At 43.1% G+C, this 252,838-nt stretch overlaps 4 protein-coding genes and 1 long non-coding RNA gene across 10 annotated transcripts; 3 read left to right on the forward strand and 2 right to left on the reverse strand.

Annotated features, from left to right (window-relative positions):
* Positions 1-15,428: 15,428 nt before the first annotated feature.
* LOC106579989 (adhesion G protein-coupled receptor D2) lies at positions 15,429-62,978 on the forward strand. Of its 2 annotated transcripts, none has more exons than XM_014160484.3 (26): positions 15,429-16,121; positions 16,394-16,461; positions 16,723-16,783; positions 17,191-17,436; positions 17,853-18,482; positions 19,697-19,822; positions 20,070-20,164; positions 20,383-20,673; positions 21,742-21,853; positions 22,263-22,397; positions 25,207-25,315; positions 25,568-25,673; positions 25,840-25,895; positions 26,267-26,393; positions 32,847-32,950; positions 33,199-33,301; positions 33,605-33,758; positions 34,234-34,367; positions 34,732-34,847; positions 40,684-40,804; positions 41,615-41,656; positions 41,799-41,852; positions 42,002-42,149; positions 57,014-57,075; positions 57,210-57,240; positions 59,179-62,978. In XM_014160484.3, the coding sequence occupies exons 2-26, from the start codon at positions 16,417-16,419 to the stop codon at positions 59,184-59,186; spliced, it is 3,216 nt and encodes a 1,071-aa protein (XP_014015959.2). In that variant the 5' UTR covers positions 15,429-16,121; positions 16,394-16,416; the 3' UTR covers positions 59,187-62,978. The 2 variants fall into 2 exon arrangements, with proteins under 2 accessions (XP_014015959.2, XP_014015960.2); XM_014160485.3 differs by having other exon boundaries at positions 15,429-16,079.
* Positions 62,979-63,079: 101 nt separating this feature from the next.
* LOC106579988 (nuclear receptor subfamily 5 group A member 2) lies at positions 63,080-97,127 on the reverse strand. Its single transcript, XM_014160482.3, has 7 exons — positions 96,937-97,127; positions 94,757-94,875; positions 94,515-94,656; positions 87,953-88,611; positions 83,627-83,746; positions 82,472-82,619; positions 63,080-65,716 (listed from the first exon to the last, which is right to left on the reverse strand). The coding sequence occupies exons 1-7, from the start codon at positions 96,956-96,958 to the stop codon at positions 65,463-65,465; spliced, it is 1,464 nt and encodes a 487-aa protein (XP_014015957.2). The 5' UTR covers positions 96,959-97,127; the 3' UTR covers positions 63,080-65,462.
* An 8,879-nt stretch (positions 97,128-106,006) lies between these two features.
* On the reverse strand, positions 106,007-211,531 carry LOC106579986 (nuclear receptor subfamily 6 group A member 1-A). Of its 3 annotated transcripts, XM_014160476.3 has the most exons (11): positions 211,302-211,531; positions 195,452-195,499; positions 157,144-157,167; positions 117,341-117,571; positions 116,628-116,683; positions 114,299-114,468; positions 113,532-113,765; positions 113,037-113,291; positions 111,443-111,564; positions 111,115-111,267; positions 106,007-110,980 (listed from the first exon to the last, which is right to left on the reverse strand). In XM_014160476.3, the coding sequence occupies exons 1-11, from the start codon at positions 211,366-211,368 to the stop codon at positions 110,841-110,843; spliced, it is 1,500 nt and encodes a 499-aa protein (XP_014015951.1). In that variant the 5' UTR covers positions 211,369-211,531; the 3' UTR covers positions 106,007-110,840. The 3 variants fall into 3 exon arrangements, with proteins under 3 accessions (XP_014015951.1, XP_014015955.1, XP_014015956.1); XM_014160480.3 differs by lacking the exons at positions 157,144-157,167; positions 195,452-195,499; positions 211,302-211,531 and adding an exon at positions 135,085-135,289; XM_014160481.3 differs by lacking the exons at positions 157,144-157,167; positions 195,452-195,499; positions 211,302-211,531 and adding an exon at positions 117,764-119,701.
* LOC106579987 (uncharacterized) lies at positions 171,030-185,601 on the forward strand. 3 transcript variants are annotated; one of them, XR_001322780.3, is made up of 3 exons: positions 171,030-171,593; positions 180,028-180,112; positions 185,371-185,601. It is a non-coding gene; the product is annotated as an uncharacterized LOC106579987 (long non-coding RNA). The 3 variants fall into 3 exon arrangements; XR_006760875.2 differs by lacking the exon at positions 185,371-185,601 and adding an exon at positions 181,566-184,729; XR_001322779.3 differs by having other exon boundaries at positions 171,031-171,593; positions 180,028-180,107.
* A 3,164-nt stretch (positions 211,532-214,695) lies between the features above and the next one.
* LOC106579985 (olfactomedin-like protein 2A) lies at positions 214,696-243,495 on the forward strand. The gene is made up of 8 exons (XM_014160475.3): positions 214,696-215,005; positions 228,080-228,343; positions 229,089-229,196; positions 229,547-229,723; positions 229,964-230,219; positions 237,089-237,403; positions 237,655-237,840; positions 239,759-243,495. The coding sequence occupies exons 1-8, from the start codon at positions 214,937-214,939 to the stop codon at positions 240,361-240,363; spliced, it is 1,980 nt and encodes a 659-aa protein (XP_014015950.1). The 5' UTR covers positions 214,696-214,936; the 3' UTR covers positions 240,364-243,495.
* The last annotated feature ends 9,343 nt before the right edge of the window (positions 243,496-252,838 follow it).

A 252,838-nucleotide genomic window follows, 5' to 3' on the forward strand; every position in this document is an offset into this window, starting at 1 on the left:
ACGCAATCCATGTCTCAATTGTCTTAAGGTTAATTAATCAGTCTCCTTCCCTTCATCTACACTGATTGAAGACGACATCAATAAGGGATCATAGCTTTCACCTGGATTCACCTGGTCAGTCTATGTCATGGAAAGAGCAGTTTTGCACACTCAGTATATATTCTATTGCTTACCTGGGCTATTAAGATTATACAATTCCCTCTGTAATGTATCCAGTAATGAGGGGTAGATGTTTGGCATCATAAAACCTGTCACGGTTTGCAGAATTGAAATCTCTCATTCTGACATGTCTTATATTGAGATTAGCATGTTACTCTCCAGGTGTGATGAGGCCTTAATTAGCTGTTTGTGATGGCTGCTGTGCTGTGGGTTGCAGCGTGAGGTGAGCCACGTCGCTGGGGCAATGAGCAGGCTAAGTGCAAACCTCTGTTCTCCGTAATTGCACAGCTGTTTCATAGTGTTGGCTGAGGTAATTGTTGCCTTCCCATCTCATTCATATCCGTAATCTGTGACTGCAGGTGACAAAGTCAGAGCAGGTAAACTAGAACAGGGGAACCTGTCTCTCCTGTAATCAACAGAATGGCAGCACAGATGAACAATTGTCTGTGAATGAAACGTCTGAACAATAATAACTCATTATTGACTCACAAGCTGGTGCCACTGAGCATTGAGTCCTTACCCAACAGCAGCACCTAGTGGACATTTTTGAATTTCAGCTGGGAATTGATGGCTTTAAGAAAGCCCACATACAGGTAACTGCCGAAATAAAGGAAACACTTGTGTAGATGAGGGATGCAAAGTACACTGTATGTGTTCACCTGCTCGTTGAACATCTCAACCCAAAATCATGGGCATTAATATGAAGTTGGTCCCCCTTTTTCTGCTATAAGAGTCTGAACTCTTCTGGGAAGGTTTTCCATTAGATGTTTGAACATTGTTGCAGGGACTTCCATTCAGCCACAAGAGCATTAGTGCACTGATGTTGGGCGATTAGGCCTGACTTGCAGACGATGTTCCAATTCAACCCAAAGGTGTTTGATGTGGTTGAGGTTAAGGCTCTGTGCAGCCCAGTCAAGTTCTTCCATACCGATCTCGACAAACCATTTCTGTATGGACCTCGCTTTGTGCACGGGGGCATTGTCAGTGTAGACCATCATTGTAAATAAGAATTTGTTCTTAACTGACTTGCCTAGTTAAATAAATGTGGATCCTTGGTCAGGCTGAAACAGGAAAGGGCCTTCCCCAAACTGTTGCAACAAAGTTGGAAGCACAGAATCGTCTAGAATGTCACTGTATACTGTAGCGTTAAGATTTCCCTTCAATGGAACTAATGTGCCTATCCCGAACCATGAAAAACAGCCCCAGACCATTATTCCTCCTCCACCAAACCTTACAGTTGACGCTATGCAATGGGGCAGGTAGTGTTCTCCTGGCAACCGCCAAGCACAGATTCGTCCGTCAGACAGCCAGATGGTGAAGCGTGATTCATTACTCCAGAGAACGCGTTGCCACTGCTCCAGATTCCAATGGCGGTGAGCTTTACACCTCTCCAGCCGATGCTTGGCATTGCGCATGGCGGTTTTAGGCTTGTGTGCGGCTGCTCGGCCATGGAGACCCATTTCATGAAGCTCCCAACTAACAGTTCTTGTGCTGATGTTGCTTCCAGAGGCAGTTTGAAACTTCATAGTGAGTGTTGCAACCGAGGACTGTTCTGTGAGCTTGTATGGCCTACCACTGTTGTTGCTCCTAGACCTTTCCACTTCACAATAACAGCACTTACAGTTGACCGGGGCAACTCTAGCAGGGCAGAAATTTTATGAACTGACTTGTTGGAAAGGTGGCATCCTATGACGGTGCCACGTTTAAAGTCACTGAGCTCCTCAGTACACTCCATGTAGCGTCCTCAGTTCTTTTGGCCATGTAGTGTATATTGAAATCAAGTGTTTCCACACGGAGGTGTGGGTCCTGAATGAATTAAGCAATTAACATCCCATCATCCTTAAGGTCATGCACATTGTTTTGGCTAGCATGGCTATGCCCCCATAGGATGACAATGCCCCCATCCACAAGGCACGAGTGGTCACTGAATGGTTTTGGTATCAGTCTCCAGATCTCAACTCAATTAGACTCTACGGGATCGGGGTCCCCCCCACGGGATGGTTTAGCTAATGTAGGCTAATGTGATTAGCATGAGGTTGTAAGTAACAAAAAAAAATCCCAGAACATGGGCAAAAAACTTTAATTCTTGTTAATCTAACTGCACTGTCCTATTTACAGTAGCTATTACAGTGAAAGAATACCATGCTATTGTTTGAGGAGAGTGCACAGTTATGAACTTGAAAATGTTTTAATAAACCAATTAGGCACATTTTGGCAGTCTTGATACAACATTTTGAACAGAAATGCAATGGTTCATTGAATCAGTCTAAAACTTTACACATACACTGCTGCCATCTAGTGGCCAAAATCTAAAACATCTGTTCCGGCTCTTGGTGGCCCAACTCCATATTATGACACTTTATGTTGGCGTGTCCTTTATTTTGGAAGTTACCTGTAGTGTTCTATATTAATGAAAAGTAAGTTGTGCAGTTAATCATAACTTTCATAAGGTAATGGAATTTCTGTCCGATTGTAACCACATCAGTGTACTTGGATTTCTCAATTAGAATTGTGCATGTGTAGTGTAGGAGGCTGGTGCTAGTCTTGTGGTCACTTGCAGGGTATATAGAATCCTGCCACTTGGTGTCAGTCTGTCAGTGGGAATAGCTGGCATGCTCTGTGACTGTGCAGTGGACTGTAACCCAATTTAGCATTCACAAAATAAACAACTGAGCAGCGTTTCCTACTTTCTGGTCCTGACGAGAATGTATTTTTGTCGTGGGAGTTTCTCTTCTACACTGTTAAACCAATCCATGAAATGTGGAGGAGGAGTTCAGATGGAGTGTTGCCTTGTTGACGCAGAAACACTGGTTAATGTCGAAAAAGCAGACGTCCTGTCACAGGTTCTTTTCCGTTTCCCTTGAAAAAAGCCCGCTGAGGGTGAGTGGACTGTAGCTCAGAGTTTAGTAACATCCTTATCACCTTTTATATCTCACCATGCTTTTTACATTTTAACTGTGTTGAAACCCACCAAGCCTGCAGTGACAAGAAAAAAAATTGCTAAATTTGATTAATTTGAATATAGAGATTACTGAACTGGATAAATAGGAAGAATAGTTAAAAATGAGGGTGACACATTTGCTCATTTTTAGATGCATTATAATTTTTATTAAAATGCCCCAAAACCATTCTATTATCAGCTGTAGAGATCCCCACAATTTGATGGGTGTATCTGCGCTTGACTAACTCATTCAAAATCCACAGTATCATATGTTTCTCTCAAGTGGGGGTATTGGGTTGCCTTAAAAGTGGGGTCAGGGGACAGACTTTCACACATAACATCCACATACGTCTCCTTTCTAACTGCAACTCAACGTATTATCCTCCAGGAATCCACACAGTGACAGTCACCTCTTTATTGAAAGAATTATACTTTCTTCACGAACGCAATTTCCAATGGAAAGCCTTTCATTTGGAGCAACAGAGAGCTCTAAGGCTATGATAGATGTGGACTGAGCGGGACAATAGTTCACCTTCAGATAGAGATAAAGAGAGAGAGAGACCTTATAGAAGAACAGATTACAGGATTTGTATTCTTCTCTCCAGACCCTTCACCACACATCTCTATTGTGTATTTGCTTGTTACCTATTATGCCTTGAAATCCAATTAAACCAGATCCTAATTGGTTGGTATTGAAGTGTCATAGGGAGGAAGGGGCTGAACATAATGTTTCAGTACTAGATGGTGCTCTATAATTAGTTGCTGAGGACTAGAACAAGCTCGCCATTTTCTTTGGCCACACAAAATGTGAACGATTTCTTCGATTTCAGGAACTGCTGAAGGACCATAATTTGAGTTCAGTTTTAAACTTGAACAATGGACATTTAAGTTTAGAATATACAGTAGTCTCCATCAGCCGACATGGGAGGCTTCACGACTGACAAAGCGAGTTTACAGTAGATGTCCAGCACAGTTTTATGCATTGGGGCTTTTTAGTGAGAAAGAGGTCTGAAATGAGAGGTGGTTGTAGGATGTGTATGGGGTATCTAAGGTCAGACGCAGATCTGGCAGAGGTACAGTGCTCTGACATACAGCTAACAGCTAATGTTAGACTGCACTCTGCTGTGACTGCATCAGACCATCTCTGTCTATTTTTTGTTTCTTTCTTTTTCTCTCTCTCTCTCTCTCTCTCTCTCTCTCTCTCTCTCTCTCTCTCTCTCTCTCTCTCTCTCTCTCTCTCTCTCTCTCTCTCTCGCTCGCTCGCTCTCCTCTTCTGTCTTTTCTATTGTCCTAAAGGCCCTACAACATTTATGGCGCTGCTTTTAAAGGCGGTCTCCGTAGCGACGGCGTGACCCTTTCCCCAGCAGAGGTGCTGATTGATGGTTCAAGGGGCGGTCATAAACATTATCTGCTCTGGCCAGATTAGGCCAGACAAACATGCCCCCAATGGCCGGCAAGGCAGGAATGTTTGTTTACGATGCGACATTCCGCCATTTTCTGAACCCCATTTACAGATTTACCCCCTGCCCTTTTAATAATTCCATAAAATCAAATCTATGAGTGTATTCTAATATTATTTTTATCTCTTTGAATCATCTCTTTATCTGACTACAGGTTAGCCTTGTCTGTCAGAGGACTCACATAGTCTTTGTTGTCCCCACAATGAAATCGGGTAGGGGACTGTGGATCTGTCACGGTCCGTCCGCTCGTTTGTACTTTAGTCACATGGGATATCTCAGAAAGCACTGGCCCAATGTTGACAAAATTTGAGTAAATTATGAGTCTTGCCATATTATAATTAGAATATGAGTAGAATTTGCTTTGTAGAGAATTCACAGGACTCGGGATAGTTAAATGTGTTCAGACCAGAGTCAGACATTACTGAGAAAAGTACAGTGTAATAGTTCCGCTAGCGGAACGCCTCACCAATATCCAATGGTATAGAGTGGCGCGAATTACAAATACCTAAAAAATGCAAAGACTTTATTTTTTCAAACATATGACTATTTTACACCATTTTAAAGACAAGACTCTCCTTTATCTAACCACACTGTCCGATTTCAAAAAGGCTTTACAACGAAAGCAAAACATTAGATTATGTCAGGAGAGTACCCAGCCAGAAATAATCACACACCCATTTTTCAAGCTAGCATATATGTCACAAAAACCAAAACCACAGCTAAATGCAGCACTAACCTTTGATGATCTTCATCAGATGACACTCCTAAGACATTATGTTATACAATACATGCATGTTTTGTTCAATCAAGTTCATATTTATATCAAAAACCAGCTTTTTACATTAGCATGTTTTGTTCAGAACTAGCATACCCACCGAAAACTTCCGGTGAATTTACTAAATTACTCACGATAAACGTTGACAAAAAACATAACAATTATTTTAAGAATTATAGATACAGAACTCCTTTATGCAATCGCGGTGTCCGATTTTAAAATAGCTTTCGGTGAAAGCACATTTTGCAATATTCTGAGTAGATAGCCCGGCCATCACGGCTAGCTATTTTGACACCCACCAAGTTTGGCACTCACCAAACTCAGATTTACTATAAGAAAAATTGGATTACCTTTGCTGTTCTTCGTCAGAATGCACTCCCAGGACTTCTACTTCAACACCCAATGTTGTTTTGGTTCCAAATAATCCATAGTTATATCCAAATAGCTCCGTTTTGATAGTGCGTTCAAGTCACTATCCGAAGGGTGACGCGCCGGGGCGTTTCATGGCAAAAAAATTCAAAATATTCCATTACCGTACTTCGAAGCATGTCAAACGCTGTTTAAAATCAATTTTTATGCGATTTTTCTCGTAAAATAGCGATAATATTCCAACCGGGAGACGTATCCGTTCAAACACTGAAATAAGAAAATGGAGTCGTCACATGCACGCGCTCACCAGTGTCATTGTTCTCAGAAGTATCACTCTCCAAAACCCCTACTGTTTTTCGCCCAGAGACTGCAGAGTTATCATTCAACGTTCTGGCGCCTTCTGAGAGCCAATGAAAGCCTTAGAAAATGTCATGTTACAGCAGAGATCCTGTATTTTCGATAAAGAGGCTACAGAAGGCCAAGAAATGGTCAGACAGGGCACTTCCCAATAGAATCTTCTCAGGTTTTGGCCTGCCATATGAGTTCTGTTATACTCACAGACACCATTCAAACAGTTTTAGAAACTTTAGGGTGTTTTCTATCCAAATCTACTAATTATATGCATATTCTAGTTTCTGGGCAGGAGTAATAACCAGATTAAATCGGGTACATTTTTTATCCGGCCGTGAAAATACTGCCCCCTATCCCTAACAGGTTAACCCCTGTGCGGCATACGGGACGGACATCCAGCGAAAAATCATATCGCCATTAGTATAACAAAATGTAATAATTAAAAAATATATATATAATTATATCGTTTTATAGATACACCTCTCCTGAATCGTACCACGTTGTCCGATTTCAAAAAGGCTTTACAGCAAAAGCAAAACATTAGATTATGTTAGAGGAGTATATCGTAAAAGTAGCCACATAGCCATTTTCCGACCAACCACATGCATCACAAATAACCAAAAAACAGCTAAATGCAGCACTAACCTTTGACAATCTTCATCAGATGACACACCTAGGACATCATGTTACACAATACATGCATTCTTTTGTTCGATAAAGTTCATATTTATATATAAAAACAGCATTTTACATCGGTGCGTAACGTTGACTAACTATTTTCCCTCAAATGCATCCGATGAAACAGAGCTACAATTTACTAAATTACTATGTAAAATGTAATATTGTCATTCTAAGATTTATAGATGAATATCTCTTGAAAGCACCTGTAATGCCAGATTTAAAATTAACTTTACTGGGTAATCATACTTTGCGATGAAAGGGGATGCGATACTCTGAAAAATAGGCTAACGTTACAGGTCAGCGCCATCTTGGAACAATCGCATATCACATCTAGTCTTGTATACTATTGTCAATAATCCCTTACCTTTGGTTGTCTTCATCAGAAAGCACTTCCAGGAATCCCAGGTCCACAACAAATGTAATTTTGTTCGAAAAAAATACTCCTTTATGTTCCAAGAGCTTGTTCTTGTTAGTGCGTCTGAAGGCTGCTCCAAAACTTCCGTCGGCCACGGGACAGCCATTTCGAGAAAATTCATTTTTTTCCCATTTACGTTCGTTCAAACATGTCAAACGTTGTATAACATAAATCTTCAGGGCGTTTTTCAACAAGAGAGCCAATAAGATTCGAGGGGGACGATTGCATTGTGTTTCAAAACGTTTCGAAAGGGGAGGGTAACCAGGGGCGTCGGCGTCATAATGGTGATGGCCCTCTCCGTGTGACCACGTTCCACAGCGTCTCATTCATTCAGTTTTAACAGTAGAAGGCTCAAACCACTTTGTGAAGACTGGGGACATCTAGTGGAAGCAATAGGAAGTGCTCAATGAACCTTAGCTCACGGTGTGATTAATAGGCAACGTGATGAAGTTGAGTTCGCAATTCAGAATTCCACTTCCTGTTTCCATCTGTCTCGGGGTTTTGACTGCCATATGAGTTCTGTTATACTCACAGACACCATTCAAACAGTTTTAGACACTTTAGGGTGTTTTCTATCCACAAGTATTAATTATATGCATATCCTAGCTTCTGAGTTTGAGTAGGAGGCCGTTTAAAATGGGAACGATTTTTTTTCAAAAATTGCTTTAGCGTCCCCTATCCTAGGGGAACGCCAAGAGGTTAAGGTGGTAATATGGTGGTAATATAGCATACAGTATGTAATATAGCATTCAGCTTCATCATATACACTACATGACCAAAAGTATGTGGATACCTGCTCGTCAAACATCTCATTCAAAAATCATGGGCATTAATATGGAGTTGGTCCCTCCTTTCCTGCTATAACAGCCTCCACTCTTCTGGGAAGGCTTTCCACTAGATGTTGGAACATTGCTGTGGGGACTTGCTTCATTCAGCCACAAGAGCATTAGTGAGGTTGGGCACTGATGTTGAACGATTAGGCCTGGCTCGCAGTCAACATTCCAATTCATCCCAAAGGTTTTCGATGGGGTTGAGGTCAGGGCTCTGTGCAGGCCAGTCAAGTTGTTCCACACCGATCTCGACAAACTGCATGGACTTCGCATTGTGCACAGGGGCATTGTCATGCTTAAACAGAAAAAGGCCTTCCCTAAACTGTTGCCACAAAGTTGGAAGCACAGAATCGTCTGGCATGTCATTGTATGCTGTAGCGTTAAGATTTCCCATCACTGGAACTAAGGTGTCTAGCCTGAACCATTAAAAAAACAACCCCAGAGCATTATTCAACCTCCACCAAACTTTACAGTTGGCACTATGAATTCGGGCAGGTAGCATCTCCCTGGCATCTGCCGAACCCAGATTCGTCCATTGGACTGCCAGATGGTGAAGCGTGATTCATCACTCCAGAGAACGCGTTTCCACTGCTCCAGAGTCCAATGGCGGAAAACTTTACACCACTCCGCGTGTAAAGTTTGACAAGCCGACACTTGTCATGGAGCATGGTGATCTTAGGCTTGTGTGCAGCTGCTCGGCCATGGAAACCCATTTCATGAAACTCCTGACAAACAGTTATTGTGTTGACGTGTCTTCCAAAGGCAGTTTGGAACTCAGTAGTTAGTGTTGCAAATGAGGACAGACAATTTTTACGCGCTACACGTTTCAGCACTCGGCGGTCCCGTTATGTGAGCTTTGTGGCCTATTACTTCGCAGCTGAGCCGTTGTTGCTCCTAGACGTTTCCACTTCACAATAACAGCACTTACAGTTGACTGGGGCAGCTTTAGCAGGGCAGAAAGGTGGCATCCTGTGACAGTGCCACGTTGAAAGTGACTGAGCTCTTCAGTAAGGCAATTCTACTGCCAATGTCTGTCTATGGAGATTGCATAGCTGTGTCCTCAATTTCATACACCTGTCAGCAACGGGTGTGGCTGAAATAGCCGAATCGACTAATTTGAAGGGGTGTCCACCTACGTTTATATACTGTATATAGTGTAGAATCTTGTTGTTGAACAAGATAAATTCAATGGGGGTGTCAGTATCCCAGGGTGTATGAGCAGCCTACAGTGGGCTGGTGCTTCTGGGAAAAGTGTTCATCCACTCCCCACATGTAGCTCACTGGCCCTTTGTCTCCTCTGATGTGAGCCCGCCGAGGCAAGTGTTTGACGTTTCCATGCCGTTCTTACAACCCCCAGGTTGTCATGGAAATACACTGCTTGGCAAAGGCCACAAAGTTACAGTGGAGGAAAGGGGAGAGAAAATAGGGTGAAAGGGGGGCTCAATTACTCCTGGGCTCTTTTGTATTTGTATGACATCATGGCCAAATGTTGATTAAAATAAGCTGTTGACTACTTTACCATGGATATTTGTTGACACCAAGCTAAAGAAGGTGTGACCATAGTCAGGAAGTTCAGAAGCCTAAATCTTGTACTTTATTAGTTTTACAGTACATGGACGTCTTGTTAATGACTGTAACTGTTTAATGTGATTCAGTCCCATTGGTAAAAGATAGACTTCTTGGCTGTGTAAAACAAAGAAACATGAATACCCCCCTCTATCCCTCTCCTACTCTGTCCATCTGAGTAGAGCAGCCCTTACAAAAAAAACACATGACAAAATCACGTGAAAAGAACGTGTGAAAAAACGTGTGGTTTTTGGACACGTGCTAGCACGTGTCCAGACACGTGGTTTTCGGACACTTGTGATGTTTCACATACATTTTTCATATGCGAACAAATCACAGATGTGATATTATACGTTCCACGTGTGCTTTTGTAACTGCAGGGATTCTCCCACAGGAGAAGCTAACGTGTTGACCATTTGACCAAGAGGGCCAACACTAATTTTAAAGTCGCAGGCGGGGCTACCTTATCACGTGACCATGAGCAACCATGATAGACTCATGACAGACTCATGTCTGCTAAACTTTCACGTGCATTTTCACATTTTAATGTCAACTTGGCCTGTCAACAATTTATTTTTTAAATATCGGGTTTATTGCAGGATTTGCTGTGATTAAACACAATTAATCGTAAATTCATAATTTACTCAAATTGAGCTGTAATTTAAGATTTTTTATTCAAAAAGCATTATAAAAAGCAGTACAAGAATATTGCCATTTTGGTGTTGTGCAAAGTAACAGTTAGAAAAATCTGGTAAATTGATAAACACACCTTCTTCAAGCTGTTGTTTTTAGCTGTATAGATAATGTATTTTAGATGTTTTCAATGGATTTTGAACGCTTTCAGACAATGCAACAAACAAAAAAGTGCACAAAAATGACAAAAAGTTAACTTGAGTTAACTGATTAACTCTGACAGCGCTAATTTTAACGTGTTTAAAAAGATAAATAAGGAGACATTGAGCGCTAGCTTCTCTGTTCTTTTCATTGGTTTTCTTCAAACGGCCACTGACCAACAGAGGCGTGAGCCGGCAGCTGTAACACTCTGAATGGATGGCTCAGAAATAAGAAATAATACTTTTTAAAACACATGAATTATTATACTCAAGTAGGCTAAGTTACCTTTTTACATTATGGCATTACAGAATTTGCAATTCCACATGTGGAAATATTGCTACTGCAACAGGTTAGCACCACCTTTTCACATGTGATGAGAACAACACTATTTCATCACTACAGTACATGTAAACTTGCAATTCCATATTCATATTCTGTAAAACTGCTAATTAGATTTTCACATGTAAATTATTTTCACGTGTGAACTTGCAATTCCACATGTGAAAGTGACAACATGTTTTTCTTCTCACATGAGAAAAGGTGGTGTTAACATGTGAACTCTAAATATAATACACGTGAAAATATGGTTTCATATGTGAAATTTAAGCTTAACGTGAAAACTGCAAATTTGGTATGTGTTTTTTTTTGTAAGGGAGTGTTGACTTTGGGTGAAACAAGGCTGCTCTGAGGAAAAATCCATTGTGCCCAAACAAGGCGTCTGAACACGCAAGCATTTACAGTGAGCCCAAGCAATCAGTTTACAAACCTTCAAAAACACTCTGCACTGTATTTGCACACTCAGAGAGCTATTTCTCCACCATCTCCAGTGGTTTAAAACTGCAGTCATTATGTACTTGCCGTTTGCAGTATCCCAATAACAACAACACCATTTTCAGAACTTCTCATGTCAGCAAGCCAGTGACACTCTCTTCCTCATATCTACAATGACAGTTATGATCTGACATACTGTAGCTAATCGTCTTATGTTTTTTTATTGATGGGATCAGGACCAGGACTCACAAAGTTATGTAGTAGGTCAGAGCCTCCCCCAAAGTCCTAGGCTCTTTCTTTACCATAAACATGCAGCTGTTAAATAGGTACTTTTTCCGCCAGACTTTTACCTCGTTGCTGCTGCTGTTCTCTGGGAGCCCCTTGACAGTGTTGTGGTGCCTCCTCCACATGTGTTGACCAGCACTGCTTTCATCGCTCTGTGATTCATTGCGCCGTGGTTGAAATACCTGTTTGCCAAGGTAGTCATGCCTCCACTGCATCCCACATCTCGTCCCTCGGCCCTACACACCACATACTCCTCCCACTCCTCAACGTGGCTGTCACGCTGTCACCCTACGTCTCAATCTCAGTACCCTTTCAGAAAGCCCTGCAGTAGGCCCAAATTACATTAAGGATAAGATGGATTGAAGTGAATAGCTGAAGATTGATTAGTGTTGTGAAAGGAATTTTATAATAAATACTGATTTCAAGGTTGTTTATAATACTGAAAATGATGATGAAGTTTATAGGTCATAGCCATATTTGTGACTTGGACCAACGGGAAGAAGAAGAGGGCGTTGCCTTTGAATAAGGATAGGCTGTCTTCAGTCTATTTTCCTATGACTGTATGGGTAAAAAAAAATATTTTTACAGTTATTATGCGTTGTGATTCTAATTCGATTTTGTTATTTGAAATTGTTTTGTTTTATTTTTAACCAGTAGTGGTGTTTTGTTATTTTAACACATTACTCACATTGTGAGCCTTGTGTCAAAAATGGGGAATAGTGATATGTAGGAGTGTATCGAGTGATAGATGAAGGAGTGTACTGTCGTGTTGCTTGTTCTGTTCTGTTTCCATACAAATCTCACCAGATTGGGTCTGCTGGATTGCTGGGATTTATCCCAATGGGTTAGAGGTCAAACTTCCTGATCCGGTGACTCTGCAATGAAGTTGACAGTGTGATGGGGAGTATTAACCAATTTGGAGGAAAAAAAAATCAACAGATTGGGTTGTAATTCTCTTTGACATATGTTTAGAGATTTGTATTAAGAATAATTGCTAAAAGTACTAATTGTCATATTGTCAATGCTTGTCTGGATTTCCTGAATCAGAAATTAACTGAACTAAACTGTGTTTCTGATCTGTCCTCTCTTGAGGTTATCATGAGGGTGACTGTAGTCGTTGTCTTAATGCATGGAAGGAATAATTTGACCACGAGAACGGTGTGAACCTCAAAACCCCCTGTAACCGGCTGAAGAAGAGCGACAAAGGCGTTCAATCTGGCCCTGTCTGCACCACTTCTACCGAGAGACCTGAGTCTGAGCCAGCAACCGGTGTACAGCATCCAATCAAAGCTATCAACTGATTTTCTCACATGCCTTTTCTCTCAGGAGTGTGACAGGAGTACACGTGGAGTAAGCATGGAGATAGATCCGTTCCAAAACTTCTCTCACGTTGCTGGTATGCTGGTTGGCAAGGGTGAGACATTGAAATTGGAACATTATCATGGGCCATCCACTTGAACTATGAAGCTATCTGAAGAAGACTATGAAGAGACGCCAGAAGATTGAGTGCCTGAAGGGGGGGGGGGGTCAATTGTGCCCAGAATTAATTTAGACTTGTCTTTAATTTGGGGTATCAAGTTGATTGTAGAGGTCTAACACACTGCTAAATGTAGTCATTTAGATTAAGAAAGCATTGGGATACTGATCTGTGGTTATGATCACGATAAGAAAGTGAATACTATAATTATGGATAATTATGCTGTATGTTAATATAAATATACATTCTGCCAGTGTCGATGTGCTAACTTGAGGGTTTTTAACTTTGAGTACTAGGACCAATCACTGAAGCATTGTCATTCTAATTTTGTGTTGGATAATTAATTGGGTTTTGATTATGATTTGGGAACTGAAAGATTTTTGAAAACTGACCGATTGATTTGAGTATGTTCTTAGTATGTTAATGACTGTATGACATGGGTAAAGAAGTTGTGTACTTAAAGATGTTGACACTCTTCTCAGCCTGCCCTGGTGAATGGAGAGGGTGAACTCTGATCCTGAGAGTGAACTTGATCCTGATCAATTTGACCTGTATTAGAAATTCAATTTCGATGATATTGATCCAAACCCCGAGCACAGGGCCCAAATTGATCTGATGGCCCATTCGGTTTGTAAGCGTTGTCCATAGAGGGGCAACTGTAGATGTTGTTTAAAGGGAAGATGTGGTCCGAGAGTCGATGGTCATTTTCACCATCCTGACCCTTATTATTGTGGCCATACCCAGACATGACCATCATATGGAACCATTTAATTATGCTATGTACCAAAGAGATGATTGTCGTATTTGTGCTACATTCCCTTGTGAACCAAAATAATTGATTGAAATGTTTGTGTTGGAGGTAGTACCTCCAAAGCGGTGAGTGAAATTCATTTTATAATATCTGTACATTATAGGAACACCTGTACAATGATTCATGTTTTGCTTTATCTTGAGATGAAGAATCAGTGGTAGACACTTTGTAAGTGCATGAAGAGGTCAACTGTACAAAAGTCATGTGCCTGTTTGTTGAAACTATACTTTCAGTTCCTGTTGATGCTATGTTCCAGTCTTACTTCTGCTAGCACATGATAGCAATAGGAGGAAGAAGGATTGGGAAACTAACTGCAAATAACAATAAACTGAACTCCGCCTAGCAGAGACATCTTTGTATTAACAACTATTAATTATGAGCTTATATGGTATTGAAGTTAAGGGACATCACCCTGGGCAGGGTGAACCTCAGTAGGGGATTAAAAGGGAAAACACCATCTTTTGAACTGAGTGTATTACTTGCAAATCACTGTAAGTGTATACTCTGGGTTGCAATCCGGCTTGCAATCATTATTAAACAAACTAACCTGTGATCAAAGACGTTCCTGTGGTCTCTTGTATGAACTTAGGGCAGAAATCCCTGACAATAAATAGTTTGTTTAATATGGATTGCAAGCCGGAGTGTTGTCCGTTAGTTAATTAAACCATCAATCAATATGTTTTCGAATGGGGATTTAAAATGTCTTATGCATACAGAGACCTTTCCTGAATTCATGCCCCTATCACACCAACACACAAGACAAATCCCTTCTCTACCTCTCTCAAACATAACAATGGGGTTGATTCATAAACTTTAACCCCCATGTTAAACGTACAACTTCTTTTGAAAAGTCAAATGGCATGAGCCATCGGTACTCCAGTAAACATCACCATGAGCTTCAAGTATTTGCTTATGTGTCCTTTGCTGCCATCCTGAAGCAGAGGAAACATCGCAACTCTACCCATTGTGTTTGTCAGCTCCGTGTATAGAGCGAACAGGTGGTAGTTACGTTTTATGCATCAACCTCTGATGTGTTTTACTGCAGTGAGTCAGCAACACAGGGCTTATACTGTTTACACAGAAGGTGGACAGAGACACGTACTTAGAACCTAATTTATACTCTTCATAAAGCCTGTTGAGATGATTAATAGGCATTGCAGACAATGCATTTTCTGCAATGAACTGAGGAATTTAAACAATCTGAAGGTGCAAGACGTAGCCTGTTGCACATCTTCAACCCTTCAATACATCTGAGAGACATCTATTTAAATTGTTCCAAATGCAAACTTGCAAAAGATGGTTACGTGGTCAAACCAGTGTGGATGGTCTGGATGATGGGAGGCAGCCGGCTTCTGTTCAGACAGCAGATAAAGGGAGGGGAGAGTTGGCCATCTTGATGCAGCAGCAACAGGCTTTGTGGATCTGGGTCTGTGGTGTGGCTTTCAGACTGTGGGTTAGTTGGAGCGCGGGGGAATAAATAATGCAGCTCTTTGTCTTCCACGTGTGTGTGTGTGTGTGTGTGTGTGTGTGTGTGTGTGTGTGTGTGTGTGTGTGTGTGTGTGTGTGTGTGTGTGCTTAGGGGCACATGAGCGATCCTCCGGAACAGACAGTCCATACTATTTAGTTCATTTAATATACAGTGCAGGTATGCAGTATACTCGCTGTAAATGTGTACAAATCTATACTGTACACTATGTACATCTAAGAAGAAAGTATGTGTAAGTATGTTCTACATATGGAATAAACTACCTGAAATAGATGATGCCCAATCATTTACTTTGGTTGCATTTATTATCATCTGTAGTGAAATGGCATCCCCTTGACTAATGTACTGATACCGTATGTATACAGTCAACTTAAAGGAACTCAGCAGCAGTAGAAGACATTAATAGGAAGGGTGCTGAAATGTCTGCCACCCTGCTGGTCTTGATGAACTCTCTGTGCCAAACGCTTGACACTGCTTGCGTTAGTAGGGATCTTTTTTTTATTGGCCCTATTTGCATGACAAAAGTGTGCTTCTGATTCACGGGTGCTGAGGAAGGTGGAGGGAGAGGGGGGAGAAGGCTGGCTGGAGGCAGAGGTGGACTGTTGGACAGAAAGGCTGTGATTTGTACCTCCTGGCTGGCAGCAACAGACAGACGCTCTTCACCATGTATGGCAGTGGCTTCTCCACAGAGGCCAGTTAGCCAGCACATGCTGGAGACTGGAGCTGGACACTGGATGAACGGACTGGGCATATGTCAGAGGACACACAGTACATGGGAGTAGTGGTCATCAGGACGTAAGGAGAGTTGCAGCAGCCTTGGAGTAACACTGAGCAGTGAGAGCTGGAGCGGGAGCAGCCTGAGTCTACAGTAAGCCCAGTTACTCATCACATGTTGCAGTCTGGGTCTGAGGTACCTTTCATATGTGTTAGATAAGGAGACGTGTACAGCTATTTTATTTGACATAGTTCTCTTAGAAATATACCAAAAATATATTATAGTACCTATCATCTTTCAAATACTGTTTAACCACACAGTATGTGTTTGTGCTTTGTTAGACATTTTATTGTTGAACAGAGCTGAATTTGTCTTTGATATGAAAAGAGACTACAGTGTGATCCATTGAAGTAAACCTAAATGTTCCCTGAAAGGCAGAGGCCAGTAAGCATTGTGTTTTCTTCCAGCTGTGGAACATAGAGAAGTAGAGATGACTGGAGCCCTGCTGACTCTGGTTCTGCTCTGTTGCATAGTGGTAATGTCTATTCCTTTCTTATGTAAACTAGGAAATCAACTGGAGAGAGAAAAAAGTTCACCTTTTCAGTGTTTTATTTGAGAAATTCATGCTTTCGTTGGTAGACCTGACACGTTTGATAGGCTTAACACAACTATTCATTTGACTGATTATTCTGTTTGTTTCTATTTTGAGATTATTGGATAAATAAATATCAAGGATATTACATGTCTATGCCATAGCCAACAGAATAAAGCAGTGTAAATGTTTCATCTATGGTAGGTGCTGTGTGAATGTGAGCCAACTCAGCCAGGGCTAGACAGAGAAGAGAGGGGCTCAGATGGTGAGTTCTGGAACTGCCCATCACAATTTGATGCACGATGCTTGAAACTCTTTTGTATACCAAGGCTATTCCATGTTGTTTCCATAGAGATTTGCTCAAAGAGATTTTTATTTATTTTATTTTTTACCTTTATTTAACTAGGCAAGTCAGTTAAGAGCAAATTCTTATTTTCAATGACAGCCTAGGAACAGTAGGTTAACTTCCTGTTCAGGGGCAGAACGACAGATTTGTACCTTGTCAGCTCGGGGATTTGAACTTGCAACCTTTCAGTTACTAGTCCATCGCTCTAAACACTAGGCTACCCTGCCGCCCCAAGTTGATAGAAGTGTTCCTGTAAGGTATAATATCCACATGTGGACTGATCCATGCCTATTTGTGGTTGTGTGTTCCTGGTGTCATATTGACAGAGGGCAGCAGTCTGCGCCTGGTCCATCAAACATCAGACTGGGTGTTCCAGCTGGTCAACGTGTCCCTGGCCTTCTCCCAGGCAGGGAGCTTCTGCAGGGGCCAGTTCAGCTCCCTCACCACCCTGGGCCAGCCTGAAGACGAGGAGGGAACCCTGGAGCTCATCAGGCAGGCAGGCCTGCATGGACCCATGTGGGTCAGAGACCCCAACAGGCCAACCAGCAGGTCTCTGGTCCTTGCCAAACAGTGTGAGTTTAGCAACTTAAACACCTACAGATGTAGGATCATAATTTGATCACTCTTTTGTTGCTGAGAATTGTCCTTCACAGCAGGAAACGCAAACTTGTAGTGTATTTGATTTTTAAAAAGGCTTCTGAAGTTAGTAATTTCCACTTTGAAATTTCAGACTTGATTTGTCCTAATGAAAAAATGTATCAATCCCTACAAAAATGTCCATTAATTATAATCCACATAATAATTCACATGTCCTATTGCTGCAGGATTGTTTTCCTGCTGTAGAAAACTGGCTCAAATTAAGATCTTGTCCTGATGCCATATGCATGATGATCTGTACTTGGGTGTTGTGGGTTAGGCTTAGGGTTAGGCTTAGGTTAGAGTTAGGGTTAGCGTTGAAAGTGATCCCCTTCTGTCTCTACCTATTTAGATGTGTTGTTCCAAGCCCTGAACTTCCCCAGGGACTCCCAGGAGGGCTACGGCCGTGTCAACATGACGTTCCCAGCCCTGCCAGCGGTGAGCGTGTGTGTCCGCGTGCAGTGGGACCCCCAGTGGGACCAGGTGTCCACCATGTACTCCTACGCCGCGGCCGTCTTCACCAACGAGTTCCAGCTGCGCGGACAGTTTGACGGGACAGGACGTATCCTGCTGGCGCTCATTGTTCATGGGCAGCACCGCCCCTACAAGGCATCCTTCCCCAACGATGGGGCCTGGCACCACCTCTGTGTCACCTGGCGCAAGACTGACGGCCACTGGGCCATCTATGTGGACGGGGAGAGGGGGGACATGGGCTCCGGGTCTGACACCCCCAGGGACATACATGGAGATGGCATACTTATCCTGGGGCAGGATCAGGACTCGTTTGGAGGGAACTTCACCGAGCCCTTTGTAGGGAATATCACAGATCTGAATGTCTGGGACACAGCCTTGGAGCAGAGGCAGTTCCTTGCCCTGAATGGCTGCTCATCTTTGACCCAGGACGCTATCTTTACCTGGAGTATAGATAATATGACCCGTCACCCAGTGGTCGGAGAGGTGCCAGCCATGCTGTTCTGCCCAGGTGAGACTGCATCTACAGTCACACAGCATTGAGATACCCCTACATAAAATCGAGCTATAATCTGATCGGCTCTTTTCTATTGGTTGATCTTTTGATTCCAGGTTGATATATTTTCAGTTTTGGTTGAATTGTCATCTTAGCTGAATTTTTACCAAAACTTACTGTCAGCCATATTGTTTCACCTGCCCCCTTTGTGGTCTCTTGCTCCTATTGAGGTACTTCAAATTTATGAAGGATTTGTTCACACATAAAATTCAGCTCACGTTATTTGGGTTGCCTCCTGCAGGTTTTGATCAGAATGTTGGTCTTTTGATTCTTCCACATAGCCTTTTAATGATCTTATGGTGCATCCTCTATAGGACTTTCTATGGCAAACCTACGGCCCTTCTTCCAGACCAATCTGTTTCTATTACTAATCCAATACTGAGGCAGTGGTGGTTGTTCCCAGTCTCCCATCAGTTGGTTGGTTTGAGTCATTCTGGGTGATCTACCTCGAAAGAGGCCAGTTAACCCAGTGGCTGTCTGCCTTAACACATCCAGTATGTCTGTCTGAGAGAGATACATGGGGGAGTGGAAACTGGTTGGCGTGGTTCACTGGCTAAAGGCCATGTGGAGGGCAGAGGGAGGGGGATTCGCGCAAGTATGAGGTCTGCTTTACGAAGAGAATGGAGCTCTACTCAATAGTGAAAACCAATCAAATGTTTAACCGTCATGAAAGATAATGGATTTCATTGCTGTGTGTAACAAGTGAACTGACTCACAATGGAGGGGCTTTTTGCCGGCATACATTCTCAGTAAAAACACGGTCAAATCAATTGGAAGGAATTGTCTACGTTTTCAAAGGTTGTTGAATATGTTGAATATGAAAGTATAACGGTATTACACTTGTAAATTGCTATCAATTTTAACAAAACTATGTTAGGCTACAGCATGCTGAGTTGAACCAAATACTTAGAGGACTAATGATTAAACAGAGGTGTCACAAAATCAAGAGCTCACTTGATGCAAGCAATTAATTTAAATATGTATTTCCATGAACTTTATTAGAACATAAACAGATGATGTAGTCATTGGAGCTGTCTCATGCTGTGTGTGTGTGTGTGTGTGTGTGTGTGTGTGTGTGTGTGTGTGTGTGTGTGTGTGTGTGTGTGTGTGTGTGTGTGTGTGTGTGTGTGTGTGTGTGTGCGCGTGCGTGTGTGTGTGTGCGTGAGCAGCGGTCCACAGGCAGAGGGATATGCAGGGCTGCAGGACTCTGGAGGGCTGGTCTAGTCAACAGCTCCCCCTGTATGACTCTGCAGACTGCTCCACCAGACTGCCCTTCATCTGCAGGACCAGCAGGGGTGAGTCAACCACTACCTAGACTGCCACTACCTACGACTAGACCATTACTCACATACTGTAACGAACATGGCTCTTTACTGTACACCCATAAGTTGTCCATTTCTGAACAGACTAGTGAAATTAATTTTGCATCACATTAGGGAAACTGACTGAACATTAATATTTGTGACTTTGTACAATGCTAGTAACTACCATCACCAAACATCAGAGAGGAACCAGTGTCTCTGACACAACTGTTTCTTACAGAGCGCTATGTTAAGATGAAGGAGTTGAGTGAGTCTCAGCGCTCCCATCCCAGTCCCTTCATGCACCACCTCATGCAGCTCTCCAATGGAACGCAGGTAAAGACTGATTACTATAAATCATTGGTTGCCTGTCTGGATTAGGACATTTACGATTTATCTCTAACCTACTCAACTTGACACAGCAATAAACGTTGTTCTGTCAGTGAGTTCAATATTCTTGAACCCTGTTTTGGATTTCCTCTCCGTCCTCTGCTGTGTATGTGTGGATGCGTGTGTCCCCGCGTGCATCTGTGTATGTGTATTACGGCATGAAGGGTGTGATGGGGGGGCAGCCAGGGATCCAGATGAGCTGGGGTCAGGCGTCCAGTCTGCTCAACATGTCCAGGCAGGCCCTGGAGGACACCAGGGAGGGGCTGCAGCCTGGGGACATGCTGTCCCTGGTCCAGCTGCTAGCGTGGGCTGCAGACGTGCCCACAGACACAGCCGTGGAAGGCAACGGCAGCCTTGCCACCACCAGCGCTGGGGAGCTCAGCCACACCTTTATCACTGTGGCTGACAGCATCATTAGCCAGGACAACGCCCCCAAGTGGCAGGCCATCAAACAGGTACCAATCAATTATTCAAACGTATTTATAAAGCCCTTCTCACATCAGGTACCAGAGAGGCAGGCTAAAACATGGTCTGGGATCCGGTGGAGGTAGTGCCGCCAAGGTGTTGGGAACATAAACACGACTACTGGAGTATTTGGTATTTTGGTATTTTTATTAGGATCCCCATTAGCTGTTGCAAAAGCAGCAGCTACTCTTCCTGAGGTCCACACAAAACATGAAACATGACATCATACGGAGTATGGCAGTATTATTTGAGGATATCTCCACTAGAGGGCAGTAAGATCAAATGGATACTGTGAATGAGAAACGATCAAATGAACGCTTACGCTTGGCTAGATAAGTGTACTTGTACGAGCACATAGGGTTGAGTCTTGATCAAACTTCATCGCAGATACACTAAATTTAATCTGCTCTGGTTTGCATCAGAATCTGTCATGACAATGAACAGGTCTAATTTGTATATTGTAAGCAGCACTTGTTCACAGACTATTATGATCTCTGGTCATGTTTAAATGTGTGTGAACATTTTGAAGATAATATCCATTATTGTCTTTGTTGAATGTTCTTTAAAGGAGCACAGTGAAGTGTGGCGTGCTATTATGGTTAACATATCACATCCAAAACAATTACTCAGACGTGTCTCACATTATAGTTCATATAAACCGCAAGTATCGCATGTCTATGTATCCTAGTGCTAGCCATATGATAAGCGTTCATGTTGTTGCAGAGATTTTGCCTCCCCCATTTCACCCACCTCCCCCACCTCCCCTCCCCCAGGCCTTTCTACCCTCCAAGGTCACAGAAGTACAGCACAGCCAGGCTGAATGTATTAGAGCAGCTAGAGGACTGAAACATCCACATAGCAGTGCTTCACCCACAGTCTCTGCTCTATCCAATAACCACAGCCAGGAGTCTCCTGACCGCCTGACCAAACTCTGGGTCCTAGTTATGGGCTTAATATTCTGGTTAGGTCACGTGGTCAGGTGAAACTCCTGGCCCTACCAATGACTAGTATATCTCCATGATTAAACCCCATTCCCTTATCCCCACTCTGTGCCCCAGGTGGTGAGTGGACCGATGGCTGTGGTCAAGAGCATTGACCGCATGGTGACCAGTCTGAGCACTCAGCTGATGACGGAAATGGACCATCTACTTATCCACAGGTCCAACATCAGTGAGTCACTTAGTAGGGTACATTACATTCTCTAGAATGTTAGTGTGTTCTGTGAGCTGCTGAAAGGCTGAAAGAGCGGACCGACCATTGAATTAAGCAATAAGGCCCGAGAAGGTGTGGTACATGGCCAGTATACCACGGCTAAGGGCTGTTGTTATGGATACAGGCCTTAGCCGTGGTATATTGGCCGTACACCACACCTTTAATGACAACATTCCTATCCACAGGGGCTCTTCATCAGGTCCCAGGTGGTTGATAGCAAATAGGAACATTTAGTGTCCAGGCCTTTCTGTCCTTTCCATGTTTACTCATTAGCACTTTTTGTAGGATGTGCTGCTGTTACTACAACCATTCCTCTTACTACAGTATTCTGTTCATTCCACTGAGAATGTGTGTTGATGTGATTCAGAGCTGGAGGTTCAGCAGCAGAGTCTCGGAGAGGGATCTAGCGGGCCTAAGTTCTGTGGTCCAGACGTGGCGAGCGACACCAACATAGACTGTATCTCAGTCCCCACGCAGAACATGCAGAATCTCCATGACAAAGGTGAGAGACAACCCTGAGAGTGCTGTAATGTCCATATCTCCTCTGCACTCCTTCAGCCATAGCCTAGTGCTTTACAATCTCAACCATGCATTCCACATTCCAACAGTAAACACCTAGTGAAGAAGGATTTTATTTGAAATACCACACATTTATCAAGCACTGTTTTATAGGCACATCCCACTGGGCACGCCATGTCATTTCAATGTGGATAATTGGGTCATTTTTGGTTGAGATGTTGATCAATGAGACTACAACCTACATTCACCCACTCAAAACTAAAACGTAAAGTTTGTTAAATTTCCAGTGTGTTATCACCATGCTTTCAACCATCTAAAAGCACAACCAAATTCCAATGGAAAAACAATGTCAGATTTTTGGGTTACTTGTCACCCAAATGTGTGTCACTGCGCTTTCAACCGTGTAAAATCACAGCAAAGTTCAAATGGGAATACAATGTCAGATATTTTGTTTATTTATATACCAGATTAATGTGTTATCACTGTGATTCATCTAATAGCAAAACTAAATGACCTAGATTGCATTTGAGATTACATTAAAAGTACATGGTGCAAGTGACCAATGCCTTTCGAGATTCTGCACGGCTTATTGCAGCAATTCTGAAGATATCCACAGACCTGCGACAACCTATCCATGTTATCTTGAACATCCACACTTTATATGATGACATAAGAAGACATTTATAGTTACAGTAACTTCAAAATGTGGCCATGGATGTGTTACTCATTTTAATGTTGAATGTTACTTTAGTTTGTAAAATAGGCTATTTACTGTATTACAAAAGTAATATTGAATTGTGTTTGGTTGACAACCTAACCTAATATCAACAACCTCTTAAGGATCGGATCCTTCTTTTCAATGTAAAAACTGGTTGTCAACAAGTCCATAGGCAATTTATTTTATTTCAAAAGTGATTTTGAATTGGGTTTGGTTGTCAACGCAACCAAATATCAACATTTTGAAGGATATTTATATTCTGCTTGGATAGTTCCATCTGTGCCACTGGCTTTAATTTCAGTTTACTACAAATTAATAATGGGTATGTGGAATTTTCGACTCCATCTCAACCAAAAATCGAAGTTAAAGAACTAAATCATATCAAACATTAAATGCACTTTAAATAAGGTTTGATTTAGTCCTATTCTTTAACTTCGATTTTGGTTGGGATGGAGACGTGAATACAACCTATCAATTATTCATTTGTTTACGAAGTGGAATTAAAGTCAGACTAAGTCAGATGGAGCTATCCAAGCAGAAGATAAAGTACCAGTCAAAAGTTTGGACACACCTACTCATTCAAGGGTTTTTCTTTATTTTTACTATTTTCAACACTGTAGAATAATAGTGAAGACATCAAAACTATGAAACAACACATATGGAATCATGTAGTAACCTAGAAAGTGTTAAACATATCAAAATATATTTTATATTTGAGATTCTTCAAAGTAGTCACCCTTTGCCTTGATGACAGCTTTGCACACTCTTGGCATTCGCTCAACCAGCTTCATGAGGTAGTCACCTGAAATGCATTTCAATTAAAAGGTGTGCCTTGTTAAAAGTTAATTTGTGGAATTTCTTTCCTTCTTAATGTGTTTGAGCCAATCAGTTGTGTTGTGACAAGGTTGGGGTGGTATACAGAAGATAGCTCTATGTGGTAAAAGACCAAGTCCATATTATGGCAAGAACAGCTCTAATAAGTAAAGAGAAACGACAGTCCATCATTACTTTAAGACATGAAGGTCAGTCAATCCGGAAAACTTCAAGAACTTTGAAAGTTTCTTCAAGTGCAGTCGCAAAAACCATCAAGCGCTATGATGAAACTGGCTCTCATGAGGACCGCCACAGGAAAGGAAGACCCAGAGTTACTTCTGCTGCAGAGGATAAGTTCATTAGAGTTAACTGCACCTCAGATTGCAGCCCAAATAAATGCTTCACAGAGTTCAAGTAACAGACACATCTCAACATCAACTGTTCAGAGGAGACTGCATGAGTCAGGCCTTCATGGTCGAATTGCTGTAAAGAAACCACTACTAAAGGACACCAATAGTAAGAAGAGACTTGCATGGGCCAAGAAACATGAGCAATGGACATTTTTTAAATCAAACCGAACTTGAAACCCTCGGCCTAGTGTATAACAATGAATCTATTTAGTTTTTAAGTGGAGATCTCTCAACATTCATTCTCACAATAGCACATTGGTTATAGTCAATGACAAAATATCAAAGCAAAGCAGGGCTTGGCTTGGTTTAAACCCTGGATCGGTAGATAGATCAATTCTCCAGTAGGAGGTGCCGCCCAGACAATTATTTTATTTTTTGATAGCAAATATAATGTTGAAGATCTGACATTGATTAAAAGGTACAAATTCAACATATGCTATGCAAGGTTTGTCTATGTTGACATTTGGTTACCATGATGACATAATCATGTGGTTGAAATTTCACCCTCAAAACAACAGTTTACGTTGATTACTTTTTTTAAATGGAATGTATTTTCCACGAAGATTCCACGTCACAATAAGTTGACAAATGACGTTGAAACAACATCGATTCACCCACTTCATGCCCAGTGGGATATGTACTAATACAGACAGTATGTTTTCATCCATTTGCACTCCCAAGGCCTTGACTTTAGTCAACTACTCATTACAATCTATATTAACTGGCTATTGTGAGAGATAACGTTGATCTGTGTTCCCACTTACTGCTGCATTGTTAAGCTGTCTAGTGTTCTTAGAAGAGAGAGACACTTAGTTTGGTTAGTGGAGATGTTGATGTTGATGTTTGAGCAGGCTTCCAGAAGGTGACTGTGGTCAACACGTGGTACAGTTCCCTGCGGCCTCTTTTCAACGCGGAGGAGAACATCACCATGTTTCCCATCGTCACCGATGGCATCCAGAGGTATGGAAGATGAGAACTTTTTTCAGACCAAGGTCACATTCAGTAGGCACGAAATAAGGACAAATAATTTGAAACAGGGCGAGTCGTTTTTTCATGAACGATTGCCGATTTGAATCAGTTCATTAAGGATATTAATTTTCATTTTCCAATAAGACTTTTTTCCATTAGTGCCTACCGAGCATGATCCAGTGTTGATATCCAGTCTTATGCGTGACTGCCACCTTAAGGCCTGTGCTGTGCTATGTGTGTCAGGTACCTGGGCACCATCCTGGGCTCCTCTGTCATCTCTACTACAGTCCTGGGGGACGGACTGCCTGTCAGCATGGCTGTGCGCTTCCAGCTCCAACACAGAGCTCAAGTAAAGACCTCAGTGTCTCACACTCACATGGACTATATTCCTCTATGCACTATATACCTCTGCCTCTTCCACAGAGAATATGATACCGTATATCCCCCTTGTTCTCCTTCATAAGCCTGTCCTTTACCGTAAGTGTGAAATTGTCCTTTTCCATCGATTGCTTCAGAATTCTGCAGGGACCGTGTATGACCCAGTCTGTGCATTCTGGGACTTTGATCTGATGTGAGTATAACGACAGCAAATTTTCATTACGTCCAGCAGGTTGACGTTTATTGGGATGAGTCTTGTCCTGGAGGCAGAACTGAGCGATTTCCTCTAGAGGGCCAGCTGCAAAGTCAAAATTGGCTTTATTGTATAAATGTGCTTTTTGGATTTAATTTAAGATTAGGGTTCGCAGTGTGGTTAAGGTTAGGGTTAAAATCAGATTGTATGATTTTGTGGCTTTGGCTGGTAGTGACCACTCTGCAGAGCTGCCTCCAGAATAATATTCATGACAAAAAACAGTAACCGGCTTACATCTATAGAAATCAGATTTATTATTTATTAGTGTAATGGTTACCATACATTGTTATGAAACTGTTGTCCCCGTCTAGGCCAGAGTCAGGTGGGTGGTGGTCTACTAAAGGCTGTGAGGTCATCTCTAAACACTACGACTCCACTGTCTGCTTCTGCAACCACACCACCAACTTTGCCCTGCTGCTGCAAGTCTATGAAGTCCAGGTAAAGGTCCATTCTACCCTCCACAATTCCTCACACTCCACGTTGTGAAATAGTGCAATAGAGAATAGTCAACAGACACTTGTAGTCTGTATAGTTCGGTAATCATGCCTGAGAACCTGAGAATTATCATGTGACAACTCCCGACAAGGGCTGTTCTGAGTGGGTCGAAACATGAGAAAATAACGAACGACCAGCCCGCTTGGGTAGCAACTTTACAATGCAAAAAATTATATACTCTTTAAAATAATGTTTTAATGAAAATATTGAATTGATGTTTTGATAAACGATTTGGCAACCGTTCTACATGCCAATAAGTTGAATACAGGTCTTGGAGGGAGTTGTCACACGATAATTCCCGGGTTCGAGGGCATTATCGCTTTTATAAAACGGTTATTAATTAAATGTTTTAATTAAAGGCCTCTCGAGTGGCACCGTGGTCTAAGGCAACGCAGTGCTAGAGGCATCACTACAGACCCAGGTTCGATCCTGGGCTGTGTCGCAGCCGGCCGCGACCGGGAGACCCATGAGGCGGCGCACAATTGGCCCAGCGTTGTCCGGTTTAGGGGAGACTGTAGTTACCAATTGGATATGATGAAATTGGGGAGAAAAAGGGGTAAAAACATTCATACAAAAACATTATTTTAAAGAGTAAATTAGTTTTTGCATTGTGAAGCTGCTACCCAAGCAAGCTGGTCGTTAGTTATTTGATCATGTTTTGACCCAGTCGTTAATTCTAATCATTCTATTCATTCAATGTTGCTATGCTAAACAAATTATTGGCATGAAGCTAGCTAGCAGAGATTCAATGATGATGAGAGGGAAGAACTTCAATAAATAATGATTTAACCTCTCTAGGGTAGGTGGGATGAAATCGTCCCGCACTATTCAACAGCCAGTGACACATCAGAGCGCCAAATTTAAAACCACAAAATGTCATAATTCAAAGTTCTCAAACATAGGACTATTTTACACCATATGAAAGATAAGACTCTCGTTAATCTAACCACAATGTCCGATTTCCAAAAGGCTTTACAGCGAAAGCAAAACATTAGCGTTCCGGAAAACGTTCCGGAACTCCAATTTGAGCAGCAGCAGCTGAAAAATGAGCTCCTACAAATATTGAAATTTACATGGTTTTTAGAGTGAAGTACATCGGAAAAAAGCAAAAGAAAACTGCAAGACTGAAGAGGAGAAAAAACAAGCAACAAACAAAGAAGATAGGCTTTTGAAAAATAACTATTTTTCATAAAATTGTAGTTATCTTAGCTAGCTGAATTGTTTACCAGTTGCTAAGCAGTTGCTAGGGACTCTTTTGGAAGAAGCTAGCTAGCTAACGAAGAACAACAAAGAATATCTAGTTAACAGAAGAAAAGAAAGAAAAAATCAGGACAGAAGAAAAAGGATATCAAAGTGAAACAGTTCTCTAAAGACACAAGAGACAATAATACAAGAAACAACACTTCTGTAGCTTGTCAACTATGTGTCTGTCTATCCCTGTTCTCTCCCCTCTGCACAGGCCATACAAACGCTTCACACCGCGTGGCCGCTGCCACTCTAACCTGGTGGTCCCAGCGCTCACGACCCACGTGGAGTTCCAGGTCTCCGGCAGCCTCTGGAACTGCCGGTCTGCAGCCAACAAGGCTGAGTTCATCTCAGCCTATGCTACCCTCCAGTCCCTAGACTTCCTGGCGCTGACCGAAACATGGATTACCACAGATAACACTGCTACTCCTACTGCTCTCTCTTCGTCTGCCCACGTGTTCTCGCATACCCCTAGAGCATCGAGCCAGCGGGGTGGTGGCACTGGAATCCTCATCTCTCCCAAGTGGACATTCTCTCTTTCTCCCCTGACCCATCTGTCTATCTCCTCATTTGAATTCCATGCTGTCACAGTTACCAGCCCTTTCAAGCTTAACATCCTTATCATTTATCGCCCTCCAGGTTCCCTTGGAGAGTTCATCAATGAGCTTGACGCCTTGATAAGTTCCTTTCCTGAGGATGGCTCACCTCTCACAGTTCTGGGTGACTTTAACCTCCCCATGTCTACCTTTGACTCATTCCTCTCTGCCTCCTTCTTTCCACTCCTCTCCTCTTTTGACCTCACCCTCTCAACTTCCCCCCCTACTCACAAGGCAGGCAATACGCTTGACCTCATCTTTACTAGATGCTGTTCTTCCACTAATCTCATTGCAACTCCCCTCCAAATCTCCGACCACTACCTTGTATCCTTTTCCCTCTTGCTCTCATCCAACACTTCTCACTCTGCCCCTACTCGGATGGTATTGCGCCGTCCCAACCTTCGCTCTCTCTCTCCCGCTACTCTCTCCTCTTCCATCCTATCATCTCTTCCCTCTGCTCAAACCTTCTCCAACCTATCTCCTGATTCTGCCTCCTCAACCCTCCTCTCCTCCCTTTCTGCATCCGTTGATTTTCTCTGTCCCCTATCCTCCAGGCCGGCTCGGTCCTCCCCTCCTGCTCCGTGGCTCGACGACTCACTACGAGCTCACAGAACAGGGCTCCGGGCAGCCGAGCGGAAATGGAGGAAAACTCGCCTCCCTGCGGACCTAGCATCCTTTCACTCCCTCCTCTCTACATTCTCCTCTTCTGTCTCTGCTGCTAAAGCCACTTTCTACCACTCTAAATTCCAAGCATCTGCCTCTAACCCTAGGAAGCTCTTTGCTACCTTCTCCTCCCTCCTGAATCCTCCTCCCCCCCCCCCTCCTCCCTCTCTGCGGATGACTTCGTCAACCATTTTGAAAAGAAGGTTGACGATATCCGATCCTCGTTTGCTAAGTCAAACGACACCGCTGGTCCTGCTCACACTGCCCTACCCTGTGCTTTGACCTCTTTCTCCCCTCTCTCTCCAGATGAAATCTCGCGTCTTGTGACGGCCGGCCGCCCAACAACCTGCCCACTTGACCCTATCCCCTCCTCTCTTCTCCAGACCATTTCCGGAGACCTTCTTCCCTACCTCACCTCGCTCATCAACTCATCCTTGACCGCTGGCTACGTCCCTTCCGTCTTCAAGAGAGCGAGAGTTGCACCCCTTCTGAAAAAAACCTACACTCGATCCCTCCGATGTCAACAACTACAGACCAGTATCCCTTCTTTCTTTTCTCTCCAAAACTCTTGAACGTGCCGTCCTTGGCCAGCTCTCCTGCTATCTCTCTCAGAATGACCTTCTTGATCCTAATCAGTCAGGTTTCAAGACTGGGCATTCAACTGAGACTGCTCTTCTCTGTGTCACGGAGGCTCTCCGCACTGCTAAAGCTAACTCTCTCTCCTCTGCTCTCATCCTTCTAGACCTATCTGCTGCCTTTGATACTGTGAACCATCAGATCCTCCTCTCCACCCTCTCCGACCTGGGCATCTCCGGCGCGGCCCACGCTTGGATTGCGTCCTACCTGACAGGTCGCTCCTACCAGGTGGCGTGGCGAGAATCTGTCTCCGCACCATGCGCTCTCACCACTGGTGTCCCCCAGGGCTCTGTTCTAGGCCCTCTCCTATTCTCGCTATACACCAAGTCACTTGGCTCTGTCATATCCTCACATGGTCTGTCCTATCATTGCTATGCAGACGACACACAATTAATCTTCTCCTTTCCCCCTTCTGATAACCAGGCAGCGAATCGCATCTCTGCATGTCTGTCAGACATATCAGTGTGGATGACGGATCACCACCTCAAGCTGAACCTCGGCAAGACGGAGCTGCTCTTCCTCCCGGGGAAGGACTGCCCGTTCCATGATCTCGCCATCACGGTTGACAACTCCCTTGTGTCCTCCTCCCAGAGTGCTAAGAACCTTGGCGTGATCCTGGACATCACCCTGTCGTTCTCCACTAACATCAAGGCGGTGACCCGATCATGTAGGTTCATGCTCTACAACATTCGCAGAGTACGACCCTGCCTCACACAGGAAGCGGCGCAGGTCCTAATCCAGGCACTTGTCATCTTCCGTCTGGATTACTGCAACTCGCTGTTGGCTGGGCTCCCTGCCTGTGCCATTAAACCCCTACAACTCATCCAGAACGCCGCAGCCCGTCTGGTGTTCAACCTTCCCAAGTTCTCTCACATCACCCAGCTCCTCCGCTCTCTCCACTGGCTTCCAGTTGATGCTCGCATCCGCTACAAGACCATGGTGATTGCCTACGGAGCTGTGAAGGGAACGGCACCTCCATACCTTCAGGCTCTGATCAGGCCCTACACCCAAACAAGGGCACTGCGTTCATCCACCTCTGGCCTGCTGGCCCCCCTACCTCTGAGGAAGCACAGTTCCCGCTCAGCCCAGTCAAAACTGTTCGCTGCTCTGGCACCCCAATGGTGGAACAAGCTCCCTCACGACGCCAGGACAGCGGAGTCAATCACCACCTTCCGGAGACACCTGAAACCCCACCTCTTTAAGGAATACCTAGGATAGGATAAAGTAATCCTTCTAACCCCCCCCCCCCCCTTAAAAGATTTAGATGCACTATTGTAAAGTGGTTGTTCCACTGGATATCATAAGGTGAATGCACCAATTTGTAAGTCGCTCTGGATAAGAGCGTCTGCTAAATGACTTTAATGTAATGTAAATGTAAATGTAATTAGATTATGTTAGGAGAGTACATAGTCAGAAATAACCACACAGCCATTTTTTAAGCAAGCATATATGTCACAAAAACCAAAAACACAGCAAAATGCAGCACTAACCTTTGATGATCTTCATCAGATGACACTCCTAGGACATTGTGTTATACAATACATGCATGTTTTGTTCAATCAAGTTCATATTTATATCAAAAACCAGCTTTTTACATTAGCATGTGATGTTCAGAACTAGCAACTAGCATACACACCGCAAACTTTCTGGTGAATTTAATAAATTACTCACGATTAACGTTCACAAAATTCATAACAATTATTTTAAGAATTATAGATACAGAACTCCTTTATGCAATCGCGGTGTCAGATTTTAAAATAGCTTTTTTGCAATATTCTGAGTAGATAGCCCGGCCATCACGGCTAGCTAATTTGACACCCACCAAGTTTGGCACTCACCAAACTCAGATTTACTACAAGAAAAATTGGATTACCTTTGCTGTTCTTCGTCAGAATGCACTCCCAGGACTTCTACTTCAAAAACAAATGTTGTTTTGGGCCGAAATAATCCATAGTTATATTGAAATAGCTCCGTCTTGTTCGTGCGTTGAGGTCAGTATCCGAAGGGTGACGCGCGGGTGCATTTCGTGACAAAAAAATTCAAAATATTCCATTACCGTACTTCGAAGCATGTCAAACGCTGTTTAAAATCAATTTTTATGCGTTTCTTCTCGTAAAATAGCGATAATATTCCAACCGGGGGACGTTGTATTCGTTCAAACACTGAAAGAAAAAAATTGAGTAGTCTCGTGCATGCGCGCTCCAGCGTCATTGTTCTCAGCAGGACGACTCACAAAAACTCCTGCTGTTTTTCACCCAGAGACTGCAGAGCTCTCATTCCACTTTCTGGCGCCTTCTGAGAGCCAATGGAAGCCTTAGAAAATGTCACATTACAGCAGAGATGCTGTATTTTTGAAAGAGATGCCCTAGAAGGAAAACAAATTGTCAGACAGGGCACTTCCTGCATGGAATCTTCTCAGGTTTTGGCCTGCCATATGAGTTGTGTTATACTCACAGACACCATTCAAACAGTTTTAGAAACTTTAGAGTGTTTTCTATCCAAATCTACTAATTATATGCATATTCTCATTTCTGGGTAAGAGTAGTAACCATTTTAAATCGGGTACGTTTTTTATCCGGCCGTGAAAATACTGCGCCCTAGCCCCAACAGGTTAATAAATATCCAATAGGCCACTAGCTGAGCTAACCAAGCTAGTTGGTGATGTTCATAGTGACATTTCTGTTGATGGCACATGAGTGGAAGAACTGTCCATGGTCCTGGTGCTGGTTGGTGACAGCCAGTGCATTCCTCTTCTTTCCTGGCACGGGAGAGATCGCATTTGTAAAAGGATACATTGTTGAACAGGTCGTAGAGGCAGACATGTAGGTTTATACAACCCCCAACTGTTGCAAACCAAATAGTAGCATGGAAAAATAGTTTATGAATTTTCTGCCTGTGTTGTGGACAGTTGAGATATGACATTAACAAGTTATGGTATTTTTCGGGAGTTGTTGTCCCACAACTCCCGCATATCAACCAATCAGCATCCAGGATCCAAACAGCCTGTTTTATAGTTAAGCAATAATGCCCGAGGGGGTGTGGTATATGGCCAATTTACCACGGCTAAGGGCTGTTCTTACGCACGACGCAGTACTTTTCCCACCACTGCTGTTTACCAACGCAATCAGAGCAGTAAAAAAAAAGGTTTTGTCATACCCGTGGTATACCACGACTGTCAGCCAATCAGTATTCAGGGCTCGAACCACCCAGTTTCTAATCTCTGATAAATACCTACCCATGTGTGTCTGTGTGTCAGAGGAGTCCAGGGAATGAGAGAGCCCTCCAGGTCATGACGTTCATCGGCTGTGGAGTGTCCCTGTGTAGCTTACTATTCACCTTCATCCTCTTCTTTGCTGTGGGGTGAGTGGTGCCCTGATCCAGCAAAGAATCTACTAGCTTGTGGAGGGTACAATACATCTGTCTGTTTGAATGATTCACTCTGTCCGTACATCATTTCTCTTTACCATGCTGAGCAGACAAATTGCTGCTGTGTTTCCTAGTATGACTGTATAATGACTGACTCACAGTCGGTTTGTCTGTATGTTTCTGACCTTGATCATCTCTCTGTGTTCCTCTCCCTTGTCTGGCCTGGTGTGGCGTGGGTGCAGAGTTCCTAAGTCTGACCGCACCACTGTCCACAAGAACCTGATTGTGGCTCTGGGGATAGCTGAGCTGCTGCTGATGTGCAGCGACTGGGCCTCTGCTAACGAGGTGGGACTCTTTACATGGCTGTGTCTGTCTTTAAACATCTCACTCTCTGTACATGGCCATGGGTAATATGGACTAGAAAAGGGCACAGGGTCAGTTTTGTCAGTGATCCAGGAGTCTGTAGGCTTTTAGCTGCTTCTGTCGTTGAATGTATGATAGGACTCCATTCTCTTTTCTGGATTATAGTACTATATGTGCAGTACTTTCTATTGTTTTTGAGCCCGTGCCACCATGTAAGAGTAAGTGGTGGACAGGTATCTATGGCGACGCGAACCATGTCAATGCCATGTCCCTCCTGTCCACTAGGGGGCATGTCTGCTGGTGACGGCCCTGCTGCACCTCTTCTTCATGGCCTCCTTCTCCTGGATGCTGGTGGAGGGACTGCTGCTGTGGAGTAAGGTGGTGTCTGTCAACATCAGCGAAGACCGCAGGATGAAGATGTACTACGGCATCGGCTGGGGTAAAACTACATGCAGAATCACGCCTCACTCCGCTTAGATATTTATTATTAATGATACTGTACAATGTTCCCATACGTTCCACACAGGACTCATCCACTCACATAAGACCATGGCCTATATTCTATAGTACATTGAAGTATTGTTTGGTAAGAACACAGTGCTGTCTGGAACACCACTCATCTAGACCAAAGGTTGTGTTCCTACTGACCCCATTGGAAGAGTGTGTGCATTCAAAAAGCTTAACACACTCATGATGATGTTTTCTAAGATGCCCAGATATACCAGCTAGCTGTCTGAGGTGTTCACCTGTTCAGACTAAATAGAATGACCAGGGAATGGACAGTTGGTGTCTACTGTAGTCCCTGGCCCTGTACCACAGCAATGTAAACTCTCTTCACTAAAGACATGCATGTGTTGTATGAATATAAGAGACCTGTTGAATTAAAGGCTATAAATATTGTGTTATTTTTGCAGGTCTGCCTGTTGTGGTTGTTGGTGTAACCTTGACGATATCCCTGGACAAGTACAAAGCAGACAGTCACTGCTGGCTCAATGTGGAGACTGATATGATTTGGGCTTTTGTGGGACCTGTTCTTTTAATCTTGGCCGTATGTAGCTTCACTTCACTTATTTACTGTGTGCGTTTCTGTGTGTGTGTGTGTGCTTGTGTGTGCGTTTCTGTGTGTGTGCGCTTGTGTGTGCGTTCCTGTGTGTGTGTGTGCGTGCTTGTGTGTGCGTTTCTGTGTGTGTGTGTGTTCTTGTGTGTGCGTTTCTGTGTGTGTGTGTGTGTGTGTGTGTGTGTGTGTGTGTGTGTGTGTGTGTGTGTGTGTGTGTGTGTGTGTGTGTGTGTGTGTGTGTGTGTGTGTGTGTGTGTGTGCTTGCATGTGATGTTTACTAATGTGTCATACATGTGTCATACAGCAACAATATGGCATGTACCATCGGTTGTTCTGAGACTTTGTGTACTCCTAGGTCAATGCAGTGGTGCTGTGCCGTGTTGTCATGGTGACGGTGTCCAGCGCCCGTCGTCGCGTAAAGAAGCACACTCCCAGTTCAGCATCTAAACTCCACACCTTTGACCTGACCTGGTGAGTCACCACACTATATCCCATTCTCTCTCTCTCTCTCTCTCTCTCTCTCTATATATATATATATATATATATATAATATATATATATATATAAATATATACATATACAGTTGAAGTCGGAAGTTTACATACACCTTAGCCAAATACATTTAAACTCAGTTTTTCACAATTCCTGACATTTAATCCTAGTAAAAATTCCCAGCTTTTCTTTCGTTCATCACATTGGGTTCACATTCATCACAGTGCGTCAGAAGTTTACATACACTCAATTAGTATTTGGTAGCATTGCCTTTAAATTGTTTAACTTGGGTCAAACGTTTTGGGTAGCCTTCCACAAGCTTCCCACAATAAAATGGGTGAATTTTGTCCCATTCCTCCTGACAGAGCTGGTGGTACTGAGTCAGGTTTGTAGGCCTCCTTGCTCGCACCCGCTTTTTCAGTTCTGCCCACACATTTTCTGTAGAATTGAGGTCAGGACTTTGTGATGGCCACTCCAATACCTTGACTTTGTTGTCCTTAAGCCATTTTGCCACAACTTTGGAAGTATGCTTGGGGTCATTGTCCATTTGGAAGACCCATTTGCGACCAAGCTTTAACTTCCTGACTGATGTCTTGAGATGTTGCTTCAATATATCCACATAATTTTCCTCCCTCATGATGCCATCTAGTTTGGGAAGTGCAGCAGTCCCTCCTGCAGCAAAGCACCACCACAACATGATTCTGCCACCCCTGTGCTTCACAGTTGGGATGGTGTTCTTCGACTTGCAAGCCTCCCCCTTTTTCCTCCAAACATAATGATGGTCATTATGGACAAATAGTTATATTTTTGTTTCATCAGACCAGAGGACATTTCTCCAAAAAGTATGATCTTTGTCCTCATGGGCAGTTGCAAACCGTTGTCTGACTTTTTTATGGCGGTTTTGGAGCAGTGGCTTCTTCCTTGCTGAGCGGCCTTTAAGGTTATGTCGATATAGGACTCGTTTTACTGTGGATAAAGATACTTTTGTACCTGTTTCCTCCAGCATCTTCACAAGGTCCTTTGCTGTTGTTCAGGGAATGATTTGCACTTTTCACACCAAAGTACATTCATCTCTAGGAGACAGAACGCGTCTCCTTCCTGAGCGGTATGGCGGCTGGGTGGTCCCATGGTGTTTATACTTGCGTTCTATTGTTTGTACAGATAAACATGGCACCTTCAGGCGTTTGGAAATTGCTCCCAAGGATGAACCAGACTTGTGGAGGTCTACAATTTATTTCTGAGGTCTTGGCTGATTTCTTTAGATTTTTCCATGATCTCAAGCAAATAGGCACTGAGTTTGAAGGTAGGCCTTGAAAAACATCCACAGGTACACCTCCAATTGACTCAAATTATGTCAATTAGCCTATCAGAAGCTTCTAAAGCCATGACATCATTTTCTGGAATTTTCCAAGCTGTTTAAAGGCACTGTCAACTTAGTGTATGTAAAATTCTGACCCACTGGAATTGTGATACTGTGAATGATAAGTGAAATAATCTGTCTGTAAACAATTGTTGGAAAAGTTACTTGTGTCACGCACAAAGTAGATGTCCTAACCGACTTGCAAAACTATAGTTTGTTAACAAGAAATTTATGGAGTAGTTGAAAAGCAAGTTTTAATGACTCCAACCTAAGTGTATGTAAACTTCCGACTTCAATTTTATATATATATATATATATATATATATATATATATATATATATATATATATATATATATATATATATATATATATATATACTGTACACTACACAACATGGCCAAAAAGATGGTAATACCTAATCATGCGCTTTAATATGGAGTTGGTCCTGCCTTTGCTGCTGTAACAGCCTCCACTCTTCTGGGAAGGCTTTCCACTAGACATTGCTGTGGACACTTGCTTCCATTCAGCCACAAGAGCATTAGTGAGGTCAGGCACTGATGTAGGGCGATTAGGCCTCTCCCATACTCTATCTTATCCTCTCTGTCACTTGTCCTCTCTTTCCCTGACTCTCCTGCTCTCTCACTCACAAACACGTGTCATGAAAACGTAGGACACATACATTGTATTTCGATCCTGTGACTCAACCCCAACATCCAACCCTTGGTGGCTTTTCACGGTATGCATTATATGTGTGAGATACAATGAGACAACTCCAGTAAACACTAAATGTGTCTTGAGGGGTGAGTCAGAATAAGTTTCCTTTGAAGCTCAATGGAATAGGAGGTTTTCAAATCCACAAGTGACAGATCCACACAGACAAACTGAGCAGAGTGACGGTGACTGTGTGAGAATGAGGTAGTTTGAGTTTGAAGTAGTGGGAGTTGTATGGGTCTTATCAGCCTACCACCTGGTCCTAGAGAGAGAGAGAGAGAGATAGATAGTCTGTGTGGGTGTTTGTTGGTCTGTATGCTTTTCACTGAGCTCATTGTCTGCTTAATGTGGACTCTAAACAGGGACCAGGGCCTAGGGTTCAGTCCTGTCTACCTGCGGAGACAAGATAAACACATGTATATTGTACACCCTGCTGATCTATGAACGCCAAGAGCATATTTCATAAAAGATTTATGAAATGCTATTTTTTGTTTCATTCATCACCTGTTCATTTGCTTGTAAAGAGAGTGAAGGAGTAAGCAAGTCATCTTTGCCCCCTCTGCAGACTATCTGTTCCCTGTAAGAATGTGATGATGTCACAACATTAGAAGAAAGACTAAATTGAAAAGAAATGAAGAGGATCTGCTCACTTTGACCTTGTAGACATAGTTCAGTGTGAACTCAATCTCCTGGCCCCTGTGCAGCAAGACGACAGCAATAGCAGTTTGAACAAACAACCTCACAAGACAACATTTGTGCTCCAATGCCATCGAAGGTCCTCTGTGTATTATGCTTTTTGTTGCATTTCTTTTGATATTAAAGGACAGGTTCACTTTTTTTAACCATATCTGTATTTTGGATGTAAATGGTATGTTATAGACGGGTTGGTTGTTTAGTAACTTTTAGATTGTTGACAACATGTCAACTATATTTTGTCTCTGACAAAACATACAAATATTTGCACAATGAGCACTTGTTGTCTCTCAAATACATTGTTACAGTTGTTGGTTAGCTAGCTAATGAATTTGAGCCATATTAGCATAGACGTGACATCAGTCAAAACACCTCAAAACATTACATGCTTTCAAGAACAAGATAAATCTACCTGAAAAGAGCCACCTACGATTCTCCACATGGAAGATTCTTGTCATTGTTTCTAGCTATCTGGCCATGCAAAATCCCAACAACACACAGCCTTTTGTCCCATTGAAGTGCACGCATCAGCATTTCGTGACGTTTTCCAGACACCAGCGATAGACTTTCTCATGCTCGTTCTGCAGTTGCAGGGGCACAGAAAAAAACATGATCAAAGGCTCCAAAAACAGCCAAATACAGATTTTTTTTTTTAAATACCCAAAACATTTATCTGGACACTATAATATGCCCTTTACTTCCAAAATACATATTTGGTAAAAATAAAATATTACCTGTCCTTTAACCTGTTGAGGACAGACGTTCCGCTAGCGGAACCCCGTTCCGCCAGCGGAACCCCCAGCCAACAGCCAATGGCATCGCACGGCGTGAAATATAAAACCAACTAAAATACCACAATTCAATTTTCTCAAACAATCAACTATTTTACACCATTTTAAAGATAAGACTCTCGTTAATCTAACCACATTGTCCGATTTCAAAAAGGCTTTACAGCGAAAGCAAAACATTAGATTATGTTAGGAGAGTACCCAGCCAAAAATAATCACACAGCCATTTTCAAAGTAAGCATATATGTCACAAAAACCCAAACCACAGCTAAATGCAGCACTAACTTTTGATGATCTTCATCAGATGACACTCCTAGGACATTATATTATACAATACATGGATGTTTTGTTCAATCAAGTTCGTATTTATATCAAAAACCAGCTTTTTACATTAGCATGTGATGTTCAGAACTAGCATACCCACCAAAAACTTCCGGTGAATTTACTAAATTACACATGATAAACGTTCAAGAATTATAGATACAGAACTCCTTTATGCAATCGCGGTGTCAGATTTTAAAATAGCTTTTCGGCGAAAGCACATTTTGCAATATTCTGAGTACATAGCTTGGCCATCACGGCTAGCTATTTTGACACCCACCAAGTTTGGGACAACCTAAACTCAGAATTACTATTCGAAAAATTGGATTACCTTTGCTGTTCTTCGTCAGAATGCACTCCCAGGACTTCTACTTCAACAACAAATGTTATTTTGGTTCCAAATAATCCATAGTTATATTCAAATAGCTCTGTTTTGTTCGTGCGTTCAGGTCACTATCCGAAGGGTGAGGCGCGAGTGCATTTCGTGAAAAAAAAATTCAAAATATTCCATTACCGTACTTAGAAGCATGTCAAACGCTGTTTAAAATCAATTTTTATGCTATTTTTCTCGTAAAATAGCGATAATATTCCAACCGGGCAACGTTGTATTCATTCAAAGGCTGAAAGAAAAAAATGGAGTAGTTTCGTGACCGCGCATCTCCAGTGTCACTGTCCCCAGGCTGACCACTTACAAATTCTGTTGCTGTTCTTTGCCCAGAGACAGCAGACACCCCATTCCACTTTCTGGCGGCTTTAGAGAGCCAATGGGAGCCTTAGAAAGTGTCACGTTACAGCACAGATGCTGTATTTTCGATAGAGATGCAACAGAAGGACAGCAAATTGTCAGACAGGGCACTTCCTGTAATGAATCTTCTCAGGTTTTGGCCTGCCATATGAGTTCTGTTATACTCACAGACACCATTCAAACAGTTTTAGAAGCTTTAGAGTGTTTTCTATCCAAATCTACTAATTATATGCATATTCTAGTTTCTGGGCAGGAGTCGTAACCTGATTAAATCGCGTACATTTCTTATCCGGCCGTGAAAATACTGCCCCCTATCCCAAAGAAGTTAAGCAGGACAAAATGGCTCTTACACTCATTGAGAGGAATTTATAGAAGGGAAAAAAACATTTAAAGTCCTAACTTCCAAATCAGAGCATATACAGCGAGTGGACAAAACATTAGGAACACCCTCCTCATATTGTGATGCTACCCCTTTTGCCCTCAGAACAGCCTCAATTTGTCGGGGCATGGACTCTACAAGGTGCCGAAAGAGTTCTACAGGGTTGCTGGCCCATGTTGACTCCAATGCTTCCCACAGCTGTGCCAAGTTGGCAGGATGTCCTTTGGGTGGTGGACCATTCTTGATATACACGAAACTGTTGAGTGTTAAAAACCCAGCAGCATTGCAGTTCTTGACACACTCAAACCGGTGTTATTGGCACCTACTACCATACCCCGTTCAAAGGCACTTAAATCTTTTGCCTTGCCGATTCACCCTCTGAATGGCACACATACATAATCCATGACTCAATTGTCGCAAGGCTTCAAAATCCTTGTTGAACCTGTCTCCTCCCCTTCATCTACACTGATTGAAGTGAATTTAACAAGTGACATCAATAAGGGATCATAGTTTTCACCTGGATTCACCTGGTCAGTCTATGTCATGGAAAGAGCAGGTGTTCCTAATGTTTTATACACTCAGTGTACATAATATTAACATTATAATGTGACATTTTGAAAAACTTATACTGAATTTAAATTGAATCCAGTCAAATTAAGTATAGCTGTGGTTTTCCAAACCATTTAATTGTGTGCAGTTATGCAGGATTTTCACTTAATATAAGCGTGCAGGTTTGCGTATGTCAGTGTGTGTGTTCATATGGGTTGATGCGTGAGTGTGGGTGTCTTCACTATACTGACAGTCTGACTTCTGTAGGGCTGTGACACGACCAGTCCTTATTCTACTGCCAGTGCTGGGCCTGACCTGGCTGTGTGGAGTCCTGGTGCACCTCTCCATGGTGGTGGCGTATGTCTTCATTGCTCTCAATGCTTTTCAGGTGAGCAAAGCACCCATAGAAAGATCATTGTATGTAATGGTTTCAAGAGAAACTGGGAGTGAGAGAGACACAGAGAGGAGGGAGGTGGGCTTGCTATAGATAAGGGGAGTTGGGCTGCAGCAGGTCCAGTGGAGCGGTGGGTGTGGTGTGGCGTGCGTGTGTGAGTGAGTGCGCGTATGCGTTTGTGTGGGGGAGAGGGTGGCTCAGAGTGGGCCTTTGAAGGACAGGTCATGGCAGGGCTCCGGGGTTCTCCAGACTGACCTATCACCAGATTTACCTCCACCTCCCTTCCCATCATACCCCTGATAAGCCCAGTAAATCAGCTGGAGGTACTCTGGACTTCCCCTCTATTCCTCTCTCTCTCTGCCTCTCTCTCTCTCTCGCTCTCTCTCTCTCTCTCTCTCTCTGTATATCTCTCTCTCTCTGTGTTCCTGGCTTTCTCTCTTTCTCTTTCTCTTTCTCTCAGGAACTTCAAGCATGGTTGTTAATTAATGTGAATGAGCTGGCTGCTGGCCCCGGAGTACCCCTCAAAGAGCTGCTAGTTAATTTAGATTTACTGAGGTTTCATCCAGAAGAGAGGGGAGAGGAGATAAACCTCAGTCTTCCTCAGAGCAGAAAATATACTTATAGAAACAATCCACTGTTCTCACCAAGCAGGAAGAAGTTGGTCATCATCGTACAATCAGGAACTTCTATCTACACAGCCTCATCAACAAGTTGTCTAACTCACTAAAGCCAGGATAAAGCACATATTGTAGGTAGTCTACAGCCATGGGTAATATCTTATTGCCTGTCCTTCCCTTTCTGCAGGGCCTGTACATATTCTTGGTGTATGCGGTTTACAATAGTGAGGTAGGTTTTCAAAGAACTCTTTCAGCGAGGCTTCTTTCTCTCCGAATGTAGTTGTCCATCTGTGGCATGCCAACCACTTGACGCTGCCAAATACGTCAGTGGGTGTACAAGCTATTGAGGGTATTGTCTGCTTTTCTTAAAGGTAAGGAATGCCATAAAGAGGATCAAAGAGAAGAGGAAAGCCTTGTCTTTCACGGTGAGCCAAAAAGCATACAGCGACATCCTTACTAGCATTTTCATGTTCCAACTGGAGAAAAACCCTATGCTAATTCAGTATGCACATGCTTTGAATACACAATCAGACAGCTTCATCTAAACAGTTCCACGCATTTTAATTGGTTGTAGAACTGTTGCCAGCCAATCAGCTTCCTGCCGTCCCAGAGGGGTCCGGCCCAGTCGTGGACCCACAGTCTGCCCCGTCCCTCCAGCCCAGAGACCAGCGAGACCTCAGGCCCCGGCAGCACCACCAATACCTCACTGGTCATCAAGAACGGTAGGAGAGGCAGAATAGGGTGGGTGGGCCTTGGGCTGGAGTGAGGCATGGGCTGTGGTGGGTTGCGTCAGGTTAGATGGGTTTGGGTAGGTTGAGTTGGATTGGGTTAGGATTGGGTAGTGGTGGGTTGGGTTAGGATTGGGTAGTGGTGGGTTTGGTTGGGATTGGGTAGTGGTGGGTTGGGTTAGGATTGGGTAGTGGTGGGTTGGGTTGGGATTGGGTAGTGGCGGGTTAGGTTAGGATTGGGTAGTGGTGGGTTGGGTTAGGATTGGGTAGTGGTGGGTTGGGTAGGGATTGGGTAGTGGTGGGTTGGGTTAGGATTGGGTTGTGGTGAGTTGGGTTAGGATTGGGTAGTGGTGGGTTGGGTTAGGATTGGGTAGTGGTGGGTTGGGTTAGGATTGGGTAGTGGTGGGTTGTGGTGGGTTAGGATTGGGTTGTGGTGAGTTGGGTTAGGATTGGGTAGTGGTGGGTTGGGTTGGGATTGGGTAGTGTTGGGTTGGGTTGGGATTGGGCAGTGGTGGGTTGGGTTAGGACTGGGTAGTGGTGGGTTGGGTTGGGATTGGGTAGTGGTGGGTTGGGTTTGGGTTAGGATTGGGTAGTGGTGGGTTGGGTTGGGATTGGGCAGTGGTGGGTTGGCTTAGGACTGGGTAGTGGTGGGTTAGGATTGGGTAGTGGTGGGTTGTGGTGGGTTAGGATTGGGTAGTGGTGAGTTGGGTTAGGATTGGGTTGTGGTGTGGTGGGTTAGGGTTGGGTAGTGGTGGGTTGTGGTGTGTTAGGATTGGGTAGTGGTGGGTTGGGTTAGGATTGGGTAGTGGTGGGTTGTGGTGGGTTAGGGTTGGGTAGTGGTGGGTTGGGTTAGGATTGGGTAGTGGTGGGTTGGGTTAGGATTGGGTTGTGGTGGGTTGTGGTGTGTTAGGATTGGGTAGTGGTGGGTTGGGTTAGGATTGGGTAGTGGTGGGTTGTGGTGGGTTAGGGTTGGGTAGTGGTGGGTTGGGTTAGGATTGGGTAGTGGTGGGTTGGGTTAGGATTGGGTAGTGGTGGGTTGGGTTAGGATTGGGTAGTGGTGGGTTGGGTTAGGATTGGGTTGTGGTGGGTTGTGGTGGGTTAGGATTGGGTAGTGGTGGGTTGTGGTGGGTTAGGATTGGGTTGTGGTGAGTTGGGTTAGGATTGGGTAGTGGTGGGTTGGGTTAGGATTGGGTTGTGGTGGGTTGTGGTGGGTTAGGGTTGGGTAGTGGTGGGTTGGGTTAGGATTGGGTAGTGGTGGGTTGGGTTAGGATAGGGTTGTGGTGGGTTGTGGTGTGTTAGGATTGGGTAGTGGTGGGTTGGGTTAGGATTGGGTAGTGGTGGGTTGTGGTGGGTTAGGACTGGGTAGTGGTGGGTTGTGGTGTGTTAGGATTGGGTAGTGGTGGGTTGTGGTGGGTTAGGATTGGGTAGTGGTGGGTTGGGTTAGGATTGGGTAGTGGTGGGTTGTGGTGTGTTAGGATTGGGTAGTGGTGGGTAGTGGTGTGTTAGGATTGGGTAGTGGTGGGTTGGGTTAGGATTGGGTAGTGGTGGGTTGTGGTGGGTTAGGATTGGGTAGTGGTGGGTTGTGGTGGGTTAGGATTGGGTTGTGGTGAGTTGGGTTAGGATTGGGTAGTGGTGGGTTGGGTTAGGATTGGGTTGTGGTGGGTTGTGGTGGGTTAGGGTTGGGTAGTGGTGGGTTGGGTTAGGATTGGGTTGTGGTGGGTTGTGGTGTGTTAGGATTGGGTAGTGGTGGGTTGGGTTAGGATTGGGTAGTGGTGGGTTGTGGTGGGTTAGGACTGGGTAGTGGTGGGTTGTGGTGTGTTAGGATTGGGTAGTGGTGGGTTGTGGTGGGTTAGGATTGGGTAGTGGTGGGTTGGGTTAGGATTGGGTAGTGGTGGGTTGTGGTGTGTTAGGATTGGGTAGTGGTGGGTAGTGGTGTGTTAGGATTGGGTAGTGGTGGGTTGGGTTAGGATTGGGTAGTGGTGGGTTGTGGTGGGTAAGGATTGGGTAGTGGTGGGTTGTGGTGGGTTAGGATTGGGTAGTGGTGGGTTGTGGTGTGTTAGGATTGGGTAGTGGTGGGTTGTGGTGGGTTAGGGTTGGGTAGTGGTGGGTTGTGGTGGGTTAGGATTGGGTAGTGGTGAGTTGGGTTAGGATTGGGTTGTGGTGTGGTGTGGTGGGTTAGGGTTGGGTAGTGGTGGGTTGTGGTGTGTTAGGATTGGGTAGTGGTGGGTTGGGTTAGGATTGGGTAGTGGTGGGTTGTGGTGGGTTAGGGTTGGGTAGTGGTGGGTTGGGTTAGGATTGGGTAGTGGTGGGTTGGGTTAGGATTGGGTTGTGGTGGGTTGTGGTGTGTTAGGATTGGGTAGTGGTGGGTTGGGTTAGGCTTGGGTAGTGGTGGGTTGTGGTGGGTTAGGGTTGGGTAGTGGTGGGTTGGGTTAGGATTGGGTAGTGGTGGGTTGGGTTAGGATTGGGTAGTGGTGGGTTGGGTTAGGATTGGGTAGTGGTGGGTTGGGTTAGGATTGGGTTGTGGTGGGTTAGGATTGGGTAGTGGTGGGTTGTGGTGGTTTAGGATTGGGTTGTGGTGAGTTGGGTTAGGATTGGGTAGTGGTGGGTTGGGTTAGGATTGGGTTGTGGTGGGTTGTGGTGGGTTAGGGTTGGGTAGTGGTGGGTTGGGTTAGGATTGGGTAGTGGTGGGTTGGGTTAGGATAGGGTTGTGGTGGGTTGTGGTGTGTTAGGATTGGGTAGTGGTGGGTTGGGTTAGGATTGGGTAGTGGTGGGTTGTGGTGGGTTAGGACTGGGTAGTGGTGGGTTGTGGTGTGTTAGGATTGGGTAGTGGTGGGTTGTGGTGGGTTAGGATTGGGTAGTGGTGGGTTGGGTTAGGATTGGGTAGTGGTGGGTTGTGGTGTGTTAGGATTGGGTAGTGGTGGGTAGTGGTGTGTTAGGATTGGGTAGTGGTGGGTTGGGTTAGGATTGGGTAGTGGTGGGTTGTGGTGGGTAAGGATTGGGTAGTGGTGGGTTGTGGTGGGTTAGGATTGGTAGTGGTGGGTTGTGGTGTGTTAGGATTGGGTAGTGGTGGGTTGTGGTGGGTTAGGGTTGGGTAGTGGTGGGTTGTGGTGGGTTAGGATTGGGTAGTGGTGGGTTGTGGTGTGTTAGGATTGGGTAGTGGTGGGTTGTGGTGTGTTAGGATTGGGTGGTGGTGGGTAGTGGTGTGTTAGGATTGGGTAGTGGTGGGTTGGGTTAGGATTGGGTAGTGGTGGGTTGTGGTGTGTTAGGATTGGGTAGTGGTGGGTTCTGGTGTGTTAGGATTGGGTAGTGGTGGGTAGTGGTGTGTTAGGATTGGGTAGTGGTGGGTTGGGTTAGGATTGGGTAGTGGTGGGTTGTGGTGGGTAAGGATTGGGTAGTGGTGGGTTGTGGTGGGTTAGGATTGGGTAGTGGTGGGTTGTGGTGTGTTAGGATTGGGTTGTGGTGAGTTGTGGTGGGTAAGGATTGGGTAGTGGTGGGTTGTGGTGGGTTAGGATTGGGTAGTGGTGGGTTGTGGTGGGTTAGGATTGGGTAGTGGTGGGTTGTGGTGGGTTAGGATTGGGTAGTGGTGGGTTGTGGTGTGTTAGGATTGGGTAGTGGTGGGTTGTGGTGGGTAAGGATTGGGTAGTGGTGGGTTGTGGTGGGTTAGGATTGGGTAGTGGTGGGTTGTGGTGGGTTAGGATTGGGTAGTGGTGGGTTGTGGTGGGTTAGGATTGGGTAGTGGTGGGTTGTGGTGTGTTAGGATTGGGTAGTGGTGGGTAGTGGTGTGTTAGGATTGGGTAGTGGTGGGTAGTGGTGTGTTAGGATTGGGTAGTGGTGGGTTGTGGTGGGTAAGGATTGGGTAGTGGTGGGTTGTGGTGGGTTAGGATTGGGTAGTGGTAGGTTGTGGTGTGTTAGGATTGGGTAGTGGTGAGTTGTGGTGGGTAAGGATTGGGTAGTGGTGGGTTGTGGTGGGTTAGGATTGGGTAGTGGTGGGTTGTGGTGGGTTAGGATTGGGTAGTGGTGGGTTGTGGTGGGTTAGGATTGGGTAGTGGTGGGTTGTGGTGTGTTAGGATTGGGTAGTGGTGGGTTGTGGTGGGTTAGGATTGGGTAGTGGTGGGTTGTGGTGGGTTAGGATTGGGTTGTGGTGAGTTGGGTTAGGATTGGGTAGTGGTGGGTTGGGTTAGGATTGGGTTGTGGTGGGTTGTGGTGGGTTAGGGTTGGGTAGTGGTGGGTTGGGTTAGGATTGGGTTGTGGTGGGTTGTGGTGTGTTAGGATTGGGTAGTGGTGGGTTGGGTTAGGATTGGGTAGTGGTGGGTTGTGGTGGGTTAGGACTGGGTAGTGGTGGGTTGTGGTGTGTTAGGATTGGGTAGTGGTGGGTTGTGGTGGGTTAGGATTGGGTAGTGGTGGGTTGGGTTAGGATTGGGTAGTGGTGGGTTGTGGTGTGTTAGGATTGGTTAGTGGTGGGTAGTGGTGTGTTAGGATTGGGTAGTGGTGGGTTGGGTTAGGATTGGGTAGTGGTGGGTTGTGGTGGGTAAGGATTGGGTAGTGGTGGGTTGTGGTGGGTTAGGATTGGGTAGTGGTGGGTTGTGGTGTGTTAGGATTGGGTAGTGGTGGGTTGTGGTGGGTTAGGGTTGGGTAGTGGTGGGTTGTGGTGGGTTAGGATTGGGTAGTGGTGAGTTGGGTTAGGATTGGGTTGTGGTGTGGTGGGTTAGGGTTGGGTAGTGGTGGGTTGTGGTGTGTTAGGATTGGGTAGTGGTGGGTTGGGTTAGGATTGGGTAGTGGTGGGTTGTGGTGGGTTAGGGTTGGGTAGTGGTGGGTTGGGTTAGGATTGGGTAGTGGTGGGTTGGGTTAGGATTGGGTTGTGGTGGGTTGTGGTGTGTTAGGATTGGGTAGTGGTGGGTTGGGTTAGGATAGGGTAGTGGTGGGTTGTGGTGGGTTAGGGTTGGGTAGTGGTGGGTTGGGTTAGGATTGGGTAGTGGTGGGTTGGGTTAGGATTGGGTAGTGGTGGGTTGGGTTAGGATTGGGTAGTGGTGGGTGGGGTTAGGATTGGGTTGTGGTGGGTTGTGGTGGGTTAGGATTGGGTAGTGGTGGGTTGTGGTGGGTTAGGATTGGGTTGTGGTGAGTTGGGTTAGGATTGGGTAGTGGTGGGTTGGGTTAGGATTGGGTTGTGGTGGGTTGTGGTGGGTTAGGGTTGGGTAGTGGTGGGTTGGGTTAGGATTGGGTAGTGGTGGGTTGGGTTAGGATAGGGTTGTGGTGGGTTGTGGTGTGTTAGGATTGGGTAGTGGTGGGTTGGGTTAGGATTGGGTAGTGGTGGGTTGTGGTGGGTTAGGACTGGGTAGTGGTGGGTTGTGGTGTGTTAGGATTGGGTAGTGGTGGGTTGTGGTGGGTTAGGATTGGGTAGTGGTGGGTTGGGTTAGGATTGGGTAGTGGTGGGTTGTGGTGTGTTAGGATTGGGTAGTGGTGGGTAGTGGTGTGTTAGGATTGGGTAGTGGTGGGTTGGGTTAGGATTGGGTAGTGGTGGGTTGTGGTGGGTTAGGATTGGGTAGTGGTGGGTTGTGGTGGGTTAGGATTGGGTTGTGGTGAGTTGGGTTAGGATTGGGTAGTGGTGGGTTGGGTTAGGATTGGGTTGTGGTGGGTTGTGGTGTGTTAGGATTGGGTAGTGGTGGGTTGGGTTAGGATTGGGTAGTGGTGGGTTGTGGTGGGTTAGGACTGGGTAGTGGTGGGTTGTGGTGTGTTAGGATTGGGTAGTGGTGGGTTGTGGTGGGTTAGGATTTGGTAGTGGTGGGTTGGGTTAGGATTGGGTAGTGGTGGGTTGTGGTGTGTTAGGATTGGGTAGTGGTGGGTAGTGGTGTGTTAGGATTGGGTAGTGGTGGGTTGGGTTAGGATTGGGTAGTGGTGGGTTGTGGTGGGTAAGGATTGGGTAGTGGTGGGTTGTGGTGGGTTAGGATTGGGTAGTGGTGGGTTGTGGTGTGTTAGGATTGGGTAGTGGTGGGTTGTGGTGGGTTAGAGTTGGGTAGTGGTGGGTTGTGGTGGGTTAGGATTGGGTAGTGGTTGGTTGTGGTGTGTTAGGATTGGGTAGTGGTGGGTTGTGGTGTGTTAGGATTGGGTGGTGACGGGTTGTGGTGGGTTAGGGTTGGGTAGTGGTGGGTTGGGTTAGGATTGGGTTGTGGTGGGTTGTGGTGTGTTAGGATTGGGTAGTGGTGGGTTGGGTTAGGATTGGGTAGTGGTGGGTTGTGGTGGGTTAGGACTGGGTAGTGGTGGGTTGTGGTGTGTTAGGATTGGGTAGTGGTGGGTTGTGGTGGGTTAGGATTGGGTAGTGGTGGGTTGGGTTAGGATTGGGTAGTGGTGGGTTGTGGTGTGTTAGGATTGGGTAGTGGTGGGTAGTGGTGTGTTAGGATTGGGTAGTGGTGGGTTGGGTTAGGATTGGGTAGTGGTGGGTTGTGGTGGGTAAGGATTGGGTAGTGGTGGGTTGTGGTGGGTTAGGATTGGGTAGTGGTGGGTTGTGGTGTGTTAGGATTGGGTAGTGGTGGGTTGTGGTGGGTTAGGAGTTGGGTAGTGGTGGGTTGTGGTGGGTTAGGATTGGGTAGTGGTTGGTTGTGGTGTGTTAGGATTGGGTAGTGGTGGGTTGTGGTGTGTTAGGATTGGGTGGTGGTGGGTAGTGGTGTGTTAGGATTGGGTAGTGGTGGGTTGGGTTAGGATTGGGTAGTGGTGGGTTGTGGTGTGTTAGGATTGGGTAGTGGTGGGTTGTGGTGGGTTAGGATTGGGTAGTGGTGGGTAGTGGTGTGTTAGGATTGGGTAGTGGTGGGTTGTGGTGGGTTAGGGTTGGGTAGTGGTGGGTTGTGGTGGGTTAGGATTGGGTAGTGGTGGGTTGTGGTGTGTTAGGATTGGGTAGTGGTGGGTTGTGGTGTGTTAGGATTGGGTGGTGGTGGGTAGTGGTGTGTTAGGATTGGGTAGTGGTGGGTTGGGTTAGGATTGGGTAGTGGTGGGTTGTGGTGTGTTAGGATTGGGTAGTGGTGGGTTGTGGTGTGTTAGGATTGGGTAGTGGTGGGTAGTGGTGTGTTAGGATTGGGTAGTGGTGGGTTGGGTTAGGATTGGGTAGTGGTGGGTTGTGGTGGGTAAGGATTGGGTAGTGGTGGGTTGTGGTGGGTTAGGATTGGGTAGTGGTGGGTTGTGGTGTGTTAGGATTGGGTTGTGGTGAGTTGTGGTGGGTAAGGATTGGGTAGTGGTGGGTTGTGGTGGGTTAGGATTGGGTAGTGGTGGGTTGTGGTGGGTTAGGATTAGGTAGTGGTGGGTTGTGGTGGGTTAGGATTGGGTAGTGGTGGGTTGTGGTGTGTTAGGATTGGGTAGTGGTGGGTTGTGGTGGGTAAGGATTGGGTAGTGGTGGGTTGTGGTGGGTTAGGATTGGGTAGTGGTGGGTTGTGGTGGGTTAGGATTGGGTAGTGGTGGGTTGTGGTGGGTTAGGATTGGGTAGTGGTGGGTTGTGGTGTGTTAGGATTGGGTAGTGGTGGGTAGTGGTGTGTTAGGATTGGGTAGTGGTGGGTAGTGGTGTGTTAGGATTGGGTAGTGGTGGGTTGTGGTGGGTAAGGATTGGGTAGTGGTGGGTTGTGGTGGGTTAGGATTGGGTAGTGGTAGGTTGTGGTGTGTTAGGATTGGGTAGTGGTGAGTTGTGGTGGGTAAGGATTGGGTAGTGGTGGGTTGTGGTGGGTTAGGATTGGGTAGTGGTGGGTTGTGGTGGGTTAGGATTGGGTAGTGGTGGGTTGTGGTGGGTTAGGATTGGGTAGTGGTGGGTTGTGGTGTGTTAGGATTGGGTAGTGGTGGGTTGTGGTGGGTTAGGATTGGGTAGTGGTGGGTTGTGGTGGGTTAGGATTGGGATGTGGTGAGTTGGGTTAGGATTGGGTAGTGGTGGGTTGGGTTAGGATTGGGTTGTGGTGGGTTGTGGTGGGTTAGGGTTGGGTAGTGGTGGGTTGGGTTAGGATTGGGTTGTGGTGGGTTGTGGTGTGTTAGGATTGGGTAGTGGTGGGTTGGGTTAGGATTGGGTAGTGCTGGGTTGTGGTGGGTTAGGACTGGGTAGTGGTGGGTTGTGGTGTGTTAGGATTGGGTAGTGGTGGGTTGTGGTGGGTTAGGATTGGGTAGTGGTGGGTTGGGTTAGGATTGGGTAGTGGTGGGTTGTGGTGTGTTAGGATTGGTTAGTGGTGGGTAGTGGTGTGTTAGGATTGGGTAGTGGTGGGTTGGGTTAGGATTGGGTAGTGGTGGTTGTGGTGGGTAAGGATTGGGTAGTGGTGGGTTGTGGTGGGTTAGGATTGGGTAGTGGTGGGTTGTGGTGTGTTAGGATTGGGTAGTGGTGGGTTGTGGTGGGTTAGGGTTGGGTAGTGGTGGGTTGTGGTGGGTTAGGATTGGGTAGTGGTGAGTTGGGTTAGGATTGGGTTGTGGTGTGGTGGGTTAGGGTTGGGTAGTGGTGGGTTGAGGTGTGTTAGGATTGGGTAGTGGTGGGTTGGGTTAGGATTGGGTAGTGGTGGGTTGTGGTGGGTTAGGGTTGGGTAGTGGTGGGTTGGGTTAGGATTGGGTAGTGGTGGGTTGGGTTAGGATTGGGTTGTGGTGGGTTGTGGTGTGTTAGGATTGGGTAGTGGTGGGTTGGGTTAGGATTGGGTAGTGGTGGGTTGTGGTGGGTTAGGGTTGGGTAGTGGTGGGTTGGGTTAGGATTGGGTAGTGGTGGGTTGGGTTAGGATTGGGTAGTGGTGGGTTGGGTTAGGATTGGGTAGTGGTGGGTGGGGTTAGGATTGGGATGTGGTGAGTTGGGTTAGGATTGGGTAGTGGTGGGTTGTGGTGTGTTAGGATTGGGTAGTGGTGGGTTGTGGTGGGTTAGGATTGGGTAGTGGTGGGTTGTGGTGGGTTAGGATTGGGTAGTGGTGAGTTGGGTTAGGATTGGGTAGTGGTGGGTTGGGTTAGGATTGGGTTGTGGTGGGTTGTGGTGGGTTAGGGTTGGGTAGTGGTGGGTTGGGTTAGGATTGGGTTGTGGTGGGTTGTGGTGTGTTAGGATTGGGTAGTGGTGGGTTGGGTTAGGATTGGGTAGTGGTGGGTTGTGGTGGGTTAGGACTGGGTAGTGGTGGGTTGTGGTGTGTTAGGATTGGGTAGTGGTGGGTTGTGGTGGGTTAGGATTGGGTAGTGGTGGGTTGGGTTAGGATTGGGTAGTGGTGGGTTGTGGTGTGTTAGGATTGGTTAGTGGTGGGTAGTGGTGTGTTAGGATTGGGTAGTGGTGGGTTGGGTTAGGATTGGGTAGTGGTGGTTGTGGTGGGTAAGGATTGGGTAGTGGTGGGTTGTGGTGGGTTAGGATTGGGTAGTGGTGGGTTGTGGTGTGTTAGGATTGGGTAGTGGTGGGTTGTGGTGGGTTAGGGTTGGGTAGTGGTGGGTTGTGGTGGGTTAGGATTGGGTAGTGGTGAGTTGGGTTAGGATTGGGTTGTGGTGTGGTGGGTTAGGGTTGGGTAGTGGTGGGTTGTGGTGTGTTAGGATTGGGTAGTGGTGGGTTGGGTTAGGATTGGGTAGTGGTGGGTTGTGGTGGGTTAGGGTTGGGTAGTGGTGGGTTGGGTTAGGATTGGGTAGTGGTGGGTTGGGTTAGGATTGGGTTGTGGTGGGTTGTGGTGTGTTAGGATTGGGTAGTGGTGGGTTGGGTTAGGATTGGGTAGTGGTGGGTTGTGGTGGGTTAGGGTTGGGTAGTGGTGGGTTGGGTTAGGATTGGGTAGTGGTGGGTTGGGTTAGGATTGGGTAGTGGTGGGTTGGGTTAGGATTGGGTAGTGGTGGGTGGGGTTAGGATTGGGTGTGGTGGGTTGTGGTGGGTTAGGATTGGGTAGTGGTGGGTTGTGGTGGGTTAGGATTGGGTTGTGGTGAGTTGGGTTAGGATTGGGTAGTGGTGGGTTGGGTTAGGATTGGGTTGTGGTGGGTTGTGGTGGGTTAGGGTTGGGTAGTGGTGGGTTGGGTTAGGATTGGGTAGTGGTGGGTTGGGTTAGGATAGGGTTGTGGTGGGTTGTGGTGTGTTAGGATTGGGTAGTGGTGGGTTGGGTTAGGATTGGGTAGTGGTGGGTTGTGGTGGGTTAGGACTGGGTAGTGGTGGGTTGTGGTGTGTTAGGATTGGGTAGTGGTGGGTTGTGGTGGGTTAGGATTGGGTAGTGGTGGGTTGGGTTAGGATTGGGTAGTGGTGGGTTGTGGTGTGTTAGGATTGGGTAGTGGTGGGTAGTGGTGTGTTAGGATTGGGTAGTGGTGGGTTGGGTTAGGATTGGGTAGTGGTGTGTTGTGGTGGGTTAGGATTGGGTAGTGGTGGGTTGTGGTGGGTTAGGATTGGGTTGTGGTGAGTTGGGTTAGGATTGGGTAGTGGTGGGTTGGGTTAGGATTGGGTTGTGGTGGGTTGTGGTGTGTTAGGATTGGGTAGTGGTGGGTTGGGTTAGGATTGGGTAGTGGTGGGTTGTGGTGGGTTAGGACTGGGTAGTGGTGGGTTGTGGTGTGTTAGGATTGGGTAGTGGTGGGTTGTGGTGGGTTAGGATTTGGTAGTGGTGGGTTGGGTTAGGATTGGGTAGTGGTGGGTTGTGGTGTGTTAGGATTGGGTAGTGGTGGGTAGTGGTGTGTTAGGATTGGGTAGTGGTGGGTTGGGTTAGGATTGGGTAGTGGTGGGTTGTGGTGGGTAAGGATTGGGTAGTGGTGGGTTGTGGTGGGTTAGGATTGGGTAGTGGTGGGTTGTGGTGTGTTAGGATTGGGTAGTGGTGGGTTGTGGTGGGTTAGAGTTGGGTAGTGGTGGGTTGTGGTGGGTTAGGATTGGGTAGTGGTTGGTTGTGGTGTGTTAGGATTGGGTAGTGGTGGGTTGTGGTGTGTTAGGATTGGGTGGTGGTGGGTTGTGGTGGGTTAGGGTTGGGTAGTGGTGGGTTGGGTTAGGATTGGGTTGTGGTGGGTTGTGGTGTGTTAGGATTGGGTAGTGGTGGGTTGGGTTAGGATTGGGTAGTGGTGGGTTGTGGTGGGTTAGGACTGGGTAGTGGTGGGTTGTGGTGTGTTAGGATTGGGTAGTGGTGGGTTGTGGTGGGTTAGGATTTGGTAGTGGTGGGTTGGGTTAGGATTGGGTAGTGGTGGGTTGTGGTGTGTTAGGATTGGGTAGTGGTGGGTAGTGGTGTGTTAGGATTGGGTAGTGGTGGGTTGGGTTAGGATTGGGTAGTGGTGGGTTGTGGTGGGTAAGGATTGGGTAGTGGTGGGTTGTGGTGGGTTAGGATTGGGTAGTGGTGGGTTGTGGTGTGTTAGGATTGGGTAGTGGTGGGTTGTGGTGGGTTAGAGTTGGGTAGTGGTGGGTTGTGGTGGGTTAGGATTGGGTAGTGGTTGGTTGTGGTGTGTTAGGATTGGGTAGTGGTGGGTTGTGGTGTGTTAGGATTGGGTGGTGGTGGGTAGTGGTGTGTTAGGATTGGGTAGTGGTGGGTTGGGTTAGGATTGGGTAGTGGTGGGTTGTGGTGTGTTAGGATTGGGTAGTGGTGGGTTGTGGTGTGTTAGGATTGGGTAGTGGTGGGTAGTGGTGTGTTAGGATTGGGTAGTGGTGGGTTGGGTTAGGATTGGGTAGTGGTGGGTTGTGGTGGGTAAGGATTGGGTAGTGGTGGGTTGTGGTGGGTTAGGATTGGGTAGTGGTGGGTTGTGGTGTGTTAGGATTGGGTAGTGGTGAGTTGTGGTGGGTAAGGATTGGGTAGTGGTGGGTTGTGGTGGGTTAGGATTGGGTAGTGGTGGGTTGTGGTGGGTTAGGATTGGGTAGTGGTGGGTTGTGGTGGGTTAGGATTGGGTAGTGGTGGGTTGTGGTGTGTTAGGATTGGGTAGTGGTGGGTTGTGGTGGGTAAGGATTGGGTAGTGGTGGGTTGTGGTGGGTTAGGATTGGGTAGTGGTGTGTTGTGGTGGGTTAGGATTGGGTAGTGGTGGGTTGTGGTGGGTTAGGATTTGGTAGTGGTGGGTTGGGTTAGGATTGGGTAGTGGCGGGTTGTGGTGTGTTAGGATTGGGTAGTGGTGGGTAGTGGTGTGTTAGGATTGGGTAGTGGTGGGTTGGGTTAGGATTGGGTAGTGGTGGGTTGTGGTGGGTAAGGATTGGGTAGTGGTGGGTTGTGGTGGGTTAGGATTGGGTAGTGGTGGGTTGTGGTGTGTTAGGATTGGGTAGTGGTGGGTTGTGGTGGGTTAGAGTTGGGTAGTGGTGGGTTGTGGTGGGTTAGGATTGGGTAGTGGTTGGTTGTGGTGTGTTAGGATTGGGTAGTGGTGGGTTGTGGTGTTTTAGGATTGGGTGGTGGTGGGTAGTGGTGTGTTAGGATTGGGTAGTGGTGGGTTGGGTTAGGATTGGGTAGTGGTGGGTTGTGGTGTGTTAGGATTGGGTAGTGGTGGGTTGTGGTGTGTTAGGATTGGGTAGTGGTGGGTAGTGGTGTGTTAGGATTGGGTAGTGGTGGGTTGTGGTGGGTTAGGATTGGGTAGTGGTGGGTTGTGGTGGGTTAGGATTGGGTAGTGGTGGGTTGTGGTGGGTTAGGATTGGGTAGTGGTGGGTTGTGGTGGGTAAGGATTGGGTAGTGGTGGGTTGTGGTGGGTTAGGATTGGGTAGTGGTGTGTTGTGGTGGGTTAGGATTGGGTAGTGGTGGGTTGTGGTGGGTTAGGATTGGGTAGTGGTGGGTTGTGGTGTGTTAGGATTGGGTAGTGGTGGGTTGTGGTGTGTTAGGATTGGGTAGTGGTGGGTAGTGGTGTGTTAGGATTGGGTAGTGGTGGGTTGTGGTGGGTAAGGATTGGGTAGTGGTGGGTTGTGGTGGGTTAGGATTGGGTAGTGGTGGGTTGTGGTGGGTTAGGATTGGGTAGTGGTGGGTTGTGGTGGGTTAGGATTGGGTAGTGGTGGGTTGTGGTGTGTTAGGATTGGGTAGTGGTGGGTTGTGGTGTGTTAGGATTGGGTAGTGGTGGGTTGAGGTGTGTTAGGATTGGGTGGTGGTGGGTAGTGGTGTGTTAGGATTGGGTAGTGGTGGGTTGTGGTGTGTTAGGATTGGGTGGTGGTGGGTAGTGGTGTGTTAGGATTGGGTAGTGGTGGGTTGAGGTGTGTTAGGATTGGGTAGTGGTGGGTTGTGGTGGGTTAGGATTGGGTAGTGGTGGGTTGTGGTGTGTTAGGATTGGGTGGTGGTGGGTAGTGGTGTGTTAGGATTGGGCAGTGGTGGGTTGTGTTAGGATTGGGTAGTGGTGGGTTGTGGTGGGTAAGGATTGGGTAGTGGTGGGTTGTGGTGGGTTAGGATTGGGTAGTGGTGGGTTGTGGTGTGTTAGGATTGGGTAGTGGTGAGTTGTGGTGGGTAAGGATTGGGTAGTGGTGGGTTGTGGTGGGTTAGGATTGGGTATTGGTGGGTTGTGGTGGGTTAGGATTGGGTAGTGGTGGGTTGTGGTGGGTTAGGATTGGGTAGTGGTGGGTTGTGGTGGGTTAGGATTGGGTAGTGGTGGGTTGTGGTGTGTTAGGATTGGGTAGTGGTGAGTTGTGGTGGGTAAGGATTGGGTAGTGGTGGGTTGTGGTGGGTTAGGATTGGGTAGTGGTGGGTTGTGGTGGGTTAGGATTGGGTAGTGGTGGGTTGTGGTGGGTTAGGATTGGGTAGTGGTGGGTTGTGGTGGGTTAGGATTGGGTAGTGGTGGGTTGTGGTGTGTTAGGATTGGGTAGTGGTGGGTTGTGGTGGGTAAGGATTGGGTAGTGGTGGGTTGTGGTGGGTTAGGATTGGGTAGTGGTGGGTTGTGGTGGGTTAGGATTGGGTAGTGGTGGGTTGTGGTGGGTTAGGATTGGGTAGTGGTGGGTTGTGGTGTGTTAGGATTGGGTAGTGGTGGGTAGTGGTGTGTTAGGATTGGGTAGTGGTGGGTTGTGGTGTGTTAGGATTGGGTAGTGGTGGGTTGTGGTGGGTAAGGATTGGGTAGTGGTGGGTTGTGGTGGGTTAGGATTGGGTAGTGGTGGGTTGTGGTGGGTTAGGATTGGGTAGTGGTGGGTTGTGGTGGGTTAGGATTGGGTAGTGGTGGGTTGTGGTGTGTTAGGATTGGGTAGTGGTGGGTTGTGGTGTGTTAGGATTGGGTAGTGGTGGGTTGAGGTGTGTTAGGATTGGGTGGTGGTGGGTAGTGGTGTGTTAGGATTGGGTAGTGGTGGGTTGTGGTGTGTTAGGATTGGGTGGTGGTGGGTAGTGGTGTGTTAGGATTGGGTAGTGGTGGGTTGAGGTGTGTTAGGATTGGGTAGTGGTGGGTTGTGGTGGGTTAGGATTGGGTAGTGGTGGGTTGTGGTGTGTTAGGATTGGGTGGTGGTGGGTAGTGGTGTGTTAGGATTGGGTAGTGGTGGGTTGGGTTATTTTTTATTTTTTATTTATTTTACCGTTATTTTACCAGGTAAGTTGACTGAGAACACATTCTCATTTACAGCAACGACCTGGGGAATAGATACAGGGGAGAGGAGGGGGATGAATGAGCCAATTGTAAGCTGGGGATGGGTTAGGATTGGGTTAGGATTGGGTAGTGGTGGGTTGTGGTGGGTTAGGATTGGGTAGTGGTGGGTTGGGTTAGGATTGGGTAGTGGTGGGTTGTGGTGTGTTAGGATTGGGTTAGGATTGGGTAGTGGTGGGTTGTGGTGGGTTAGGATTGGGTAGTGGTGGGTTGTGGTGGGTAAGGATTGGGTAGTGGTGCGTTGTGGTGGGTAAGGATTGGGTAGTGGTGGGTTCTGGTGGGTAAGGATTGGGTAGTGGTGGGTTCTGGTGCAAGGCGGTTAGTAGAGTCATGCAGTCTGGATATTACACTCAGGTGTTCTACACCACCTGACATGAATTCCATTAATACCAGGAGAATAACTGGTGAGATTATGCCTTTTTGTCTTTCAGAGAGTTATGGAAAAGAAAGTAGTTTTGTGAGCTTCTCCTTGAAACCATCATCAGGAAACCAGGTATGTTTGGTATTATGCATCTAAAGAGACCATATCCACTTATTAGGCCTATAATCACTCCTAAACGGTTCATTGTGTATTTGAGAATTCTGCTCCATCTCCAACACATCAACATGTCTGTTTTACTTTACCAGGTGGTTCAACTGACTGCTTTCAAGCCCTCAGGTAATTTCCTTGACAGTGAATCTGACTTCAAAATTCTTAAAAATCGAACATGCTGACCACTCCGCTCGCGTCACGTGTGCGTTGCAAAATAAATGTACACATACAGTACATGTTATTCAGTCATTTCACCCACACTGCTCGCGTGCGTCAACGAGCGTCACGTAGCCAGGCGTTAAAATAGAACTTGGTTCTATTTGTGACGCTTGATCCGCTGCAAGTCCCGCCTCTCTCATCTCATCATTGGTTTTTAGAAGCATATACCCACGTGGGTGATTGAAAGATGAACTGATGAACACTCCAATCCAGTTGGTAGTGGTAATGCACCTTAACGTTGGTTGCCAACCACTATATAAAGTCCAAAGAAGAAGAAACCTGAAGGAGGAGAGATTACTAGAAACGAAATCAGTTTAACCTTTTATCTGTGGATTAACTGTTGAAGTAGTGAACCTTGTGCATTTCAGGTAAAATAACAACCCGATGTTTATATTGCAGGACAAATCAACAAGCAACAGCAAGCTAGCTAGCTAAATTGCCATAAATGTTTAATACATTTCAACCTGTCCCCAAATTAATATAGTTGGTTCAGAGTTAGTTTTGATATTTCAACCTGTGAGTCCTGATCGTGTCTGGTGTAGGTGGACAAAATCAACATGCGCAGTCTGGTCAGCATGTAAACTGTTGGGGGGAGGGGGGATGAGGGGGTTCTAAGCTGACATATGGAATTGTTTTAAGATGGTCATACTATGGATCATTTAGCTATTTGATTTAGAATTTTAAGACCCCTTTAGGTATCAAAAAAAAATATATAAAAAATGATTTGATAAAATATTGAATTTCGCCTTTAATACTATAGCCCGGAGAAACGCAATGAATAACACATTCATAAATGGAAAAAAGATGTATCATAACAAACAAGGTTTTGATGTGTTTGTCCTATATCTCCTATAGGTCAGGAAATATTAGTAGTTTTTTTTTACTCATATTTAACCCTTTTTTGGGGGGAGGCACAAAACAATTGTCATACTTCCATTCATTTTTTTAAACCAGTACCGGTAACCAGATGAGAAACACCGCTCTAGCTCTGCCACCCTTCACTGCAAATGCAGAAGTACGACATCGGCGGATGCGGTGGATTGAGACGCAGCCAATGCAACAAAAAAACAGATAGGGATGTTACTTAGATTGACTCACCGGTGCGTCAATTGACTCTAGGGTTATTTATCTTGCTTTATTAAAGATAATGTGGCTGACACACATAGAGTAAGGAACCAGGCTACATTGCTGACAATTCTGTCGTAATTGAATCCCCTTCAGTTAGTATCTTTTCTTCAGATTGAAAGTATTTTTGACTGGACTATTACTTTCACTACATGTAATAACATCAGGTGTGAGTTATGTAAACATATGGGCAGCTCTCTTTGGCTCGTTGAAGTGGGCCAGGTCACTTCACCATGTGTCTAATCATCAGAAAGGTTGAATGTTTTTTTCTCTGTTCCTTTTGTTTGTCAGAACATTAGGAAACCTCATTTTCCTCATTAGTTAGACAATCAGACTACTGCCAATCATCCACTCAAACACCTGCTCCCACAGAGGGACTGTTTCACACGCACACACACACGCACGCACGCACACACACACACACACGCACTCACACACACACACACACACACACACACACACACACACACACACACACACACACACACACACACACACGCACTCACGCACTCGCACACAGACAGACACATTCAATCTACCCAAGAGGTTCTGTGTTGGGACAATACTGAAGGTTTTGTGAGGTCTAGTCTGTAAGGATTCAACCATTTATAGACGTTCTGTGTAGTTTCCTTTTTACTAAGAAAGGAACATGTATTATATTAGACATAAATAATATGATGATAGAATAATACATGTTTTGTTACTTTTCTGTTACTACAGGCTGCTGATGGAATTGGACACCAAGGCACATGTATCATATAAACTGGTGGGAAGAAATAAGAATTGCACAGTGAATATCACAAACAGATACACACAATAGATGCATCTACTCTCATACACATATAGTAGTAGATAGTGTAAATAGACACACACACACACCCCCCTACATACAGAATTAAAGACTCAAATATGTACTCGCAAGCACACACACACACACACAGAGTGTGTGATGCAGGAAGCGTATTTTAGGAGGACAGCTCCTCCTCTACAGTGCCCCAGGGTCAGAAATCTTCTGCTGTTTATGAAAAGGCTTTTTTACAGAGGCAACACAACGTTTGTCGTGTGCATGTAGATTTCAGTTTAATTTTCTGTTGGAGAGTGGCTGATCACCTTCAGGCTTTTTTACAATAATATGTGTGTGTGTCTGTGTGCGTGTGCGTGTGCGTGTGCGTGTGCGTGTGTGTGTGCGTGCGTGCGTGCGTGTGTGTGTGTGTACTTTTTGTTTTTACAGACATAACTAGAAAGTAGTTATTACTGTAAACTGGATATAAACCTTTGAATCTAGGATTAAAGGGTTTTACTACTGTAAGAAATCATATGACCAGACAACAAGATTGTGTTGTCAGTGTGAGAACGTGGATAGTAGGATGACAGATCATCTCATAGATCAACAGTATTAGATAGTAGAGATAGAACTTACTGTGGACTGACTGGGCAGCTCATAAAGAAACATTATGAAGCCTATCACCTGTTGTATCACCTACTGTATCACCAGACAACCACTATGTGTATTTGAGGCTGTGCTAGCTGCAGCTTGGCTGTCTCCCCAAGTCTTTCCTCCCTCCCCTGGCCTCCCCTACCTTACAACAAGCAGCAGAAATCCTGGCCTCTCCCTATCTCCACTACAGGAAGGTGCGCTCTGAACTGAGACACATTATTCACTACAGCTCAAATGGTTGCATGAAACGATTTAAATCCCACAGGGAGAGTGGTTTTATCCCAATACAAGAATATGCTGGGGCAAATATACTGTACTTTCTCGTTTGATGTAATTTTATAATGTTATGATATGGAGGGGGGTTAGTGTTAGGACAGACAAGCACACTACCAATCACTTCCACACCTCATGCCCAGGGGGCAGCAGCTCCTTGGCTCATTTGCTCTGCCAGAAAGTCTTGTGGATCCTTGTTAAGTGTTGATTGGAAACAAGAGTAAGCCAGCTTGCAGAGCCGTGAGGCTGCTGGTTTTTCTTGGTAGCCATGTGCACCCTTGGCTATGTTTAAAATATTTTGTTTGGTCATATTTTTTCCTTTTTGTATATATTTATTTTCATCACCCCTTTGAACAATCAAAAAGGCAAGGAAGAGCTGGCCCTGGATCTAAGGTTGCTGTCTCCTGGGTACATGTACATACAGTGAGGGAAAAAAGTATTTGATCCCCTGCTGATTTTGTACGTTTGCCCACTGACAAAGAAATGACCAGTCTATAATTTTAATGGTAGGTTTATTTGAACAGTGAGAGACAGAATAACCAAAAAAAAATCCAGGAAAAACATGTCAAAAATGTTATCAATTGATTTGCATTTTAATGAGGGAAATAATGTCACGTCCTGACCAGCAGAGGGAGTAGTTGTTTAGTATTTGGTCAGGACGTAGCAGAAGTTGTGTGTTGAATGTAGTTTCTAGTTGTTCTGTTTCTGTGTTAGTCTTGTGACTCCTGATCAGGAACAGCTGGATATCGTTGTTCCTGATTGGGAGTCATATATTAGGACTTGTGTTTTTCTCTTGGGGTTGTGGGTTGTTTTATTTGGCACTGCTGTAAGTATTTGTATAGCCTGTGAAACTGTCACTCTGTCATTTCGTGTTTATTGTTTTCCGTGTACATCATAGTTAATAAAAATGATGTTGAGCACGCAATCCGCTGCGTATTCGTCCACATTTTCTGACAGTGATTTCGAGATATCTTCAGAAGAAGGAGAATATTGTGACAAATAAGTATTTTACCCCCTCTCAATCAGAAACATTTCTGGCTCCCAGGTGTCTTTTATACAGGTAACGAGCTGAGATTAGGAGCACACTTTTTAAGGGAGTGCTCCTAATCTCAGTTTGTTACCTGTATAATAGACACCTGTCCACAGAAGCAATCAATCAATCAGATTCCAAACTCTCCACCATGGCCAAGACCAAAGAGCTCTCCAAGGATGTCAGGGACAAGATTGTAGACCTACACAAGGCTGGAATTGGCTACAAGACCATCGCCAAGCAGCTTGGTGAGAAGGTGACAACAGTTGGTGCGATTATTCGCAAATGGAAGAAACACAAAAGAACTGTCAATCTCCCTCGGTTTGGGGCTCCATGCAAGATCTCACCTCGTGGAGTTGCAATGATCATGAGAATGGTGAGGAATTAGCCCAGAACTACACGGGAGGATCTTGTCAATGATCTCAATGCAGCTGGGACCATAGTCACCAAGGAAACAATTGGTAACACACTACGCAGTGAAGGACTGAAATCCTGCAGCGCCCACGAGGTCCCCCTGCTCAAGAAAGCACATATACATGCCCGTCTGAAGTTTGCCAATGAACATCTGAATGATTCAGAGGACACCTGGGTGAAGGTGTTGTGGTCAGATGAGACCAAAATGGAGCTCTTTGGCATCAACTCAACTCGCCGTGTTTGGAGGAGGAGGAATGATGCCTATGACCCCAAGAACACCATCCCCACCGTCAAACATGGAGGTGGAAACATTATGCTTTGGGGGTGTTTTTCTGCTAAGGGGACTAACTTGCTAACTTCACCGCATCAAAGGGACGATGGACGGGGCCATGTACCGTCAAATCTTGGGTGAGAACCTCCTTCCCTCAGCCAGGGCATTGAAAATGGGTCATGGATGGGTATTCCAGCATGACAATGACCCAAAACACATGGCCAAGGCAACAAAGAAGTGGCTCAAGAAGAAGCACATTAAGGTCATGGAGTGGCCTAGCCAGTCTCCAGACCTTAATCCCATAGAAAATCTGTGGAGGGAGCTGAAGGTTCGAGTTGCCAAACGTCAGCCTCGAAACCTTAATGACTTGGAGAAGATCTGCAAAGAGGAGTGGGACAAAATCCATCCTGAGATGTGTGCAAACCTGGTGGCCAACTACCAGAAACGTCTGACCTCTGTGATTGCCAACAAGGGTTTTGCCACCAAGTACAAAGTCATGTTTTGCAGAGGGGTCAAATACTTATTTCCCTCATTAAAATGCAAATCAATTGCTAACATTTTTGACATGCATTTTTCTGGATTTTTTTTGTTTGTTATTCTGTCTCTCACTGTTCAAATTAACCTACCATTAAAATTATAGACTGATCATTGCTTTGTCAGTGGGCAAACGTACAAAATCAGCAGGGGATCAAATACTTTTTTCCCTCCCTGTACAACACTGTCCTCATACACTGATTTCTCACATATATACACATCTTAAATTAGGTTAGAGACCAGTTGACTAGACCTAAGACCCCTATACTTAGCGAGTGCAACAGTATTAGCATGCTAGTTAATCTGTTTTGTGACAATACACTGTAAGATTTGTATGAAAACGCTAGGTTTTCCAAAGCCCTTATACTTTGTTCCTCAAATGTATTGTTTAATTACTGTTTTAATGGCCTCCAATCTTTGTGCCCTTTGTAGTCATTGGCTGAAATGTACATTTACACATGTATTTGTGAAGTAGCACTGGCTTATCTGCCAAAAACCACAGACTTTCACGTTACTAAGAATTACGTTGTCATGACTCATAAATTGCTACCACTATCCTGGATAGCCTCCCGAGTATTTTAAAAGAATGTATTAGGTATATATGACCCCAATGTCATTGAACAATAGCGGGATGGTTCAATGGAAATGGACAACACATAAGTAGAGCTTTACTTAATTGCATTTATTGGTTTGATGCTATTACATTAAAATATATTTCAAGAAAAAAAAAAACATTTTGATTGTTTCTGTTTGAAAAGCATTCAAATTGCTGAGAGAGGAAACAAAGTGGACCAGCACAGACAGTTTGAGAATGAGGACTATAAACAGATCTCATCACCAAAAACAACTAAGACTGGGACCTCACAGAATATGGTGAAACACAATAGAAGCAAAAGCAACATCAAGAGAACCAATTAAAAACAGAGACGTCTGTTTGTTGAAAGATCTGAGCTTGGTATAGCTCACTGTGTTAATCTTCTCATGTTTCCCAATTCAAATGTACTACAGCGGAGAGGTACAAATGACATTCATATCAGTTACTAAACCATGGTCCATATATTCACAGACAGGCCAGGGTTATCTTAAGGCAAGTGTTATGATTGTCTAGAAGAAGTTAAAAGAGCCAACCCTGCCATGTCTTTATGAGGGACCAATTCAAACATGTTGCTTCACTATGTGCTGAAATTACAGATATGTGCGTGTTACATGTTGTTGTTGATGTTGTTCCTCATTCCTTGCAATTCTGATACTTGTTGTTTTGCACTTCAACTGCCATTTCTCAAGTACGATTGGTCTATATTCTCTTTACACTTCAATACAATTGGATTTCCCTATATCTCCTTCACGTTTACCTTGGAAAGCAAACATTGCATACATCGCCAATTGCATGTTTTCATTCATTCTGTGACTACAAAAGGACTGGAGAACATCCACAGTGCACGACCCCCTATCCTTGACCTGGCTCTGTTGCCAGGGTAGACAGCTCTTTGGTAAGAAGAGGATTTACACCGTAAAGCTTCATGTTTAACATGTCTACTTAATAAGAGATTTCTTTCTTTGTTGTTCCTTTTTCTGTCCTCACATGTGGGCTTCTCTTTCTGGGGCCTCTCCTCCAGTCATTTGTTAATAAGAAATTGCTGCAGACAAAGATGGCTTCCTTTCATTCTGTCCCACACATCAGTGCCACATTTTCCATCTTCACTGTTTCTCTCTCTCTTTCTATCACTTTAAGCAAATATCTCATTGGAGTAACAGACTGTCTTTAACCCACCCGGGGTGTTCTACTAAGCTATATGGAATTGTTTTAAGAAGGTCATACCAAGGATAATTTAGCTATTTGATTTTGAAGTTTAAGACCCCTTGAATTATCCACAACAAAAATATTTAACAATTATTTGATGAACAAAATATTTTTGGCCTTACTGCTATTTTTGGCCTTAAAAGCATTGAGTAATAGATTTACTACATGGAACAACAGATAGTCCCCCACAAAAAAAAAGTGTTCTGAAGTGTCTGTCCTACATCTGAGAGATATAAGAAAGATCAGGAATTATTATAAAAAATTTTACATGTATTTAACCCCTTATTTTTGGCACTAAACAGTCTCCATATATTCCATACATTTTTTCAACTGGTACCGGGGGACCTTCAGACATGTCTTGTGAGGCCTGTGGGTGTCCTAGAGCAGACCAACCGACATGTTTGTGTTTGTGAGAGTCTCATCTTTCCATAATGGTGATTTTGTGAGAAGACTGATTTTCGGGATGTCTCATGGTCTGACAAACATCGCTCTAGCTCTGTCACCTTCCACCGCAGATGCAGCAGTGCGACATCGGGGGATGCGATGGATTGAGACGCATCCAATGAAACAACAAAAAATATATCTCTAGCTTAAACTGACAGGTATTTATGTCGATTGTTGTATTATGCTAATTTGATTTCCGCAGGGGCAAAGACATCGACTCTAGAGTTAAACTGAATATGAGTGTGCTTATGTGATTCTTGTAAACACGTGTAGTTAATATATTAGAATATCAATATCTAATAGAAAAAAAAAATATATTGAACATAACTTATTTTTCACAGAACTATTTTTTGTGGTAAAGTGACAATTTACAAAGGAACAAGTGCTCAAATAAATGTAGTGTTTACACTATATTTGAAAGGCTAGGACAATTCTGAATGACGGGTGTTCTAGTGCCTCTTTCATCTGAAGAATCTGAAATATCTCCACTAGCTCTGATATAACACCTCACTCTGCTGAATTCAACAAAAGGTGAAAGTTACATTTACGTACAGTATCATAACAAAGCTTCCTTTGTAAATGTTATCTATGTACATTTAAAGAACTCCCAAAAACACAAGTCCATATTCTGTTTACACACACCTGGGACAGAGGGGCTGCTCACGCACGCACGCATGCACACGCACACACAGAAACACACACATCATTCTCTCTGGGCTGTAATCGTAAACCCTGTCTGGCTTCCACACCGTCAGTCCCACAGACAGTCTGTTGGTGTATAGTGATGGTAGCGTGGTGCTCATACAGAGGCCCTCTTGGCAAGCAGCATCTCGATGAGCAGGTTGTTGCAGGGCACCTCCCCACTCAGGTGTTTGTAGCACAGGTAGTCCTCTGCCTGTGTGCTGAGGGCTCGCAGCTCTGGCAGACGCATCACCAGCTGGCTGAACTTGTCCAGGTATAGGGGGTAGGTGCACAGAGTGTATTCCAGCAGAGCCCCATTCACCTGCTCCTGAACACTCTCCACAAATGCTTGATTCTCCAACAGCTTTACATCTGGACAGGGACATAGGAAAGAGCATTAAGGGGGTTCAATTACTCTTTAGATCAGGTATTCCCAAACTGGGGTACGTGCAATACCATCGGGGGTACGCCAAAAAAATGTGATTCACATTTAAAATATATTTATATTTTTTTCACGTTTTCAAACAGTACATTTATATTTTCCAATGAGGCTATACATTTGGGTGAGGTTTTTTTCTCACCTGAGTAGCCTCGTTTCACTGCCAAAAATAAAATTAAACCATCTAGTGTTCAGCGAAATGTCAAATACAGGTAGCCTAGTCAAATAATTAACATGCAATCACATGAACCGTTACTCTCTCGCGGGAAACCTTCACTCTTACGCAGACATTTAGAAATTAAACATGACAATTTGAAAAATAAGCCACGTGAGTTTTTTGAGCGAGAATAAAGACAACTTTCGAGTAGTAAGACGTATAAAAGCAACAGATACCATTAATAAGAAGGGGCTATAAGCGTCTTATATGGTGAGCTACCGAGTGGCTAGGACAGGCAAGCCCCATACTATTGTGGAGGACTTCATTCTTCCTGCTGCCATGGATATGGCTGGGACACTGCTGGGGGAAAAGTCCAAAAAAACTATTCAGACAATGTCTTCATCAAACAACACTGTTTCACGATGTGACATGGCAGGAGATGGTTTGAAACAATGACTGCTTCGCATACATCCCAGTGAATTATACGCGCTGCAGCTGGATGAGTCAACAGATGTGGAAGGCCTGGCACAGCTCCTGGTATATGTCCGTTACGTTTATGGGGGGTCAATTAAGGAAGACATCCTCTTCTGCAAACCACTGGAAACCAAGACAACATAAGAGGATATTTTTAAAGTACTGGACAGCTTTGTGACATCAAATGGACTTTGGTGGTCAAGATGTGTTGGTATCTGTACTGATGGCGCAAAAGCCATGACAGGGAGACATAGTGGAGTGGTAATGCGCGTGCAAGCAATTGCTCCCGACACCACTTGGGTACACTGCAGCATCCACCGAGAGGCTCTTGCTGCCAAGGGAATGCCTGACAGCTTGAAAGATGTTTTGGACACTACAGTGAAAATGTTTAACTTTGTTAAAGCAAGGCTCCTGAACTCCTGTGTATTTTCTGCATTATGCAATGATATGGGCAGCGACCATGTAACGCTTTTACAACATACAGAAGTGCGCTGGTTATCAAGGGGCAAAGTATTGACACATTTTTTTTATTTGAGAGACGAGCTTAAAGTTTTCTTTACTGACCATCATTTTCACTTGTCTGACCGCTTGCATGATGATGAGTTTCTCACACAACTGGCCTTTCTGGGTGATGTTTTTTCTCACCTGAATGATCTGAATCTCGGATTACAGGGACTCTCCGCAACTATATTCAATGTGCGGGACAAAATTGAGGCTATAATTAAGAAATTGGAGCTCTTTTCTGTCTGCATTAACAAGGACAACACACAGGTCTTTCCATCATTGTATGATTTTTTTGTATGCAAATGAACTCAAGCTTACGGACAATGTCAAATGTGATATAGCAAAGCACCTGAGTGAGTTGGGTGCGCAATTACGCAGGTACTTTCCCAAAATGGACTACACAAACAACTGGATTCATTATACCTTTCATGCCCTGCCTCCAGTCCACTTACCGATATCTGAACAAGAGAGCCTCATCGAAATTGCAACAAGCGGTTTTGTGAAAATTGAATACCGTAATTTCCGGACTATTAAGCGCACCTGAATATAAGCCGCACCCACTGAATTTAAAAATATATATTATTTTGAACATAAATAAGCCGCACATGTCTATAAGCCGCAGGTGCCTACCGGTACATTGAAACAAATTCACTTTACTCAGGCTTTAACGAAAAACGGCTTGTAACAAATATAAATAGGCTTTAACGAAACAAGGCTTGTAACAAAAATAAATTGGCTTTAACGAAACACGGCTTGTAACAAAAAATACAAAATCAGCAGTAAGCTTTAGTTGTCTTTTTGCACTGAGTCAATTCCTCACGCTGCTGTTTCCAACGTCTTATCATCGACCCATTAAGACCAAGCTCCTGTGCAGCAGCTCTATTTCCTTTTCCAACAGCCAGATCAATCGCCTTCAACTTGAAAGCTGCATCAAATGCATTTCTCCGTGTCTTTGCCATGATGAGGGTGACAAAATGACTACCGTAATCAGAATGATGGGAAGTTTGAGAGCGCTCGATTTAATCTAAACAGTTTGACCGTAACCCGTTCGGCAATTTCAGTGGTCTAATGAAAGCTTCATGCCGCCAAAAAACTGAGCACATCACATAATGTTTTTTTGGAGAAAAAAAAATTGAAAGCGGGAAAAATCCATATATTAGCCGCGTCATTGTTTAAGCCGCGAGGTTCAAAGCCTGGGAAAAAAGTTGCGGCTTATACTCCGGAATTTACAGTATAATCAGAAGCCACTGCCAGATTTCTGATTAGGGCTGCGCTTAGAGTTTCTTGCCTTGGCAAATCACACTGTTAAGACACTGATTGCCTTTGCAACCACATACCTATGTGAGAGTGGATTCTCAGCCCTCACTAGCATGAAAACTAAATACAGGCACAGACTGTGTGTGAAAAATGATTTAAGACTGAGACTCTCTCCAATACAACCCAACATTGCAGCATTATGAGCATCCTTTCAAGCACACCCTTCTCATTAACCTGTGGTGAGTTTTTCACAATTTTCAATGAGGTTTTATATGTAAGAGCAAAATTATTGAGTATTATTATAATTTGTGCCCTGGTCCTATAAGAGCTCTTTGTCACTTCCCACTAGCCGGGTTGTGACAAAAACTCACACTCATTCTTATGTTTAAAAAATGCATCATATAGTGTGTGTGTGGCAGGCTTACAATGATGGAAGAAAACAACATTTGAGAGTGCGCTGACCCTGGTGCTAGAGGGGGTACGCAGCTGGAGGTTGAATGTTTTGAAGGGGTACCGGATTATAAAAAGTTTGTGAACCACTGCTCTAGATGATCACATAAATGGGAGAATATTGATACATTTATTTGAAACTGTTCCTCAATCCCAGTGTTAAGTCTAGCATCAGCATCTTGTTGAGATGTGGGTCAGCAGTGTTGGTTGTGTTTGTGTGAGGTGTGTGTGTGTGTGTGTGTGTGTGTGTGTGTGTGTGTGTGTGTGTGTGTGTGTGTGTGTGTGTGTGTGTGTGTGTGTGTGTGTGTGTGTGTGTGTGTGTGTGTGTGTGTGTGTGTGTGTGTGTGTGTGTGTGTGTGTGTGTGTGTGTTAGCTAGACCATCAAATGGACTTCTATTCAGCATCAGCTGAGTCTTGCCAGGAGAGGTATTCATATAGTAATTCAATATTTTGAATAATCTTTTCAAAACGCTTAAGGGCAACTAAATTGCCTGATAAACCTGACTCATTGATTGAAAGACGAGGGAGAGAGAGCGAGAGATTGAAACATTCAACGGAGATGGTAATATTTTCTGCCTGTGACGAGTGCTCTTATTATTCTAAAGCCTTTTGTTCCCAGCTCGCTGGCTCTAAATACCAGTCGCTTAAGGGAATCTGGGCAACTGCTGTCTATACACACAACATATGCAGAAGGCACTGCATGAATGTCAGTCAGACTATCCAATGATAGGCCCATCCATTATTGTTCCATTGAGTGCTATTAAGGAATAATGGGTAGAGTTGTCTTCTTTGTTAATGTTGCCTTTTGACAAGGCGCTGCATTTAATTAAGTGAATTTACCTGAGAATAAAGGCTTGGTTCAGACAACAGTCGGATCCTTCTGGAAAAATATATCAATGGCTGTGACATTTCCATTTAAAATGTCACTACTGCCTTTCAAAATAAATGGGACAGCGTGGGTTGAATAGATCCGAACCATCTTGTCAACTAAAACCTATTTCCAACAAAGCTTTTGAAAAAGTTATTTGCCCAAACCACAGCAACATTGCAAAAAAGTGTGTAGAAGTACTTCAAACCTAATCAAATTCAGGACTTGAAAGGCCATAATAATTGTCAAGGATGAGAAAAAAGTCCTGTTATGTGGTCTATCACAAATCTATTCCATTCTTGGACTGGCTGTAATGAGCTATACATGAGCTGTATGTCGTGCAGTCAGGGTAGGCAGTGTAGCCAGTGCTTACACTGTGATAATCTAATTTAAAAAGCTGTTATGAAAAGACAAATAGAAAATAAAATTATATAAAACTGTCATTATTTTTGTTATTTCATGTTTTTTCGAAATTATTCTGGTGTTTTTTTTATGTGCAAAAAAAAAAGCAAACGCTAAAACTGCCTCAAAACCTCAGGACAGGCATCAGGGTATGCCAGGGCAGGCATATTTCCATAGGGGGGCACGTTATTTTTTTTCTTTATGGGTGTTATAGTAAAGACCATCGGTGGCCTGTAGGTTTTTAAGTTTACAATTTATCCTACCATTTCTACCGATCTGCATGCCAGTTATGATTATTTTTCGTGGAACAGTTTCATTTCAATAATAATGTTATCATTTCTCAAAATCATTGTCACGTAATTAATCATAAAAATCTGAATTAAAATTACAAAAATGTAACTAATGCGAGACCACCAGCCTCTGCTATATTGGCACATTGAAACACTGTGATCTAATGGCAGGGGGAAAAAATGGCTGCATGTAACTCAGAGATAGCCTATAGGTCAATGCAGCAGTAGGCCTATAACTTCCATCATCAAATACATAGGCCTAAGCCGACAAATAAACAGTAGAAAATACCCTGATGAATGTTCACGTTCCTTCAATCGCATTAATCTATCTACTCCACCTGTCTGCCTCCCTTTCTATCTGTCTTGACTTTAGCTATGCTAGTGAAGTGCAACGTATCAAATCAATTAACTGGGTCTAGCCCAAAGCTGTCACTAGCAAACTTGCAACATTGTACCAACTAGCCTATTTTGGGCCCTCAGACTTTCCTGCACCTGTCAGGTCCTCACCAGTAAAGGGGCTGTTTGTTATTGTAGTTTGGTCAGGGCGTGGCAGGGGGTGTTTGTTTAGGGTGTTTCGGGGTTGTTTGGGTTATGTTCTATGTTAGTGTATTTCTATGTTATTTCTAGTTGGTCTATTTCTATGTTGTGTTTATTGGGTTGACCTTCAATTGGAGGCAGCTGCTTCTTGTTGCCTCTGATTGAAGGTCCTATTTATAGGGGTGTTTGTTCTATGGGGGTTTGTGGGTAGTTATTTCCTGGTTTAGTGTTTGTTGCACCTGACGGGACTGTTTGGAGTCGTTTGTTTTTGTATACGTGTTTATTTTGTTTTTCCTTCTTCAAATAAAAAAAGAGGATGAGTATACATTTTCCCGCTGCGTTTTGGTCCACTCCTTACGACAATCGTGACAGCACCAGTGAGCTCGGGACAGACAGCAGTTTTTTATGACGTTTCCACTGGATACGGGATCATCAGATCACAATATTTTGATCTTTCACATCGAGGGTTTGTAATTATCAAGGCCAAGAGAGTGTTGGAAAGATTTTTCAAATACTGTGAGGAACTAGTATCATTCTCAATGGATGTTAAAAAAACAGACTTAGTTGATTTACTGTGTGAGGTGAAGAAAAAATGAAGGAGAAGCTCAGTTTATTAGTGGTGGGAGTGATGAGTTAAAGGAAAGGTTCACCCATTTTGGATGTTATATTGTTTTTGTGCATCTATGAGTGATATTCTATCGATTCCTTGGGTAATTTCATGTTTTCATGTGTATCTGAGTTATTGACGTTCAAGCAGGCAGAAATCTGGCCCGTATGATGTAACACTCTAAAAATTAGGGGTTCAACAAGGGTTCTCCTAAGATCCTCAAAGTTCTTCAAAGAACCTTTGGGTTCTTGAAACTGAATTGTCCCCAAAAGCTTCTTCCAAGAACCCCATAGGAGGTGGGGTTCATCGAGGAGCCTCATTAGTTGCCCAACTGAAACATTTGGATTTGAATTTGAAAGGACAACAGGTGCAGGCACTTAACTGAAAAATGTAAAGATCTCCTCAATTTAGCTTTATCACGCGAATTCCAAATATCTCTAACCATCGCCCCTGCCTGATTTTGTTTTCATGCAGGTGATGTCAGTATGCTGTCACTGTTCCAAAATGTGATTGTTACATAACAGGACAGTTACCCGTGCTGCCCTCAAACCAAGGCACGCTGCCTGCTAATTATTTATAGGCTGTTTTAACCTGTTGTGGCTAGGGGGCAGTATTTTCACAGCCGGATAAAAAACGTACCCGATTTAAAATGGTTACTCCTCTTGCCCAGAAACGAGAATATGCATATAATTAGTAGATTTGGATAGAAAACACAAGTTTCTAAAACTGTTTGAATGATGTCTGTGAGTATAACAGAACTCATATGGCAGGCCAAAACCTGAGAAGATTCCATGCAGGAAGTGCCCTGTCTGACAATTTGTTGTCCTTCTGTTGCATCTCTATCGAAAATACAGCCTCTGTGCTGTTACGTGACACTTTCTAAGGCTTCCATTGGCTCTCTAAAGCGTTCAGAAAGCGGAATGACGTGTCTCCTGTCTCTGGGCAATGTACAGCAGCAGAGTTTGTAAGTGGCCTGCCTGGGGACAGTGAGACTGAGATGCGCGGTCACGAGACTTCTCAATTTTTTTCTTTCAGTCTTTGAATGAATACAACGTTGTCCAGTTGGAATATTATCGCTATTTTACGAGAAAAATTGCATAAAAATTGATTTTAAACAGCGTTTGACATGCTTCTAAGTACGGCAATGGAATATTTTGACATTTTTTGTCACGAAATGCGCTCGCGCGTTACCCTTCGGATAGTGACCTGAACGCACCAACAAAATGGAGGTATTTGGATATAACTATGGATTATTTGGAACCAAAACAACATTTGTTGTTGACGTAGAAGTCCTGGGAGTGCATTCTGACGAAGAACAGCAAAGGTAATCCAATTTTTCTAATAGTAATTCTGAGTTTAGGTTGCCCCAAACTTGGTGGGTGTCAAATTAGCTAGCCTGTGATGGCCGAGCTATGTACTCAGAATATTGCAAAATGTGCTTTCGCCGAAAAGCTATTTTAAAATCTGACATAGCGTTTGCATAAAGGAGTTCTGTATCTATAATTCTTAAAATAATTGTTATGTATTTTGTCAACGTTTATCATGAGTAATTTAGTAAATTCACCGGATGTTTTCGGTGGGTATGCTAGTTCTGAACATCACATGCTAATGTAAAAAGCTGGTTTTTGATATAAATATGAACTTGATTGAACAAAACATGCATGTATTGTATAACATAATGTCCTAGGAGTGTCATCTGATGAAGATCATCAAAGGTTAGTGCTGCATTTAGCTGTGGTTTTGGTTTTTGTGACATATATGCTTGCTTTGAAAATGGCTGTGTGATTATTTTTGGCAGGGTACTCTCCTGACATAATCTAATGTTTTGCTTTTGCTGTAAAGCCTTTTTGAAATCCAATCGGACAACGTGGTTAGATTAACGAGAGTCTTATCTTTAAAATTGTGGAAAATAGTCATATGTTTGAGAAATTGAAGTTATAGCATTTTTGAGGTATTTGTATTTCGCGCCACGCGATTCCACTGGCTGTTGACTAGGGTGGGACGCAAACGTCCCACTGACCCAGAGAGGTTAACTTGTCAATTTCAAATGATTTTCTAACAAGTTTATTTTTCTAACAACAGTTTGAATTGAGGTGTGTTCCACCTCCTCGTTAATTCGCATAAAAAGTAACTCATTTCACTGTTGCGGACCATTTATGTTTGAGGCTTTACTGAGCGGACAAACTTCTCTCTTCAACAAGAGCCCAATCACTTCCCTAGTGTTTCCCAAGATCAGGTATGAAGACATTGTGCATCTCTAGTCAGAACAGGCCTTGCAAAAACGTTTTATCCGAGTACATTTTCTGGCTGGCGCCCACATTGCCTTCACTTTGGACATTAATGCAATCCTATCAAAGTAAGTGGCTTATTTTCTGTATATCGTGTAGTCGTTTCTGCTGTAGCACACCATATGTATGTATGGATCATAATGTATTTACTGTTTTATTAACATGTATTCAAGTACTGGTGACAAATCATGCATTACGATTCTTGCATAGATTGTAATGGACACATATGATGTGTGTAAAATACTTTTTTGAATGTTGTACTGATTATGATGAGCTAATGCTAAGCTATTTGCCAGCTATGTGTGGCACCATGTTTGTTGACATCATACAATGCATTCTGGTTGTCATGTAAGCGTCTGTCAGACCAAAGATGTTATGACAAGGGATAGACCACTCAACTGACTTATGGTGCTTTCAAGACAACTGTGAATACTAGGTAAAATCATGACGTCAATGATCTTCAGGTCAGAAAGTCGGAGCTGTAGAAAGAGTTCCCAAGTTGTAATTCTGAATTGGATGACCGGTAAAAGCGTTTTATTTTTTTTCCCCGTTCGGAGCTCGTTTTTTTCTGAGTTCCTAGTTGTCTTGAATGCACTGAAGTCGGAAGTCTGAGATTTCCCAGTTCCCAGTTGTTTTGAACTCTGCATCAGATTGTAACTTTGGTACCTCAGGGTTGCTATCTCAGACCCCCCTTTCCAGGGGTTTTATTTTTATTTAGCGTATAAACTTCACTTGTGTTTATATAAATCCCCCATCAAAGTAATATTTCCTGCATCATATCCCCCCACGATACCTTCTCCCATTTCTACACCCCATGGACTTGAAAAACCCCGACAAATTAAATGAACCCCCCTAAAATGTTTTTATCTCTGTTTAGTGTTCTCGCTACGGTTAGGCTAGGCAGTAGGCTTGTATTTGGTGTGATGATCTGTGAGGTGAAAACATTTTATTTGCTTTGTGATTTGTCAAAAACAGTAAACGACTTGTCAAGTAATGTGCTCCGGTTCTTGTATACTGTACACTGTAACAAGTACATTGACGATTTGTAATATGCTGAACAGTGGCTCAACTAAATTCAGATTTTTCAGGCAATGAGTGCAGCCATCTTTGACTTTGTTTATTTGCGTCTTATAGTGAATGGCATTCTGGGATTAGGGAGTTTTCGCCAAGTCAAATATAAACAAACATGTCTGCCATCATAAAGACTTTAGTTGCTGTTAGCTTAGCTGACACGCATTTATTTTCATTACATTAGTCTCTTGTGCTCACCAGAGATGTGGTACATTGTAAACTAGTCTAGCTGTTAGGTCGCACACTTATATTGTGACTGGATTATGGAATGAGTTTGGCTGTGGATGTGTTCCATGTGATGCTTGGCTATATGAATGTTGGGCTAGCTGCATTGGGTGCAGATGACTGAACTGCTCACTTTTGTGTCTGTGTCTGCAGGTATACAGAGTAGGAGGCATACAAAGGTATGTCAATTGGTATTGGTATGTTATGCTGATCACATTTACCATCCTCCTCCTTTACCTCTTCAATGAATATCCCATAGGCCTTTACATTATGGACAAGGTATGTTTATGAAAACCATCACCAAAACAGTTTTTTTCATTCACATTAACCACAAAAACCAAGGTATGAATTCTGTCCTGTACATGTTTTGTTAATCAACTGTATAATTACTCTTTTTTGGATTCACAGACTTCACCCTGCCTACACCTCTGATGAATATAACAGGAAACATGTTCAATCACCATGCACTACAAAATCATTCTGGCTATAGATACAGAGAACATCAATACATTATCATCAACACGCCAGAGGAAATACCAACTGGACTTGGGGCTCTGCTTCTTTTTTACTCTGCTTTGCCACTTAAATCATAATAAACACTGAGAACTAAAATATTGTGTTATTGTTATGCGTATTATTATTATTATTATTATTAATAATAATAATAATAATAATAATAATAGGTGGGGGGGGGGGTAGTTCAAAGGGATCTTCGAGGATCCATTAAAAGGGGTTCTTTGAAGAATTTATGGGGGTTCCCCCACAGTTTCAATTTGAAGAACCCCTAAAGGATACTCAAGGTACCTTTTCTCTTTAGATTGTAGCACTGTGATAAATGGCACAGCACTGTGATAATGTTTCTCACAAGTGCAGCAGGTTGTGAACTCTGCGAGAATGAGAACAGTAAATTACTGTAACTGATACATTCATTAACATAAATTAATGTACCCAAATTCCAGTGATTAACGGTACATTTACTAGGCCTACCGGTGACATATGTAATATATGTAACAATTCACACAATGAAACAATTATGTGCAAGAATTGGCGGGAGACAGCTAAACGCATTACGAAGAGCTGAGTGCATGTATTTTGGAGAGAGACATGCCATATCTTCGCCACACACCCCTCCCCTTCTACTTGTTTCAACATTTTAAATTATACTCAAATATTTTACATGCCCCTCTGTCTTGCTATCTGTAGCACATGTATCTGACGCTTTCTGGCCAGAAATAGTATGGCATGCAATTGTCCCGTTCTGACCAGTGAAGGGGTTATTTGTTATTGTAGTTTGGTCAGGACGTGGCAGGGGGTGTTTGTTTTATGTGGTTCGGGGTTTGTTGGGTTATGTTATTATGTTAGAGGGGTGTTTGTTTAGAGTGTTCCGGGGTTTTTGGGCTATGTTCTTGTTAGTTTATTTGTTTGTTAGTTCTCGTCGTTCTATGTCTATGTTTAGTTAATGGGGTTGACCTTCAATTGGAAGCAGCTGCTCCTCGTTGCTTCTAATTGAAGGTCTTATTTAAGAGGGGTGTTTTTTTCTATGGTATTTGTGGGTAGGTGTCTCCTGTTTAGTGTCTGAGCACCTGATAGGACTGTTAGTGTCGTTCGTTTGTTTTGTATACGTGATTTGTTTGTTTTTCCTTCTTCACATTAAAAAGAAGATGAGTATACACGTTCCCGCTGCGTTTTGGTCTGATCATTACGACACTCGTTACAGCAATACTATTTTTATCCAGACAGCATCAAATGCATGGTCTATACACTTACCAAAACAGGGGGTGGCTGTTTTGCTCGCACGGATGCTTTATCTGAGATTGATGCTCCTTTTTGTCGGTGCGCGTCTCGGTGAAATAAATGATATACACTACCGTTCAAAAGTCACTTAGAAATGTCCTTGTTTTCCATGAAAACATACATGAAATTAAGTTTAGGAAGAGGAATAGGAAATATAGTCAAGACATTGACAAGGTTATAAATAAATATTTTTCATTGAAATAATAATTGTGTCCTTCAAACTTTGCATTCGTCAAAGAATCCTTAATTTACAGAAATTACAGCCTTGCAGACCTTTGGCATTCGAGGACTTGTGAGGTGTCTGTTTCTCATACTAGACACTCTAATGTACTTGTCCTCTTGCTCAATTGTGCACCGGGGCCTCCCACTCCTCTTTCTATTCTGGTTAGAGCCAGTTTGCGCTGTTCTGTGAAGGGAGTAGTACACAGCATTGTACGAGAGCTTCAGTTTCTTGGCAATTTCTCTCATGCCATAGCCTTCATTTCTCAGAACAAGAATAGACTGATGAGTTTCAGGAGAAACTTCTTTGTTCCTGGCCATTTTTGAGCCTGTAATTGAACCCACAAATGCTGATGCTCCAGACACTCAGCTAGTCTAAAGAAGGCCAGTTGTATTGCTTCTTTAACCAGGACAACATGTTTCAGCTGTGCTAACATAATTATAAAAGGGTTTTCTAATGATCAATTAGCCTTTTAAAATTATAAACTTGGATTAGCTAACACAACATGCCATTGGAACACAGGAGTGGTGGTTTCTGTTAATGGGCCTCTGTACACCTATGTAGATATTCCATAAACAATCTGCAGTTTCCAGCAACAATAGTCATTTACAACATTAACAATGTCTACACTGTATTTCTGATCAATTTGATGTTATTTTAATGGATCAAAAATGTGCTTTTCTTTCAAAAACAAGGACATTTCTAAGTGACCCCAAACTTTTGAACGGTAGTGTATATTTCAATATTGTATTTGGACGGGCAAGAAGGTGCAGTACGGCGGGCCAGGCCCCCTAAGGCTCACCCATAATCCCCTTCTCACGCACATTGCTCTCTCAGATGTAGCCAATGCCGTCACGTAATCGGGTCCTTTCTCACAGGCATTTTAGCGAAGTAGGCTACAAGTGAATGAAGACAGACACATTCGGGACGTAACTGTCCCTCTTATCGAATTCCGAGGCGCATATTGAAGATGTTAGAACTGTCCACATTTAGCCTACTGTTAGTCAGCCAACAAGAGTAGGCCTGACGAACAGCAAAAGCACTAGCCTATGTCAATCTACTATCCCCCATAGTACAAAAGTTGACCTATTCTGTTGGCCAACTTGTCCTTCTGTGCAATAAATAAATATTCAAACATACTCTGGGCCAGTTGTGGGATCCAATAGATCCTAAATTAATACAACCACATGCATATTTTTTTTTTAAAAGCAACGAGGCTGATCGTTTAACTTAAAATGTTCATAACCTATTAAGCAATTTTTTCACATAAGCGCAGCAATTAGCACATTGCAGAAGGCTATAAGCGCGAATGTTCAAAAATGCAATCAATTAGCGGGAAAACATTTTGAAGGACCTTATTAGAGCAACAAGCTACCGAGGGAAACAAGAGTTTGAATTTCACGGTAATGATTAGAGTACAAGCTCATGTAATCGTAGCAACTATGTAGCGTTATTGTATACCTTTGCTGAAAAAGATGAAAGGTTAGCTAGACACCTGGAGACTTCCACAGTGTTTTTGGGTACATCAAACAGAATACAGGATGATTTGATTGAAGCAGTCAGTGACGTGATTCGAAAGGACATCCTCCTAATGCAGGCCCATTTGATGCGGTAGAAGTAGATGAGACCAAAGATGTTACAAACAAAGCCCAGATCTCTGTGATGTTGCGTTACATGACTTTGGGGATTTGATGATGTAAGCGTGACAAACGAGCTACAGCCTTTGCTGATGATGTGTTGGGAGTGTTGGGGAAGTACAACTGCAGCATCCTTGGTCCTCATGTCAATTGAGACTGAGAGACTTTTCAAACTCCAAAGGATTAAATAAGACTTATACAACCCTGTTACCAAGAGGTTCACCCTGTTGTACTTCATTTACAAGTAAAGGTAGGCTTATGTGCAATATTTGTTTTTGCGAGTTAAGCTACTGTTGAATGAACATCAGAATAGTGCTGCTGTCCATTCAGCACCACGGAGTTAACCTGTAGGCTATCACATGATAGGAAAGCCCCGAGGCGCTGTTCTTGCAGAAACCTTTATAAAAGATTTTACTTTGTAGCTTACTTCCTCATTTTCACCATTGTCTATACTTTAGTGGCTTTAATATGTATTTCATTTCCTAAAGTAGTCTAGCTGTTTATGGTTTGGATTTACGGACAACATCCCTTTGATTTCATTTATCAAGCAACATTTTTGTTTTGATGAGACACTTTTTTGACGTTCTGAACGGCATTTTTCAGTCATTTCAATTGTTGACATGATAATTTAGTTAGAACCTTATTAATTACACTTAATTACACTTATTAATTACAGTTTATTAGGTACACCCATCAAGTACTGGGTCAGACACCCCCCTTCTGCCTACAGAACAGCCTGAATTCTTCGGGTCATTCGCCACACCATCACTCCACCGCCCCCAGCCTGTACCGTTGACACCAGTCTGGATTTCGCCATGGACTCATGCTGCTTACGCCAAATCCTGACTCTACCATCAGCATGACGCAACAGGAACCGGGATTTGTCGGACCAGGCAATGTTTTTCCACTCTTCAGTTGTCCAGTCTTGGTTATCGCGTACCCGCTGGAGCCGCTTCTTGTTTTTAGCTGATAGTAGTGGAAACCGGTGTGATTGTCTGCTGCAATAGCTCATCCTTGACAAGGACCGACGAGTTGGGTATTCCAAGATGCCGTTCTGCACATCACTGTTGTACTGCGCCGTTATTTGCCTGTTTGTGGTACACCTATTAGCTTGCACGATTCTTCTCCTTCGACTTCTCTCATCAACGAGCTGTTTTCGCCCACAGGACAGCCGCTGACTGGATGTTTTTTCTTTGCCGCACCATTCTCGAGAAACCCTGCACACTGTCATGTGTGAAAAGGCCAGGCCGTTTCTGAGATACTGGAACTGCCGTGCCTGGTACGGACGATTATACCACACTCAAAGTCAATTAGGTCACTTGTGTTGCCCAATTTAACGTTCAGTCGAACAGTAACTGAATGTCTCAATACCAGTCTGCCTGTTCTATATAGCAAGCCACTGCCACATGACTCACTGTCTGTAGGAGCTAACTATTTTTGTGAACGGGGGGTGTGCCTAATAAACTGGCCATGAGTGTATATATGTAAGTGTAATAATATTTGTAAATCCATTGTGAAAGGCTATGGAGTTTGCGGATGAAATGTGTCCATATATTGGTCTTTCAGTGCCACCTATTCGTTGTAACTGTGGATGCTACATCGGTCTATGGCAGAGCTCAGTGTCATTTCGTCACATCATATCAAATATGTCGCCATCGTAGGCTATCGCTTCTGTATTTTGTCTACATTGGTATTTACATTTGGTGAGAATTGTTTGTCAATCTCAGTTCATAGCCTATGTCACTCTGGTTGTCGGAGCTATCTGTTGTATGGTGAACTTGTGCTTCAAGGTTTATTTGTGAGTAAATCTCGCTTTGATAATAGCCAGTGCCTACCAAGCCACCAACCTCACTGCACGTTACCGGTATGCATGCATGACTGTAAGTCGCGTTAGATAAAAGCGTCTTATAAATGGCATATTAATAATATATATATATTATAAGACTATTAATCATAATCTAATATGGTAGAGTATACAGTGTATATAGAGTAGCAGTCAGAAGTTTGGATACACCTACTCATTCAAGGGGTTTCTTTATTTTTTACTATTTTCTACATTGTAGAAAAATAGTGAAGACATCAAAACAAATCCAAATCTATTTTATATTACAGATTCTTCAAAGTAGCCATCCTTTGCTTTGAGGACAGCTGTGGACAGATGGGATGGTGTATCGCTGCAGAATGCTGTGGTAGCAATGCTGGTTAAGTGTGCCTTGAATTCTAAATAAATCACCCGCAAAGCACCCCTACACGATACACCTCCTCCTCCATGCTTCACGGTGGGAAACACACATGCGGAGATCATCCATTCACCTACTCTGTGTCTCACAAAGACACGGCAGTTGGAACCAAAAATCGTACATTTGGACCAAAGACAGATTTCCACCGGTCTATTATCTATTGCTTGTGTTTCTTGGCCCAAGCAGCCTCCCACCTATGTAGATGCAATTCGACCATGAAGGCCTGACTCATGCAGTCTCCTCTGAACAGTTGATGTTGAGATGTGTCTGCTACTTGAATTCTGTGAAGCATTTATTTTGGCTGCAATTTCTGAGGCGGGTAACTCTAATGAACCTATCCTCTGCAGCAAAAGTAGCTCTGGGTCTTCCTTTCCTGTGATGGTCCTCATGAGAGCTAGTTTCATCAAAGCGCTTGATGGTTTTTGCGACTGCACTGGAAGAAACTTTCAAAGTTCCGGATTGACTGACCTTCATGTCTTTAAATTATGATGGACTGTCATTTCTCTTTGCTTATTAGAGCTGTTCTTGCCATAATATGGACTTGGTATTTTACCAAATAGGGCTATGTTCTGTATACCAGGAAAGAAATTCCACAAATGACCTTTTAACAAGGCACACCTGTTAATTGAAACGCATTCCAGATGACTACCTCATGAAGCTGGTTGAGAAAATGCCACCCTTTGCCAATGCCAAATTTGTCATCAAGGCAAAGGGTGGCTACTTTAAAGAATCTCAAATATAAAATATATTTTGATTTGTTTAACACTTTTTTGGTTACTACATGATTCCATATGTGTTATTTCATACTTTTGATGTCTTCACTATTATTCTACAATGTAGAAACTAGTAAAAATCAAGAAAAACCCTGTATACATATATATATGTATACATATATATATATATATATATATATGTATACATATATATATATACATATATACATATATATATACATATGTATACATATATATATGTATACATATATATATGTATACATATATATATGTATACATATTATGTATACATATATATATGTATACATATATATATGTATACATATATATATATATATATATATATATGTATACATATATATATGTATACATATATATATGTATACATATGTATATATGTGTATATATATATGTGTATATATATATATGTGTATATATATATATATATATATGTGTATATATATATATATATATATATATGTGTATATATATATATGTGTATATATATATATATATATATATGTGTATATATATATATATGTATACATATATATATGTATATATATATATATATGTATATATATGTATACATATATATACATATATATATGTATACATATATATATGTATACATATATATATGTATATATATATGTATACATATATATATGTATATATATATGTATACATATATATACATATATATATATATACATATATATATATATATATATATATATACACATATATATATATACACATATATATATATATATATATATATACACATATATATATATACACATATATACATATGTATACATATATATATGTATACATATATATATGTATACATATATATATGTATATATATGTATACATATATGTGTGTATATATATGTATATATATATATATATATGTGGTCTACTCACTGGGATTGAAGAGAAGGAGGAACTTAAGGCAGGCAACCTCTCTCCTGTCCACCTGCAGGGTCAGCAGCCTCCCAGCCAGCACCTGTCCTCTTTGGACCAGGCCTGAAAGAGTCACCCCCGCCTGGGACCCCATGGATGACAGATCCATCTGCAACACAGCACCGGAGGACAACATGATGTTTTGCTGTATACAGGCTTTAAATTGTGCCGGAAACACACCACATACAGTACAAATTTACTGAATTACTTCAATACAGATACATAGATGCCATACAATGAGTCAGCTGTATTTAAAAATAAAAAAAGCTATATTTAGCCTTTAATTAACTAGGCAAGTCAGTTAAGAACAAATTCTTATTTACAATGATGGCCTACCCCGGCCAAACCCTAACCCGGACGACGCTGGGCCAATTGTGCGCCGCCCTATGGGACTTCCAATCACGGCCATAGCTGTAGTTTCTCCCCACTTTCTAAATTAATGAGATTTAAGTGTTATGTAACATATTGGACGTTAAATCCTCCAATTCCCATAGTAGCTTCTAGAAATAATAAAACTTCTTCCTGTTCGCACAAACCTAGTCTGTAGATAAAAATGCCCTGTTTTCCATTGCTGTCTTATGAGAAATAAATAATGCCATTTTAACAAGACAAAAATAAAAACAAATGTTTCCCCTCTCTTCCCCAAAGCCAGGCGTCAGTTACAAGCTGCAGAGACAAGCTGAAGCCATCAGCTGATGGTTGTTTTTTCCTGTTCTGTTCTGCATCTCCAAACATGACCAAATGTGGAAAAACAAGAGCAGGCATCTGTGTGGGTCATCATTTGGTCAGGAAAAGGCTGTCCTTACCCTCACAGGGTCTCCACATACAGTAGTAGGCTATCTATCTATTTGTGGATATAGTCCCACTTTATATTGTGTCACTGAAATAATGTGTGGTAATTACATTGGAACAGTGTAATAGCAGTAATTACCGTATAGATACACATTATTGCTAAATAAATCTATCTACGCAAATATTTATTGCTATCCATAGAGGTTGTATATTTGTAATGACTACATGATGAAGGCATGCGTGTGTGACTGTGTATGTATTTCTGGTATTCATGAATGTATGAGCATTGTATTAGTTTTCTATTGGAACTGTGAGGCTGCTTACCTCCTGTCCAGTAACCAGCAACAGGCTGCTCTCCTTCCCGTGCTGCACTTGTCTGAAGACATGGTCCAGAACCAGCAGCTCAGACCAACAGTTGTGAAGAAGCTTCATCTGATCCCCCACCTCAAAGAGGAGACAGAAAACAGCAGGTCACCTCAAAGCTTAAACTCATTCCACACAGATGGCAAAACATAGTGGTAGTGGAGAACCAATCTAATGTCAAATCCAATGTCAAATAAAACAGCCTACACTGATATTACAATCTCAAGCGGGCATCAATCTAACATCAACCCCCTTAAAAGCTAGCATCCACATGGGATAGTGTGGTTCCACCTGAAACACACATAGCTAGGTGGACAGATAAATGGGGTGACTATAAAACCCAGGGAGGAAGATGAGGGTCCTTGTGCCATATTTCCAGCGTCTGGGTCTGGTGTCAGTGTCTCGCGTCTCATCACGCTGCATTTACGAGCCACAGAGATGACCTCTCCAACCTCCTCACCTCTCCGTGTCCTCCGTCACCCCCCTAGCCAGCGCATTAAAGCTGATGGGGGTGTGTGGTGTGTGAGGGGCTGGAGTGGGGGGGGGGTGATTGGACACTCCTCACTGCTAGTACATATTACTCTGGGAGCCGAAGGACGCCTCAGTCAGTAATTCTGCAGCTCTGCAGCTGGTGACACACAGAGTGTTGCTGTAGCCCCCTAATAGCGCTGTCCCGCACCCGGACACACATTCATCTGGCACAGGGATGACAGAATTACTACCCCTTGAATGAAACTATATATCTGTCCAGAGGAGAAGTCCAATCTTGCTCCCGGTTGGAGCTACAGGACCAACACAAAACGTCTTGATTCATCAGGAGGGGTCATGGGAAGGAAGCTGAAGGGCACAGCAACCTACTGTACTTTTTCTCAAGGAGGATTCGGCACACAGACGGACACAGACGCAACATTTCACACACACACACACTCACATACACACAGATACACACAGGCTCTCACATTTTCCATAAGCATAATCCCATAGCTAGATGAGATTACATAACATTTTATAAAATCAGATATGATGACCATTTAATCTGATATTATTTCAAAACAAAAGCCCCATTACTATCATTGATGTTATGTCTCAGACCATTGTGAGTCCGGGGGCAGAATTCTCCTCCCCAGTCAGGTCTTACACCATAGTACTGACGGTACTGCAGTAACTCCTGACCACTGATCACTACATCAGAACATGGGTCCTCAGAGGCATATAGGCCTACCATCCCTAAAATAACCCAGTTGAAAGACTAAAGTGAGGGGTCACGGGCCCCTGTGTGTATCTCTCTGACACAGCCTATACAAAGATACAGTGCCTTCAGAAAGTATTAATACCCCTTGACTCATTCCACATTTTATTGTGTTACAGCCTGAATTCAAAATGGATTACATAGATTTTGTTCTCACCCATCTACACTCAATACCCCATAATGACAAAGTGAAAATATGTTTTTAGACATTTTTGCTAATTTATTGTAAATTAAATACAGAAATACAGTATCTAATTTACATAAGTATTCACACCCCTGAGTCAATACTTTGTAGAAGCACCTTTGGCGGCGATTATAGCTTTGAGTTGTCTTGGGTATTTTTGAGTCTACTCGGGTATCATTTACATAAGTATTCAAACCCCTTTGCTATGACACTCTAAATTGACCTCAGGTGCATCCAATTTCCTTTGATCATCCTTGAGATGTCACTACAACTTGATTGGAGTCCACCTGTGGCCAATTCAATTGTTTGGACATTATTTAAAAATAAACATACCTGTATATATAAGGTCCCACAGTTGACAATGTATGTCAGAGCAGAAACTATACTATAGAATTGTGATGCGGCATATATCTGATGAAGGGTATAAAACAATTTCTAGAGTGTCGAAAGTTTCCAAGAGCACAGTCGTCTCCATCATTGGGAAATTGAAAAAAATATGGAACTACCCAGACTGCCTAGAGCTGGCCGTCCAACCAAACTGAGCAACCGGGCAAGATGGACCTTGGTCAGGGAGGTGACCAAGAACCCAATGACCATTCTGAAAGAACTACATAGTTCCTTGAAGCCACTCCTGAGAAAAAGTCACATGACAGCACACCTGGAGTTTAATGAAAAAGCACATGAAAGACTCTGAGAGTATGAGGCAATAGATTCTGTGGTTTGATGAGATAAAAATAGATCTTTGGCCTGAATGCAAAGCGCTATGTCTGGAGAAAACCAGGCACAGCTCATCACCCGTTTAACACCATCCCTTCCGTGAAACATGGAGATGCTTTTCAGCGGCAGGGGCTGGGAAACTGGTAAGGATAGAGGGAATAATGAATGGAGCCAAATACAAGCCAATCCTTGATGAGAACCTGCTTCAGAGTGAAAATGATCTTAGACTGGGGAGAAGATTTACGTTCCAACAGGACAATGACCCCAAGCATACAGCCAAAGTAACGCTGGACTGGCTTCTGAACAAGAATGTGAAAGCCCTTGAGTGGCCAAACGAAAGCCCAGGTTTGAATCCCAATGAAAATCTGTGGAAAGACTTGAAGATTGCAGTTCACTGACGCTCCCCATCTAACTTAACAGAGCTTGAGAATGGAAGAATGGGAGAAATGGGAGAAAATCCCCAAATCCAGATGTGCAAAGCTGATACAGACATACCCATGACTCAAAGCTATAATCGCCGGCAAAGGTGCTTCTAAAAAGTATTGGCTCAGGGGTGTGAATACTTATGTAATATAGACATTTCTGTGTTACATTTTCAATAAATTTGCAAAAACTTCTTAAAACATGTTTTCACTTTGTCATTATGGGGTTTTGTGTGTAGATGGGTGAGGATTTTTTTAAATATTGAATCAATTTTGACTTCAGGCTGTAACACAACAATGTGTGAAATAAGTTAAGGGATATGAATGCTTTCAGAAGGCACTGTACCATGTTCCTTTCTCACTCAGGGAGTGTGGCCCATCAGATAATCCACACAATGGACTCACTGTCACTAAGATAAGGCTGAGAGAGAAATAACAATAACATGACAAAAAGTTGCTTCTAAATATACGCTTCAATTCGGATCTGGTGCTACAAGAACAAACAATCCATTAGTAAGTTCCCGTCACAAACCATTCTCTGGCTGAGAACAGCATGAACAATTAGCACAGTGACCATTGAGCAATAGCACTGGTCAGCCTTCACCATGGATGGGAATTTTTTTTTAAATACAATTATAAAATACAATGAAGATCAATGTATCAAAATAGACTACAAAATACTTATATTTTCAAAAGCTTTTAATTAAAATACATGTATTTTGTATTTTAAAGTACAGAATTTCATTTCCAAGTACCTGGCCCAAACAACAACATTCTCAGTAACGGTTACCGAAACGTTTTACTTGCTATAACTGAGATTTGTTGTTTATCTGCCTTAGTTGAACGCACTGACTGCAAGTCACTCTGGATAAGAGTGTCTACCAAATGATCAAAATGTAAATGTATATATGAAAATACACATCCAAAAATTAACTGCAAAGCACACTGGGTATTATTATTGGCCTTGTGTCGGGCGGAGCTCCTTAGAATAATTCTCAGCATGCTTTGCAATTGTAATTTTTACATTTACAATTATATTTACTTCATTTAGCAGATACTGTTATCACAACGTAGTGCCATCAGACTTCTCATACCAATGCAGGGTGAACTGCTGAAATGTTTAAAAATAGAAAAGTATTTTGTAACATATCCAGGTCAGCCACCACAGTGTCCGACAACAGTATTGATGTCTTTCTCCTTTGGGGCCGGGAGTAACATTTGACTGGGGCAATAACTTGTGCTGTACCGTATAGCACAACTCAAATACACCATTCAGTTGACAAAGAGAATTAAAGTACAAGGCCTATCTGGCTTGGACAGTGATGCATCTCAAATCATTACACAGAGGGAAACAGAATGGGTTATGGTGTCACCTCTTTAACTGCTGCTCTGTTTGAGTGCCTCCACCAGGAACAAGGAGATACAGAAACAATGACAACAATCTGTCATAATAAATAGATCATTTTACACAGGCCTTCATTCTTTACTGCCAATATCTGTGTGTGGGTGCAACGTTTTAGAAAGGACATCAGGTAACCAAAAGATAAAAGATCTACCGCTATAATTTTTTCTTGAATATTCTTGATATTACTTATCTATTAAGTACGAACATTACAATGATAAGATATGATACTGCGATCATGATTATAAGGATAATTTCTCAATGTGCATCTCTCGCCTATCGTTTCCCTGTGGACTGGAGCCTGTGAGCTTACCTTGAGCTCCTTGAAGAAGATGCAGCTCCTGGCCCACTCCACTATGGAGAACAGAGTCTGGTCGGCCATGCGACACATGAGGCTGAAGGTGCTCAGCTTTTCCTGCCGGCCCCGGCCACTCTGCTCCTGCTGCAGGAAGGCCATGATCTTACTCTGCATCTGCATCTCATCTGGGTCGCAGCGCAGCAGCTCCAGCACGAGGGGGTGCTGGCTGGGAAGCTGCGGGGAGCCACCGGAGGGGTACCCGTCCGGTAAGGGGTACCCCACCAGAGACTCTGGGGAGCTTGTGTAAGGGTCAGGGTACTCAGACTTGATGGCCCTGCTGGGGAATGCTGTGTACTGGTACTGGGTGGGCAGGAGCCCATGGGGTTGCATGGCCACCCCCAAGGAGGGGGGTCCGTAGAGGCTGGCCTCGTAGTCTGTGGGGTTGATGGAGGCTGGGATGGAGGGCATAAGGCCTTTGGGGAGGGAGGGGAGGCTGTGCAGGGTTCCGGTGAAGCCATAGTTAGTCTGTACAGGCGAGAGCTGTAGAGGAGCAGAATCCAGCTTGAAGCCTGTGGAACGGATCAAAGCCTTCTTCTGCTGCTTCATGGCTCTGTCCCGCTTGTACATGGGGCCAAACTTATTCCTGCCCCCACGCATGCGGTCTGCACGCACCGCTGTCAAAGAAGAGACATCATGTTGAGAAACAGAACCTTTATCGACAACAGTGGATCTGTTATATGCAATTTGTTACTAGGCTACTATAGCCAGAAAGATATCATGGAAAAATGTCAATCATGTAAAATAATTCCTCATGTAAGCCCTTATAAAGAGAAACTCATTCAAACGTCTATCATTGAAAATACAGCCATAACAAGTGCACAGGAAAATACCCTAATTTAGTCAGGAATGTTTGGCAGTTTCCTGAACCAATTTTTGGAAAAAGCAATGTAAAACAACCGCCAGGGTATCATACTCCAGTAACACTTTATTTGGATAGACTACAGTATCAGTAGCATTTCAGCTAACTATCTACTAACCCTAGCTGTAACCCTAACCTTAACCCTTTTCCTAACCCTAAACTTAACCCTTACCCTTATTCGAAACCTTACCCTAACCCTAACTGTAGCAAGCAGTTGCTCATTAACAGATAGTTTGTTGAAAGTGTGACCCATTCTCCTTTATTCTACTACACATTTGAATTATCTTTTTGACAATTTACTATATACAACATAAGCTAATGCCTTTGACGTTACGTAACACTAAGCTTGTTGATATAAATAGAACGCTTAAAACCATCAGCGAGAAGCCCAGAGTTTTATCAGCAAGTCAAGAATGTGTCATTTCTCCACGGAAACAGGTGCTTTCTCGCATCACATGCCTGGGAATCACTGGTGAAATCGGCGCTCTGGCCCCCGGCATGTTTTGCGCGCTCTAGCCCCTCACAAAACCACATGGACTGTATGTTGTCTGTCCCTAATGCACTACAACTTTTGCACAAACATTTGACAATCCAGATGCAACTGATTGCTAAGACAGGCTATAAAATCCATTCTATACTCTAAAATGTAGGGGTTCAACAAGGGTTCTTCTAAGATCCTCAAAGTTCTTTGAAGAACCTTCGGATACTTGACATTGAAAATTGCCCCAAAAAGGTGCTTCCAAGAACCCCATAGGAGGTGGGGTTCATTGAGGAACTTCCTTAGTTGGTAGGGTTTCTTGCATGAACCTAACTGCCCAACTGAAACACGTGGATTTGAATGTGAAAGGACAGCAGGTGCAGGCACTTAACTGAAAAATGTAAAGATCTCCTCAATTTAAGGTAAGGTTTGTCCCTTATATGATATAAATGTATATTATTTCATGATGATACCATCTATCTTTCATATTTGTGCAAATCTTTGTAAAACAGAAAATGGACACAATTCAAAGGAAATCAATCAACAGAGGTACGAATACGTACAGTTGAAGTCGGAACTTCACATACACCTTAGCCAAATACATTTAAATTCAGTTTTTCACAATTCCTGACATTTAATCCTAGTAAAAATTCCCTGTCTTAGGTCAGTTAGAATCACCACTTTATTTTAAGAATGTGAAATGTCAGAATAATAGTAGAGAGAATGATTTATTTCAGATTTGATTTCTTTCATCACATTCCCAGTGGGTCAGAAGTTTACATACACTCAATTAGTATTTGGTAGCATTGCCTTTAAATTGTTTAACTTGGGTCAAACATTTCGGGTAGCCTTCCACAAGCTTCCCACAATAAGTTGGGTGAATTTTGTCCCATTCCTCCTGACAGAGCTGGTGTAACTGAGTCAGGTTTGTAGGCCTCCTTGCTCGCACCCGCTTTTTCAGTTCTGCCCACAAATTTTCTATAGGATTGAGGTCAGGGCTTTGTGATGGCCACTCCAATAGCTTGACTTTGTTGTCCTTAAGCCATTTTGCCACAACTTTGGAAGTATGCTTGAGGTCATTGTCCATTTGGAAGACCCATTTGCCACCAAGCTTTAACTTCCTGACTGATGTATTGAGATGTTGCTTCAATATATCCACATAATCTTCCTTCCTCATGATGCCATCTAATTTGTGAAGCGCACCAGTCACTCCTGCAGCAAAGCACCCCCACAACATGATGCTGCCACCCCCATACTTCACAGTTGGGATGGTGTTCTTTGGCTTGCAAACCTCCTCCTTTTTCCTCCAAACATAACGATGGTCATTATGGCCAAACAGTTCTATTTTTGTTTCATCAGACCAGAGATGATCAGAGATGAAATTTCTCCAAAAAGTACGATCTTTGTCCTCATGTGCAGTTGCAAACCGTAGTCTGGCTTTTTTTATGGCGGTTTTGGAGCAGTGGCTTCTTCCTTGCTGAGCGACCTTTCAGGTTATGTCGATATAGGACTCGTTTTACTGTGGATATAGATACTTTTGTACCTGTTTCCACATGCATCTTTACAAGGTCCTTTGCTGTTGTTCAGGGATTGATTTGCACTTTTCGCACCAAAGTATGTTCATCTCTAGGAGACAGAACGCATCTCCTTCCTAAGTGGTATGACTGCAGCATGGTCCTATGGTGTTTATACTTGCGTACTATTGTTTGTACAGATGAACGTGGTACCTTCAGGCGTTTGGAAATTGCTCCCAAGGATGTACCAGACTTGTGGAGGTCTGCAATTTTTTTCTGAGATCTTGGCTGATTTCTTTTGATTTTCCCATGATGTCAAGCAAAGAGGCACTGAGTTTGAAGGTAGGCCTTGAAATACATCCACAGGTACACCTCCAATTGACTCAAATTATGTCAATTAGCCAATCAGAAGCTTCTAAAGCCATGACATCATTTTGTGGAATTTTCCAAGCTGTTTAAAGGCACAGTCAATTTAGTGTATGTAAATTTATGACCCACTGGAGTTATGATACAGTGAATTATAAGTGAAATAATCTGTTTGTAAACAACTGTTGGAAAAATTACGTGTGTCATGTACAAAGTGGATGTCCTAACCGATTTGGCAAAACTATAGTTTGTTAACAAGAAATTTGTGGAGTGTTTGAAAAACGAGTTTTAATGACTTCAAACTAAGTGTATGTAAACTTCCAACTTCAACTGTTTGCTATAAGAATCATTTGAAGGCTAGCTGAACTGGGTGTGGATGACTGAACTGCTCACTTTTGTGTCTGTGTCTGCAGGTATACAGAGGAGGAGGCATACACTACCGGTCAGAAGTTTTAGAACACCTAAGCATTAAGGGTTTTTCTTATTTTTTATTTTATTTTCTACATTGTAGAATAATAGTGAAGACATCAAAACTATGAAATAACACATATGGAATCATGTAGTAACCAAAAAAGTGTTAAACAAATAAAAATATATTTGAGATTTGAGATTCCTCAAATAGCCACCCTTTTGCCTTGATTACAGCTTTTCACACTCTTGGCATTCTCTCAACCAGCTTCACCTGGAATACTTTTCCAACAGTCTTGAAGGAGTTCCCACATATGCTGAGCACTTGTTGGCTGCTTTTCCTTCACTCTGCGATCCCACTCATCCCAAACAATCTCAATTTGTTTGAGGTTGGGGGATTGTGGAGGCCAGGTCATCTGATGCAGCATTCCATCACTCTCCTTCTTGGTAAAACAGCCCTTACACAGCCTAGAGGTGTGTTGGGTCATTGTCCTGTTGAAAAACAAATGATCATCCAACTAAGCCCAAACCAGATGGGATGGCGTATCACTGCAGAATGCTGTGGTAGCCATGCTGGGTAAGTGTGCCTTGAGTTCTAAATAAATCATAGGTACCGGAGCGTCAAGTCTAGGACCAAAAAGCTCCTCAGCAGCTTCTACCCCCAAGCCATTGAACTGCTGAACAATTGATAAAAATCGCCACCGGACAATTTACATTGACCCCCCCCCCCCCCGTACACTGCTGCTACTCGCTGTTTGTTTGTTACGTATGCAAAGTCACTTCGCCCCCACCTACATGTACAGATTACCTCAACTAGCCTGCACCCCTGCACACTAACTCGGTACCGATGCCCTTTGTATATAGCCTCGTTATTGTTATTCTTATTCTGTTACTTTTTATTTTAGCCTACTTGATAAATATTTTCTTCTTCTTGAACTGCACTGTTGGTTAAGGGCTTGTAAGTAAGAATTTCATGGTAAAGTCTACACTTGTTGTATTCGGTGCATGTGGCAAATAAAGTTTGATTTGATTTGACAGTGTCACCAGCTATACACCCCCACACCATAACACCTCCTCCTCCATGCTTTACAGTGGGAAATACACATGCGGAGATCATCCGTTCACCTACACCGCGTCTCACAAAGACACGGCGGTTAGAACCAAAAACCTCCAATTTGGACTCCAGACCAAAGGACAAATTTCCACCGGTCTAATGTCCATTGCTCGTGTTTCTTGGCCCAAGCAAGTCTCTTCTTCTCATTGGTGCCCTTTAGTAGTGCTTTCTTTGCAGCAATTTGACCATGAAGGCCTGATTCACACAAGTCTCCTCTGAACAGCTGATGTTGAGATGTGTCTGTTACTTGAACTCTGTGAAGCATTTATTTTGGCTGCAATTTCTGAGGCTGTTAACTCTAATGAACTTATCCTCTGCAGCAGAGGTAACACTGGGTCTTCCAGTCCTGTGTCGGTCCTCATGAGAACCAGTTTCATCATAGCCCTTGATGGTTTTTGCGACTGCACTTCTAGAAATGTTCAAAGTTCTTGAAATGTTCCGCATTGACTGACCTTCAGGTCTTAAAGTAATGATGTACTGTCATTTCTCTTTGCTTATTTGAGCTGTTATTGCCATAATATGGACTTGGTCTTTTACCAAATAGGGCTATCTTCTGTACCCCCCCCCCCCCCCCCCCCCCCCCACACACACACACACACAAGTGATTGGCTCAAATGCATTAAGAAGGAAAGGAATTCCACAAATTAACTTTTAAGAAGGCACACCTGCTAATTGAAATGCATTCTATGTGACTACCTCATGAAGCTGGTTGAGAGAATGCCAAGAGTGTGCAAAGCTGTCATCAAGGCAAAGGGTGGTTATTTGAAGAATCTCAAATCTCAAATATATTTTGATTTGTTTAACACATTTTTGGTTACTAAATGATTCCATATGTGTTATTTCATAGTTTTGATGTACCACTATTATTCAACAATGTAGAAAATAGTAAAAATTAAGAAAAACCCTTGAATGAGTACGTGTTCTTAAACTTTTGACCGTAGTGTACAAAGGTATATCAATTGGTATTGGTATGTTATACAATGAAAATCCCATAGGCCTCTACATTATGGACAAGGTATGTGTGTGAAAACCATTAACAAAAAGTTTTTTCATTCACATTTACCACAAAAACCAAGGTGAATACTGTCGTGTGCATGTTGTGTTAATCATCTGTATAATTACTATTTTTTTGGATTCACAGACTTCACCCTCCCTACACCTCTGATGAATATAACAGCAAACCTGTTAAATCACCATGCACTGCAAAAGCATTCTGACTATGGATACGGATAATATCAACACATTAACATCAACACGCCAGAGGGTATGCCCAGTGGACTTGGGGCTCTGCTGGGAGTTTACATCATATTTTGATATTTTATTCTGCTTTGCCACTCAAATTAAAATAAACACTGACAACAAAAAAGTGTGTTATTGTTATGCATATTATTATTAATAATAATAATAGAGGAGGGGGGATAGTTCAGAAATGTACCCCAAAAGGTTCTTCAAAAGGTTATCTGAGGATCCATTAAAGGGGTTCTTGGAAGAACTTGTAGGGGTTCCCCACAGTTTCAATATGAAGAACCCCTAGGATGCTCCAGATACCTTTTATTTTTAGTGTAGTCCTACTGACCATAAAGAAGAAATGTAAATATTTTAGATGAATAGCAAATTATTTAAAAATGCAAATAGATCTACAGTCATAAAATTGTATTTTATTTGCATATGTAAAAATATGCCACAACATTAAGGGCATATTTCTTCTGGACAATAACGTTGAAATGCTCTCACTGATAACGTCAAATTAAGGGGTAAAATGATGAGGAGAACCATACCTTCTAATCTCATGCCAACATTGAGGCATTTCTGGAATCGGCAGAAGGGACATCTCTTCCGCTGTGTTTTGTCTATTTTACACTCCTGGTTTTCTGCACAAGTGTACCTCTTATTGTTCTGGACTGTCCTCTTGAAGAAGCCCTGGAGAAAATATCTACATTAGGTTGACGGGCCACAATACCCACAAACACAAGGGGGGAAAAGGACATTTTAAATAATGAGTAATTCCAAATAAAAATACCTTACAACTTTCACATGTAAGGAGTCCATAGTGGTATCCTGAGACCTTATCTCCACAAACAGGACACAATTCTTCCAAATCGGCATCATAGGTGTAGTCCATTACTTTCAAAGGGACGCCTAGTTAGCGAATAAAATCAAGGGTCAAGAAAAACGGTGACGCAGGGATGTAATTAATCAATTCATTCAAATAAAGTACCGTTTCTTAATCGAATGCATTTACTGCCCATGACACATTGTAAAATGCAGGACGAAATTGCAGGATTCATAGCAGTTGTGACAAAAATGTCTGTTTTTAAAACAAACTTAATTCAAATAGTCATAAAACCTAACAAAACCAAGTTTGGCTTATAATAATTATGATCTTAATATGGGTTGATAAATCATAATGCACATAGGGGAAGAATGCAGAAGTTTATTGATTTCCACATTGAACATGATAAATAGTTGATCTAGTGAAATTCGCATTTGTATGAGAGCTGATTGGCAATAGTTTTAGTCTATTTCACAAAAATAAGACCGATGATTACATACTGTATGCGAGCGTACATACCATTTTCATATTAATAGTTTATTCAAATCCAATTGAATTCAATTTCATTTTTATGTTACGTCTATTAGGGGCAACCAACATTATCCTAAAATTAAACAGGCACATGATTAGACAGATTCATTGAGCCCAAAAGACGCCAAATATAAGACGCATAGATGGATACCTTTATTGTCCCCTTCTTCCAAGTGCTTAACCCTATTAATCATGAAATGTCCCAAACCAGGATAGAATAACGCGTTTTATAATCCAAACACAACACGGCCACGCGCGCTTCAGCTTCAGTAGTCTTCTGTCTTTATACGCCTCGCACGCATAGCCTTCGACACGCGCACAGGTCCTGTACTCAAGGCTCTTCTACTGGGAGATTGGTCAATGAGCGGTGGATGCGACCACCTATATTTAGGAAACAACCTCCTAAGCGGTACGGTGTACTCTGTCTTGCAACATAATAAACGGTTAGAGATGTCAAATCTGAAGGAGAATGCCGTGAACCATCAAAAAGGAACAGAGGATGACCGAAGGTGATATTAGCCATTACAATTAATATTATTAGTAGGCCTATTATTAGTAGTATTGTCTTATTCATCTTATTAGTATGATTATTAATAATATTTATATTAATATTATGTAGCATTGTTAGGCTATATCGATCGTTATTACAAGTATTGTTATTATTATTCATGTTGTTTGTTGATATTGATATTACTACTATCATAATCATCAGTCGTTTTAGTTTTCATAATTCATTTTAATTGTGTGACTAAATTATGCCATTGATGTGAACAGCAATATTTTTTTTTACAAGAAATGAGTTGGCCTTTAGCCTACGCATCAAAGGATAGATGTATACTTTCACATCAGTAGGCCTTAGATATATGCTAGGTAGATCTATCAAAGGAAACGCAGCCTCTTTGCATATGACTTAATTATATTTCAAGGCTGTTTCAACAATACATTTCAACAAGGAGCGTTAGTCTATTAACTATCTTTTTATAATTATTAATTACAAAATAGGAGGATTAGGTTATATTCGATAAGTAGGCTTAATTATTTTGTTTGGGTATAAGCTATTTTGTAGAATTAAATTAGATTCACTGATTCACACTGACTCTATTTGCCGTTCTGGCAATTATGCAAATCTATTAGCCTACTCGATACCTCAAGTTCAGATGTGGAGAGGAAGCATTTCATTTTGTACCACTTTGATTTCAAATGCGCCAAACTAGGTAGCTAGCGTAATATTTTTCTTATTTTTCTTACTGAGCCAAACAAACAAAAAATAAAAGTGTTCAAGGATAAATAGTTTTGAATAACTTATTTCTCAGATAGCCTACTGAAGGCTTATGCGAGGTTTATATAATATTTGTCAGGATGCATTATGCTTTACGGGCAAGCCACAAATATGGGAAGCGCAGACAGAATTTCTTTATAAAAATTGTGTTCTATCTCATTCTTAATGACTTTAAATAGGCTATTCGAAATGGACTTGCTACAACAAAACATTAGAGGCATATTGCTATATGTATAAAATATTGCATAAGCCTATCTGTGGGTTTACAAAGTTAATGTTGGCATATCCAAAGTTTAAGACAATTGTACAGATTCAACTAGCGGATTATTAGACTTACCTTGTGCCTTTTCTCCCAACATTTGATTACCTATGAGGTAGGCCAGACGTCGACGATAATAAAACCTTAAATAAAATGCTGCAAAACTTTGGCCACTTTGGATAGCTTATAAAATCCGAATATACAAAACAAATACTTAGCCTAAAAACAGATGATTTAGGAAAATGGGGATCTCCACGGATAACTGCAGTCATTTCCAGCTTTGTCTTTGCTCTTCCTTCTTTATTAAATAGCGAAAAAGTTACTAAAGTTCTTATTGGTCATCGACATGTCATGTGACGACTACGGATACGATGATGCGCCCTTTTTTCACAATCCAAGCAATATAATAACTGAGATGCACACATACAGACACAGTGTATCGTACGGGGCTATCAGTGTCCTATACCTCATCAGTATCATATATGCCAGAAAATTGACATATTTCAAACAATCCATATTGTAGTGTCTGTCCTTGAGCACTGTGTATGGCAGTTCAATCATCTAATGTAATTATGAATGTTTTATTACTGTGAAACTGGCATTCTTTGGCTATGACAAAGACAATAGGGAATCGCCTTACAATTGTAGAAAATATGTAACTAATATACTTCAGCAATCTAATGACAGTAGGTCAATGCATTGTGTAATGCAAGCCCCTCAGTGACCATAAAGGCACACATAATCATCTGAACCTCTACCATCTATCTACAATTCCCGTGGATAAACTCCAAGGCAGAACATTTACAAAATCAGGAATGATAATTACCTGAGTCCAATTTCAATTATATTGTTGCCACCAGCGCAGCTTAGTCAAATTAATAAAACTCACGTTTTTTCTTGAGTTCATTGTAATAAATCTGCAGTGGTATTAGGTCTGAAATAACCACTTTAGGATACAGTATGTTCTGTGTTAATGACAGTGGTGTGTACAATCAAGTGATAATGCCTGAGAAGCCAGTGTTAGCAGGATATATTGGCATGGGTGTTGGTAGGCCCGAGAGGTAGTCGAGGGCCGGCAAACCATGACAATAACACCGGCTTCGAGTGCATTATCACTTTTGTACAACGGGTTACCAACATATTTAAATAATGATTGACATATTTTCATTAAAAACGTTATTTTGATGAATTTATTCATACTATTTAATCCTTCCACAATATATAGTGCCAACACAAATTGAGGGTTGCTACCCAAGCCGGCTAGACTCATTCTATCTGTTCGGGTCATTCTATCTGTCCGTCTCTCTCTGACACTGTGGTTCAGAGGAGCAAGCTAACAAGACAGCTAACACAATCACTTCAAACTGAAGCTGGAAAGAATGCAAACTAGCTGCACTTCGTTTCGTTTTACATTTTTTCAATTTACATTTCTTTATATATATATATATATATATATATCCATAAAAATGATGCCAGTTTATTCATGATTTCGATTGGCTGAGAAACGCTGTGTGCCTGTCTGTCTAGTCCTGACTCCCAACATGTTCATTGCTATGGGACAGCTGGATATATTTCACACAAGTCTCCTCTGAACAGTTGATGTTGAGATGTGTCTGTTACTTCAACTCTGTGAAGCATTTATTTGGGCTGCAATTTCTGAGGCTGGTAAATCGAATTAACGTATCCTCTGCAGCAGAGGTAACTCTGGGTCTTCCAGTCCCGTGTCGGTCCTCATGAGAGCCATGAACACTTTTGAATATTGAAACAATGTTGCAAATGTCGGAGAGACAGACAGCAACGTTTATACACATCTTCCGCTGCTGAAAACTAAATGTTAGTCTAAAAGAAATGTGAGATAATGTCTAGATGCTTTTCATAGTGGAGATCAAGTTTATACATTGCTTGGCTGCAGTGATGAGCCAGTGGATTGCGCAGTCAGATGGAACAGAGTAAATAGGCATTTCAATGTCATAGATTTAGCTGGTGTTAACTTGTGGAATAGACACGGGCTGGAATGCAGTTTTAAACAATCAGCATTCAGGATTAGACCCACCCTTTGTATAATTAAGCAATAAGGCATGCGGGGGTGTGGTATATGATCAATATATCATGGCTAAGGGCTGTTCTTACGCACGGCGCAACGCGGAGTGAATGGATACCCCGAGGTGCCTTATTGCTATTATAAAGCTGTTACAAACATATACCACGGCTTTCAGCCAATCAGCATTCAGGGCTCGAACCACCCAGTTTATAATGTGGATTTAGAACATCGGTTCGGTGAGAGGAGATATTGTATAGAGATGCTATATTCTTAAAGGCCCAGTGCAGTCCAAAATGTAATTTTCCATTGTTTTATATAGATTTCCACACTATGAGGTTACATATCCCTCCCATTAGGCTCGTCCAATTAGGCCCCTCACTCAGACCGCTCCCAGACAGTCCTAGCAAAATTCTTGCTTGAGAAATTTTGGGTTAATTTTTACCATTGTAATTGAAGAAAATTACATTAAGGTACTTAATTGTTACCCAGAAATTACTTGATATTGAGATAAAACGGTTGTATTGAACCTTTAAGATATTGTGCTCAAGTGCCTGTCTATTGTAATGACTTGAAGGCCAAGATCGATTCCACCTCTTATTTGAATGTGTAAAAGCTCATAACGTTTGTGGTGAAACATTGCAAGTCTACACCAGGCATTTGGTTATCTCATCATTCTAGTTGTATCAATTGGCCTGCATAGCTGGAGAAATACAAAACCCACAAGGTATGTCTTTTGGAATTCCTGTTCATGAATCATGATAAACATTTGCTTCATTCTCCATTCTACCCATTGTTTGCAGGTTGTGGACATGATTATTATCCTATGAGGTGGTGCAAAGCAGGAGTTTAAACTATTACATTTGAATTACACTATGGTTGTTATTGCACCAGCAGCATTAACTGTAACTGTACTAAAGGCATTAGCTCTATGAGACTAAGGCTAATGAGACATCTATCCTACACTTCCTGTTGTATGTATCCTATAGTGCCGTGAGCCCACTGCAGTGAAGGATCTTAGTATGGGGCAGTGACCCTCCAAGGTCTCAGTTTAGGCAAAAACAAGGTCCCTGATTAGGCTATCAACACATCCTATTATTATATCTAAGAGGCAGAAAACAAACATTGAGCCCACTGTCAGGACAGGGTGAGGAGTAGGAAGAGGGCCTGCAGAGGCAGACACCAGGCTAGGCCTCTTGTCAATGAATCCCAGAAATATGGCCTATCTAATGTTTGTCTCCAGCACTCTTTTGTTTTGCGAGTGTGCTGTGGCTACAGGTCAATGGTACCCCAGCATCAGAAGCGCTCTGTCTCTGTCTCTGAGATATATTAGGACAATAAATAAAGAGCAGGATTGGGGCTTCGATGTTGTTTTGACTTCATCATTTATATTTTGCTCATTGTGCCATCTGCAGCTATTTTCTGCTAAAACAGCAGAATCTTTGGGATAAAAAAGTATAGGAAAACAATTGCTATATAGGTGAAAGTGCATTTATGCTCATCTTTTTTACATGTAACACAGCAAAAAAAAAAGAAGAGTAAATATGTCACCAAAAAAAGTTATTAAAAAAGTAAGTATTATTTTCATTATATAATTCTGCTATAGAAAATACATGCTGATGGTTCAGACGAGGATGGAATTACAGTAGAACAGACTGACTGGATGTAACATGTAGCACGTCAGTTTAGGTGTAGCCATCTCACCCAGGTGTAACATCTCACCCAGGTGTAACATCTCACCCAGGTGTAGCCATCTCACCCAGGTGTAGCCATCTCACCCAGGTGTAGCCATCTCACCCAGGTGTAGCCATCTCACCCAGGTGTAACATCTCACCCAGGTGTAGCCATCTCACCCAGGTGTAGCCATCTCACCCAGGTGTAACATCTCACCCAGGTGTAGCCATCTCACCCAGGTGTAACATCTCACCCAGGTGTAGCCATCTCACCCAGGTGTAGCCATCTCACCCAGGTGTAGCCATCTCACCCAGGTGTAGCCATCTCACCCAGGTGTAACATCTCACCCAGGTGTAGCCATCTCACCCAGGTGTAGCCATCTCACCCAGGTGTAACATCTCACCCAGGTGTAGCCATCTCACCCAGGTGTAGCCATCTCACCCAGGTGTAACAACCGTTACCAGTTATTGATTGGATCAATTGTGCCTCAAAGAGGAGCTGTCTGAACGATACAGAAGAAAGTGGAGACTGCTTTCTCAGAAGAATATACATATATTGAGAGATTACATTTCTACTTGTCAATAACAAATCACAAAGCAAGCATGAACAATACGATAACCCCTGGCTCAATACATATGTCAGTGTCTTCCGCTTGTCCTTTGGGTAAGGGTACTGTACAAACGAAACCAAATAAAACACTTGGAGGAGGAACAAAGATGGTCAAACTACAATAGCATCTTAAGAAAGCAAACGTGCAAGGGGTTTCCGCCAGTGTCTTCCCACAAGGTCAATGCTTAAAACCACAAACACTTTACTAAGAGCTAGAATTACTTTGGAACTAAAAAAAAAATCCCTCAAAGAGTTTCATATATCCATATTAATTACATTTACAATAGACCATGGGGTTTGATGAAATGTGATGGACAAGATGAACATGGGTATCTGTAATGACTATTTTGGAGTTATGCCCTCTGGTGGTCTACTCTATGTATATAGACTACCATCTTGATACATATAAACTACCAAGGACTACAAAACCAAACACTCTTTCAGTAGTGGTTGAAGCATGGACAGCAGGCCTACTGTGAGCATTGGGGATTGTATTAGTTATTAATTATTATAGGAAGTAAGTACTAAGTAAGTAGTAGTACAGTGGTGGAAAAAGTGTCATACTTGAGTAAAAGTAAAGATAACTTAATAGAAAATGACTACAGTAAAAGTGAAAGTCACCCAATAAAATACTACTTGAGTAAAAGTCTAAAAGTAAACATACTTAAGTATCAAAAGTAAAAGTATAAATCATTTCAAATTTCTTTTATTAAGCAAACCAGACTGCACAATTGTCTTGATTTTTGAAATTCACAGATAGCCAGGTGCACACTCCAACACTCAGACATAATTAACAAACGAAGCATTTGTGCTTAGTGAGTCCGCCAGATAAGAGACAGTAGGGATAACTAGGGATGTTCTCTTGATTAGTGTGTGAATTGGACCATTTTCTGTCCTGCTAAGCATTCAAAATGTAACAAGAACTTTTGGGTGTCAGGGAAAATGTATGGAGTAAAAAGCACATTATTTTCACTAGGAATGTTGTGAAGTAAAAGTAAAAGTTGTCAAAAATACAAATAGTAAAGTAAAGTACAGATACCCCCAAAAGCTCCCTAAGTAGTACTTTAAAGTATTTTTACTTAAGTACTTTACACCACTGAGTAAGTAAGTAAGTAAGTAAGTAAGTAATTAGTAAGTAAGTAAGTAGTAATAATAAGGTAGTAGGAGACGGTATTGAATAGTAATTGGGAGAAACCAATAAAACAATGCAGGCCTTTCAGTATTTGTGCTTAGCCTCATTGATGCTCAGAGCTGGGAGATGCAAGCCAAGGCCTACAGCATAGATGGAGCACCTCAATACATTAATACCATTCCTTGGCCTTGACTTATTGCTGAAATTTAACAGCCGTTTCCTTTAGTGCTCTTTTGAGAAATCAGCTTTGTGTTCAACAACAATAGAAACATGCCCTCACAAGGTCATCCTCAAATGAAACCTTGCACACACTTAAACATATCCCTATATTTTGGTTTAATAATCCATTATAGCAGTCAAAGTAATTTCATGCAGTATCAACTTGGTATGCATCAAAAGAGCCTATACAGTCTATTGTTGTAGTACATCTCTCTTTAGAATATTTTTCTGCTTTCACTTCAGTCCAAAAATGCTCTGTCCTTCACATTTGAACATGTCAGAAATCTTCAGAAACCGCATTTATAAATGTTTGTTTGGCAAAACATTCAGTAATGAGAAAGACAGGAGCAACCCAGTTGTCTAGTACAGAGTAGTGTACTATAATAAAAGTTTGAGATGGATCTGTCAATATAGACTCTCTGGACAGTACAGCCACTTTAACATGTACAGTACAGATATTACTGTTACTGCCTGGCAAACCTCCTGGAGCTGTCCTTGACCAAAACTCTCCTCTCAAAATTTGGAGACAGATCTAAAAGTCCTCAATCTCTTTTGCCTCCAAATTGTTATAGACGCAAATACAAAACTTTAAACAAATTCTCATTTGTTTTCCCTCAATTTCATTTCCTGGCCCTGAGAATCAGGGTTATATCGCTCAATGTTTGATATGAGCATTTATTAAAATGCTGTTTTCATTTATGAGCATGCTCTCATGAAGGGAATCAGATTGAAGTGATTAACTGGACGAGCAGATGTTCAAATGTTGGCGTCTGCCAGAAGCCCATTTGCATTCAAGGTTACAACAGCCTGGTAGGTATTCATTAGGTAAGATTATAGCATTTATAGCTTTTTATCCATTATAAATCTCTGACACCAGACAGAGAATTTGAGGAGACAAGAACAAAATATATATTTAAAATATATGTATATTTATAAGGCCAAACATATCTTAAACAATATATACAAATTATTTGAATCCATTTTCGATTGTTATTTCCTTATAAACTCAACAGGCATGTCATTTGTTCCTGTTGTACATCTTTAAAGGGGCAATCTGCCATTTGAACATCGATTTAATGATTTATTTATTTACTTTTTAAACTTTGAAATTAATTATTTACCCATTGATTCTTGAAGAATAGCATATACAGTAAGAACTCAAAATATAAGCTTGCTTTACTCCATTGTTTGCAAGCAGCATAGCCCCAAAACATGGTTAAAATTATTATTTTAATATCATGGATGATCAGTCAATGCATTCATTGCTCTGTCTATGAATTTGACAGTGGTTACATTTCTCCAGGCCCAACTTTGTTATTGTTTAAACCGCAGATTTCTCCTTTAGCAACCAGAAGATCATTATGGAGATTCAAGGGTCTTTCAGCCTTGACAGTACAGGCCTATCAGTGTCCACTTGGATTTATTGGCCTGTGTCCTTTCTGCCACGCTCCTGAAGTGTGGTTTCTCCAGGTGTGGTCATCTCCCCCTCTCTCTCGTCTCCCCCCTCTCCACATCTCCCCACTTCCCTTGGGGGGGCCCTATCATGTTGTTCCCCTTGACCCTGGCGCACTCCAGCCCCGCTGCCTTACGATAACAGTCCCACCATTCCTCACCCTCTGCCAACTGACACACTTTCAGAGGGATCTAACCTTGTTCCCTCACATTTCTCTGATGCCGCCGCCATTTCCCTACAGTCCATGCTACATGCTCCCGAAATGCTCTCTCTCTCTATCTATCTTTCTCTATCTCTTTCACTCTCTCTCTCTATCTATGTCTTTATCCACCCTCTCTAAGGATTTTTCCTACCTCACTTTCTCCATCCCCCTCTCTCTCTCTTCACTTGTATCTCTCTCATTTTGGTGAGGGGTCAGGCCTTGACACGTCTCCAAGAGTAACGTAAATGGGCTCAACCTAAAGCACAGGCAGGTGTCATGGGGCTAGTTGAATTAAACACCAACACCATCACTGCTACCAACAAAGTCATATTACAGTAAAAGCATACACCGTCAAGGCACTGAGCGAACAAAATTAACAAATGATAGTGCAGTTGGAGGAGGAATATGTGTGTGACTCGCAAAGGCTTGTTATGATGAAACCCCTTGGCAAGACAAGTAAAGATGTGTCATTTATTCTAGATTGTCTTTACATCTTAATCAAAGCAGCAATACTCCCCTAAATCTGTGGTACTGTGCTCTTCTATCTCAGCTCCAACTCTGTGTTTATCAAACCTCTGGCTCTTATCAAAGAGATAGGATATTGGACTTTTAGTTCTGATAAGAGAACCTGGCTCAGAGGGTGGCATTTCTAAAGGGCAGCTCCCGCTATGGTGGGCCACTCGAAACCTAACGCTGCCAGGGCCTGCAATTAAGACCTCTCAACCCTGTCCTGACTGGGAGCTGCACAACACATACTATAACCATATTTGGTTCAGAATATTTTGGTCTTGACGATGTTAATGATTTTGTGACTTTTATAGGGTTATAATAATGCATTGAATTGTGTATACTGCATTTGTCATGGTATGGCCCATTTCTCTATTGTGTGTGGTAGATGTAAATAGTGGTATTGATAGGATTTGCTATTATGTCAGATATACACCATCATATTCAACACAATCCATGCACAGGATACATTTTCCCCTTTGTTATCCCTGCATGATACATCTCCATTGAAAGGGACTCCACACCTCCAGCCTTGAGTGAGCCTGAGAGTGGAGGTCAGTCAGTGAAGGAGGGGATCCTGTCAGAGGAGAGAAGAGGGGCTGCTGTTAGAACAGCCTGTCAAAATCCCCTCGCCTTGCTCAGCCTTGAGCAGATAAGTAGGCCCTTCTCTGCCAATGGACCACTCCTGGGCCGGATCACAGACATGATGCAAGCAGCAGCTCCACTGATCAATCTCCAGATAACCTAAACAGGACAATGTCACTGTCGATCGTGTGTTTGGCCTCGATCTCCTCCTCTCCTTTGACTATATGAAGTACGGCATTGAGATTCATTGCTTTACATTTCAATATGCATTGCAGTTCCATTCAGCTTTAGCATTCAGATTCTACCAAAGGTGCAGTACACTGTGATCCTGTCCCTGGTCCTGCGTTTTAGTTACACCCTAAATGTAGATGATCATAATTCATGTTGTCTAGATACAGATCTTTCTCTCTCTATTGCAGGAACGGTTTGTTTTTGTGTATGTGTGTGTGTGAATGATAGGCTTTCTCAGTCTGCAAAACAAATTAGGCTAGATGGGTCAGGGACACACAGATTAGGCCCATCCAAAATCTGCTGACGGGCTTCAAATGACAGAGAAAGAGTGTGTCCCTTAAACCCTAGATGTACAAGTACATGTCTTGGTAAGCTTAATACTATCAGATAGCAATGGTTATTTTTGTTTATAGCAAATAAGCATCAAACAAAAGGGAAGCATAGACTCTTCACACTGGTCACTAACCTGTTAAATAATAATTGACATGACAACAACTGCACAGTTGCATAACGTTCACATTTATTTGGTTTCAAGTCCTAACATATTCTAAACATGCGTTTAACACATATGGATCACATTTGTCACAGGTAGTTCAAGTAAGAAAAGCAGAGGAGAGAGGTTTTTCAAAAGATTTAAAGGGATACTTCGGGATTTTGGCAATGAAACCCTTTATCTACTTCCCCAGAGTCCGAGTCACTTCTACCTAGCATTAGGGAAAGGGGGATACCTAGTCAGTTGTACAACTGAATGCCTTCACCTGAAATGTGTCTTCCGCATTTAACCCAACCCCTCTGAATCGGCGCAATGACTGGAAATCTATGGCAACAGCTAGCATGCTAGTTGTTGCATTTGAGTTCCATTCATTGAGCTAACGGTACTTAGCATTGGCTCGCGAAACTACCTCTAACTTCCCTCATACTGGATGCAGAGACATAAACATGGTATCCATGAGTTCACCTGACTCTGGGGATCCCTTAAAGTATCCTTTTAAGGAGAAGAAAACATGGCAGATAAAAATGTAATGCATTTCATCTGCGTATCCAGTGGTGCAGATTCAACGGAAATACTTTAAGACGTTGTTCCCTGAGATATGTTCTGATTTGATCTGCTCTAGTTGCCCCATTGTGGGCTCCTTAATAAGGAGCTTCAACGAATGAATTGTAATAACACTGAATAAGCTTGTAATAACACTGTTATAACAGAAAACCATTCATTGTTGAGATGAGTGAAGAAAAGCATGTTAACAGGATATGACAGAAGGGCCAAAGTTACATTCTAATGAATAATCACTCACAAGCAGCATTCTAAATATCAAACATGATACTGATCATTTAACCCTTTTAAAGTCTTTACACTTCGCCTTTACATAGTTTGGTACACCCCATCTTAAACTATATAAATATAGTGAATGAACACAATACATTGATTGGAATACCATACTGGGTTACATGTTGCTATATAAACTGTACAAAGAAACACTGATTCACCAGTAAAATGGGAAGTATTGATAAAACGACCGCAGAAAAGTGAACAAATGGTAACCGCCTATGGCATGTGATTACATACAGTATGCCGAGATTCCCATAGAAATGATTTGGTATGGTAATCAGGTGTGTTTGATTTTATTTGGATCTCTTTTAGTCCCCATTTGGACTAATCTTTCAAGAGTCCTTAAAGTGTTTATGATTGGTAATGTACGGTCATGATGTTGTAGATAAGTCATCAGTCTGATCCGTTTTCATTGATCACTTGGTGTGACGTTGTAAAGTACATGATCGATCGCAGAGCAAAGTTGTCAGAGTAAATGTAAACTGGCAAGGTGGTCAAACTGACTCCCATCCACCAAGGGTGAGGCTGCAGTTTCTCCTGAGGTACCACGGAAAAACATATCAGGAAAAGTTTACATGCAAAATAGGTAACAGCGAGGTAACTGGATGAAATAAGAGACACAAAATAACAGAACATTGGTGCAATGAAACCAATAAATATGATTTTTTTTTAAACATTACCTGTGTGAAAGATAGCAACGTGATGACACACAAAAAGAGGTAGTTTCAGTATAGAAATTGCAAATTACATATCCATTATCTGTAAAAACACATTCCAGAAAATAGTAAGAATGGTAATGAGTTTGTATTACATGTGTTTCAAAACATGAGAGGTGTTGGCAGCAAGGTAGCAATGTAACGTTTGATTTGAAAAGAGACTGCGAGGAATAATCTGCCACTTAGAGTCCCTATATTCATGTATGATGGCCAGAGTGACACTGTATGGCAGCAGCAGCACTGGGCTAGGGTCTCAAACACAAGTATCCTAAAAATGTCTGATCCCTGAGTTTAGGAGTGCCATATGCACTGAGCCCCCCAGACCAGTGGCTGGCTGCTCCCCACCATGGCTTCTGGCACACCGCAATGTTCTCTGCTTTGTTCACAGATGGTCAACTGAAAGAAAACAGTGTGTGACTCCCATCTAATATCTGAGTTGAAAACTCCACACCTCAGGCCCAAATGACACTGGGGAATACAGTAAAGGCTTTGCATGTGAAGGATCATGCATAAATATGCATACTATTTACCAGTTTCACAGGTGCCTGTCTTCTGCTGAGTTAATTCACTGTCTGCAGATATCATTTTATTCATCAAATCTGTAACATGTTTTTGGTAATAGCAAAAGTGATCAATCCATAAACACTTTTGAATTGTAATATCAATACCATACGCACTATATTCTTTGGGAACTTAAATTACAGCAGAGACAAGGGAATGAGTTGATAGAATCACATCCAACATCCATGTCAATGTAAACAAACACTGTATAGCCTCAAAACATGGTTAAAACTAGAATTGATGTCATGGATGGTCAGTCCTTGCATCCATAGCTCTGTCTATGAATTTGAGAGTGGTTACATTTCTCCAGGCCCATCCCTCAGCTTTTTACCAAAACTAAGGCGGGGTGACCACTTTGTTATTGTTCTAATTAAGGATTCTAGCTTTAACAATAACATTGAAAATGTATAAAAACAAAACATGGAAAGGTGGCTACTTGAAAACTACTGAAAGAAAGAACACACCATTGGTGAAAGTATTCAAAGGTTCAGGGCATAAGATAGTACAGTGTTAAAGGAACATTCCACCCAGAGATGCATCATATGGGGATGATTTCTGTATTCTGAAAGTTACATATCTTTAAAATTGATTGCTGACAAGCAAAACATTTTTGGGACTATGTCAACAACGGACAAATTGTCCTTTAAGGCAGGTAGTAGTGTTAAGGCTGAGATAGACAAACTAGGATGGACTTACAGTAGTGATGAAGGGAGAGAGTAAGCCTACCTGATAGTTGAGGTTATTTTGAGCATGCTCAGTTTGGAAAGGGGCATCTCTGGCATTTCTGCCCTGTCTCAGACCACCTTCAGCCAAATCAGCTCAACACTGAACTGGGAGTACTGGTTCACCAGTTGTTTTAAATCTGTTCTGAAACAATCTGTTCTAAAACATGCCCTTAAAACCAACACATTCACTTTTGTAAAACAGGAAAGTATTTGAAAAAGAAAACACCTTCTAAAAAGGACCTACAATGTCCTGAATCCTACGACTACAAATCCTACAAGTACATCAGCATTGTGATCACTGAATAACTCCTGAATGCAATACATAACACTCACTTTACCCTGTTTAAATACAGGTCCACAAGGACCTGAGAGAGAGGAGCATGCAGGGTGGGAACTTTGCCAAGGTCATGGTCAAAGAATGTGTCTTGCCTCACCACAGCACGCATAAAAGAGAGTCGTTTTAAGGACTGCATTGCCCCAAATGTTCAAACAACGGTTACTATGAAACAGATAAAACTTGAATGATCAAAAAGACTCTTCAAGTGGGTGAAATTATCATCTCATACTTAGAAAATAAAGAACCTATTTCTCTGTATGTTTCTTTTTTAAAACAATGTGCATATCTGTCTCAGATGATGTGCAAGCCGGAAGTAACCTCTAGTCCTTCCAGATGAATAGACAAGCCCCTAATGTCTCCTCCATCTCTCCTCTTTTACAGCCAAAAAGTAGTCACCTGAGCATTCCTAACCCAACACTGTCTGTCTAAAGATGTAGTAGTAAAAATGAGCAGGCCAGCATTTCCTTCTAGCCTAACTGTGCGGACTGGACCACCAACCCAATGAGCATGTGCAGAGGCTAAGGATTGGGCAAGGGAGTACCAGTGGAGGGCTAAAAGTTGTATGTCTGGAGCAACAAATGGGTGCTACAGGGACTAGGAGGGAAGACAGTGGGGCCTTTGTCTGTGGTGTCTCAGCGTTAGGGGTTAGGACGGGAACCAGCTACACTGTGTGTCTGTCTGTCAGCAGAAGGTCTCCCCTCCAGCTCCAACGCACATTGATTCATTTCTTATTCGGGTCCTTCATTGATAAGAAATCATTACACTGAGCTATCGGCTCATCACCCATCTATGGGTTCTGCTTGAAAAAGCTTTGCATAACACTTTGGTCAACAACAACAAAAATCAATACAGCTAATAGCAAACTTCCCCTACCCCTGCAATTCAATTTGTTCCGCAGTCTATGATTGTAGAAAATACCCGTATGCTCGTTTTCTACGAAGATCCCACAATCCAGATAAATGTCACCTCACTGAAAGTCTAGGAATGTTCAAAACTGACCAGCCCATCCCTTACAGGAAGTCTGTCTGTGGGTTCTGTAAGAGAGGGTGTGTGTAACACAGTATAGAAAAATACTACAAGAAGGGGGACAATACACCAGTAGTGAATATTCATTTGTTGATTGCAGGGGTGAACGCTTTTTTATCTTTGGTTCAATATACAGCAATGCCTTTGGTCAATTTTGTGGTAAAGGCCTACTTATCAATCTACGATTCAGGAGTTTAAAGCATTTACAGGGATTGGATTTAGACTGGGCAACTCTTCATTTCAAAACAGCGAGAAAAAGGTACCTGAAAATAGAAACAAAATCTTCCTGAGGTAGTCTCAAAACACTTGTCAACTCATTTATATCCGGCCCCATCCGAATAAAATAAATGTTTAAAATCAAGTTCTAACAATGGCAACACCGACACATTGAGCAATCGGATACACACTTGTAAACTCCAAAGACCAATGCATCAATGTGCATTTAGTTTGTACAGAAGCATGTGCACAGCATAAATCAGCATACATTCAGCTCTGTCGTGTAATAAATATATAGAGAAAAAAAAGTTTTATAAAACTAGCTGCTTGTCACATTCACAGGAAGGAGGACCAGTCCCTTGCCCTGCCCCCTAGGCCAGCTCTGAGTAAAGGGATGGTCCTAGAGCCAGCAGGGCAGGGCTCAGTTCCCAGGGGAGGTACCCGTAGAAGTCAGACAGGGGGAACTTCCTGTCCTGTAGCTGATTAGGCTGGATTTGCAGGAGTGCAAGACTGCTTTGAACAAAAGGGGGAGCTGTTCCAGGGGAACATTCACCAGCTTGCCTGGAAAGAAACATGTTTCACAGGGTGTGAGTACAGAACAATTATCCTATCACCTACCTTGTTATGGACCTTTATATTAGCATTTCATAATACACCGCCCGCCATGCCAATCCCCGATAGATGCCCCAACTTACCTGCCATGAAGCGGATCTCTGGCAGACACATCATGATCTCAGGGAAGCGTTTGGGCTGGTGAGGGTACTTGTACTCAGTGTAGTCCTGACACACGTACCAGTAGCGCTTGTTCAGCTGCTCCAACTGGGAGACGTTAGTCAAACCGCGGATATCTGCACAGACAGACAGGGACACATTGAGGAGAGGACCTTAGCTACTGTTCATGTATGTGTGACGTTTGCATTCTTTTTATTCAATAAAGCATCTGAGCAGCGGAGGAGTTTAGGAAATTCCTTAAGGATCAGTACTGTGTTTGTGTGTGTGTGTGTGTGTGTGTGTGTGTGTTACCTTGGTTCAAGAAGTTGATGGCTTTCATGCAGGCGTACTCCTCGTTGCTGACCTTCAACTGGTGGAACTTGCGGAACAGATAGATCAGCCTCTCCATCACCTCCATGCCATTCTCACTGAACCTGGAGACGGCGCATACAGAAACATGGTGAGGTTGTGAAATGTGATACGCACGCCCGCTCACTCGCAAACAACCCACAAAATCAACAAGACTACCAGCTCTTGTACACACAGCTACAGAAGTGGAAAATCACAAAGAAATAACAAAGTTAAGGGAGAGTAGATTTATGATAGTTGATTCAATCATGACCGTAATAAGATGATGAGCAGTGGGGGGGGCCTGATCCACTACAAGTGATTAAGGACATTCATCTCACTGACTAAACATTTCCTTTAGCTTTAAGGAAGGAGCATGTACTTAAATATGGCAAACTGAACAACTGTGCTCATCAATCTCTATACCCGTCTCCGCAGCTCCCCTTAAATCTTAATCTCTTTAGTACATGTGCCTACACACCGCTTAGCACTGGCTTAGTAAATCAGACACCTTCTCCTTGAATGTGCAAACTGCAGGCAAATGGGCCATTGCAACACAACCCAGCCGTAAATCCAATAGAAAATTAGGAACAAGTGTGCCAAAAGGGCTGATAATTCTGGTCTGATTTACACACAACCAAGCCCCCACAGTATTATGGCCAATCTGGGACAGAGGGACAGACCTGTATTTCATAATGGCCCAGACAGTGCTAGCCACAGTCCTGAGGAGTCGTCCACCTCACAGGACAGTTCACTGGCACACTTCCAAAACCAATATACCCCGATGTAATGGTCGAAATATCACAGCCTTTAGAGATTGTGAACCCACAGAGTGGAACGGTGGTCTCTGTAGGAGACTGTTGTTGCAGAAGGAAACACAACTCACATTTTGACATCATCCCTTCTCTTTAGAGCCATATTCAGCCACCACACCTCCCAAAAATACTACAATAACATAAGTCTAGGTAAGCAAAGACTATTGCCTTCTAACATCTGGGGCAGCAGGGTAGCCTAGTGGTTAGAGCGTTGGCCTAGTAACCGAAAGGTTGCTAGATCGAATCCCCGAGCTGACAAGGTACAAATCTGTCGTTCTGCCCCTGAACAAGGCAGTTAACCCACTGTTCCTAGGCCGTCATTGTAAATAAGAATTTGTTCTTAACTGACTTGCCTAGTTAAATAAAGGTTAAATAAAAAATAAATGAACGCCAACACAAAAGGAGAATTTTATTTACATTTTTTAAATGACGGCCTATACCGGCCAAACCCGGAAGACGCTGGGCTAATTGTGCGCCGCCCTATGGGACTCCCAATCACGGCTGGTTGTGATACAGCCTGGAATCAAACCATGGTGTCTGTAGTGACGCCTAAAGCACTGAGATGCAGTGCCTTAGACCGCCTTAGACCGCTGCCTTAGACCGCTGCGCCACTCGGCAGAAGAGGATGGTGTCCCAGCTAAATGGTCTCCTTCCATACAATGATTCCAAAATAAACGTGAACACAACCTAGTATCATTGGTTAATTAACCCTGACAGTGATCCCACTGTCGGGCAATACTCACCCCTGCATCTCGCCCTCAGAGGGCGTGTACTTGGCGGTGACGTCGGCCAGGTCTCCAAAGATCTGCGCACTGTAGATGGTGAGGCAGGAGAGCAGGATGAGCTCCTGCCAGGTGGAGCTGAGCAGACAGGTGTAGTCCTCGATGGACAGCTCGCAGAAGAACGGCAGCTTCTTGATCCACGAGATCTGACGAAACAGCAGCTCGTCGGCCAGACGACACAGCAGCGCAAACAACTCCACCTGAGTCACCTTGTACCTGACACACATAACAGGGGAGACAGAGAGACGCGGATGTGAATATCGACAGGCTTCATAACAGCAAAGTGTTCATGTCATTGTGTTGGGCCAGGAGTTGTAGCTGACCTGGTCACACGGTTGAACAATTCATATTGTAAAACACATTTCCAAATAGATGTCTGCTGGAATTGGTATGTCAAAAAAACACGCCACGGTTTGAGGGCTCAGCAGATATTTCCGGTTAAGCAGGCTTACTCACCCATCCTCTATCAGCATGGGGGTGGCCAGTGGAGCCAGGTCCTCTGCAGCCACTAGCTGCAGCACCAGGGGGTGCGACTGGGGGTAGAGGCTGCGGGGCTGGGGGGGAAGCAGGCCTGACTGGGCATGGTAGCTGAAGAGGTGAGGTAGCAGCTGGTAGGGGGTGTTCATGGGGGTGTTCATGTACTGGTCTCTGAGAGCAGCCGTGTAGCCGCCATTCAACTCCACAGAGCGACTGGACAGAGAAAACACAATGGTCAAACACACTAACACCTCAGACATTATGGAAGACACAGTAGAACTGTCACTGCCGCGAGTTAATTCACTCACAATAGTTGTTCAATTACATACTGTACTTACACTAAATGCCAGAAATTGTTAAGGGTGCCCATGTTGTTGAGGTTTGATAAATAACTATTTCTCTGCATTTCTAACATAATCAGAGTACATGGCTGATATAGATAAGTTGATGTTGATACAGAGAGAGATTCAAATAGACACCACCACACTACATAGACTATATTTAGCCTTGCTGCTTGTAGATAGACACTATGCATGTCTCCACAGCAAGAACAGCAGATACGGGTACGAATTCATTCTACAGATATCACTGCTAAGTCTGAATAGACTGCATTCAGGCATTCTTCTAGTGGCAAACACCTTACTAACTTGGCAATGAGACGTCAGGGGCACTTCATTATTTCGTAAACGGACAAACTGCTGACAATGGCTACGACGCTCCCTAATGTTGAGGAGTTGCTAACTCACTTGGATGACAGAGTGGATGCGGGTGAGGGCTGGTTGCCCTCGGAGGCGCCGTTGCTAGGGGAACTGTGGTCACTACTGTCACCATTGTTGCTCCAGGTGTGCTCCGGGAGACTGGCTTCCTCCTTAAATTCCTGTCCCGACATGATCCGCTCAATCTCCTCATCTGTGATCTGTGACACAGAGACAGAGACAGAGACAGAGAGAGAGAGCGAGAGAGAGCAGAAAAAGAGCAGAGAGAGAGCAGAGAGAGAGAGGGAAGACAGAGAGAGAGAGAGCAGAGAGAGCAGAGAGAGACAGCAGAGAGAGAGAGAGGGAAGACAGAGAGAGAGAGACAGAGAGAGAGAGAGAGAGAGAGCAGACAGAGACAGCAGAGAGAGAGAGGGAAGACAGAGAGAGAGAGAGGGAGAGAGCAGAGAGAGCAGAGAGAGACAGCAGAGAGAGAGAGGGAAGACAGAGAGAGAGAGAGGGAGAGAGCAGAGAGACAGCAGAGATAGAGAGAGAGAGAGAATATGTAAAGAGTCATGGCATTGGCAAGCCCATTAACTACTATAATTCATTCCCTTGGGTACTTCAAGTCTTTAGCTGTTAATACTACAGCATTGTTTTCAGGCATCTGAATGGATTAACATAGCACTGTTGCTCAGGGTATAATTATCCTAGGACAACTTGTTCCACAGAGGCACAAGGCCACACCATGCACATGCACATGCGCACGCACCCACCCACCCACCCACACATACAGGGCTCGTTCCACTTCAAAAAACACAAGAAAGAGGATTTCAACACCCACCATCTCAAATTGTTCTGAAATAGTTTTATTGTTAGAAACCGATAAGTATTCCTGCAACATTATATTGTTGACATATAACTTGATCTCTAAGATATTAAGCTAATTGATTGCACCCAAATTGGCCATTTTAATATATAGGATTCATATATTTAATAATAACTATAGTACCTAACATCTGATTTGGACAAACCTTTTTTCTAACAATGAGTTAGACATGAGGAATCCAAAGAAATTGTCAAAAGCCCCCCATACCCCACACCAATCCCACCCCAACAATGAGTATATAGTGTCAGTTCCCTATGTTTGACATGTAGTACGGAGCTGCAGCTCGGAGTATTGTTTCTTCATCTTATGTAATGTATTCTCAGTGAATTTGTTGATGTTTTTTTCCCCTGTTCGGAAGAATGTGTCATTTTTTGAAGTGTTTATGTCCCATCCTGCTTACAGGGTATGAACCAATATTACAATTTTGTAATTTATGTGAACTATCCCTTTAATAATGGGGGTTGGGGGAATCTTTAAAAAAAGATCACCTAATAGCAGGAACAGCACCATCTAGTGGTCAGAACTTGTTAATTGGGATGTGGGATGGGACACAAACCCAATAACTTCAATGACTAATTTCTCTGAACAGGATAAAACATTTTTTGGGGCCAAAATCATTGAGAATACATTACATAGGATGAAGAAACAATACTCAGAGCCTCAGCTCCATTCTATTTGTCAAACATAGGGAACTGATACTACATACTTATTTTTAGAGTGGGATTGATGTGGGGGGTGGGGTGGGGGGGGGGTCTGTAGGTGGCTTTTGACCACTTCTTTGGATTCCTCATGTCTTACTCATTGGTAGAAAAAAGTTTGGTCCAAATTGGATGTTAGGTACTATAATTATTGAATATTATATGAATCCTATAAATTAAAATATCCAATTTGTGTGCAGTCAATTAGCTTAATTTCTAAGAGATCAAATTATATTTCAACAAAATAATGCTTCCGGAATGCTTATGTTATCTGTTTCTAACTGCAGAAATGATTTCAGAACAATCTGAGATGGAGGGTGTCATGGCTTGCTGAAATGACATGGAACGACCCACATCTTAGCTATCCCAAAATGATATTTGAAAAGCATGGCTAATCCTTCATCTAATGTTGGGTTTTTTTACCCCCTAATTTTCGATCTTCTCTCATCGCTTCAACTCGGGAGGAGTTAATGACATAGATTGAATTGAACACTGTAAATAATGACTGGTGCTGCAAGCAATTAGGGATGCTGATTTGCCCAATTACCTTGTTTAAAGACAGCTAATGAAATGATAAGTTAATGTGAGCATGAAATCACTTTCAAGGATGGGTTCAATTCCATTTATAATATCACAGTTCAGGGCAATGGGTTAGAAATTACCAGCATTTTTACATAACAATTCTTAGTAAGCTATTTAAATTGAAATAAAAAATTCAGAACAGTTCTGAAATATCAAAGTCACTGTGGGAAACTAGCTTTAATTAGCTGTAGTAGAGTGCACAGTGAATATTTACCTGAACAGGCCCAATGCTTTTGTTTCTCCCTCCTGGCATGCCATCTTCCCTGATTGCTGGAAAACACACCGAACAGCCATAAGCACCACAATATGAGAAACAAACTGTATGGTTTTTAAAAATACTATGTTTGGGTTTCAACATATAAAAAACACTCAAGTACAGTACAATTCCTAGAGGGGTTGTGATAGCAACATTGGTACTATGTCTCCACCTGGTGGCTGCTATGATTGTGCCACAGCAGATCATCAAGAAAGAGTTCAGCAAAATGTGAAACTTCATCTACACAGTCAATCCAGCAGAGAGCACTAGCTACATAACAACAGAGCTGGGCGGCCTAGCTGCGAGCTGATAAGAGGGTGGGGTCATCACTAGTTAACACTGCCACAAAGTCAACCCCCCCCATTTATACAATTTATCTTCTTAAAATCACATGTTAAACCTTAGCATTAACCCTAACCACACAGCTAATCTTATGCCTAACCTTAAATTACATTGTTTTTGTTTTTATATATTTTTTAAGATATATAGCCAATTTTGACTTTGTGGCTGTGCCATCTAGTGGAAAACCCCATGGAGATTTTCCAATGAAACCTGTGGTTCTAGAACCATCTACTATGGTTCTAGTACAGTACATTCAGCTCAGAATTCTAGGCCTCTGCATACGTGGCTCTCGTCTGTTCATCACTCTTGCCTCTTAGGTCTCCTCTTACCTTTGCGGTTCATTCCCATCTGTAGACACTTGAGCAGGCGGCAGTATTGGCAGCGGTTGCGCTGCTTGCGCGACATCTCGCAGTTCTTGTCGCGGCTGCAGCGGTACACGCGCTTGTTGCAGATGCTGCGCTTGAAGAAGCCCTTGCAGCCCTCGCAGGAGATGATGCCGTAGTGCAGGCCTGTGGCGCGGTCTCCACAGATAAGGCAAACACGTGGGTCAGCTGCAACATCTGACAGAAGAGACAGAATGACTGGTTAGAGCAGAAGACAGAAAACCTGACAGACGCCTGCCACATACCACAACATTCAAGTAACATCAATGACAAGTTGGACATAATAAAGAGAAATATCTACGGAGAAAATGCAGCATGATCAAAATTGCTCTCAGATCTGAAAGGAAAGCCGTTGCCATAAGTCCTCACCCAGCATATGTATCCTACAGCTCTAACCATCGTCGTGGAACTTAGGGTAGCCAACCAGTGTAACCAGCTGGATGTTAGGAGGAAGAATGGGCAGAGAGGGCAGACATCTTGAATGTTTTATTCAGTAGGTCTGAGCAGAGAAAGGGCCAGGCTAAACGACACGCTGGGCTGCCTGGTGATTTGTTTACAGGCTCTCCTTTCCCTTAGACACAGTGGCAGCGTCATTTCAACTCTTCCGTGTGGCTATAGTCTAACACCACTCGGTGACTAGATTCACTCCCCTTTTCATAGATACAGAGTACATTGAAACGCAAGCCCACGTAAGGTCTAAATCTCTCACTGTGAGCATAACACGCTGGTGTGACAAGGGAATTTATATTTGTTTAAATATACAATACCAAATAACAGTTAATGATTCTCTAACTCCACAGGCGGGCAGTGACACCTTAATTGGGGATGATGGGCTCATAGTAATGGCTGGAATGGAACAAATGGAATGTTATCGAACACATCAAACACATGGTTTCCATATGTTTGATACCATTCCATCCACCCAATTCCAGCCATTATTCCGTCTTCCCCTCGGCAGCCTCCAGTGTCCAACTGGTAGGTTCATATCACAGCTGTCTTCTTTAGGAGACAACACAGTGCAGACCAGAGCCTTTACATTTTAGCCTTAACCTTTGTTTCCTCAAAGGGTATATGGTGCAGCTTTTCTGCTGAGTGTTTCAAAATGTGAAATGTTGTTAAGACCAAGTGAGGGCAGTAACTTGGAACACATGTTGGGGGATATTTGGGGGCTTGGGTAAAGGCGAGGGAAGGGCTGCCTTTGAGGAAGTAGTGGAACAGGATGTTCCAAATGAAGCACATTCAAAAATAGTTGGTTAAATTACACAGCGCTCTGAGTTTAAGGTTAGCCAGCAGATTAACAACATGTGGTGACCACGAGAGACCCAGATGTGAAAACAGAATAAAGTTCAAAACACCTAGCTTACTACAGTAGCCCTTATCCCCAAATACCAATATCACTGATGCTAAATAGCTTTTGGCTTTACATTCATCTCTATAGAGTCACATTTCTGGCTTTCATGTGTCTGTGTGTGCATACGTTCCATTGGGTGTGCGTGTTGGAGTTTGGATCATAGAGAGAGATGTACTTAAAGCTAGAATCCTTAATGGAAACAATAACAAAGTGTTCTCGCCTGTTTTGCTAAAAAGCTAATGGATTGGGCTGGAGAAATGTAACTACTAGACCTACGGGCGCAAGGACTGACCATACATGATCCCAAATGTAGAGTTTTAACCATGTTTTGAGGCTATACAGTTTAGATTTACGTTGATTACAAACATTGTTTTACTCCAATCTTATATTTTGGGTTCTGATGGGGAACGACACTTGAACTAAGTGCATAAGGTGTGTTACTTTTTTAAAATTATTTTTTACTTTAAGTCTATTTGGTAAATATTTGTTTAACTCTTCTTGAACTGCACTGTTAGTTAAGGGCTTGTAAGTAAGCATTTCACGTTAAGGTTGTATTTGGCGTATGTGAAAAATAAAGTTGGATTTGATTTGATTGCGGCATTTATAGTTTAGACTCTTCAAATATCAATGGGTCATTCACTTATAAATCCAAAAAGAGACGAAGCAACTAAGGATTTAAATTGAAGACTTACAATCCTCTGTGAACTCATGACATTCTTAGTTACTTTACTAATCACCACAGAAACGGCACAATCTGCAGACCAGCACACTTTGAGGACACCAAACTTTAAAAAGCGGTTTAAAATCTTAGCTGGCATAATCCCCATCTACCTCTAGGTTAGATAATAAAACACTATGCAGGCAGAGAATGAATTAGACCGAAAAACCTATTTTCCCTACTCTCTGCTGTCCACCGTGTTAGTGCTACCCTATCGATCAACCCCCGTCCACCAACACACAAACACACACACACGCGCACACACACACACACACACACACACCCCCTCAACCCCCGCACCATCCCCCCTCATAAAAGCTCTGAACAGATGGGTTGACGCCATGGTTACAGTGAATAGCCCAGCAAAGCAGCGGCTGCCAGAAGAAGAGATAACACAGAACAACCCCAACCTTACTGGCTTAGCTTCCTAATTATGATATCAGTTAACAAGGCAGCCCATCCCAGTTTCTGTTGGTCAATCAGCAATTACATGGGGTTTGTTGTCCCCGCTTTATCATCATCCATTACTAAGTATAATAAAAACATTTTTTAAAGATATATATTAGTCAGTTAAGAACAAATTCTTATTTACAATGATGGCCTACCCCGGCCAAACCCGGACGGCGCTGGGCAAATTGTGCACTGCCCTACGGGACTCCCAATCACAGCCGGATGTGATACAGCCTGGTTTCAAACCAGGGACTGTAGTGACGCCTCTTGCAATGAGATTATTGGTCACATACCCATGTTTAGCAGATGTTATTGCGGGTGTAGTGAAATGCTTGTGTTTATAGCTCCAATAGTGCAGTAATATCTAACAATTTCACAACAATACACACAAATCTAAAGTAAAGGAATGGAATTAAGAATATATAAATACCTGACAGCAATGTCGGAGCGGCATAGACTAAAATACAGTAGAATACAGTATATACATATGAAATGAGTAGTGCAAAATATGTAAACATTAAAGTAGGGAGTTTGCTTCAAACAGAACTCCCAAAATAAAGTACCATGAACTGGTTCATCCTGAAAAACAGGTGACCACTAACTGGGAAAATATAAACAGTGAAGTTATCAAAGTGAAGGTTTACAGATCAACATGGGAGACTGTATTGGGAGATTTCGTAAAGATACAGAGAGAAACATCCAGAACCCTGGTTTTCACCTCCATTCTCACCTATTACACCAGGACTAGAACTGGAGTCCAAACTGAGTTCAAACCGATTCTACATGTAGATTTACACTAAAATGTCAGCAGTCGAGACGCCCACCGGCGGCAGGTGGTCCCGAAAACACACCCCACCGAACGAACGGCGGTGCGAATGTCAGATGAACGTTAGATGGAGATCCGGTGCAGTTTGTGCGCTCCACAGGCAGCTGGTGGCACCTTAATTGGTGAGGATGGGCTCATAGTAATGGCTGGAATGGAATAAATGGAATGTTATCGAACACATCAAACACATGGTTTCTATGTGTTTAATGCCATTCCATTCACTCCCTTCCAGCCATTACTATGAGCCGACCTCCCCCTCAACAGCCTCCTGTGATGAGCAAACTGAGAGCAGACTGAACTGCTTTCACTGGATTCTACCAACAGTAAATAATGACGACTGGGTTGTTGGTCCCATAACCCAGTCCTGAAACAGACTGGTGAGAACTCAGCTATAGTGGTCCTGGTTAATGCTACCTTCTCCTGAACCCATAAATTAACCCTAGCTGCTCTGAGGTAAGTCTCTTACTGACGGCCTTTGGTCAACCACTAATTCACATAGCCATGAACTTTCCCCTCATCCAGGCATGGACTAACCCATCAGATATAAGAGGCAGACATGGGTGCAGTGATCTAAAGCAACAAGGTCATTAAACCCATGCCAACCCATACTGTGTAAAGGCTTCCTTTACCTTACACATTTACTATCATCAGCGCTTGACTTGGGCTACTGCTTGAGCTCCTGTTCCTCTCATAGAATATTAGCTCAAATGTATTGTGGAGCTCCTGCACCTACAGTGGGGCAAAAAAGTATTTAGTCAGCCACCAATTGTGCAAGTTCACCCACTTAAAAAGATGAGAGAGGCCTGTAATTTTCATCATAGGTACCCTTCAACTATGACAGACAAAATGAGAAAAGAAATCCAGAAAATCACATTGTAGGATTCTTTATGAATTTATTTGCAAATTATGGTGGAAAATAAGTATTTGGTCAATAACAAAAGTTTCTCAATACTTTGTTATATACCCTTTGTTGGCAATGACACAGGTCAAACGTTTTCTGTAAGTCTTCACAAGGTTTTCACACACTGTTGCTGGTATTTTGGCCCATTCCTCCATGCAGATCTCCTCTAGAGCAGTGATGTTTTGGGGCTGTCGCTGGGCAACACGGACTTTCAACTCCCTCCAAAGATTTTCTATGGGGTTGAGATCTGGAGACTGGCTAGGCCACTCCAGGACCTTGAAATGCTTCTTACGAAACCACTCCTTCGTTGCCCGGGCGGTGTGTTTGGGATCATTGTCATGCTGAAAGACCCAGCCACGTTTCATCTTCAATGCCCTTGCTGATGGAAGGAGGTTTTCACTCAAAATCTCACGATACATGGCCCCATTCATTCTTTCCTTTACACGGATCAGTCATCCTGGTCCCTTTGCAGAAAAACAACCCCAAAGCATGATGTTTCCATCCCCATGCTTCACAGTAGGTATGGTGTTCTTCGGATGCAACTCAGCATTCTTTGTCCTCCAAACACGACGAGTTGAGTTTTTACCAAAAAGTTCTATTTTGGTTTAATCTGACCATATGACATTCTCCCAATCCTCTTCTGGATCATCCAAATGCTCTCTAGCAAACTTCAGACAGGCCTGGACATGTACTGGCTTAAGCAGGGGGACACGTCTGGCACTGCAGGAGTCCCTGGCGGCGTAGTGTGTTACTGATGGTAGGCTTTGTTACTTTGGTCCCAGCTCTCTGCAGGTCATTCACTAGGTCCCCCCGTGTGGTTCTGGGATTTTTGCTCACCGTTCTTGTGATCATTTTGACCCCACGGGGTGAGATCTTGCGTGGAGCCCCAGATCGAGGGAGATTATCAGTGGTGTTGTATGTCTTCCATCTCCTAATAATTGCTCCCACAGTTGATTTCTTTAAACCAAGCTGCTTACCTATTGCAGATTCAGTCTTCCCAGCCTGGTGCAGGTCTACAATTTTGTTTCTGGTGTCCTTTGACAGCTCTTTGGTCTTGGCCATAGTGGAGGTTGGAGTGTGACTGTTTGAGGTTGTGGACAGGTGTCGTTTATACTGATAACAAGTTCAAACAGGTGCCATTAATACAGGTAATGAGTGGAGGACAGAGGAGCATCTTAAAGAAGAAGTTACAGATATGTGAGAGCCAGAAATCTTGCTTGTTTGTAGGTGACCAAATACTTATTTTCCACCATAATTTGCAAATAAATTCATTAAAAATCCTACAATGTGATTTTCTGGATTTTTCTTTCTCATTTTGTCTGTCATAGTTGACGTGTACCTATGATGAAAATTACAGGCTTCTCTTATCTTTTTAAGTGGGAGAACTTGCACAATTGGTGGCTGACTAAATACTTTTTTGCCCCACTGTAAATATAAACAGTACCAGCACCCAAAATAAGTCCCGGAACATATTTCAGTCCAAACCAAGTACTGATTATCATGAACGTATAAGATTGGCCAAAAGCTAATAAAATGGCAGATAGCAACTTTTAGACCTCAGGTACTGTCCACAAGGGCACACTTGTGGACAGATTAAACACTTAACTACTACTACTGAGTGGTAACCTCATCTTCTTTATAACTTAAATTTAGCTGCAACCGAATCAGACATAATCCTGTCAAAGAGATGACAGAGGTCCTATATGTCCATCCCTGCTCTAAGTATACTAGAAGCAGCAGTGTGCTTTCAGAGCCCAGGGTAAGGTTCCTGTTACTAGAAGGAGCAGAGTGGACTTTCAGAGCCCAGGGTAAGGTTCCTGTTACTAGAAGGAGCAGAGTGGACTTTCAGAGCCCAGGGTAAGGTTCCTGTTACTAGAAGGAGCAGAGTGGACTTTCAGAGCCCAGGGTAAGGTTCCTGTTACTAGAAGGAGCAGAGTGGACTTTCAGAGCCCAGGGTAAGGTTCCTGTTACTAGAAGGAGCAGAGTGGACTTTCAGAGCCCAGGGTAAGGTTCCTGTTACTAGAAGGAGCAGAGTGGACTTTCAGAGCCCAGGGTAAGGTTCCTGTTACTAGAAGGAGCAGAGTGGACTTTCAGAGCCCAGGGTAAGGTTCCTGTTACTAGAAGGAGCAGAGTGGACTTTCAGAGCCCAGGGTAAGGTTCCTGTTACTAGAAGGAGCAGAGTGGACTTTCAGAGCCCAGGGTAAGGTTCCTGTTACTAGAAGGAGCAGAGTGGACTTTCAGAGCCCAGGGTAAGGTTCCTGTTACTAGAAGGAGCAGAGTGGACTTTCAGAGCCCAGGGTAAGGTTCCTGTTACTAGAAGGAGCAGAGTGGACTTTCAGAGCCCAGGGTAAGGTTCCTGTTACTAGAAGGAGCAGAGTGGACTTTCAGAGCCCAGGGTAAGGTTCTTGTTACTAGAAGGAGCAGAGTGGACTTTCAGAGCCCAGGGTAAGGTTCTTGTTACTAGAAGGAGCAGAGTGGACTTTCAGAGCCCAGGGTAAGGTTCCTGTTACTAGAAGGAGCAGAGTGGACTTTCAGAGCCCAGGGTAAGGTTCCTGTTACTAGAAGGAGCAGAGTGGACTTTCAGAGCCCAGGGTAAGGTTCCTGTTACTAGAAGGAGCAGAGTGGACTTTCAGAGCCCAGGGTAAGGTTCCTGTTACTAGAAGGAGCAGAGTGGACTTTCAGAGCCCAGGGTAAGGTTCCTGTTACTAGAAGGAGCAGAGTGGACTTTCAGAGCCCAGGGTAAGGTTCCTGTTACTAGAAGGAGCAGAGTGGACTTTCAGAGCCCAGGGTAAGGTTCTTGTTACTAGAGGCAATTAGCCAGAGCAGGAGAAATGTAAAGTAGCATAAAGCCTCTCCCAGATCTATCGAATGGGGAATGGAAGACCTCTAAAGCCCAATAGGATTACCTATGAGGCTTAAGTTCTGTCTCCTCGGGAGGCTCTTCTGGGGTTGTCATACTGTACACACACAAAAGGCTCACTCGGGTCCCACCGACACATTCAAATGTAATCCTTAGTCATTAATGTGAACATTCCACCAGCCTGAGAACAATGAGGAGCTCTTACTCAAAACAAACGTGTTGAGGTGTTTGACCCCAACACCTATTTTTGGTCTTCCATAAGGAACACTCATGTAACGAGGGTCTTTCGCACTGCCATACAGTTAACAACGTAATAGAGAAACGTCCTGCCAGAAGTAACTCCAGAGTGCAGTAACAAATATAGAAGTGTATGCTTTCACACACCACTTACTACATGTCGCAGCACGTAAGAAGTTGAAGTCCTGTAATACTCTATTATAATGATTCCGTATAAAGTGACTTTAGCCCGATTAAAGTGGGCTCTCGGAGCACAATGAGGCCAAAGATTGATGCTGAAGGAAGGGTGGAGGTATCAGTGAAGATTCACCTTAAGGTCTAAATCAAAAGCCTTTCAGTCATTAAAGCCCCTGTTCTGTGTGTAATAGAATAACACCTCTACTAAGTCTGCCAGAAAAGAGGACAGGACCCACATACTTTCCCCCTTTATTTTAACTCTGAGAGCTCTCTTCATTCTCTTTCTCAAAATGGCCACCTAAAAGGTGCTCCACCCTCTGCATTGTCTTGCATATGTTATAGATCGCCCAAAACCCTGCTCCGTTTTGATATTCTACTTCAAACACAAGCTGTGAGAGCACGCGAGAGATTTTACTGCCTTAAAGCATGTCCAAGATCACATAGGTTAACACCATGGCTCTCCAACCCTGGAGAACTACCCTCCTATAGGTTTTCAATTCAACCCCAGTTTTAACTGACCTGATTAACCAGCTAATTAGTGGCGCAGCAGTCTAAGGCACTGCATCTCAGTGCTTGAGGCATCACTACAAACACCCTGGTTCTATTCCAGGCTGTATCACAACCGGATGTGATTGGGAGTCCCATAGGGCGGCGCACAATTGGCCCAGCGTCTTGCGGGTTTGGCCGATATAGGCCGTCAGTATAAATAAGTATTTGATCTTAACTGACTTGTATAAAAAAATAAAGGTTCAATTAAAAAATATATATAATTTAAAAGCACTCCAGGAACAGGATGGGAGAGCCCTGCTTTACACTATGGATCCTCTCCTCCTCAATAAAGGTGGCTGCATGCTTCCCAACTGAAATGGTTCGGTACCGTTCGTGCATATATTATGACAACATTTTGTGATGTTTTTGTTCGTTTTGGAGATTGGTTAGGGTTTTGTCGAGTGTTCGGGAACACAAAATAAATTCTCAAGGGCCAGCCGAAGTTCTGAATGTGAAGTCTACGCCCCTTCGTCCATGATTGGTCAACTGTAGGGGTGATGCAATTCAGCTCGAAACTCAGTGTTCTCAGCATTCTCTGACTCTCCGACGAGTGGTGGTAGTTCCAGGTACGGCCACGTTTATTGAGATGGACACCTGTGAATGAGAGGTAACAAGAGAATGTCAGATATATAAATTTGGTCAACAAAAACACCATACCATTTTCCAGGAACCATGTTCCAAAAGCTTTGATAAAATTGCACTTCTCATATAGAGGTGCATACATATATACAGTAACAAGGGGAATTAGAAACAGAAAAAGTTGAATTAATTCATACCTGAATAAGGGCGCCTGAGGTTCTCATGTAGGGGGAAAGCTGCATCTCCCAGGAAAACATGAGGACTTGACATTGTGGTACCTGACAGGACAGCTGGCGGTGGTAAATCGAGGGTCTTCTGAAGCAGTTTGGACCCAAAATAACTCTCTTGAAACACTCCACCATAGCTCTCTCTGCCGTATTCCCCTATAGCAACCATTGTGAACCTGTAGCGGACATCTTCTCTGTCTTCGGATCTCTATTATGTGTTGCTAGGTAGATCAGATCTAGTACAGTGAGGGAAAAAAGTATTTGATCCCCTGCTGATTTGTACGTTTGCCCACTGACAAAGAAATGATCAGTCTATAATTTTAATGGTAGGTTTATTTGAACAGTGAGAGACAGAATAACAACTAAAAAATCCTGAAAAACGCATGTCAAAAATGTTATAAATTGATTTGCATTTTAATGAGGAAAATAAGTATTTGACCCCCTCTACATCAGAAAGATTTCTGGCTCCCAGGTGTCTTTTATACAGGTAACGAGCTGAGATTAGGAGCACACTCTTAAAGGGAGTGTTCCTAATCTCAGCTTGTTACCTATATAAAAGACACCTGTCCACAGAAGCAATCAATCAATCAGATTCCAAACTCTCCACCATGGCCAAGACCAAAGAGCTCTCCAAGGATGTCAGGGACAAGATTGTAGACCTACACAAGGCTGGAATTGGCTACAAGACCATCGCCAAGCAGCTTGGTGAGAAAGTGACAACAGTTGGTGTGATTATTTGCAAATGGAAGAAACACAAAAGACCTGTCAATCTCCCTCGGCCTGGGGCTCCATGCAAGATCTCACCTCGTGGAGTTGCAATGATCATGAGAACGGTGAGGAATCAGCCCAGAGCTACACGGGAGGATCTTGTCAATGATCTCAAGGCAGCTGGGACCATAGTCACCAAGAAAACAATTGGTAACACACTACGCCGTGAAGGACTGCAAGGTCCCCCTGCTCAAGAAAGCACATATACATGCCCATCTGAAGTTTGCCAATGAACATCTGAATGATTCAGAGGACAACTGGGTGAAAGTGTTGTGGTCAGATGAGACCAAAATGGAGCTCTTTGGCAGCAACTCAACTCGCCGTGTTTGGAGGAGGAGGAATGATGCCTATGACCCCAAGAACACCATCCCCACCGTCAAACATGGAGGTGGAAACATTATGCTTTGGGGGTGTTTTTCTGCTAAGGGGACAGGACAACTTCACCGATGGATGGGGCCATGTACCGTCAAATCTTGGGTGAGAACCTCCTTCCCTCAGCCAGGGCATTGAAAATGGGTCGTGGATGGGTATTCCATCATGACAATGACCCAAAACACACGGCCAAGGCAACAAAGGAGTGGCTCAAGAAGAAGCACATTAAGGTCCTGGAGTGGCCTAGCCAGTCTCCAGACCTTAATCCCATAGAAAATCTGTGGAGGGAGCTGAAGGTTCGAGTTGCCAAACGTCAGCCTCGAAACCTTAATGACTTGGAGAAGATCTGCAAAGAGGAGTGGGACAAAATCCCTCCTGAGATGTGTGCAAACCTGGTGGCCAACTACAAGAAACGTCTGACCTCTGTGATTACCAACAAGGGTTTTGCCACAAAGTACTAAGTCATGTTTTGCAGAGGGGTCAAATACTTATTTCCCTCATTAAAATGCAAATCATTTTATAACATTTTTGACATGCGTTTTTCTGGATTTTTTTAGTTGTTATTCTGTCTCTCACTTTTCAAATAAACCTACCATTAAAATTATAGACTGATCATTTCTTTGTCAGTGGGAAAACGTACAAAATCAGCAGGGGATCAAATACGTTTTTTCCCTCACTGTAGATCCCTGGCAAATCACACACATCCAATCAACTGTCTCTCTGTACACTATTTTATTCTCGGGTGTGTTTGGATGTGTCATCACTTCCTTGTTTGGCGTAGATGGCTATTACCAGCTCATCGCCCTCTACTGTCCCGGGGTAATATTGCTGCTTCCCCCCCCCCCCCCCTTTTCATTTTTGAAGGGAGCATGCGAGACCACTCGTTCGGTTCGACTAGCCGACTTTGGCTAGCCGACAGCCGAACTGAACAACGCTGTCGCCTTGAGCCATTTGTCTGTTTTATTTCAGCACATGTGGTAATTCAAAGAAGGCATCAAAACCATATATTTAATTGAGCATCCCATGTGAAATGCCTGACTTCCTTCAATGAGAAAAACACAATGATCGTTAGTTTCCTTCATTCACACCAGCAGAGGCTTATTTGCCAAATCTGTCACCCTCTCTTTCAAGTGCATGGCCACCATATAATCACAAACACTTGATCTCAATGTGTCACATCAAACTCTGGCTCCACCTCACCAACCCCTCCCTGTATGGCAGTCAGTGGTCCAGTCCATCAAACTGGTTCTGTCCTGGTTCTGGTCACCTCCCCTCCCCCAGCTTCTCATGGATCATGTGATGGGGGTGATAAATCCAAAGTGACGGGACATGTGGGAGAGTTGTAAAGTCAAGCCTTTGCTTCATCTTGAACTCTACCCTCTCTCTCTCTACAGTCTGGGTCCTGTGACTGCCTCCTCTCCCTCCGTCCCTCCCTCTTCCACAAGGCCTGCTGAAGGGTATTTCACTCAGCGGTTTTGTCTTGTGTTTCCATCACAATCATCCCCAGCTGAAAGGCAGCGGGGGTTGAAGGGATCTGCTGTACTTTTCCACTATTAATTCCCCTCCTACCTCCCTCCCTCCCTTCCCTCCTTCTTTACATCTCTCTCTACTCCATACTCACTCCTTTATGGGAGGAAAGGGTGCATGCTTTCTCCTAATTAAGTATAGTACCTGACGACTCTCTCGGCCGCTCTTTCTATCTGTCTCAAATCAAATCAGTCACATACACATATTTAGCAGATGTTATTGCAGATGTAGCTAAATGCTTGTGTTACCAGTTCCAACAGTGCAGTAGTATTTAAAAATTCACAACAATACACAAATCTAAAAGTAAAAGAATGGAATTAAGAAATGTATAAATATTAAGACAAGCAATGTCGGAGTGGCATTGACTAAAATACAGTAGGAAAGAATACAGTGAACAGGCCGTGGCTCAGGCTGTTGATGTCCTTGATCTTTTTGGCCTTCCTGTGACACCGGGTGCTGTAGGTGTCCTGAAGGGCAGGCAGTGTGCCCCCGGTGATGCGTTGGGCAGTGCACCATCCCCTGGAGAGCCCTGCGGTTGCGGGCAGTGCAGTTGCCGTACCAGGCGGTGATACAGCCCAACAGGATGCTCTCAATTGTGCATCTGTAAAAGTTTGTGAAGATCTTAGGGGCCAAGCTAAATTTCTTCAGCCTCCTGAGGTTGAAGAGGCACTGTTGCGAGTTCTTCACCACACTGTCTGTGTGGGTGGACCATTGCAGATTGTCAGAGATGTGTACACTGGGGAACTTGCGGTCCCATTGATGTGGATAGGGGCGTGCTCCCTCTGCTGTTTCCTGAAGTCCATGATCAGCTCCTTCGTTTTGTTGACGTTGAGGGAGTTTACTTTCATAGCACCACTCCGCCAGAGCCCTCACCTCCTCACTGTTGGCTGTTTTGTCATTGTTGATAATCAGGCCTACTACTGTTGTGTTGTCTGCAAACTTGATGATTGAGTTGGAGACATGCATGGCCACGCAGTCATGGGTGAACAGGGAGTACAGGAGGGGGCTGAGCACACATCCTTGTAGGGCCCCTGTGTTGAGGATCAGCGAAGTTTAGGTGTTGTTTCCTACCTTCACCACCTGGGGGCGAACCGTCAGGAAGTCCAGCACCCAGTTTCACAGGGCGGGGTTCAGATGCAGAGCCTCGAGCGTCATGATAAGCTAGACGGGTACTATGGTGTTGGAGGCTGAGCTACGGTATAGTCAATGAACAGCATTCTGACGTAGGTATTCCTCTTGCCCAGATGGGATAGAGAAGTTTGCAGTGGGTCTGAGCCGTTGAATTGCAAATCCACTTTGTCTCTGTATAGACGTTTTGCCTATTTGATTGCCTTACGGAGGGAATAACTACACTGTTTGTATTCAACCATATTCACAGTCACCTTGCCATGGTTAAATGCGGTGGTTCGTGCTTTCAGTTTTGCATGAATGCTTACCATGGTTTCTGGTTTGGGTAGATTTTAATAGTCACCATGGGAACAGCCTTCCCTATACACTTCCTGATTAACTTAGTCACCGTGTCCGTGTTTATGTCAAAGTTATTCTCAGAGGCTACCCGGAACATATCCCAGTCCGCGTGATCAAAACAATCTTGGAGCATGGATTCCGATTCGTCAGACTAGCCAATAGGAAGGGATGAGCAAAATGGAGTCGTGATCTGATTTCCCGAAGGGAGGGCAGGGAAGGGCCTTGTAGGCATCTTACTAGTGGTCTAGTGTTTATCCTAAGTGAGTACTACAGTCAATGTGTTGATAGAACTTTTATAGCATTTTCCTCAAATTTGCTTTGTTAAAATCCCCAGCTACAATAAATGCGGCCTCAGGATATGTGGTTTCCAGTTTGCATAAAGTCCAGTGTACTTCCTTGAGGGCCGTCGTGGTATCGGTTTTAGGGGGAATATACACGGCTGTGACTATAACCGAAGAGAATTCTCTTGGGAGGTAGTATGGTCTGCATTTGATTGTGAGGCATTCTAGGTCGGGTGAACAAAATGACTTGAGTTTCCGTATGTTATCACAATCACACCATGAGTAGTTAATCATGAAACATACACCACCGCTTTTCTTCTTCCCAGAGAGCTCTTTATCCCTGTCTGCGCGATGAACTGAGAACCCAGCTGGCTGTATGGATGGTAAAAGTATATCCCGAGAGAGCCATGATTTTGTGAAACAGTCCCTGATGTCTCTCTGGAAGGAGATCCTCACCATGAGCTTGTCTACATTAGCGAGTAATATACTAGGAAGCGTTGGATGGTGTGCACGCCTCCTGAGTCGGACTAGAAGCCCACTCCGAATACCTCTTCTCTGCCAGTGGTGAGATAGTAGGAAGATAGAACCAACATGGGCCAGAGATATACCTTCCCAACAGTCAGCCAACATGCTGTTTTGTCTCTCTCTGTCTCCTTAGTGTTATGTTAATATTTTTACTTCTATGCAGTTGTAGATTTGGCTCATAGTCATGTCAATGGTGGCCTGTTGACATCGCATACTGGATAAAATGTACCCCTCTCACACAGTACTGTCTCAGGGCGGAGGGCTGAGATCTTACCAGGGATTACAGCCTGGGTCATTAGCATTGGGTAATTAGACTCCAGCCAGATACCATGTTAATTATATGCTAATTAATACTGTATTAGTCACTAGTTTGTTAGATATTTCAGAGATTCCATTAAAGTAAATATTGTTTCTGATTTCCATAATCCAGCTCATTCCAAAACATTTATTAAATTCATAAAGAATCAGTAACAGCATGAAGGGTAATGCTGTCTTGAATTCTCTTTTGTCCCAAACAGAAACAAGTCTTGAGAAAACAGATAGAAATACGAACAAGAGAGCTCACTATGTTTTCTCCTGTCAACTTCCACATACTGCCCTAACACAAACACGTTTGAGAGGGCCATTGATTTCCTAAAGGTACATTTGAAGGTCTTTGATCTCATTATTGGAATGTAATCAATATTCATTGACGTGTTGGGCTGATTCTCTGCATCATAGCTCCTTGGGTTCTCAGCAGTGGCAACAGTTACAAATCATTCCCTAAAATACATCAAGAAAAGGCCACTCATCACAATCTTTAAATTCAACATGACCATTGACACAAATCTAATTGATTCTCGTCACAGAATGGGGCACACTATGTCGGAGCGATTATATAATTACTATAGTGTTCAATAAAAGTCCAAATACAATGTTTCAACCAACAGGTGACAAAAGTAGGGCATTTTGCATGTTTAAATACTATTTCTTTGTTGTCAAACATGAGTATGCTGCCAGAAATCCAGTGCAGCAGTTTGACAGTGTGCTTGTTAATGTGGAGCCTAAACAGTCAGCACAACCCGATATGAACCACATGGTGATATTTAACAACACAGGCGCTTGTAACACTGGGCCATATAAACCCCCTCTTTAATAAAAGCCTGTTTTCCCCAGCACTCCTCAGTATGACTTGAGGCTTGCTAGAGGCAGCATAAGCAGGCTAACAGGTTCAGCAGGCGAACTCCCACCCATCTCTCCTATGACCAGACTCTTCCTGTATTGGGAAATACACACTATAATGCAATCAAGCACTTTATATGTGTGCGTGTGTGTGTGTGTAGGGGGTTGAAATAAGATTTCAAAAATCAATAAAGTTATCAGGTCAAACTAGGTCCTTTGTTCATAACGAGTATCAGATGGTGTTTGTGTTAGATTTAAAGTGCGTAAGCATCGGGGGATGGGTACTGGCAGTTTAAATAACACTTCCCTTGGAGACAAAAGTCTGAGATATGGTGGACTTGATGGTTTGGTTTGTCTGGATCAGAACTCACATAAAGGTTTGAATGGAATGATCGAAAAGGCCCTTGACGGCCATAATAAGAGGCTTTGGCATTAGCTATATTTAGCCTGCATTACAGAAGCCACGATTCCTGACCTCCCCCACTCTTATTGATCTTCACACACACAGCCTCTATCCCCCTACCCCCTCATCCACACACACACACACGCACACACACTCCCCCTTAACCAGAATTTGTAAGAAAAGGGACTTCCTGGCAAGTCCAGAGTGACGTGGTGTGTTGAGACAGGAAAGGCATCAGCGGGCTACTTTACATTATAAAAGACTGATTGGATTTAACCCTCCTTCAGCTGCAGAAGAAACACAACCTCTAACGCTGACTGGATAGGATTAGCATGGGGGAGGGAGCAGATACAGTAACCCCTCCCTTCCCAGAAAATACAACACTTAAAGCTGCAATATGTAACTTTTTGGGCGACCCGACCAAATTCACATGGAAATATGAGTTATTAGTCTGTCATTCTCATTGAAAGCAAGTCTAAGAAGCGGTAGATCTGTTCTATGTGCGCTCTTTCTATGCTTCCCGTTCTTAAATTTAGTTTTTGCGTCTTTTAATTTCGGTTTGGTGCACCAGCTTCAAATACAAAATGTTTGGAAAATATATTTCACAGCGGTTTAGATGGTACAATTATTCTCTACACTATACTTGCTTGTTTGGTCACATTAAATGAAATTAGGGGAACTATTGAAATTGTTGCAACCAGGAAATGGCTGAGCGATTTCTGCATAGTGCATCTTTAAGAGACAATAGGAAACATGAGAGAAATGTTTCCTATGCTGATAGTTAAACCACTAGACTAATGATTACAATGACTATCACATACCCATGTGGCTCAGTTGGTAGAGCGTGGCGCTTGCAATGCCAGGGTTGTGGGTTCGATTCCCACGGGGGACCAGTACAGAAAGAAAGTATGAAAATGTATGTGCTCACTACTGTAAATTGCTCTGGATGAGAGTATCTGCTAGATTACTAAAATGTATAACAATTATCAAACAAATAATGCCCAGTCTTGATCTGGTTGTCCATTCAACATGGTGTCTCTAGAACAATGCCTGGTGGGAACTGTGGTAACACTGAGTTACAAGTCATATACTACTCATGTATGAAGAAATATGACTGATTCCACATTGAAAAAAATGTTCCATACCAAAAAAAAACTTCTCACTGTGTCCCAACAAACACTACATTGATTTGTAACTCTAACCTGGGAAAGAGAAATGTGACATAATCCCATTGACTGAGAACATTGCAGAGGTCTGAGTTATCTGCAAAGTCTAAGGACATGATAGTTAGTAGGACTGACTGAGTGGATTGGTTTGGGCTATAAATGAGCAACTACAAATTCCTTTACCATTAACTTACACTAAAGGTATTTGTATCAACATAAAATACTATAACAACTACAATAGTCAGTGAGAGACAGTACATTAGCTACTTATTATACCCTGAAATAAAGTGAAACTGTGTTAGGTTTGGGAAGGTAGTCACAGCTGGGCTAACCCAGGGGGTTAAAACTGCCCAGTGAAGCAATCCTAACCTCTCCTCTATCACATAAACAATGCTGACTGGGGACAAAACCTTTTCCAGATGGGCCACAGTCACATACCACAGATCAATACATATGTAACTTCACTCAGCAGGACACAACAACCCAATCAACTATACATACCAATACACACAAATACTCTACTACACCCAAATGAACACACATAATGAAATATATTGAAATACTCTGAAAAGACTTTGAACAATATTGTACAATATTGTATTGACTAATTCATAGAAATTCATTGATTATTCAACAAAATACAAAAACATATTTGAAATAACAAATATATCACATGTATACCTTGGCAAGTATAGCTGCAACAAAAGTAACAAACTAGTCAAAATATAATTACATAATGTGTTTGTAACCAGTCCTTTTTTCCAAGAAGAAATCAGGAAACAAAGAAAATAATTTGACAAAACCATTGTCTAAATTTCATTTAACAAAAAAACATTCTGTTCATTCAATTTTTCTCAATATCGTGTTGTTTGAAATCCTCAGTGGAACAACAACATAATTCATTGATTTATTATTTGTTCAACTCCAGAATCATCCTCATCTATTGCTAAACATATGAAATGAAAACAAAGTGCTTAGCCAAAATGCTAGTGAATATGGTGATGGTAAAAAAGGAAACCAAAATGATTCGCACCAACTAAATGCTAGCCTGTTCTCTCATTTATACATGCATATTTAGGGTTGCATAAAGTATGAGCCATAAAGGCAACAGACCCAACCCCTTTCACTCTCGTATCCTCCCTTACCTTCCCATGTATCCATTTCATGCTTCTCCCAGTTTGCCAGGACGCCATTCAAGCACAGATTCCGCTAAAAAAAAGCCACAGGGCATGGGAGCCTTGGCCTCATGACTCTTCTCTCTCTCTCTCTTGTTCTCCCTCTCTCTCGCTCTGACATACAACCTCCTCCCTCCACAGCCTGTCCTCTCTCTGAGCAGAGACTTCTAAGCCAGCACCACTGGCCACTTTACTGCCTGGTCACATGACCACAGAGTTCAAGCCATGGGGTCACGGCTTGGCTTGAGGTCCAATGACAACTAGGGGTTATCTGAGTGGAACTGATAGTACTATTTTCTCTGTTGTTGAACAATGCTTTCCCTGCCCAAATTAGCCTCCCCTCCCTCTGCCTCTGGCACTTTTCACAGAGAACCAAAGTGCACGTTCAAGCATAAACAGGTTCAAGCTGACAACATACACTGACATTAACTAATTGAGTCATTTTGTCAATAGAAAACAAATAGAGTTAACCAATGTGTCATTGCTAGGTATCAAACCAGGAACAGTGCAAAGGGAAAAAAAACAAAGCCTCTAGAAATGGCTTAAAAAGTACAAGATAAGAATGATATTTATCTGTTCCTGCAGGCATATGTTTCCGTCCACAATAATGATCCAACATTTCATGTCACAAATATACCCCACAAAATGAACACACAGAGCAACATCACAACATTCAGCCACTCATACAGTTCTCCAATGAATTGCTTGGTATAGTGTACTCCTATAACTAGTTCTTTGTGAATTGTTTGGTCATGCCTTACCATCCACTGGGGTTTCCTCCTTCATTCCCTCCAGTGTCCTCTCTAAGAAGCCATGTTATGAAGGGTCCAGTTCTGAACCAGTGGACCACGTACTCTACTGCTATCCTGCTACCTTGTACCCTGCTACCCTAATGATTCTCAACCCATTACCCACCTCTCCTAGGATCACCCTTGTCCTGTCCAGTCAGGTCTTAGCTCACCCTCCTGAGCTCCACCCTGCTAATGCTGCAGCCACTTGTTCACTCTCCCACAGCCCCACAGTCACACAGCCCACCCCCCATGCCAATGCTAATGACCTACCTAAGTAAGTCACACATAAGAGGCTTTTCACATTCAAATGCCATGGAGGAGACGGAGAGACCAAGAGAGAGCGCTGCAATAGTGAAGGTGTAAACTTAGCAGTAGGAAGCATGAACAGTATAACTGACCTATCAGCTAACATATCACATTTAAATTCAAGTGGAAAACCTAAGAAAACTAACAATAATGAGAAATGCTTTGATGAAGAATGCAAAAACCTTAAAAATAAATTGAGAAACATATCCAACCAAAAACACAGAGACCCAGAAAATATTGGCTTACGCCCTCACTATGTGGAAACACTAAAACAGTACAGAAATACACTAAGAAGAAATAAGTAATAGCATGACAGAAAACTGCTCAATGTGATTGAAGAATCCATAGAACCAAATCACTTCTGGGAAAATTGGAAAACACTAAACAAACATGAAGAGCTACCTATCCAAAATGGAGATGTATGGATAAACCACTCCTCAAACCTTTTCGGCCATATAACAAAGAACCAAGAATAAAAACATATACATGATAATTTACAAAACGTAGAGAGTCTGTTATTAAAGACTACCAGAACCCACTGGATTCTCCAATTACACTGGATGAGCTACAGGACAAAATACAAACCTTCCAACCCCAAAAAGGCCTGCGGTGTTGACGGTATACTAAACAAAATGATACAGACCACAAATTCAAATAGGCTATTCTTAAACTCTTCAACACTATCCTCAGTTCTGGTATCTTCCACGTATACACCCTGTACACCCTTACTGACAAACAAACAAGCTAAAACAAAAACAAAGTCATGCTTTGTTGATTTCAAAAAAGCTTTTGACTCAATTTGGCATGAGGGTCTGCTATACAAATTGATGGAAAGTGGTGTTGGAGGAAAAACATACGACATTATAAAATGTGTGCTTTTAAAATTGCCATCAAACATATACAGTTGAAGTCGGAAGTTTACATACACTTAGGTTGGAGTCATTAAAACTCGTTTTTCAAACACTCCACAAATTTCTTGTTAACAAACTATAGTTTTGGCAAGTCGGTTAGGATCTCTACTTTGTGCATGACACAAGTAATTTTTCCAACAATTGTTTAGACAGATTATTTCACTTATAAATCACTGTATCACAATACCAGTAGGTCAGAAGTTTACATACGAAGGGTACCAAAACATGTCTGCTGCATTGAAGGTCCCGAAGAACAGAGGCCTCCATTATTCTTAAATGGAAGACGTTTGGAACCACCAAAACTCTTCCTAAACTGAGCAATCACGGGAGAAGGACCTTGGTCAGGGAGGAGTTTGCCAAAAGGTACCTAAAGGACTCTCAGATCATGAGAAACAAGTTCTCTGGTCTGATGAAACCAAGATTGAACTCTTTGGCCTGAACGCCATGCATCATGTCTGGAGGAAACCAGGCACCGCTCATCATCTGGCCAATACCATCCCTACGATAAAGCATGGTGGTGGCAGCATCATGCTGTGGGGATGTTTTTCAGAGGCAGGGACTGGGAGATTAGTTAGGATCGAGGGAAAGATGAAAGGAGCAAAGTACAGAGAGATCCTTGATGAAAACCTGCTCCAGAGCACTCAGGACCTCAAAGTGGGGTGATGGTTCACCTTCCAACAGAACAACGACCCTAAGCACACAGGCAAGACGAAGCAGCAGTGGATTCGGGACAAGTCTCTAAATGTCCTTGAGTGGCACAGCCAGAGCCTGGACTTGAACCCGATTGAACATATCTGAAGAGACCTGAAAATAGCTGTGCAGCGACGCTCCCCATCCAACCTGACAGAGCTTGAGAGGATCTGCAGAGAAGAATGGGAGAAACCCCTCAAATACAGGTGTGCCAAGCTTGTAGCGTCATACCCAAGATGACTCGAGGCTGTAATCGCTGCTACAGGTGCTTCAACAAATTACTGAGTAAAGGGTATGAATACTTATGTAAATGTGATATCAGTTGTTGTTGTTTTTTATACATTTGCAAAAAATTCTAAAAACCTGATTTTGCTTTGTCATTATGGGGTATTGTGTGTAGATTATTACAACAACAAAAAAAAACAGAGCAAATTGGAATGCTATCTGGCCCTAAACAGAGAGTACACAGTAGCAGAATACTTGACCACTGTGACTGACCCAAAATTAAGAAAATCCTTGACTGCGTACAGACTCAGTGAGTATAGCCTTGCTATTGAGAGAGGTTGCCATTGGCAGACCTGGCTCTCAAGAGAAGACAGGATATGTGCTCACTGTCCACAAAATGAGGTGGAAACTGAGCTGCACTTCCTAACCTTCTGCCAAATGTATGACCACATTAGAGACCACATTTCCCACAGATCAAACAGACCCACAAACAATTTGAAAAAAACCCAACATTGATAAACTCCCATATCTATTAGGCAAAATACTACAATGTGCAATCACAGGAGCAAGATTTGTGGCCAATTCTCATGAGAAAAGAGCAACCAGTTGAGCACAAACAACATTGTAAATACCACCGATACTTATCTGTTTATTTATCTTCCCCCACTATTCGTACTACAATTATTTGCATATTGCTTAAACACTGTACATAGCTGATAATATAACACTTGAAATGTTTTTATATTTTAGAAATCTTTTTACTGTTCATTTGTAATTGTTTTTTGTTGTTGTTCCATTTGTTTGTTTATTTTACTTGCTTTGACAATGTAAACACATTTTCCATTACAATAAAGCCTATTTGAATTGAATTAAGAGACAGAGAGACACACACAGAGAGAGAGAGTGAGAGAGAGAGAGAGAGAGAGAGGTGTTACAGGCTTTGGTTTTTCCATTTATATTTTGAGGTTGGACGTTAGCACGTTAGCATGCTGGATGCACCAATTGGTGTCAACTCTTTAGTCAGTATGTGTTACACCTGAGCTTGTCATCCCATTAGTCAGAAGGTGTTCCACCTATTTAAGAGCGGCTGACCCAGCGCTCCAGTTGGCTTGAGCTATTTGGAGGGTTAACACCTTTAGTTAGTGTTTTCTATTTTGATTTGTAAAAAACAATCCTTTATCTGATCTTCCCGGTTTTCATTTTGCTCCACTTTTTAGTTTGTTGCCCGTTTTTAAATTTGGTGTTGATTTTATTTTGTTTGCCTCTTCTTGGGCAAATTTAGTGGGCGTTCATGGTGGGTGTATTTTAGGGCCCAGATATTTGAGTGTTCAAAATACACTTTTGTGGTAGAGTTTCTTTCACTGACATCCACCCAAAGGGGTTACAAGATTGGTGGAAACATTTTGAAAATTGCATAAACTCACAGGCTAATAAAATTTTTAAAAGCCATTGACTAAGTTGGAAGCGTTTGTGGACACCCCCATTAATGTCTTTCAGAACCCCTCCTAGAACCCCACTTGTTTCATTTTCATTGTTGTTTCTTACTTTTTGTTAGTTCCTCCTTTTGTTTGAGCGACAATTTTTGTCTGTGCTGACACTGTGCTGACTCGAGCGCAGTGGAAGTATCATTGTTCACCCGTCTTGGAATACCTGATGGTCAAATGCCGACCCTTCTACCTCCCAAGGGAGTTTTCATCTGTTATCGTGACTGTTGTATACATTCCACCCCAGGACAAGAAAAATAACAAGCTGGCATTAGGAAATGTATCGGCGTTGTCTCCATAGTGAAGGTTCGCTGCTTCCCCAATCAAAAGCCCTGGATCAACACAGAGGTTGGCGCTAAACTAATGCACAGAGCTACTGCACTCAGGGCTATCGCAGACAACCCTGAGGCTACGGCTGAGGACAGGAACAAGTACAAGAAGTCCCACTAAGACCTCCGCAGAGTCATCAAACGAGCAAAAGGACAATATAGGAAAAAGGTAGAATCATATTACAATGGCTCCGACAACCACCGCATGTGGCAGGGGCTACGGTCTATTACGGATTACAAAGGAAGATACAGCCGTGATCTGCCCAACGATGCCTCTCTACCAGACAAAATGAATGCATGTATGCACGCTTCGACAATAACAACACTGTGCCGTGTGTGAGGGCCGCCACTGACCCAGAAGACTGGGTGATCCCGCCCTTTGAGGCCGACATGAGTAAGGTCTTTAATCAGATCAACACCCGCAAAGCCCGACGGTATTCCAGGGCTCGTTCTCAGAGCATGCGCAGAACAGCTGGCAGGCATATTCACTGTAATTTTCAACCTCTCCTTGACCCAGTCTGTAATCCCCATATCGTTTAAGATCACCACCATCTACCACCCTGTAGCACTCACATCTGTAATCATGAAGTGCTTTGAGAGGCTGGTTATGGCACACATCAACTCCATCATCCAAGACACCCTAGACCCACTCCAATTTGCATACCGGCCCAACAGATCCATAGACAACGCAATTTCAATTGCACTCCACACTGCCCTCACCCACCTGTATAAGAGGAATACCTATGTGAGAATGCTGTTCATTGACTACAGCTCAGCGTTTAACACCATAGTCCCATCTAAGCTCGTCACCAAGATTAGGACCCTGGGACTGAACACCTCCCTCTGCAACTGGATCCTGGTCTTCCTGACGGGCCGAGCCCGGGTGGTGAGGGTAAGCAAACATCACCTCCGCCACGCTGAACCTCAACACGGGGGCCCCACAGGAGTGTGTGCTTAGTCCCCTCATGTTCTCCCTGTTCAACCACGACAGCGTGGCCATGCACAAGTCCAACACCATCATCAAGCTTGCTGAATGCAAGTAGGCCTGTGGTAGGTGGTAGAACTGATCCCTGGCGACGAAGAGACAGCTTACAGGAAGGATGTCAGTGACCTGACAGTGCGGTGCTGGAACAACAACCTCTCCCTCAACGTCAGTAAGACCAAGGTGCTGATCGTAAACTACAGAAAATGGGAGGGCGAGCAAGCCCCCATCCACATTGACAGGGCTGCAGTGGAGTGGATCGAAAGCTTCAAGTTCCTCAGTGTCCAAATCCATAAGGACTTAAAATGGTCCACACACGCACAGTCACGAAGAAGGCGTAACAGCGTCTCTTCCCCCTCAGGAGGTTGAAAAGCTTTGGCATGGGCCCTCAGATCCTCAAAAAGTTCTACAGCTGTACCATTGAGAGCATGTTAACTGGCTGCATCACTGCTTGGTATGGCAATAGCACCGCCCTCGATGACATGGTGCTACAGAGGGTGGTGCAGACAGCCCGGTACATCATGAGGGCGGCAGGTAGCCTAGTGGTTAGAGCGTTGGGCCAGGATCGAATCCCCGAGCTGACAAGGTAAAAATCTGTCGTTCTGCCCCTGAACAAGGCAGTTAACCCACTGCCTAGGCGTCATTGTAAATAATAATTTGTTCTTAACTGACTTGCCTAGTTAAATTAAGGTTAAATAAAAAATTCAATAAACATTTCACTGGGCTGAGCTCCCTGCCATTCAGGACCTCTATATCAGGGAGTGTGAAAGGAAGGCCCAGAAAACCATTAGACTCCAGCCACCCAAGCCATGGACTGTTCTCTGTGCTTCTTATGGTAAGCGGTATCGGTGCATCAATTCTGTCTCCAACAGGCTCCTGAACAGCTTCTATCCCCAAGCCATAAGTCTGCTAAATAGCTAACAAAATGGCTACACGGTCTATCTGTGTTGAGCCTTGTATTTTATTTTATCTTTATGCACATTCACTGGGCTCTTCACACTCACGCACACAGAAACTCAGTCCAACACTTGCTCACACACACACATAATATGCACATACATTGACACTGACTCTACACACAAGCACATCCACTCACATACAATCATCATATACGCTGCTGCTACTCAGTTCATCATATATCTTGATTCCCAGTCACCTTACCCTTATACATATCTACCTCCATCACTTCAGGATCCCTGCACATTGTAAATATGGTACTGGAACAGACTGACCCTGTATATAGTATGCTTACTTTCTCGTGTTCTTCCTATTTCTTATTTTTATTTCTTGTGTGTTTTAGTTCTACCTTATGATAAGTTTTATATTACATTGTTACTGATGACTGCATTGTTGGGTTTAGAGCTTGCAAGGCATTTCACTGTACGTGTGCATGTGACATTAAAACTTGAAACTTGAAATCAGTCGTAGTAATAATATACAGTGGTGGAAAAAGTATACAATTGTTATACTTGAGTAAAAGTATAGATACCTTAATAGAAAGTTACTCAAGTAAAAGTGAAAGTCAGCCAGTAAAATACTACTAGAGTAAAAGTCTAAAAGTATTTGGTTTTAAATATACTTAAGTATCAAAAGTAAATGTAATTGCTAAAATATACTTAAGTATCAAAAGTAAAAGTATAAATCACTTAAAATTCATTATACTAAGCAAAGCAGATGGCACCATTTTCTTGTTTTAAAAATGTACGGATAGCCAGAGATTATTTACAAAAGATGCATTTGTGCTTAGTGAGTCCGCCAAGCCAGAGGCAGTAGGGATGACCACGAGTTCTCTTGATAAGTGTGTGAATTTGACTATTGTTCTGTCCTGCTAAGCACTCAAAATGTCATTTTGGTTGTCAGAGAAAATGTATGGAGTAAAAAGTACAATATTCTCTTTAGGAATGCAGTGAAGTAAAAGTAGTCAAAAATATAAATAGTAAAGTACAGATACCCCCAAAAATTACTTAAGTAGTACTTTAATATATTCTTACTTAAGTACTTTACACCACTGGTAATATAGCAGATTGCTGATCCATCGACAGACCTGCTCTAGTAGTGTAATAGCCAAAGACAAGTCTCGCCGTCTCCAAGATTACTTTACAGTAATACCCTAAAGAGTCTCGCGCCATATGTCACTGTGTCAAGGTTACTCCACAGGGACTTTACTGTATATTACATCTATGGTTTATATGCACTAATCACAACTGCTATTCAGTAAAATGTTGGTTGTTTGTGTTATTGCACTTTGATTTCATATGATAGAAATACGGAGATTGTTAGTCATGCTGTCAATGCACCATTCTACACTTTAATAGGATATACTTGGCACAGGCAGATGCCATACTGTATGTTTTTGGCAAATCTGTACCTCTGAAGGAAATGTCCTCTGTTTACATGTTTTGAAGGGCATAACCTCAGTTTGTCAATGCTAATAGGAAACCAAGCCTGATGATGATGAGCGGGGAGCTCGGCCATGGGAACTGGCCATATGTCACCCTTGACCTTAGTACCTTCACCCCCCCCCCACGCACACGGCAAAGATGAACAGCATAATCAGCAATTTTGCCTTTAACTTTGAAGTCACAGGGGACGGCGGGGATAATGTTGCCTGCGATTTACTTGGCTAGTTATTAGGGCGATGTGGAGAGGCATTATGACTGTTCTACAACAGGTCAGGTCAGGTAGAGGCTATCTCTACATGTCTCATGGATGTCCCCTTGTTTATGGCTTCTGTTCCCTGTATCGTTGCTAATCTAAATCCCAAACAGCCCTGATTTATCTGGTTAAACAATGAGGGAGGTTATATATGTGGCCCACTGTCTGCCCTTGCACAACAGGCTGAGCACACAGAGAGAGAACACTGGCTGGGGGACATCAGCGGTTTCTGTCACATAACATCACTTGAATCCCAGTTGACTACTTGTTGAATTTTTTGCATATTTCTTAAAAACTATTCAAATGTTTGAGGGAATGTTCACAACTTTATCTAAGAAGATGAATAGAAATAACCATAACAAATACATGAGAAGTGTATTCATTAGGGGTGATACCACTAAACAAAGGCCAGGACACAACAATAGTGATCATGTAAAGCTGTTTTCTGAAATGTTAATTTAATCAGATGTCAATTGGAAAGAGCTTATTGTTAGTTTTTTTTTGCATTTCCCTAAACAGAGCAACAAAGGGTAGTATTTAGTTTGCTGCTCCCCTCCCCCTCCCTTTCCTGTTTGGCCAAGCATACTGGCAAATTCCTTTTGAGTTGGGAGGCAATGACTATCCTTTATAACAGGAATAGACAAACCCTTTATCTTTCTCAATAACCCATCTACACATAAACCACAAACACCCAATATAAAATATTCACAACTTCAAACCACATCCATACGGAGAAGACTATAGATTCTGTATCACAAAAAGTCACAGCCCATTGTAATAGAGCAAGTTGACACAACCAATGAGACACAGCCCACTCTACACCGCAAACACATCTACAGTTAATCTCTCTCTTTTAAAACACACAACAAATACGTTCCTTCTCTAAGCAGTGGCATACAGCATAATGGTGATATAAATTGTGAGTCAGTAAGATAGATAGTGAAGGATAGAGGTGTGACGTGAGCTTGCCTTAATGAGGGCTGACCTCACTCTCCAACAGGCTCCGGGGTCACGTCCACCCCCAAAGATTAGTTTCCAGTTTTAATGTCACATGCACAAGTACAGTGAAATGCCTTTCTTGCAAGCTCTAAACCCAACAATGCAGTTATCAATATAAATGTAATACAAAAAAATTACATAAGGTAGAACAAAAACACATAAATAAAAGTAAGAAATAAGAAGAACACGAGAAAGTAAAAAGCTATATACAGGGTCAGTTCCAATACCATATTTACAATGTGCATGACAGAGGTAGATACACCACATGGCCAAAAGTATGTGGACACCTGCTCATCAAATATCTCATTCCAAAATATATACAGTATGGCATCTGCCTGTGCCAAGTATTGCTTCCATTTAGCCACAAGAGTGTTAGTGAGGTCGGTCACTGATGTTGGGCGATTAGGCCTGGCACAAAGTCGGCGATCCAATTCATCCCAAAGGTGTTCGATGAGGTTGAAGTCAGGGCTCTGTGCAGGCCAGTCAAGTTCTTCCACATCGATCTCAAAAAAACATTTCTGTACGGACCTCGCTTTGTGCACGGGGGAATTGTCATGCTGAAAACTATTGCCACAAAGTTGGAAGCACAGAATCGTCTAGAATATCATTGTATGCTGTAGCATTAAGATTTCTCTTCACTGGAACTAAGGGGCCTAGCCTGAACGATGAAAAACAGACCCAGACCATTATTCCTCCTCCACCAAACGTTACAGTTGGCACTATGCATTGGGGCAGGTTGCATTCTCCTGGCATCTGCCAAACCCAGATTAGTCTGTTGGTTTGCCAGATGGTGAAGCGTGACTCATCACTCCAGAGAACGCATTTCCACTGCTCCAGAGTGCAATGGCGGCGAGCTTCATATCACTCCAGCCGTTTGGCATTGTACATTTAGCAGTCTTAGCATAGAAACTGGTCAGGAGCCTGTTGGTGTCAGAACTGATGCACCGGTACCGCTTGCCGTGCGGAAGCAGAGAGAACAGTCTATGGCTTGGGTGGTTTTAGTCTTTTATGATTTTCCGGGCATTCCTATCACACCGCCTGATGTAAAGGTCCTGGATGGCAGGTAGCTCAGCCCCAGTGATGTACTGGGCTGTCTGCGCCACCCTTTGTAGCACCATGTAATCGAGGGTGGTGCTGTTGCCATACCAAGCAGTGATGCCGCCACCACACTGACAGGTCACTGACCTGTCTCATCATCGCAGGTGATCAGGCCTACCACTGTCGTTTCGTCAGCAAACTTGATGATGGTGTTAGATTCATGCATGTCCCACAGTCGTGGGTGAACAGGGAGTACAGGAGGGGACTAAACACACACCCCTGTGGGGCCCCCGTGTGGAGGGTCAGTGTGGCGGAGGGGATGTTGCCTACCCTCACTACCTGGGGTCGGCTCGTCAGGAAGTCCAGGATCCAGTTGCAGAGGGAGGTGTTCAGTCCCAGGGTCCTTAGCTTAGTGATGAGCTTGGATAGCACTATGGTGTTGAACCCTGAGCTGTAGTCAATGACAACACTTTCACATAGGTATTCCTCTCATACAGGTCGGAGGGTAGTGTGGAGTGCAATAGAGATTGCATTTTCTATGGATCTGTGGGGCGGTATGCAAATTGGAGTGGGTCTAGGGTGTCTGGGTTGATGGAGTTAATGTGTGCCATAACCAGCCTCTCAAAGCACTTCAGGATTACAGATGTGAGTGTTACAGGGCGGTAGTCATTGTGGCATGAAGCCTTAGAGTCTTAAGACATGTGGGGATTACAGACTGGGACAAGGAGAGGTTGAAAATGACGGCCAGCTGACTGCCAGGTGATCTGCGCATACTCTGAAAACACGCCCTGGAATTCAGTCCGGCCTCACGGCTTTGCGAGTGTTGACCTGATTAACCTGTTGGGGATAGGGGGCAGTATTTGCACGGCCGGATAAAAAACGTACCCGATTTAATCTGGTTACTACTCCTGCCCAGTAACTAGAATATGCATATAATTATTGGCTTTGGATAGAAAACACCCTAAAGTTTATAAAACTGTTTGAATGGTGTCTGTGAGTATAACAGAACTCATATGGCAGGCAAAAACCTGAGAAGATTCCTTACAGGAAGTGGCCTGTCTGACCATTCCTTGAGCTTCTTGACTCTGTTTATTGAAGACTGAGGATTTTTGCTGTAACATGACACTTCCTACGGCTCCCATAGGCTCTCAGAAGGCGGGAAAAAGCTGAATGGTGTAATTCCAGCCCCAGGCTGAAACACATTAGCGCTTTTGGCAAGTGCTCTATCAGAGGACAATGGGCTGAGGCGCGTGCACGAGTCGACCCCATGTTTTTATTTTCGTTCGTCTCTGAACCTAAACACAGATTCCCGGTCGGAATATTATCGCTTTTTTACGAGAAAAATTGCATAAAAATTGATTTTAAACAGTGGTTGACATGCTTCGAAGTACGGTAATGGAATATTTCGAAATGTTTTGTCACGAAATGCGTCGTGCGCGTAACCCTTATTTACCCTTTCGGATAGTGTCTTGAACGCACGAACAAAACGCCGCTATTTGGATATAACTATGGATTATTTGGGACCAAACCAACATTTGTTATTGAAGTAGAAGTCCTGGGAGTGCATTCTGACGAAGAACACCAAAGGTAATAACATTTTTCTTATAGTAAATCTGACTTTGGTGAGTGCTAAACTTGCTGGGTGTCTAAATAGCTAGCCCTGTGATGCCGGGCTATCTACTTAGAATATTGCAAAATGTGCTTTCACCGAAAAGCTATTTTAAAATCGGACATATCGAGTGCATAGAGGAGTTCTGTATCTATAATTCTTAAAATAATTGTTATGCTTTTTGTGAACGTTTATCGTGAGTAATTTAGTAAATGTTTAGTAAATTCACCGGAAGTTTGCGGGGGGTATGCTAGTTCTGAACGTCACATGCTAATGTAAAAAGCTGTTTTTTGATATAAATATGAACTTGATTAAACAAAACATGCATGTATTGTATAACATAATGTCCTAGGTGTGTCATCTGATGAAGATCATCAAAGGTTAGTGCTGCATTTAGCTGTGGTTTGGGTTTATGTGACATTATATGCTAGCTTGAAAAATGGGTGTCATTATTTCTGGCTGGGTACTCTGCTGACATAATCTAATGTTTTGCTTTCGTTGTAAAGCCTTTTTGAAATCGGACAGTGTGGTTAGATTAACGAGAGTCTTGTCTTTAAAATGGTGTAAAATAGTCATATGTTTGAGAAATTGAAGTAATAGCATTAAGGTATTTGAATAACACGCCACAGGATTCCACTGGCTGTTACGTAGGTGGGACGATTTCGTCCCGCCGACCCTAGAGAGACCTTACACACGTTGGCCTCGGAGAGCGAGATCATCCAGTCCTCTGGTTCGGTGAGGGCCCTCACGCACGGTATGGTGTTGTCATTGTCGAAGCGTGCATAAAATGCGTTAAGTTGCTCTGGTAGAGAGGCAGCATTGGGCAGATCATGGCTGGGTCTTCCTTTGTAATCCGCAATGGACTACCCTGCCACGTTTTGGAGCCTGTGTAATATGATTTCAATTTATTCCTATATTGTCTTTTATCTAATTTGATGACTCCGCAAAGGTCGTAGTGGGACTTCTTGCACTTGTTCCTGTCCTCAGCCGTAGCCTCAGGGTTGTCTGCGATAGCCCTGAGTGCGGTAGCCCTGTGCTTTAGTTTAGCGCCAACCTCTGTGTTAATCTAGGGCTTTTGATTGGGGAAGCAGCGAACCTTCACTGTGGGAACAATGTCGCCGATGAATTTCTTTATGAAGCCAGTGACGGAGGTGTTTAACTAGTCAATGTTATCGGCGGAGTCTTGGAACATATTCCAATCAGTGCTAGCAAAGCAGTCCTGTAGCATAATCTCTGATTCTGATGACCATTTCTCAACAGAGAGAGTCACAGGTACTTTCTGTTTGAGCTTCTGCTTGTAAACAGGAAACAGGAGTACGGAGTCATGATCTCATTTTCCGAAAGGCGGATGAGGGAGGGCCTTGTATGCTTGCTTGTGGGGTAGAGTAACAGTGGTCTAGGACTCTATCGCCCCTAGTGGTGAAGGAGACATGTTGATGGAAGTTGGGCATCAGGTGTGTTAATGACACAGAATTAAAATTGCTGGTGACTTATGCAGTGCCTTCAGAAAGTATTCACACCCCTTGACTTTGCCATTATGGGGTATTGTGTGTAGATGGGTGAATTTTTGTTTTATTTCATCCATTTTACATTCAGGCTGTAACACAACAAAATGTGGAATAAGTCAAGGGGTGTGAATACTTTCTGAAGGCACAGTGTAGATTTGGCCTTGTGTTTTAGGTTATTGGCCTACTGAATTCATCTCCCAGTCTCCGGTGGAAAGCAGACTGAACCAGGTTTTCCTCTAGGATTTTGCCTGTGCTTCGCTGTATTCTGTTTCTTTTTATCCTAAAGAACTCCCTATTTGTTGGCAATGACAAGCATACCCATAACATGATGCATCCACCACCTGCTTGAAAATATGAAGAATGGTACTCAGTGATGTGTTGTGTTGTATTTGCCCCAAACATAATGCTTTGGAATTAAGTTAATTTCTTTGCTACATTTTTTTGCAGTTTTCCTTTAGTGCCTTGTTGCAAACAGGATGCATGTTTTGGTATATTTTTTATCTGTACAGGCTTCCTTCTTTTCACTCTGTCATTTAGGTTAGTATTGTGGAGTAACTACAATGTTGTTGATCCATCCAGAGTTTTTTCCTATCACAGCCATTAAACTCTGTAACTGTTTTAAAGTCACCATTGGCCTCATGGTGAAATCCCTGAGCGGTTTCCTTCCTCTATGGCAACTGAGTTAAGAAGGATGCCTGTATCTTTCTAGTGACTGGGTGTATTGATACACCACCCAAAGTGTAATTAATAACTTCACCATGCTAAAATTTCTAAAAACATAATTCCACTTTGACATTATGGGGTATTGTGGGTAGGCCAGAAACAAAACAATCTCTATTTAATCCATTTGAAATTCAGGCTGTAACACAACAAAATGTGGAAAAAGTCACTGAACTTTTGCAGTGTCTTACATGAAGATTTACAGTGTCTTACATGAAGATGTACAGTGTCTTACATGAAGACACTGTAAAACTGAACTGGCCAGTGTCAACGTGACTGAACAGTAAAAACAGAGAATCTTTAGAATCCATTTGTGATCCATTTGACAAGACTTATGCTAATATCAAACCAATGATAGAACACAGGGCATTTTACAAAACAGGACTTTGTGAGTTCATACACCACTGCCAACATACTGTAACTCTTTCTCTGTTTCTACCTGTAAAGTCACAGGACACAACCATTTGGTGTCATACAAGTAATGGATGAAGATCCACTACCCCTAACTGCCTAGCCAGCTGGGCCCTCATAGAACATACAGTAGAAGGCTTGTCTTGTAGAGAGAGACACACACACACATTCCACAGTCTCCAGCTGGCAGTCAGTCAAGGGTGGTGAAAGTCACACATTATTTATCAGTGTAATTCTAGCTAACACAAGTGGTAACACCCTGGCTTTGGGTACACTGCAATACTGAACAGTACTGAGTGAGAGACATTCATATCCTGTTACAGTAACTAAAACGTACAGTATGTCAACAATTAGCAATCTGTTTCTCAAAGACGAAAATCCATATGCCTATAGCTATGTGGGGATAAGTGTGTAAAAACATCACTGGTTACTGCGAGTGCCTATTAAATAACCCCAAAAAGAACAACTTTATTTTTCAAATATCCATACCACTAGCTTTCTACAATGTGGGAAACAAAAGCTATATTTGACACATCAGTATTTGGGTGGTAACCCTTAACCCAGTATACAAATAAAACACGATGTTATATTCCGTAAGCAGAGGAGGAGAGGGGAGGGCCGTTTAGCAGCCTCAACATGACCAGACTTCAGAAGATTCACCAGCAGAGGGAGACAACAGATAATATTAAACCCTCTCAGGTCCACTCGCTCAGGGGACCAAGAGAGAGCTAACGCCAACGTGAATCAACTCGCTCTTTTACAAACAAAGACACGCATAGGCACCACCAATATACAATCTCTTCCACCTATGGTCGCCTACAACAGACAGGTATACCATGATAGATAGACAGATGATGAAAGGGTATGAGACCAGCTCACAGACACAGTGTTTGAGGGTTTTAGTCTGGCTTTTACCATAAGCCTGGGATCAAACAACACACCCTGCTTATTTCAGAGACGAGCGTTGCTGTCTCTATTTTAGGGAATCACTATAGTCGTATCCCTAAGCTGAAGATTTACTACTACTATAAGACTAGTAATAACACCTCACTAAATGTGTGGTTTTGAAACAAAACATTTTTGGAACTTCATTGTAAAACTAGGTGAAAGCGATTGTCCTCAGCCATGATGTGATAGACAAACAAATCGTGTGATGGCTCCATTTCTACATTTTAAACCAGGGTGGACTAGTACTGCCCCTGACCTACACCACATTCAATAGGGTTAAGCCTGAAACACTGTGTTTTATAAGTAAAGCTACTAAAACACAGAGATAGTCTTGACATCAAGCGTCTGGGCTGTCCGGTATTTAGGAGCAGAGGAGTTTGTGTGTTTTTAAGGATGAGACATCAAGCCGTTTTTTTTCTTCTCTCAGCCAACATGATAATGACAGGTTTCACAGACAGCAGGGTGCACATCCCTGTCTGCTGCTTCTCCTTCAAAAGGAGCCGCCTGTAGACTGAGTGGGCCTGGAGCCTGCCAAATTACAGTGTGATCCTCCCGCACTTCCCTGTCCCTCTCCTCTCTCTGTCTATCCTTCTCTCACCTTCCACCATTTCCCCTTTCTCTGTCTCTCCCTCCCTCACTTGTCATGTCCCTTTTCTCTGTCTCTATAATCCTCATTAGCTAGCGGTCTTGACCCTCTTTTCTCAGTCGATCTATCCCTCCTGTTCCTGTCCATTTTCTCTCCATCTTCCAGTCCTAAGAGTGATCCCAGCATCCTATGAAATGACCGGGTTCACCTCTGTTAGAAATATTCTAGACTGAAACCCTCCCTGAGGACTTATCATAAGAATCCTGTTAGAGGCTCAATTTCAGAATGACAGGCTAGTAGCCAATCTGTCCTCAGCTAAATCACACATACTACCCACACTGGATTTGCCTGACTGTGTGATAAAATGTCAGAGTTTGCCTCGGGCATTTCAAACCGTCGTCTTCCTGTCTACTTTTCATGCGCCTTGATAACATCTATAGAGCCCATATTACATTATTTGTGGTGGTGAACAGTGGAGGTCCCTACACTATCTAGTTCATTGCTGCTCCATCCCTTCCCTCTCTTCCCCCATCTTGCTCATCCTTGCTTTCTCCATATCTAGCTCATCCCCTCTTTCCCTGTCTGCCTCATCTAACACTTACCCCCCCATATACTCTCCTCCCTCCCCCTCTCCATCATCCCCCATCTACCTCTTCTTACCCCCCCTCCCCTCTCTCCTCTCCCTCTCCTCCTTTTCCGCTCCAGAACTGTCGGATGGCGTTAGTTCCTTTCACGCTCATCGCCTGTAGGAATAACAGCCGTGAACCTCGCCGAACAGCGCCATTCTCCTGCTCCAGTTAGCTCTCCACTCAGCACAGCCTGCCTGCCTCGCAAATACCAACATTATTCATGTTGTGGCCCTTACACAACATAGCCCGCTAAAGGGCAAAGTTAAGCAGACACGAATCCTAACGGAAGAGGTCATGTTCTTGACCTAAACATTTTTTATGTATATTGTATAATTGAGCCTTGATTATTATTAGATAGTGTCACCAACTGTAGCATGGCCCTTTTACTAAAGTAAAGAAAACAGTGTAAGAATGAAGGAGCCATCTATTTACGCCGTCCTATGAAGCCTACAGACTGAACATATACAATGATATAAAAGTGGATCAATATGGAGTAAAATGTTTGTTAAAAAAAAATGTTTTGTTGTAAACTGCATAGTAGTTTTTACTGTGCCAGTACCAGGAGACCATACAGCTTTTTTCTACGACATAGCCTGTGCATGACATTGAAATAATCCTGCATGTCTGCGGCTCTTGTGAGGACAGTTTTGCACCATAGGGAGGATCCAAACCAATGGCAGTGTAATTACCAGTTTGACAAGCTATTCCAGACAAATAAGCAAAACTCTGAACGGAGAAAAGTTTCTCATCACTCAGTCCTTCCTTCCTTCCCGAGCCTGGCGTAGAGGGCTTAGGCTAATCACAGCAGATTAGTGGGAGCTCTGATGGATGCTACGTTACGCTAGCCTGTTAATCATCTATGTGATGATAACCATGAATCATCTTAGAATTATTAGCAATATATTTTTTCCCAATAACAGTTAGATGAAATGACCACAGTAGGCCTATATCAGCAAATATCACAGTTTTGCCTCATTGAGGTCCGTTCGCCTCTGTTTCATCAATGTCACAGTCATGTCTCTGTGTTGATACAGTATGTATAAGCTCTACATATTGAGTGAGGGTTAGGTGACCTGCACAAGCGCTTTAGAGTTGCTGTGATCTCCAGAGAGCCCTGTGATTTAGCTGTGAAATGACAGAGCTCCTGCCTCTTAATGGGTGGGGAGCTAATGACACACTGCCCCAAGCTAACATGACTATTAGTCCAGCTGGGGCTGCAGGAAGGGACAACAACACAATTCTGTCATTACACCCTGGCTGGCTGGAAAATACCTCTAATCAGGTGGGCATGGGCACAGGCTTCATCCAAGCCAGGATGATCCAACTGGTTTCAGTCCCCCCACCCCCCCACCCCTCTCCTCGGTGGTGGCGCATCCCTGACTGGACGTCCCAGACCCAGTCACATTCCTGTGTGCAGCATGTGGAAGGGAGGAATGTAAAAAAACCTCCATGCCTGGTTGGTAGGCTATCCCCAAGTCTGTATTACTGTGATAATCAGACAGACTCAACTTTACAGGCACATAAAAAAAAACTAAAAACCTACCTAACTGTCTGAAGTGAACTGACTGACTGAGTTACACAATGACCTGAGAGACAGCAACACCTGTCCTGAGCTGACCTGTCCTGACCTGTCCTGAGCTGACCTGTCCTGAGCTGACCTGAGCTGACCTGACCTGAGCTGACCTGTCCTGAGCTGACCTGTCCTGAGCTGACCTGAGCTGAGCTGACCTGTCCTGAGCTGACCTGTCCTGAGCTGACCTGACCTGACCTGACCTGAGCTGATGTCACGTCCTGACCAGTAAAGGGGTTATTTGTTATTTGAGTTTGGTCAGGACGTGGCATGGGGTATTTGTTTTATATGGTTCGGGGTGGTTGTGTACGTAGAGGGGTGTTATATTTATGTATTCCGGGGTTTTTGGTTATTGTTCTATGTTAGTTTATTTCTATGTTCTGTCTAGTCATTTGTATTTACTTACAACTACAACTACCCTACCCTACAACTCATCCAGAACGCCGCAGCCCGTCTGGTGTTCAACCTTCCCAAGTTCTCTCACGTCACCCCGCTCCTCCGCTCTCTCCACTGGCTTCCAGTTGAAGCTCGCATCCGCTACAAGACCATGGTGATTGCCTACGGAGCTGTGAAGGGAACGGCACCTCCATACCTTCAGGCTCTGATCAGGCCCTACACCCAAACAAGGGCACTGCGTTCATCCACCACTGGCCTGCTGGCCCCCCTACCTCTGAGGAAGCACAGTTCCCGCTCAGCCCAGTCAAAACTGTTCGCTGCTCTGGCACCCCAATGGTGGAACAAGCTCCCTCACGACGCCAGGACAGCGGAGTCAATCACCACCTTCCGGAGACACCTGAAACCCCACCTCTTTAAGGAATACCTAGGATAGGATAAAGTAATCCTTGTAACCCCCCCCCCCCCCCTTAAAATATTTAGATGCACTATTGTAAAGTGGTTGTTCCACTGGATATCATAAGGTGAATGCACCATTTTGTAAGTCGCTCTGGATAAGAGCGTCTGCTAAATGACTTAAATGTAAATGTAATGTATTTCTATGTTTTGCTAATTGGTGTTGGGGCCTTCAGTTGGAGGCAGCTGTCTATCGTTGCCTCTGATTGAAGGTCCTATAATTAGGAGTATGTTTGTTTTGGGGTTTGTGGGAGATTGTTTCTTGTATTGCTGTGTGTTGCCTACAAGACTGTTTTGTCGTCCGTTTATCGTTTTTTCGTGTTTGTTTTGGATTAATAAAAATGAGCATTCATATACCCGTTGCGCCTTGGTCCATCTATTACGACGACCGTGACAGAATCTCCCACCAACCACGGACCAAGCAGCGGAGGAAGAAGCAACAGGTGGACTATCGGGAGTCGTGGACCTGGGAGGAGATTAAAGCCGGAGTGGGCCCATAGAGGAAGGTGAAAGAGGACCGCGAATATTACAGGGGTACACGGTTCAAACCTGAGAGGCAGTCCCAATAATTTGCTTTGGGGGGGCACACGGGTAGTTTGGCTGGGCGAGGATTAAGCCCCAAGCCAAATCCCCGTGCTTTTTTGAGGCAACCTATGACTGGACAGGCCCCGTGCTTCGGGGTAATGCGTACTGTGGCGAGGCCAAGTATTTTCAGGCTGGTGTGCGCAGTGCCAGCGCCCCGCATTTGCCAGGGGGAAGTGGGCATCCAGCCAGTAAGGGTGGAGCCAGTACTGCGCTCGAGACCGCCAGTTCGCCTTCACGGTCCAGTGTGTCCTGTTCCCGCTCCTCGCACTAGCCGTGAGGTGCGTGTCTCCAGTCTGGCACATCCCAAGCCAGCACCACGCACCAGGCTTCCAGTGCGTCAGCCCAGTCCAGTATGTCCTGTTCCGCGCGTGCCTCGCCACTAGCCTCCTGCACGGTGCGTCGTCCTCAGTCTCCGGCTACGCTGCCACGTACCAGCAGGCCACGGCACGGTAGGCTCGTCCGTGTGCCGTCACGGGCCCAGTCCCGAGCTGTCCGACGACAGTGCCTCGTCCAGAGTGTCCGGCAACGGTGCCTCGTCCAGAGTGTCCGGCAACGGTGCCTCGTCCAGAGTGTCCGGCAACGGTGCCTCGTCCAGAGTGTCCGGCAACGGTGCCTCGTCCAGAGTGTCCGGCAACGGTGCCTCGTCCAGAGTGTCCGGCAACGGTCCCTCGTCCAGAGTGTCCGGCAACGGTGCCTCGTCCAGAGTGTCCGGCAACGGTGCCTCGTCCAGAACTTCCGGCAACAGTGCCTCATCCAGAACTTCCGGCAACAGTGCCTCGTCCAGAGTGTCCGGTAACAGTGCCTCGTCCAGAGTGTCCGGCAACAGTACCTCGTCCAGACTGTCCGGAACCAAGAGAGACGGCCCACTGTCCGGAACCAAGAGAGACGGCCCACAGTCCGGAGCTCCCTGAGTCGTCCTACAGTCCGGAGCTCCCAGAGTCGTCCTACAGTCCGGAGCTCCCAGAGTCGTCCTACAGTCCGGAGCTCCCAGAGTCGTCCTACAGTCCGGAGCTCCCAGAGTACAATCCAGGGTCCTCAGTGACAGGCTTCAGGCAGAGGTATTCAGTGGGGGTGGACTGGTCAGTTAGGGGACTAAGGCCTGAGCCTAAGCCACCTCCACTGTAGGAGGTTTGGGGAGGGGGGGTGTAGCACGGGAGCCGTCGTTGACGGGAGCCATCGGTGACGGCAGCCACCCTCCCTTCCCTCCCTTTAGTTTAGGGGTTTATGTTTTGGGTATTTTTGTTGTCAGGTGCATCCTGGGTCTGCACCTTTGGGGGGGGGGGGGGGGGGGGGGTACTGTCACGTCCTGACCAGTAAAGGGGTTATGGGTTATTTGTTATTTGAGTTTGGTCAGGACGTGGCAGGGGATATTTATTTTATATGGTTCGGGGTGGTTGTGTATGTAGAGGGGTGTTAGATTTATGTATTCCGGGGTTTTTGGTTATTGTTCTATGTTAGTTTATTTCTATGTTCTGTCTAGTCGTTTGTATATCTATGTTTTGCTAATTGGTGTTGGGGCCTTCAGTTGGAGGCAGCTGTCTATCGTTGCCTCTGATTGAAGGTCCTATAATTAGGAGTATGTTTGTTTTGGGGTTTGTGGGAGATTGTTTCTTGTATTGCTGTGTGTTGCCTACAAGACTGTTTTGTCGTCCGTTTATCGTTTTTTCATTTTTGTTTTGGATTAATAAAAATGAGCATTCACGTACCCGCTGCGCCTTGGTCCATCTATTACGACGACCGTGACAGCTGACCTGACCTGACCTGACGCTGAGCTGACCTGACCTGACGTGAGCAGACCTGACCTGAGCAGACCTGACCTGAGCAGACCTGACCTGAGCAGACCTGACCTGAGCTGACCTGACCTGACCTGACCTGAGCTGACCTGTCCTGAGCTGACCTGTCCTGAGCTGACCTGTCCTGTCCTGACCTGAGCTGAGCTGACCTGACCTGAGCTGAGCTGACCTGAGCTGACCTGCTGTTTGCTCTGACTCACTCAGAGAGAAACTATGCTGGGGTTTACTTTACCAGATGGGAGCTTTATCTGAAGAGGTGCAGGACATGAATCCTGGCAGTTGCTAACGCGGATATTATCGTTATCATATACTTTCCCTGTGTTCAGTGACTGAACATGGTTAGAATGGAGGTTCAGGATGATTCCTTGTGAAAATAGATTCAATTAAAAACAAAGTGTTTGTGCCACTTACCAAGATTACTGTCATTCATTCCATCTGTACAAACAGAGAAACAGAACACATATTAATACACAGTAATTAGTATCAACACCATTCAACTCAAATACAAAGAATCACTCGGCCTTTTTCATAGCTTCACAAAAATCTATAGTCTTTCTTGCCAAGACCCATTTTCATTTTCATTAATATTCAGTCAGCACCGGCCCCATCCCGCTGTGGGCCGGTGTCTAGCTGTCATGCACAGCATACCACCCGGCCTCTTGGGCAGACAGGCTGGGCCTGTACGGTCTGAGAGCACAGGTACGTAGGCATACACAAGACATAGGCTATGCGAACATTCAGGAAACTCGAAAGCACAAATTAGTAATATGTGTTCTTGCTCTTTACACGTTCCAATGGAGACGTATCGAAAACTTAGATCACATGAACACAGACTACAGGGGATCAGGGGGAAATATAACACAGGAAAGACAGTGTATAGAGGAATTTACTAAGAAAAAGGATATAGGCCACGCTACAAATAATCTACAGTGCATTCGGAAAGTATTCAGACCCCTTCACCTTTTCCACATTTTGTTACGTTACAGCCTTACTCTAAAATGTATTAAATTGATTTTTTTTCCTTCATCAATCTACACACAATACCCCATAATGACAAAGCAAAAACAGTTTTTTGGACATTTTTGCAAATGTATTCAAAATAAAAAAATGAAATACCTCATTTACATAAGAATTCAGACCCTTTGCTATGAGACTCAGGTGGATCCTGTTTCCATTGATCATCCTTAAGATGTTTCAACAACTTGATTGGAGTCCACATGTGGTAAATTCAATTGATTGGACAGGATTTAGAAAGGCACACACCTGTCAGAAGACACATGTCAGTTGAATGCATTCCGTTGTACAGCAAAAACCAAGCCATGAGGTCAAAGGAACTGTCTGTAGAACTCCAAGACAGGATTGTGTCGAGGCCCAGATCTGGGGATGGGTACCAAAAAATGTATGCAGCTTTGAAGGTCCCCAAGAACACAGTGGCCTCCATCATTCTTAAATGGAAGAAGTTTGGGACCACCAAGACTCTTCCTAGAGCTGGTCGCCCGGCCAAACAGAGCAATCAGGGGAGAAGGGCCTTGGTCAGGGAGATGATCAAGAACCCGATGGTCACTCTGACAGAGCTCCAGAGTTTCTCTGTGGAGATGGGAGAATCTTCCAGAAGTACAACGATCTCTGCAGCACTCAACCAATCAGGCCTTTATGGTAGAGTGGCCAGACGGAAGCCACTCCTCAGTAAAAGGCACATGACAGCTCACTTGAAGTTTGCCAAAAGGCACCTAAAGACTCTCAGACCATGAGTCTGGAGTAAACCTGGCACCATCCCTACGGTGAAGCATGGTGGTGGTATCATTATGCTGTGGGGATGTTTTTCAGAGGCAGGGACTGGGAGACTAGTCAGGATCGAGAGAAAGATGAACAGAGCGAAGTACAGAGAGACCCTTGATGAACTCCTGATACAGAGCGCTCAGAACCTCAGACTGGGGTGACAATTCCCCTTCCAACAGGACAACGACCCTAAGGACACAGCCAAGACAATGCAGGAGTGGCTTCGGAGTGGGCTCTGAATGTCCTTGAGAGGCCCAGCCTGAGCCAAGACTTGAACCCGATCTAACATCTCTGGAGAGACCTGAAAATAGCTGTGCAGCGACGCTCCCCATCCAACCTGACAGAGCTTGAGAGGATCTGCAAGGAAGAACGGGAGAAACTCCCTAAATACAGGTGTGCCAAGCTTGTAGTGTCATACCCAAGAAGACTTGAGGCTGTAATCGCTGCCAAAGGTGCTTCAACAAAGTACTGAGTAAAGGGTCTGAATTCTTATGTAAATGTGATATAATTTTTTTTGGTCATAATGGGGTATTTTGTGTAGATTGATAAGGAAAACAATTCATTTAATCAATTTTAGAATAAGGCTGTACATTTCTTGGAAAAAGTGAAGGGGTCTGAATACTTTCTGAATGCACTGAACATGATAATATAATTACTATTGACTTGCATTTTATTTGTACTATAAATGTTAAAAAGTTAGCATTTGAAACAGTGGCAAGGTGGAGAGAAACAAAATAGTGCAGTTTGAGGCCATGTGGTGGAGAGTGTTGCGGGTGCTGGAGATTGGGGTGTGAGCAGGGGTGATGTTGTGGATGTTTGTATGCTTCTGTATGTTATCATTTTTATTGTAAAGTAAATCATAATAATAAAAATTAATAAGTGGCAAGGTAAACAAATCCAAAGCTTGGATTGCTGTCCACTGACTGCTTCCAGGGTAAGGAAAGCAATATATAATTTTGTAATTTGGGTGAACTATCCATTTAATATTGAGAGGTGAAAAATGTCACCTAATAACAGTAACAGGACCATCTAGTGGTCCGAACCTGGTAATAGCAGGATGTATAAATGGTACATAAACCTAACAACTTAATTGACTAATTTCTTTGAATAGGTGAAAATAACCAAATTCCCTGGGAATACATTACATGGTATGAAGAAACAATACTCCAAGCTGTAGCACCATATTACTTGTCAGACATAGAGAACGGACACTGTATATTGGTTGTTGGGTTGAGATTGGCGTGGGGTGTGGGGGATCTGTGGGTGACTTTTAACATTTTTATTTATTGAATATTATATGAATCCTATAAATGATATATTAATTTCTCCGACATCAAAAACTATTTCAACAAAATAATGTTGCAGGAATGCTTATCTTATCTGTTTCAAACTGCAGAAACCATTTTATAAAAATCAGAGAGGGTGGGTGTCATGGCTTGCTGAAATGACATGGAACGACCCAAGAGAAAGGTGAATGGTATGACAAAGAGGCTGAGCAGAGATAGTTGACTGTTATAATGACTGAGCCTATGAGCTCTGCTTGACCACCTTACTCAGGCTTGCTGCCCCTTAACCCTCTATTAGTGGTCCAGAGAAATAGTACTGACATCCTCACACTAACCACTGAAGACAGGTCAGCCTTAAAAGGCAGAAATGGTGACATCACCCACCCGAACACAGAACAACAAAATAGGCCATAGCTGTTTAGTTCTTTAGGCTACAAATTAGACTCAATATGTCACAGAGCATCAAATCACAGAGACAGGGCTATGGAAATGAATGCTGACTGCACTGACTTCCTTTCTCCTCTTCTTTATGCTTGTTTGGTTTATTCTGTTTTTGTCGGTGGGAAACAGAATTTATACAAATTTGCATCAAAGTGGAAAATAAGGGATTGGGGGAGTATCGAGTGGAATGGATGATTTATGGAAGAAGCTGTATTATAAATGGGTCCTGTTCAGCCACGAGAGAGAGAGAGAGAGAGAGGGAGAAATGGGAGTGAGAGAGAGAGAGAGAGACAGAGAGAGAGAGAGAAATGGGAGTGAGAGAGAGAGAGAGAAAAATGGGAGTGAGAGAGAGAGCGAGAGAGAGACAGAGAGAGAGGGAGAAATGGGAGTGAGAGAGAGAGAAATGGGAGTGAGAGAGAGAGAGAGAGCTAGAGAGAGAGAGAGGGAGAAATGGGAGTGAGAGAGAGAGAGAGAGAGAGAGAGAGACAGAGAGAGAGAGAGAGAGAAATGGGAGTGAGAGAGAGAGAGAAAAATGGGAGTGAGAGAGAGAGCGAGAAATGGGAGTGAGAGAGAGAGCGAGAAATGGGAGTGAGAGAGAGGCAAGAAGTAGTGAGGAGTGGGACTATGTGGATGGTGAAGAGACACACTAAAAATATTTGTCATATAAATTATTCCTAGCTACTTCCATTATCGCGTATCAAAGCATCAATTAATTATTCCAATGGCCTCTTGTGAACATTTGCACTGCAAGTGCAACAGCTCCTCTTCCATACAAAGAGGCACAGGCAGAATAGGCAAACTCCTCATGATGCTAAATATGATTGATTAAATGATTAAATATTAGTTTTTTGTAAGATTAATTTTTATTAGATTTTTGACAATACAAAACATACACATACAAACGACAACATACAGACGCACACACACATCCACAACATCACCCCTGCCCAGACGGACCTGCTCACACCCCCATCTCGAGGACCCGCATCACTCTCCGCCTCAAACTGCACCATTTTGTTTCTCTCCGTCTCCCACGCACTTTCAACATTTAGATAATGAAGCATTTGACCTTTCTATTGTGTTAACGATGGGGGACTGGTTGATTTCCAGTTTTTAAGTATACGGTTTTTCAAGATGATTGACGAGAAAAGTATCGCTCAACCCATCTCACTGCACACTCATGCCATGTATTGAAATATTTAATGTAAACCTTGAACCATTATAAACCATATAAACCTTGAACCATATTAATTCATTACAAGATGTATTTATATTTCTGATATCAGAACACTACTTATTCCATTTTCCCCTCTCATGTGAAACAAATAACAGTTGTAAAAAGATGTGGAAAAGAGAAGAGGGAGAAAGAAAGAAAGCCAGAGGAGATGAGAGTAGGGCTAGGAAAAGAATGGGAGGGATTGGAAGAAAATAAAAGAGTGGGGGTGAGTATGGAAGAGAGAACAGAGTGAAAAGGGAGTGTCCCCCCTAAAGACCTCTTTCTCAGACCTCCAGTTAGTGACTAGAGGCTAAAAATATACTCTTCATGTTGAGCCACTCGGCTTCCCCAAACCATCTCAATAATTCACAGGCTACATGAGGGGAGGATCTCTGTAACACAATGCAGTACAATAACCCCAGGAACCAACAAAGACTTCACACAATGACCAACCGTCTCATTACAAACATAAAAGTGAAGGGAATGCGTATTTCATTGGTTGGGTTGGCTTCCCTTTCTTGGGCCTCTAAATGTGCACTGTGGAAGACTCAACCACATGAAGCAAGCCCAGACAGAATATCTCCTCCCATTCTGATGTAAACCATGCAGTGACTAAATGTGTCCTGCTGAAGGGGTAAAAAATATCGGTTTGGTTCTTTTCAGCTTTGTTAGATATATATTTTTGGAGAAGGGATGTTAAGTGTGTATGCTGAGGATCAGGTATGAGCTCAGAATAAGGCAGGTATAGGGCCAGAGATAAGTCAGGTTTGGGGCCAGAGTAAGTCAGGTGTGGGGCCAGAGATAAGTCAGGTGTGGGGCCAGAGTAAGTCAGGTGTGGGGCCAGAAGTAAGTCAGGTGTGGGGCCAGAGTAAGTCAGGTGTGGGGCCAGACTAAGGCAGGTGTGGGGCCAGACGTAAGAACGGTATAGGGCCAGACTAAGTCAGGTGTGGGGCCAGAGTAAGTCAGGTGTGGGGCCAGAGTAAGTCAGGTGTGGGGCCAGAGTAAGTCAGGTGTGGGGCCAGAGTAAGTCAGGTGTGGGGCCAGAAGTAAGGCAGGTATGGGGCCAGAGTAAGTCAGGTGTGGGGCCAGAAGTAAGGCAGGTATAGGGCCAGAGTAAGTCGGGTGTGGGGCCAGAGTAAGTCAGGTGTTGGGCCAGAAGTAAGGCAGGTATAGGGCAAGAGTAAGTCAGGTGTGGGGCCAGAGTAGGTCAGGTGTGGGGCCAGAACTAAGGCAGGTATAGGGCCAGAGTAAGTCAGGTGTGGGGGCAGATTAAGTCAGGTGTGGGGCCAGAAGTAAGTCAGGTGTGGGGCCAGGAGTAAGTTGGGTGTGGGGCCAGAGTAAGTTGGGTGAGGGGCCAGAGTAAGTCGGGTGTAGGGCCAGAGTAAGTCGGGTGTGGGGCCAGAGTAAGTCAGGTGTGGGGCCAGAGTAAGTCAGGTGTGGGGCCAGAAGTAAGGCAGGTATAGGGCCAGAATAAGTCGGGTGTGGGGCCAGAGGTAAGTCAGGTGTGGGGCCAGAGTAAGTCAGGTGTGGGGCCAGAGTAAGTCAGGTGTGGGGCCAGAAGTAAGTCAGGTGTGGGGCCAGGAGTAAGTTGGGTGTGGGGCCAGAGTAAGTCGGGTGTGGTGCCAGAGTAAGTCGGGTGTGGTGCCAGAAGTAAGGCAGGTATAGGGCCAGAGTAAGTCAGGTGTGGGGCCAGAATAAGCCAGGTGTGGGGCCAGAGTAAGTCAGGTGTTGGGCCAGAAGTAAGGCAAGGAATTAGGCCAGAGTAAGTCAGGTCTGGGACCAGAAGTAAGGCAGGTATAGGGCTAGAGTAAGTCAGGTGTGGGGCCAGAGTAAGTCGGGCGTGGTGCCAGAAGTAAGGCAGGTATAGGGCCAGAGTAAGTCAGGTGTGGGGCCAGAATAAGCCAGGTGTGGGGCCAGAGTAAGTCAGGTGTTGGGCCAGAAGTAAGGCAAGGAATAGGGCCAGAGTAAGTCAGGTCTGGGACCACAAGTAAGGCAGGTATAGCGCTAGAGTAAGTCGGGTGTGGGGCCAGAGTAAGTCAGGTGTGGGGCCAGAAGTAAGTCAGGTGTGGGGCCAGAAGTAAGTCAGGTGTGGGGCCAGAAGTAAGTCAGGTGTTGGGCCAGAAGTAAGACAGGTATAGGGCCAGACTAAGTCAGGTGTGGGGCCAGAGATAAGTCAGGTGTGGGGCCAAAAGTAAGGCAGGTATAGGGACAGAGTAAGTCAGGTGTGGGGCCAGATTAAGTCAGGTGTGGGGCCAGAGTAAGTCGGGTGTGGGGCCAGAAGTAAGCCAGGTATAGGGCCAGACTAAGTCAGGTGTGGGGCCAGAGTAAGGCAGGTGTGGGGCCAGAGTAAGTCAGGCATGGGGCCAGAGTAAGTCAGGTGTTGGGCCAGAAGTAAGGCAGGTATAGGGGCAGAGTAAGTCAGGTGTGGGGCCAGAGAAAATCAGGTGTGGGGCCAGAATAAGTCAGGTGTGGGGCCAGAGTAAGTCAGGTGTGGGGCCAGAGTAAGTCAGGTGTGGGGCCAGAGTAAGTCGGGTGTGGGGCCAGAGTAAGTCAGGTGTGGGGCCAGGGAAAGTCAGGGATGGGGCCAAAAGTAAGACAGGTATAGGGCCAGAGTAAGTCAGGTGTGGGGCCAGAGTAAGTCAGGTGTGGGGCCAGGGTAAGTCAGGGATGGGGCCAAAAGTAAGACAGGTATAGGGCCAGAGTAAGTCAGGTGTGGGGCCAGAGTAAGTCAGGTGTGGGGCCAGGGTAAGTCAGGGATGGGGCCAAAAGTAAGACAGGTATAGGGCCAGAGTAAGTCAGGTGTGGGGCCAGAGTAAGTCAGGTGTGGGGCCAGGGTAAGTCAGGTGTGGGGCCAGAAGTAAGGCAGGTATAGGGCCAGAGTAAGTCATGTGTGGGGCCAGAGTAAGTCAGGTGTGGGGCCAGAATAAGGCAGGTATAGGGTCAGAGTAAGTCAGGTGTGTTTTTTGCTGTTGTTTTATTTCTTTACCTACCTATTATTCACCTAATACCTTTTTTGCACTATTGGTTAGAGCCTGTAAGTAAGCATTTCACTGTAAGGTCTACACCTGTTGTATTGAGCGCACGTGACAAATAAACTTTGGTTTGATTTGGAGCCAGAGTAAGTCAGGTATAGGGCCAGAAAAGGGAATTATAGGGCCAAAGTAAGGCAGGTATGGGGCCAGAGTAAGTAAGTATGGTAGGGGTTGGATGAGTGGGGAGTGAGTACATGTCCTAGGGCAGGCCGGGCATGTTCAGACACCTCTGTGAGGTCTGCAGTGTTTGGTCTGGCTCTGCTCTGTTGCACATCAACAACACCCTGCAACAGGATCTGAGGGCTAAAGGCCTGTCACCACAGCTCTTCAGGGACATCCTGTCATGGTGCTCCCCTCGGGCCCCTGGGGACGTTCAGTTACCCTGACCCCACTCGTTGGGTCCTGGAGGGTGGGGGGAGGTCCTCTCCCTGTGTCCCTGTTCACCCCACTGTGAGTGAACGCACCAGGCCAGGACTCATAGAGCAGCCCTAATCTGACACCCAACCCCAGCCAATCATAAGAAGCCAAGAGTCCAAAGTGAAGTTCAAAGAGCCGAGCAGCACACACCAACACAGGAGATCAAATGGTTGCACCACCTCGACATCCAGCCCTGCCATTTGAGCCCTGCTCCGTTTTTAACACTGTGAAGGTCGATCACTGCACTAATATCAACATCCTCCGAGATAAGTCTTCTCCTTCAACTCCCATTCCAAGAGAGGGCTAGTGACTATTACTAAATTGACTCAAAGATAGTTACCAAACAAGTGAGAAATAAGACAAAACAAGGGGTTAGATTTGGGACAAAAACTATCCAATCAAACCCTCAAAACACCAACAATTATTTAACCACTCTGGTGAAATAGTTGCTGAAGTGTAAAAGGGATCTACGAAAAAGGACAGATTATGGACTGTGACTTTTACATGTTATACACTACATGACCAAAAGAATGTAGACACTTGCTCGTCGAACATCTCATTCCAAAATCATGGCCATTAATATGGAGTTGGTTCCCCCTTTGCTGCTATAACAGCCTCCACTCTTCTGGGAAGGCTTTCCAGTAGATGTTGGTACATTGCTGTGGGGACTTGCTTCCATTCAGCCGCAGGAACATTAGTGAGGTCGGTCACAGATGTTGGGCGATTAGGCCTGGCACGAAGTCGGTGTTCCAATTCATCCCAAAGTTGTTCGATAGGGTTGAGGTCAGGGTTCTGTGCAGGCCAGTCAAGTTCTTCCACACCGATCTAAAAAAAAAACATTTCTGCATGGACCTTGCGTTGTGCACGGGGGCATTGTCATGTTGAAACAGGAAAGAGCCTTCCCCAAACTTTTGCAACAAAGTTGGAAGCACAGAATCATCTAGAATGTCATTGCATGCTGTAGCGTTAAGATTTTCCTTCACTGGAACTAAGGGGCCTAGCTTGAACCATGAAAAACAACCCCACACCATTATTCCTCCTCCACCAAACTCTACAGTTGGCACTATGCATTGGGGCAGGTAGTGTTCTCCTGGCAACCGCCAAGCCCAGATTCGTTCATCAGACTGCCAGATGGTGAGGCGTGATTCATCACTCCAGAGAACGCGTTTCCACTACTCCAAACCCATTTCATGAAGCTCCGATGAACGGTTCTTGTGCTGAAGTTGCTTCCAGAGGCAGTTTGGAACTCAGTAGTGAGTGTTGCAACCGAGGACAGACGATTTTTACACGCTATGCGCTTCAGCACTTGGTGGTCCCGTTCTGTGAGCTTGTGTGGCCTACCACTTCACGGTGGAGCCGTTGTTGCTCCTAGACGTTTCCACTTCACAATAACAGCACTTACCGTTGACCGGTGCAGCTCCAGCAGGGCAGAAATTTGACGAACTGACTTGTTGGAAAGGTGGCATCCTATGACGGTGCCACATTGAAAGTCACTGAGCTCTTCAGTAAGAGCATTCTACTGCCAATGTTTGTCTATGAAGATTGCATGGCTGTGTGCTCGATTTTACACACCTGTCAGCAATGGGTGTGGCTGAAATAGCCAACTCCACTAATTTGAAGGGGTGTCCACATACTTTTGTATATATAGTGTATTTGGAAATGCATTCCTATAATTATGTGCTCATTGTTATGCTGGCCTCTTTGGATTTACAATAACACACATTAATGACACTTACTGGAAATGAGGGAAACGTTTTCATTTAAACAAGGTAGAAGATAGTTTTATATTATTTCTCACGAGGGTTTTTAATGCCACTGCAATTATAACAGATGCCCTTATCAGTGCTGCCTCAAATACTTGATGGAGTTTGCCATCACACAATGAATGGAAAATATACTTCAAAGGCCAGAAGCATCTAATCTCCTCCACTCTCTCTACACGCTGCACATTGACTATGATAATAAGAGCCTGCCTTTCTGACGTTCTTAGGGATCTCAACCAAGTCTCTCTCTCTCTCGTTGTACTGCAGTGTGAGAGAATCTCTGCAACAGTGGTACTGCATATCTGTTGAACACATCCCACTCTTATGTAAAAGCCCTATTTTACAACGTTAAACACACACACACACACACGCGAGTGCGCCTGCACTGCCACAACTGACAGCCCAGTGACCTAGTTTCCCCCGTGGCCCAGGAAGAGCAGGCATGACTCTCTCAGATCTGCTGTGGTCAGAAAACCCTGCTGGGACCATCCATTCAGATGGCCAATGAATACACAGAGGACACGTCCACTATTTGAACCTCAACAGAGACGTACTGCACCTTTCCCTGAAACACACAACTCAGTGTGATGCAACATGGGCAATGTGTGATCCAGCAGCACTCTCTAACCCATATCCCCACATCCACAAAAAAATGCTTTGATGTATCAAAGAGGACATGGTGTACAGAGCATCCCCATAAAACATGAGACTGTGTGTTCGTATGTGTGTTCATTAGGAGTGTGTGTGTGTGTTCATTGGGAATGTGTGTGTGTGTCTGTGTATAGGGCCGGGACGATACCAAATCAAATCAAATCAAACGTTATTAGTCACATGCGCCGAATACAACAGTGAAATGCTTACTTACAAGCCCCTAACCAACAATGCAGTTTAAAAATACAAATAAGAATAAGAAATAAAAGGAACAAGTAATTAAAAGAGCAGCAGTAAAATAACAATAGCGAGACTGTATACAGGAGGTATCGGTACAGAGTCAATGTGCGGGGTCACCGATTAGTCGAGGTAATTGAGGTAATATGTACATACAGGTAGAGTTATTAAAGTGACTACTACCAGTATTGCGATACTCGTTAGTATCGTGGCAAGGAAACTTCTTTAGGAAAACAGTCCTAATGTTGGAAGCAAACATCATCATGTCGTCTTCCAGAGTTACATGTATTTATTTTCCAAACTAAAGCACACAGTATAGATGTATTTTTTAACCCCCTTTTTTCTCCCCAATTTCGTGGTATCCAATTGGTAGTTACAGTCTTGTCTCATCGCTGCAACTCCTGTACGGACTCGGGAGAGGCGAAGGTCGAGAGCCATGCGTCCTCCGAAACACAACCCATCCAAGCAGCACTGCTTCTTGACACAATGCACATCCAACCTGGAAGCCAGCCGCACCAATGTGTCGGAGGAAACACCGTACACCTGGCGACCTGGTCAGCGTGCACTGCGCCCGGCCCGCCACAGGAGTCGCTAGTGCGCGATGAGACAAGGATATCCCTGCCGGCCAAACCCTACCTAACCCAGACGACACTGGGCCAATTGTGCGCTGCCCCGTGGACCTCCCGGTCGCGGCGGGCTGCGACACAGCCTGGGCTCGAACCCAAAGCACACAATATTTTACATACAGCAGGTTTTTAAAGGACCTAATAGTTTGGTTTGATTTGTGTTTACATTTTTTACATGGATAAAAAAAATGGTGATACTGGTATCGTCCCTATGTGTGTGTTTGTGTGTGTGCGAATGTGAGTGCGAGCGGGTGTGTGTGTGCATGCTCACGCTAGCGTGTTTTTGTGCTATACCGTAGGTTCCATGTGAGCTGTAGGATGGCGTGTGGCAGTAAGCAGCTAGGGCCAGGCAGCACAGAGAGCCTGTCCAGGTCTGTGTTTAGTCTGATGGAGGGCAGGTCGAGGACAGGCCTGTCATCAGAGGCACAGCTGCAGGACGTGCTCCCCCTCCCCTCCCCATCGGCCCCCATGCCTCAGATCTGTACCAGAGGTTCTCTGAACATGTGAAAATCACGCTAGCTCATCAGAGGAATATATAAGAGAAACATTGATAAATAGCATGGATAGGAAACAGAGGTGCAGTCATATCCATGTAGATGAAAATATCGGGCGATTCCATACCAGCATGGGCCAAAAATATTTTTGGTATCTCCAAATGTTCTGGCAAATCGTCACACAGCAACTTCATTGGGAGGAAGGATGTTTGATATGCTTTTTACGTTTGTAACACAAACCATTATTGGGAAAATCATGTTGAAAGTGGCCATTTTAGGTATTTTTAGACATATACAAGCCTCCGGTAAGACCCAATGGTCCGTGAACCGTACATGACACCAGTGGAGGCTGCTGAGGGGAGGATGTCTCATAACAATAGCTGGAACGGAGCAAATAGAATGGCATCAAACACCTGGAAACCACGCATGAGCACCGCCAACACAGTGAATGTTAAAATGGATTCAAAGGGAAGTCCCTCTGCTGTTGATTTGCTGAATGTGCAATCCTACAGGAGGGCTGTGATTGGTTAATGACCTATAATGTGCATTTCTATGTATAAAATGTATAACTTCTATAAAATGTATAACTTCTTTAAAAATAGCAGAGAGCCCACTCTGGAAATGTGATGTTTGAAGAGTATATTGTTTCAAACAATATGTCCAAAAAATAAGCAAAATCAGAATGGGGACTTAAAAAAAATAGAATTGAATGTGATTTTTTCCCCCTGTCAGAATTGACATAATCCATATTTTAGAGCACACTATAAAGAGTATGATGACACCACGGTGTTGTCTGTACCATGTACCACAAGAGGCATGTATACAATAAGTCTAAAAAGGGCGCAAAATGGCCACTTTCATCATAATTTTCTCAAAAACCATTTGTGACACAAATGTAAAAAGCATGCTAAATATCCTTCCTCCTAATGAAGTTTCTATGTGAAAATTTGAAAAAAATATTTGCAGGCCATGCTGCCTTGGAATCGCCCGATATGTTAATGTAGGTTACAGAAAATAGACTGATGCAATCATGCTCATAAAACCACTGTGCTGAAATAGCTTTCATCGTCATTGGGATGTAGGGCTGTCTCAGATGGTACTGATGTCAGTCTTGTGTCCTAGACACACACCTACACACACACACGCACGAACACACAGCCATGGCTCCCAAACTCTGACTAAATGTAAAAACATTGAAAGACAGTCATTCTCAGCCATCACCGGCACCATGAATCAATATTTCCACCTCAGTGTAAGAACACTCTCCGACAGAAACAATGGGTCATCTTCCTTTATAACATACCTCCATGTACACATTCCACTTCAAATGACATGAAATACTGTACAATAACCCCCATTGTAAGATATTATATCCACCTCTTCTGTAACGCGCACATTCTCCCCTCTCACCTCTTCAGACATTTCTACATTAATATCCCCTCCATCTAATTTAGCGTCAATTTGTGCAGACACAGTATTTTCTCAACCCAAACAAAAGGCTTGTGTCCCAGTGTGGCGCAGGGCGTGGAGCAGAGTGATGTTATCGAGGTCACTGTGATCTAATCAGGTGTGAATGAAAGTGCTTGGCAGCACTCCCGGGCCCAGCCTGTCGTCATCACTGGGTAGAGAGGGGGAGAGAGGGAGGAGAGAGGGAGAGAGAGGGAAAGACACACAAAGGGAGGAGTGTGGGGCTGCATCCAGCTAGTGCATCTCAGGGAGACATGTAGATGTCAGGCTCTGTGGGACACTAGGGGTTTAGCCGGCCTCTACTGGGTGGCGAAGAGAGAAATCGCCATCCTTGGCAAGCGAGACTAGACAAAAGCCGAGGAGACTCAAATGAATCCGTTTCAAACTATTATGAGATCAGAATTGTTCTTGTATGTATCGTCAATGATGCTAAATATATTTTATACATGTTTTTATTCAAACAGTTGGGTAAGACATTTTAGTTGATATTCTTCATCGTATACTCCAAGGTGTGTCATTTAAAAAAAAAATACTGACTATATTTCGATGATAAAACTACTGGTGAGCAGATTCCTTCCTTTCACAAATACTAAACATCACCCCACTTCTCCCCTCCTCTCTGCATAGGCTGCTCTGGTTGGCAGAGTAGCTGAACTCTCAGGATCCTTTTTCAGAGCCAGTCTGTCACCCAAACACAGGCCCCACCCACACCAGTAGCCATTCAATAGAGAGGGCTCTACTTTCAATGGTCTGAACACTGCCCAATCACTGAGCCCTAGCCGCTGGCTCTCAAAGTCTCAGCCAATAACTGCTCTTCCTCTTTAACACATGACTAAATGTGCTCCTGTCCATCAACTGGTTCATATATAGTTCATGCAATTAAATGTGGAGCAGTTTAATAACTTGCGTAGCCAAGCTCCTTTGTGTGTATGTGCATGCATGTTTGTATGCGTCTCTCTCTCTCTCTCTGTGTGTGTGTGTGTGTGTGTGTGTGTGTGTGTGTGTGTGTGTGTGTGTGTGTATGTGTGAGAGAGGGAGAGAGAAACAGAGTGAGAGAGAGGGGTGAGACAGGGAGGAAAAACAGAGAGTTAGAGTGTGTGTAAAAGAGAGAGAGAAAGAGAAAGAGAGAGAGAGAGACAGATCGGGCAGGACATCAGAAGATCGGACAGACATAGTTTGTTAGCGTGTGTGAATGTGTTTGAGTGTGTGTGTTTGTGTGTGTGGGACAGAGGCAGGGAGAGAGGGAGAGAGAGAGAGAGAGAAGAACCCATTCCCCTCAGTTCCACACTAACTTTTCAACGTGTGCACTTGAGGGAAGTTAGCTGTTCGACCGGCTACGGAGGGTTTTTTTTCTTCCCTTTTCTCCCACCTATACACTTTTCCCCTTTCTGCAATAACATCGACGAGACAAGCAGAGAACTTCCAACTGAATAACTGTCTGCTATTATTTCAGTGAGTATCTATTCATTTACAATCTGTGTTTTGTAACAATTCCCCCCTGGCCACACTGTGCCAGTCGCTCTCCTCTGCATGATGTCTGAGTGGCTCTGAATAGAACACATTCTCCCCATTATACGCCTTATTAGCACAATCTTCTATGCTTTACTTCTATGCATTATTTCTGAACGAGGGCCTTATTATATGTGCTCACTGATGGCTTAGTTGAGTGTACTAGAACTGCAATTATGATTTCCACTTACCTATTGGTAGTATGACTGTTTCTAAAGAAGAGGATTGTGTAAGTGTTGGATTGTCTTAAAAAAAAAGGCATGTTTGTGTGTGGTTATTATAACGTGGGTGCATGCATTGGAGAGTATGCGTGCGAGGTACAGTTTGTCTTAAAGAGAGCATGTGCGCTTTAAACAGAGGGTCTGTGTGAAAGAGCGAGTTTGAGAGAGACTTTGTCCACCGCACACAATATGTCTGTGTGCGAGTGTAAGTATGTGCGCGTGCGCGTGTGTGTGAATGAATGCATCCCTGTGCGTTTCCCTGTATGTCTGCGTGTGTTTCATAACGCTGGTCCCTGGGAATGTTGGGTGCGCCCAGTAGCAGTAGTAGTTGTTTGACTGAGAGGAACTGTGGACAAAAGCGTCCAGCCCCATCCAGACCGCCGTGTCGGCCATTAGAGCAGTGAGAGATAGGCAGCCAGCTGCTGCTCAGGGTGCTGGAGGAGGGGATGCCTGGCCCGGGTTAGAGGTGACCATGCTTCACTTTTGACTGGCTTTTCAAAGAGTCTCTCTCTCTCTTTCCCCTCCCCTTGCTTTGACTCTAGTTGTACACAGAAAAAAAACATAGCTGCTGTGAAGTAGTAACGTGCTCAGAGGCTGAGAAGTAAAAAATGCAACGTAGGATGTCCAAGAAGGTTTATAAACAGCAGTGAAAGAGGAAGAGAGAGAGGAGTGTAATTATAAGAACGGCTGGTGTTTTTTTCCAGCGTCTTGTGTGTGTGTGTGTGTGGGGGGGGGGGGTCGGAGGAGTTGGAATGTATTGAGTGACAGGAAATACAGCCTGTCCCCAGCTATCTTGTTTGTCGTGTCTGCTTTGTCCAAAGCCCTTAATCCACTACAAAAGCTGTCTGAGAGAGGGACTAGTAACACCAAAAACATTGCCCAGATCCCATGAACAAACCGACATAGTGACAGAGAGAAGAACAGACATTAAAGAGGGATTATGACAAAACTTGAAAATACCACAACAAGTATTAAAAAAAAAACTACAATAATATACGGACACGTCATTGATGACACTAGAAAAGCAGCTTTAAAAACAAATAGCTGCACAGCTGTGGACTAAAGACAGACAGTCTTCCATAGGCATCGTTAAAAACAGCTATGGCTCTGGGGAGAATCAACAGAGAAAAAGTATTTGGTGTGCATATGTGTACCACATCCCCAGGACATAGGCCCAGTACAAGCAGTCCTTTGAGATGCCTTTACATGTAGAGTCTTGTTACTCTGATACACATCTGTGTTGCCACGATGGAAGTCTGGCAACAAGAAGTTACATTCAATATCCGTAACAATTAGAGGAATCAATGAAAGGCTATTGATCAATTGAAAGTATTCGCTTTAGTCCGAAACAGATTTTTAAAACTGCACATCTTAGGGTCAAAGCATTTGTGAATCACTCGTTATCACTTGTTGATCTTTGAGGCGGAGATAGGAGTGTGTTTGGGTGCAGGGTTTGAGAGCTTGTGCAACCTGTCCTCCGGCCCTGTAGCCTGCCCTGCGCTGGGACTGGACTTTGCATTTAGGCTGGATCTCTCAGGCCCCTTTACCTGGATTTGAATAGAAAACCAGACAGCAGTCACCACTCCCGCGCTGGACAATGAGGATTTTGTTAATGCTCAGCCGCAAGCCTGCTGACACAAAGCACATAGCCACATAGCCTAGCCTAGGCCAGCCCGGCCCAGGGCAGCATAGCACAGAGTGGAGTGGAACGGGCAGGCGGGGCGCCAGCAGGGGCGCCGGCAGGGGGGCAAGGGGGGGCAAGGGGGTTTGCGGGGGTGGGATTAGCAGACGTGGAATCAGGGTAGTGGGATGGGGGTTGAAATGGACAGGAAATTACTGGCTTTGATGAAGCAGTGGCAGATTCTCCAGAGCCTTTCCATAGCTGTAAAAAAGCAGTCTGAGCATAAAATGTCACCACACTTCAAGGCCTCATTGTCACCTCCGTCTGGCTATGACGGGGCTGTTAAGACCCCACAGACGTGCACTACAAACCTTTGCAAAAAGTCTCTCTCTCTCTCTCTCTCTCGCTCTCTCTCTCTCGCTAGTACAATCTCTGTCCCTAATGACCATGTTGGAATCCGGCACTCTACATCAGCACTCTGCATACAGTAGATATCTTACTGCAGCAACACCACAGAATATTTTAAAACCTGTAAGACCGTGGAGAAGGAGCCCAGATGATGAGATACATCTTAAGTGTGAAATCTGAATTTGGCATGCTTAAAGTGAACTTGCCTTGTTAAGCGTAACATATAAATTGGCATTCTAGTTTCCTGAACGGTCTCTTGTCATTGCTCTGTGCTCGATCGGAGATCACAGAAAGAAAGGAGAGGATTCTCAACTTCCTAGTCCATTCCTACACGGTTTTGGTCTGTTTTAATGGTTCATGGGCTGTTTCACAAGGGATGGATCAGGTCTTGATTATTTCCTTTGAAGTTGAATCATTTTGTTGTTCCACTGAACATTTCTCATCGAAACATCTGATATCATCAGAAAACATAAATCAGGAAACATAAATCTTTGTAAAATGGAAACGCTGTCCGTCACAAACTGAGGCTCCATCCTCCATTCCCCTCCACAGCTATGCTGAACCAGGGAGCAGAGAGAGTAATGTGTGCTCAGTGAATATCAGGGTCGATTAAGAGTCCCTTCTGGCTGTGTTAGAGCAGATTAGACAGCGGCAGCAGATACAGGCCGCAGGCTGGTCATCTGCCTCTCTGACCCACATTGCTCTGATGTGCACGTCTCTTCCCATTACACTGACAATCAGACGTCACATTACATCAGCTGAGAGGCCGGGGAGCCGCTATCTGCATGCAATGCATACCCTCCCCACAGGCTCTTCTCCTAATAACCGAGCACGGTCACATCACCACCATCCTCCTGGCATCCATCGCCTGGTTTAAGGTAATGCTATTCAACTATCACCCTAATGCAACACTCACTGAGGTCAAGTCCCTATATCAAACCAGAACTGTTCTATTCCCTGTGTACGGGTAAGCCTATAACATGTATTTCCAAGCCCTCCATCAGTTTGCAGCTGGCTGACAGACCAGGTCTGTTTGCAGGCCAGCCGGCCGAGCCGGGATATAATTGGCAGCTGTGGAGTGAAAAGCAGGCTCAGCAACAGATAAGGGCTGTGGGGAAAGCTCTAGAATCAGCATGGCTTAGCAGATGATAAATGATGTGTTCACAGAAGTATGCTGTCAGTGCTTTGAGGGAGATGGAGAGAGAGAGAGAGCGAGAACGATAGAGTGAGAAAGGGAGAGAACGATAGAAAACGTGGGAATAGAAAGAAACATTACGGATGTTTTTGCTGTAATTTAAAATGGAAAAACACAACAATGCTGTCTACCAGGTCAGCGAGAAGGAAATAAAATTCTAAGCTGTGCCAACACACCAGCTAATACAATCTTCTGCCTGTCAGCTTACCTACTTTAATCCAGAAAGGTTTAACGCCTCTTAGAAATCTGAAAGGAGACATGAATTCAGCTGAGATTTCTTCATGCAGCTAGAGGAAGGAACTGCCTGGAAGGGGGGTTAAGACTCTATACAACTAACTAACTCTCTGGATCAATGCTTTCAACTCTGCTCCACTGACTGGGTACGCCACAGCAGATAGCTACATGTACTTTGAGCCAATAGGAAAGCATGGAGGTTTATTAACAGCACAGGACATTGTTGTAGGAGTTGTAATGTGTTGTAATGTGCTACTTTAGTGAAATCAAATCAGCACTATTATGAGTGACACTGATTGAGCGTTGGCTTGCCAAATGGTATGCCAATACCTGACCATGCCCAAACTCTGCTATGCATACATTGAATGGGAAAGACTAAGTAGTCAGGACAGAGTGTACTTTGTGAAGAGGCGGGGGCCTCACTGTCATCAGTGTGCTGCTGGCCCCGAGGCTCACGCTGTGACGCAGAGGCAGACTCCTGAGGAATAGAGATGCTCAGCTCTCTGAGTGGTCCTTTACACTGATGGATGGGCACGGGTTTGTCCTCTTGAGTTTTACTTAGGTGTCCGTCTGCTAGAGGAAGATCAGAAGAGAAGATGCCACGGCCCACACATGAACTACTGACATGCAGAGAAGACAAAAGAGTTCCTGGCAAAATCCACGGCCATCCTGCTCGTGCCTTATGTGGAATTCTACTGAGAACAAGGGTTGACTAGGCGTGTCAATACCTGCCATAAGGCAGCACAGCTCCGGGACAAATGAAAGTTCCATCTATATTCAGGTCATTCGCATGCTGGCTCAGCCCACTGGCTCCTAGTGATAACGTAAATATGAAATCAGCACTGCTTCGTCGTGCGGTGCCTCTCCTCCCTGCCCCTCCGTGCTATTTTAAATCTCACTGTGTGAGACATCCCTCCTTCGCGCCCCCAGCAAGGGGGGTTGAGAGGCAGGCGGGAGAAGAGGAGGGAGGAGGAGAGTATAGAGGGAGGGGAAGCTGCATGCCTTATTTATTGTGATCCAGAGTGCAGTGAGTGCAAACAGTCGTCAGAGGAGAAATGCTAACCCTCTGGGCTTGGAGATGATGCCATGACTGCACTGCGTCTACACAACAGATTAAAGCAGGGATTATGTGCCATAAACAAATGTTGTGTAACTTTTTGTTGCGGTCAACCTTGAGGGGGAAATAAATGTGTTAAAAAAAAGATGTGGGTTATGCGTTCTTTAACGACATAACTAAAGCATCTTCAACTGGACTGTACAGCCGTACTACAGCTCTGATAACAATGCATAATAGGACCACATTTGTGGATTTGGTCTGAGAACTGTGACAAAGCCAGTGTTTAGGGGGGCCAGTGGACCTAACCAATGAAAAAATGCTCCTTGAGGCAGACGTGACAGCAGAGAAATGTCACAGCTAAATCCAGTAGACACCCACAAAGGGCTCCATCCCTTTTTCTGTTAGCAATCTTCAAAACTGCTCATGAAAGAGCTTATAACATATTCATCAGCTTGATTAAACCGAGCCAGTGCCGCTTCAGATCTGAGAGACGACGACATCATATTCTTCTCAGGATCGCTCTAGCAGAACCAGGCTGAGGTGACAGGACCTATCCACTGTGGGGTCAAAAGTGAACAGATGACATGAGATGGCAGACCGAGGGAGTGATCTCCCTTCATCAGTAGAGAGAGAGAGAGAGATGTTGTCCAATCCCAACACATTTTACAACTGGTTTTACACAAACAAGCATTCCAGTCTGAGAGTGTGACAAGGGAGAACGATTACCAGATGCAGTGGATGTGTGAGGCGATAGATATTGAACCGTATAACAAACAGCCCAGACTAAGGACTGAGGGGAGTGATGTAGTGTTTAGTACTATTCTATAACACTACAACACTCCCTCTGTACATACTTATTTGTCTTCTTACACAGATAGCCTCTTCCCTTTGTGTGAAGGAAGAGGCTAACTGTGATCGCATGGAGGGTTAGATTGCGCTGCCTGAGAGCATCGAAGGTTAACTCTGAGTGCTTTTTCGCATTAAAGAGAAAAAATGGCTCTGGCTGGCGGGCTGAGAGTTGGAAATTAAACACCCGGAGCCTTGGCAGAGTCAGAGGTGGCACGTGGAGAGTTCTGGAGGCTTGGCGTGGCGAACTGAGGCTTGGCGCTCTGCCTGGGAGAGATCTCAGAGTAGTAGTCCCTCAGCGCTGGGGAACCCAGGGGTGGTCCTTTCTTCCACCTGAGCCTCTGAATATCATACCATATCATATAATACTACACCCTGCCGCTACAACTATGCATACCATAGCAGCTAGACATCAACTATTATTCCACTATAACGTGAGACTTAATATGATACTACCCCACTGCAACACTAAATCTAATACAAAATGAGTTCATTTAGAAGAGAGATTTGCAATTCTGCCAGTTAATAATTTGTCAGATCTTACTTGTTCTCACATGTTCTGACTGACATGGCAATTAAGGCATATTTGTTGGATTTGATTGCGTTTTCTATCAAAATTCAGACCACTCCGTGAAGTGATTAAATGTGTCTGCAGCCGTTTCCTGCAGTCAAATGACCTAGTGGCCTCATGGGTTGAATGCTATTAATATTTTTTATAATTTCATAATTAATAAAAATAAATAAAATACTGACAAATCTGGTGTTTCTATATGTCAAACAGTTTTGTTCCATTTCAGTCTTATGTGTAATATTGGGATGCAAACTCAAAATGGAATACATTTCAACTCTATATCTGACATGGTACAGGAGTCTTCTTTTCTTTTAAGCCCATAAACATGAGTGTGAGGTATATACTTTTGTTTTAAAGTAGACTTGTTCAAGACCACCAAGAAACACTCTATGTGACCCTGACTTAGCCCACTGCAGTTAAAGGTTAAGAAGCTATGAGATTAAATGACAGCGCCCCAGGTCGTTGTGTAATGCTGACGGACAGTCAGACACGTAGTGTGATGTGTACGTCAGGGCATGTCTCAAGCCTGAAGAAACTCGGTAGAGTATTTTTAGAACCGGCATGTAGAAAGTGTCAGGTTAAGAGCGCGTACGGCATGTGACAGAATGCTTTCAACGCATTCCCACTGTCAGAACAACATGGCCGCGGAATATTGAAATATATACGCGTTTATATGCAGTCTCCTCATGTCTACTGTACATTGTATTAGATCAAATGTTCATAAGACAGATTGTCTGACCTGGTTTCTTAGTGTCAGATAGGTAACGTTAGAATCCAGGATCCTGTTGATGGACTTGAGCACCATTACATCAGCCAGTCAGAGTACACTGTGTGCTCTCATTTCTGACCTCTAGAATGTGCTGATGCCGCAGGGTTCAAGTGGGTTCAGTGGCAGTGTTAAAGTAAATCCAGTTCACTCTGTGGCCCTACTTCTCTCACTGCACAGGGTTTCAACTGGTTCAGTATCGGTAACTCAATCAAACACTCAAACGGTCCCGAAGTCTTAGTTTGAATTTCACAGCTTGCTCCCTAATGCAAAGTTGAGGGAAAATTACAGATTGTTTCAATGATATCAGCCTGGGCGGTCTTAGACAGAACTATTTCATAAGGAAGTACAGCATGTGTGGATTTGAGTCAGACTGCCAATGTGTTCTGCATGCAAACAGGATAAAAGTTCAGTCAAATGAAAAGAGGGGAAAAGGAAAGAGATATTCCAGAATGAAAAGCCCTTGTGTCTTGGGGCAGACAGCTAAATTATACAAGTGCCAAGGAAGGTAGGGAACACAGCCAACCCAACGCCAGACTCATTTTGGGAATCTCTGACCAGGCTGAAAAACAATCACTGCTTACCTTGAAACTGAGGGAACACTGAGGACAGACATAAGAGAAGAATGCTTTTCCAACCATTTTTTGTTACGTCCTCTGTAATCAGCTAACTTGCAACTGATATTAACGCTCATGGAATATATGAAATTAGAAACATGTGAGAGACATGACAACAGAATACTGCAGTAAAGGCATAGTGATGCCTCAGTGAACTGTGTCAGAATGCAAAAGGACCTGAACAGTCTATTATTTCATGGGTCTCGTAAAGCAGCCTAAAGGTGTAGAGACAAAGCTAACGCAGCAAACCGAGGTCTGGAGAACCAATCAATTATATCATTATTTCATGTTTGATGGAACTAACAGAGTCAGGAAGCCTGTAATCCACTTCTCTATACGAGACACATTCTAAAACCCTCAACAAATCTAATTAGTTGCATTATATTCCAGAATATTTGAACCAGGCTTTTGTATTCCCCACCCATCCTAAATGCCAGATTTGTGTGCCAAAGATGACAAAAAAGAACAAAAGCAAGAGAAGTGTCTCAAATCCCTGCCGCATGTTACACAGTTAAGAGGAGCAGCCGAATGGGAAGTGTGCATGAATAAAACATGACTGCATGAGTTTCCAACCTCAAAGAGGCTGAAACAGGAAGATGCTGTGTTCCCCGTGCAGTATAGAGCTGGGGTTCAGAGCAGGGTAAAGGGAACAGCCGTCAAACTACTAACAATGCTACAGTGCAATGGTTTATGCTGTAGGGGGGATCTCTACAACACGCGCTTAGCTAACCATCACAACATGCTTCCATTTCTCCAAGCCATTTTTGGAGGATTGATTGACGTGCCGTTTTGGATTTTATATTCAGGCTCTTTCCTTTTCCTTTGTCTGTTTTCCCCACAGCACAGGTGACTGGGATGTGTAGCGTGTGTGAGGAGGAGATGGAATATGCTGGGGGAGAAAGAGGCACTGCTCTGGGCTAGGTAAGGTAAGAGTCTTGTTAGCAGTCACAAGTTTCATCGCAGCAGCAGCAGAAGAGGAAGATGACTAGGGTATTCACCACAGCTGCAGGAATGACTATTTCGGGAAACCCAACATCATGACTCTCCTCTCCTCCCCTGCTGGCACCTCATCAAAATCTATTAGCAACTCAACAACAGCATGGGTGGTAACAAACTGGGCATCTACATTGAACATGCTGGCCAAGAGAAATGAGTGGCCTCCTATATCTGCTGGCCTGGAAGCAGCAGCCTATATTATGTGGTGTAGTGGTTGCTCAACAAAGGCGAGTGGTTGCTGATCTAGGGACATGAGTGTGACAACTAAAGGACAAGACATTTCTCCTGGTGCCCTCAGTAAACATTCAACGCTGTCGGTGAGTTTGAGCATCTGTCCAAAACCATCGACCGTTAAATGTACCCTGAGGGCCACCTTTAAAGAGACACTCGGCAAGAAGAGAGGGATGAAGACAGACACTTCCTGTAAATCTCCTGGTTTTACATCATCTTCTGTTACTTCCCATACTGGACTTAGTTAAGAGGTCCACCTCTTAATGCTGCAATAAACATTCATTGCTGTCGGTGGGTTTACATGAGAACAGCTCACTGATCAATGAATGCAGACTGCGGTACAAACACCCCGAGTGATGGGATAGGAGAACAGATAACATGGAAACATACAGCCAGCACTAATGTTCTATGTTCTACTGTAGACTCTACTGTACTATCCAGGAGTAAAAACAACATTGCAAAGATACAATTGTAATTATACTTACCATGTACAGTGCCTTGCAAAAGTATTCAGACCCCTTGGATTTCTTTAAAAAAAAAAACGTTTATTACAAAGTGGAATTGAAATTGATTTAATTGTCATTTTTTTGGTCAACAATTTACACAAACTACAGTGTAATGTCAAAGTGAAATAAAAATTCAAAAAAATGTTTTAAGAATAATACATTTTAATGTCTTGCCATAGATTTTCAAGTAAAATCAAAACTGTAACTTGGCCACTCAGGAACATTCACTGTATTCTTAGTAAGCAACTCCAGTGTAGATTTGGCCTTGTGTTGCAGATTATTGTCTTGCTGAAAGGTGAATTCATCTCTAAGTCTGGTGGAAAGCAGACTGAAGAAGGTTTTCCTCTAGGATTTTGCCTGTGCTTAGCTCCCTCCCAATTATTTTAATCCTGAAAAACTCTTTGCCGATGTCAAGCATACCCATACCATGATGCAGCCACCACCATGCTTGAAAATAAGGAGGCAGTTACTCAGTGATGTGTTATGTTGGATTTGCCCCAAACATAAGGCTTTTCAATTAGGCCAAAAAGTATATTTCTTTGCTGTGTTTTTTGTTGTTGCAGTATTACTTTAGTGCCTTGTTGCATACAGGATGGAATATTTTTATTCTGAATATTTGTATTCTTCTTTTCACTCTGTCATTTAGGTCATTATTGTGGAGTCACTACAACGTTGTTGATCCATCCTCAGTTTTCTCCTATCAAAGCCATTGAACTCTGTAGCTGTTTTAAAATCCCCAATGGCCTACTGGTAACATCCATGAGCAGTTTCCTTCCTGTCCTGCAGCTCAGTTAAGAAGGACGACTGTATCTTTGATGTGTCTGGGTGGTTTAATACATCAAACACAGCATAATTATTAAATTGACCATGCTTAAAGAGATATTCAATGTCTGATTTGTTATTGTAACCCATCTACCAATCACTGCCCTTTGAGGCTTTCGAAAAGCTCCCTGGTCTTTGTAGTTGAATCTGTGATACTTGACTGAGGGACCTTAAATAAACTCAGCAAAAAAAGAAACATCACTTTTTCAGGACCCTGTCTTTCAAAGATAATTCGTAAAAATCTAAATAACTTCACAGATCTTCATTGTAAAGGGTTTAAACACTGTTTCCCATGCTTGTTCAATGAACCATAAACAATGAATGAACATGCACCTGTGGAACTGTCGTTAAGACACTAACAGCTTACAGACAGACGGTAGGCAATTAAGGTCACAGTTATGAAAACTTGGGACACTAAAGAGGCCTTTCTACTGACTCTGAAAAACACCAAAAGAAAGATGCCCAGGGTCCCTGCTCATCTGCGTGAACGTGCCTTAGGCATGCTGTAAGGAGGCATGAGGACTGCAGATGTGGCCAGGGCAATAAATTGCAATGTCCGTACTGTGAGACACCGAAGACAGCACTACAGGGAGACAGGACAGACAGCTGATCGTCCTCGCAGTGGCAAACCACGTGTAACAACACCTGCACAGGATCGGTACATCCGAACATCACACTTGCGGGACAGGTACAGGATGGCAACAACAACTGCCCGAGTTATGCCAGGAACGCACAATCCCTCCATCAGTGCTCAGACTGTCCGCAATAGGCTGAGAGAGCCTGGACTGAGGGCTTGTAGGCCTGTTGTAAGGCAGGTCCTCACCAGACATCACCGGCAACAACGGGCACAAACCCACCATCGCTGGACCAGACAGGACTGGCAAAAAGTGCTCTTCACTGACTAGTTGCGGTTTTGTCTCACCAGGGGTGATGGTTGGATTCGCGTTTATCTCAATCCCATTGAGCACGTCTGGGACCTGTTGGATCGGAGGGTGAGGGCTAGGGCCATTCCCCCCAAAAATGTCCAGGAACTGCAGGTACCTTGGTGGAAGAGTGGGGTAACACTCATCAAGAACTGGGAAATCTGGTGCAGTCCATGAGGGAGGACATGCACTGCAGTACTTAATGATTAATCAGCCGATTTTTTATATATATATATATATATTTGTAATAATGACAATTACATCAATACTGAATGAACAATGAACACTTTTATTTTAACTTAATATAATACATCAATGAAATCAATTTATTCTCAAATAAATAATGAAACATGTTCAATTTGGTTTAAATAATGCAAAAACAAAGTGTTGGAGAAGAAAGTAAAAGTGCAATATGTGCCATGTAAAAAAGCTAACATTTAAGTTCCTTGCTCAGAACATGAGAACATATGAAAGCTGGTGGTTTCTTTTAACATGAGTCTTCAATATTTCCAGGTAAGAAGTTTTAGGTTGTAGTTATTATAGGACTATTTCTCTCTATACCATTTGTATTTCATATACCTTTGACTATTGGATGTTTTAATAGGTACTTTCGTTTTGCCAGCCTAATCTCGGGAGTTGATATGCTTGAAGTCATAAACAGCGCAATGCTTGAAGCATTGCGAAGAGCTGCTGGCAAACGCAGTAAAGTGCTGTTTGAATGAATGCTTACGAGCCTGCTGCTGCCTACCACCGCTCAGTCAGACTGCTCTATCAAATCATAGACTTAACTATAATATAACACACAGAAATACAAGCCTTAGGTCATTAATATGGTCAAATCCGGAAACTATCATTTCGAAAACAAAATGTTTATTCTTTCAGTGGAATACGGAACCGTTCCGTATTTTATCTAACGGGTGGCATCCATAAGTCTAAGTATTCCTGTTACATTGCACAACCTTCAATGTTATGTCATAATTACGTAAAATTCTGGCAAATTAGTTCGCAACGAGCCAGGCGGCCCAAACTGTTGCATATACCCTGACTCTGCGTGCAATGAACGCAAGAGAAGTAACACAATTTCCCTAGTTTAATATTGCCTGTTAACCTGGATTTCTTTGAACTAAATATGCAGGTTTAAAAATATAAACCTCTGTGTATTGATTTTAAGAAAGGCATTGATGTTTATGGTTAGGTACATTCGTGCAACGATTGTGCTTTTTTCACAAATGCGCTTTTGTTAAATCATCCCCCGTTTGGCGAAGTCGGCTGTCTTTGTTAGGCAGAAATAGTCTTCACAGTTCGCAACGAGCCAGGAGGCCCAAACTGCTGCATATACCCTGACTCTGTTGCACAGAACGCAAGAGAAGTGACACAATTTCCCTAGTTAAAAGAAATTCATGTTAGCAGGCAATATTAACTAAATATGCAGGTTTAAAAATATATACTTGTGTTTTGATTTTAAGAAAGGCATTGATGTTTATGGTTAGGTACACATTGGTGCAACGGCAGTGCATTTTTCGCGAATGCGCTTGTTAAATCACCCGTTTGGCGAAGTAGGCTATGATTTAATGATAAATTAACAGGCACCACATCGATTATATGCAACGCAGGACAAGCTAGATAAACTAGTAATATCATCAACCATGTGTAGTTAACTAGTGATTATGTTAAGATTGATTGTTTTTTATAAGATACGTTTAATGCTAGCTAGCACCGTACCTTGGCTCCTTGCTGCACTCGCATAACAGGTAGTCAGCCTGCCACGTAGTCTCCTCATGGAGTGCAATGTGGTCGGCCATGATCGGTGTCCAAAAATGCCGATTACCGATTGTTATGAAGACTTGAAATCGGCCCTAATTAATCGACCTCTGCCAGATACTGACTGTTACTTTTGATTTTGACCCCCCCTTTGTTCAGGGACACATTATTCAATTTCTGTTAGTCACATGTCTGTGGAACTTGTTCAGTTTATTTCTCAGTTGTTGAATCTTGTCATGTTCATACAAATATTTGCTGAAAGTTTGCTGAAAAGTTTGCTGAAAATAAACACAGTTGACAGTGAGAGGACGTCTTTTTTTGCTGAGTTTATGTTGTATGTATGTGGGACAGAGGATGGGTATGTCAACCACTATTATTTCACACATACTGAGTCAATGTAACTTACTATGTGATTTGTTAAGCCACATTTTACTCCTCAACTAATTTAGGGGCTGAATACTTATGCAACGACTATATTTTAGTTATGAATTTTTTATCTATCTATCTATCTATCTATATATATATATATATATATATCTATATATATATATATATATATATATATCTTTCACTTTGACATAAATTATTTTGTGTAGATCGTTGACAAAAAATGACAATTAAATTCATTTTAATCCCACTTTCTAACACAATAAAATGTGAAGAAATCCAAGGGGTCTGAATACTTTTGCAAGGCAATGTAATTCCATTTCCCTGGGTTGTTATGGTAGATCATGTGTTTTGGCGAAGTGACTCATAATCTTCTCATCATAAGATCAGTGCACGTTTTACCGTACTTTTATTTCAGAATGATTTCCCCTTCTGTAACGGGAAGCTGAGGACAGCGACACCCTATGTCACAGGATTAACTGTTTAGTGGACCTCTCAGTTCCTTTTTTTATGTACCCTTTATTTAGTTGCTTTGAAATAAAGAATCTCCTTTTTCAGAGGAGACCTGTGGTCAAGAAGAGAGCTCCAGAATTGGAAGGCCGGCTGAAGCACTCACCAAACAGCTGGGAGTGTTCACGCTTTCATTATGCCAAAACAAAAGACCCTGAAATAAAGTTTCAACTCAGCAGATGTGGCAACAACAATCACAGGGGTGGAACAGAGCAACACGTTTTCACACATTTTTCAGTTTCGGTTCAAGTTGACCTTAAATAAAAAGTGAAACAATCAGCATGCTTGATTTTTGGAAAGTTAATTTGGCCTTTTCTATAATTGGAGGAGATAAAGACATATGGAAATAATCTGTCAGTAATTGCCCTGTAAGGTTATGTTAACATGCTGGGAAATCTCCAACACATTGACGTTTTTCAGCCAGGCCAGACCCAATGCATGTTTTATAATTTTTTTACAGTGGGAAAGAGTCTGAGGGAACAATGAAAACCAGCCTGGGTTTCCCGTCTCTAAACTAGCTTCTTAAAAACACACAGCACACCAGTATTGCAACTACAGTAGATTCTTTCACTCTGTCCACCTTTATTTTAAATCTTTTGTAATGTAACTTTATTTTAACAGGCAGGTCAATTAAGAACAAATTCTTATTTCCAATCATGGCCGGTCATATACCCTACTAAGGGTATAGAAAATGATTTATTGAAACTAAAATGCCTCTCACTGTTTTAAAACATGAGGATACACATTTCACACAACAATTACAGCAAATGCACTGTCATTACAACAACACTCCCAGATTTCTCTGGGACGGTAAGTCCTTGGAGGCTGGTGTACTGCAAAGAGACTCTCTACTCAGAAGGGGCTGTTTGTGACATACATTAGTCACCCACACAAAGACCTGCATGTTTATCCCGCTGAAGCTGGGCTTTGTCATCACACACAGTGAAGTTATAGGGACTGACACCGGGAACAGCTTGGCCCACTTCTGGGTGACCTTGAAACACTCTGAAGGCTTGAACCCGAGTTTTACGCCAAGGAAAGTTACATCAAGCAGAGGCTAAACGAAACAGGGAATGAATCAAATCTGGGATGATCATAAATTATTAAAGGTGAAAATGAAGAGATGGGACAGCACTTAGATGCTTCACAAATACACCAAGACTGCTGAATAGCCTTGCAGTTAAGAGCATTGGGCCAGTAACCGAAAGGTTGCTGGTTTGAATTCCTGAGCCAACTATGTGAAAAATCTGCCGATGTGCCCTTGAACAAGGCACTTAACCCTAATTGCTCCTGTAAATCGCTCTGGTTAAGAGTATCTGCTAAATGACTCAAATGTAAAATGGCTGACACAAGCATTGACAAAGAAACATTATTTCAATTACGATGCACTTGTAAGACAACTTTAATAGAACATGAATATGTTTTGAAGATAACATGTGATCACTGTGTCAGAGTAGAAATAGACCATTGACAATCAAATGCAACAACAACAAAAAAAACACAAAAGCAAAGAAAGTCAAATTCCCAGAGGTACATTTTATACGTTCACTTACTCTTTCAGTCTCTTTTCAGCAAACACAAATTTCAAATCTCAAAATCCACTGCTCAAGCATCTGTCCTTCCTCACTGTATATCAACTCCATTTCATGCAGGGATGTAATTCAAATGAATAAAGGAATGAATCTGAAACAACAGTAAGGGCTGCATTCTGATATGAAGTAGACATATGGGACTGAAAAAAAATGTCTGTTCTTAAATGACTTTTCGAAAAGTGCGTCAAACTTTCGCCCAGTTATGTGAGGCCAATGGAAAAGCATGTATTGGGACGAGGCCAAGTATTTCCATATGAGTTTTGAGTTCACCGAGTCCAACCTACAACTGGAAGTCATAATGTATATCCTGTGAAAACACTACTTTGTGACTACTACCCCCTTGTGGCTACAACACCACATTACCAAGGGTGGACAGGCCGTGTAATGCACTACCCAATGCACTAAAAATCCAGAAGGTGGATAACAAAGTAATGTTTTTTTATGCCCATCTAAAAAATAGAAAGGAAATAATGAATCACACATAGTAGTATTATGTCATGAAATAATGTGTTGTTTGAATTGAGACTGTGAATTAGTACCGCATCTTCTAGCTGTTCCTGAGCCGTGATGTCCCATTTGACCATTGAGGGGTTGATGAGTGACAAAAGCCAGCGAAGCAACAAAACAACAATGAAATGGACACAAAACCCCAGTTGCAGATCCTGAGGTAAGCATTGTCTAAGAGCCCCCTGCTCTGAGAGTAGAAGAACCACTCAGGTCTAAGCTGAAACACTACATCCCACACGCCGACACCGCTCACTCATAATCCAACTAGTCACGCGGGTGCTGGGTGCTGACATTACCATACAAACACAGGTATCTGTGGAAACCGCTGAGATGGTACAGTGAGCTGACAGGACAGGCAGCTGAGATTAAGTCGAGACATGAATAAGTAGGTCTTACTGAAATATACTGTCAGGGTGACACCTAAATCCTCAGGGACGCTGTCTCGCAGTCTTAAAACGAAAAACATCTGTTCCTTTGAGGTTCAGGGATCTTTCATAATGTCTTCTTGTCTTCAGGGAGGACAAGTACACAGAGCCACTACTGATCCTACATACAGTGCCTAATGAAAGTCTACACAACCCTTGCACAGTTGTCACGTTTTGCTGCCTTAAAATAAAATCTAAAAGGGGGAGTCAATTAGATTTTCCCCCTACAGATCTACACAACCTGCTCCACATTTTTAAAGTGAATGAAAAAGTAAAGAACATTTTCTAAAGTAAGAACAAATAAAACATGAAGATCTCTTGGTTGTGTCTTCACAGAGTTAATACTTGGTGGAAGCACCTTTGGCAACGAATACATCTTGTAAATAGTTTTGAATAAGATTCTACCAACTCTGCACAACACTTAGGGCAACATATATCCATTGTTTTTGTCAAAATTGCTCAAGCTCAGAAAATTTGGTTGGGAATCATGGACAGTAATATTAACATCTTGTCTCTGACTTTCAAGCAGATGGTGGCAGCATCATGTTATGGGTATGCTTGTCACCATCAGGGACTGGGGAGTTTGTCAGGATCAAAAGAAATATGAAAGGAGAAAAGCCCAGGGTAAAATTTAGAGGAAACCCTGCCTCAAGTCTTCTGAATAGATAACCCTGGGATAGTTTTATTTTTCAGTGGGACAATTACATACATTTTAATGCTAAAGCCACACCAGAATGGCTTTCCAATAGGTGTTGAGTGTTCCTGAGCGGTCCAGTCTCAATCCTGCCTTAAATCTGGTCGAATACTGCTGTCCATCAATGATTTCCAACCAAATTTACTGAGCTTGGGCAATTTTGACAAAAACAACGGATATACACTGAGTGTACAAAACATTGTCTTTCCATGACATAGACGGACCAGGTGAAATCTATGATCCCTTATTGATGTCACCTGTTACATCCACTTCAATCAGTGTAGATGAAGGGGAGGAGACAGGTTAAAGAAGGATTTTGAAGCCTTGAGACACGGAGGGTGAATTGGCAAGTACAAAATTTATACAATATAGTTTTTTATTTACCCCTTTTTTCTCCCAATTTCGTGGTATCCAATTGGTAGTTACAGTCTTGTCCCTTCGCTGCAACTCCCGTACGGACTCGGGAGAGACGAATGCTGAGAGCCATACAACTGCCGAAATACGACCCAACCAAGCCGCACTGCTTCTTGACACACTGCTCGATTAACCTGGAAGCCAGCCACACCAATGTGTCGGAGGAAACACCGTACAGCTGGTGACCTGAAGTCAGTGTGCATGTGCTCGGCCGACCACAAGGAGTCGCTAGAGCGCGATGGGACAAGGACATCCCAGCCGGCCAAATCCTCCCCTAAACCGGACAACGCTGGGCCAATTGTGCGCCCTGCCTCATGGGTCACCCAGATCGAACCTGGAGCGGTCTGGAGCTGTAGTGATGCCTCTAGCACTGCGATGCAGTGCCTTGGACCGCTGGCGCCACTCTGGACTCCAAGACAAAATATTAAATACCAGCACACCGGTTTGAGTGTGTCAAGAACTGCAACACTGCTGGGTTTTTCACACTCAACAGTTTCCTGTGTGTATCAAGAATGGTCCACCACCCAAAGGACATCCAGACAACTTGCCACAACTGTGGGAAGCATTGGAGTCAACATGGGCCAGCATCCATGTGGAGCGATTTCGACCCCTTGTAGAGTCCCTGCCCCGATGAATTGAGACAGTTCTCAGGGCAAAAAGGGGTGCAACTCAATATTAAGAAGGTGTTCCTAATGTTTTGTTCACTCAGTGTATGTCACCCTAAGAGTTGTGCAGAGTTGGTAGAATTTAATCCCTTTTCAGATTACATTTGAAGGCTGCAAAATGTGACAACTGTGCAAGGGAATGTGTAAATGTTCACTAGGAACTGTATCTTTTTGCAGTTATCAATGAATACTACATTGCATTTCACCCTAATCATTGATTTTGCCAAATTAAATATGTTCAGTCATCTAAGTGGTATTGAAGTAGCTACAATGAGAGATAATGTAATGATCAATGCGAAAAACCGACGAGTCACTGGCACCCTCTCATGACAAAGTTGAACAATGAACGTCCTCCCGGGCCCAATTCCACAGTAGTGAATGGACAGCTGCTAACGACTGACAATAGGACAAAGGGAGCCACTCCAAGCGACTGATAACCTCCGAAATGGCAGAATCAGCAGTGGTTGGTCAACTGTGTCCCTTGGACAGAGTAGGTAGGGTGAGGGTGTGGGGGGTTGGAGCCTGGGACAGAGTAGGTAGGGTGAGGGTGTGGGGGGCTGGATCCTGGGACAGAGTAGGTAGGGTGAGGGTGTGGGGGGTTGGAGCCTGGGACAGAGTAGGTAGGGTGAGGGTGTGGGGGGCTGGATCCTGGGACAGAGTAGGTAGGGTGAGGGTGTGGGGGGCTGGAGCCTGGGACAGAGTAGGTAGGGTGAGGGTGTGGGGGGCTGGAGCCTGGGACAGAGTAGGTAGGGTGAGGGTGTGGGGGGCTGGAGCCTGGGACAGAGTAGGTAGGGTGAGGGTGTGGGGGGCTGGAGCCTGGGACAGAGTAGGTAGGGTGAGGGTGTGGGGGGCTGGAGCCTGGGACAGAGTAGGTAGGGTGAGGGTGTGGGGGGCTGGATCCTGGGACAGAGTAGGTAGGGTGAGGGTGTGGGGGGTTGGAGCCTGGGACAGAGTAGGTAGGGTGAGGGTGTGGGGGGTTAGGGCCTGGGACAGAGTAGGTAGGGTGAGGGTGTGGGGGGCTGGAGCCTGGGACAGAGTAGGTAGGGTGAGGGTGTGGGGGGTTGGAGCCTGGGACAGAGTAGGTAGGGTGAGGGTGTGGGGGGTTAGGGCCTGGGACAGTGTAGGTAGGGTGAGGGTGTGGGGGGTTGGAGCCTGGGACAGAGTAGGTAGGGTGAGGGTGTGGGGGGTTGGAGCCTGGGACAGAGTCAGGTCAGACTAGAGGTGACCAGGGGGTGGAGCCATCCCTGCTGCTGTGAGTGACACATGAGACACCCACCCATAGACAAGCTCATGGTTGTAAACACTTTCCCATCAGGGAGGGACGACCACTTTTCCACATTTTCAATAAAACGTCATTAACCATACTTTCTCTGCTCTAACAAGTTAAGACAATATGACTATACAATTCCACATATACAGCAATTATCTACAAGAAAGCGCATCCATATTAAAATAAACCCGCATGGCATTAGTAAATATTGATCCGCCTTTTACAGGTTCACAGAGATGACGGGGAAAGCATTTACAAGGAACGAGAGAGATCACAGCTTCTAAATTCCTCAATTTACATTCCCCTTCTCTGCTGTTTTAGGAGAGTTTGAGTGGTGGCAAGATTAGGACTTCATCTACTGTGTAGTGGTGAAAACAGCTGTTGCTAACTCAGCTATTTGCCCTCTGAACTGTGTTTTGGTCCCTGAATGAGGGTCTCCGGATTCCCACCCCTGTCACAGCGTTTACAAGCTCAGGGAGCCTTGCCTCAGCCCCCCTCCACACTCCACAGCCCCTTGACCCCCACATCACCCCTGCCCACTCCATGCACTGAGGCATCCTGGGATGTGAATAGGCTGAGGGAGACTAGTGTTGTCCATGAGTACTCTCTGATCCCGCCTCCTCAAGTTTACAACCCAATCAGGCTTTGCCTCATAAATCCATGCCTCCTCCCTTAGGGGGGCAACAATGCCAGTCTTTTTCTGTGCACTGGTTTAATAGTTCCCCCAAGCTTCCTTCCACTTATTACTGACTCCCACAGGTTTATAGGGGCCAGAACACAGAGGCTGCTAAGAAAGTCCAGTGTAGAGCTGCACACAATCAGGCCAGCATGGAGTCACGGCGGGGTCAGGAGTTTCTGAACTGAGTCTAACCTCTGACCTCTGCCACCTGGCTCCGCAGCCAGGGCGAAGAAAAGGGAGCATCTCAAATGAACTTCGCCTGAACCTGGACCTTAACATTGGACAAACCCCCCCCCACCCCTGCACTACCCCTTCCACCAGCCTGTTGCCCCACGGTGAGAAGAGAAAGAGGGGCTGCAACCACATGGTCCCACAGCAGCCCATAGAACACAGACACAGTCATAGGGTGACTAAGAAATGCCTGACTAGATCCTTTACAAAACTGAGGGGATTGTTCATAGAGTGAAAAAGAGACAGCAATCTAAATGACTGTATCTGTGTGGCTCATTACCATGTATTTACTCGATTGACATATTTTGAGACTTATCTGCAAATATTCCATTCCACTCCATTATCTTGCAGTATCTGTGGAACAGAGGCTGCGACTAGTGGTGCGTAGGGCAGCTGTTTGTTCACCCGCACCCACCCGCAATTGCTAACACCCATCCACAACCGCCCAATTATGTGTGATAAAGTAAAAATTCTGAGGCACGCAACCAACCCTAGCCTAGATTATCCGCTGTAGTCTACAGTCAGAGACGGCAGAAAGGTTTTTGGACAGGTTTTTTTTGTTGTGTCTGATTTAGGGGGTATGATGTTTGTGCGTCTGTAACTTTCTCACTCATAATTATTCAGGATTCTTTCAGGGTTAGCAACAATCATGGTAGCATCCACATTAACGTAGAAACATATTATATTCTTATCTACAGTGAAAGTGACTCCAAAATGACACAATACATTATTTACCAATAATTTCTATTGGGCAAAAAATTATCTGAAACACATCCAAAACAAAGAGAGTCACAAGCTTGATGTAGTCATTGTGTGCTAGGCATATGGGACCAAATACTACACTTTTGACTACGTTAATACACATAAGTGAATTTGTCCAAATACTACTAAAATGGGGTGACTATGTACAAAAAGTGCTGTATTTTCTAAACCGTCCACATGGTTTGGATGAAAATACCCTCAAATTAAAGCTGAGTCTGCACTTTAACCTCCATAGTCATTGAATCATTTCAAATCCAAAGTGCTGGAGTACAGATCCAAAACAAAACAAAACAAATATTTTGGAGCTCACTGTAGTTGTCATCGGTTAAGTATTCTAAGTCATCTCTGCTTCTTTTCACAGAGGAAAGACGTTTAGGGATGGGGAGAAAATGCAATAACCAAAAGATTACTGGAAAGATTTACTGTGCAATGACATCAGTTTGACCGGTTGTAAGGAAATAAAAAGCTTTGAAAACAACCCAACATGTTTGATAAGATCTCAGTTCGACTTGGATGCATATTTCATGTGGTTGAAATACTATCAAATATGATGGTGATATAGCACCTCTACATATGATATCTACCTGTGCATTCGCATTCTCTCAAGATGCTGAAATAAATCATATTTCTCCATATTTCTGTTCCAGAGTAAAACTGGTGGCTACATTTGATGTATCATTTTAATGCAAGAAATGCTTAATTCTGCTGGAGTTAATATGAAGGCTATGTGAGAGGTTAGACCTAGAGTCAGTGTCCAGATTTCAGTTTACATTTAACTCATATGAACACTAGGCTACAGTTCCCTTGACGTACCATAGGCCTATAGAGAGCAATATTAATGCCGTTTGCCATGGTTTGTTGGACAAATCCTATGGGAATATTAATGGCGTTTTTGTAGGGTTTTTGGATAAACTCAGAAAATAAGGTTTGTGGTAAACACATTTTTAGGAGATGTGTTTTGTTGTATGAGATCATTTTAATGAGGTCTGTGGTAAACAGGTTTAGGAGATGTGTTTTGTTGTATGAGATCATTTTAATGAGGTCTGTGGTAAACAGGTTTAGGAGATGTGTTTTGTTCTATGAGATCATCTTAATAAGGTCTATGGTAAAAAAACAGGCTCAGGAGAAGTGTTTTGTTCTACCAAAACCCTATTCTTTCCCCATAGGAATAGCTGAACGAACCAGAGGTAACTCATTTCCGGGTTTTAGGACTACAAGCTAACGAGCTCTATTGAAAGTCACCATCTTGTGACATTCAAATTTGTATAGCGCCTCACAATCATCACACATCCTATTTTACCACTTCACCAAATATTTCACAAACATTACTTTTCTGGCCCTACCTTCTCTTTATTTTCAACTCTCCATTTTGCCGCTTTTCTCTTATCGAATTAAACTCCGGCATAGTTATTTTTGCCTCCATGGATGGATGTTAACTTTTTCTGCCGTTTCCAAAAACATTTGGCGTACGTAGTTAAGCAGGGATCATCAGATAGATTCAGCCGCATACCTGTTTTTTCTTGAGCGGATGTTCGGGTTGCCAGAACATAACTATAAATCATTTGTAGACTAAATTGACTGCAATAAACCCAAACAGATATAGTATTTGACTAAAGCATAAAAATGTCTAACCTTGCTTACGTTTGTATACGATCACGTGTCTCTCTATTATGTGCCTGAATACGTGGGAACAGATTCCCCAAAATAAAAATCACTTGGAGCTGATTTGCTGAAGTTTTTAGTGTTTTATGTCCAACAATGAAATTGTTCAACCCTGCCGTAAAGCTTACCCATTAATGCCAGATAGCCTAAAATAATAAAAGAAAAACCTCAATGTAGCATATAGATATGAATTGCACAAGATTTTTTTAAGGTATTGTTTTCTATTTATTCTCATGATCCTCAACCTGCCCGGGAGGATTATGAGGCAACTCGCGCATCATGTTGTAGGCCAGATTCTGCTCTATTTTCAGCTGAACATGTCCCCCTGGTGGAGGACTCACATGCTACATTGAAGACACGCTTATTATGCAGATCCAATAATCGGAAAGGCAAGAGGAACAGCAAAAACGATACCAATTATTTTATCCTGAAATTGGAATGATGAAGAGCCGAGCATGGGCCGACATTTTACATTTCAGGGGGAGCTGGGTTGCCGGTAAAAAACAGTCTGCACTAGTAAAAAAAAGAAACAGAGGCCATATGAACCACAAAGTGGCTCTCATTTTTCAGCATGTTTTTACGAGGGCACTGTGTATTGACAGAGTGTTGTATACAGTCAGCAAACAGCCTCATTATTTATTAAAGGAGACAAAATCAATGATGTCAAAGGATGTAGTGATATAATGCAGAATAGCATTGCTCCCAATCAATTCCCGTTTATAGGCTTACTAGAGTGTTGTTTTTGTTTTTTAAATCCACATATCCTAAACTATGGGTTACATTTAACACAATATTGTCAGTGATGAATGTTTATTCAGATAACATCTGGGTTAGTGATAGTATCCTGTCTGGGCATCTCCCTACCTCACCTAGGACCTGTACATGTATTATTCTATCTCGCCACTAGAGGAGGGTATTTAACCAATTTTCACTGCCATCCACAAAGCATACAGTAGCTGTGACATATTGCCATCCACACTGTATTGCTGTTGGTTGAATGTAACAGACCCGACATTAAATTATGTGTGGAAGAAATATCCCCAGTCACAATTAGACATGAACTATCTGGAACAAATTGGTCACAATACTCCAAACTAAAATCTTCAACTGAAAATGAACGGAAGAACATCAATCGGTGATTTGCCAACAGGAAATCACATGAATGACTTACTTTATCATGATGTATTTGTCCTATCATGAAGTATAAATACATAACAAGTCAACTTACCTATCCCATTATTTGGTTCAGCTTCCAAGGGATGGTCACCGTAGAAGCCTGAAAAACAAAAGGAGAAATGTGAAGACAGAAGGACAATCAGAGATCCCTTACAGTACCTTTTGCTGTAGACACTAATTCATCATGTTGACTATGAAGTGAGACCCTCTCTGTGATTGGTTCATCAGTGCCATACCATCTGTGCTGTGCACTCGGTCTAGACGCCAGTCCACTTCTCACTTACACACTCAATGACAAGCAATCATTCAAACGCAAAACAGTAGTGTGTGTAAAGTTCCCTGGCGGTATATCCCTCCATTATAGGCCACCCCCCACCCCGCCGTGTCAGCACACCGCCCTGCTATCAACAGTTGACCCTTGACCCGACACACGCCAGACGCCCCCTGCACCCTCCACTGAACACTGGCATATGGTGTCCCTCAAGCAAACACAATGCACCAACACACACACATGCCCATATCAGACTCACAGGCACAGTCACATATGCCCAACTCAGACACACACACACCGTTACACACACACACACTCTCTCTCTCTCTCTCTCTCTCTCTCTCTCTCTCTCTCTCTCTCTCTCTCTCTCTCTCTCTCTCTCTCTCTCTCTCTCTCTCTCTCTCTCTCTCTCTCTCTCTCACTCACTCACTCACTCACTCACTCACTCACTCACTCACTCACTCACCCACTCACACACACAGAACAATGAATTACAGCCTACTCACAAGCACATGCAGTATAACCAATAATTAGCACAAACAAGCATTCACTCAACTCCATATTGCCAACAATTAACACCATTACAAAATAAGAAGATTGGCTAAAACGTCAATGAAAAATTCTAAAGCACTCTGGTGTGTGGTCCCTTCTTTTCTAATCATCCTGACACCCGATTGACTATATACACTGAAGTATTCATTGATAGCTGTAAAAGCAGAATATTCAACTGTGATATGTAGGGTCAGTAGTGGCTCTGAGTACTTGTCCCCCCTGAAGACAAGAAAACATCCCTGCACCTCAAAGGGACAGATGTTCTTAGTTTTAAGACTAAGTTTCCCTGAGGACTTAGGTGCCACCCTGACAGTATATTTCAGTAAGACCTACCTATTCATGTCTCAACTTAATCTCAGCTGCCTGTCCTGTCAGCTCACTGTGCCAGAGCCTCCTCCACTGCAGCCTATTGTGTGTTGACAAAGAAGGGCCGCATCTTTAACCTTTCACCTCTAAAACCTCTGCAACCTCCAGAACACAATCAGCACACAATCAAAATAACATACTGGCTCTTGTCCTTTCTCTTCCCTCCACAGGGATAAGAAGGTCAGGCATGCTTGACAGAACTCACACCAGTAATCAAAATACTGTAAAGGTTTTTCATAGAGAAATCTATTCAGTTCGTAAATAAATAACTACAAAAAATAAACACAGTGGCGAGATGGTGTACCTGTGCATATTACCGTAACCAACCAATCAATTTATGATTCCTACTGTTGTCATTTCTAAATAATAATAAACATGTCCTCTGATAGAGAGAGAGAGAACTACTTATTCCACAACTCTTTCACCTCAAGCTCTGGTATTCCTGTGAGTTTCCCCTCCAGGGCAGGTTTACCACCACCAGTACACATGCTAATTAGCTGCTCAGCTCTGGTAACCAGCTCTGTGACATGACTCCAGTAGGGCCAATGCTAAAGCTAACCACATTAGTCATGCTACAGGCTGGGGAACACCAGCTAAACCACTGCTTCAGTTCTCCCCCCGCAGCCCCCACTAATGTAAATACAGTACAACCTATTGAACAACCTCTTGGCACCATACTAAAACGTTAAAAGAAATGACAGTTGGGAGTATGTCATACAAACATTTAGGATCTTCACCTACACAGGTATTCCGAACAAGGATTAAGAGAAGCACAACCAATGAGCTTCAAAACTACTGTAAATCAAATTCGAAACTCATTTGAGAGACCTCCATGGCTCCAAATATGTATGTTACTGTATGACAAAAAATTACACTAATTTCCACATGCTTGCAGTGGCAGCATTCCTTTTCAACAGGAACCATATGGTGAGATTGTGTGTGAGATAATGGTGGTGCATAGGTTACAGATGGTAATGCACATGCAATAGAGTGTAACAGTAAGTCCCCCTCCCATTAGAATGGCCCCCACGTCAGTCCATCCCCTTTCGATTTCAGCACCCTGTCCCCCCCCCATTTACATCCACCCAGCCCCTAGATCAGTCAGTCCATCACTGTCCCAGATCGTCTGCCCCAGATGGCCAGTGTTCTGCTTGGCCAGTGAAGAGGCACGCCACCCTGTCATCTGAGTAGAGTGGCCCCTACCTAGCTGTCAGCCTGGCCCTGGCCTTATCTCACCCACACACACTATCACATCTATCACATGTCACACTGGGAGGCCTGGCACAGAGGGAGGGAGCGATAGAGGTAGGAAAGGACTGAGGGAGAGAGAGGAGGATGCAAAGAGAAAGGGAAGGAGATAAGGATTTAGTGAACGAGTGAGTGATTGATTGATCATGTCAGTAGAAAAATGAGGGAGGTAGTCATAGATTTGACAAAATTGAGAAGGGCAGTCTTCCACCGCTTTTGCATCACAGGCCGTAGAACGGTTCCCGCGGCTCAGCATAATGGAATCCGCCCACTCTGTCTGTCATGTCCACTTAGTGGTCATGTCCTTGAGGAATGGGAGCGAGTGCGGGTGCACAGCTGAGGGTTCTACATGGAACCCAAAAGAGTTCTACTTTGAACCAAAAAGGTTTCTAGCTGGAACCAAAAATAGTTATCCTATGGGGACAGCGTGGAGACAGCGTAAATATATCCCCATTTACAGTAAATGTCTTGAGTTCCTAACAAAAGGTAATTTGCTAGGAACTAAAGACATTTACTGTACACAGGGAAATATTTATTCTCCATAGCTGAATGGTGAGTGACATCTGTGATATATCGGCCCACAGTGACAAGAGATTCCTGGGAGAAACCAGCCACGGATATATAATTGTTTCCACTACATTACAGGAGCAAATGAATCACCTGCTATGAAAAGCCAGTGTGGTGTCACAGACCAATAGCCTGTGGGTAGTGTTCAAGTCATCCTGTTCCTAGAGACAGTGAAGCACGTCTTTAAGGAGAGTTTCAGTTTTCCCTCAGCTCCATGCTCTAGAAAGCCTTGAAGAAACAGATGGGGTAGATGTATAGGGGGGTGTGATACACTGTTACCTGATATTAGTAGGCTCTCTTTGTATTACCTGACATTAAGTTAAGAGGGTCAATGCTTTCTAAGTTGGGGTGGGTCACAGAGGGTAATTTGGCTGAGGTGGGTCATTGTTACCAAGAGGGTCAATGTTACCTGACTGGGGCTGTTACATGACTAAAGTGCTACCCAACAGGTCCCCAAATTACTTCCCCGACTTATAACTACTCATATGCACTGAATTTGGTTCATATTCCCCTCATAATTTATCCTACTGCTCTGACTTGGTTGTGCACATGTAGCTTTCATTGTCTGCTTATATGCCCCCTTTATTTATCCTATGGTTCTGACTTGGTGTACAGGGAGAATACTTTAAGAACGGCCCATGTTCTGAATTCTGTCGCTGTACATATCAAAAGTGCTGAACAAATAGTAATATTGACTGCGTCCATCCTAGCTCGCTCATTAATGTCTTAATTTAAATTACGGACTGCTTCTTATCCGCTCGTCGTCCCCTCATGCCATAGTTTGTACAGCTCAATTGTCAGTAGAAACCACATTTGTTTAAGCAAGTCAGCTATATCAGCTATGTTTTTTTTATAAAAGCCAGTAAATGAGGCTGAATGAACTGTTTCGCTGCCAGACAAGGCTCCGCTGAGGTGTAGCAGTGGTAAGGTGTTGGGACTGCTGTTGGGACTGCTGGTGGGACAGCTGTATGTGAGCCCTAACAGCTTGTGGGCACCGTTTGACACCGTTATAGTGCAATTCATGTATTGTTTAGTGTTGTGTTGTGTTGTGTAGTGGCTTTGCTGGCATGCATCCCAAAACATTTGGGGGGGAGTTTGCTCCACCAAGATTTACATGCTAAAATCACCACTGTGTATATTACATTTATTTTATTTGATGACTTTATTATTTCATTCCTAGTCATTGTCTCATCTCTATAGAGCTGCTGCCTATGCTGTCTGCCAAAATCACTATTTTAGTAGTTCTTCAAAGTATATAAGGGATGCTTTTATGACTGCTGAATACCAACTATCAATCACTTATATCATGTATATTCAGGTAGAGATACCTTGCGAAGCAACTGCCCTCTATCCCTCTCGATCCCTCTCGTCTCCCTCTCTATGTCTGCCCCAAACTAACCTAGCGTAGCAGGTGTAAAAGAAATACACAGACCGGACAAGTAGGAGGGCAATGGACTATGGTCATTGTAGTTAATTACCATGTTTTCTGTGCAAAACTGTGTAGAATATTGGCCTGTTGGAAACTGCGACTCCCTACTTCATCACACAGTTCAGGCTTGATCTGATAAAAAAAAATATTTAACCTTTATTTAACTAGGCAAGCCAGAACAGACTACAAATACAAAGTTGCCAATGTCTTTTCAAATTGATACAAACAAGTGATGAATAAAAATATGGTTCAAATTCAAATTGAGATGACTGCATTAAAATATAAACAGTAGGCTTTATGACTATTTCAATTTCATGTTCAATAAATGTTGTTATATTTTTCTACTTGTAGGCTAATATATTTGTCTCAATATATTTAATGATGTGTAGACTAACATGTGCATAATGATGTGCCAGGAAGTAATATCTCTCTAGGAGCTGAAACATCGTCAGTATTGTCAAATAATTACACTGAGTGTACAAAACATTAGGAACACCTTCCTAATATTGATTTGCACCCCCTTTTGCCCTCAGAACAGCCTCAATTTGTCGGGGCACGGACTACAAGGTGGCGAAAGCATTCCACAGGGATGATGGCCCATGTTGACTCCAATGCTTCCCACAGTTGTGTCAAGTTGGCTGGATGTCCTTTGTGTGGTGGACCATTTTTGATACATGCGGGAAACAGTTGAGCGTTTAAAACCCAGCAGAGATTGCAATAGAGATTGCATTATCTGTGGATCTGTTGGGGCGGTATGCAAATTGGAGTGGGTCTAGGGTTTCTGGGATAATGGTGTTGATGTGAGCCATGACCAGCCTTAGTGTTCTTTTCAGTCTCCTGAGGGGGAATAGGTTTTGTTGTGCCCTCTTCACGACTGTCTTGGTGTGCTTGGACCATGTTAGTTTGTTGGTGATGTGGACACCAAGGAAATTGAAGCACTCAACCTGCTCCACTGCAGCCCCATCGATGAGAATTGGGGCGTGCTCGGTCCTCTTTTTCTTATAGTCCACAATCATCTCCTTTGTCTTGATCACGTTGAAGGAGAGGTTGTTGTCCTGGCACCACACGGCCAGGTCTCTGACCTCCTCCATATGGGCTGTCTCATCGTCGTCAGTGATCAGGCCTACCACTGTTGTGTCATCGGCAAACTTAATGATGGTGTTGGAGTCGTGCCTGGCCGTGCAGTCATGAGTGAACAGGGAGTACAGGAGAGGACTGAGCACGCACCCTGAGGGGCCCGTGTGTTGAGGATCAGCGTGGCGGATGTGTTGTTACCTACTCTTACCACCTGGGGCGACTCGTCAGGAAGTCCAGGATCCAGTTGCAGACGGAGGTGTTTAGTCCCAGGGTCCTTAGCTTATTGATGAGCTTTGAGGCCACTATGATGTTGAATGCTGAGCTGTAGTCAATGAATAGCCTTCTCACATAGGTGTTCCTTTTGTCCAGGTGGGAAAGGGCATGGTGTAGTGCAATAGAGATTGCATCATCTGTGGATCTTTTGGGGTGGTATGAAAATTGGAGAGGGTCTAGATAGATACTTCTGAGATAATGGTGTTGATGTGAGCCATGACCAGTCTTTCAAAGCACTTCATGGCTACAGATGTGAGTGCTACGGGTCGGTAGTCATTTAGGCAGGTTACCTTAGTGTTCTTGGGCACAGGCACTATGGTGGTCTGCTTAAAACATGTTGGTATTACAGACTCGGACAGGGAGAGGTTGAAAATGTCAGTGAAGACACTTGCCAGTTGGTCAGCGCTTGCTTGCAGTACATGTCCTGGTAATCCATCTTGCCCTGCGGCCTTGTGAATGTTGAATTGTTTAAAGGTCTTACTCACATCGGCTGCGGAGAGCATGGTCACACAGTCTTCCAGAACAGCTAGTGCTCTCATGCATGTTTCAGTGTTATTTGCCTCGAAGCGAGCATAGAAGTAGTTTAGCTCGTCTGGTAGTCTGTAATGGTTTGCAAGCCCTGCCACATCCGACGAGCATCATAGCCGGTGTAGTACGATCTTAATCCTGTATTGACGCTTTGCCTGTTTGATGGTTCGTCGGAGGGTGTAGCGGGATTTCTTATAAGCTTCCGGGTTAGAGTCCTGCTCTTTGAAAGTGGCAGCTCTAGCCTTTAGCTCAGTGAGGATGTTGCCTGTAATCCATGGCTTCTGGTTGGGGTATGTACGTACGGTCACTGTGGAGATGATGTCATTGATGCACTTATTGATGAAGCCAATGACTGATGTGGTGTATTCATCAATTCCATCGGAGGAATCCCGGAACATATTCCAGTCTGTGCTAGCAAAACAGTCCTGTAGCTTAGCATTTGCTTCATCTGACCACTTTTTTATTGATCTAGTCACTGGTGCTTCCTGCTTGAAATTTTTCTTGTAAGCAGGAATCAGGAGGATAGAATTATGGTCAGATTTGTCAAATGGAGGGCGAGGGAGAGCTTTGTATGCGTCTCTGTGTGTGGAGTAGAGGTGGTCCAGTTTTTTTTCTTCTGGTTGCACATTTAACATGCTGATAGAAATGTGGTAAAACGGATTTAAGTTTCCCTGCATTAAAGTCCCCGGCTACTAGGAGCGTCGCCTCTGGGTGAGCTTTTTCTTGTTTGCTTATGGCGGAATACAGCTCATTCAATGCTGTCTTAGCGCCAGCCTCTGACTGTGGTGGTATGTAAACAGCTATGAAAAGGTAGATAGTGTGGTCTACAGCTTATCATGAGATACTCTACCTCAGGTGAGCAATAGCTCAAGTCTTCCTTAGATATTGTGCACCAGCTGTTGTTTACAAAAATACATAGTCCGCCGCCCCTTGTCTTACCAGACGCCGCTGTTCTATGCTGCCGGTGCAGCGTATAATCAGCCAGCTGTATGTTTATAGTGTCGTCGTTCAGCCACGACTCCATGAAGCATAAGATGTTACCATTTTGAATGTCCCGTTGGTGGTTTAATCTTCCACATAGATCATCTATTTTTATCTCCAAAAATTGCACGTTTGCTAGCAGAATGGAAGGAAGTGGGGGTTTATTCGATCGCCTACGAATTCTCAGAAGGCAGCCTACCCTCCCGGCCCTTTTTACTCCGCCTCCTCTTCACGCAAATCACAGGGATCTGGGCCTGTTCCTGAGAAAGCAGTATATCGTTTGCATCGGGATCGTCAGACTCGTTAAAGGAAAAAAAGTATTCTGCCAGTCCGTGGTGAGTAATCGGAGTCCTGATGTCCAGAAGTTATTTTCGGTCATAAGAGATGGTAACGGCAACATTATGTACAAAATAAGTTAAAAAATATGTTACAAACAATGCAAATAAACAAACAAACAAAAACACAATTGGTTGGGAACACGTAAAACATCTGCCTTCTTCTCCAGCGCCATTTTATCAGATGCACTTAAATATTTTGGCTTGCCCATTCACACCCTGAATGGCAGACCTACACAATCCATGTCTCAATTGTCTCATGGCTTAAAAATCCTTCTTTAACCTGTCTCAACCAGTGAACATTTTCGGCCATTGTAGGAAAGATACATTGTTAAAAGATACATTCCATCGCTATTGGGAAACCGTGCTCAGCACTATTCATCACACCATCATGGATATGAAATGTGACAGATTGTGGAGGAACTCCAGTGTTAGATCCACAGGCTGTGCTGTGGTCATCCCACTGACCTCTACACCTGACCTCTGACCCCAGTATGTAATACCACGCAGCACAATGTCTCCTCTGTCCTCCCCTCTGCTCCCTCCAGCCTAACAATGCATACTTCCCTAATCTCGGATGGGCGGCTCACTCCCTCTAACAGGGTCTCTGATCTTTTTTCCACTAATTTGTCTTTTGACCAATCACATTAGATCTTTTTCAGAGCTGGTCTGATCGATCAAAAGACCAATTACTGAAAAAAATATTTGAATTGGGCTGCCTGTGTAAACGTGGCCTAAGTCCCGCTCTCAGTCTAAAATGTATCCTAAAGTATGATTAGCACAACCTATTAACTTTAAATGCAGTCTTCAGTAGATCTGAGATTCTAAAACCTGCAGTATATAAGTGGTGTGAAAAAATGTAAATGTCACTTTCGCTCATTTCTATCTGCTTTTTTCTGTCCTCTAGCCATGTTGGTGTAATTTGTTAGAGTAGGTGATTTGGTTAAAGATGCTGACTGTATGTCTTTATCGGCACTAATCCCACCAGCCCCCTCAGCTCAGCTCTCAGGTCAAGCCCTGGTCAGAGCCACAGAGGGGCTGGGCGGGGGTCATTCACAGCTGGTCGACCGACACGCTCAAAGGATCAACTTCCCTTTCATCATAACAGGGGTCAGAGTTTTATTACCACGCACTGGGCTGGATAGCGTAGTATACAAACACACACACACACACACACACACACACACACACACACACACACACACACACACACACACACACACACACACACACACACACACACACACACACACACACACACACACACACACACACACACACACACACACACACACACACTGATGGCTCAGGGGCATTTGATAATAATTATCTGATTAAATGTGTGCCAATAAATAAGATAAATTTTATGGCACCATTCATGTGACACTATAAGGAACATGTTATCTTCTTGAGTTTTGTTTTGAGCCTCTCTGAGTCCTCCAAGTTTTCAAAGAGAGTTTGAGAATGTCCACTGGCCAATCATGCACTGTAGAAGAGTTTGTGAGGATTGTCAAGTGATGAGGATGAAAGTTTAGAAAGCCCAAATTGTTAGCAGATTCCTGCTAAAACAGTCATTGGGAATGTGACTGTGTGTCTTTGCTGTTGACTGTGAAATGTCAGGGTCAGTAATTTACTGTGCTGCCTTAAATCAGTGCAGATGGCTCAGGTAACAAATGAATGTCTCATTAATGAAATCTGCTTCCTTTCCAAAAGAATGAATGAGTGAGAGACCAGCCATATCTTTATCGACAGAGATTTATATCAAACACAGGTACACTACATCTGTCACTACTCTAGTGTTGATTGCACTAAGTTTGAGGGGCTAATTTGAATAAATGTGTCAGAGTCAGGGGAAGCCGCTCTTTTATAGCCCGTAACAACTGTCTCCTGTAGCAATACCCTGGCTCTGATTTGTGAGATCCACAGGAAAGGCATCCCTACTCTACATACCAAGTTCAGTGTTTTACAGCTCCCTGTAAACTCATCCTCCACCCAAATTCAAACTCAAATTGTAGACGTTTACGGCTCCTGGCTGGCTAACGTGTTGAATATCACAGAGTCCTGAGAAAAGCCTGGCCCTAGACTCACGCATCTGCGATGTCACTGTACCAACTGCCTTGATGCCCTTACTGTACTACCTCCTCCCCAAAAACACTTTATGACCCGCCACGCCAGCCCCCCTGCATCTCAATACCAGCTGTTAATTCCTTGTCCATACCCTAAGGGTTCTGCTCTCTGTTCTATTGGGCTGCTAGCTGGATAAATGAACAAAACATCCCTGCCTGCCTGTCAGTAACTAGCCTTGTTATTCCTCCAGGCCGGCTCAATGGCTCTCCTCTAGCTCATGGATCAAGTGGAGGTTGTAAATACTTTCCTGGGTTGTTTGGGGGTCAACAGAGACTTGGCCATTATTGCCTGAAGAGCCACATCTCCATAAGTCTCAGCCCATAGGTGCAAATGCATTAGCTTTCCAGTGTGTTGACTGCAAGAGAGACACAAATCACGCAAAATGACTTGATTGTGTCCTGTGATTTACATCTTCATACAACAAAAAGAAGAATGTTTTAAATACTATGGTGCGTCCTGTGATTTGGGTATTGTCATGTGTGAGTCATGTACGTTCTGAATTGACTCTACAGTGTGAAGTGTTGATTCCTGAGGCCTGCTGGTTGCTGGGTCACCAGTCGTTGATCTAATTATCCTCTGCTCTCTGTATCATTACAGGGATGACCGAAGGAATGTGTTGCCTGGTAACGGCACTTACTGTCAGTGCACCGGGACAGGAGGAGCACCCAGGAGCAGCAATACATTGTGTCCTTACTAACAGAGCTCTGCTGAGGCAGTACATGTTGGGCAATGGTCATCTTTTAGTCACTGTCATTGTTTGGTGAATTTTGCCAAGGCATTCTCTAGCAAGACAATGAGGAATCAACAGAACTTGATGCTCATATCATGATTAGTATTCTGTAATACCAAAATAAAATATACATTTCTATTTATTTGTAAAAATCTGTCAAATCTAATAGAAATGCTGAAAATATTTATGTTGGTCCTGTTTGATCATTTCAGAAGGTAAATAATTTGCTCACACATTTATACACAAATCCATAATAGATGTACATTGTGTCTTTGAATTAAAATATATATATATATCACATAAATCTCCGGTAACGGATTAGCCTACATGTAAAGGATTACAAAAAAACGTTAACTGTAATCTGTTATGTTACCAGCAAAAATATTGTAATCAGATTACAGATACAAAACTAGATGATTACTTCTACAAACATTTGTTTGACACATTTCTGTTTTCTCAATGACATTCAATTCAGCATTGAAAAAAGGTGCAAATTGAAGTTTGTTTCCGCCTGAGCAAGTCTGACCACTATGATGACACACCAAATGTGTTTGATAGATGGCATGAAAAGAGCCAGAATAGACTTTTGTTTAAGCTACCGTCTAAGCTGTCTTCCAATGATGTGACTGTTGTCGGCATACAAAGATGATCCAACTTGAATAAACACTTGGAGGTTATGACGACAGTAGTGGTGTAGCATACGGGCGATACAGATAGCATATCACTTATTATTCATATCTAGGCTAAATAGCGCATTGATGTGAATTGCACTGATGCTCTATCATTTTGCTATTTGCGAGTTACGGATTGTAGTTGTTGTGGGTGGCTGTTCACAAATGTAGGCCTATATGTGTATTTTAACCCAATAATAGTGGAATTGAAGAAGTTGAAGCTGCCTATCAGTCATTGTTTTTGCGACCAGTGGTGTATTCATTATCGAAACTGTTTACTGTTTAACCAAAAGGAAGCAAACAGAGCAAAACAACAGTTTCTATTGGACACATTAATTTAGGTCCCTCTTGTTTGCTTCCGTTTAAGAAACGTTTTGCAACAGAATCGGCATAATGAATATGACCCAGTGAACAGCCAGTGAAAAATGCGCTCTTGCAACAGCTGCATAGTGTGAATCCCAGCCTATGGAATAAAAACTACCCCGGTGAAGGCCTATTGTACTGTCAAAAGCAAGTTTCATTTAAGAAGACCACCAGTGGGGCTTTTATTGCTCAATCTAATGTCCATAGGCCTAACAGACACATGCTCAAACTTGCACACGTTTGATAGACTTAAACAGCTGCAATTTATTGAGATATCAAAGTGTCACCGATTTTTTTTTAACAATAGGCCTATAGCAAATGCAGCATATGGCATTAATTTTTCACATGCAAATAGCACTTTTTTAATTTAATGTTAGGGTTAGGCATTAGGGTTAGCAGTGTGGTTAAGGTTAGGGTTAGGCATTAGGGTTAGCAGTGTGGTTAAGGTTAGGGTTAGGCATTAGGGTTAGCAGTGTGGTTAAGGTTAGGGTTAGGCATTAGGGTTAGCAATGTGGTTAAGGTAAGGGTTAGGCATTAGGGTTAGCAGTGTGGTTAAGGTTAGGGTTAGGCATTAGGGTTAGCAGTGTGGTTAAGGTTAGGGTTAGGCATTAGGGTTAGCAGTGTGGTTAAGGTTAGGGTTAGGCATTAGGGTTAGCAATGTGGTTAAGGTAAGGGTTAGGCATTAGGGTTAGCAGTGTGGTTAAGGTTAGGGTTAGGCATTAGGGTTAGCAGTGTGGTTAAGGTTAGGGTTAGGCATTATGGTTAGCAGTGGGGTTAAGGTTAGGGTTAGGCATTAGGGTTAGCAGTGTGGTTAAGGTTAGGGTTAGGCATTAGGGTTAGCAGTGTGGTTAAGGTTAGGGTTAGGCATTAGGGTTAGCAGTGTGGTTAAGGTTAGGGTTAGGCATTAGGGTTAGCAGTGTGGTTAAGGTTAGGGTTAGGTTTAAACTCAGATTTTATGACTTTGTGGCTGTGCCAGCTAGTGACCACACTTGAGAGCTAACTCCAAAACAAGAGTTACGCTAACCCGCAGGGAAAGTCATCTAAAAGCAACTGAAAGTATTGTAATCAGATTAAGTTACTGAGTTTGGGTAATCCAAAAGTTATGTTACTGATTACAATGTTGGACAGGTAACTAGTAACTGTAAAGGATTACATTTAGAAAGTAACCTACGCAACCCTGCTGATCTCCCTCAGAGCATATACCTCTCACTATGCCTGCACATTATACCCATAAAGACCTGTTTCTCTAATGACTTCTCTCCTCCTGGTTTGTTCCATTATACCCAACAAAACGACACTGTCATTCCTCTACTATGATTCTGCCCTAAAAATATATTTTCCTGATCTCTGTAAAAGCCAACTCTAATTAGTATTAATCAGGTTAATTACGTAATCAGTCTTTCCTTCATAGTATTGACTCTCAACAATATTTGTTTAAATAAAATGAACTAAAAGGTAGAGGGAGTGACAGTGTCTTGTGTCTTCTGATAGTGGGGTTAATGCAGATTGGGAGATCAGAGACGGAGCTAAGATATGGCCGGGAGTCGAGTTAAGAATCTCTCTGGTAAAAAGGACATGATGGATCACATCTGCCTGCTGTGCCCCTGTCCCCCGTCTCTTCTACCCCACCTCCTCTACTGTAATCTTCAATCATCATTCAGCAGCACCACAGGGGTCGTATCCTGCCCTTCCTCCTTCTCCACCCACAACACAGTTTGTCCCCCCAGGGAAAGGAAAGCCCCATGGTCCCTTGCCCACCACCCCCAGCCCCTACCAGAGTGGAGGACTGACAAAGCACTCTCTTTCACTGTGTCTGCAAAAATCTGCCAGGCCCTCTTACCACCCTGAGGCTAAACCACATCAGATTCACACAAACATACTTTCCTATTTAACTTCATGTGAAGACAATTACATTGAAACAGACCTCTTACATTGATTAGAGGAAAATATAGAGGTCCTGACACTCAGATCAATAGGAATTGAGTTTCTCTTGGAATGAATTTAGAGATAAGCAAAGCTATTAGATAAGCAGTAAATGAGTTTGTGTTTAGAATATTTTCACATTCTGTCAGTGGTGACTGGTGATACTGTAGTATAGTTTGTAATGCAACAGGGCTCTTCACCAGAGGAATATACAGTATTATTAAAAGGTTTGGCATAGCCAGCACAGTAATGGCCTGATATAGTGCTATACTGAATTATAATATTGTTTTAGTGTGAAATTGTCAATAAACTGAGAAGGAATTCAACAATGAGGTCTTCATAATAATCTTGAAAATAAAATACAATTTGAGTATTTTATAGTAATTATGGTAATGTTAAATTGATGCAAGTGAATTTAATTCTCTATTTTCATTTGAGAAGAACATTTTCATGGAATATAACATACTTACTAGACACATGGCTTTGTTTACAGTAATATAACTTAATGTCAGGTTCTTTTAGGGACATTTCAAATTTTCTGATGAAGAAATCAGAACCTTGAAGAAAAGAACTATTTAAGGGACCAAACTATTATTTTTAGGTAAATATGTTAGGCCCACTAATGTCTTTTTAGATACCTTTTTATATTTCACTTTTTTCAGGATACACTTATTTAAAAGTATGTTTTACATTAGCATAATGAACAAGTTAATTAACCATTGGCAAACGATTTGGAAATCATTTGGAAAGAATTTGTAAAAATACTCACGTTTACTGATGTATTTATTACGAGGTTAAGGCCTAATCAAATAAACATGAACAACATGCCATACTTGTATTTCCTTAATTTCATTTAAATGAACTACTTTATTTTATTTAAAATTATGTGATAATGTTTATGATCAGTTTATAAGCACAGTTTCTAATAACGTATTATATATGTAACTACTGTCAAGTTAAATACCTTAAATGTAACATTTGTACACGAATGTAAATCAGTCAGTGCCATCGAACCCGCCCAAGATTAGCTATTAATCCCTTATTTTAGGCAACTTGGTGAATCGCCACATTTGTCATTGAAATAAAGTTTGCACACACAAAACATAATTGTCATACATGAAAAGAATCAAAACCTTAGGCTATATAAATGTCACTGATTAAATCTTAAGTAGCCTACAGTGGGCTACACGGTTTAACATTCTTTATACTAAACCATGAATTTGTGCATATTGACCAAAATAAGATTCATCAATTAATGTATGGTCCACTAGCATAATGTGATATATACTTTAATTTCAATCAGTCATTTTCGATTACTATTCCTTGTCAAGGCCTAAGGAATTTTAATCCTCGAAATGACAATAAATCTTCACACCCACACAGGGGCACGAGCCACTGGCGCCTGGATGAGACACTAATGTGCCTCCCTTGAAACAACGTGTCGATATTTGTCAACCTGCCTTCGTGCATGAGAGAAATCATTTTAAAAACGAAATATAACCAAATGTGTGATGTATAGCTTTATAAGGAATAGTGAAATGGGTCCTCAATATATAGCCATGGCAGATCAAACGTAGTGCAATTATGGATGGAATTATCTCACCAAAAATGATCAAACAATATAGGCCTATAGCTACTCTGTAATAGCCTCTAAATATGTTGATTTATTCGATTTAAAACGATGCCAAATATGTGTATCTCTCTATTGAGAATTGGTCTATTAACAGATCTAAGCCAATGTTGCCAATTTGTAATTCCAATTGGATTAATTGAATTATTAAAACGCAATGTTTTCTCTCTCTTTCTCTCGCTGCCTTGTCTTGGTCATCAGCCATTTTCATGTTTTGTGGTGGTAATAGCCAACACAGGATTTAGTGACTAAACCTAATAGCTTCAGGGCGTTCTCCAAGTTCAAAAGTTCACCTTTTACGATCTTCAAAAGACCGCTGACTGCCCACGTCCAAATAAAAACATTCCTACCTCTATTCTCAACAAGCGACCCTCAAACCCATCACAGTGTGAAATATGCAAGAATCAAGACTGACTAACAAAAGTAGGCCTATCATATAGATCGCAGGGCGCACACAGGGTCAGATAATTCCCATAGGTAAGACACATTTTGAAAGGCAATTAACAGCCCATGGGGAAGGATACTGTATTTTTTCACCTTATAAAACCCCACATAGAATAAGCAGAATATGATGTAGGCTAAAAACAGGATGATTAACTATGTTACAGTAATTGTATAATAATGTATCATGAATGTAAGGACATTGATATATGTATTTGCATGTGTGTGTTTTCCCCAATGACTGTAAATGTTTTTTCCACATGTATAGATTCGCATGGACAAAACCTGATAAAAAAAAAGATCAAATGTAGCCTATAGAAAGCAAGCAGCTTGATTTTAACATCCACTATACATTCCTAATGGAATTGGAGCAAGGATGCGAACACGTACCGTTAACGGACTTCGCATTGTTTCTCTCTGGGTAATCGAACCCATTCGTCCTCTTCTCTATCTCCATCCTCCTTCATAAAAGCTGCATGCGCGCCTTTCTATCAACAGGGCGCCTATTACCACTATTTTCAGTTCGATAATGCAATTAGGTGTTTTCGTTGCGTTGATGCGCTCCTGTCTCACTGGACGGACCGTAGTCCCATGGTTTCGAGTGTCAGTAAGAATAACAGTTCTTCCACACACCCATACCTACACAAACCTGCACCCTGAACATTACGCAATGACGCACGCGCTGTAGCAGGAATTCTGGGTTATGTAGGGTTTGGCCGCGGTGTTTGTAGTTGGGGGTGGTGCGGCTACCTACAAAGTTGCATCATTCCGCTGAGTTGGAAATTAGTTGGCCATCAGATTTCTGCAACAGTTTAGAACGGTAAAGTATTGTTATTAAGTGTTATACAAAGTTGACTTGGATAATCTAAAATGGTATTCAAGGACTGTGAAAAATAATGGCCATAATAATCCGACGGTGATTGACCATTAAAAGGTTATTCTGGGGGAAAGTATGCAAAATGTTGGTGTCACTTGTCTATCACCATTATATTTCTGATATCTATTTAGATTATTTGGCCAAAACGAACCATTGTTAATTAAGCTTCGTAGAATGAATGGTTTGTGCATTGTCATCTAACTCAAATCCTTACTAACGGAACCTTAAAACTGTCTACTATATAGAGTTAGTGCCTTTGGAAAGTATCCAACCTCCTTGACTTTTTCCACATTTTGTTGCGTTTACAAAGTGGGATAAAAATGGATTTAATTCATTTTTGTCAACAACGATTTACCCAAAATCTTCTCTAATTTCAAAATGGACAAAAAATGCTAACATTGTTCATACATTTACCAAAAATAAAACACTAATAGGGCTTATATCTTGAGTAGATAAGTATTCAACCCCCTGAATCAATGCATGTCAGAAACAGCTTTGGCAGCAATTACAGCTGTGAGTCTTTTTGGGTAAGTCTCTAAGAGCCTTTCACACCTGGATTGTACAATATTTGCCAGTCATTCTTTTAAAAAATGATTCAAGCACTGTGAAGTTGGTTGTTGATCATTGCTTGACAGCCATTTTCAAGTCTTGCCATAGATTTTCAAGCCAATTTAAGTCAAAACTGTTACTAGGCCCCATTCAATGTCGTCTTGGTAAGCAACTCCAGTGTAGATAGTGTTTTAGGTTATTGTCCTGCTGAAAGGTGAATTTGCCTTCCAGTGTCTGTTGGAATGCAGACTGAACAAGATTTTCTCTAGGATTTTGCCTGTGCATAGTTCTATTCCATTTATTTTTATCCCCCCAATAAACTGCCTATTCCTTGCTGATGACAAGCATAACCATAACATGATGCAGCCATTACCATGCTTGAAAATATGAAGATTGGTACTCAGTGATGTGATGTGTTGGATTTGCCCCAAGCATAATGTTTTGTATTCAGGAGAAAAAGTGAATTTCTTTGTCACATTTTTTGCAGTATTACTTTAGTGCCTTGTTGCAAACAGGATGCATGTTTTGGAATATTTGTATTCTGTACAGGCTTCCTTCGTTTCACTCTGTCAGTTAGGTTAGTATTGTGGAGTAACTACAATGTTGTTGATCCATCCTCAGTTTTCTCCTATCACAGCCATTAAATTCTGTAACTGTTTTAAAATGACTACTGGCCTCATGGTGAAATCCCAGAGCAGTTTCCTTGCTCTCTGGCAACTGAGTTAGGAAGGACACCTGTATCTTTGCAGTGACTGGGTGTATTGATACACCATCCAAAGCCTAATTAATCATTTTTACCTATCTACCAATCGGTGCCCTTCTTTGCGAGGCATTGAAAAACCTCCCTGGTCTTTGTGGTTGAATATGTGCTTGAAGTTCACTACTCGACTGAGGGACCTTAAAGATAATTGTACTGTATGTGTGGGGTACAGAGATGGAGTAGTCATTCAGAAATCATGTCAACCACTATTATTTGTAAAAATGTCTAAAAACAAAATTACACTTTGACATTATGGGATATTGTGTGTAGATTAGTGACACAAAATCTAAATGTAATTTTAAATTCAGGCTGTATCACAACAAAATTTGTAAAAATGCAAGGGCATTGAATACTTTCTGAAGGCACTGTAGGTCTGTATAAGCTACCTAGGGAGTAGAGGTCATCAACTTTTTGGACCCGGACTGGAACGGACCCGAGGACGATCAGACCCAGACCCGATTGTACCCAGATTTTTTGGGTACAATCGAACGGACCCAAGAACAATCAGACCCAAACCCGAATGGACCCGAGGACAATCGCACCTAGACCCGAACCCAAATGGACCCAAGGACAACCGAAACCTAGACCCAACCCGTAACCTAAAAGGTCCGATAGGACCAGACTGACAAATAAAATATGTTTATCAGCCAAGTTGCTCTTCGGGTTAACAAATAGGTCTTCATATGTTGGCTAGGCCGTCTATAAGTCAATACGGTTACCTTATTAGCGTCAAATGTATATTCTATAGGCTATGCAGAGCTGTGGTCAGGTTCACTCATGTCTATCAGCGCTGGTTACATAGACCCGAGACCCGTTGTCATTCAAACAGGATCCGACCCCGACCAGATAGACAAGTTTGAATTTTGGACCCGTACCCGCTCAGGTCCCAATGTCAGGTATCAGGTTCGGTTTCGGGAGGACCTGTGAAGACCTATACTAGGGAGTCTATGTAGGACTAGTAGGTTTATAGTACCCTTTTTACCCAAAACCATGCTGTGAATTTATTTGATCACGGAGACAAGATCTAACCTTCTACTGCGTAAAATCCCGCAATGGGGGTTTGATTGAGTCGGGGCCACGGTACAAGAAGAACTCAAAGAACACAGTGACTGTAGGTTTTACAAATAGCCAGGAGATGGTGCTGCTACTCTTTTACATTCCACTCCATCTGTCCTGTCCTGTCTCTCCTGGTCCTGTGTTGTTGCGAGCTAGCCCTACTGCTGCCAGATGGCGCTATATAACAGTGCCGTCTGGCGGCAGTAGGGCTAGTTGCGAGCACCAGTGAGACAACGCTGAAACTTGGGCATACATTTGATATGTGCCACTCATTTATCAAATGAATGCTAAAATGACATAGAAAAAGTGCAGCTGTTACGTGTAATTCATATCCCTGTGCGCCATGCGTAAATGCTAATTGTCAGATTTGTCGCAATAAAGGTTGTAAAAAGTTGTATGGAATATTAGAAAGTTATTAAACTAGAATGTCATACGTCTGAAATTACTCTAAAGATAAGATTCGATAAGAAATATTATGTCCAAGTTCATGTCAAGTGTGTGTGCAAATTGCCACTCCCATGTGTGGAGAAGAGAAGATTGGTGGATGATAATTTACCCCTGCCCTGATGCGCAGAGTTGAGGACTAGTGTGCGGACAGCGCCTTATTGTTGCGCATATTACAGCAACAACATATACGATTTGGGTCTGTGGCAATGGAACCCTAATATCTCGTGCCGATGTCCTAATTTATGGATTGAGTAATACTGTAACCGATCTTGTCATTCCGACACCAAAAGTTGTGCTGAGGGATTCTTTATCTGCTATCAAGCACCTAGGAGGAAAATGTGGAGATTTACGAATTTATTAGCTTGCCTACTGGTGGTGTGTAAAGATGTCACTGCGCAGAGTAAGGTAAGTTATGGGCATGACTTGGTTATAGACTAATAACACCTATATAATGCTGCAATGGCGCAAGTAAGTAAGGAGCTCCCCCATATTTAATGGATATCTAATTCCTTGTGATAAAATATTAATACGAATTTGTCAACCCTGTCTTGCAGCTCTGCTACAGTACATTTATGAATGTTAACTTATTATCTGAATATCAATGTTTTATGCACTCTTTAAAAAACATTATCTCACTTTAAAGTCAACGTATTTCAACGAAATGATTGCACAATTTGCGCAAATTAGCCTAGTTAATTCGTTCACGTGCTCGAAGGAGCGATCGACGCTTCTCTTGTGACATGAGGTTGTTGAAAGCGGGAAGCAGTTTGCATAACAAACGGTAAACATTATGCTATTCCAATAATCCATTTGATTTCCAAATTAAAATGCCCATTCCCCAATATCAACTGTTACCCTGTATGACCAGGTGTCCTGTCAGATCAGTCAATTTGCCTGACCATAGACACTGACTCAATCTCTTCACTCATGTGTCGATATAAATAATAGATGTATGTCATTATTGAACATGACATCAGCCTTCTTGGCTTGTAAGTATAGACTTTGAATCCCCTTATTGCACATCAGACTAAGTAACCATTACATTAGGTTTCCCCAGTGAAAGGTCAAATAGGGGGTGCTTATGTGTGTCCTGTTTCACACATGTGCATGTGTGTAACCTGTACAAGTGTGGTGTGAAATGGAAATGTATTTTTTTGTATATCCCACTCCCCCGAGACACCCTCAGAGACTGGGGTAACGGCCAGGGATGATCTATTATTTAGGCAACCCTGAAGCAATTGAGTTTCTTGCTCAAGGGCAGAGCGACAGATTTTTCACCTAGTCGGCTCAGGGATTCAAACTAGCAACCTTTCGGTTACTGGCCCAATGCTCTAACACCCGCAAACTCGACTCTGGACCTCGAAGCCAATTTCACTGCATTTATTTCATTGTTCCATTCTAATCAGGGAGTGATTTAGACCTGGAACACCAGGTGGGTGCAATTACTTATTAGGTAGAACAGAAAACCAGCAGGCTCCGGATCTCGTAGGGTAAGAGTTGAATACCCCTGCTCTAACCACTAGGCTTCCTGGCGCCTTTTATGTGTACGGCCTGATGCCAGATGAAATGTGGGAAGAGATGGCAGCCAGTGGGGTAACAGTAATATCTGCCCTGCCTTGTTTGCACAGCTGCTGGACTTCAGTAACCCCTCTCTCATAGACCTGCATTCCCCTGAGGAGAGTCTAATCCCAGCTCCCCACTGTAGGAAAAAAATGGGCACAAGACAAGACGCACACAAGCACATGAAGGTTGTCTAGCAGATTTTTTTCTTTGTGCATGAGAGGAAGTGTGGTACATTTAGAACAATGAGCACAGGTGTCATGTGTTCACATCATGGTATTTGTGTCCTCTCAAGAACAGTGGAGTGTAAAATTTCTCATAACAATGATAATCCCTTATTATTACAATGATCATCAAATGTATTGAGGGCAACAACTTACACAACTGATAACTCAGGATTCAAGTGGACTGTACAATAGCCAAGGCCTTCTGTCAAAGGATTAAAACAAATGGATGAGCGCTGCCCACCACTCATATGCATGTGAATATCTCATGGCTCAAAGTGGAGAGACTGACTTCATCCCTACTTGTTTTTGTAAGAAGTGTTGACATGCTGAATGCACAAAGGTGTCTGTTTAAACTACTGCCCCACAGCTCGGACACCCATGCATACCCCACAAGACATGCCACCAGAGGTCTCTTCACGTTCCCCAAGTCCAGAACAGACTATGGGAGGAGCACAGTACTACATAGAACCATGGCTACATGGAACTCTATTCCACATCAGGTAACTGATGGAAGCAGTAGAATCAGATTTAAAAAAACAGATAAAAATACACCTTATGGAACAGCGGGGACTGTGAAGAGCACACACACACACACACACAAACACACACACACACACATACACATGATAAGACACGCACTCTACACACACGTACACATGGATGTGGAATTGTAGATATGTGGTAGTAGAGTAGTGGCCTGAAGGCACACACTTTAACGTGTTGTGAAAAGTGTTATGAAATGTAATGTCTTGTAATATTTTCAATTGTATATAACAGCCTTAATGTTGCTGGACCCCAGGAAGAGTAGTTGCTGCCTTGGCAGGAACTAATGGGGATCCTTAATAAATAGAAATAAATACAAATACAAAAGCACAGTATAGGATCACTAACAAACTTGTGATTGATTTTAGCATGGCTATGGTTCTCTCTGTTCTCTGTGAGACATCTCATGTGCCTGTCTTGTGTGCTGCCTGGATGCTTTCTGTCCCCCTCTGTCCCATTGGACATGGCCCACTGGTGGCACTGAGATGATTGTGAGACAAAGCCAGCTCAGAGGAGGACACAGAGGGAGTGGTGGCGTGGGAACAGGCATGTGCACCTGCCCCTTGTTTTGGTTGTAAACAAACCCAGGAATCCCGCCGAGAGGTCCTTGAGAGGGCAGAGAGAGAGACGGACACCGAGACATAGGGAGGAGACCCATAGAATGCCCCTCTGTCAGAGTAATTAACTAACGAGACTTGGTGTGTCACTGGGACTTAATGAGTTAATGAGACTTGTCAGTCAGTCTGTCTGTCTGGGGGACTCAGTGGCCCCTGGCCCCAGTGCGGCTGGGAGAGGGCTCTGATTCTGAACAGCAGGAAATGAAGGAGACAGTGACACAGACCACAACAGCTAACAAAAGCAATCTCCCTTTCCCTCTGAGCGATGTAATGTAGGAGAAAAGTAATACAAAGAGAGCTGAAATTACAAGCCCTATTTGTCTGAGCCCTTCGTCTAAGGATGCTCCATACAGAACATGGCTGCCAGAGGACCACATGGCTAAAGGGAAGTATGTTTCACCCATTCTCTGCACCACCTGCCCTCCACCTGTTTTCCCAGTCTCCTTGGCTGTGTTTACACAGGCAGTCCAATTATGATCTTTTGACCAATCAGATTAGCTTTGAAAAAGATCTGATATGAATAGACCTGATGTGATTGGTCAAAAGACCAATCAGTGGGGGAGAAGAAATCCTAATTGGGCTGCCTTTGTAAACACAGCCTATGTGTCTTACTGCTATGATGTGAGTTTGTGCCCAATGAGGAGCCAGCTTGGTCTTCCTGTTAGATCCACACAGGAAAGATATCCCCACTGGGCACACACTTGTTGAATCAATATTTTTTCCATGTAATTTCAAGGAAATTATGTTGAACCAACATGGAATAGATGTTGAATTGACGCCTGTGCCCAGTGGGTCTCCTTCAGCTGGCACTTTCTCACAAGCAGCATCTATCACATCCATGGTCCTTCACTGTGTTTTATGGTGGGGGAAAAAAACATCCAAGTAAAGGTTTGATACAATTGTACAATCATGTGGAATATTAGACACTGATCTATCTATCAGTTCCATCAATCTATCCAGTGGGCCCTGTCACACATCTGCCTCCCAAAACAACAGCATCTGGGGAGAAAAGCAATGGCAACAAGCTAATTCCATTCATGACTGTGGTCCCCAGACATGCGCTGATAATTAAGAGAGAACTGTTTACAGATAAATCATCCGATACTGTTCCACAGATTAGCGGATTCTCTCTCTCTTCCATCACCTTTTTTATCCACCCCTCTTTCTCTCTGCCTCACTCTTCTCTCGTTAGGCTCAATCAGTAGTAGCCACTGAGGTTAACCAGAATGTTCTGAGTGTGCTCGGTCGGACACATTATGGCTGCATTTACACAGCCAATTATTGGCAAAAGATCTGATCTGATTGGTCAAAAGACCAATTAGTGGCAAAAGATCAGAAATGGGCTGCCTGTGTAAACGCAGCAAGCCTTAGATGGAATGTGTATGTGTACCCCCAAAAGCAGCAAGTGCTCAGTAAGCTTGTGTCCAGCTAATTAACGTCCCAGTGCTAATGCCAGTTTCTGTTCAGGTTAGGGACTGCAATCTCATGGTTCATCTCCAGGCTGAAGGCTTAAGTTTCCTTTTGCAGTCCCGGTTCAGATTTACAGTGGCAGTAAGTCTGTTTATCATAAGCAATACTAATTAGATTAGGAATCAGGTGGACTTTCTGGACAAGAATTTGGACTCCAGATTTGTCCATAATGTTTAGACTGGAGAGCAAGGTGATACGTCGGGGAATTTAAATGAATAGTTCAGATATCTTCATAGGTCAAAAGTGATCTTAAATTCAAACTGAGTCAATATTCCACCATCTGTTGTGTAAACCCCGGCTGATGGATTAGGGCCATCGAATTCCAGTTTAGTAGACGATGATTCTGAGATGAACTTTCTTCATTAGCATTTGTCTATCCTGAAATATCATTGCTTTGATTTAGTCATCAGATAAACCCTTTCCAGACGTGAACACTGTGTGGATTCGTTCTGATCACTCTAGTAGTCATACTCAGTATTTCTTTTCTACCAGTTTCCCTCAGAAACAGTTTCCTGAGTTGAGTGTCTTTGAAGTGGACAACACCTGGAACAGGGTCTGTTCTTTAGCTGTTTATATTAAGAAACGTTTGTGGAAAGTATCCTACATGAATGATCTTGTTTGTGAAAGCTACAGTGTCATTGTTAAGTCCATATGAGGTAGGCCTAGTAACAGCATGCAGATGGCCTGAACAATTATACAAAACCTACGGTCTGAAACGGACATCCTTGTTTATACGGACCGAGGTAATGTTACAGTAACACTTAAGGCCATCATATAATAACATTGGTTTTCTGTGTTTAAAGATAAGCCTAAAAAGTGCCTGGAATGTGCCAGCCATTGTGTGCAATGTATCTTGTTTTTAGCAGTTGTGGACACAATTGGGATTTCACTTAGTCGCTGTAAGAGTGGCCACGGCCTTCAGTGAGTGAGTGATCTAATCATGTACTGTGGTCTGTGGAGTGTGTGAATGTGAAGCTATGCAGTCGGGTCCCTTCCGCCTATTGTGCAGACCAAAGTTTGTGTTTGAGTCCTATTCTTTTGACCTGAAACTTGACTGCTCTCAGAGGTCAAAGCCTACGGCGCCAAGCTCAAAGCATGCATTAAGCTCTTAAAACGGTCTTAATTACGAACGCTCTGATGTCTGTTCTCATACTGGAAGTTCACTTGGCATGGGATGCTAAATGAACAGAGCAAGGACAATAACGGTTCTCACAGCCAATATCCTTTCTTTAGAATTAGGACAGCTGACGTCCAACTTGCTCCGGTCTGTGTGTAAAGTAAAGAGGGTTGATAGGGAAGAGGCTGCAAATGAATGGTGTGTACTAACACTTCCCTGTTGATCAATACACTAATGCACACTATCCCAAATACAGGTGGCGAGGCAACCAAACCCAATCAAGCTTGCAGGAATTCCATTAGGTTTGCCATGCTTAGTTGGTACCAGAAGCAACTTAAGCTGATGTTGCTAAGGAGCAGGCTGGGTTTAGATCGCCTGGGTCTGTGATGGAACAATAAGGCGCAGCAGGGCTGTGGGCACAACCCCTCCAAGGGAACTTTAATCTGCTAATCCACTCTGTTTTCATGTGGTTGTAGCATTTGTCAACCCACTGCCTTTTTCACTTGACATGGGTCAGGAATGGCCGGCCACTATGCACACAGGGGTCCTGCCCCATAATCAAAGACCCCTCTGAGTGTAAGTCTACAGTAATGGAGGGTACTGCCCCCCACCGCTGTCACAGGCTGCATTCCTCCACTAATGAGCCCACCCCCTCCCTCCTCTCCACTCCTCTCTCTCCCCTCACCAGCCTGCAGGGTCTGGCCTCCATAAAAATCCTCACTCCCAGAGACCACTCAGTCACTGGATATTTGTGCACAGTTGTGTGGATGATCTCCTTGGGTTTACTCTTTACTCACATTGGCAAGAAGTCTTGCTCTCCATAGATATTTGCCCCGATCTACAGTTTACGTGCCCAGTGTGGATTTGGTGAAGGACAGGACTGACGATTCTTCCAGAAATACCCTGATTGAGTGCATAGTTGAGATGTTTATCCTGTCTTGATACAATGTGGCAAAGTAAGGGCTCAGACAGACAGAGACACATTTAATTTCAAAGAGATAGAGACAGAGATTATTTAATGAAGAATCTCGTGCTGCATTCTTGTGCTGCTGTAGGGGAGACTGGAGTAAGTCGAGCCAAAGGGGTAAGATGAGTCACCCTTTCTTCTAGGAAACCATACACATAATTTATAATTTGACCAAATATTTAGGAAGTGGTCATCATTTCATAGAGTCTGTGAAGGAAGAAACCACATGGAAAAAGTGGTAAGCAAGTTAGGTCCAAAACACAGATTTTCACCAAGTCAAATTAATTTAGTGTGTTAGATGTTTCATGATGCTTGTATTTTAACCAAAGTAGATACTTTTAAGATTGTTCTATACGTCAGTTGGGGTCTCTATGAGCTTCAATATGAGGTCCTAAACCTAGCCTGAAAGTGCATCCTTGTAGCTGTGTGAGCTAATAGTCAAAATGTTTGCCTTGGGGTAAGTTGAGCCAGTAGTTGAGCCAATGGCAAGTTGAGCAAATATACGTGTTTTCTTCTCAGGCTCAATGCAAGGCATTATCGCTGGGATATGAGGTAACATGACCTGGCCTATGTTAAAAGTTGTAACACTGTGCTCTGAGAGTCAGGAAGCAAGTACAGGGAATGAGTGTTTTAATAAAATAAACAGACCATAATACAAAACAAGAACAGCACACAGACATGAAACTGAAACAGAAACAATAACACCTGGGGAAGGAACCAAAGGGAGTGACTATATAGGGAAGGTAATCAGGGAAGTGATGGAGTCCAGGTGAGTCTGAAGACGTGCAGGTGTGCGTAATAATGGTGACAGGGGTGCGCCATAACGAGCAGCCTGGTGACCTAGAGGCCGGAGAAGGAGCACACATGACAAAGTGTTTAAAAAAAGTACAGTGTTTTTTAGTTGTTAAAATATGCTTACAATTATTAAAATAAAAAAAGCAATTATGCTTGTGTTGAATTGTGTTTGGGAAATAAAGATAGACATGGCTTTCAAAAGTTAGTGGTAATATTTCATTTAGTACAGAAATTTGTAGGCGTCTTAATTTACCCCATACCATGGGTAAGTGGTGCCAAGAGACCACTTTATTTGGACAAGCAATGTTTTCAAAACTGTAATGTTTTCATGAATTCTGATTATTTTCAGGGATACACACCATCCTGAAATATATTTGAAGTTTTGGAATGGCCTAGTCGAAGTCCAGTCCTAATCCCATTTGAGATGTTGTGACAGGACTTGAAACGAGCAGTTCATGCTTGAAAACCCACAAATGTTACTGAGTTAAAGCAGTTCTGCATGCAAGAGTTGGCCAAAATTCCTCCACAGCGATGTGAGACTGATCAACAACTAGAGGAAGCATTTGGTTGTAGTCATTGCAGCTAAAGATGGCACAACCAGTTATTGAGTGTAAGGGGGCAATTACTTTTACACACAGGGGAATTGGGTGTTAACTTGGTTAATTAAATAAATAAAATAAGTATAAATTGTTTTATTTGTAAACTCAGGTTCCCTTTTATCTAATATTAGGTTTTGGTTAAAGATCTGATAACATTAATTATTTAAAAGAAATGCAAAAATAGAGAAAATCAGAAGGGGCGCAAGTACTTTTTCACGGCACTGTATGTAGATATCTTTGTCAGAAAGAACGCTATATTTCCGTTGACGGAGTGATGCTGAATGTAAAAAATGGCTCAACTTACCCCACTCTCCCCTAAGTGGTACCACATGTGGGCCTGCCTCGGGGTTTATAGAGATCCCTAAATCTCATTGGAGGAAGATGACAGGTTAACCCTGGACAGAGGGTCTGAGAGGGAGCTGGGCCCCAGAAGGTACTGGAAGATGAGCTTAGCATCAGTAGAGTGTAGCGACCCCTGGCCTCTACATCAAATCAAAGTTTATTTGTCACATGCTTGGTAAACAACAGTTGTAGACTAACAGTGAAATGCTGACTTACACAACAATGCAGAGAGAGAAAAAAAGAGATAGAATAGAAAAATAATAACACAATAAATAAATACACAATGAGTAATGATAAGTTGGGTAAAAACACTGAGTGTACAAAACACCTGCTCTTTCCATGACATAGAATGACCAGGTGAATCCAGGTGAAAGCTATGATCCCTTATTGATGTGACTTCTTAAATCCACTTCAATCAGTGTAGATGAAGGGGAAGAGACAGGTTAAAGAAGGATTTTGAAGCCTTGAGACATTTGAGTCATGGATTGTGTATGTGTGTCATTCAGAGGGTGAATGGGCAAGACAAAATATTTGTGTCTTTGAACGGGGTATGGTAGTAGGTGCCAAGTGCACCAGTTTGAGTGTGTCAAGAACTGCAACGCTGCTGGGTTTTTCACGCTCAACAGTTTCCTGTGTGTGTCAAGAACGGTTCACCACCCAAAGACATCCAGCTAACTTGACACAGCTGTGGGAAGCATTGGAGTCAACATGGGCCAGCCTCCCTGGGGAACGCTTTTGACACCTTGTAGAGTCCATGCCCTGACGAATTGAGGCTGTGTTGATGGCAAACACGACTGTGTTGGTGTGTGTGGACAATGATCATTCCTTAGTGATGTGGACAACGAGGAACTTGAAGCTCTCTATCTGCTCCACTATAGCCCCGATTATGTGGATGAGGGCGTGCTCGGGCCTTCCATTTCCTGTGGTCCACGATCAGCTCCTTTGACTTGCTGACGTTCAGGGAGAGGTTGTTGTCCTGGCACCACACTACCAAGTCTCTGACCTCCTCCCTGTAGACTGTCTCATCATCGTCGGTGATCAGGCCTACCGCCGTCACATCGTCGGTAAACTTAATGATGGTGTTGCAGTTGTGCGCGGCCACTCAGTCATGAGTGAACAGGGAGTACAGGAGGGGACTAAGCACTCACCCCTGAGGGGAACCCATGTTGAGGGTCAGCGTGGCGGATGTGTTGTTGCCTACCCTCACCACCTGGAGGCTGCCTGTCAGGAAGTCCAGGATCCAGTTGCAGAGGGAGGTGTTTAATCCCAGGGTCTTTAGTTTAGTGATGAGCTTGGAGGGCACTATGGTGTTGAACGCTGAGCTGTAGTCAATGCACACTATTCTCATGTAGGTGTTGCTTTTGTCCAGGTGGGAAAGGGCAGTGTGGAGTGCAATAGAGATTGTGCCATCTGTGGATTTCTTGGGGCGGTATATGATTTGGAGTGGGTCCAGGGTGTCTGGGATGATGGTGTTGATGTGAGCCATGACCAGCCTTTCAAAGCATTTCATGGGTACAGATGTGAGTGCTACAGGGCGATAATCATTTACACAGGTTATCTTGGCATTCTTGGGCACAGAAACTATGGTGATCTGCTTGAAACATGTAGGTATTACAGACTGGGGCAGGGAGAGGTTGAAAATGTCAGTGAAGACACTTGCCAGCTGGTCAGAGCATGCGCTGAGTAAGTGTCCTGGTAATTCGTCTGGCCCTGCGGCCTTGTGAATGTTAATCTGTTTAAGGTCTTACTCACATCGGCTACGGAGATCGTGAACAGCTGGTGCTCTTATGCATGATTCAGTGTTGCTAGCCTCAAGGCAAGCATAGAAGGTATTTCAATTGTCTGGTAGGCTTACATCACTGGACAGCTTGCGGTTGGGTTTCCCTTTGTAATCTGTAATAGTTTGCAAGCCCTGCCACATCCAACAAGCGTCAGATCCTGTGGAGTAAGATTTGATCTTGGTCCAATATTTACGCTTTGCCTGTTTGAAGGTTTCTTCGGAGGGCACAGCGGGATTTCTTATAAGCGTCGGGATTAGTGTCCCGCTCCTTGAAAATCGGCAGCTCGAGCCTTTAGCTCAGTGCAGATGTTGTCTGTAATCCATGGCTTCTGGCTGGGGTATGTACATACGGTCACTGTGGGGACGACATTATCGATGCACTTATTGATGAAGATGGTGACTGATGTGGTAAACTTCTCAATGCCATCGGCTGAATCCCGGAACATATTCCAGTCTGTGCTAGCGAAACAGTCCTGTAGCTTAGCATCCGCTTCATCGGAACACATAGGTATTGAGCGCATCACTGGTACTTCCTATTGAAATTCTTTGCTTGTAAGCAGGAATCAGGAGGATAGAGTTATGGTCAGATTTGCCAAATGGAGGTTGAGAGCTTTGTATGCGTCTATGTGTGTGAAGTAAAGGTGATCTAGAGTTTTTTTGCCTCTAGTTGCACAGGTGACATGCTCGTAGAAATTACCGTAATTTCCGGACTATTAAGCGCACCTGAATATAAGCCGCACCCACTGAATTTAAAAAATATATATATTTTGAACATAAATAAGACGCACATGTCTATAAGCCGCAGGTGCCTACCGGTACATTGAAACAAATGAACTTTACACAGGCTTTAACGAAACACGGCTTGTAACAAAAATAAATAGGCTTTAACGAAACACGGCTTGTAACAAAAAATAAAAAATTAGCAGTAAGCTTTAGTTGTCTTTTTGCACTGAGTCAATTCCTCACGCTGCTGTTTCCAACGTCTTATCATCGACTCATTAAGACCAAGCTCCCGTGCAGCAGCTCTATTTCCTTTTCCAACAGCCAGATCAATCGCCTTCAACTTGAAAGCTGCATCATATGCATTTCTCCGTGTCTTTGCCATGATGAGGGTGACAAAATGACTACCGTAATCAGAATGATGGGAAGTTTGAGAGCGCTCGATTTAATCTAAACCGTAAACAAAAAAGTTGTTTGACCTTAACCCGTTCGGCAATTTCATTGGTCTAATGAAAGCTTCATGCCGCCAAAAAACTGAGCACGTCACAGAATGTGTTTTTTTGGAGAAAAGAAAATTGAAAGCGGGAAAAATCCATATATTAGCCGCGTCATTGTTTAAGCCGCGGGGTTCAAAGCGTGGGAAAAAAGTTGCGGCTTATAGTCCGGAATTTACGGTAGGTCAAATGGATTTCAGTTTTCCTGCATTAAAGTCACCGGCCACTGCGACTGGAAGACCCATGAGGTGGTGCACAATTGGCCCAGCTTCGTTTGGGTTAGGGAAGGGTTTGGACGGCTGGGATGTCCTTGTCCCATTACGCTCTAGTGACTCCTTGTGGTGGCCCGGCAATGCATGCACGCTGACTTCGGTCACCAATTGGTGCGGCTGGCTTCCGGATTAAGTTAGCAGTGTGTCAAGAAGTGGTGCGGCTTGGCAGGGTCATGTTTCGGAGGACGCATGGTTCTCGTCTTTTTCCTCTCCCGAGTCCGTATGGGAGTTGCAGCGATGGGACAAGACTGTAACTACCAATTGTATATCATGAAATGAGATAGGAAAAAGGGGTAAAAAGTACAAAAATTATAATAAATTAATTAAATAAAGTCACCGGCCACTGGGAGCACCACCTCTAGGTGAGCATTTTCTTGTTTACTTATGGCACTATACAGCTCGTTGAGTGTGGTCTTAGTGCCAGCATCGGTTTGTGGGAGTAAATAGACAGCTACAAAAAATATAGATGAAAACTCTCTTGGTAAATAGTATGGTCTACAGATTATCATGATGTATTCTAACTCAGGCGAGCAGAACCTCGTGACTTCCTTAATATTAGAGATTGCACACCAGCTGTTGTTAACAAAGAGACACACACCCTTCCCCTAGGCTTCCCTGACACCACCATTTTGTCCTGCTGATGTATAGAAAAACCAGCTAGATTTACATTTACCATGTCCTTTTTCAGCCATGACTCAGAGAAACATAGGATATTACAGTTCTTCAGATCACATTGATAGAATAGTCTCGAACGGAGCTCATCAAGTTTATTCTCCAGTGATTTCACGTTTGCCAATAGAACGGAGGGTACAGGCGGTTTATCCACTCTTCAACGTAGTCGCATAAGGTGTCCCACACGCCGGCCTCTATAGCACCGTCTCCCCCTGGTCCACGATAATCAATGTCTTTCGACCCGTCCAAATCGAGGTTAATGATAGCTGTTCTGATGTCCAAAAGCTCTTTTCGACCATAGGAAACGATGGTGGAAACATTATGTAAAAAAAAAAGTTACCATCATCGCAAAAATAAATACACAAAATAGCACAATTGGTCAGATGCCCGTGAAACGTCCGCTATTCCCTCCAGCACCATTCTCGTATGATGCGCTGGGGGAGATGGCCAGACATGGGGAGATGAACAGAGCAGTGCCCGTCACAGACAACAGACAGAGAGACAGGCACTTGAGAGCTACTGTGACACCTTAAGCTCTCTGTGGAATGAAGGTTTGGCACTCATTGACCTCTTATCAACAACAACTGAACATTCAATAAGATATGCAATAAATCTATGGTATATCAAATGTCTGACTGGGCCTAGAATGAAACCTAGAAACACATCACTTTAATGATTATAATATTATGTCTATAATATTTTTTTTGTATTGTTTATGCAATACAGAGAGAGTTTATATTAATTATATTTATTGCATTTCATTGGTCTCAATTGCTTTCATGTGCTCCAAAGGAGATGAAGCATGTGGTAAATGTCCCAGGATCACTTTCCTTTCCTTGCTTTTGTTTCTCTCCTAAGAAAATGTATTTATTATTCATAGTATGTCCACCAGGGAGGGAGTCATTCAGAACATTGGAACAACTCTCCATAGACTCCTGTGAGAAAACCCAAGCTCAGCATATATATTTATGAATCATAATGTCACAGTTAAATCCTGACCATTGATCACTTTGGGTCAGATAGAGTTGCTTTCACAGAATGTCTCTGTTTGAATGCTGCTCTGCCTTCAGACTGGCCCTCTCACATTCAACCCCACATTGTGACATCACTCCAGGCTGTGATTGCCTCCTGTAGCTGAGAGACAGGAACCTTGTCCAGTTCACGCATGTCAGGAATACTTTAGTCAACCACTCCTACACCAGTCTAATTAAAACTAGTGTTTATGAAATCGATGAAATCGGTCCATTTCATCCCTTCTCTTCAACTCTTTCATCCCTTCTCTTCATCTCTGTCTCTCTTGTCAGATCTTTGGGGAGACAGAGCCGGTGCGGATGACATCGGAGGGCTCAGACTGTCGATGTAAGTGCATCATGAGGCCACTGAGCAAGGATGCGTGCCAGCATCTGAGGAGCGGAAAAGCACGGGTGGAGGACTTCTACACGGTGGAGACCGTCAGCTCTGGATCGGACTGCAAGTGTTCCTGCACAGCCCCTCCCTCCTCCCTCAACCCCTGCGAGAATGAGTGGAAGATGGAGAAGCTGAAGAAACAGGCCCCAGAGCTTCTCAAGGTGACGGGAGGTGCAGCAGTAACAGACACTAACTGTAACTTGGTGGCAAAATAACCTTAGAACTGTAAATGTTAGTAGTAAAATCAGGTAATTGACTGTGTAAAAACAGTGACAGAGACCCTGATTACGTGTGTTTGGTTTGATCCTGAAGAGACAGTATACGTAACCATGGGAGAAGTAGAAACAGGATGTCCCTGTAATTGTTCAAATGAAAGCTTCAAGGTTGTTACACAGACCCTTCACTATGACATCACTGGATTGTCTGTCTGATATCCATCTGCTAATAACATCTCAGCACCTCTGAGGACCTTCATATCTGAAGCACACATTCCTTTTTCACTGGCAGTGAGAGGAGAGGAGGCACGCTATGTAGCATATGAACAGAACAACCAGAACCAGATGTGTGATCTGACTGGATTTAGGCCTTCTGCACTCTTTTAAGGTCCTCACTACTGAATAGTGTCTGTCCCAGGTGCATAGGAGTAAAAAAAAAAAAGAATACTGGAAGAGATGAAGACCTGCACACTGTCCAAAACTGAGGCTTGAATGAAAAATAGACATGTTTATTAGAACATCACTGTGCCCCCCAAAAAAATGATTGTGCAATAAATTGTATAAAGGAAAGGTGAAAACAAAACACAAACGTTTCGGCCCCGGGCCATCCTCAATGGATTTAGACTTAGCCATAGATTAAGCCTGGTTGTTGTTTCGTGTTAATACTCTCCTCTGTGCTGTGGGTGTACAGCTCCATTCCATGGTGGACCTACTGGAGGGGACGCTGTACAGTCTGGACCTCATGAAGGTTCACTCCTACATCAATAAGGTGGTCTCCCAGATGAACACACTAGAGGAGGTAAGCACAAAAAAACAACGTCCTGGTATAGTGGAACAAGTGCCACAATAACTAGGACATAAAGCAAAAACCAGGGTACACTAGGTTTGCATGCCTTTCTACATACTGTGTTTGAGTGTATTTGGGATCTTTCCAAGGGTTCTAAGCTGTTAAAGCTGTCTAAGGTCCTTTATGGAGACAGAGCTGATTAAATGGTTTGTGATTGGATACTAGTAATCCCCCTCCTAAACTGCATGGCTACAGTAATGTTTTTAATAATCTATTTACAAAAGGGTTCCTTTTTGGTTAGAGTTATTTGCACATTTGTACAATGGACTGGTCTGATTCTTAGAACACGTCTGTTTCTCCAGACAATCAAGACCAACCTGACTCGGGACAATGAGTTTGTAAGGGACAGCATGATCACTCTGACTAACCAGTTTAAGAGGTATGAGAACTACTCAAACATCATGATGAGCATCAAGAAGGAGATCTCCAGCCTGGGGCTGCAGCTACTGCAGAAAGACCAAACAGAGACCAAAGCTCAGGTAAGTGTGTCTCAAGCAAACACACACACACACACACACACACACACACACACACACACACACACACACACACACACACACACACACACACACACACACACACACACACACACACACACACACACACACACACACACACACACACAAAGCTTGCTCACAAATTACACATCAAACACACACAAATGTTCACATGCCCACAGACGCACCGTAAATCACAGGCTTGAATGTTAATGTTTACAGGACACCAATGATGAGAAAACCAAAGAGACCGTTAAAAAACCTAACAAAAAGCCCCCTGCATCCAAGCCCCCTCCCAAGCCGCCCAAGGAAAAGGTTGTAAAACCCAAGAAAGAGAGCACCAAACCTGGGAAGCCCATCAAGCCTGACCCCACAGCCAAGGCCAAGGTGGCAGGGCACCAGCCGGGGGTAGTGAGGGGCATCACATACTACAAAGCAGCCAAGGTGGATGGGGACGGGCATGTCACAGGCGGTAAAGGTGAGAGAAAAGGGGCCGATACAGGGGGAGAGTTTGACCACCCAGCCCAGTGTGTATGGAGCCCCCCTTAAGACAACATTAGAATGTGACTTCAGCTGAGTTAGCAGCGCTCAGCCAGCCTGTAGGAGATCATTTACATGCTGTTCTAATGTGCTCAGACCCTATTGTGACTGTTATAAACTAAACCAATTCAAATGTAAGTTATACTCTTTTTTTGGGGGGGGGGGGGGGTTCTTCATTACGTAATGCAGAATCTGCATTGCACCAGACTGATCTGGAGACCCATTGAGCGGCGTACAATTGGCCCAGCGTAGTTAGGGGAGGGTTTGGGGAGGGTTTGGCCGGGGTAGGCCGTCATTATAAAATAAGAATTTGTTCTTAACTGACATGCCTAGCTAAATAAAATAAAAATAATACAAAAATATTTCAGATTCCCAACGGAGACAGATATTGTTAATTCTATTTCTGTATAGAGCAAGCCATTTTGGATTTGAATGAAAGATGATGTTCTTGCACAAGTGTGATAAAAGAGTGTAAATCTTCCTGCTACATGTATACTCTTGGCAGCTCTGCCAGAGGAAATGAAACAGTGAATCCTTCATCTTGTAGATCACCAGATCCTCAGTACAAGACTTATCCTGCTGTTGTTTTTTTAACAAAGCAGGGCTTGGGCCATTGGAGGATCAAATTGCTTGTGTGCATTCAGCGAGCAGGAAATCCATTTTTTATATTGACATAATACATCGACCTAATGGAATGCTGTTTCAATAACATTGCCACATCCATGACATGCCCCAGCTTCACACCTAGCATACAATGTGTGGGAGAACCTCATCACTGTGCAGATGAAGCTGACAAAACATTTCCTGACTCCTTCAAATCCTCTTTAAGTTTACAAAAAGAAAGAAGGACCAAGGCACTCTTCATATAATTCATAAAAATGCCTTTATTTGTATAGCATGTTCAATGGAACAAAGATTTTAAAACTCCGAAGCATTTCGGCTGCATGGCCTTCATCAGGGAATACATAGATATGATGATACAATGTCTTCTTTTAAACAAAGCATTTTCCAATCAACCCTGATTGAAGAGGGAGTGGTTACAGAATAGTTAATACTCAATACCAAGCAAACCAGGAACATTCCCAGAACGTTAGCTAAGATTCCCATTAATCTCTAGTTAGAGTTTTATCTAAAATCAGTATGATAACATCCCAAAAACTTTTTTTAATGTAATAAATATCTTTGGTTTGTTCTCCTAACATTCACAAAAATGTTGTGCACAACACCACAGAATATTCCCCAAAAGCTCTCATTAGTTTTCCAGGTAATGGAATAACACAATGTACAAGTAACGTTTTCCCAGCAAACCAAAATTGGTTATGTGTCACGGTCGTCGTAGTAAATGGACCAAGTGCTCGTCTTAACTTTATTTGTGAACACTTAAATAAACAAAACAAGAAATGAGGGAACTAACAGTCTTGCAGGCTAAATACAGCAGTGCTAAGAACAACCTCCCACAATACCCATAACAAACATACTCCTAAATATAGGACCTTCAAGCAGAGGCAACGATAACCAGCTGCCTCCAATTGAAGGCCCCAATCCCAATTACCTAAACATAGATCTAAATACCCTAGAACAGACATAGAACTATACAACATAGAACTAAACCAAAAACCCCGGAATACATAAATCAAACGCCCCTCTACATAAACACACACTCAAAACCATATAAAACAAATACCCCCTGCCACGTCCTGACCAAACTATAATAACAAATAACCCCTTTACTGTTAAGGACGTGACATTCTGTGAAAGTTCCCAGAACGTTGGTTAGGTTGCGGCTAGCCTCTGCCAAGTCCCCAAAAACTGGATGTTCTGGTTTTCAGGGGAAATGGAAAGAGAGACTTCCGCTTTTGGACATTAACAAGGCAACACTCCATCTTAAAACCTTTTACTGCAGTGGGTTAAATCAGGGTCACACAGTGTTTCTTGGTAGTCTTAAATAAATCTGTTTTGAAACAAAAGTATACACCTCACACACATGGTTGCCAAAATACAAAATATGCTCAGTTGTGATGACATTCATACAATGTTTAAGTTAGGTTGCACAGGACATTCCCTTAATTTTACAAGAATATTCTTGTGATATTCACAAAGGTTGCACAGAACATTCCCACAATGTTGCATAATGTTCCACAATTTCCAAATAAGTCTGTTTTTATGACATTTATAGTATATTTGTTTCAGGTTTAACATAATATTCCATTGATGTTCACACAATATACAGTACCAGTCAAAAGTTTGGACATACCCACTCATTCAATGTTTTTTCTTTATTGTAGAATAATAGTGAAGACATTCAGAGAATGTCAAGAGTGTGCAAAGCTGTCAAGGCAAAGGGTGGCTACTTTGAAGAATCCCAAATATAAAATATATTTTGATTTGTTTAACACTTTTTTGGTTACTACATGATTCCATATGTGGTGATGTCTTCTATTATTCTAAAATGTAGAAAATAGTAAAAATAATAAAGAAAAACCCAGGACTGAGTAGGTGTGTCCAGACTTTTGACTAGTACTCTACAGTTGACCTTGTCTTACAGGTCTTCAGAACATTTCTAGAACATGTTATATTTAAGTTTTACCTAATATTACCACTACATTCTCAGCATGCAAATGTGTAGCTCCTTAAAGCAGATTGGAATACATCCCAGTATGTTTCTCTTCAGATTTAAGGGCAATTTGCATTTGAGGACTGTATTGTAGACCTACTACAGTGTGTAGGCCACACAGCATTTTAATTTAGAGCACATTGGAACAGCCTTTAATCATACAGTACAAACACAACTATATCTTTACACTTTATACATTGACAATATGCACATGTGGCGTTTGAACCAGCAATGTTTGGTTCCCAAGTCAGGTTTTTTTTATCTTCTGCCACACCAGGGAAGCTCTCTTACGCCTTCTTTTTTCAGTGTGGCAGTATGGTCAATCAGGAATTCCATTCTTCCTTTTTAGCCTTCTTACACATAACTAACCCAGGGATATACCCGATAATTGAGTTATTCACCATCACGTCACCCATCCTCTTTATATACGGCATACTGCTGGGCCCATATTTACAAGGTATCCAAAACTATGAGTGCTAATCTAGGATCAGTTTTGCTTTTCAGATCATGAAAAATAAGAGAGGGGGGAGCATGTCAAGCGACTCAAAGTAGATATTATATTGGGTGTGTTTTTTAAAAAGTTGAACAGTCCATTTTTACACAATGTTTTATTTTTACAGTTAGTCTAAATTCTGCATTTCTGGCTAGATTCAAAAATCTGGATGAAATAAATACATCCTCTCTTTTAGTAGAGTGTATCTGAGCCTCAATTTCACAGTTTTCTTCAAAAGAAACATGGTTAAAGAACATGTGGGATTGAACCTGCAAATCTCAAATCAGCAACCAGATCATTAACCCTCTGTGCCACCAGGAGATAACTGTGGCTTTGCAGGGTTTTTCCACTCTAATATGGTCAATCAGGAAACAGAACAAAATGTTTGAGTTATTAAAATATTCCCATCCTCTTCATATGCTGTGTACTTGTAACACTGTAATGCGGTTTCAGTCTTGGAGGAGTGTTTTCTGACCGATTCTGCATTTGGTTAATGATGTTTGTCCTCCATGAGACACTGTAGACACGGAAGCCTACTTCACTTACTCAAAATCCCCAGGATGAATCTAAGATAACTCAAGAAATCTGTCATTCATTTAAAAAAATTGCAGATTATGTTTTAGTTGCGCAATTATACATCTACAGTGCATTCGGAAAGTACTCAGACCCCTTCACTTTTTCAACATTTTGTTACGTTACAGCCTTATTCTAAAATTGATTAAATCATTTTTCCCCCTCATCAATCTACACACAATACCCCATAATGACTATGCGAAAACAGGTTTTTAGAAATTTTGGCAAATGAATTAAAAATAAAAAACAGAAATACCTTATTTACATAAGTATTCAGACCCTATGCTATGAGACTCGAAATTGAGCTCAGGTGCATCCTGTTTCCATTGATTATCTTGAGATGTTGCTTCAACTTGATTGGAGTCCACCTGTGGTAAATTCAATTGATTGGACAAGATTTGGAAGGGAATACACCTGTCTATGTAAGGTCCCAGAGTTGACAGTGCATGTCAGAATAAAAACCAAGTCACGAGGTCGAAGGGATTTTCCGAAGAGCTCTGAGACATTATCGTGCCGAGGCACAGATCTGGCGAAGGGTACCAACAAAAATTCTGCAGCATTGAAGGGCCCCAAGAACACAGTGGCCTCAATCATTCTTAAATGGAAGAAGTTTGGAACCACCAAGACTCTTCCTTGAGCTGGCTGCCTGGCCAAACTGAGGAATCGGGGGAGAAGGGCCTTGGCCAGGGAAGTGACCAAGAACCCAATGGTAACTCTGACAGATCTCCAGAGTTCCTCTGTGGAGATCGGAGAACTTTCCAGAAGGACAACTATCTCTGCAGAACTCCAACAATCAGGCCTTTAGGGTAGAGTGGCCAGGCGGAAGCCACTCCTCAATAAAATGACAGCCCGCTTAGAGTTTGCCAAAAGGCACCTAAGGGACTCTCAGTACCATATTAGGTCAAACTTAAATATAACATGTTCTTGAAATATTCTGAGGACCTCCAAGACAAGGTCAAATGTATATTGTGTGAACATCAATGGAATATTATGTTAAACCTAAAACAAATATGCTATGAACGTCATAAAAACATACTTATTTGGAAATTGTGGAACACTGTACAACATTGTGGGAATGTTCTGTGCAACCTATGTGAATATCACAAGACTATTCTTGCAACATCCCAAACAACATGCATAACTTAATTAAATATTCTGTGAACCTTGGAAGAGCTTAGACCAGATGTTCTGTCAACATTCTGACAACATTATAGGAATGTCTTGTGCAACCTAAAGTAAACATTGTATGAATGTCATCACACTTTTGTGTTTTGGGAACCTATCTCTTGTAATGTACCCACACTATTCCCACAACCTAATTCAATGTTCTGGGAACCTATAAAGAACTCAGAAAGGCTTTTTTTGTTAACATTCTTGCAACATCAAAGGTTTTGTGCAACCAGATAGAAACATAATCTGAATGTCAGCCTAACTGGACAGTTTAAGTGTTTTCGGGAATCTCTTGTTATATGCCCACAATGTTCCTACATCCTAAAGAAACATTCTGGGAACATTTAAAGAACAGATTAAATGTGTTCTAGGAACGTTCTAGTCACATCAGGCGAATGTTTTATACAAACATTTTATAATCATCAGCACGACTGGACATTTGTTTTGTGTCATGAGAACATTTGCTACAACCTAACTAATGTTCTAGGAACCAGTTTTGGTTTGCTGGGTAACTCTAGTTGAATGGATAGGTATGCTAGGTTTGCTCAAGGTTCAGATGCACATATGCTGTTAGATCATGTGTTCTGCCATGCCTAGCCGTTTAGCCATACTTTGGTGAGTCCAGCCACCTTTATCAATCCAGTGAAGCAAATCAGCTTACTTTCCATAATCTCACAAAGAACAGGAGGGCCTTTTTTTCAAAGGTGAATTGCATCTATTAGATAAAAGACGATGTGGCTTTTCTTTCACCACAACAATACCTGTGATTTTGACTCTAGAGACCCACAGCACATTCTCTTATCTATGCCTGCCTCCTGATTCCTAAGGCTTTCCCTGACTCTCTATCTTGCTGTTAAGCCTTTAACAGATACATGTGGTCAGGTAGTGTGCACGGCTGGCACTATGAGGTTCAGAGTGCGAGTGTTGTGCAGATGCGCTGCTTATGTAGCAGGGAGAGGCGTTTTATCTCACATGTGTCTAGCAGCACAGGAAGTGAGAGTAGGCTAGGCTAGAACAGGATAGGACAGGATAGGATTAACTTTAATGTTCCAATGGGAAAATTGTCTTAGACTCACAGTACTGCTGTATACAAAATAAACACTGTACATTACACACTCAACATAATACATACATTGCACTTTACTCTTAGCATGATACACTTCTCATATAGCCACATACATAATACTTTGCATATTCCCTTATTCTGTTAGTGGCGTACTAACACACTTTACTTATTGCTGTTTAGGTATTTGATGGACATGGGAATGAAGGAGTGCTTATACCTGTTCAGCTTACACATGAGGACCCTATACCGTCTACTTGAGGGGAGGAGCGGATATTCAGAGTATAGAACATGGGAGGGATCTGAAATACTTTTCTCCACTTGTCTGTTAACGGTCTGTTCAGAAATAGTGTTGTCTCACACCCATGACCTTCATGGCAGTTTGTATCAGGCGGGAAATTTGGGATTTCAGTTAGACTGATACATTTCCAGTAATATGAGTAACAGAGGCGAGCAGACTCAGCCTGGCCCTCTCCTCCTGGTACTGTCCTCTGTTCTGATATTCTCTCTCCATGGCCAAGGATAAGAAAATGTCATGTGAGGGCTGTGGAATTCTGAATCCAAACAGACAGAGGCAGAGGCAGCGGGACCGACTTGGTTACAGAGGAGGGGACAGAGAAAGTGAGAGGAAGCTGGCATGCTCTGTGTGCTGCATAACTAATGCATTCCCCTTTGATGTGGCCCCGGGAAATCTCTGGTACTGTACAGTGTCTGTCTCTCTGACAGAGGTCTCAAAAGCAGCTCATACAGGGCCTGTGGCTCTGAGGTTCTATTTGACTAATTTAGCCAGTTAATTCTAATGAAAACACGTGAAGACAAGGCCCCTCCAGAGTTTCATTTTGACTATCTAAATTCCATGGCCTGCTTTCCAATACTTCATCCCTTTATCCTCAGACAACACTGCCAAGACTCAAACCGTCCAACACGTCAAAGAGACACACTCGGAGGACGGAGGCGCTGAAATCATCTTGGAAACCATAAAGGGAACCACAGCTGAGTCGACAACTACCACAGAAACTGCTGTCACTACCACGACAACAATGGCAGCAACAACAACAACAGCCAGTACCACAATGCCATCTACTACCACTACCACCACCACCACCACCAGTGCAGCAGGAGTAGAGAGGCTAGACAGACCAGCTCCCACCATCATGCTCTTCCTGGACAACTCAGACAACAACAGCCGGCCAATCCTACACAGAGCAGGTAGCCCGACCTACACAATACCCTACTGTACACTACACTACACCCTATAATCAACTGAATGTGCTCATTTACAGCAATACTGACAGTCAATGTTATGACTCTGTTCAGTTCAGTAACAGATAAGCATGTAACGTTTAGCTGCCAGAATATGTGTGACTGTGAAATTGGATGATTGGAAACTCATGCAGGCCATTATTTATCCAGTTTTTCTGGTAGTTTTTGTGTTGACTATTTTGAGCTGTACTTGGCAGGGAAGATCCTAGACTGTGAGGGGACCCTGGCATCTATCGAGCTTCCAGAGAAGCAGCACAGCTATGGGCGGAATGAGGGAGCCTGGATGAAGGATCCCCTGGCAAAGGACTCCAAGATCTACGTCACTAACTATTACTATGGCAACAACCTGGTGGAGTTCCGAAACCTGGACAACTTCAAGCAAGGTGGGCATGGCATAGAGAGATACATATTATAGACCAGGGTTCCCCAACTAGCAGCCTGGGTATTTATTTGAATTGTTGGACATAAGACTGTAAAAACACTAGCAAATCGCTCCAAGTGATTTTAATTTTGGAAATCTGTTCCAAAGTATTCTCATGCAAAATAGAGAGATACAGTTGAAGTCAGAAGTTTACATACACCTTAGCCAAACACATTTAAACTCAGTTTTTCACAATTCCTGACATTTAATCCTAGTAAAAATTCTCTGTCTTAGGTCAGTTAGGATCACCACTTTATTTTAAGAATGTGAAATGTCAGAATAATAGTACAGAGAATGATTTATTTCAGCTTTTATTTCTTTCATCACATTCCCAGTGGGTCAGATGTTTACATACACTCAATTAGTATTTGGTAGCATTGCCTTTAAATTGTTTAACTTGGGTCAAGTGTTTTGGGTAGCCTTCCACAAGCTTCCCAAAATAAGTTGGGTGAAATTTAGCCCATTCCTCCTGACAGAGCTCGTGTAACTGAGTCAGGTTTGTAGGCCTCCTTGCTTACACACACATTTTCTATAGGATTGAGGTCAGGGCTTTGTGATGGCCACTCAAATACCTTGACTTTGTTGTCCTTAAGCCATTTTGCCACAACTTTGGAAGTATGCTTGGGGTCATTGTCCATTTGGAAGACCCATTTGCGACTAAGCTTTAACTTCCTGACTGATGCTCCCTCCCTCCCTCCCCTCAGTCTGACCATTAGATGCAGGCCATCAGTCCAGTAAAACAATAAGCAAATAATTATGCCTCACAAGTAATAAAACAAATGATCTATTACCAGTGTTATCATACACCTAACATTTTTTTTATACCATTTTAAAATGGTCTAAGAAGAACAACATTGGCAGGACAATTCAAGCGTAGCCAATATGCAGTGAGAATGTATTGGGCCTATAGCCTATTGCACAAACCTAATTGCAACAGAACTGTTTTCAATTGGTTAATGTTGCATAGACTTACGTTTTTAAGTCCTTTTTTCTACCTGAGTGGTAGATCTCGGCATGCATTTTGACTCAAAGTGATCTTGACTCAGAAAAGGTTGGTGACCACTGCTCTACGGTGACCCATGAAATGTAGTGAGTATACACTATAGTAGCTTGAGACTCAAATTCACAGGTTTTAGTTGTCATACTGTGCTTTTCGTTCCACACACAAAGTTCCTAAAACAGCTGGGTGGGAAAAATCCACCCCTTCTTGCACTAGTAATTGGAGAGAGAAATAGGATTACTCCTTTTAACTGACTGGGTGAAATTATCTTTCTCACAGGACTAGCCTGGTTGATTTAGAGGTGTTAGGACATTGTTTTTTTAAACTCACTAACATCTTGCAAAGTGTACAGAGATTTTGCTCAGATATCCAGTAGGGTGGTGAGTTCACAGCAGCGTGCGGATGGCTAGGTATCTCTGTGAGTGGCTGTGATCTCTGCTTAGGCAGGGCTGGCCTCTCATTTGAACTGGCCATAGCTGAGGGATTAGAGGCATTGGCTGGCCTCGGGGGGGAAAAGTGCTGTGCTATGGGGTTGTTTTTGTCCTTCGCTGCAGCTTCATTCATTATCTAAATCACACTTCCTGAGATGGAAATGTAAGAGAGCAGATGTGACCAGATATGAGTGTAACCCTAATAACAGGACATCTGTTTGGACAGCAGGGAGTGGGATAGTAAAACAGAAACTAACCAGTCTCTCATGTGAAACAATTGTATAAACTTTTATGGAACTATTAAAATGTTTGTGTGTGTGTGACACCTGTGAAACCCAGAATAACTTGATTTATTCTTAATTTTACATGATGTTAGCATAATGTCTGGGGGGGGGCAACATGGTATGTAGTTAGCGCTCACTAAACATGTATATATTTGGTCCTGTTAGGTCGTTGGAGCAACCTCTTCAAACTGCCTTACAATTGGATCGGCACAGGCCACGTGGTGTACAACGGAGCATTTTACTACAACAGAGCTTTCACCAAGAACATCATCAAGTACGACCTAAGGATGCGCTACGTGGCCGCCTGGACCCTCCTGCATGACGTGGTTTACGAGGACACCACCCCTTGGAAGTGGAGAGGCCACTCGGACATTGACTTTGCCGTGGACGAGAGTGGGCTGTGGGTGATCTACCCTGCCACGGACTATGACTACTCTCAGCAGGAGGTGATCGTCATCAGTAAGCTGGACCCTGGGGATCTGTCCATGAAGAAGGAGACAACTTGGAGGACGGGCCTGAAAAGAAACTCCTACGGGAACTGCTTCATCATCTGTGGGGTGCTGTACGCTGTGGACGTCTATAACCAGAAGGAAGGGGAGGTGAACTATGCCTACGACACCCACACCAACTCAGAGGCTATCCCTCGTCTGCCCTTTACCAACGAATACGCCTACACCACCCAGATCGACTACAATCCCAAGGAGAAGGTCCTGTACGCCTGGGACAATGGACACCAGATCACATATAACATACACTTTGTTGACCAATGAGCACAGGGGTTTTGCGCTCAGGTAAAGTATAGGCCATCAGCACCATGACAAGTTCACTATCCCCATAGAGATAAGAGAGATGCTCAGTAATAGATGCAGTAAAGAGGTCAATGGAACGTAGACAGCGGGGGATAGAAGAAGGACGCCGGATTGGGGCACATTCAAATCTGATCTATTGAAGTGGATATTCATCAAGTCCATTATCATTGATGTATTGTAACAGGCCTACAATGTGGTTACTAAAGTCCAATTTTGATATATTTGGCTGTTTTTGCTGCATAACATTTAGAAGTAGTCCCTGTTCAGGTTTAGAAGAAGTAACTGCTAAATGCTAACTCCCGTTCGAATAAACTGGTAGCGTAGCTAGCACTGAGATCGGTGGTGGTAGTCAATGTTGTTTTTAACTGTAATGCAGTTCATTGGTGAAGATGACATGAACATGTGTTGGGGTTGACATCCATACAGCATTATACTCTGATTTTCACCTCAACATATTGTGAAATACACATATAAACAATAGCCTAAATGTAGGTTAATTTTAATGGGGGGCAGTGAGGAGATTCGAATCTTTCCCTTCGAGCGTTTCCATGGCATTTTCATTGTTTTGGTCAAGTTCCATTGACCTCTTTACCGGATCTATGGACAGTCCAGCAGCGGCCATATTAGATTCAACAGCCAACACTCCTCTTTCAATGCATACTAACCAATACACTTGACAGCATACCATACACAACAAGGTTCCTGGTCAATGTGGACTCTATATTGGGATGCTCTTGTAAATCACGAACGGCTCATTTATTCCACCCATTTTATTTTTATGGCCCATCAAACTCTATCCTGTCACCTAGCACTATGATCATCTGTAATTTTCCTTTCAGGCCTATTGATGATGTTTGTTTTTTTAACTTGTATAAATGTTGCTGCGTACTGTAGTGTTAACTGTTCAAATTGTTTCTTTCAGTGAGGATGAGGGATGCTTTGAATATACAGTACCAGTCAAAAGTTTCTACCTTGTAGAATAATAGTGAAGACATCGAAACTATGAAATAACACACATGGAATCATGTAGTAACCAAAAAAGTGTGAAATAAATAAAAATGTATTTTATATTTGAGATTCTTCAAAGTAGCCACCCTTCTGCCTTAATGACAGCTTTGCACACTCTTGACATTCTCTCAAGCAGCTTCATGAGGTAGTCACCTGGAATGCATTTCAATTATTATTATTTTTTACCTTTATTTAACTTAAGAACAAACTCTTATTTTCAATGACAGCCTAGGAACAGTGGGTTAACTGCCTTGTTCAGGGACAGAAGGAGAGATTTTTACTTTGTCAGCTCAGGGATTCGATCTTGCAACCTTCCAGTTACTAGTCCAACGCTCAAACAATTAGGCTACCTGCCAGTGTGCCCTGTTAAAAGTTCATTTGTGGAATTTCTTTCCCTCTTAATGGGTTTGAGCCAATCAGTTGTGACAAGGTAGGGGTGGTATACAGAAGATAGCACTATTTGTTAACAGACAAAGTCCATATTATGGCAAGAACAGCTCAAATAAGCAAAGAGAAATTACAGTCCATCATTACTTTAAGACATGAAGGTCAGTCAACCCAGAAAATGTCAAGAACTTTGAAAGTTTCTTCAAGTGCAGTCACAAAAACCATCAAGCGTTATGATGGAACTGGCTCTCATGAGGACCGCCACAGGAACGGAAGACCCAGAGTTACCTCTGCTGCAGAGGATAAGTTCATTAGAGTTAACTGCACCTCAGATTGCAGCCCAAATAAATGCTTCACTGAGTTCAAGTAATAGTCACATCTCAACATCAACTGTTCAGAGGAGACTGCATGAATCAGGCCTTCATGGTTGAATTGCTGCAAAGAAACAACTACTAAAGGACACCAATAAGAAGAAGAGACTTGCTTGGGCCAAGAAACACGAGCAAAGGGACATTATACAGGTGGAAATCTGTCATTTGGTCTGATGAGTCCAAATTTGAGATTTTTGGTTCCAACCGCCGTGTCTTTGTGAGACGCAGTGTCGGTGAGTGGATGATCTGCGCATCTGTGGTTCCCACCGTGAAGCATGGAGGAGGAAGTGTGATGGTGTGGGGTGTTTTACTGGTGACACTGTCAGTGATTTATTTAGAATTCAAGGCACACTTAACCAGCATGGCTACCACAGCTTTCTGCAGCGATACACCATCCCATCTGGTTTGCGCTTAGTGGGACTATCATTTGTTTTTCAACAGGACAATGACCCAAAATACCTCCTGGCTGTGTAAGTCTATTTGACCAAGAAAGAGAGTGATGGAGTGCTGAATCAGATGACCTGGCCACCACAACCACCCGACCTCAACCCAATTGAGATGGTTTAGGATGAGTTGGACCGCAGAGTGAAGGAAAAGCAGCCAACAAGTGCTCAGCATATGTGGGAACTCCTTCAAGACATTCCAGGTGAAGCTGGTTGAGAGAATGCCAAGAGTGTGCAAAGCTTTCATCAAGGCAAAGGGTGGCAAAGGGTGGCTACTGAAGAGTTTGAAGAGTTCCCACGTTTAACACTTTTTTGCTTACTACATATGTTATTTCATAGTTTTGAAGTTTTCACTATTATTCTACAATGTAGAAAATAGTCAAAATAAAGAAAAACGCTTGAATTAGTAGGTGTGTCCAAACTTTTGACTGGTACTCTATATGAACTCACAAAAACAATATACACGAGTTTCTAAACTGAAGATGTTGTATTCACTTGTAATTTTCCAGAAATGTATACTTCATATCTCCATTGTTGTTGCTTTGCATACATTTTGTATAAAGTTATATGTTCATTTTTTGTTTGAATGAAAACTATACGGTTGTTGCTGCTAGTAACATTTACACGGTCACTACATCTGTCATCATCATTTTGGCGTATTTGTAAACCATTACTTCATAGGAAATGAACTGTCATGGAGGTCAATTATGTAAATGCATACAGATGTACAGTACCGTCTTCTAAAGGAATTATAATCCATGAACCTCCGACAGTTTCTGATCTATGATGAGTCATAAATGATTGTACCTGTATGTAGTGCATGTACTGCCGTTATGAAGAGTTATGAAGACCACTAATTCAAATAAAGTTTTGCATAAATATCATTTGAGCATTTTACTATCATATTTGATTTATTTTGAAACAACCACTTTAATGACTAATACGTATTTTAATCTATTTTGATGGTTTGGTTAAGTTTACACAGAAATGTGCATGACTAATTACAGCACGGCAATTTTTTTATTTGTAATGTCACAGTCTTTGATACACAATTTTTGACAGAAAGGATTTTAATTTGGAAATGTTATAAACTCATCAAAAAAAGAAACGTCCTCTCACTGTCAACTTCGTTTATTTTCAGCAAACTTAACATGTGTAAATATTTGTATGAACATAACAAGATTCAACAACTGAGACATAAACTGAACAAGTTCCACAGACATGTGACTAACAGAAATGGAATAATGTGTCCCTGAACAAATGGGGGGTCATAATCAAAAGTAACAGTCAGTACCTGGTGTGGCCACCAGCTGCATTAAGTACTGCATTGCATCTCCTCCTCATGGACTGCACCAGATTTGCCAGATCTTGCTGTGAGATGTTACCCCACAACTTCCACCAAGGCATCTGCAAGTTCCCGGACATTTCTGGGGGGAATGGCCCTAGCGCTCACCCTCCTATCCAACAGGTCCCAGACGTGAGATCCAGGCACTTCGCTGGCCATGGCAAAACACTGACATTCCTGTCTTGCAGGAAATCATGCACAGAACGAGCAGTATGGCTGGTGGCATTGTCATGCTGGAGGGTCATGTCAGGATGAGCCTGCAGGAAGGGTACCACATGAGGGAGGAGGATGTCTTCCATGTAATGCACAGCGTTGAGATTGCCTGCAATGACAATAAGCTCAGTCCGATGATGCTGTGACACACCGCCCCAGACCATGACAGACCCTCCACCTCCAAATTGATCCTGCTCCAGAGTACAGGCCTCGGTGTAATGCTCATTCCTTCAACGATAAACGCAAATCCGACCATCACCCCTAGTGAGACAAAACCGCGACTCATCAGTGAAGAGCACTTTTTGCCACTCCTGTCTGGTCCAGCGACGGTGGCTTTGTGCCCATAGGCTACGTGATGTCTGGTGCGGACCTGCCTTACAACGGGCCTACAAGCCCTCAGTCCAGCCTCTCTCAGCCTATTGTGGACAGTCTGAGCACTGATGGAGGGATTGTGCGTTCCTGGTGTAACTCAGGCAGTTGTTGTTGCCATCCTATACCTGTCCCACAGGTGTGATGTTCGGATGTACCGATCCTGTGCAGGTGTTGTTACACGTGGTCTGCCACTGTGAGGACGATCAGCTGTCTGTCTTGTCTCCCTGTAGTGCTGTCTTAGGCGTCTCACAGTACGGACATTGCAATTTATTGCCCTGGCCACATCTGCAGTCCTCATGCCTCCTTGCAGCATGCCTAAGGCATGTTCACGCAGATGAGCAGGGACCCTAGGCATCTTTCTTTTTGTGTTTTTCAGAGTCAGTAGAAAGGCCTCTTTAGTGTCCTAGGTTTTCATAACTGTGACTTTAATTGCCTACCGTCTGTAAGCTGTTAGTGTCTTAACGTCAGTTCCACAGGTGCATGTTCATTAATTGTTTATGGTTCATTGAACAAGCATGGGAAACAGTGTTTAAACCCTTTACAATGAAGATCTGTGAAGTTATTTGAATTTTTACGAATTATCTTTGAAAGACAGTATCCTGAAAAAAGTGACGTTGCTTTTTTTGCTGAGTTTATTACTGTGCACAACCCGTTGTGCTTGTCTCTGTGCTATGGATGACGTAAAAAAAATCCACTTTTAAATATTGCTGTTAGAAATCGAAATGTGACAGGCAGACCCAGTGGATGGCATTGGGAGCAGGACTTTCCCTGCCCAGTGTTATGTGTTGACAGGACGCAGTTGAATGACTCGATGATTCCTCTTGAGTTTTTTTGTGTGTGGTTAACTCTCCCTGAATAGCACCACAAACTCACTCTCATGAGTTGTGTTTTGTTCCAGGACAAAGGTCACTCGGCTCTGCTTGATTGGAAGTCCAAGTGCACTAAAGGAGCCGGCCTGCCCAGAGGTCTTGGTAACAAGGGTTGGGCAGGATAATTGGCTGGCTCGGGATGTGAAATTCTTCAACTTTAGCTCTGAGCTCTGAGCCAGGCAATGCTGGAGGGAGGAGTGGAAATGGAGCATGAGATAAATGTATAAGGGGTGTGGTCCTCTCATGTGGTCCTCATTTGGGAACACGAACCAACCCCTCAACAACACTATTTAAAGTACAGCTTTGCACACAATGTTGGAATTCTCGTCGCCTAATACAGCCAATACTTCCATCGCAAGATTGAGAGGTACAGATTTCTGTGTAATGAACTCTGTTTTATGGTTTTGTTAATGGCTGATTGCTAGCTAACTTCACCGGTACAGTGAGATGCTAACATGTTGTTGTCACGCAACATGGGACAATGATGGTCAGTCAAAGTTTTGTAATGAGGAACGGTGAGAATTCACATGACTCAGGGTGCTGAGGTCCCATTGTCTAACACGTAGGCTCTCCTGTTACTCAAAGTGATCCTGTTCACATCAACAGGGCCTCCTGCTCCGGTGATGACCCTGTTCACGATCTCAGTCCAATGCAACCGTGTCAAATTAGCCTCAAATATGCAGCACTGTATATGCAGCAATATGCAGCACTAGAGCTTAAGTGTCACAGGACCGGAGATCACCTGAGTCGGCTGCTGATAAAAGCACTGGATGTATAGCTTTATTTACGTGGACAGGAATGGATTGGGTTAATGTTGAGAAAGCTTGTCCTCCAAGACCTCTACAAGGCCTTTTTTTCAATGATGATGTCATACACACCCGCTATAGAGACCTTTGCATGTTCTACACGCATCTCCAGCTCTACACCCTGTTCCAAACGAGTGCACAGAGACCTCTCTGTATATTAGTCTCATTATGGACATATAGGAAATGCACATCTCCAGCCATGAAAACCCCAGAGTCACTGAGCTCTGAAACATGAACAGAGAAAATGACATGATTGACGGGCCAGATATTTTGTGATCTGTAGCAAATCATATGGCCAGAGATTTTTCTGGCACATAAACTTTAAGTGAGGTTGACAAGAACAATTCATATGCCGTTCAAAAAAATCAGGTGGGAGAGCAAAGCAACGATTGACAATTGAATCTGAGGATGAGATCATCCAAGAACTACTATAGACATTAGATCTCTATGAGAGACATTGAACAGAACACTGCACGCAAAACACATTGTAGAGTTTTATAAGCTCAGCAACAATGTATCCATTCCACGTAAATGATTAAGTTCTGAGTAAATATTTTAATTCCTATTGATAACACATTGCTAACACATTTTGCCAGTGCCGACTAAATGAAATGTGTTGAGGAAACAGAGCTCATGAAAGCGTTTGCTAGTCCAGAACAATATGTGCAGCCTCAACATGACTTTAATTAAGATCCCATAGGCTATTTCCTGCAGCCAGTCAGTCACTTGAAAAGCAGTTGATTGAGCAGGATGTAGGGAGCAGGACTGGGACAGTGAACTATGAGCGCAGGCCAAAGCCTTTTATAATGAGGAAGGTGAATGGCACTCATGATTAGCTGTCTTGTCGTCAAACCTGTAGGCTTTATTAGCTCTAATGTGCAAGACATGGCCCAGGGGTCTCATACTCAATAACTATCCAATTAAAGGTATTAAGTGCCTTCCCCTTCACTTGTCTGTGGGAGTTGGCACACATTCAATTATGTCCCATGCTAGTTTTAGAGGGGGCTTTCCTGCAGTCTAGCCTAGTGGTCTAAAGAGAGCACTAAGGGAAGCCATTGTATCAGACACAATGGACTCTTTGGAGATTATCAAGAAGGAGTGGTTGTGTCGGGACCTTGGCAACACATATTGTAGCAGAGCATCAGCCTCAGGCACAGAGACTCCTACTCAGGCTCAGGCTGGTATGCGCTTGCTGCTATACACTGCAGGGCATGTACAGTGAGCACACTGGAAACATCAGTGGTGGAAAGAAATCTTCCAAATGAATCACAATGTTTAGCTGTTGGATCAGAGGCGTTGGAGGATTGCAAAGAAAATGCCTGGCTTAACAATGTGAGGTTTCGAGTAGGTGTTTGTGGCGCTATGGTCGACATAGGGTATGTGTGTAATGATTGATTTATTCACTGTGCATTCCAAACATTAGCCAGTGCTGGTTTTTAATACGAACTCATGGATGAAGCATAGCCTATGCATTTTGTTCACTGTGTGTTCTTTCCCCTATGGATTAGACATTACAGCATTGTAGTCAAACCTGAATACAATAGAGCCATTTAGAAGAATAAATAGCAGTTTGGGCAACCTAATAAAGCATGAAAAAAGTCACACCATATTAAATACAATGTGCCTGAGGCCACTCATCCAGAACACTAAACATATTTATAATATTTCAGCACTTGGCAAGGATCTGGTCACTATGGTGACAGAGGATACATCTGTCAACAAACAGGCCCAAAAGGTATGCAGTGGTATGATCACTGATATGCCTCTCCAGACTGTGACCGTCCTGTAGTTATCAACGATTATTCATTTGTTATTTTTTGAATGTATGTGTAGTGGACTAACATTTATTTGGATGCTGTCAGTCACTCTAAGATGTGTCATTACAGATGTTGCTGCTGTCTACATTCTACTGCACTCTGACATACTATGACATACACACATATTACTTTGTATTGACTGTAACAAGATCAAACTGAATCCGTGTAATGACATCATCTGTCTGCTGCGGTATTTCTCTGTCCCTCCATACTACTGACTGACTCCACTGAAGTCATGCTGATTATCATGTTCCAACAGGAACCCTCGGGGGAACAGAAACATTAAGTGAAGCAGAGGAATCCCCAATAAAAAAAATAATACGAATTTTACAAATCACTTCCAGACTGCATTTACACTGGCAACACACCCCTCTCTTATTTTTCAGAAACAAAATAACAAATAAAACAAATATCCTAATATTTATCTGGGCCCAGTTTAAGAAGGGAAAAGCAGTGCTCGTCTGGGTGTTGGGGAGCAGAGCAGAGAGACTGACCAAATGGGTTGGGGCTGGGCCAAGAACAATGTACTGCAACGCTCAGTCACACATCTAATGCAATCAGCCCAAGGCCCAGCACGACATCCCAACAGCTGGCCTGGCACACTGGAATACCACCAAGAGGGCTAGGCTACCTTACCCTCACTCAGCTATGCCATAAGTGAGAATGTTCTCTGTCTTAACATGTGGTGCCAGGCTCCTCAGCTACAATAGGGCAAGATATCAACAGTACAGAGCAGCTGTCGGACTGGAGGCAGGCGCGGAACATCGATGGGTTTGTTTAAAATGCCACGGCAATTCCTCATATCCTTGATGCATGTCTATTGGCATTCATTTACAGATGGATGTTTTTTTGTAATGCAAAATCAATATTGGATTTATGATGTGAGTGGGCAGGTCATTCTTTAAAAGCCTCATGAGTTATGCAGCGCATTGCAAATACACATTTCAGGATGGAATGCAATCAAGTCTACACTTCAGAAAATGTGCACTGCAGAAAAATTATACATGTTTTCATCTAAATCAAAATAGGTTTCTTAATGGTTTGAACAGTGTAACTAATTGATTTCATAATCAGAAGGTGCATATGGCCCATACTAGTTCTACACATACTCCGAGTCGGTATTATGTCATAAAACAGAATTCCTCTCGACCAAGTATTGAGAACGGTTGGGAGCAGGCAATATTGAAAAGTAGTCTTTACACATGTTGTACTTATCTTAAATGTAGTTTTGTAATTGACTAAAACAAGCAGACAACAAGAAAATAGCTTTTAAATAAGGTCAAGTTTTTGCTGCGAGCCAATGGTGTAACCAAGGTAACCATGGGTTGTTTTCCCCACAGGCGACCGTGGCCTCAACGTTCTATTTAATACCAACTGGGACTATTGCAGAGATTGAATTCCGGCCTACGCCTTATTCTTTCCAGTTGTGATCAAAAGGAGTTTCTGATGGGTCCACACAAATCCCAGAGGTCTCTGACATTCAGCACTAAGCCAATGGCTCCGCTACCCTTTTGGCTGGAATGCTGGCTTGGCGACAGCAAGCAGAATCTAAGCTAATGAAGAATGTGACCATTGTACAATCCTTCAGATCCCCCCTCTTCCACTTAATACTTACCACCACACACATCACAGACAGCTGTTGTTCACAGCAAATCTGAAGCTAAATGCTATGACACATCTTTCTACTGCTACAGTCTGTCTATGGAATCCACTCACTCACACAGACCTTCTTCATAACATAAGACAATACAACAAGGGACTCTGGAAATGGTCTGACCGGCAGTGAAAACATCGTCGGGAGAGCCGGGTTTTGCGGTATGGTGAATGATGTTTTCTCTGAAGGTGCCTCAGCATTGGGGCTGCAGACGGTAGGTGTTCTGTCTAAACAGATGTCCGTGTCTCTGTGTTGCTTCCACTGGTCATGATCCCTGTCACACCTTCACTAATCATCCACTTCCTCCTCCAGTTCTACCTGCTGTCTTACATCATCATGACAGCACCACTAGAGATGAGCTGCTGTTCAGTCAAAATATTTGCATTCTGATCTAAGCTCATTTGTGGATGCAGTCAGTCAGACATCTGTTTAATGGAGCACTTTCAGCCGGTAAACTAAGCCCCTCCTCCCCAGCCTGGCTCCCATTAGGGTGTGACCATTATGGGGAGAGTCATCCCACTGGGCCAAAACTGGTTGAATCAACGTTGTTTCCACGTCACTTCAACAAAAAAATGCAATGTGATGACGTTGAATCAACGTGGAAAACTGATTGGATTTACCCAACTTCTAACCTAAATCCAATGACATGGTGAAATGTTTTGTGGATTTCATGTTGAATTCACGTTAGTCGTAGGGTGTCCAATCAAATACGCATCTTTTGACCAATGGGTAAAATAATATGATAATATATTATAATATCATTTTGTAGATAATCCTTTAAGAAAACAAATGGTATTAACCTCATGTCTCTATCATAACACGTTCTAAAGTGATTGGAGTTTTTACCATTGTAGGATGGCCAAAATTGTTGTAACTAAATCAATAGAAGCCTGAGAAAAAGTGGTCAAAATATCCGGAAAATTGCATCAGGTCAGCTAGGCTGGATTCTGTGCAAGAATTAAAGTTTCTGTCTACCTGACAGGCTCACTTTCCCGTTGAACCCGTCATCTTTCTTCTCGAATCCGCAGAACATAAAACAATATAGAGGTCAGATGGATATTGATTTGAGACACGACATGTAGTATTTTCATATTTTAGTATACACTTTCCATAATAAAAATAAAAATAAATCTTTTTCAAAGACTTCTCACAAAAACAAGTGAAATCTCAACGGAGCACTGAGCGTATACCAAGCTTTTATTTTCAAAGCCTTTTACATTTAATTCAGCTCGTGTCATACTAATTTAGCTTTCTGCGACCTACGGAAACAACTTTGAAGACGACGAACAAAAATGTAAAATCCTCAAAAGTTGTTAGGAGAAACCTGCACCGCTATGTCAACAGAGCTCGGTGCTTATTTTCGGATGCATTAGGTTACGAAATCGGACTATTGGGATATAAGGTTAATGATATGCTAGAGAAAGGTCCTACTGAACAATCTGAATAATCATATTTGTCTTGGTAAAATGTATTTTAGAACATAAGGAAGTGACAGTTCTTCACCAAAGCGTTTTTTTCACCCACTTTGGGCAGAGTGGGTGGGCACCCTATTAGTTGACAACTCAACCAAACAAACTAGACGTTGAAATGACGTCTGTGCCCAGTGGGACGTGTCTGCTCAGAACTAATCCCTATAGGAACAATAACACACATTCCCCTGAGCATGAGCATGACCTGAGGAGTTGACCAAGTACAGAGATCTGAGCTTCAGTAAAGGTGGAACTAAAATACTGCAGCCATGGTTGATAAGGGACCCCTTTGCATGTAAAGACACTAGACATACATAATAAATACTGTACAGTCGAGTGGCAGTTAACAAATGTTTACTTCTTACTCCTCTCTACTGTACACTGAGTTTACAAACATTTAGGAACACCTGCTCCCTCCATTACATAGACTGACCAGGTGAATCCAGGTGAAAACTATGATCACTCATTGATGCCACTTGTTAAATCCACTTCAGTCAGTGTAGATGAGACATTTGAGACATGGATTGTGTACACTGAGTACACAAAACATTCGGAACACCTTCCTAATATTGCGTTGCACCCACCCCTTTCTGCCCTTAGAACAGCCTCAATTAGTTGGGGCATGGACTGTACAAGGTGTCGAAAGCATTCCACAGGGATGCTGGTCCATGGGGCGGCAGGTAGCCTAGTGGTTAGAGCATTGGGCCAGTAACTGAAAGGTTGCTGGGTTGAATTCCCGAGCTTACAAGGTAAAAATCTGTTGTTCTGCCCCTGAGCGAGGCAGTTAACCCACTGTTCCCTGGGCGCCATGGATGTCGATTATGGCAGCCCTCCACACCTCTCTGATTAAATGCGGAAGAAACATTTCAGTTGAATGCATTCAGTTGTATAACTGACTAAGTATCCTCCTTTCCGTATTGACTCCAATACAGTTGTGTCAAGTTGGCTGGATGTCCTTTGGGTGGTGGACCATTCTTGATACACATGGGAAACTATTGAGTGTGAAAAACCCAGCAGTGTTGCAGTTCTTCACACAAACCAGTGCGCCTGGCACCTACTACCATACCCCATTCAAAGGCACTTAAATCTTTTGTCTTGCCCATTCACCCTCTGAATGGCACAGATACACAGTCCACTTCTCAATTTTCTCAAGGCTTAAAATTCCTTCTTTAACCTGTCTCCTCCCCTTCATCTACACTAATTGAAGTGCAAAAGTGGGGTGCAACTCAATATTAGGAAGGTGTTGTTGATGTTTTGTACACTCGGTGTATATAGAACTCCAATTACTTTGTTTGACATTGTAACTTAATACAATCCAGTTCCTCCATAGTAGACAGTGAGGCCAGTAAGCCTCCTCTCACCACACGTGATGCATAGGGCCCAACTGTTGCTGAAATCAATTTCCCCCATGTAATCTCCTCTGCCTTGCACACAATGTGACACTCTGGCCATATAGATTCAGTTTAATGGTTGGATGTGTTGAGACTGGATGTTTTCTAAAGCTACTATTTCTTAGTGTTCCATGGAGACATGCAGAATACTCACCATATAATACCGCGTGATTGGAAGTCTCTCACAGACGTCAAATTACCACTCCGCAGAATGCAGAGCTGAGAACATGCAGGACACAGGACAAGTGACCAATGATGTTGTGAAACAAGACATCACGTTTAGACTGAATG

This window comes from Salmo salar, chromosome 20 (assembly GCF_965601325.2).
Source record: "Salmo salar chromosome 20, fSalSal1, whole genome shotgun sequence".
In the NCBI taxonomy this organism is placed as follows: Eukaryota; Metazoa; Chordata; class Actinopteri; order Salmoniformes; family Salmonidae; genus Salmo; species Salmo salar.

Coding starts and splice junctions, on each gene's coding strand:
- LOC106579989 (XM_014160484.3), top strand. CDS start 16,417: ATGACTGGAGCCCTGCTGACTCTGGTTCTGCTCTGTTGCATAGTG. Junction 17,437..17,852: donor TCTGGTCCTTGCCAAACAGT/GTGAGTTTAGCA, acceptor CTACCTATTTAG/ATGTGTTGTTCCAAGCCCTG. Junction 42,150..57,013: donor CTCACTGGTCATCAAGAACG/GTAGGAGAGGCA, acceptor TTTGTCTTTCAG/AGAGTTATGGAAAAGAAAGT.
- LOC106579988 (XM_014160482.3), bottom strand. CDS start 96,958: ATGTTGGGAGAAAAGGCACAAG. Junction 94,657..94,756: donor TTACATGTGAAAGTTGTAAG/GTATTTTTATTT, acceptor TATTTTCTCCAG/GGCTTCTTCAAGAGGACAGT. Junction 88,612..94,514: donor TGTTGGCATGAGATTAGAAG/GTATGGTTCTCC, acceptor CTTCTTTGACAG/CGGTGCGTGCAGACCGCATG.
- LOC106579986 (XM_014160476.3), bottom strand. CDS start 211,368: ATGGAGATAGAGAAGAGGACGAATGGGTTCGATTACCCAGAGAGAAAC. Junction 113,292..113,531: donor CCCATGCTGATAGAGGATGG/GTGAGTAAGCCT, acceptor TATGTGTGTCAG/GTACAAGGTGACTCAGGTGG. Junction 111,565..113,036: donor TCTGAGGGCGAGATGCAGGG/GTGAGTATTGCC, acceptor CGCCGTCTCCAG/GTTCAGTGAGAATGGCATGG.
- LOC106579985 (XM_014160475.3), top strand. CDS start 214,937: ATGTGGAGATTTACGAATTTATTAGCTTGCCTACTGGTGGTGTGTAAA. Junction 215,006..228,079: donor ATGTCACTGCGCAGAGTAAG/GTAAGTTATGGG, acceptor CTCTCTTGTCAG/ATCTTTGGGGAGACAGAGCC. Junction 229,197..229,546: donor AGATGAACACACTAGAGGAG/GTAAGCACAAAA, acceptor CTGTTTCTCCAG/ACAATCAAGACCAACCTGAC.